The sequence below is a fragment of the Heptranchias perlo genome, chromosome 8 (assembly GCF_035084215.1).
Source record: "Heptranchias perlo isolate sHepPer1 chromosome 8, sHepPer1.hap1, whole genome shotgun sequence".
NCBI classification, from domain to species: domain Eukaryota; kingdom Metazoa; phylum Chordata; class Chondrichthyes; order Hexanchiformes; family Hexanchidae; genus Heptranchias; species Heptranchias perlo.
The window spans coordinates 25,062,038-25,307,330 of NC_090332.1; the positions used below are offsets into that span (position 1 = coordinate 25,062,038).

At 42.0% G+C, this 245,293-nt stretch overlaps 1 protein-coding gene across 5 annotated transcripts; it reads right to left on the reverse strand.

Moving 5' to 3' along the window:
- Positions 1-8,406: 8,406 nt before the first annotated feature.
- mta3 (metastasis associated 1 family, member 3) lies at positions 8,407-218,065 on the reverse strand. 5 transcript variants are annotated; one of them, XM_067988811.1, is made up of 22 exons: positions 217,817-218,064; positions 215,888-215,955; positions 211,383-211,476; positions 174,654-174,780; positions 153,111-153,174; positions 145,884-146,001; positions 124,962-125,064; positions 112,457-112,556; positions 105,650-105,838; positions 104,599-104,673; positions 103,008-103,066; positions 96,748-96,875; positions 87,423-87,574; positions 86,440-86,662; positions 77,570-77,659; positions 69,867-70,025; positions 57,542-57,577; positions 52,993-53,024; positions 50,314-50,468; positions 38,077-38,112; positions 33,341-33,368; positions 17,794-17,897 (listed from the first exon to the last, which is right to left on the reverse strand). In XM_067988811.1, exons 1-22 carry the CDS (start codon positions 217,842-217,844, stop codon positions 17,886-17,888), a joined length of 2,076 nt encoding a protein of 691 aa, XP_067844912.1. In that variant the 5' UTR covers positions 217,845-218,064; the 3' UTR covers positions 17,794-17,885. The 5 variants fall into 5 exon arrangements, with proteins under 5 accessions (XP_067844907.1, XP_067844911.1, XP_067844909.1 ...); XM_067988806.1 differs by lacking the exon at positions 33,341-33,368 and having other exon boundaries at positions 8,407-17,897; positions 217,817-218,065; XM_067988810.1 differs by lacking the exons at positions 33,341-33,368; positions 57,542-57,577 and having other exon boundaries at positions 8,407-17,897; positions 69,876-70,025; positions 217,817-218,065.
- Between the last annotated feature and the right edge of the window lie 27,228 nt (positions 218,066-245,293).

Sequence of the window (245,293 nt, forward strand, 5' to 3'; positions counted from 1 at the left end):
TTGGAAATGTTACATTTAGTTCCCTCATCCAAATCATTGACATATATTGTGAATAGCTGGGGCCCAAGCACTGATCCCTGCGGTACCCCACTAGTCACTGCCTGCCACCCGGAAAAAGACCCGTTTATTCCAACTCTCTGTTTCCTGTCTGTCAACCATTTCTCAATCCATGCCAGTATATTCCCCCCAATCCCATGTGCTTTAATTTTGCACACTAACCTCTTGTGTGGGACCTTATCAATTCTGAAAATTCAAATACACCACCATCCACTGGTTCTCCCCTATCTATTCTACTAGTTACATCCTCAAAAAACTCCAGTAGATTTGTTAAGCCTGATTTCCCTTTCATAAACCCATGCTGACTTTGTCCAATCCCGTTAATGCCTTCCAAGTGTTCTGTTATCACATCTTTTATAATAAACTCTAGCATTTTCCCCACTACTGATGTTAGGCTAACTGGTCTGTAATTCCCTGTTTTTTCTCTCCCTCCTTTTTTAAATAGTGGGGTTACATTTGCCACCCTCCAATCTGTAAGAACTGTTCCACAGTCTATAGAATTTTGGAAGATGATCACCAATGCATCCATTATTTCCAGGGCCACTTCCTTTATTACTCTGGGATGTAGATTATCAGGCAATGGGGATTTGGCCGCCTTTAGCCCCATTAATTTCCCAAGCACTATTTTTTTTACTCATACTGGTTTCCTTCAGTTCCTCCCTCTCACTAGAACCTTGGTTCCCTAACATTTCTGGCAGCTTATTTGTGTCCTCCTTTGTGAAGACAGAACCAAAGTATGTGTTTCATTGTTCTGCCATTTCTTTGTTCCCCATTATAATTTCCCCCATTTCTGACTGTAAGGGACCTACATTTGTCTTCACTAATTTTTTTCTCTTGACATATTTATAGAAGCTTTTACAGTCAGTTTTTATGTTCCCTGCTGGTTTACTCTCATACTCTCTTTTTCCCCTCTTAATCAACCTCTTTTACATCCTTTGCTGAATTCTGAACTGCTCCCAATCCTCAGGCTTGCCGCTTTTTCTGGCAATTTTATATGCCTCCTCTTTGGATCTAATACTATCCCTAATTTCTTTTGTAAGCCACAGTTAAGCCACCTTTCCAGTTTTATTTTTGCACCAGACAGGAATGAATAATTGTTGTAATTCCTGCACACGTTATTTAAATATTAGCCATTGCCTATCCACCGTCAACCATGGAGATGGCAAAAATGCTGAACAAATATTTTGTTTCAGTCTTTACGGTAGAGGACACTAAGAATATCCCAACACTGGACAAACAGGGGGCTCTAGGGTGGGGGGGAGGAACTAAATACGATTAAAATCACTAAGGAATTGGTACTCAGTAAATTAATGGGACTCAAGGTGGATAAATCCCCTGGACCTGATGGCTTACATCCTAGGGTCTTGAGGGAAGTGGCAGTGGGGATTGTGGATGCTTTGGTAATAATTTTCCAAAATTCTCTGGACTCGGCAAAGGTCCCAGCAGATTGGAAAACTGCTAATGTAACACCCTTATTTAAAAAGGGTAGTAGGCAGAAGGCTGGAAATTATAGACCAGTTAGCCTAACATCTGTGGTGGGTAACATTTTGGAGTCTATTATTAAGGAGACAGTAGCAGAACATTTGGATAAACATAATTTAATAGGACAAAGTCAGCATGGCTTTACGAATGGGAAGTCATGTCTGACAAATTTGCTTGAGTTCTTTGAGGACATAATGTACAGGGTGGATAAAGGGGAACCAGTGGACGTAGTGTATTTAGACTTCCAGAAGGCATTCGACAAGGTGCCACAGAAAAGATTATTGCTCAAGATAAATCAGTGGATTGGGGGTAATATTCTGGCATGGGTGGAGGATTGGTTATCTAACAGGAAGCAGAGAGTTGGGATAAATGGTTCATTCTCGGACTGGCAGCCAGTGGCCAGTGGTGTTCCGCAGGGGTCGGTGCTGGGTCCCCAACTCTTTACAATCTATATTAACGATTTGGAGGAGGGGACTGAGTGTAACATATCAAAGTTTGCAGATGATACAAAGATGGGAGGGAAAGTAGAGAGTGAGGAGGACATAAAAAACCTGCAGGGGGATATAGACAGGCTGGGTGAGTGGGCGGAGATTTGGCAGATGCAATACAATATTGGAAAATGTGAGGTTATGCACTTTGGCAGGAAAAACCAGAGAGCAAGTTATTATCTTGATGGCAAGAGACTGGAAAGTACTGCAGTACAAAGGGATCTGGGGGTCCTAGTGCAAGAAAATCAAAAAGTTAGTATGCAGGTGCAGCAGGTGATCAAGAAGGCCAACGGAATGTTGGCGTTTATTGCTAGGGGGATAGAATATAAAAACAAGGAGGTATTGCTGCAGTTATATAGGATATTGGTGAGACCGCACCTGGAATACTGGATACAGTTTTGGTCTCCATACTTAAGAAAAGACATACTTGCTCTCGAGGCAGTACAAAGAAGGTTCACTCGGTTAATCCCGGGGATGAGGGGGCGGACATATGAGGAGAGGTTGAGTAGATTGGGACTCTACTCATTGGAGTTCAGAAGAATGAGAGGCGATCTTATTGAAACATATAAGATTGTGAAGGGGCTTGATCGGGTGGATGCGGTGAGGATGTTCCCAAGGATGGGTGAAACTAGAACTAGGGGGCATAATCTTAGAATAAGGGGCTGCTCCTTCAAAACTGAGATGAGGGGAAACTTCTTCACTCAGAGGGTGGTAGGTCTATGGAATTTGCTGCCCCAGGAAGCTGTGGAAGCTACATCATTGAATAAATTCAAAGCAGAAATAGACAGTTTCCTAGAAGTAAAGGGAATTAGGGGTTACGGGGAGCGGGCAGGAAATTGGACATGAATTTAGATTTGAGGTTAGGATCAGATCAGCCATGATCTTATTAAATGGCAGAGCAGGCTCGAAGGGCCGATTGGCCTACTCCTGCTCCTATTTCTTATGTTCTTATGTAACCCTTTTAGTAAAGTTCCCCAATCTATCCTAGCCAACTCGCGCCTCATACTTTCATAATTTCCTTTATTTAGTTTCAGATTCAACTACTTCACTCTCCATCTTAATGAGGAATTCTATCATGTTATGGTCACTCTTCCCTAAGGGACCCTGCATAACAAGATTGTTAATTAATCCTTTCTCATTGCACAATACCCAGTCTAGGGTCGCCTCTTCTCTAGTTGGTTCCTCAATGGATTGGTCTAGAAAACCATCACATACACACTCCAGGAATTCCTCCCCCACAGTATTATTGCTAATTTGGTTTGACCAATCTATGTGTAGATTAAAGTCACCCATGATTATAGTTGTACCCTTGTTGCATGTGTCTCTAATTTCCTGTTTAATGCCCTCCCCTATATTTCCACTACTGTTTGGGGGCCTATAGACAACCCCCGCCAACGTTTTCTGTACCTTGGTGTTTCTTAGCTCCAACCATACAGATTCCACATCGTGATTTTCCAAGCCAATAACCTTCCTCACTATTACATTGACTTCCTCCTTTACTGACAACGCTACCCCACCTCCTTTCCCTTTTTGCCTGTCCTTCTTAAATATTGAATACCCCTGGATGTTCAGTTCCCATCCTTGTCCACCCTGCAGCCATGTCTCCGTAATCGTAACTATATCATAACCGTTACTATCTATCTGCGCTGTTAATTCATCTAGCTTATTGCAAATGCTCTGCGCATTTAGACACAATGCCTTTAGATTTATCTTTTTAAGATTGCTAGTCATCTTAGTTTTATTTTGCATTATGGCCTTATCTGTTTTTTGCCCTTGTTTTCTCTGCCTTCCACTATTGCTTCTTCCCTTTCTGTCTTTTGTTTCTATCCTTGTTTCCCCCTCCTCTGTCTCCCTGCTCAGGTTCCCATCCCCCTGCCATTCTAGTTTAAACCTTCCCCAACAGCAGTAGCAAACACCCCTGTGAGGACATTGGTCCTGGTCCTGCTCGGGTGTAACCCGTCCCACTTGTACAGTTCTCACCTTCCCCAGAACCGGTCCCAATGTCCCAGGAATCTAAATCCCTCCCTCCTACACCATCCGTGCAGCCATGCATTCATCTGGTCTATTCTCCTGTTCCTATACTCACTAGCACGTGGCACTGGTAGTAATCCTGAGATCACTACCTTTGAGGTCCTGCTTTTTAATTTATCTCCTGACTCCTTAAATTCACCTTGCAGGAGCTCATTCCTTTTTTTACCTATGTCGTTGGTACCGATATGGACCACGACTACTGGCTGTTCACCCTCCCCCTCCAGAATGTCCTGCAGCCACTCCGTGACATCCTTGACCCTAGCACCAGGGAGGCAACATACCATCCTGGAGTCACATTTGCAGCCGCAGAAACGCCTATCTGTTCCCCTTACAATTGAATCCCCTATCAATATAGCTCTGCCACTCTTATTCCTCCCCTCCTGTGCAGCAGAACCACCCGTGGTGCCATGAATTTGGCTCTTGCTGCTTTCCCCTGATAAGTCATCTCCCCCAACAGTATCCAAAATGGTATATCTGTGAGAGGGAGATGGCCCCAGGGGACTCCTGCTCTACCTGCCTAGTCCTTTTACTCTGCCTGGCGGTCACCCATTTCCTTTCTGCCTGCGTAATCTTTACCTGCGGTGTGACCACCTCACTGAACGTGCTATCCACGATAATCTCAGCATCGCGGATGCTCCACAGTGAATCCATCCGCAGCTCCAGCTCCAGCTCCAGCTCCGAAATGCGGTTAGCCAGTAGCTGCAGCTGGACACACTTCCTGCATACATGGTCGCCAGGGGCACCAGGAGTATCCATGACTTCCCACATAGTGCAGGAGGAGCATATCACCGGTGCGAGCTCTGCTGCCATATGACTTGCCTTAGATATACACTGCGTTCACACCTCGGACTCTCTTCCCGCTCTCGGGACTCTCCTTCTACACTGCGCTCACCTTCGGACTCTCCTTTTACACTGCGCTCCCCTCTCAGACTCTCCTCTCGCTCTCCGACTCTCCTTTTACGCTGTGCTCACCTCTCAGACTCTCCTTTTACACTGCGCTCCCCTCTCAGACTCTCCTTTTACACTGCGCTCCCCTCTCAGACTCTCCTTTTACACTGCGCTCCCCTCTCAGACTCTCCTTTTACACTGCGCTCCCCTCTCAGACTCTCCTTTTACACTGCGCTCCCCTCTCAGACTCTCCTCTCGGTCTTGGACTCTCCTTTTACACCACGCTCTCCTCCCGCTCTCAGACTCTCCTTTTACACTGCGCTCACCTCTCGGACTCTCCTCTCGCTCTCGGACTCTCCTTTTACACTGCGCTCACCTCTAGGACTCTCCTTCCACTCTCAAGAGGGAACTGGTCCAGCTCCCTCTTGAAGGCATGCAGAGAGTCAGCACTCACACCAGGCAGCAATGTATTTCAGAGGCTCACAATTCTCTGGGAAAGAACCACCGCCTAATATCCAGCCTATTCCTACTCTTCCATAGTTTAAGCTCGTGTCCCCTGGTCCTCCCCACCATGTTAAACTGGAATAAACTATCAATAGGGATGCTATCCAGCTCTTTAATTATTTTATAGACCTCTATCAGGTCATCTCTAAGTCTATGCTGCTCTAAAATAGACCAAGGTCCTTGAGCCTATCTGAGTAGCTGAGGTTCTTTAAGCCAGGAATCATTCTTGTAGTTCCCCTCTGGACCTTTTCCAAGGCCACTGTATCACCTACCATGTGGGGGGACCAAAACTGGGCTCAGTATTCCAGATGCGGTCTGACCAGTGATCTGTATAGTGTCAAAATGGTGTCCTTTGATTTACACTAAATGGTTCTATTAATACAACCCAATACCCTGTTAGCTTTAGCTACGGTTTCTCTACATTGGTCATGAACCTTTAATGATCTGTGCACAATAACACTTAGATCTTTTTCTCTCTCAACCTTTCAGTATTGTTTCCTGCAAATGATATGTGCACTCTGTGTTGGCCCTACCAACATGCATGACAGCTACATTTATCTAAATTAAACGCCATTTACCAATGCGTGGCCCACTCCCCTAGCACATCTAAATCTTTTTGGATTTGATTGCACTCCTCTACCTTCTTAATCCTGCACAGATTTTGGTGTCATCTGCAAACTTACTCATCATACTCCCAACATTGCTGACCAGGTCATTAATAAAGACCGTGACGAGTAGAGGGCCTTGGACCAATCCCTGGGGGACACCACTAGCAACATGTCTCCAAGCTGATCCACACCCATTAACTGCAACTTTTTGGCTGCAGGATTGGAGCCAATTCCAATTTAGTGAGTAATCAGTACTTTAAAACAGTGGCCTTACAGAGCTTCCAGTCAGAGCTGCAGAAAGTATGGATGTCACTATGGATTCATGTTGTGACAGCTCTGTATAACAATTGGGAGTCCCCAGAAACGAATCCGTATCATAAAGTGCATGACTAATCTACCTATCAGCATGAGTCTAACCCTCTCAGCCCCATCATGGATTGGTAGACTTCTGCCTGTAATTAGATTTCAGTGTATTCTGCCAGCTGAACTTTGGTCATACTGTGGAGGCTCTGGATTCTCCTGAAGTTCAGAGCACAGCTACGCATATGTATTATTGTGCCTGCAGAGCCATAGTGGCCGTTTGGGATTTTCTCCCAAAACCGTTTTGCCTTGCAGTCTCCAAAACCCTACTAAAACCCCGTCGCTTTGACTGAGTCTTTGATCTCTGCCCCAAATTTTCAATTAAATGTCCACCTTTCCATTTTAAGTTCTCTGAGACATTTTGTTTTATACAAGGAATGTTGCACAAGTACAAGTTGTTGTTATGTGAAGCTATTGAGTATTTATCAATGATAAAGTATATCAGGAGGAACTGAAATACTTAGTTGTATCAGGATGGAGAGATAGGAGGTACAATACGCAAAGTCTACCTTCAATTAAAGAAATATAGCTAAAGGCGGACTTTGTTATAGTTTGGACTTTCCCTAAATAACTTTCCATAAGCAGACTCAATCTGCTATGAACCTTTACATATGCAGTGAGTGGGATCTGTACTATGGGACTAACAGTTTGCCCTTAATTACAGTAGGAAATATCAGAGATCTATTGGGTGCCATCCACATTCTCCCATCTACTCTGAAAGGCAAATAAGACCACATCATTAGATCACTGTTTAAAGGCTAAAACTAATCATCAGATTTATTTACAAATAGGATAATATACAGCAGCAGTAATGCATAGCAAGAAACTAGTAGTACAATATTTGAAAAAAGTTAAAAATCAGTCCACAAGTGGCTAAAATATTCTGTTTAGAATGTATTTCTTACACATTCTACATGACTTTTGGATGAAACTATTATTGTAGACTTCCCGATACAGTGTCATGCATGAGAAATGTGATTCCTATGATGACCTTGTAGAGTTCTACTTCGCAAGTAAACTGAATTAATTCATGAGAGAAATCTGAAGTACTTATACCAGGCAAAATTACAAATGCATTAAAAGGAATGGTTGGTGCCCATGTGTCACGATGCCATAGTGACCAAAGGAATCCCCAACAAACCAGATCCAGTTTGGGTGATGCCAGTGTGAATGGGGCCTCCAAATCTGAAGCAAACCTTGGGACAATTCATTCTCAGTTTGATTGCTGCATGTGTATGCACCCAAAGTCTCTTTGTTTGACATAAATAAGATGTACACTATACAGAAAAAGTCATTTTGGGAAAGTGCATGTTAAATCCCATCAGTTTTCTGACACAGATTATTTTGCTGAATTGCAAGAGTTACAAATGTTTATACATTTAAAATGTTTGTCATATACATCGCAGCTTTTAATAATCTTCATCCTCCATAAATATAAATGGAGGCAGTAAAGTGATACTTGGGTACACGTGCCGTGGCATCATGACATCACCACCAGCGTAATCCCGACAAACTCATGATGGGTTTTGGAGGTGCCATTGTGAATGGTGTCTCCAAATCCAAAGCAACTTGGGAATGATTTGCTCTGGGTTCAATTACTGGTTTGTGCATGTACCCTAAATCTGCAGGTGACACAAAATTGGGGCAGGGAATTCAAACAATAGGGAAGAGACAAAGCAAATATAAAGGGATCTGGATTGGTTGGGATAGTAGGCTGATGAGCGGCAAGCAGCATTTAAATGTGAACAAATGCAAGTTAATGTAGGAATATAAACGAAACAGCTTTAGGCACAATACCGGGAGAGGGATCTAATGGTATTGGTGAAAATTCACTGAAATTAACAATGCAGTGTACAAACATTTTGTTGTTTATCCTACCTAGTTATGACCTTTTCAAAGTGTATTTGAAATAAAGGCTTTGCATCATGGTTTTTTTTATTCCATGTGTACAGTAACTTTATACAGAAATAAAATTTAACGAGGTATAGTAACAAAGATGGCTTCAACTTTATTTTTTTGTCAGTCCTGTACAAAGCATTTACCAGCTACTAAAAACAATAACAGCAGAACAATCATATTAATCTCTCCTCTACAGAAGAACCAAAGTTTTTTAAAAAAAGAAAAATGAGGCCTGTGTTCACTATTGCCAAAGCTAGACCTGCAGGAAAAGGTAATTTCTGTCATTTCTAAGCTGAAAGAAATGGACAGCCCAACAGAAATCTGAATACATTACATAAATCTGCAAGTCTTTTCTTTTTTTTTGCAAAATATAACCAGTGGTGGAATCATTTTTGTTTCCAGAAAAGAATAAATTGTGAACTTTTTGTAATCTTCAATACAGAACACAGGTTTATATCACAACACTACAAAATAATCATAAATAACAAACCACATTCTGAAGTAACCTTAAACAAATATATAAAAACAAATGTTCTATTTCTTTCTCCGCAATAACATGGTATATTGCACTGCCTTTAATTGGGGAGAGGTGAGAGAACAGAATGCAAGGATAGTAATGGTTTTACTTTCTTTGGTTAGATCCCTTCAGTGTTCTTTCTCACACTAGCAATCAGTATTTATTGGGAATCCTTGACATACACTTTTAGATTCCACAAAGTTACATGATAAGTCTCATAATTTACAGCTTATCCAAGCTAAACAGGCATTCAGCTCCATGAGCTGCCGACTTTAAAATGACAGGCCTGGAGTTTCCTCTATAGACGTAATCGAGAAATCGTGCCCATCTGGCCAAGGTGAAATTGCGCCCAAGTTTCTGCGCAAACTAATTATCATAAAATATGTAAAATCATCCATGAATCAGCACAATCTACGAGTGTAACTGAAACAGAGCCAAAAGGGGCCTCAAGGTGGTAGGGTGGGTTGTTATAAAAGATGAGAAAAAGAAATTCCCTTCAGAGTGAGGCTGGAAACTGCAAGGTAAGCAGCAGGTATCTCTCTGTCCTACAAACTTTTACATTAATTAATTTAAATTACTCTCTGGAGAATCTGAACTGTCTCCAGCTTTTCCCTTCTTGCAGCCCAGACACCAGTGACAAGGCTGCCCACAAGAGGACCTTCAATTTTTTCCGAGGAGGACCTTCAGGCCCTCCTCAATGAGATTGAGGCTATTTATCAACATTGCAGTTCAGGACAGTGGCACAGGATTTCCCATCCCGATTCCCCCACCCCATGGGCATCTCACCACTGGCAAAGGCAACCACTTTAACCCTCGTTTTCTCCCCGCAGGTCAGAAGACCAAAGGCTGCTGCCTTGTATGACGTGGGGGGGGGGGGGGGGGGGGGGACGGACAACTCAGAGGAGGAAATGGAAGTGGAGGAGGCGAGTGCATGGGAAGTGAGGTGGAGCAGCTTTAGAAGGAGATGGGGTGGTGGGGATGAGGATCCTAGCTTCATCATGCAGCTCATGCCCATCGAGCTGGCAGTTGAGGGGCCAAGGGGAAAGCCAGGACTCCATACCATCACTCTTTCCTGGGAGTCCAGCCTCAATCCCACCCTCAGGCCACCCCTAAGCAACCAACTCTCCTCAAGTGGGCACAGTGTGGACACGGTTAACCGTGCTGAGAGAGTAATTCAGCGCCAGGTTAGCTCCCAGGCATTTGTCTCCACTAGTGGGGACGGGGGAAACTGGGAGGAGGTGCAGGATGCATCTGCCTCTCCGGAGAGGCCGGCCAGATGACAGCCATGGATTGGTGACTCAGTGGGGCCTGACTTGGTAGCTGCAGGCATGAAGTGGTGTCTGCTGATGGAGCATCATAGGGGAATAAGGACCCTAAGCTCCATCAATGAGAACATGGGGAACCTTGCTGGTCTGGCCTCAGAGTCTGCTGTAATGATCAGCAGCAGCATTGCACAGGCGATGCTACAGCTCCAGCAGTTGACTGCTGCTTTGGGATATCCGGCAGGTCCCCTGTCAGGTGACGACAAAGTAGAAGTCAGGGCCCCCAACTTAGTGGGGGCTCAGGCTTCAGCTCTTCTGACTTTGGGAGACAGACTGGAAGGCATGATAAGTCACGGCTTTCAGCGCCGCACTGAGGCCTTGCAGGATCTCATGGCTGCCATCATCCCACCCATCAGGGTGTTGGCTGTGGCCGCAGATCAATTCCGCAGCAGAGGGTCGGCTTGTGTGGTCCGGGTGGCTGATGCTTCCACCTCCATGGGTGGCAGCACCACCCTGGGCTCCAGCCTTACAGCAGTAGGCACGTCGCCAGCTGCACATAGCAGGCTGCAAGAGGCAGCTCAGAATCTTAATCCTGGGATGCAGGCAGCAGCATCCCAGCTCCAGCAGCAGATGGCTGTAAGGGTCGACGAGGTACAGGCCCACGGCTTATCAGACCAGCATCCATCCATCACACAAAGAAAATAGGAGCAGGAGTAGGCCATTCGGCCCTTCGAGTTTGCTCCGCCATTCAATATGATCATGGCTGATCCTCTATCTCAATACCATATTCCCACTCGCTCCCCATACCCCTTGATGCCTTTTGTGTCTAGAAAGCTATCTAGCTCCTTCTTAAATATATTCAGTAACACTCCAAGTAACCGCACCAAAGTTAAGGTTTTGAGTGTCAAGCCTTTGTCAAACCTAGAGTGTAGACAAAGAGACCACACCCGAAACCTTAACTCATCTGTTCTCTCCACAGCTGCTGAGTGTTTCCAGTATGCTCTGCTTTTGTTTCAGATTTCCAACATCTGCAAGTTTTTTCTTTATGCTTATGCAGTAAAGTGTTACATCAATCTAGGAAAGCTATTTTATTCAGAAATCAGGACTTTTAGAAATGAAAAATAATTTCATTTATGTGAATACATATTTAAAGAAACACTGTACTTATAAGTATCATTATATGAGGACTTATACTTTAAGTAATGTAATCGAAGATAAAAAAAAGTTCTGCCCACAATGAGAAAACAAAGTTAATTTGTAAGCAACCATAATCAAAGTGCAATGCTGAACTTAAACCTTTTAATCAGCCCTTTCATCTACTGAAGGAGGATTTTAACATGAAATTAAAAGAACCATTCAGTTGTGCAAGCAGCCAAGCATCTGAAGAGCAGTTAGTTAATTAGGACATGTATTGTTTTGTGTATCATATCCAGTTACAAAAGGCACTATAGTTCGATGAGAAAGGAATTGCCTGGAATCTGTGATTTTCATCAACTTCCACCTCCTTGACACGAGCTGGAACTCCACCCATTTTGCACCTGACACGTTTCCTGGGGTCAGTGGTGGAGGAGGTGCCCACCTCTAAAAGGTAAGCACTTTGTTTAAATATTAATATGGGAGCAATGTTCCCCAGCATGCTACTTCCTGCCATTCTGGTGCGCAGGACGGCTCACCTGATTCGCACCCATGTGACTCTTCAATATGCTGCTACACTCATTTGCAGCACTACACTTACAAGTATGCCTGATCTAATGTATTTTCTACACCAATTTACAACTATAATCATTCTATACTGCAATGTGTGGACACATCAACTTGAGGTTTTTATAACACCGTCATAAACTCAAAATATCATGTTCCGATGGCAGACCAGTCCTGATCAATTCTGATATTCTAGCTCAAAGTTACAAAACATCAACCCATGGAGATCAGGAGCAGATTTTTCTCTTCAGTACCGTGGCGGCAGTTTATGATTAAACTTATCCCTATAACCCTCTTCAATCTTGCAACATGACTGTAATCTGCCAATTTAAAAATCACAGTAATTTTAAACATTAGTTTAAAATATGCTGTGAACCATAATATCAGACACCATGTCAAATTCCATTAGATGTGATACTTATCTAAATGTCACTTGCAACTTTATAATGATTCATACAGCATTTGGACAGTTCCATTTATTGAACAAATATTGCATCCTGGCAAACACCCTCTATATTGTGGATATATGCAAATTTTAATAAAATGTTTAGTTATTAATCTGCAGTACAAGGATGAGTAGATATCTTTCAAACATTGGTTCTCCTTAAGCCTAGCCAGCTGGTACCAAATAACTGAGGAACAAAATATGCTCAAAATGTCCTACCATCCACTGCACATTGTGCGGATTTTGAAATAATAATTCTTCTATCAAATATTGCCAACTGATGGCCAGTGATTAGCCACCATTACTCTCAGTGGTTTAATGACCAGCTGACTTAACTGCAATAGTATTTTCAAACAATTAAAAAATGTAATTCATGTGAAATGAGGAATGATTTTGCCACATATCAGTCACATAATTTCAGATTAAGAGACAACTGAACTTAAAATGAATACAGTTAGGTTCAAAGAAAATCTAAAGGAAGCTTTTTATGCAGGAATGTCTAGGGCTCAGGATCAGCCTAAATGCATAGTCACCAACAAAATAAATGGAAGCCCTGAAACGTAGGCAGTTCTTTCTTGACAGTAACGTCACTACAGTGGCCTGGAGAGATGGTGACTCAATATGATAGGACAATGCTGGTATAAGAAGTTAGACATTTATGTTAAAATGTTATGGAATATGTTTTTTTTTTAAGTTTAGGCATTCAAGCGACTACTCTCATAGACTTTATTTCCCCTTTAAGAGCACAGTGCTCAAATAAAAATGGATAGATGAGTTTCTTTTCCCCAAAGAAAGCTCTTCTAGGATATGACAAAGACGACCTAGTCATTTGCCTTTTTGGATGGCCCTATCACGCTGTTCTTTAAAAAAAAGAAATTCCTCTTCCTACAGTGATGGAAGTTCCAGAAATCTGATCACGGTATTTGAAACTACTGCATTTCAAATTTCAATTGGCCAAGCACTATCCATTTAACTTTGAATGAGGAGAGTTGCACAGATGAGGAGTTCCCATGAGATGCTCCAATAGGTGACTATCTATTAACCTGTCCAGTGTGTCAAGAGCAACAAAGAGTTCTCTGCAACTGTCTGAGGTTGTGCAATGAATTTTTGAAAGCTGAAAAGGATCAACCAAACAAGGCAATTGAACAAAGAGTGGCAGAAATTGTGATGAAACAGTGATAAAACTCTACCTGTACAGCACCTAAATATCAAGGACAGCAGGAAGATTGATGGAATTTATCTGGCTCTCCCTTAATTTCCTAGGGTGGGATTGAGAGAGATTTATTGCCTCATTCGCATTGTAAGAGAAAATGGTGCTTTAGTTTTGTTTGACCAAATAACTGAAACTTGCAAAGGGTCACCACCACACTGGTTTATCAGCATACAATTTAGGTAACCAGTTACAGCCTTAACTAGTATAGTTTCGCTGCCAACCTGTGTCTGATTCAGGATACTTAACAGAAAACAGTGGCAAAAAATGGATTACCTCACAAATGAGGAATAACAAATGTTATCAAGTTATCAATTATGAAGGCCTTACCAATAAGGATTGAAGTTAGTATTCAGTATGTATCTGCTTAAACCACAGATAATTTAAAAAAATGAATTTTGAGGTCTACCTGCATTAAAACTTACATATTGATTCTGTGAAACAACTCCACACTGAAGAAAATTAAGCTTCTTCTGTGGTTTTATGTAGACGATGCCACCAAAGAAAAGTATGACCCTCTACATGTCGCTCAACAAAAACATATCCAACAGGATGAGAGTGTATCTGTGGTAGGTCTTATAATTGCTAGGCAGCGCAGGATCTTCTCTCTGTCGCTCTATCAAATGAATGCTAGTACAAGCCCCTCAGGTCTGATGCTGACATGGGGCAACAGTCAATAGATAAATCTTCCATACACACCATTAACATAAGTGTTTCACTGAATGTTAAACATTTCAGCTCATACATATCTATCCGGTATTCTGGATTCAGTAATAGTTTTGATCACATTTCCTACTGAGTTTTCTTTTAAACATATATAAAAATGTGTTTGAAACAGCAGCCAGAGACTCCATATTGTTGTTAGGTGCTAGATGTAAGTATTGTTAGGTTTCTCCATCTGTGAAATTCCCCAATTTTTAATATTTGCCTGTTGAAGTCTTGACACATAGACGCAGCCATGACTTCAGCTCTAGTTGTAATCTCAGTAATCTTCAGTGCTCACAGCTCGATCAGCTAGAGCATAGACCAGATACCAGTTATGAACTGTCAGTTTCTTCATTCTAATCTCAATATATTGCCTAATTAACTGAACTGCCACTCTTGCGACAGTGAAGCACAAATTTGTCTACTTCTCCACCTCTGCTGGTCTAATACTGCAAATACCCAACAGGCCGGGCTCAATTAGAAGCCTTGCTACTGAAATAATCACAAATGGGGGCTTTCCCTTCCTGCTGCTAGACACGTTTAAAAGGGCCCTGTACACACAAGTACTATGCTTTTCTTACCTTAATAAGCTGTAATAAAAGGTGAGACTTATAAACTGTTTATATGTCCTAGCTTTTTGTCTGCATGAGCTGCATAGGTGCTTTCCATGGAACCTTGGGGCCACATATAAAGTTTACATTTATGCTTCAATTAATTTATATCTACCTGACGTTGCTGATACTAAGAAATCCTGGTGTTCTGATTTAGGATTAATCCACGAGTGAGGGAATAATACTAAGAACAGCCCTTTTCAAAATTCAAGGCCCACAAAATTCAAAAAGTGCAAACAAGAAGTAGAAGTATAAATATGACTGGGTTTCAACTGCCCTGGCCCACAGGCCACAATTTGGATATCCCTGATCTATGTATACCCTGACAAATGCTTCTAAAACACATTTTAGCAAACATATTAAAGTACTGCAGTGGTAAAGTACTGTAGTACTGAAGTGAAAAAAGAAATAAGAGGGGCAAAGAGAGAGTATGAGAATAGGCTGGCAGCCAATTTAAAAAGGAATCCAAAAGTCTTCTACAGGCATGTAAACAGTAAACGGGTAGTAAGAGGAGGGGTGGGGCCGATTAGGGACCATAAAGGAGATCTACTCATGGAGGCAGAGGGGATGGCCGAGGTACTAAATGAGTACTTTGCATCTGTCAAGGAAGAAGATGCTGCCAGAGTCTCAGTAAAGGAAGATATAGTTGAGATACTGGATGGGCTAAAAATTGATGAAGAGGTACTTGAAAGGCTAGCTGTACTTAAAGTAGTTAAGTCACCCAGTCCGGATGGGATGCATCCTAGGTTGCTGAGGGAAGTAAGGGTGGAAATTGCGGAGGTACTGGCCATAATCTTCCAAACATCCATAGATACAGGGGTGGTGCCAGCGCTCTGGAGAATTGCCAATTTTACATCAAAAAAGGGTATAAGGACAAACCCAGCAACTATAGGCCAGTCAGTTTAACCTCAGTGGTGGGGAAACTTTTAGAAACGATAATCCAGGACAGAATTAACAGTCACTTGGACGAGGGTGGATTGATTAGGGAAAGGCAGCACGAATTTGTTAAAGGCAAATTGTGTTTAACTAGCCTGATAGAGTTTTTTGATGAGGTAACAGAGAGGGTAGATGAGGGCAATGTAGTTGATGTGGTGTATGCACTTTCAAAAGGTGTTTGATAAAGTGCTGCATGGCAGGCTTATCATCAAGATGGCAGCCCATGGAATAAAGGGGGCAGTAGCAACATGGATACAGAATTAGCTAAGGGACAAGGAACAGAGAGTAGTGGTGAATGGTTGTTTTTCGGACTGGAGGGAGGTGTACAGTGGTGTTCCCCTGGGAAAGATTGAACAGGTTGGGTCTATACTCATTGGAGTTTAAAAGAATGAGAGGAGATCTTATTGAAACACACAAGATTCTAAGGGGACTCAATAGGGTAGATGCTGAGAGGATGTTAACCCTCATGGGGGAATCCAAAACCAGGGGCATAGTCTCAGAATAAGGGGTCGCCCGTTTAAGACGGAAATGAGGAGGAATTTCTTCTCCCAGAGGGTCGTGAATCTTTGGAATTCTTTACCCCAAAAAGCTGTGGAGGCTGAGTCATTGAATACATTCAAGGCTGAGTTAGACAAATTTTTGATCAGCAAGAGAGTCAAAGGATATGGGGAAAGAGCAGGAAAGTGGAATTGAGGTAAAAATCAGATCAGCCATGATCTCATTAAATGGTGGAGCAGGCTGGAGGGGCCGAATGGCCTGCTCCTGCTCCTGCTCCTATCTCTTATGGGTCAGTGCTGGGACAACTGCTTCTCTTGATATATACTAATGACTTGAACTTGAGTGTACAGGGCACAATTTCAAAATTTGCAGATGACACAAAACTTGGAAGGGTAGTAAACATTGAGAAGGATAATGATAGACTTCAAGAGGATATAGACAGGCTGGTGGCAGATGAAATTTAATGCAGAAAAATGCGAAGTGATACATTTCGGTAGGAAGAACGAGTAGAGCAATATAAACTAGAAGGCACAATTCTAAAAGGGGTACAGGAACAGAGAGATCTGGGGGTATATGTGCACAAATCGCTGAAGGTGGCAGGGCAGATTGAGAAAGCGGTTAAAAAAGCATACGGGATCCTGGGCTTTCTAAATAGAGGCATAGAGTACAAAAGTATGGAAGTCATGATGTACCTTTATAAAATACTGGTTCGGCCACAACTGGAGTATTGTGTCCAGTTCTGGGCATTGCACTTTAGGAAAGATGTGACGGCCTCAGAGAGGGAGCAGAAGAGATTTACTAGAATGATTCCAGGGATGAGGGACTTTAGTTACATGGATAGACTGGAGAAGCTGGGGTTGTTCTCCTTGGAACAGAAAGGTTGTAAGGAGATTTTATAGATGTATTCAAAATCATGATGGGTCTAGAGAGAAACTGTTCCCATTGGCGGAAGGATCAAGAACCAGAGGACATAGATTTAAGGTGATTGGCAAAAGAACCAAAGGTGACATGAGGAAAAACGTTTTTTTTTTACACAGTGAGTAGTTAGGATCTAGAATGCACTGCCCGAGGGGGTGGTGGAGGCAGATTCAATTATGACAGGAACTGGTTAAGTACTTAAAAGGAAAGAATTTGCAGAACTACGGGAAAAGGACGGGCGAGTGGAACTAGTTGAATTGCTCTTGCATAGAGCCGGCGCAGACTCAAAGGGCCGAATAGTCTCCTTCCGTGCCATAACCTTTCTATGATTCTATTTGTATAATCAGTCTAATGCACAAATGAAATATACATGACGGTAACATATTTGTTCTCACCATTGTTCTGATAGTTTATCTAGCCAATGCACCAGCAAATAATATAAAGGAAACAGGTATGTTTGTCTGCTGGAAAGTGTGGCAAAAAAACTTTGCCCTCAAAATGTAGACACTGGTTTGCTCAATCTTCTCAACACCAAACAACTGACAAAAATCTGAAAATAATGTTATAAAGGCCTGATAGGAAATCCATGTGATTTGTAGCTTCAATGCGCTTAGTTCATGTTCTCAGTCCGTAATGACAATCGCTTCTGCAGTGCCAGGTCGTTTGTATTGATCAGAGGAGGTAAAAGAGGGTTGAAGAGATGACGTGGCAACTGGGAGGCAAGGTCGCCTAGAAGCTCTCCTCATCTCAGATGGTGTCAGAAGTTTACGAATCTTCCTATGTGAATAAAAACAAAAGCTTGGTTTAAAATCAACACTAAATATATTCATCAATTGCTGTTATCATATTGCAGCACTTCCTCTGATAATAAACGCAACAAGCTCTGAACTACAGGATGTAAAATGCAAGTCTGAGGGGAAACTGTTGTGGGTTAGACAAGTGTCTTTCACCTCTGGGGCTTGGGTTCAAACCCAGCCAAGATTGTGGACTGCAAGGGTCTCATGTGAAATGAGGTTGGATAATCTCTATCTAGTTCCTACAGGCTTTAGGCCTGCAGCATAAACTTGTTCCTAATGCAGCACTAAATGACAATCTCACTCTCAGAGGTGCGGGAAATGGAAGAAAAATATGACACTGAGTCTGGAGCTGAGACATGCAGCATAATTTTAGCCCGGAGCCGGGAAGGGGGCGGGGGGGGGGGGGTCGAATTGCGGAGGGGAAATCTGGAAGTAGAGGTATCCCGGACGTGTTTAAAATTTTGATGTAAGGATGTCTTTTTTTTTTGACAGTTTCCTGCCCAACAGGCTGGCATGATTGCCAGGCTGGCCTCAGTCGGAAGGGAGAAGAGCAAGGAAGAGGTAAGTGTTCAGTTAAGTCTTAGATTGGATGGAGGGGGGAGAGGGCAGCATCGGCAGGCATGGGGGTCACGGTGGGGGGAGGGGTCAGTCATCGGGAGGGGTGTCAGGGATCATCGGGAGGGGATAGGGGGTCAGTCAACGGGGGGGGGGGGGGGGGTCAGTCACCGAGGGGGGGGGGTCGGAATTGGGAGTCATCGGGAGGGGGGGAAATCAGGAGTCAGTCACCGGGAGTGGGGGTCGGGATCGGGGTCGGTCACTATTGTCAGGGGGAGGTTGCTGCATGTAGGCTTGGGGGAAGCACTCCTGCTCCTCTGGGCCCACAAGCTTTGCTATAAACTGCACTTACCAGCAGTTTCAGGCCTTCTTGCCTGTGAAGGAGAAGGCCGGGGAATCCCGGCCCCCAGAGGCTAAAATCACAAAACCTGTAAAAATGGAGGCCCAGAGCCTAAAATCAAGCTCATGGGCATGATTTTTACATGGAATCAGGAAGGGAAAGATAATCAGACATGAAACCTGGAAGTAAAGTTGGCGGGACATGATCATGTTACTTCCGGGTTTTGTGCCCGGCTCCCAGCCTGATTGACAGGCTGGCTGGCAGATGGGTGGGAATCGGAGAGGAGGGAGAGATCGATCATGGGCCGTGAAGGACATTTGTGGGGGGGGGGGGGCGGCAGGTGGCGTTTTGGACATCGCGGGACAGGAGGTGATCAGGTTGCCAGAAGATTGGAGGACGTCGTGCAGAAGATCGAAGGATGAAGCACACCCGCTCATCCTGGCCCACAAGCAGTGCAATAAAGGCACCCACCTCATAGCCCTTCTCGCCTGCTTTCACCTGACGTGAATCAGAAGCAATGGGAAACCCAAACCGGTAAGGTTAAATTCATTTTACATTTCTAATACACAAAAAATTAAGAGCCTCAACTATCGCAATGAGGTACATTGTCCCTTTAGGTATCAGCCCACTGGCTTTAAGTGAGGATGGGTCTTACGGGTTTCTGTTGCATGCGCGCATTCTAACGTGCCTGGGTTAAACCCGGAAGTGGGCGCATTGGAGCAGAGATGTGGTCCCACTGAAGAATTCAACTATTTTTACTACCCGCCTGCTCCCAGTCCACCCGTTCTTGAAGGTTAAAATTACCCCCATGTTATTGGGGTGGATTTCTGGGAGTTTTACTGTTTGGCTGTGATATACTTGACCTTGATACTGAGACTTGGTGCTAAAAATTATCCAGCACAAAGATATCGCATCTTGATGAGCAAATAGTTTTAAAAAAAAATCAAACTTCAGGTTACTTAAAAAGGAGCTATATAAAACATTGCAATGCTTAAAGGGGAAGGAAAGTCTAAGGAAGTGGGAGAAGTACTTTCCTATCTCTCCCTTCCAAAAATATAGAGAGCATTAAGATGTACTTTTTTTTCCCCTAGAGAGATGGATGTTTTGTGCCTCCACTCCTTAGCTGATTTGGTGACATAGGTTATGTGAAGGCTCCCTCGCCGTCCCGAAGAGGCACCATTGACCTTAATGAGAGCTGCTGCTTCACACTCGTCTGTAGGCTGGTCTGGAGCTACCAATCTTCAGAAAGCCCTCTACCTAGTAGTATTGGCCAGAAGAGTTTTCTTTTCTGGGCTTAGGTGGCTCTGGGTCAGTCCAAAGCCTCTGCAAAGCATTGACTCCGATTAAGATGAAATCAACAGAACTGCTCTAGGACTCATGCATATCAACCCCCTAACCTGTGCTAACCGAGCAGCTGAGGAGGGAAGTTGAGATGCAAGTTGTTGGTCTCCTTGAAGGTAAAAATAATCTTTAAAAAAATACTGAGGATTTTTCCTAAAAGTTAGCATAGTTCTATCTATAATTTTATAAGTGAAATGGGTTAGGGAGGTTGTTTGCACAGAAAGAACGTTCTCCCAAAGGACTTACCTTTCACCAGAGCATTTTCCGGAAAGCGAATCCATGTTGTAAGGGTTTATATTTGTGTTCAGATTGTTCAAACAGGGTCTAGATAGCAAATTCCTAAAGTTTTACTGATGTTAACCGCAGCATATACTCCTTCACATACAACTTACATAAATGGCTGTAAAACCAATTATGCCAATTTCTTAGTGGAAAAAGTCACCACTTGATATAAACTAAGACCAGGGGGTAGAAACTCGCCTTTGGCGGTCGGGCAAATCCGGCCGCCTGTTATACGCCCCGTCTGATATTGAGTTTCATTTGCTTCAATTGAAATGATTATCAGGCTAGGCGTATAACAGGCAGCCAATACCATACCGCCTGATTTGCACAACTGCCCAAGACGAATTTCTACCCCCTGATCTCTGGTTTGATTTTCAGTTGCAACTAACCAGGCATTACATTGGCCTCACTTGTCTTAGACTAGGAAGTGTGTGTGTGTGTGTGTGTGTGTGTGTGTGTGTGGGGTGGGGGGTTGGTATCAGCCAAGTTTTCTGCTTCAGATTGTATCCAGGTGTTCTGCTGTAAAGTTGTAAAGTGTGGATATTAGCTGAGGACCAGATTGCCCCCCAATGGTTGAGTATACTGTCCAGGCCAGTTCATAAACAGCAGCCACTGGAGTGCTGCCAATACCTTAGACCCTTCCCCAGTCAGTGCTTCAGGAGTGAAGGATAAAATTGGCAAAAATAAAGCTGTAAAGTTACACTGCAAAGGCAAAATGTAAATAAACTACATTACATAATTTTGTTTTGCTAACTGTTGTATATCAACATATCTTGCGCAGACACCAAGGTCTGGTTTTCAAAGGAAATTGCAGGTGCGTTAGGGGCAGGGGGGTGGGTTGCGAAAATCGGGGAAATCCAGAGCGGGTGAGGAAGCCGGCTCCAACCCGCTGACTTCTGGGTTCCCCACAGACGTGTCTGTGTGCGTGCGCGCCTCACAAATGCGGAAGTCCCGCCGGCTTTAATTGATAATTAAAGAACCAAATGTACCTCATTGAGGTACTTAAGGTACTTTATTTCTGACATAGTAGATAGTTAAAACGATTTTAAACTTACCTGGGCAGCTTTCCCATGGCTTCCGATTCACACCTGGTGAAACCAGGCGTGAAGGGCCGAATCAGGCAAAAATAAATTAAATAAAAAACCATTGCACTAAGTTAAAAAACAAAATAAACCTACCTTTCCACCCTGGTCCGATGTCCCCCTCTCCGATGTCCCTCTCAGCCCCTGATGTCTCCCTCTCCGATCTCCCTCCCGCCGATGTTCCCCCCCCCCGATCTCCCCCTCATCTCCCACTCTTCCCCCTACCCCGATCTTCAGTGCCCTCCAATCTCTGTTCCAGCATCGGATGACGTCTTGCTCTCTCTCTTTCTCTCCTCCCCTGCCCCTTGGCATTGCAACTCCTGTCGGCAGCCAGCCTGTCAATCAGGCTGGCTGCCGGGCGCGAAACCCGGAAACAACTTTAATCACCATCAATTACATCACAATCGCGTCGGAAAAGGTTAAGTTTTTTTAAAATTCGGGTTTGCCATGTGCACCTCCACCACCACCCCTCCCCTCCGCCACTGCCAACCCGCCACCATTTCAAAATTGAGCTGAAGTGCGACATGATTTCTTGATGGCCAACACTTTGGATTCAGTTGAGTAGATAATAAAGGCAACAGCTAAGCAGGAGTATTTGCAGGAAGTCACATCTCACTTTCAGATGGGATTGTGTTGGAGGAAAATCCTGAACCTCTGGAGCAAGTGTATATTATATTTGTTTCCTTGTGGGGTGCTAACACAACATACCTCCCTCGACAATAAAGACAAGCAAAAACAATAGTTCTCAAAAGTTTTTTTTAATACCGACTCGACGATAAAAAACTTTGGCTTCTCAAACCACTGTGACTAAGGATACACACACTTGGAAATCTAAAAAAAAAGTCCCTCTTCTCCTTCCCTTCTAAGTCTCTCCTTCACCTTCCCTTCTGTATTTCTCTCACTTTCCATTTGTTAACTGATTCTCACATCCTTCCCTTCTGCTTTTCTCGCTCAACTCAGTCCTTCCGTGTATCTTTCTCTTCTCCTTCCCTTGTCTCTCACCTCATTTCCTACTGCGTGTCTGTCTTTACTCCATCCCTTCTGTTGAACACTACCTGCTCCTACCCTTGTGTGTCAATGCTGCGTCCCTCCTCTCACCTCCATCCCTTCTGTTTGTCTCTCTCCGCTCCTTCCTTTTTCTTCTCAGCCTGTTCTTTTTCTTCCTCTTCTGTTTCTTTCTGCCTCCTCATAATCGTCTCTTCTGCCACCTCCTCCTTGGTTTGCTTTCTTTCCTTTTATGGTTCAATCAAGCACTCTCCTCTGCACGTCTCCCCCTTCTCCCTCTTTCCTTTCCTGTTTCTTACCTCTGCCTTCTCTTCTAAAGACTGTGGCACATGAAGAAAAATAAAATATTTCTTTTTTGGTCTGTTGGGTTTATGATGATATCTGGGACTTGGAAAATAATCCCCATCAGGTTACAAAGCTACTCTTTCACCGACAAAAAAGTCCAGATTTAAATACTGAATGAAGCTAATGGTGAGATAGCTAAAAGGAAATCTGATACAGTCGCCAATATTCAGTTGCTAACAGTGCTGGTGATATGTGAGTGAGGTTGCATTAATCAATATCACCTCACTTGCACCTTTCAAATTATACTAACCGGCTTGGGTTTCCTCTTCAATTCAAAATGCCAAGAGCGCATCACCTGGGTTGCATACATTTAACCTAGTTAGTGGGGTGAGAGAAAACTGGACATACTGATAATTTGGTTGAGTCGAATTCATTCATTCATATTGCACTGGCTCCAGCAGTCATATTGCAGCCAGAACAATATGAAAGTGCTCCAAGAACTGCTGGTTTTAGAGGGGTGACAGGAAATGTAATGAAGACCCTGGTGTTTTTGTACCAATTTAGTGTTGGATTTACACCAATAAGGTGAAATCCATCTCAAATTGCCATTCAAAGCATCAAATCCTGTGCTGAATAAACAGGATAGGAGATGGGCAGAAGTAACTTGATCAACTGCCCAAGTTTACTTTGGAAGATTTAACTGATCCTAAATTTGTTAATTTGAACCAAATTTGATCTCCTTAATACTTACACTCACCTGTGACTACAGAGCAACAAGAGGGCTAGGAGAAAAGATGGAAGTTGCTAGTTTAGGGTGGAAAAGGGGAAATGGGACTGGTAAACTGGATGCAAATCACAATTCTGCTTCAAATTTGATAAAAAATTTAAGAGTTAAAAGACTTTGCTACCTTTCTACACTTTCTTGTTTGTATTCATTTTTCTTGTTTATAATGCAATGAGATGTTCCTGAAGGTTGCAACTGGTACTCCATATAATTGGGTGCAGAGACTACTCCGTGCCTGATGTGGAGCCCAAGGAAATGTGGGTAGGATGCACCTAGAATGTTAGAATCCTATGCACTGACTGTCAGAAAGGCTCACACATTTGATACAAACTTGGGGGTTCTCCAAATAATGCCAGAATGCTGGAGCAGTGCTTCAGACAGAAGAGTCTATTCCCAATGGACTCTTTGGGTGGGACAATGTTAAAGATTAAAAATTTTACTCCTCAGTGGATCTCTCTTTGTAATAGGACCATCCTTCATTACTGACTCTGATTTTACTTGGCCTCCAATGGCTTAGTCTTCAAAGGGGTATTTGTCCCCTAAGGTATTTAAACGATTACACTTAAAGAACAGCCAGCCGGCCTTCATTAGCTGTTGTCACCCAACATTCTGGCTCCTGAGGCCTGTAGCGTCCCAGCATGCCATTTGCTAAGAGCTAGAAGTGCCACAAAAACATTTAAATGAGTTAGCCATCCATTATTGGGCGAGGTCAACTTACAGGAGTGATCAGTGATGCTGAACCCAAGGAGAATGTCTAGAGTTCAAAACCCCGAAAGATATTCAGGAACAAGACCAGCTTTGAGTACCTCATCTCTCAATCTTTTTCTTCCTCATTATTGGAAGCATCCAGACTCCGTGTGGTGCACCCTTTTAATGGTACAGCTGAAATTGGAACTGTATGTGGCAATTAAAAACCCAGGTCCTATTGCTCCATGGCTTAGTACCTTGTATTTTAATCTTAGGCTTTCAGCGCTAACCTGTTGCACTACATTCCAGCCAACGAAAGGCAAAATGTCCACATGCACAGCACTGACAAGTGGAACACCAGTCCTATGAATATTCAGTGCTACAAAGTTAAAAAAGGTGTATAAACAACATCTTGCATTTATATAGCGCTTTTAACGTACTAAAATGTCTCAAAGTGCTCCACTGGAGCATTATCAGACAAAATTTGACACCAAGCCACAAAGATATTAGGACAGGTGACCAAAAGCTTGGTCAAAGAGGTAGGTTTTAAGGAGCGACTTAAAGGAGGAGAGAGAGGTAGGGAGGCAGAAAGGTTCAGGGAGGGAATTCCAGAGCTTAGGGCATAGGCAGATGAAGGCACAGCCACCAATGGTGGAGTGAAGGAAATCGAGGATGTACAAGAGGCCAGAATTGGAGGAGCTCGCCGAGGATTGTAAGACTGGAGAAGGTTACAGAGATAGGGTGGGTATAGTCAGGCTTAAGTAATAAACCGTTACAATTGTACTGAGTATGATGCTTGAGGGACTCTAATATGATGCTTTGCTTAATATTACATGCAAGCTTATGAATACACATTAATTACTACAGCTACCCATTGTAACAGTTTACCTCTTTTAACATTATATCATTAACCAATCAGCCAACGTTTATAATTGCATCGATGGCTTTTATTTGAATGCTAGCATAGAATGAGTTATCACCACTGCTGAGTATCAAGTTATCATTTAGACATTTACTGACAAATCCAAAGGCTACTTTTATCAAAATATTTAATTACTCAAATCAATGCCACATTGTGAGCTACTGAAACAAAAGCAACTCATTCTTTTCTATATAATTAAGTGAAAATGATCAATACTCCTGCCACTACTTTCAGCTCCACTGAATGGCTTTACTGCTCGAATCAATATTATCTAAAGATGTGACTTGCATTTCAATTACTGATTCACATGCTTAGTTTTTGGGTTCATATATTGTTCCCTCCTCTGCCACATGGTGCTTCATTCTAAAATGGTCTACATTCCTGATGCTGGATAGCCATTGAACACTTGGGCACATATTCTAATCCTGGGATTCGTACTGATTAGTGCAACAACAAGAATTCATTAATTGGACCTTCTAACACGTTGGATGCAGTGTAACTAACTACACACGAAGTGAGCACTGTAGTACAGGATATGGCTTGCTAACAAACTTGGCTTTTTCTATATCCACAATATTAGCACAATGAAACTACCAAAATCTCCACGGAAAGGTTTTTGACAGTTTGTACATCAAGGTCACACTTGTGAAGCTTCTTTAAAATATATATATTTTTAAAAGCCTAGTTACTGTAACATAAAACTATAGTAGCTGCCATCATAGCTGTGCTGGCCTCTGTCCCTTTTCTGATGGAGAGATAAAATGCATTCTTTTTCAAAAGAAAACAGCCCAATAGTTTCTAAACAGACTTATTCATGAACCAAACCTTGCAGTCGTATTTTCCTGAAATGAAATTCTGAAAAAGCATTGCAAGCTGATGATTACACAGAAATATTCAGGAGTGGAGACATCAATAATATATTTGGTAAAAAGTATACACCTGAAAGCATTTATCAACAGAGTTACTGTACAACTTGTACCACACCAAAAGAAATAAGAGCACATACAAATTCCTATTTCTGGAACAGTCTGAGGACTTCAAAGCAAACAATATAGAAACCCCATCCATATAATGAATGTTGATGGACAAGCCTTTCAAGTAAGAATGGGGAGTCAGCAACGAGAGATCATCCATTTAAAATTTTCACTCAGAGTGAGGAGAGTTAAGGAGAAATCTCTATACACAAAGCGTTGTTAGAGCATGGAATGCTTAAGGCAGAGACCATTGCATCTTTTAAGGGAAAATTGGATAAATATTTAAACGGGGCAGATACAGGGTTATAGGGAGAGAGCGGGATAGTGGGATTAATTTTAGGTTGCAGTAGACTCCATCTGTGCTGTAATTTGTCTATAGTTCTGAGGGTCCCCCAAAACTCCCTTTTTGAATCCCTTCAATCCGGCTTTCTCACAGCACCAAGACTGTCCTGGCCTCTGTGACAGCGACTGCAACTGTGGTGCTCTATGCCTCCTCAGCCTCTCCCCAGTGTAGGATACAATCGACCACAGCATCCTCCTCCATTATCACTCTTTCACTGTCCAGCATGGTTTTCCAACTCCCAATTGTTACCAAGTAACCCACAGTGAATCATTCTGCTGGTATATAAAGATGTGGTACTGGAGGCCTGCTATATCTTTTTCTCCCCTATCCCAAAGTGGAACCATATTCAGCAAGTTAGATGTGCCCATCAGAAGGCCAAGGGAGAAAATCGGAGGAGCAAGTTGGTGATGGGGATAAAACTCACCAGAGTAATAAATATGGTCTAAGACTTTGCCAGTGCTACTGAATCTTATGCTTTATGACAAAATCAATTTGAAATGCCTTAAAGCTTATACATTGGTGCAGACTTTTTAAGTCAGCAAAAACATATCTACATTGCCTAAAGATTGTACTTATCAAATGGTTGTGAATGATTAAGCCTCTCATTCGCATCCTTTCCAATCATCACTCACTTTTACAAATGAGTGAAAATGTATACATTTCAGTGGTGGTTTAAAAATAAACTAGCTTTTGCCAACTGATTGTGTAGTTCTGCATTAAAGGACAAATATTTAACTAATTTTGCATCTTCAACTTGTGCATTTTTTAATTATTCAGTTTCTTTGTCACAGATCAGTGAAGTAAAACTGATTATTAAAGCTGCATGAGTCTATGGCTTATTTTAAAGATTACTCCTGAAATGAACAGCTTTGAATAAATGATTTAGTTTCAAAGATACACAATTTAATAAGAAAGATATATCACTATGTTATTCCGAAGACAATTTACTGGCCGATGTGTAAGAAAGCCTAACTTTGCAGATGGTCTGTCGATAAGATAGCTTATGGGGGAGACAAAGTAACTCTTCAACACAAACACATTGGCCACTCAATCATATTCCTGATCCAGCAATGTAAACTTGGGCCATTTCTGCTTGTCCAGCATAGGAATGATCCATTATACTCAAGTTAAACTCAAATAACCTTTTCATTTATTTTACCGACATTTTTAAACTCTTTCTTCATTTTGTTGAGTACTTCAGAAATCAGTATATTAAAAAAAGGTCATACAACCGTAAATGCTGTCAAGAACTGCCCCATGAACCTGCATGTTACAAAGAAAGGTACATGTACACTCACTGGTGTCTGATAACCAAATTATACAACTGAGCCAACAGGAGTGTGACAGCAACTAATGTTTGGGTGTTGCTCTCCTTGTCGCCAGCAGATTTACCCTGCTGTTAGCAATAACCGAAAGTATGCAGAAATAAAAGCACCAAAGAACGGCAGCATACTTGTACATGCATGCCTCACTACCACCCAGAATATTATCGGTGAGGGAAAAGAGAGATATACGTTACCATGCAGCTCATAAATGAGCTGGGACTTTGCTATACAAAATTGACTGCCATGTTTGCCTACATTACAGCAGTGACTATACTTCAAAAGTACTTAATTGGATATGAAGCACTTTGGGACATCCTGAGGACATGAAAGGTACTATGAAAGTTCTTTCTTTATTCAGTTTAGCTTGAGTACACAAGCTCATTTGTTGTCTAAAAAATCCTGAACAAATCCTGTGTGTATGTGATGGTAAAGGGAAAAAAAAGAAATTCTGGTTTGCATGTTCAGTCACAATCCCAGAGACAGAAAACTATAGTCTCCTCAATTTTGAACAAGGCACTTTGCTTCATACTATTATGCAAGGACAGGAACACAAGTCTGATTTATACTAAATGGGAAAATGTGGACAGCTTCTACTTTACTTTCCTCATCCACTCTAAGGTACTTAACAGGAATTATTTCAATCTTTCTGGGAACTCTTCATCATTGTAAAGCACAGCATGGGGAAAATGAGAGGTAAAAACCAAAAACATTGCTGCATGCGTGTAGTGTGCACAGTGTAATCAGAGGGTGTTTTTTGCTCCCCAAACAATTTTTGTCTCCACATTTTTTTTTAAACAAATGATGGTGCGAAAAACCCCAGAAGGCAGGTAAGGTTCAATGGGAGAAAAATCAGAGGACCATAGCTATGTCAATTTTCAACCATAAATTCAAATATGGAGCCAGTCAGTAAGAAGTATTACGCCAATAAGAAGCCAAAATTCTCTTCTTACAATTCTTATAGATGGAAACAGGAACCAATCCACTAGTGATTCAACTATGGCTAGCGACAACGGGTTATTGACTCAAGTAGCTGATCAAAAAGAAACATTATAAATATTCAGGCATGACAGAAGAGTAAGCTTTTTACTATTGCTTGACCATTGGTGTCTCCCTCATACCAACCCTTTCCATACCACCATAGATTCTTAAGCATACTTCTTTTTCTGCAGTAATGACCAGTTTTGCAATCATGTAATTGAGATGTCTTGTGCATCAATACATACTGGAAGCCATGTGATCTCCTGGGAGCGGCAAAAAACTGGATTAAAAATGCAGGCCTATTAGGGAAAAAAATGTGGAGAATTCCTTTTCGACCCCATAATGCGATTGAATCTAGTCCAGGAGACTGCTCTGGCCCTGATTCATGTTATACGGTACCTACCTCTATTACGAGGTGATCTCCGCCCCAACCAAAACCATCTGCATCCACTTCCGGTTAACTTTTTCCATTAGAAACTCCGATGTCCACGTTTATAACGTGAACTGCTAAGTAAACGCATCACACTCTCCCGCCAGTGGCATCATGGTAGCATGTCGATTATGCATCTCCTAGCTTGAACTACAACAACAACTTGCATTTATATAGCGCCTTTAATGTAGTCAAACGTCCCAAGGTGCTTCACAGGAGAGTTATCAACCAAATTTGACACCAAACTGCATAAGGGGATATCAGGACAAGTGACCAAAAGCTTCCATATGTACATCAGGTTGCACGTGTACGTTGACGACACCCTAGCTCTACCTCACCGCCAACTCCCTCGGCCCCTTTACTGTCTCTGATTTGTCACGCTGCTTGTCCGACATCCAGTACTGGATGAGCAAAAATTTCCTCCAACTAAATATTGGGAAGACCGATGCCATTGTCTTTGGTCCCCACTACAAACTCTGTTCCCTAGCCACTGACTCCATCCCTCTCACTGGTCACTGTCTGAGGCTGAACCAGGCCGTTCGCAACCTTGGTGTCCTATTTGACCTGAGATGAGCTTCCGACCACATATACGCCCCATCATCAAGACCGACTGCTTCCACTTCTAACATCGTCCATCTCCGCTCCTGCTTCAGCTCATCTGCTGCTGAAAACCTCATCCATGCCTCTGTTACCTCTCGACTTGACTATTCCAATGCTCTCCTAGCCGGCCTCCTACCTTCCACCCTCCATAAACTTGAGCTCATCCAGAACTCTGCTGCCCATATCTTAACTTGCCCCAAGTCCCGTTCACCCATCACCCCTGTGCTCTCTGACCTACACAGGCTCCCGGTCCGGAAACGGCTCAATTTTAAAATTCTCATCCTTGTTTTCAAATCCCTCCATGGCCTCATCCCTTCCTATCTCTGTAACCTCCTCCAGCCCTACAACCCTCCGAGATCTCTGCGCTCCTCCGATTCTCGCCGCTTGCGCAAATCCAATTTTAATCGTTCCACCATTGGCGGCCGTGCCTTCAGCTGCCTAGGCCCTATGCTCTGGGATTCCCTCCCTATACATCTCTGCCTCTCTAGCTCTCTCTACTCCTTTAAGACGCTCCTTAAAATCTGTCCTAATATCTCCTTATGTGGCTCAGTGTCAAATTTTGATTGAAATCTGTTCCTGTGATGCGCCTTGGGACATTTTACTGTTACAGGTGCTATATAAATGCAAATTGTTGTTGTTGTTGCTCAAAGAGGTAGGTTTTAAGGAGCATCTTAAAGGCCATTCGTTCATCCATAACACTAATATCCTATGGAACTACATCCTTAAATCCACCTTGCCATCTTCCTCCATGTTCAAAAACTTCCGTGAAACCAGTCTCTTCAACCGCATGTTTGTTTATCCAAAAACATTTCCATTTTCCCTCTTTTCCCCTCCTGCTGGCATCCACTGTTTTTCCTCAACCCTGTAAAGCAGCTATCATTGCACTAGCGAGAAAAAAAAGAGCACCGAGTTAGAACATTAGTCCATGGAGCCTCCCCAACCCCACCATGGCAGCTTTCTGTGTGGAGTGTCAAGGCCTCCACTGCAAAGGTCTGGGAGATAGTAAATTATGAGGTAATCTGGCACAAAAAAACCCTACAGGGCTTGATGAATACCTTCGGAGCAGACAAAAGACCAAATCACAGCAGACTACATTGCTAATAATCCCGACTGTTAGCAAACTGTGGCTTGGGTAATGGCCATGCACAGATATGCACTAATCAGGTTTACTCGGTAAGAATACCTAGTGGAAGGATGGATTGAATGATAGGAGCAGAGCCTGCACATCTTTCTTTACCATATATCCATTTTTGGAGGTCCAAATTAATCTAATGATCAGGTACTAGAAAATGTGTGTCAAACTAAGTTGTTTATGATTAATAGCTTCTCAGGACTGTGACCTTTCTCTCTCAATTCACTATCAGGTAGGTAGAACATTTACTTGATAACTAAAGTCATTTTCAAACTCAGTGCAAACTGTGATACTGAGCCATCATCAGTGTGTATTTGTATACTGCAGTAACATAATAAAACATCAAAAGATGCTGCACATAATATCAGTCATAGTATCATAGTATGGTACAGCACAGGAGGCGGCCTTTCGGCCCATCGTGCCTGTGCCGTCTCTTTGAAAGAGCTATCCAATTAGTTCCCTGTTCTTTCCCCATAGCCCTGTGAATTTTTTCCCTTCAAATATTTATCCAATTCCTTTTTGAAAGTTAGTATTGAATCTGTTTCCACACCCTTTCAGGTAGTGCGTTCCAGATCATAACAACTCGCTGCGTAAAAAAATGTTTCCTCATGTAACCTCTAGTTCTTTTGCCAATCACGTTAAATCTGTGTCCTCTGGTTGCCGACCCTTCTGCCACTGGAAACAGCTTCTCCTTATTTACTCTATTAAAACCGTTCATGATTTTGAACACCTCTATCAAATCTCCTCTTAACCTTCCCTGCTCTAAGGAGAACAACCCCAGCTTCTCCGGTCTCTCCACATAACTGAAGTCCTTCATCCCTGGTACCATTCTAGTAAATCTCTTCTGCACCCTTTCTAAGGTCTTGACATCCTTCCTAAAGTGTGGTGTCCAGAATTGAACACAATACTCCAGCTGAGGCCTAACCAGTGCTTTATAAAAGCTTTAGCATAGCTTCCTTGCTTTTGTACTCTATGCCTTCATTAATAAAGCCAAGGATCCCATACACTTTTTTAACAGCTTTTCAACTTGTCCTGCTACCTTCAAAGATTTGTGTACATACACATCGGGTCTCTCTGTTCCTGCACTCTCTTTAAAATTGTACCATTTAGTTTATATAGGAGAGAGAAACAGCCTGAGAAGGTTTAGGACAAATGGCTGAAAGCAGTCAAAAAGTATCAAATTGACCAAGTTTAGGCAGAATTTTGGAAATATGAATAAGGAAAGGAAATACACCTTAAATGTGAGATTTTAAATAAAGTCGAGGACCTCGGTGTGCAAATACACAAGTCATTAAAAGTGGAAGCATAAGTAGATAAAGCCATAAAAAATGAATGATTATTCTTGTATTTGGAAGCGTAGGATACAAATGTAAGGAGATAATATTGAACTTGTCTAAGGCTGTAGTTAGACTGCAGTTAGTTGCATGTGGTTTTGGGGACCATAGTATAGGAAGGATATAAATCCAATGTAAAAGATGTAATGTTACCGGGTAAGAGGGGTACAGTTATGAAGTGAGTCCATAACTTTGTTTAAAAGGAAATTAGAAAGTTACTTGAAAGAAGGAATACTGAAGGGTATGGGCAAGCAAACAAGAAAGTGGGATTAACTTGGTAGCTTTTGGAGACTTGGGGGGCCAAATGGCCTGTTTCGGTGCTGTAACATTCTGTGAAATGGATCATATTTTCTAAGGTTATTGTATCAACCAAAAGAAGTGTCTCAATTCTAATCTGATTGCAAAATTGAAAATAATTTAGTGAAAATGCCCTTACAGATGTACTCAGTAATTCTAGGTTACACGGCAACTAAAATGGCAAAATAGTGAGGTGTAATGTCCTGCTGAATGCTACTATAAAACCCTCGTGACAAGGATCTCAGATCCTGTTTATACAGTCAAAATACATGAAGTTTGAATGGTTTTGAATTGTTAAAGCATCCTGATGTACACAAGTTCTACATAAACAGATTGAGTCAGAATTTCAGTGGAAAGGATATTCACGACAGACAATTTGAAAGTGTGCACCACCAATTATTTGTGTGTTTTTTAAAAAAACACCATTTAGAATAAATTCTGGACATCAATAAACCATGAATTTAAAAGCAATTTAAAAACTGTCAGCTTTAAAGGAGCATTGTTAATGTTGGACAATCATTGGTATAACTTTCTAAATGTCACTAAAATGAAGCCATTCATTTTGGGGAAAAAAAAATCAGTGAATCACTGTTGTGGAACATAAATTGACATGTTGTTCTAATTGCTAGCAGTCCCTCTTTTATGTTATGATTGCCAGCACCATTTATGGCTCAGGCTGCGAATGCCTTTCAAGTGACGATTAAGTTGTGGGAAGAGCTATACTTACTGCGAAAAGGTGTTCAACTGCTTCAGCACTGAAATGAGACAAGCATTCAGCCATTTAACAGTAGTTCTACACACAGGCATTTTTTCTTAACTTGCTGCCCCAACAAGAGAAAGTGTGTCAGATATGTTACTGACCAATGCTCTTTTGGCCAGAGTTGTAGCCCACTGTATTACCAGTTATCTCTTTTTAATTAATCAAAATTTTTGGACATCTCTGATACATTCTCTTATCAATCCAACATCACTAAATTATGTAACATTTTTAAAAAGCAAATTTGGTCTTATTTTCCGAAATCTACAAGCAGCAGCCTTGTACAGGCACAAGTGAAGATCTTAATCTTCAGTAATTAAAAAAGAGCAGTTGAACTCTTAGTAACGCTGTTTTATAATGACGGGACCATTAAACTATAAAACATGCATTGTATATTGTATATATACGTATACACACATGTGTCAGTCTTATCTCAGAGGTAGCACTCTCGCCTGAGTCACAAGGTTGTGGGTTCAAGTCCCACTCCAGAGACTTGAGCACATAATCTAGGCTGACAGTTCAGTGCAGTACTGAGGGAGGTGCTGTCTTTCAGATGAGATGTTAATCCAAGACCCCATCTGTCCTCTCAGGTGTACGTAAAATATCCCATGGCATTATTCGAAGATGAGCAGGGGAGTTCTCAACCATCATCACTAAAAACAGATTATCTGGTCATTTATTTCATTGCGCAAATTGGCTGCTGATTTCCCTACATTGCAACAGTGACTTCAAGAGTACTTTAATAGCTGTAAAGCGCTTTGGGATGTCCTGTAATCATGAAAGGCGCTATATAAATGCAAGTCTTTCTTTTTTTTCTTTACATTATCAAACAAGCGTGGTGTTATCACAGTAATCATTTTCTTGATATCCAGATTCTATAAATCATCAGTAATATATATATATATATATATATATATATAAAAAAGACTGCCACAAATTTAGCTGCTGGTAATAAGCAAAGTAGCCTAGAAATCACCCAGTAGGCAAAAAGCTACACTGAAAAAGCTTCCAATGCCCCATTATTTAAATCCTAAAGCTTGTACTGCTCAAAACTTAATAATAATTGAACAATACTTACAAAAACATACAAGAAAATAACTTTCATCATTTAAACTACAGATAAACATCCCTGGCAAGGGGTCCCAACCTAAGGTCAGGTGAATGGACTAGCTAACACAGCAGAGGCTGATTTTCAGAAGAAAAAATATCCAAAATGCACAGAAACAAAAAAGTGGCATATCAACAACTAACAGTCCAAGATTAAATAGCAAATAATTAAAAGCAGTCAAAACAACATCAAGAAACATTAAAACTCAAGTCCCAGGTCACAGAGATTGGTTAAGCCTGTGGTAAAAAACAGTGTTGCAGGGATTTACAACACCATGAGACAATATATGAGCAAGCTGAACATTTGTTTAGACTTATTTAATTTTTTATGTTTTTCTCCAATTAGAAATTGTATTTTTTTTTGGTTTCTATTGTTGGCTTGGTTCAGCAAGCAATATCGCCTTGAAAGAATTCAGGGAAAAAACTGGGCAATTTGATTGGTTAGTTTGATGCTACTTGCTAGTTTCTGAATGGCTTGCTCCGTTTTCTCCCAATTATTTGTTTCTCTGCTACTTTTAATTTATTTATTTTTGTCAGTTTGGTTACTTGAGCCAAATCACAATTTTTTTTGCCTGATGCTTTGGAGGTGTGAACCTTTTAAAGTGTGATGCTACAATCATTTGGTAGATGTGTACCTTAATTAAACAGATAGACTTGTGCCTCTTAAATAACTTATTTTCATGATATGGGGAGGGAAATGAACACCGGGGATGAAAGCCTCTTATGGAAAGTTTTGTTTGGAGAAAGTTTGACAGTCAACAAGGTGTATTGTTTGTTGTGCCAAAAGGGCTTCCAATCTTCCCCCAGGATAAGCTGATGGTCAGAGTCACTAAACACCTTATGCTGAACGAAAAGTAAAATCTGTCAGGCCAATTCCTTGACATAAAAGTCTTCATGGCAAAACAATAGTAAGTCAAGCTTTGTGGTGCAGGTGAAAGACTCTAAAATAAGGCACAAACGTGCATAAATTTGATCTTTAAAAATAAAATATATGAGCTTTATTTAAAACAGAAATATTTCCAAAACTCAAGACACTACTGCTGGAAACATAAGCATATGAACATTTAATGCATTCATAGAACTTTTCTCTGTTTTTTAACAAATATATGAGTATGTTTATTTTAAAAGAATTAAAGCCTCTTTCCAAATAGCAGCTGAAATGTCATACAAATGCCAAATGCTTTAAGCTTTCGTCACAACACTAGTCTCTGGTCGAATGTCTTAAAATTTTTTGTAATTAAATACCAGTCACTGATTTTACAAAACATTACTTCTGTTGAACTGGAATTTCCATAGTCCATAACTATGGTCTTTAGTTTGCATTGCATTGAAAGCTAGTGAGCCAGTCTGAACAGCCACTGGTCCTGAGATTCCTTGGGCTGGAATCATGCCTGCCAGTGCACTCCAATGCTGACTGTGTCAGAGTATGCAGGGTAAGGAAGATAGCATCCAATTAGCATGGGATTAGTGGGCACCCGTACCATTAGCAGCACATCTCATGTGTTTGCCTTGCTCCACAGACCAGAACGTTTGGTGTGACTTGCTCATGCCAGGAGGAGAATGCTGGGTTCCCTCCCCATGAAAACACTAAGTGCCCGCTGGTAAATTTTCAGGTTAAGTAAAAATTCAACAAGGCAGCTTCAAACAAACTTCATAAAATTATTTTAGTAATTTGATTGCTTCCTGCTGCTTCCCAGTTCAGGAATATATTTTTAAAAAAGAGTGATTTTGCTCAACTTTCTGTTGGTTACTTATTCTTCATTGGTAGCTACTGACTGAAGTGAACTGCTAGTGATTTGTTCCTGCACAGTCAATTAGCCAATCAAATGTGTGATTGGTGCTTTAACAGCTAAATCCCCATTTCAGGCAACTTCTGCCATGTGGATGTGTGACGTCTCAGGTGAGATACTTTCAGGTGTGAAGAGGCAGGTATGTGCCAATGCAAGTCTCTTAAATATATAGATTGAAGCAGGGATGTCTAAACTACACACCTAGGGTCACATGTAGCTGAACTTCAGCAGTACCAGCCCTAGCAGCTCAGTACTATTTATGTTTATATTTTTTATTTGTTGGATTCTCCTGTTTGAATTTTGTGGGCCCGAAGTTTGAAAAGGGCTGCTTTTAGCCTCATTGGTGGATAAATCCTAAATTAGAACACTTGGATGTTTATACTAGCATATATAAGGTAGTTACACACAAATTTAAACTTTATACATAGCCCCTGAGGATATGATTAAAAACACTCACTCAGATTACAATATGATGATATCCGGATAGTCTGAACTTGTGCTATTGATTTCCACTCGAGTTTATATAAACAAGTTCTTGTTTTACACTTTCACCTTAAATTTCCAGCCAAATATTGGAATCAACTTAAGAAATGTACCTGATTGTTGAAGTGTTTGTCATTATTATCCTGTGTACATTGACATTTTGCCAAATAATCAAAATTAAATTTACAAGTGGATGCAAAACTGGCTTACATTCAGTCCAGTATTGAGAAAATAGTTGGCTGAATTAATACATTTGTGGGTGCTCGACATTTTTGGCTATAGCCAGATATAAAAGAAATTCAAATAATTCAACAACTTTGTTCAGTAATCATTTCTGATCCAGGATTCATTAAAGATTGAAATATCCTGTTCACCATCTTTATGTATTTTTTTCCTGTTTTATTAAGTTTAATCTTGTGAAATGATTCATGATTTTTTAAAAAAAGCTCTTTTTCTAGCATCAGACTGAGGTAGTTTATATATAATGGCATCTCTATGGAATGGCTGGGAAATACCTGAGATTCTATGAGAAAAGGTTAAGGGCATGGAGAAACGTTAATGTGCTGTACACTCAAACAGGACGTTTAGATGCAAGTCCCAATTTTAACTAACATTTATATTTAAGTTTCCTGATCTCAGCTGGATTGTATAGAGGAAGAGGAAGAACCAGCCAGGGCAGGTAGATGCAGAGTAAAGCTCTGCCTACTCCAACAATGTTCCTCAACCCCAATCACATCAAACAACCTGCTTCCAGTGTGACAATATTTCATCTCTCATACTGGCCATTCTGTGGCTTCTCGAGGAGTTACCAATTTAGTGGCAAATTAGGGGCAGTTTTGTGTTGTGGATCAGTGCCCACCAGGAGCTAGATTGACACTGTCCAAACACATAAGAGCTATCACTTAGTCCTGTTCCCTTGCCTTTTCCCCATATCTTATTAATTTTTTTCTTTTTAAAATATTTATGCACTTTTTTTTAGGGTAACAGAGAGAGAGAAGGGAAAGAGGATTGTAATCTCTCCCTATTGTCAGCAGGAGGGATCACTAATGAGCCACTAAAAAACATCACTAAAAAAGATGATCTGGTCACTTATCTTGTTGTTTGTGGGACCTTGCTGTGCGCAAATTGGCTGCCACATTTCCCTACATTACAATAGTGACTACACTTCAAAAATGTACTTCATTGGCTGTGAAGCACATTGAGATGTCCTGAGGTTGTGAAAGGCACTATATAAATGCAAGCTATTTCTTTCTTTCCATTCAATCACCTGTTCACGCATACAAATACAAAGGTAGCACATGTGCCATTCCCACACTCACAACTTACTTCCTGACTGTAGGAAAACTGGAACTGGGCATCCATCTGTAAAACAAAAAAATCATACATGATCTGCCCATATTAAAATTCTACATCTCACCCAAAACAATAGGTAATACCCTAAACTTATTTGGGATTATAATTTATTAACCATATCAGGAAGGTTTTGCACATTTTAGTAAATATATCATTCCGCAACCTAAGCGGCTCCTTCTACACATTTTATACATTTATAAAACGGGCAAAAAAGATCCTAGTCCTTCTGTAACGGGAGCAATTTATTGAAGCATTTGTAATAATGAATAAGTGAGTGTGAGTGTGAGACAGAATGTGAACTGACAGAAAGGTCATGTGAATAATGTTCCAAACTGCCAACATAACAGCACAAACTCAAGTTTGAATTAAATGTACAAGAGATTTATTTTACATTTTTTGGACTCAAAACACAATCCTGCAATTGTCTGATTTCATTTGTAAATTCAATTTCCCCTAAAGAATTATCCGGCCAGCCAGGAAACTAAGGAACGTGTAGATTTCAGCAACTAACACAGGCAGAGCAGCCTTGATTTGTTTTAACAAACTGTATTAACCATAAACTAAGCAGCAGGTGGAGCTGATTCTCAGTCTCAAGAGATTCCCTTAACAGTCTTGTGCTCATGAATAACTAGGATTTGCCTATATCAGCTGGAAAATGACTTACTGAAAACCAAGTCAATCATCTCAAGAGTTTAGGAGGCAAGCAGGGTCTTGGGTTGAGGATTTAATCTACATTCTGTCTTATTTTTTTCATTTAAATCTATAGTATCCTTTCTCCAATGATCTACTTGCCAATTTCAAGTCAGTTTCATAAATTGAAATTCGACCAACCTATAATCGCTGTATATTAAGGATTAAGAAGAAGAACAGTGAATAATGTAACCTTTCAAAGGAAACTGATCAGGAGGGAGAAAATACAGAAACTGAAACTGAGATGAAACACTTTTGAAAAGCATTTTTAAAAAAAAAACATACAAAACACAGAAAACCAACAAAAAGCAATGCGGTTTTAATGCAAGGATTAAACTGTCTGAACAGAACAGTGTATGTCACACAGCCTTCTATTAACAGATGGTTTAAGTGTTGCTTACATATATAATTCAAATGAAAGTGATAAATTGAATTTAGAACTGTTCCAAAATAACTTGGAAAATAAAAGCTACAAAAATGAGGCAACTTGTATTAGAATGGACTCAATCATTCATAAATAACAGAAATATTTCTAGTGTTGTAAAAGGAATCTCAAATAAATAATACATTTTCCATAGGGTAAAAAGGTACGTTTTACTCTAACTATAGCTACAGATTAAGTGGCATTCGTACTGAATCGGTGACAATGTGATGAAACTAAAGCATTATCAAATTGTCAAACTTTATTGACAATTTTCAAAGATACTGCCAAAATCCTTCACAAGATTAACTCAATTTTGCTAAATATTTGGGGCAGTGCAGAGGGAGCTTTAGTCTGCGTCTAGCCTGTGCTATATCTGACCTTGGTATTCACAATGCTAACCGTGGTGAAAAAAGTGGAAAAATGTTACTCCTTTTCCCAAAGCTGACCTCCCTCTCCTTGATGAACATAAAAATACACCAAAAACTTGAGATATTAAATATAGATGAATTTTGCTTCCTGCTAATGTACAGTCCTTATTTAACATACCTGAGATTATGAAAAATGTCACAAAAAACATGTTGAATTAACATGGCTGATCCATATTACCAATTTTAAAAGGATTAATGCCTTTGCTAACAGAGAAACGTCACATGAATACATTAAACATTTATCTGCTAATATCGCCAAAAGTAGTTTCTAGCCTCAAACCTCTAAGCAAACAATGAAAGGTTAATTGAAAAGCAAAAACCTAAGTAAATTGGAAATTAAAGCAGGATACTACACAGACTGTACTACATACTGAAATTTTCCCCGTTAAATCACAAAATATTTTACAGTTTTAATCTTTCAGATTACAGCTGTAACATTTGGAAGGTGGATAGCACAGCAAAACAAGACACAGATCTGATGCATACTTAAATATCATCTATTAAACTGCAAAGAGAATAGGAAAGCCATGAACAGGGCTCAAAGATCTCATCCAGTACTGAAAGACAAGTGGCTGACTCGTTAAAGCAGCAGCATAAATATCATGGTGCTCTTTTTAAGGAAAATTATTTGCCACTATCCTTATGAACCCCTTGCAACAACATAATTTCTCATCTGAGATGAACAGGGCTGCTCCCAAACTCAGCTAATGTTTGCTCTGTTTTGAGACCTAGGATGATTCTTCTGCTGATTTTGACGTTCTGACATTGTGCGGTAGTCACTAGTGTTATCCTAGGATTTTAGAAATATTATTTAATTACCTGAATCTAAAAAATATGAGGGTGTAAATTTTACTATATCTATTATTCCAAAACACAGTGTTCCCATGCACTAATGCAATGTAGCATCAGACCACCTGGAGAAAAAGGCTTTTAACTATTACTGTCTGAAGGGCTAATATTTCTCAACATTGAGCTGGCCTCGTGGTAAACTGATGTGGATTTAAAAATGTGATCCAGCCTCTAGATGAAGATTATTATTTTCTAAATCAATTTTACAGTTCTTGGTAAGAAATGCTGCAATGCAGCACAATGCTTAGCAATAATTATGTGCTTGCAAATTTAAAAATCAAAACCATATTCAACAAACAAACTCTTCGATTACATCAAAAGGTGCTTCATTGCATCAATTAGGATTATTTTATAATCCTCTTGGTTTATCAAAAGAAAATAAATATTATACAAGTATAACATAGTCTACCTAATGTTTTCCTGAATTTTAGGGAGAAAGGGATGAACTGTATCCTACAATTAGGTAGACATATATCCTGAATATAAGGCAATCAATTGCATATAATTTCCCATACAAGATGTTTTGTTTGAATACTGGATAAAAAAGACTGTATTTTACATTCACAACCTAGACTCACTTAAAAAGCAAAGAAAAATTGATTCGGTATCAGACGGAGAAGTAGATTTCCACTAAGCATGCAGATTACACATAATATAGCTTTTCTAGCACAGAAATTTACTTGGCAATACCAACCTGCTTTTGAGTTCAACTTACATTCTAATCATAATTTGTGTAAAAAACATATTTCAAAACTTTGGATATTTTACAGAGCAATCATCTTTGCTACTAATCACTCTAGACAAACTATAAAAAGATAAAAAGCAGAAAAATAATTTAATCTGCAGTTTATAACTATAACTATGGTCTTCCAAATGTGGTTTAGGTCCGGTAAGTTAGTTAGTTTTTTAAAAATTTGTTCATGGGATGTGGGCGTCGCTGGCGAGGCCAGCATTTATTGCCCATCCCTATTTGCCCTCGAGAAGGTGGTGGTAAGCCTAGTTAGTTAATTGGAAGCAGTGCTCAAAGATAACCCAAAGCAAAATTAATGACTTTGATATAAATGAGATAGAAATCTTAGGCAACTTAAAGTGCTCAAAACTAATAAATCTCTAGGGATAGATGGCATTTATGCCAGAGTGCGGAGAAAGACTAGGAGGAGATTTAGAAGGCATTGGCAATCATTATAAGAGAGTCACTGGACACTGGGGAGTTACAGTATACTGGAAACAGGCCCATATATTCAATAAGGGTGACCAAACAGACACAGGCAAATATAGACCCTTCTGTTTACTTCAATTCTGTGTAAAATAATGGAATTGATTGTTAGGTGTAAAGTTGAGGATTATCTATGCTCAATAACCTGATAAACAGAAGTCAGCATGGCTTCAAAAAGAAAAGATCCTGTCTGACCAACCTCCTCAATTTCTTTATTTAGGTCATCACTTCCTCAAAGTCTGGAAAATCCTATGACATGGTGTACCTAGATTTCCAAAAGGCATTTGATAAAGCTTCACACAAAAGGCCGTTAGTTAATCTCAAAGCTATGAGAATCCAGGATAAATCCTGGAATTGGATCAAAAAATTGTCTAGAAGGTAGAAAACAACAGGTACTTGTTAGATGAGTTCATTTCGGACTAGGGGGAAGTACTGACTGGGTGCCCCAGGGAGTGGTGTTGGGGCAACTACTTTTTTCTAATTTACATCAATGACCAGGATTCAGAAACTTAGGGCCCGATATTAGGAGGGAGGCAGGATGGCAGCAGGGGGTCGACTGGGCACGTGGGTAACGCGCCCAGTAAAATCGGTGGGTTTGGCACGCGATCGTAAGTAAATTGAAGCCACTTGCCTTGGCTTCCGCGTTGGAAAGCTGTGCAGCGGGCGGACTGCGCACCCGCATCATAGGCTGTCAGCTGGAGGAGCCCTATTTAAAGGGGCAGTCCTCCACTGGCTGATGCTGCAGAAAATAGGCAAAATTACAGCATGGAGCAGCCCAGGGGGAAGACTGCTGCCAGATTTAATGATGCCTCACTCCAGGTCTTACTGGATGGGGTGAGGAGGAGGAAGAGGAGGAGGGGGAGGGAGATCTTCCACCCGGCGGACGGGAGGAAGTGGCCTGCCTCTGCCACCACAAAGGCCTGGCTCAAGGTGGCACAGGAGGTCACCAGCACCACCAACATATCACGCACCTGCATACAGTGCAGGAAGCGCTTCAATGACCTAACCAGGTCAGCCGAAGTGAGTACACTTACTCATTCCCCGACACTCCGTCTGCCAGATCACCACCCCCACCCCACATCTCCTTCTGCACTGCCAACACTACTCTGTCACATCACTCCTCACACCCACTGAACCCTCATCTTCATCTTACCTGCACTTCCTCACCTCCCCAGTATTCATCCCACCACTACCACTCAACCCAATCCTCATACAATCTCATGGCTCTGTCTCATACTTACCCTCTCATGCATCTCTTTCACGGTCAGCCTCACCCCACCTGCCACTACCTGTGCTGCAGCCACAGGGCATGCATCACGTATATGCAGTAGAAAGCGTAAGGCAAACGTGTCGTGAGCATGAAGGGGATGCACAAGGGTGTTTGAGGGTTTGTCATGGTTTTTTAAACTTATATTTGATTTCTGATGAACTCACATTACATATTATATTGTCACCACTACTGCCACGTCTTGGCCATTCTTGACTGGCTTGTGCAATAAGGCCCTTTCATGAGGTTCTCCATGAACACCCTTGATGCCACCCATTGGGTCACCCTACAGTGAGTGTATGTGTATTTGCACGACTACTTTGTGCAGGTGGCTGTAGTGCAGCACTGTGTTGTGTAGCTCCACGTGGCGGAGGTGGACGCCGTGCCTGGCGAGGCTGGTGATGTTGCTCGTCCTCCAATGGAGTGATGAATGCAGCTATGAAACCCCCCGTCCCCCCATCCTGACGGTGTGAGTGTGAGGGGGTCCACAAAGTAGGTAAATGTGTTTGGACAGCAGAGTTTAGGGTATGATGTAATAATTTTGAGTGTGGAGACAATGGTGTGGCAGGCAAAACTTTGTCTGAGGTGAATGAGTGCCCTGCTGCAATGAATGAGGTATTCCCCCAAACTGTCAAGGAATCCTCTGCACCTCCCAATGGCTGCTGTCTGAAACACATCTGCAACAACAGGGAGTGTTTCCCACAGCATGGGAAACATGCTGAGGAGAGTCCAAAATCACATCCCTGCTAAAATCTCTTCCAATGAGGTCTGTCAACGACCTCAAGTACCTCCCTAACTATCTAAACTGTCATCCCGCCGGCTTTAATTGCCGGTGGGGCCCCCGCATGCGGGGGCTGCGCACGCACCAATTCGCGTCATTGGGGAACCCGGAAGTGGGCGGGTTGGGGCCGGGCTCCGGACCCGCTCCAGGATTCCCCAATTTTAGGAACCCCCCCCCCCGCCACCAACACACCCGCTCGGCCATCCTAAAATTGACCCGTTAGTCACCACTTAGTCAGTTCTGACTGTTGAAGATGCTTGATTATCTAAGCTTGTGCTCTCAAGTTTTGGTTGTACATTTCAAGAAATATGGAACTGAAACATTTGCACATCATGCTGTGGGATTTGGCACTGCTTGAAATTGTAAGAAACAGTATTTTCTCACAGGTTTTCGTTGGATATTGTTTGCATGTATTCGAGATTGTCTCAACCTTATTGACTAAAGTGTCCTTAGTTGATCATGAGACGCCATGGGTATCATGGTGGCGGGATGTCAGCATGAGGTGGGGCGGGGGGGGTCAAGGGCACGTGGGAAACCAGGAAAAAAAATTCCTACCTTCCTCCATGCGATCGTGACTTAATTGAAGTCCATTAATGGGCTTCCAGGTTTGGCGCCCCCAGGCTGAGCAGCGGGCATACTGCGCACCTGAATGGAGTGCTGTCAACTGGAGTATTTAAAGGGCTATTGCACAAATGGCTTTTGTGGGAGAGAGAAATAATCTATTAAAATGGAGCAACAAAGGACCAAGCCGGCGCCACGGTTCACTGATTCCTCACTTGAGGTACTGCTGGCCGGTGTGAGGAGGGGGAGGGAGCTGGTCTACCCAGTGGACAGGAGGAAACGCCCTGCCACTGCCACCATGAAGGCCTGGCTCGAGAAGGCAGAGGTGGTGACCAGCAGGGGCACCATCTCCCGCAGTTTCATCCAGTGTAGGAAGCGCTTCAATGACCTGACCAGGTCAGCAAAAGTGAGTACAGGCACTGAGTCACCTGCTTTCCATAGTGCACATCACCCCACCGCCCTCCCCTCACACTCTGCCCTGTGAAGCCTACTCCATCACATCACTCCTCACACGCACTTAAGGCTCATCGTCAACTTACCTTCACTTTCTGTGCACTTGCTCACCTCCCCATGTGTGAACCCACCACTACCACTCATCCCAATCCTGATCCAATGTGATAAATGTGTCGAGTAGTCACCCTCTGATGCATCTCTTTTTCATTGTCAGCCTCACAGCCAAAGCAATTCATCCATCGGGTGACCACTTCACCCTTACTCACACACATCTGTTGGCCAGGGGCTGCAGTAACCTGAGATTCCCAGCTGCTGACACACAGGCAGCGACTGAACTCAGGTTACTTCAGTTCAAAAGTTGCTTTTGCCTGTGTGTCAGCAGCTGGGAATCTCAGGTTACTGCAGCCCCTGGCCAACATGTCTATACTTTCTCCCTTTGTAGGAGAAAAGAGCTCAGAATGCAAGGGAGAGGGCGAGGACTGGAAGGAGTCCACCACAAATAGTGGTCCTCTCAGAGGTGGAGGAGGAGGCCTTGGAAATTAGCCAGACGGTGGAGTGCCTGTTCCTTGGGGAGGCCGAGACTGGTACCCCGCAAATATCTGGTGGCAGAACTTTAATATTCATCACACACATCATGAATTGATGCTATCAATGATTGACATGTTGCACACCTCAGTGTGCTCATCGCAACATTACATCTGTGATGATTCTTAATATTGCCTTATGTTCTCTTCCAGGCCCTTCAAGGAGAGAACTGGTGGATGAGGATGATTCCGCAGAGGAACTCCCTGCATCTGAGGGTGCACCGTCACATCTTAGGGAGCTATGCACCAGCACAGATACCTACACCTCGGTGGGTCCTATAAGTCAGTTAGTTGGGTCGTCACCTGGTGAGTCACCGCACACAAGTGAGCACGAGCAGGCACTGGTGGCAGGGGCAGCTGTGGATAGTCCGCAACAGTGGGCGCACTCCTCTCCAGGCTCCGCTCAGCTGGACGCAGACGCTGAACCCCGGAGGCCATCCTTGAAAAGGAGAATGATCGAGGGACAGCAGCACCTTTGCGAGGTATTGGAAAATGTGCCACACATACTCTCCACAATAGCGGAGAGGATGGAGGAGTGCACCTCCAGGATTAGTGGAATTGGGACACAGGTAAGTGCGGGAATGTCTGCGATGGAGGGAACGGCAGCCTCCACTGAGCTTCAAGCATGGCTCACAAATGAGTCCATTCAGGCCCTGACAACGGCCGTGCAGACTCAGGGTGAACTACATTCTGCCGCCTTAAACAGGCAGACAGATACATTGGCAATGGCCTTACAAGGCATCACACATGTCCTCCAAGCTGTTGTCCAGCAGAGTGGTAGGAGCGATGTGGCCCTGGCCCAGCAGAGGGACGATGGCGAAAGGGGACATGGAAGTGGGGACTCCACTAAAAGCGCTCCCACGTTTCAACCGTTGCCCCCCTCTCAACCAGTACCTGCAATGCTGCCTCCTCTCCAGATGTCCAAGTCTGCTCCTGCACAGATGCAGGTGGAGCAACCTTTGGCGGGGCTCTCACAGGCTTCAAAACCCAGAGGGCGTGGCTGAAAGCATCTAAGCAGTCAGGGCATGAACATGAGCAACCTGCCACTATCTCTGCTGCAGCCAGAGGGAATGCACCACGTAGAATTAGTAGGAAGAGTAAGGCTAAGGTTTTGTAATCACGAAGGGTATGCACAAGGGTGCCTGACAGACTGTCATGTTTTTCATTTATATTTGGTTTTTGTTAAATGCACATTAAATCTTATAATTCTCACCACCACTGCCACGTCTTGCCCATTCTTGAGACTCTTTGATGAAAGCGCCCTTTCACGTGCTTCATCATGAACGGCAAGCCTCGATGACACCCAGTGGGTGCATTTACAGTGGATGTATGTGTGGTTGTAGGAATGTTTTTTGCAGGGTGGGGGGGGGGGGTGGGGGGGGATGGGCTGGTGTTAGTGGTGCTCGTTCCAGGTGGTCTGAGTATTCGACTATCTTCACTTTGCAAATCTCCTAATGAGAATCTATCAAATATGAGTGACTCTCTGGCATCACGAGCAGCCAGGTGAGCCGCTGCTCTGCCGACGGGTTGCCCATCGTCGTCCTCCTCCTCCTCAATGTTGATAGCAGATGCAGATGCTTCATGAGGGCATGCACTGGTAACCCTCTCTGTTGAATGACATTGTGCAGGGCACAACAGACGACTATATTTCTACCCACTCTCGCTGGTGAGTACTGAAAGGCTCCCCCAGATCGATCCAGGCACCGAAATCGCATCTTGAGCAGTTCAATGTCTTGCTCAACGACTGACCTGGTGGTGATGCGGCTGTCTTTGTACCGATGCTGTGCCTCGCTGTTGGGGTTTCTCAGAGGTGTCATGAGCCACATCTGCAGGGGGCATCCCTTGTCTCCAAGGAGCCACCACAATTCTGTTTTGTGCGTGGAAGAGGGCCGGAATGTTGGATTCGCACAGAATGAAGGAATCATGGCAGTTGCCAGGGAATCTGGCACATACCCACAGAAATCTCTTCCGGTGGTCGTAAACCAGCTGTGCATTGATGGAGTGATATCCCTTTTGGTTGATAAACAATCCTGGCTCAAGTGGAGGTCCTCGAATTGCTACATGGGGGCAATCAATTGTGCCCTGCACCCAGCCAGGGAAGCCAGCCAGAGAGTTGAAACCCACTGCTTTCTCAGTCTGGCTGATGTCATCGGTGGGGAAGTTGACGTAGTGGGACGTCCTGCAAAACAATCCATCCGTGACCTGTCGTATACACTTGTGTGCAGATGACAGAGATCCTGGCGATGTCACCGGTGGCGCCCTGGAAGGATCCGGAGGTGAAGAAATTGAGAGCAATGGTGATTTTAACTGCCACCAGGCCCAGCCGGGAGCAGCTCCGCATGAAGGAGCACGCAGATGTCTGCAACCACCTGGCGACTCACCCTGAACCTTCGTAGGCACTGCTCCTCAGAGCGGTCCAAGAAGCTCAGTCTCTGACTGTAGGCCCTCTCACGAGGGTAGTTCCTCCTGTGACCTCGGTGCCTCTGTTGTTCCCCTCTCTGCTCTTCTGCAGGTCCTTGGCGCACCTATGTCTTGTGCAGCTGCAAGCCCCAGAACTGCAGGCCGTGCCGACCGTGGCTGCTGATGTGCCTCCTCCTCAGGTGTACTGCTGAATACAATCATTGCACCCCCTTCGTCCTGATGTTGTCAGTTTGAGGGGGTTCAAAAAGTAGGTAAATATGTGTGACACATCTGAGTCTAAACACAAAGAAGTCCCAGGCAAAGGTTTGTCTAAGAGAACTGCTTGCCCTGCTGCAAAAACTCACCTTTTATCTCCATCTGTCAAACTGTGATTTAAAGGTCCAAATGGCTGCTGGCTGCAACTTGCCTCCGTTTCCATGGCATGTTTCAGAGGCCATGGGAAACATGTTGAGGCAAAGTTAATATTCTCTCCCTGCCTCAATACACAAAGAATTAACCACTTCAACAAGTTCTAGTATCCTAATTGATGGTTTAAATATAAAGCCGGCAGTTCTTGCGGCTTCCTGAAGCACGCGCGCACCCAGATGCGTCTGGGTCGAACAGGGAAGTTGACGGGTTGGAGCCGGATTCGTTCCTGCTCCTGAAATCCACAATTTTCATTGCCCCCCCCTGCCCCCAACCCACTTGGACTTAGGGGCTAAAATTGTGCCCCATGTCTCCGAGTACTATCAATGTTTAGAAACTTGATGGCATGAGAAGCGTTACTAACTTGTTGTGGAATGTACGAGGATCAACAGATGGTGTTTGGCTTAGAGAAATTGGTTGACAAGTGAACATAAAGGAGGTTTGAGATACAGCAGATTCTGGTGTGTGGTTGTGGCTATGTAGGTAGGAGCATAAAACGCATTTCTTAGAATATTCTCGGAGAGACTGGACTGCTCAATATCTTATCGCAGGGTCATTCGAATTTAATCACGTCAGGGACCTTGTTGGTTTAAAGCTTTTGCCAGGTTGTACTGCATCGTCATACTTAGTGTGCTATAACTTGTACTATTGTATTTCAACATCTTTTACTACTTATCTTGTAAACTTCTTAATAAAACCTTTATGCTTGGAACAAGACATACTCGCAGCCTGTTAGTACAAGGGATCGAACTATTAAACAGAACTTACAGATATGTTGTAGAATCCTGGCTTTGATTAGCTGGAATGGATGAACAGATGCAATTAAACGGGGTGGGGGAACTCAACTATGCCGTTTGTGGTAAACATGAGATTAGATTTTTTTCAGACTAATTGATTTCTTTTGCAGATTTCCATAAAAGCAGAAAGGTCAGCAACTGTTTGGACATTTCATATATTCAAAAGAATGTGCTTTGGTTTTGTCAGTTTGGATATTAATTATATTCAGCACTTTGAAGGTATGTTACTTCGTATGTAAAAAGAAAACTGCTGCTGGTAACTTACTTTAAACTAGATTACGAAGAGGAGACATGATTTTTATGTTTGACACTGGTTGCCTAGATTAAAGAATGTCGATAGAAGAGAGGAAAATTAATTTTGCAAAGCTAATAGCAATTTTGTCACAAATTAGATCAGAAAAGATTTAATCTAGAACAACTTGCCAAACCCATACCAAGCAGCTGGAAACACTCAGGTCAGTCATTTTATGTGGAGAAAGCAGATATGTTAAGGTTTCAGGTATGGACCCTTCACAACTGTTGAGTGTTTCAAGCATTTGTTTTATTTTTCAGATTTCCAGCATCTGCAGTTTTTTTGCTTTTAGTGTATAATCTTTAAATTATTATAAGCTAACTGTAGGAGTGCTGTGGTTCAGTGCACTGGCATTCCAGTGTTTGAATGTGGTAGAACATGGAATCATTTATGCAATTTACAAACTTCAATTGTGCTATAATGCAGGGGTGTTGGGTGCAGGCCAGATGCTTTCATTTAGGGATGGGCAGTCATCCATGTATTTCCTAGCAGTCAGCTATATCGGTAAAGGCCCTTAGACAGATTGCCATGGTACTGTCTCTCTGCTCCAAGCAGCACATGACTTGGGGAAGAATGAATGAGAAGGGGAAAAAACTAACTTGGAAAAAAGTTACAAAAATTGATTTTTAAAAAAAAGTTGTAGGCTATTAATTGCACAAAAAGTTCTGGTCAGAATAGGTGTAGTAGCAATCCTTGTAGCCAACATGCAAGTCTCAGGTAATCAGGATGCAACTAGTTTTTGGTTATGTGTGTGGACTTCTAGTTTACAGTTAAAAACATCCATTAACACTATGTAAAATACTATCTGTATCATTCTGTTGAACTGCATAGCACATTAGCTCTTTGAAACAATTACCTATGAAAATGCAGAGTATATACTAAAAACTGTAAAATGTCGGTGCTAATTAAATCTTTTGCTTTGCAAGAATAGCTCAATCAGGACACCGTGTGAAATTTCTCTGATTTTAAGTTAAAAGTAATATGGGATTATTGCATTTAATTTAAAAAAACAAAAGTTCTACTTGTTAACCAGAAAGCCCACCTTGTTTCCTCTGTAACCATAAAAAAGCCATCATCAGGGGCATCGATCCAGTTTGGCCGTTGTCTCTTGATCACTGGAATGGTGCCAGGCTGGATTACATTGATGCCAGTCGACATCCCTTTTCCATTAGCCAAGTATGGGAAATGGTCAGTGCTCTGAAATAAATGACAGGTAACAGACCAGACTAAAGATATTTGTCACTTGTTATTTTACTGTTTCTAGCATTTGGTTCGTATGGCCTTTAATTTGGCTTTGCCCCTGCAAAATCCACATGGATCTTTTCTAGACATTCACGTAACACATAAAAGACTATTTTTTTTAAGCAAACAGTTGTCTTTTTTTGGATTTTATTCTTTGGCACTCCTTATTTCTGCAGACACTGAAAGGGCAATAGAAAAAAATCCTTTTTAAAGAAATATTCATGCTTCTGCCATTTCTGCAATTTCAGACAAAAAAATTAAATCCTCGTGGATGAGTTCTCCTTGAGGCAAACAATTGCAGAAAAATACATTTTCAAATTTCAAAAGATACCAGGGAACATGCTGCAATTCGCCTGTTTTTCTGAGCCTATTGAGATAGGGGCTGGAGGCTCCATGGTTCAACAAAATCCCACGAGTTATGTTACAAACATATATTGGGATAGAAATTGCGATGCATTTTGCAGGTTTTCAGGAACTGGTGCCGCAAAGTCCAATTCAGTAGCGCGATATAACATACTGGAAAAGTGCCAGAAGTACGAGCTATGCCATATTGGTCCGAGCGCTTGATAGGCATCCTCGGCGGCCGTCAGCCGCAAATGCAGGCGTCATTTAAATATTATAAATCAGGGTTCTGTGCCTGAATCAGACTCCTTTCCTGAATGTGTTGTCTGTGCGTGCCTCAAAGTCATTTCCTTTACCTGCCCAACACATCATGGCGGGAACAGTCGGGAAGGAACTTTTAGAAGCGGTATTTAAAGGGATCCTCACCCTCATTAAGGTAAGTCTCTGGTTAGTTGTTTTCGGCTGGTAGGGTTCTTTTGGGGCAAGCTTTTGGCTGTTTTGGATACTGTTTGGCTGTTAAATAGTTTGGTAAAGAGAGTTTGTGGAGGGCGACAACTGTTTCACTGATTTTTCTTGTTCATAATTGCTGAACATGAGCATGCTGCTGGGCTTACCCTTGACGCTCCTAAATGAGAAGGAGCAGCAGCAGCAAGGAAGGCCGCAAAAAGAGGGCGAAGGAGGCACAGGCGCAGGAGGCAGGTATCCAGAAACCAATCATACTTGGACCTCACAGAAGAGGATTTATAACATTATACAATCAACTGTACGAATAGGAATTTTATTCAGAATTTTTCTTAAGGATAATGTTACTTTTCAGCTGGTGATGCATTCAAAATCGTGGTTCAAACCAACTACATGACATTTTTGGACTTGAATGGTCACTTCCTGCTACTTGCAGGAGCAAGACTGGTATTGATCAATTTGGGATTGGTAGATTTCTGCTATTTACTAATTCCTTGTTGTTGAATTGTACTGTTTTTGATTTGTTCGTGTTTAGACAATTAGATATTTGATTGGCGATTTAAGAGGTAGCTCCTTATTTCAGCCATTCATTAATTTTCATGCAGTGTCCTAACGTTTGACACTTCTGAAATGTGTGATGTAATGGGCACATGCTAGATGCAAGACTTTTAATGAGATAGATATATCTTGAATAGCAATTTGGATTAAAAAAAATCCTAAGTATTCAGAAAATGTTATAAAGCAATATATTACAACTACACAGGTATTTAATGCCATCTTAATGAGATTTACATCTATTCTTATGCAATGTACCAAACAGAATATATCAAAAGATAATTAAGCCAGAAGAAAAGTATTTTGTTGTGAGCATTTGCCCTGTCAATTTGTAATCAAATTAACTTTTCATTATCTATTTTCAAGGAACGACAGATGTGTGACTATTTTCAAAGTACACAACATGCAATTTATGCAGGGAATGGGATTTTACCCAAACATCTTGAAACTATCCATTCCCATTGGTAACAAAAGTGCCATGAAATTAAATTCCAAAATAGAAAACACAAAATTCAGCTGTCTTAAATCACTTGGAGGTTGGGGTTAATTCTAACCTTTGCCTAAAAAAAGTTTCTCTTTTCCCTGGCTCCAACCAAAAAATGAGGCTGCTCAAATTGCTGATTTGGATGAAAAGTTATCTAATATCTGAAAGAGATAACCTCTAGTCAAATGAGTGGTGCTACTGCTTTTAGTTTCTGTTTGAAGTAGAAGCATAGCCTATACTTAAACTACATGCAGAGTGTTTTTAAAACATTATGGCCCCAGTATAAATCAGGGAGGCACTTTTTGCAAGACCTTAACTTGACTTCAGCTGTATTTCTGAGTTCATCTCATTTAAATGATTGGAGCAAACACTAGGAGGACTACCACCTGGGATTTGGTGCTCGCTCTAAATCAGAGGGAGTTGTACACTGCTGGAAAGGTGTTTATCAGCACAAATTCTCAGATGCTTTTCAGCCTGCTGGCTACTGTCAGGAACTACTGTGGTAGCTTATTTTATATTCTTAACATTTTTGTTACATTAAATGGAATTAAACAAATCAGAATAATCTTTCTTCTCTGATAAAAACAGGCTCAGATGTTCATTATTTGAGAGATATTGCTAACAAAAAGCACTTACCATTAGTGGTCCTTGTACATGTCTTGTAACATCTGGAAAATTAGATTAACAAATTAAGTTCCAATCAGGCGTAATTTTACCTTGAATAGAATACCTTGTAGTTTGTGAACATTCGTACATGCGAGGTTGAATGTATTAGTTTTAAATCATGAAGGAAATCTATACCAGGTTAATTAAACAATTATTAATCAAGGAAAACAAAAAATAATAGACAGGTAGAATGCAGATTGACAAAGGAAAAATGATAGATTTACATGCAAGTATGGGTAAATATTGAAGTATGTTACTTCCGGGTTCATTTTAAAAGAAAACAACATTGAATACAACCCATTATTAATAAATTAAGTATTGTTTTCTTAGCGTAAACATGCAAAACTGTGTAATAGAGTGACTGATACTAACACTAAGTACACAGCATACAAAAGTCCCTTTCTTTCTGGTGCACTGTGGACTGTTACCATTATCTACAATGCAAAATGAAGTTCAGCCCGATTAGTGAACAGAATTAAGTAACATTAAGCTATGTGCCAACTGTAGAATTTAAATCTTTTTAATTCTATGTAATCAAAAATTCAAACAAAATAAATCTTGAACTGTTGGATTCAATCTGCATTTAGTTTGATTAAATTCAAGCATTTGGGTTAATTTACTTAATTATTTCAGACATGCTCTGAACCTAATCAACATTTATTCAGATCAAAGTGGGATACTCAATTATCACTGTATATAAAATATTGGAAGCTGGGACTGACCAGAAGGCAACAGTTTCATCAAGGGGTTCACAAGATATCTGAAACTACATGGGTGAAACTCAAATGGTTAACTAACCTCCAAGTGAACCCAGATGATATTACAGCTTCAAAATCACTGCATTATATAATTTTTCCCTAATTATTATTACAGAAACTGTGAACTTTACAGGCATTGCTTCATTCAGTCTTGAATTATTTTTGTTTACTGGCAGCAACTGTCATGTTGGGCCACAACATCCAGTGTGATGTAGATCATTGATGCTTGATTGCATCTAAACTAAAATAAACTAATCATGACACAGTTGCTTATTAAGTAATAATCAATAACTTTTTACTGGGAAATAATTTGGTCTGCTATTATTAATATAGGATAGTTTGGGTTAAATTTAAAACACTAGCAACTACATCAGAAAGTTACATTTTTTATTGTTCTGCTATTGGATACAAATCAAAACTGTGATTATCTAATCTTCTTGCAAACATTCTTTGTACTTTATTATGCCAGGTTAGCAAAAACTCATTCCAGTCTTCTCCCCATTTCACTTGAGTGGTGATTCACGTTGAGGTATAATTCTCTGGATGCTGGCGGTCACCTGGTACCTCACCCAAGTAGCTAATATTTAACTTGAGCCTGGACAGTGAGTGTTGGTAGGCTATTTGACTGTGAGGGCAACATAACAGAGCCACATTCTGTCCTCACTTGACATGCACAAACACTTATTATCTAGCTGGGTCAGAAACAGCATGTCCTGCTGATTTTTCCCCACTCCTTAAGCCAGAGGCACTGAGGCTAATTTTAAGTTCCCCCAAACAGGCTGAGATTAATTCAGCATAGTGCCACATCGTGCAGTTAATTCTTTTTTTAAAAAAAAACCACAATAAGCCACTACAGAAAAGTAAGTACCGTAGGGTACAGTAATTATACTTACACAAATTAAGTTTTATACTCTATACCAAGGAAATAACACAACAGGCGTGAGCGGGTTATATAGATCTCCTTCATTATTCGATTGATATGGCATATGTGTAGGATGCACTCAGTATACTTGAACAGGGAAAGTATTGATCGGTTATGTGAGATATTGGGCTCGATGTTAGCAGGGCTGCGGGTTCGCGGCGGGGGGGCTATTGGGCGTGTGGGTAATGCGCCCGGTGAAATCAGTCTGCCCCCCGTGCGATCGCAGCCTAATTGGAGCCACTTACCTTGTCTTCCGGGTTCCCCACTGCTGATCTGCACGTCAGGCGGGCTGCGCATGCGCAGTAAGCTCTGTCAGCTGGAGGAGCTCTAGTTAAAGGGGCAGTCCTCCACTGACAGATGCTGCAACAAATAGCAAAAATTACAGCATGGAGCAGCCCAGGGGGAAGGCTGCTTCCAGTTTAATGATGCCTCACTCCAGGTATCATTAGATGGGGTGAGGAGGAGGGGGAGGAAGCGGCCTGCCTCTGCCACCAGGAAGGCCTGGCTCGAGGTGGCAGAGGAGATCACCAGCACCACCAACATATCGCCCACCTGCATACAGTGCAGGAGGCGCTCCAATGACCCCAGTAGGTCTGCCAAAGTGAGTACACTTACTCATTCCCCTACACTCCATCTGCCACATCACCGCCCCCACCCCACATCTCCTTCTGCACTGCCAACACTACTCTGTCACATCACCCCTCACACCCACTCAAACCTCATCCTCATCTTACCTGCACTTGCTCACCTCCCCAGTACTCATCCCGTCACTACCACTCAACCCAATCCTCATACAATCTCATGGCTCTATCTCATACTCACCCTCTGATGCATCTCTTTCACGGTCAGCTTCACTCAACCTGCCACTACCTGTGCTGCAGCCACAGGGCATGCATCACATATGTGCAGTAGGCAGCGTAAGGCAAACGTGTTGTGAGCATGAAGGGGATGCACAAGGGTGTTTGAGGGTTTGTCATGGTTTTTACTTACATTTAATTTCTGACCAACTCACATAACATATTATATTGGCACCACTACTGCCACGTCTTTGCGAATTTTGTCTGGTTTGTGCAACAATGCCCTTTCCTGAGGATCACTATGAAGACCCACAACTGATGCCACCCATTGTGTCACTGCAGAGTGGGTGTAGGTGTATTTGCAGGGCTCTTTTGTGCAGACGACTGAGAGACATCGGCGATGTCCCTGGTGGCACCGTGGAAGGATGCGGAGGAGAAGTTGTTGAGGGCAGTGGTGACTTTGACAGCGACAGTAAGAAGATGGTGCTCGGGACAACCGGGAGCAGCTCGGCATGAAGGAGGCTGCAGATGTCCACGACTACATGTCGAGTGACTCTGAGCCTCCGTGTGCACGGCTGCTCAGAGAGGTCCAGGAAGCTGAGCCTCAGTCTGTGGACCCTGTGGCGAGGGTAGTGCCCTCTGCGACGCATCTCTCTCTGCGGTTGCCCTCCCGTCTGCTGTACAGGTGGATGTGTCACAGCACTCTGTTGTGGAGCTCCACGTGTCAGAGGTGGACGGCGTGGCCGGCGAGGCTGGTGATGCTGTTCGCCCTCCGAGGAGGTCATGACTGTAGCTACGGCTGCCCCCATCCAGAAGATGTACATCTGAGGGAGTCCGCAAGGTAGGTGCATGTCTCTGGACCCCGGGGTAAATGTGCAAGTTGGGGAATTTTCTTGTCAGGAGGAGGGTGGTGGAGGCCAAACTTTGTCCCAAGTGACAGAGTGGCCTCCTACAATGAGTGAGGGTCCCCCCCAGCCCCGTCAAATGGACCTTTGCAGCTGCCACAGGCTGACAGCTGCAACAGGTCCATTTCAACTGGGAGTGTTTCCCACAGTATGGGAAACAGTCCCAGTTGTCAATAAAAATCCCACCCCTCCTCACATATTCACTTAATCAGGTCTGTTAATGACCTGAAATACCAAGGTAAATACTGTTAAGTGGAACCCCGCTGGCTTTAATTGCCTGTGGGAGTCCCACATGCGAGGGCTGCGCGCGCACGTCAGCGCGTCTGTGGGGAACCCGGAAGTGGGCGGGTTGGAGCCGGGCTCCGAACTCGCTCTGGGATTCCCTGATTTTCGGAGCCCCCCTGCCAGGAATGCACCCGATAGCGGGTGCTAAAATGAAGCCCATTATATAGGCTAGTTATTAGGATTTTTGAGGGTTGATTTCTTTAATCTTATTTTATCTTAGGACTGTATTGTACAAATAATTTTTTAATTAATCAACTATACATACCAGTGATTTTGGCAGTGCAAAAATGTCCATTTTTCTAAAAGAGGTGAAATTTTAAAAGTTGCACATGACTATAGTGTTGGATCAAATGTCATATGAAAGTTGATGAACACCAGTGACACCTTAACATTAAACAGATTATAGGTACAGCTACACTTTCTTTTTTTTCTCATTTTATACAATTAAAATTCAGAGATTTAAGGCAAAATGTGCAGCCAGGCAGCATGAACATATATGTTTTTCTTTTGTATTCAATGCTAATGAGACCATTTTTAACCATTTATACAATTCTCTTCACTGGACACTTAATAATATAATTTGAAAGTACCATGTGGAAAAGAGACTAGATGTTAAAAATGTCCCCGTTGCACCAGTAAGAAAGCACTTTTTAAACCAGTTCATGGATGATCCAGGAAACACATACACAGTGAGACATGCAACATTCTATAAATTGTATAGAACACATGGCAATACTTCTGAAAAAAGCAAATCAATGTAGCTAAAAAGACATTTCCCTATTTGAAAACAATTTTGTGCCTATACAACACCCTTACACAGGCCTTAAGTAGATTTACATTATTACATCTTACCCCTATTGGACATCAAAAGTCGTTTCTTCATACTTCCTGATACAGTAATAAATGGAAATAAGGTTCATGTAAGGTTCACAGTATTTGGTGCTGGTTACAGCTTACACGATTCATCAAAACTGCACAATTTATACAACAATAATTCATATTCGACTCCAAATACTGCCTTTACCAGCTACAAATAATCATGAACCTTTGGTCCCAACGAGAACGCATTTCTGAGGTAGAAGCTGTCCATTGTGCTTGAAATGCCTCATAAATAAAATTAATTTTCACACATAGATTATTTTCAATACACTACTACTGAAAGCTTGCACCACTGATTCTTCACATTGGTTCCTAATTTTAGCTGGCTACAAACTGGGGGTACTGGGACCAATTGTAGTGTCCCCACTGTACTAGTTGAGGTTAGTTAAATCAGCACAGCCCAAAAATTGAACCTGTAACCTTAATAAATGTACATAGGCCACATACATTTTATATGGCTGCATTATATAAGTCAGGGGTACTCATTGTATATGGCCTTCAGGCTAACTGTAGCCATGTGCCTACTTTGAAGCCTTTAGCTGAATCCAGCCATACACACAGGCCTAGCAATTCCCCTCTACCCGAGGATAGTAATTTCCTGCTGGCACTGTGCAGATAAATTAAGGTTTTGTGGCAATCTTTTGCTTTCCCTTGCTAGAGACTTGTTTCAAACCATATTCTTACAAAGCTTAAGTTGTTGTTGCCATTGTGTGAGGCTGAAGACTATCGGTAACCTATTCAAATCCAGGGCATCAGAACAGAGCCAGATCCTGTCCCATTTGCGTGCTTCCAACATGAGTTAGTGGATAGTAATAAAGAGTGGGAATGTTGCCCATTTCCCCTCCCCTATCATTCCCAGGACCAATTGTAATGCACCTGCTACAACCCTAACAGATCAGTTAACAGCACAGAATACGAATGAAGCCTGGGATTCTCCTGGACTGTGACTCAGCTGCTCAGTGGATAAACTCACTGAACTATCGGAGGAGGTCACCTAGGCCTTGGTACGTGGAGGATGTTTCTATTTATACTTGGAAGGTAATTTTTTTTGGGAAGGATGGTTGTAGGTGGGGATTGCTTGGAATTGTAGTCTTCAAATAGAAGATTATCTTTTTGATTTTGTAAATTCATACAAAAAGTTATAAAGAATATTTAACAGTAGAGGTGAGCAAAATGATTGGATTTTATACTCTCCGACAAGGGAGAGGGGTAAAGATATGGGAGCTGACTTTTTTTTTAACATTTTTATCTCGATTCTTAAAAAAGTTTAAGTTGTAACTTCTGTCATCACTAATGGAACAGTTTGCCATAAACACAGGCTTTCTGGCAGGCTTTCCAGTGTCCCAAGCATTTGGTGGTGTACGCCCATCAGCTCCAACTTGGCACAGGGCTTTGCGCAGAGCTTGGGGCCCATCCTTTTCAACATGGGTGCAGCGTCTGATGGCCGATATCACGGCTTCCACTGCAGCACAAACTGATGTCATCAAAGGTCTGCAAGCTACGGCTGCTGCTCAGATTGCTGCAATGGAAGCTCAGACCGCTGCTATCGTGGCTCTTGGGACTACTGTGGGAGCCCAGGGCGTCACAGCACTCCAGCAATCCGTTCTGCAGCTGATCACCACGATTGCAGAGGCACCGCCCCGGCAGAGTAGCAGTGGCACCATGGCAGTCGGTCCTGCTGTCCTCTCTCAGGACGACAGCATTCCTGCTCCCACCCCTGCCGCTCCGCCAGTGCCCTTGTTGTTGCTCATCAGCCAGCCAGGCCAGACTGCTGCAGCCCAGGCTGAGATGATGCAGTCTGAAGCCGGGCCCTCCCGGCCCAGAGCTGCTCGAGGTTGTCTTCCAAGGCCATCTGCATGCTCCTCAATTGAAAGCCAGCAGCCTTCCACCACCCATGCTCCAGCCACTTGGGAAGCACCTCGTAGGAGCACTAGGATAGGCAAAGGCACACGAACAACAGGCACTAAGGCAATGCACAAGGGTGAATAGTTCTGTTCTGTTTCCATAATTTCATTTATTCATTGATAAATGTGACTTTGAATTTGCATTTGGTGGTGGTTTTTATTTGTGCAATGAGCTGAGGGGGAAACCAACATGCAATCAGATGGAGGGCGATTTGATTGTCTTGTGGGAGCGGAAAGGTGGGGAGTGTAGGACTGTTGGTGAGTTGGGGGATGTAGTTGACATTATTGATAGCGGGCACGGATCAGGCGAGTACGCAGAGCCCTTGCAGATAAGGCACATGGTCCCTGTTGCATCCTTGCGTCTTCCTCCACTTCCTCTTCCGGCTCCTCCCCCTCCACCCACTCAGCCTCTTCCTCCTCAGCCTCAGGGTATTCTCCGATCATTGGTGGCAAAGGCTGGTGCCTCATGATGGCGAGGTTGTGCAGCATGCAGCATACTCACCTGCTCGCTCGTTCTGCTTGTCTCTGTCAAGAGGAAAGGTGATGGACCTGTTACTCATCTGGTACAGTGTGTCGGTGACCTCCCATATGCAGCAGTGCAATGCATACTGCGAGATACTGAACATGTCGCCAGCAGAGGTCTGAAATGATCCTGAGCCATAGAAATTCAGTGCCATGGTGACCTTCACAGCCACAGGCAATGCAGTCCTTGCCCTGCTCTGAGGCTGTAGTTGCGGCCGCATCAGTTGACAGATCTCGGTCATGGCTTCCTCGGTGAACCTCAGGCGTCCGATGCAGTCCTCCTCGTTCATTTTGAGGTAAGAGAATTGGTCCCGGGAGGCCCTCACTGGATACGGCCTCCAGCTCTGTGTCCTGCGCCTCGTCATCCTCCCTCTCCTCGCAGTTAAATTTGATAGATTTGCAAAACAAGGATCCCTGGATCCAACAGCTGCAGGCAACCCGGACGGGCCATAGGCCTGTGGCCTCAGGGATGTCCTAAAAATAGGGAAGACATCACCCCAGACACCGATAAATCAGAACCGAATGATCACCCCCACAGAACTCAGAAAAGAGATTGTCCAATGGGCGCATTCATCCAGCAGATGTCAGAGAGGAGAGAGCTCCAACGACTGCTTCTTAAATAAATGCTAAATGGTTTAATAACAATTGGAATTTGATCAGCAACGTTTGTAGATAAAAAGGTTTGAAAACGTTTTGCCAAAAGTAATTTTGTTTAGCTGTGATGGCTAACGCGTCCTTCAGTTAAAGTGGCAGAAATGAAACTTAATCTTCTGTCTCTACGACAACAATCTGCAAATGTTGGACTAACTAAAACTAAGATGAATGAACTGAAATGCTATCTCCCGACATGAGAGGTTTCTTTTAAAAAAATTACATGGAAACGACGTTGGCGTACACTGAGAACGCTGCGTGCGTCTGATGATATCTGGCTCTGTTGTTTTGTTTCTGCAAAGTTAACCCTTTCCCAGGACACCAACATCTGCTTTTGATTCACCAAGCAACAACTGTTGCATTTATTTAAAATAATTGGCATAATTTAATTGGATATTTCCCCAAGGTGACAGAATGAAATCATAAATTGACAAATTAACCCCATGGGCTCTCAAGAAGACCCACAATGGATTTTCTGTGTTTCCTTTTAGAAATGGGAGCCATGGTTTTCGGGACCACATGAATGTTGATGATACAGGATTACCAAGAGTAGTTCTTTGACATAAAAGTGGCTTCACAAAGTTACGGAGCAACCTTTGCTGGAGAAATGTTGCTGCATGAAGCGATCCAGTGATGTTAAGAATTTAAGACCTTATCTGCACACATCAACAGATATCAAATGTCACAGCATGGTGACGTTTTGGACTAAGACTTAAAACTTGGATTTCGAAAATTCAAAATTACATACAGAAGAAAAAGCAATCATCAGCCTTGATCAAAACTCTTCTATACTTAACTAAGAATATATCAAGTCGCTTTTCCTCTTTTGAAAACGTTTTGATTTATTATGCTTTAACCCATTTATTTTCTGAGACAGGGTGCTTATAGGGGGGGAACTGATAATCCAAAAGTAATTACAAGCACTTCTGTCTCTCCTGTAAAACCACAAAGCCTGGACATAATTGGTTTCTGAAATTGGAATTGATAAGATAAATTGATATGAGCTGCAGTTCAAGCACTCGAGAAGGGAAAATTTACCTGTAGTTTAAGGGGATTATCAAATTATGTTTTAAAATAAGAGGAGTCCAGTCTAAATGATTCCTGTCCAATGCTGTCCAAGGAAGAAAGTATTTTGCGGAGGGGAAATAAAATTGTACATTGACAAGTCCTGTCAGTCCTGCTCTTGAATTGGGATAATGAAAAGCGGTCCAAGAAGAATTTAAGTAAAATAAACAAAAAAAATATTAAGGTATTGGACCAAACTGTAAATATTGTATTGGACAGTAAAGTTCCTCCAGGACTCATGAACAATGTTCCCTCTAACTTTTTTCACCCTTGTGTGGAATGAATTTGGGTTTGTGCACCAATATAAAGGCTGTGTGCGCCACCATAAAAAAAAAATCACAACTTTGAATAGAACATCTTTTTAGAAAATATTATTCAGGGTATAGAACAAACAGAACAAATGTACAAAATAATGGATAATTTTAACAATTTAATGTTATATTGGCTGATAAATTTATATAATTTATGAAATGGGTTTCTTAAGTTGCACTAGGACTGAGCAGACCAGTCTCGTTATATTTTATTAAAAATTATCTGCTGGGAACGATTCCAATCAGCTTTTTGTTGAATCAGCTTAATGACTCTGATTTAAACAGAAATAAATTGTGTGCAATCAGAATTTTTAAATTGAGTCAGAAATACAAAACAGCTGTCAAATCAGTCAGTGTGAATTTGGGGGTAGGGAACAGTTTAATTAAAGCTCTCCCCCCCCACCCCCCCACCTCCACATTACATCCTCAGCAGGGTTTAAAACATTGTTGCATTACAATCGTACAGGTCTCATTAGTTTTGTCTGCCTCTATGTAAGGCAGGGAGCAGTTTGGTCATGAAGAACCTGAACTGAGGGAGGCAACGGACAAAGATAAAAAGCGACGATCCTTGGGGCAACTGAGGGCTTTTGGATAGCAGTTGTATAAAACAATTTAAATCAACTTCATTGTTTTGATTACAATGTACCAATATGATTGAAAAGCATATTTTAGCACAATTGTAGAAGGATCTTTAATAACAGTATTACACATGATTCGTGTCAGAATTTCTTAATTTGTAAATATGAAATATGGGAATTGATAAATGATTACTACAATATGCCAGGTAATTTGATTAATTTGTAGTTTACTTCAGAAGCTAACGTTGAAGAAGATGGTGACAAAAACTGTTAATTGCACTAATCGTAGACTCCCTCCAATGTTTTTTGCTACCAATGCCTTAAATATGTTTGTCTTTAGACTAAAGTAACAGTCCTCCACAACTCACACTAGAGGTGAAAAGCTTTCATTTAATTGAACGCATCTCCTCACTGAATCCTCGTGTGCTGAAGTTTTCTAAATGGAAACTCAAATCAGTTATATCATGAAGGGATGGAAATGTTTATGTATGTGTGTGCATGTGTATATATATATATATATATATATAAATAAATAAAAACTAACACTATTTGTCCAATGAATGAAAATATATATATATATAAAAAATATAAACATTTACACTATTTCTTCTATATATATATATTTATTTATAAACTATTTCTTTAATATATTTTATATATCTCTACATTTACACTATTTGTCCAATGAATATATATATATTTCTATCCATCGGACAGTATACTATTTGTGGAGACCAGTTTCTGAGCAGCTGTACCACTGACCCGCATTAGACGTCGACATCTGCCGTACAATGCTTCCATCCAACTATTACATTTTTTCCCAAAGCTTCCGTCCAACTATTACACTATTTTCCCAAAGAATGTATATATATATATATATATATATATATATATACACAAAAACTGTTACACTATCTATTTGTGGACACCATTGATCTGCACTAGACACAGAACAACGCTCCCATCCAACCTAACTTTAACTCCCACCTTTGCTGCAAAGTGATTGGTAGCTGACGTCACCTCAGCAGCATCTCCACCAGAGCGCACTGGTTTGGTGCGCGGACAGAATGATGACTTGCACAGCACAAAACAAACTGCTGTGCGGCCGCACACATCAAATGGGAATTTTTCTAAAGTCATCACCATGGGTGATTATGGGTAAATAAATCACCTGGGCATGATTTACTAAAAGGTATCAATCTGGTATAAATGTACAATCTAGTGAAAGTCAGGAAAGTATAGTTGAGAATAGTAAATTGATTGCTTTCTCTTGGAGATAGTTGTGTCTTTGCCCATACAGAACAATGAGAAAACTGCATTTGATAGCCTGGCCATTAACTGAGAAACCGGTACAGGGGGAGATAAGTAGGGGGAGATAAGCAAAGACCTCCAGACACCCCCGATCTTTTGATAAGATAACTTGAAAGCCCAAGAATGGCTACAGTGGACACAAAAGATATAAATATACCTAGCCACCAATTGGAATACGGCCTGGTGAGCTATTAGAACCATTCTTTAAACAGAGTAGTTGCTCTTACAGGATTGAATCTTACTGGACATATGATTTGTGCCATGGAAAACACATTTGGAAATACCATGAGGAAAAAGAAACTGGTCAGCAGAAAGCTCCCTGTGATATGTTGCATGTGAGGCAACTCGTATGTGGAAATGCATGAAAGTGATGCACTGAAGCACGGGTCTCAGACATGCTCAGTTACAGGACAACAGCATGACATGAAATGGTTAATGTGGCTCAGCAGAGTGAAAAAACCTTTTAAACAAGGCATTGATACATGCTCCATAGAGAAACCGACTAATTAGTGAAACAATCAGGAAACACTGGTACCAATTAGAGGGATTGAAATTAAAGTAAAGAGGGACATAGTAATTTGAATTTCCAAAATTCAGGCTTAGGTTCCTTTCAGTTAACAATGAAATTGGGCTAGGGAGAAATAACACTTAGCAAAAATATTGACAAGATAGCTATTTGTAAAAGGAGAGCTGGAGAATCTTTTACATCCATGATTTCTCAATAATATAATACACTGTAGGTTTCTGTATTAACCAAATGAAACTTAGAAGCAATATGTATATGTCTATGTGTGCTTATGTAAACCTAATGTTGATAAAATGTAAACTCAATATGATCTTGGGCAAGACCAAGAGAGTTGAGGGATAAAGTGAATAGTGAACCAGAGTGGTTTCACTCAGGTTCAAGAGGGAGATGTAAGAATATGGTTTGAAACAAGCATGGTCAAATATCCCATCTCGCATAGCTTGCATAAAGCTCCTAAGCATCTTAGCAAGAGGGCGGACGTTGATAGGAGGGGTGCAAAATCGTGTCTTGGTGTGTGTGAACAAAGACAGTTTGTAAAAGGCAGAGAATGCTGAAACCTCACAACTATAAACACCAAAGGTCAAGAGATGGCCCGTTTCTAGATGCTATAACGTCAGACGGTGGTTTACACCAAAACAAAAGATGTGGTTGCTAAAGAAATCATGTACTAAGACCTGATAACAGTGAAAGGCTACGTAAACAATGGACATCGCAGGAGCCATGTTCAAGGCTGACGTGGAACAAACTGTTTATGCAGCAGAGATAAGCGATAAGGTAGCCACGCTAAAATAGTATAAACCATCCTTGGTGTTTTTTGACAGAGTCAGCAAAGTAGGATGGTTTACAAACAAGAGATAAGGACAGAGGTGCGTATGTGCAGAGCAACACAGCCAAAAAGTATACAGATAGGGTATACACCTTTCCAAAAGTTAGGCCTCTCAGAGGAGACAATCGGAAGTCCATTGTTACAGGCAGTCCGCGAAGGTCAGGTCTGATCACCCTGATTTCAAGGACAGATCAGGTTGTATTGATTGCTTTTCATTTCATGTAATCTGTAGACAGTTATACTGTTGCATGTCAATCTATTAAAAGTTTGCTATTTTCTAACCACTCTGGCTAGAATCAAGTGGAAGTTATTGTTGAAGGATTCACAACCCTTTTGTAGCGACAGTAACGGGAAAATCCACTAACGCGTTTATATAGCATTTTAACATAAAAACGCACAATGTGTTTTAGAGGTATAATCAGAAAAAAATGGATGCAGAGCCAAAGAAGGAGATATTAGGAGAGGTTTAGTCAAAGATGTGGGTTTCAAGGAGGGGCTTAAAGGATATGAAGGAATTGGAAAGGCAGAGGGGTTTTGGGAGGAAATTATGGAGCACTAATAATGGTCACCTGGGTAAGATAACAAGGCTGGCTAAGCAATGAGTCAATAGCTTGAGGAGAGGAATGGAGAGCAGAAAACTGGGAGGAGAAAAATATAATTAAAAAGAATGCCTGGGTTGCCAGTGGGAATAGGCTTGTAACTGTTATCAAATGAAAACTTCCTCCACCATGTAAATAGCACATTCCCTGGACTGTCAATTATTTTACTCACAAGCAGAACAGTCAATGAAGCGTATGCCTGCTCGTGTTTCTTATGTAAATAACTTGGAAAGGGAAAAAACAATCTGTGACTGGTCTGACATCAAATGCATCATTTACTCAGTAGCAAACTAGTTGTGGTTGTTCACACTAGCAGTGGGGAAATCATGCTGGGCTGGGGTGGTCAATTAGAAGGTACCTGACCCATCTGAGCTCAGTAGCCTGATTTTGGCCTTATTGGCGTAAATTTTTTTAAATATAATTGTTCTCTGAATGTGTGTGACACTGACAAAGCTGCAGTTATACCATCTCTAGTTGCCCTGAGAAGGTGGTGGTAGGCCTTGTCCTTGAACGTCACTCCTTATGCTGATAGTACTCCCTTGATGGTGTTAGACAGGAATTTCCAGTATTTTGACCCAATGACTATAATGGGAATGGACTATGTAACCAAGTCAAGATGATGTGTGACTTGTAGGGAAATTTGGAGGTGATGGGATTCCCACAATCTTGCTGCTCTTGTCCTTCTTGGTGGTACAGGTCAGGGGGCTGGAAAGTGCTGTCAAAGTAAGCTAGGAGGGTTGCTGCAGTGCATCCTGCAGATACTGCATCTTGCGTAGTGCACCAGTGGTGGAGCGAATGGATACCATGTCCAATGACAGGGCTGCTGATCAAGAGGACTCTTCTGTCCTTGACGGTGTTGAGCTTGTTATGTTTTATTCCAGCTGCACCCATCCAGGTGAGTGGTTGAGTAGTCTAACACCCTCCTGTAGATCTACCACAGCAACCCCTGATGGTATTTGAGGTTTCTTTACCTGCAGGGTGTAAACAGTGCTAGATGCAGTAAATGAATCTATCTGCCAATTTTTGTTTGGTAAGGCAGAATGAAAAGTGTACATCCTGTAGAATAGAAAATATTCCAAAAAGTTTTTGCCCAATGAGTGCAATTTTGGCACCCATGTGAAACAAATGCCCCAGCTCAGATTTCTAATACAAAGGGTAAAGGGAAGGATAGAAATTCCAATATCATCCTCTGTAAAAATTTGGGTGTGACCCAAGATCCATATTGTTGCCATATATAAGATAAGGCTGTTCAATAAGTAGTACCTGGAGTTGACTAGCTAGCTGAGGTCAGCTTAACCAGGAGAGTAGTCTTAGACAATAAAATTTCATTTTGTAAGAATGCAAAAGTTCAAGCAAGGTAGACACTTAAAATCATTAAGTTTAAACACCACATGCGGTTTGGTAGAATACAAGTAGCCAGAGGACTAAGAAGACTGCTAGATATAATGAAAGAGCTGATCCAACAACTGGGCCATTGGGAAACAAGAGCTGAGTGGCACTACTGGATGCTGGGATGTCAGAAAAACATAGCAAATAAGATTTGTGCCTTACCTTTTGTAAGTTTCTGAGAATCAGAGAAAATGTGAAAATACAAGAGTTACAGACCAAACAGATCTACATTTTGTCACTGGTTTATGTTCAATAGCATAGCAGTAGTTTTTCCTGGGGTCACAAATGAGCATACTTCTGGATAATTCCAAGTTTCAAATCATTTGAGTCACTTCCAGGTGAAACATCTACGTGTGGGTGAACGCTATTCAAGTGAAGGAATCGGCTGTTACATTGCTCACAGTAGCTGGGTGTTGAGGAGTGAATTAGTGGTTCTGACATCAATCATAAGAATTCGCATTTATAAAGCGCCTTTAACATACAAAATGTCCCAAGGTGCTTTACAGAGAAAAAATCAGGAACAATGCTGAGCCATGGGAGAGACATTAGGAGGTGGCAGAATTGATAACTTATCTTTAAACAAGGTGCAAGAATGAGTTTTATGTGATTTGTTGATGACCCAGAGGTATATGGATTAAACGGTCTAATAAAACCAATCACACCACTCAAAATCTGAGGCTTTCAATGCACCAACTTTACTCTGCTGAAAGCTAGAAACTCTGGATTGATGCACCACAGATGTGAGCCCCCTCGTCCTCTATTACCAAGTTGAGGACATTATTGAAGTTGTAACCTAAACCCATGAAAAATTTTTGCTCCATGCTCCACCACCAGAGGTCCACAGTAAATTAGTGATCTATTCTCTTTAGCTGTGACAATGATGAGAAAGAACTTAAAATCAATTAACTGTTTTGCATAGAAGTTTTGATGGAGGCAATATGACAATAAGATGTGCTATATACAAGACAATACAAAAACATCACAATGTTAATAGCCTCTGTTCCATTAATATGTATTTCTAAAGTTTTCACTAGAATTGCTTTTTTCCTGTTTTCTCCCCTTGCTCCTCTTTTTCCAGAAGTGGTATTGGTTGATGGCACAGCCAACCTTTTGGCACATTGCCCAAGTGGTCATTCGTCATTTTTGTGAGGCATGTATGTTAGCGTTGACAGACAGTATAAGCCCGGCTCAGTGATAGCACTCTCATCTCTGAGTTTGTACGTCATAGGTTCAAGACCCACTTCAGGACCTGAGCACGTAATCTAGACTGACACTTCAGTGCAGTGCTAAGGGAGTGCTGCATTGTTGCAGGTGCCATCTGTTGGATGAAACGCTAAGCTGAGGCACCACCTGCCGATTGAGGTGGGTTTAAAGGAATCTATGGTTTCCTGGCCAATGTTTATCCCTCAACCAGCACCAATAAAAAACAGATTAACTGGCCATTTACCTCATTGCTATTTGTGGGGCCTTACTGAGTGCAAACTGGCTACCATATTGCCTACAAAATAACAATGACTACACTTCAAATTTAATTCATTAGTTGTGAAGCACTTTGGAACATCTTGAGGATGTAAAAAGCACTATAGAAATGCAATATGTTTCTTCTTTTTTACTCAACTGTCGGAGCTAATACAACCCATCCTGTCCTCACTCAACATGCACACTTTGCAACTGAGCTGGAGCACTGTGAGTTTTCCCTTCCTTGGATAGGGATGATAACTATATTATCAAGATCAATTGACTAGTTCAGGAATCAAACTTCAGAGCTTCCTGGTCGGTCATTTATGGTGGTGCATTCACCCATTCAAAAATAGTGAACATTTTAAGCATTGGTGATAATAGTAGATGGGACTACTGCAAACAAGCAAGCTGATGGCCTAAGAAACCAACATTATTGGAATGAAGCTTGCAGACTGAAATTTGCACTATGTAACTTATTAAGCAGCCAAATTTTAGCCTATTCAGTTCAGAGATGACTTTGAAAGCATTCAAACTGCTCTATATGTTTTAATGAACTGAAGGTCTCCTAGTGCAGTAATTATAATATAAAAGGATGGTTACCACAAACTTATTTATCAAAGACTGAGACTAATATAGAGTCATTTGGCAAACTAATTGCCATAATTTGAATATTACGTGGAACTTCTGAACCATAACGAGAAAAGATTTTGGATTATTCACGACTACATTAAAAATGATGCCCAGAATTAAAGAACTCAATTCTCAACCTAGGTGACAGCGAGTATAAACCTCAGCCTCAACTGACATTCAAATTACCAGTCTTCAAAGTTAACCCTTTGCCAGTTCCGAACCAGATTATCAGATGGAATGATGCACAGGAATTAAGTGTCTTCTTTTTTGAGGGAGGAGAACTAGGAAAGTAGCAACACTCCGCCCGTGAAGCATTTCCTGACACACATGAATGCAGTAAAAAACTGCACAACCAAAAACTATAATATCCTCCCCACTGAATAACAGAACAAAGTAGTGGGAGGCAACAATGAGAGCGTATAAAAGTAGGAAACCATAAATAAAACACTGAATATATCATTTGTCTGAACATGCCATTAGTAACTATTCTACAATATAATATTTAAACTGTAGTGTTAAACTAACCATCCACACCATTGTGCTGGCTGTAGCTTCGCTTTCCTAGAATAGTTAGAGAACCATGGTTTTGAATTGCAAGTAGTCGTTTTGGTGATTGACTGGAGTTCCCTGAAGTGAGGCCTGGCGTCATTCTGAACACCTTTGGCTTTACAGCAGGATGCACTTCTGCAAATTGGAAAAAAGGTAAAATAAAATTAGACAACTGGGGGGAGTGGGAGAAAGAGCAGAAAACAAAAAAAAAAAATCACATTAATGACATTTGATTTCTATTAACGTTTTAGTTACTGATGCAGGGTTTTAATAATATTTAACAAAAAAAATTGCTCCATGTTGTTCCCGATCTAAGCTGCATTATCTCCCAGGAGGGAATGCACAAAGCATAATTTTATCACGATCATATTACATGCAACCAACTTGATGTGGCTTATACTGTATAGCATGTTTGTGTACAAATCATTAAGTTATTGTGTCAAAATAACAGAGCTTCTTAGTACATATAACGTATTACTGTATTAAAATCTGTCTAATGTAAATTCAGAGCACCTTTGGTTAAAGCACATTCTTATTTGCATCAATCATCATTAAATAAATGGTTTTTCAATGTTAAATCACATCTATAAACAATTAACAGCTCTCGGTATTATAAAGTAATATTAGGATATGTTCTCGCCTCTCTCCACCGCTGAGCTATGGAGAGAAGTATATATGCCCACTCCTCCGATATGTTTGTACATCTGACCTCACTCAATCTCAACCTTAACATAAATTCTCCCACTCGCATCACAGGTCAACCCTCAATAATGGAAACAAAGCTATCACCCAGCTCATGTTCCAACATCCTCTCAAGTTCCCAATTTCCATTCCGCTCAAGTATCAGCTTGATTCAGTTGGAAGCACTTTTGTCCAAGTCAGAAGGTAGTGGGTTCAGCCTTCACTACAGACTTGATCACATAATTGTAGCCAATATTTTAGTGCAGTACTGTTTGAAGTGTCATCTTTTGGTTTAGGTGTTAAACCAAGGCCCCATCTACCTGCCTGCTGAGTTGAAGTAAAATAACCTATAGCACTACAGAAAGAGGTGTAGAGAGCTCTCCCAATATCCTGGGCTACATTCCTTCTGTAACCAATACCACAAAACAAAAAAAGATTATATGGTTAATCATTCAATACCACGCAGAAGACTACTGAAGAAGATTAAGGGTATGGAATATGGGGCATGGTAGCACATTGGATTAAAAACTAGTTAGAAGCAGGAATTAAGGGCAGCTTTTCTGAGTGGTTGGAAATAGTTAGTGGTGTCCCACAGTGTTATGTTCGCGACTGCTTCTGCTCAATATATACATCAATGATTTGAATATAGGGCTGTGATGTCCAAATTTCCAGATGATACTAAAATAGGAAACATAGTAAATAATTGTGAGGAAAAAAGGAAGTCACAAAAGGATTTTGATAAGCTGGTGAAATGGGCAAAAAACTAGATGGAATTCGATGTCAGTAAATGTACATTTCGGTAAAAAAAAGAATGGTTATACTTTGAATTGGGCAAAGCTGAGTGATGTAGAAGAGCAGATAGATTTACAGGTTCTGGTTCACAAGACATTAAAAGCAGCAACTCAACTGGATAAGGCCATAAAACACTAAAGGAATACTTCATTTTATGACAAGAGGTATAGGGCCAGATTTTGTTGGAGTGGGGCATCTCACGGCATGCCCGGTTAACTAGATTTGTTCGTGCACATTAAGGTTTTAAAATTTTTTGCCCAAAAAGTTACTGGAAGAGCGACAGAAACAGGGCATCTGGGACCTTGGTGAACAACGGGACAAACAGTGTATCTCATTAACCAATGAGATTTAAGGATTGAGAAATAAACAGAGGAAGCACTGAGCAGGGTTAATTAAAGTGGGTGAATTCAATGTCAAATCAAGTACAGAAAGAGAAATAAAGAGAAGGAAAGAAGGATTAAGAGAGAGAAAAGAGACAGGAAGGAGAAGCAAGAAAAAAATGTAAAATTTAAAATTTGACATTTTAAATATCTTCTAAAACATTTCACAACCTGAAGGAAAGAGACTCCACACTTATAATTGTTTACTTTCTGGGCAAGATAGGTTGATTGGCAGTCATTAACAATTATCACATTGTTAAATTACTAGACTTAACATTCTGTGGTGAGTTTAATGGCAATTAATGTGAAAATGTAGCAACTTCATGAAAATCACAGGGAGGTTAAGCACGAGATGCCGTTTTTCGCAAAGCTAACGGTGGAGCCGCACAGATCGGCCAGCCACTTGTGGCAATTCACAATTCACGGGGTATCTCTTCCTCGCTAAAAGTTGCTGGCCAATTTGCGCATGAATAACGGCGTGAATCGTTAAGACGCTGTTATTTTTTCAGCAAAATCTGGCCCGTAGAATATAAAAGTCCAGATGTAATGGTGAATCTGTATAAAACCTTAGTAAAACCACAGTTTGAGTACTGCACGCAGTTTTGAGCTCCACACTATAGAAGAATGTTAAGGCAAGAGAAAGAATACAGTGAAGATTCACAAGGATACTGTCTGCTTTGAGGAAATACAAATACAAAGACTTGATAAATTTGAACTGTTTTCATCAGAACAGATGAGATGAAGGGGTGATTTGATACAGCTGTTTAAAAATAAAGGGATGGGACAGTGTAGATAGAGACAGATTGCGTGCAGTGGTTAAGGGGACTACAACAAGGGGACATAGATTAAGATTAAATGGAAGAGATTTAGGTTAGAGAGCAGGAGAAAACCCTTTTACGAAGATAGTTGGGAGGCTGTTGAATGCACTACCAGAGTTGATGATTGAAGAAGAGACCATGTCACATTTAATAACAGGTTAAATAGATGATTGAAGTAAAGGGTAATGAAGGGAAGATAAGAATAAAACCGAACGGACCACCCGGCATCGGACCACTAGGCACCGGACATGACAAAGGCAAACCAAGCCCAGTTGACCCTGTAATGTCCTCCTCACTAACATCTGGGGCTTGTGCCAAAATTGGGAGAGCTGTCCCACAGACTAGTCAAGCAACAGCCTGACAGCCATACTCACAGAATCATACCTTTCAGCCAACATCCCAGACTCTTCCATCACCTTCCCTGGGTATGTCTTATCCCACCGGCAGGACAGATCGACCAGAGGTGGCGGTACAGTGATATACAGTCAGGAGGGAGTGGCCCCAGGAGTCCTCAACATTGACTCTGGACCCCATGAAATCTCATGGCATCAGGTCAAACATGGGCAAGGAAACCTCCTGCTGATTACCACCTACCGCCCTCGCTCAGCTGATGAATCAGTCCTACTCCATGTTGAACACCACTTGGAGAAAGCACTGAGGGTAGCAAGGGCACAGAATGTACTCTGGGTGGGGGACTTCAATGTCCATCACCAAGAGTGGCTCGGTAGCACCACTACTGACCGAGCTGGCCAAGTCCTGAAGGACATAGCTGCCAGACTGGGCCTGCGGCAGGTGGTGAGCGAACCAACACGAGGGAAAAACTTACTTGACCTCGTCCTCACCAATTGACCTATCGCAAATGCATCTGTCCATGACAGTAATGGTAGGAGTGACCACCGCACAGTCCTCGTGGAGACGAAGTCCCGTCTTCGCACTGAGGATACCATCCAACGTGTTGTGTGGCACTACCACCGTGCTAAATGGGATAGATTTAGAACAGATCTAGCAGCTCAAAACTGGGCATCCATGAGGTGCTGTGGGCCATCAGCAGCAGCAGAATTGTATTCCAGCACAATCTGTAACCTCATGGCCCGGCATATTCCTCACTCTACCATTACCAACAAGCCAGCGGATCAACCCTGGTTCAAAGAGGAGTGTAGAAGAGCATGCCAGGAGCAGCACCAGGCATACCTAAAAATGAGGTGCCAACCTAGTGAAGCTACAACTCAGGACTACATGCATGCTAAACAGCGGAAGCAACATGCTATGGACGGAGCTTAGCGATTCCACAACCAACGGATCAGATCAAAGCTCTGCAGTCCTGCCACATCCAGTCGTGAATGGTGGTGGACAATTAAACAACTAACGGGAGGAGGCGGCTCTGTAAACATCCCCATCCTCAATGATGGCGGAGTCCAGCACGAGAGTGCAAAAGACAAGGCTGAAGCATTTGCAACCGTCTTCAGCCAGAAGTGCCAAGTGGATGATCCATCTCAGCCTCCTCCCGATATCCCCACCGTCACAGAAGCCTGTCTTCATCCAATTCGATTCACTCCACGTGATATCAAGAAACGGCTGAGTGCATTGGATACAGCAAAGGCTATGGGCCCCGACAACATCCTGGCTGTAGTGCTGAAGACTTGTGCTCCAGAACTAGCTGCGCCTCTAGTCAAGCTGTTCCAGTACAGCTACAACACTGGCATCTACCCGACAATGTGGAAAATTGCCCAGGTATGTCCTGTCCACAAAAAGCAGGACAAATCCAATCCGGCCAATTACTGCCCCATCAGTCTACTCTCAATCATCAGCAAAGTGATGGAAGGTGTCGTCGACAGTGCTATCAAGCGGCAGTTACTCACCAATAACCTGCTCACCGATGCTCAGTTTGGGTTCCGCCAGGACCAGTCGGCGCCAGACCTCATTACAGCCTTGGTCCAAGCATGGACAAAAGAGCTGAATTCCAGAGGTGAGGTGAGAGTGACTGCCCTTGACATCAAGGCAGCATTTGACCGTGTGTGGCACCAAAGAGCCCCAGTAAAATTGAAGTCAATGGGAATCGGGGGGGAAAACTCTCCAGTGGCTGGAGTCATAACTAGCACAAAGGTAGTGGTTGTTGGAGGCCAATCATCTCAGCCCCAGGACATTGCTGCAGGAATTCCTCAGGGCAGTATCCTAGGCCCAACCATCTTCAGCTGCTTCATCAATGACCTTCCCTCCATCATAAGGTCAGAAATAGGTTCCATTCACAACCCCTCAAATAATGAAGCAGTCCGAGCCCGCATGCAGCAAGACCTGGACAACATCCAGGCTTGGGCTGATAAGTGGCAAGTAACATTCGCGCCAGTCAAGTGCCAGGCAATGACCATCTCCAACAAGAGAGAGTCTAACCACCTCCCCTTGACATTCAACGGCATTACCACTGCCGAATCCCCCACCATCAACATCCTGGGGGTCACCATTGACCAGAAATTTAACTGGACCAGCCGTATAAATACTGTGGCTACAAGAGCAGGCCAGAGGCTGGGTATTCAGCGGCGAGTGACTCAACACCTGACTCCCCAAAGCCTTTCCATCATCTACGACGCACAAGTCAGGAGTGTGATGGAATACTCTCCACTTGCCTGGATGAGTGCAGCTCCAACAACACTCAAGAAGCTCAACACCATCCAGGACAAAGCAGCCCGCTTGATTGGCACACCATCCACCACCCTAAACATTCACTCCCTTCACCACCAGCGCACAGTGGCTGTAGTGTGTACCGACCACCGAATGCACTGCAGCAACTCGCCAAGGCTTCTTCGACAGCGCCTCCCAAACTCGCAACCTCTACCAACTAGAAGGACAAGAGCAGCAGGCACATGGGAACAACACCACCTGCACGTTCCCCTCCAAGTCACACATCCTGACTTGGAAATATATCGCCGTTCCTTCATCGTCGCTGGGTCAAAATCCTGGAACTCTCTTCCCAACAGCACTGTGGGAGAACCTTCATAACGCGGACTGCAGCGGTTCAAGGCGGCGGCTCACCACCACCTTCTCAAGGGCAATTAGGGATGGGCAATAAATGCTGGCCTCGCCAGCGAAGCCCTCATCCCATGAACGAATAAAAAAAAACTGAATTAGCACATGGAACATAGGAACAGGAGTAGGCCATTTAGCCCCTTGAGCCTGTTCCGCCATTCAACGAGATCATGGCCGATCTGTGACCTAACTCCATATACCCGCCTTAACCAAAGATATTAAGGGATATGGGGCTAACAAAAATCTATCAATCTCAGATTTAAAATTAACAATTGAGCTAGCATCAAATGCTGATAGCGGGAGAGAGTTCCAAATTTCTACCACCCTTTGCATGTAGAAGTGTTTCCTAATTTCACTCCTGAAAGTCCTGGCCCTAATTTTTAGGCTACGTCCCCTAGTCCTAGTCTCCCCAACCAGCGGAAATAGTTTCTCTCTATCTACCCTATAAGTTCCCCTTAATATCTTGAAAACGTCAATCAAATCACCCCTTAATCTTCTAAATTCCAGGGAATACAACCCTAGTTTGTGTAATTTCTCCTCGTAATTTAACCCTTGGAGTCCAGTATCATTCTAGTAAATCTACGCTGCACTCCCTCCAAGGCCAATATATCCTTCCTAAAGTGCAGTGCCTAGAACTGAACATAGTACTCCAGGTGTGGTCTAACCAGGGCTTTGTATAGCTGTAGCATAACTTCTACCCCTTGTATTCTAGTCCTCTAGATATAATTACCAGCATTCCATTAGCCTTTTTGATTATTTTCTGTGCCTGTCCATGACATTTTAATGGTCTATGTACATGGACCCCTAAGTCTCTTTAGACCTCCACTGTTTCGAACTTTTCACCATTTAGAAAGTATTCTGATCTATCCTTTTTGGTCCAAAATGGATGACCTCACACTTGCCTACATTGAAATCCATTTGCCACAGTTTTGTCCATTCACTTAATCTATTAATACCTTTCTCTAATTTTATGCTTCCCTCTACACTGCTTACAATGCTGCCTATCTTTGCGTCATCAGCAAACTTGGATATGTAGCGCTCTATCCCATCATCTAAGTTGTTAATAAATACAGTGAATAGTTGAGGTCCCAACACACATCCCTATGAGACACCACTAGTCACATCCTGCCAATTTGAGTACCTGCCCATTATCCCTACTCTCTGTCTCCTGACGCTCAGCCAATTTCCTAACCAGGTCAATAATTTGCCCTCAGTTCCATGAGCTTCAACTTTAGCTAAGTTCTTGTCACATTTGTTACAAATCTAGTTCATTCTGGGGACAATTTCCTCCAAATGGTATTGTGTCAAAACCATATTTAATTTTTTAAAAATCACTCCACAAAGCACCTTCCATGAAATGTTAAATATTTCTAAATGGCTTTTTGGAGGAGGGGGGTTAAGTGGCCTTTCATACAAAGTGGAAAATTACCCCATTTTACCGTACTAGTATCCCTGAACTTAATGAGCAGGAAAATTTGTTTATAGAAATGTTTGAACACCTAAAACTGTCTTGCACCCTATTATTTCACAATTGCATGTCTTATTTGTGAGTTAATCTCAGAATGTTTGTAAAAAGGAACCTCAGGTGATCTGTTACATTAAAGAAAGAAGTTGCATTTTATAGTGCCTAAACACATCCCAAAATGTTTCACATCCAATAAATTACTTTTGAAGTGTAGTTACTGTAATTTAGGCAGCTATTTGCACACAGCAAACCCCAACAAATGGCAGTCAAATGAATGACCAGTTAATTGCATTTGGCCTCATCTTTTTACACAATAAAATGAGTCCTGCAAGAATCATGTGTCAAGTTTTGGTTTAAATAACCTCATTTTGATATTATTTTTTGATGGTATATACATTGTCATTCAATTTAAATATATTTTGTCACATATCGTTACAGCTCCATTTCTCAATATTTTTATTTGAATTCTAAAATAGAAGTCAAATTAAGCAGCAGGTAACTACCAAAACTTATAGCACCCACCTAGATACTTGATAACACTTGTCAGAGGCTTCCTCAAAGTAGCTTTGATATTCAGTGGTCTCTTCACTGCCTCTGGAAATCTAGTTGTACCTGTAGATGAAAGAGAACACATCTAATGTACATGTATCAGCTGCCAGTAATCTAGATATTTCATTTGACAGTATTCTTCAAGCGGAACTATTTTTTTATTACTTTTTAAAAAATTCTCTGACATTCCTTCAAACATATAAGAATACTTAACTTCACAAAGTATCAAGTTCACATACAAAATCTTGTTTTATGTGTCAAATGCAAGACTTAATCCAATAAGAACCCTGAGTTAAGCTGAACCCTCAGAAACACATTCTAAAAGTAGCAGGTAAAAATATTCAAATTGTTAATACCACTGCTTATCCATTCAACAATTAAGTTCTAAAGTATTTTACACAAAAATGATATTCTAAAACTTGTTACCACCTCTAGTTGAAATGTAACCAATTATATTTAAATTATCAGAACAATAAAAGCTGGAAAATTCAGCAATGTTTGGATTACTGATAGGTTAATGGATCTTTATTCCCCCATTTAGTTTTTACCAAGTGGCAAAATCACCACCAAAAATTAATCAGCCCAATTCTCCAATCCATGTATCCAATGAATCTAAACTCCACATCGGGGGCAGAGCTCGCAAATTTTACCTTCATAAGTATGAAATGTAGTGACAAACAATTGCTAGGGAAGAGAGCAGATTTGGAAAGAGAGACATTTATTATATATTTTGATTGGGCTGCTTTGGATTAACTGTCCTGTTTGCCTGTTCAAATGGACATAAAAGATCCCATGATATTTATTCAAAGAATAGCAGGGGGTTCTGCCAGTGCCCTGGCCAACATTCATCCCTTGACCAATATCACTGATATAGATGAACTGAAATGCCAGCCTAGACATTGGCCCGGATGTTGCTCTGAAAATAACGGCGAGTCTAACAGCGTTCACCGTTATTTCGGTGCAAATGTTAGAGCAACTTCCAGATTTCCACAATTAAGTGTGCATGTGCGGAAGTTGCTCCACCAGATGCCCTGCTCATCCGTAAGCTTTGTGGGAAGGACATCTTGCCGGCTGACTCACCGTTCAGATGAATGGAATGGCGTGAAGTTCCTGCACTGCCCTGATGGATACGAAGTAATCTCAACAAAAAAAGCACGTCAAGTTTTATAAGTCTAAGCACACTTTTAATGGCGTGGTCTTAATGACTGCCAAAGAACCTCTCTGGCACTGAAAATTAACTTTTACAAATGTGGAGTCTCATTCCTTCAGATTTTAATTGTTGTTGGACATTTAAAAAACAACTTTTAATTTTACTTTTTTTACTCTTTATCTATGTCTTTTATCTCTGTCTCTTAATTCAATCATTTCTTACTCGCTTTTTATTTCGCTTTCTGTACCCGACCTTACATTGAATTTACTATTCTAACTTACACTTCCTGGTTCTGACTGTGTGGCTTATTAACATGCTTCAATCTGATTGGTTAAGTGCTTAGATATATATGTGTGGAGAAAGTGATTTGTCATGTCAACTAATTTATCACTCACATGAAAGCATTTTCACTGCCTCAGATTTGTATGCAAATTTCAATACCAGAGAAGGAAATTACGTCACATTGCTAAGTGTAGAAATTTGTGGGATTTGCTGTGCAGTGCCAAACAAAACCACTTGCTCGATATATACATAATTTTTGATATGGAGCAAGAAAGTTACAATGTCCAAAATAGCTGGTGACACTCCCCCGGTAGCTCAGCCGCAGAACTTTCTGGTGAATAGCTGAACCAAACAGGTCAGGAAAGATGACACGTTTGATGCCTGTCTGTGCCAAGCTAATTGATTATATGTGGAGCGATGGTAGGGTGCACTACAATTAACCTCAGTATCCCATCGTTCAGAAGGGGAGCTTCTGACTGCTAGCCAGTGTTTCCTGCTGGAAGTGTGTGTTTGGGTATCAGGTAAGAATGGAATCTCCTATGGTTAAATTGAGCCTCAAAAGGTATTGCCAGCCAACACACATAAATAAGGCTGCTTGGATGGCATATCAGAGGGAATCTGTCATCAGTGGAACTATATTCCAACAAAGAGTAAATACCTTCTGGAGAAGGATAGGCAAAAAATGCCCAGTTGAAAATCTCAATTATGATAAAATTGCTCCATATTAGCGAACAGCCACACAAAAGAAGACATTAAATTAATGGGCAAAATGCTCTTCTATTCAACCACAGGGTGAATTGAACATTTGACTTTCATTTAAATACATACATTTCTGGGACACTTAGAACTGAATGTGCTTATAAGTTTCACATTTTACAGATTACCGTCTTTTGAATGAGCCCCATCTGGCCTCTCAGATAAACGTAAGCGATCCTAAACACTTTTTGAAGAGCTCGGGATGGGGCGTTCTCCCAGTGTTCTGGTCAACATTTATCCCCCAACCAATGTCACTAAAACAAATTATCTGCTCAATTATGTCATTGCTACATGTGGGCCTTGCTGTGCACAAATTGGCTGCAATGTTTCCCTACATTACAACAGCGACTACACTTCAAAAGAACTCATTGGCTACAAAGCACTTTTGAACAATCCAAGTCACGAAAGGCGCTATATAAATGCAAGTTATTTTTTCTTTCATACAAGGCTCAATGTAACCGAACCAGTTTAATGAAGTAAATCACATGCAAATATTTATGCATATTTGGAATAAGAATGTAATTACAGAAAGTTAATAATGTGGGACACTGAAATTATTTAGTAAATCTTTCAAATATTCCAGACTATAACTGCCTTTAGGATAATGAAAATAACTTTCGCAATTAAATTTCTTTTACATTCAATGTAACTGAATTGTGATGCAACAATATTATAAAATTAAAATTGATTTACTGGTATAACCTGAAATAATATACTGTTATTACAATTAAAATTGTACAATATAGCTAAAACATTAATTAACCATGTCACAAAACTATAATTGAATTATAATTATTAATCTTCTTATCCATTTATAATATAAAACAAATTCTTATATAAAATTGTACCACATACCAATTCAATCAATATCTAATTTGTTTATGATACACAAAACAAATCATCCATTAAAAATATTACAATCCTCCACTCACAAATCTCCAGACTGTTACTAGAATGGCATCATTTTAAACTAGCGTTCGATTTAATTAACAATTGTGTGACCCAGCAACTGCTGATGTAAGAGTCCGTTTTCTAGAGTTATCATGCTATACTCAGGGTACCAGCACTATTTCCCCATGCCACAGCCAATTCAAACAATCCACATGATCACTCCACTACCTGCATGTAGGCCCTTTTTGCCAGTAACTGTGCACTTACAGCTTGCTGTGTGGAACTGAAGCAGGTAAGAGCAGCTTAAAATATGAATCCTGCCATTAAAAGTCTACAAGAGAGCAGAATGTGCAGAGGGAAAGACAATAGCTCTATTTTGTCTACCCCACTAAACCTTTTCTTAGAATTTCCTATATTATTTATAATGTATTGTAGTGATCTCAGAAACTATACATTAATGCAATTACAAAAATGTGTGCAATTTTAAATGGCCATCCTCAAGTTCCTTAAATGTAGTTCAAACTAAAACATTTCTTGAATTAACTGTAATTATTACTTCAATTTCTTTCTCACTTTTCATTTATAACTAGAAAAGAATACATAAGTATCTGATGAAGAGACATTAGATGAAATTTATATCCATGAGTGGACTGACCTGAAAACTCATGCAGCAAAGGCAAGAATCAGTTATGACTGGCAGTACAAATAGGATATATATTGATCACAATGCTCCTCATTATTCTAGTTACACCACATGTTGGATAATCAAAATGAAAAAATATACATGTAAATATTTATTTAATGGGAACTAAATTGAATTCCAGTTTACAATTGTGGTGATATCGCTGAATCTCTCTGCTCCCCCCAGCCCCCTTCAGAGCCACTTTCTCTGAACTACTCTCTCCCCTTCACTGCCACTTTCTCTGAACTGTAATATCACTATGAAATGCTAAAAACATTTCAGATCACATGTTAAAAAGTGTTTGGAGGACCAAGAACAATTTTTCGACAGTTATCAACATCACAACTCTTAAAAAAAAAAATAGCTTAACAGTTGTTCATAACTTAACACATTATGCAAAGACTGAATGCCTGGTCAGAGGACTTCCCTTCCTAAACAAAAAAACTAATGGTCTATCTTCATATTAAATAAAAACACTTTATGGAGAATGAGCTACCCAACCAACTCTAACCAACTTAGCATGTACCCTTTACATTATTATATTTTTTAAAAAGCAAACCTTAATTAAGAATAGTCCTCAGGTTATACTGTTCACAACACATAGGTTCTGATCAAATCCTCACACATCCTTACTTGTAGCCCCTCCCAAAAAAATCTAAGTATTGCTATATTTACTTTCACGGTAATATTCTCCAGCAATAATGCACATAAAAGTACACTTTTTTAAGAAAGTAGCTTGGACAATGCAAGGATAAATCAGCAAGAAAACCAACCCTGAATTATATGCAGGGAGGAATAGAATGAAAATAAATCATTATTACTGAAAGAACTACCTTGGTTTGTTTGGGAATGACTAGTGGAAACACAAGGTCATCAGCCAAGTCAGATTTGAAGATGTTAGTGCCACAAGCAGCAAACATTCAGCTTACTCCCACAGTGAAGATCATTCCCAAATCAACAAAATAGTCACAAAGTTTTCCTTACACAATGCACACTTGGGCTTTGTCACTTACAATTATGGTACCAGAATTATACTTCCAGAAGGCATTCGACAAGGTGCCACATAAAAGATTGTTACTTAAGATAAAAAATCACGGGATTGGGGGTAATATTCTCGCATGGGTGGAGGATTGGTTATCGAACAGGAAGCAGAGAGTTGGGATAAATGGTTCATTTTCGGACTGGCAACCAGTAACCAGTGGTGTTCCACAGGGGTCGGTGCTGGGTCCCCAACTCTTTACAATCTATATTAACGATTTGGAGGAGGGGACCGAGTGCAACATATCAAAATTTGCAGATGATACAAAGATAGGAGGGAAAGTAGAGAGTGAGGAGGACATAAAAAACCTGCAAGGGGATATAGACAGGCTGGGTGAGTGGGCGGAGATTTGGCAGATGCAATATAATATTGGAAAATGTGAGGTTATGCACTTTGGCAGGAAAAATCAGAGAGCAAGTTATTTTCTTAATGGCGAGAGACTGGAAAGTACTGCAGTACAAAGGGATCTGGGGGTCCTAGTGCAAGAAAATCAAAAAGTTGGTATGCAGGTGCAGCAGGTGATCAAGAAAGCCAACGGAATGTTGGCTTTTATTGCTAGGGGGATAGAATATAAAAACAGGGAGGTATTGCTGCAGTTATATAAGGTATTGGTGAGACCGCACCTGGAATACTGCATACAGTTTTGGTCTCCATACTTAAGAAAAGACATACTTGCTCTCGAGGCAGTACAAAGAAGGTTCACTCGGTTAATCCCGGGGATGAGGGGGCGGACATATGAGGAGAGGTTGAGTAGATTGGGACTCGACTCATTGGAGTTCAGAAGAATGAGAGGCGATCTTATTGAAACATATAAGATTGTGAAGGGGCTTGATCGGGTGGATGCAGTAAGGATGTTCCCAAAGATGGGTGAAACTCGAACTAGGGGGCATAATCTTAGAATAAGGGGCTGCTCTTTCAAAACTGAGATGAGGAGAAACTTCTTCACTCAGAGGGTGGTAGGTCTGTGGAATTTGCTGCCCCAGGAAGCTGTGGAAGCTACATCATTAGATAAATTTAAAACAGAAATAGACAGTTTTCTAGAAGTAAAGGGAATTAGGGGTTATGGGGAGCGGGCAGGAAATTGGACATGAAGCTGAGTTCGGATCGGTCAATGCCCTGTGGGTGGCGCAGAGGGCCCAGGGGCTGTGTGGCCGGGTCCTGCTCCTACTTCTTGTGTTCTTTAGATTTGTGGTTGGGATCAGATCAGCCATGATCTTATTGAATGGCGGAGCAGGCTCGAGGGGCCGATTGGCCTACTCCTGCTCCAATTTCTTATGTTCTTAAATGGCTTTTTTAAGTTGCCATCATGCCATCTTCAATGATACATTGAATGCTTGAAAATGTTACTTATCCAAAAGAGCTTTTGTAATTCCAACATGCTGTAATATGAAGACCAGGAATACAGGAAAATAAGAGCAGACAGCCTCCCCATTCTAACAATCAAGTGTATTTTTCACTACTGGGTCTTCTAACGTTCTTAGAGAAACCCAGCGGCCCTCCAAAATAACAATCAGGAAACAATATATTCCTCAGCCTTTTTGGAATTTTATTTTGTTTCCTCACACATGGCTGATTTTAACTCTCGGTGAGAAGCCAGAAGCGACAGCAATCCCACTCAAGAGTTTTCGTCAGAGGCCCGACAGATTTTAACTGCTGGGCTTTGTTGAAATACCGCCAGTCAGCTGCTCGCACGTTTCAGGCAGAAAGCGCAGCTGGCCTGTAAAGGGCGGGGGGAGGAACAAAGATCAGGCGGCCTGGAAGCTGCCCGCTGGCACCAAGAGAAGACTGCCAGAAGCAAGGTAAGTGAAGCAAGAGAGGAGTTGCGAGCGTCTCATGGCCGGGGAGGGAATGGAGCTTGGGCAGCAGAGGCCCGGATTTTCTTTGTGAATCCCTGAGGAACTGCTCCTTCTGGCCCCACTAAGGAAACATTTTATTAACTTAGCTTAGACATCCTCCCCAGCTTCCTGGCAGCTTTATCGAGTGGGTTAAAATGCCATTGGGGTCCATTGTACATTATGGGACCCCGGTTTGTATTCATTAATGAGGCTCCCACTGGATTCTGGCAGCTGCCTCATTCGCCTCCAAAACTAGCTGCGTTAAAATGGGGAATTGTGAGGAACGGAGTGGGAAATGGAGCCGCTCCATATTAACTACTCCCCTGATCCTTTCCCAGCTATCGGGGCATTAAAACTCCCCCTAACATAGTATGTTACAGCACAGAAGGAGGCCATTCGGCCCATGCCGGCTCTTTGAAAAAACTATCCAATTAGTCCCACTCCCCTGCTCTTTCCCCATAGCCCTGTAAATTTTTTCCCTTCAAGTATATCATATCTGACAAAAAAGTCTGACCATAACAGATTGCATCAACAGTCAACCACTTTCATTTGAATATTTTTTTACTCACCCAATTAAATTGAAAAAGTAGCATGCTGATAAGTCACACCATTAATGTTACCTTTTTAAAAAAAATACACTTAATAAACCACTGACATTTTGTACTTTCAAAGCCCAATTAAACCATTCATTTACACATATCAGCATAATATTTTCAGTGAAGCTTAAGAGTTCCTGTACAGTTCAACAAATTCAGGATATTTATGTTGCGCTTTCCCACAGTATGAAAAGCATCCCACAGACATCCATGTATTGTTGAATTAATTGGCATTCAGTTCTGATGTTACAAAATGTCAGCATGTTCAAAATAATCATTTGCAAGTCTCACTTCCAGATCTTTCCACATTTCATAAATTGTTAATCAAGCAATCTCTGCACTGCAAGAGCAGTATACTGTCAATCAGAGGCTTTTACAGAATATGGAACACTTATGAAGATGGTTTGTGATGTAAAATTAAAAACTGCATGCACCACTTTAAAGGAATTATACATGGTTTACTACAGGCACAAATGGAGAAAAAATAAAAAAGTGCAGCTGCGACAAGGTGCCAATCATTTTCTACTAAAAGGTCATCGCCCATATGCCGTCTGTATATGCCTTGCAACATTAAAGCAACAGGTATTCAGTTTAGTATGGAAGTTGGAAACATTTTATAGAAAACTCTGCTGTGGCGAGTTCTTGTATTTAAGGCTTCCATCATAATTTTCATCTTGCAAAGTAAACTGAATATTCATTGCACAATATTTAGAACCATCAAATCATATTTGTGGAAAAGATGATTCAAGAGCAATACAACTATAGTCATGTTTATAATAATTATTTTCCTGCCTACAACTGGATAATTGCCAGTCTTCTATTTCATCTCATTGCTTAAATTTTTTGTCTTGTCTTTAGCTTTATGGCGTCAAATTGCATTCCTAACAACTTTGTATTTAGCCCAGAATGGCTTGATTGCAGCTAAAGCAGCGATGTGAAGCACAATATAATCAACCTAAAGAAAGAATGTCTGCAAAAATATCTATTTTGCAGCTGTCCAAGTTGATTAATGCATCTTGTTCTTAATTTAAAATTGCACTAATCAAATCAAAGCTTTAAGAAAATGAAGCTGCAGGACTAGAATACAGAGTTTGGGGAAATCTAGACCTTTTGTAGATCAAAGTATATTGCATATGGTTTAATAATTTATGTTTTATCTTGTAAGCCCGTGGCTACTAGAATACCACCAATGTTACAGATACATTGTGATTGTATTTATTTGATCAAACATTGTTAATATATTAAGGGCCTTAAATAAGAATTACATAATAAATTAATCCTTAGAGTGCATAGCCCGTTTCTTTACATTACTGTAAAATAAAACCATTGTTCAGTGATATAGATTGTGTGTTAGTTTAATGCAATTTTTTTGAATCTTAAAAATGTATTACATTACTAATCCACATCCTTTTAGTTATGAAGCAGACAGTCTTCCTTGAAGTTGCTCACAGAATAACACATACAGCTACAGAAGGCTTTTGAGCAAATTCAAAAAAAAAATCCACACAAATAAATAATGTAGTAAGTCATAAGTATCATTTATTGCAAACAATAGGACAGGGAATGGTTGAAAGCATGGAAAGTCAAAGCTAGGAATTTAAAAAGTTCTTACATTCTGCCTTAATGGCAGCACAGTTAATTGGAACAAATGGTCTCCTTGCCGCCTGTTTCAGCCGCAGAATATCTCTGCAGACATGCCTGGCAAGTTTTGTAAGACGCGTCGTCTGCAGGAAGAAAGATTGGCGGGTCTTCAAAGTAGACTTCGGACTATCGATGTGTATTGGCACACCATGCCCAGGTTGACCATGACGAAAGATGCCTCTTACGCGTGGCTCCTTTTTAAAATATGGAGAAAAAAACACCTAGTCAGTCAACAAACACATTGCAAAATAAGAAGCATAGCTACAAACAAACACCAGTGCTACATTTGTAAATTAAATTTGTAAAGTCAAATCCCTTAACCCCTGAATACACACAGGGTAAAAAGAACCAAACAAACATCATATGGGATGCAGCAGAGACATTGAGCACCAGCTCGTCCAATACCAATACAACATATCCTACTCTCAAAAGTCCCTTTTATTATGGTATTCTATTTTAATTTGCTCCAGATTCAAGCCTGATTAACCTGGCCAGTTTACAGTTCAATATACCATGGGACAAAACTGAATCGATTCTCACACCATCTTGCAAGTCGCATAAAAAGTAAGTTAGTGATAGAAGCTGCAGCATCTTTTCTCTATTAAGAAGGAAGTGATAAAAAAAACATGTTTTCCATTGATCAAATAGATCAATGGAATCAATGGTTTTACTTGGTATCATATGGGATTTATCTAAGATGGAGAGCTCAATCAACATTAATTTGAAACCTTATTAAAACAGGTCACATATTATAGAAGCAATGGGAGGCAATGGAATTTACTGAATAGAAACAATTTGTGGCAATGGGGAATGTGTAACAACAGAAATCACTTCTGGTAGAAAGAAAACCAAAATAAACTGGTCCATAAACCAAACGTGAACTTTGAAGTCTCAATAGCTAATGACAAGTATTAACACAAATGGGGAAATTCAGATCGTTCTGCTTGTTGTTACCGAAACATCGTGTGGCGGCGACATTTTTTCTGCCTCTGTTCGAGTAGGCATCTTCAGACCACCGTATTTCTTCCAATAAGTCCAACATGAAGCACAAAGTCTACACTGCATATTAGGAGGTCCCCAGGAATACCATTGTTGAGATTGTATGGCTGAAAAAGTGAAAAATGGAAAGCAAAAGTCACCTGTTCCAATTATGAGAAATTTTGAACATTTTAGCGTGGAAAACTATTTACAACCTAGTAAAACAATGCATTTTATAAGAAATTGCAATAACCAATAAGATAACGCCAGTAAAATCGAAAACAGTTGATATTTTTCACTTTTTGCGGAGTGTCTATTGACACCACTTTGTCAGACAACGAGTTGGCGGCAGGGCGAGACTCTCAGCAATGTATTTTACAGCAAACAAGGTCTATTTACTCAGCAAACAAAGTCTATTTAAAAAGAGTCTGCAGCAAACAGAACTCATGACTGAAACTGCAGCAACTTCTCCCCATAAAAGCATGATTATTTCTCCAGCAAAATGCAGTGAGTGGACTATAGTTACTTACAAATTAGGTGCATAAAAGCAATCCCAGTCTCTTACAGCAGTGCAGTCTCCAGGCGTGATTGACGGGGGAATTACCCAATCATCTTCATTCTGGCTGGGAATAGTGATGTCACTATATGCAGCCCTAATTTTGTGATCATTCCAATGCTTGTGAGGTTTTCTGGATTATTTTCATCTGATTGCTTTAAATTTAGAATCACAGAATAGAATCATAGAATGATAGAGCACAGAAGGAGGCTATTCCGCCCATTGTGCCGGCTCTTTGAAAGAGCTATCCCGTTAGTCCCACTCCTCTGCCCTTTCTCCATAGCTCTGCAAATTATTTACCTTCAAGTATTTTTTCAATTCCCTTTTGAAAGTTATTATTGAATCTGCTTCCATCACCCTTTAAGGCAGTGCATTCCAGATCATAACAGCTCGCTGTGTAAAAAAAATTCTACTCATCTCACCTCGGCCCTTCTGCCACTGGAAACAGTTTCTCCTTATTTACTTTATCAAAACCCTTCATGATTTTGAACACCTCTATTAAATCTTCCCTTAACCTTCTCTGCTCTTAGGAGAACAACCACAGCGTCTCCAGTCTCTCCACGTAGTTGAAGTCCCGCATCCCTGGTACCATTCTAGAATCTCCTCTGCACTCTCTCTAAGACCTTGACATCTTTCCTAAAGTGTGGAGCCCAGGTTTGGACACAATAGTCCAGCTCGGGCCTAACCCAGTGATTTATAAAGGTTTAGCATAGCTTTCTTGCTTTTGTTCTCTACGCCTGTTTATAAAGCTAAGGATCCCGTATGCTCTTTTAACAGCCTTCTCAATTTGTCCTGCCACCTTTGAAGATTTGTGCACATACATCCGTTCTGTTCCTGCACCCCCTTTAAAACTGTACAATTAGCTTATATTGCATCTCCTCATTCTTCCTCCCAAAATGCATCACTTCACACTTCTCTGCATTAAATTTCATCTGCCATGCATCTGCCCATTTCACCAGTCTGTCTATGTCTGCCAGAAGTCTGTTACTATCCTCCACATTGTTTACTACATTTCCAAGTTTCGTGTCATCTGCAAACTTTGAAATTATGCCCTATATGCCCAAGTCCAGGTATTTAATATGTATCAAAAAGACAGGGGTCCTAATACCAACCCCTGGGGGACACCACTGTATTCTTCCCTCCAGTCTGGAAAACAACCATTCACCACTACTCTCTGCTTTCTGTTCCTTATTTCGTAACCAGACTGCATCTGTCCCTTTAATCCCATGGGCTTTAATTTTGCTAACAAGTTTATTATGTGGCTCTTTATCAAATGCCTTTTAAAGATCCATATACACATCAACCTTCATCAACCCTCTCTGTTACTTCATCAAAAAACTCAATGAAGTTAGTCAAATATGATTTACCTTTAACAAATCCGTGCTGGCTGTCAATTATTATCGCATATTTTTCCAAATGACAATTAATTTTGTCTTGGATTATTGTCTCAAAGTTTCCCCACCACCGTTAGGCTGACTGGACTGTAGTTGCTGGGTTTATCCCTCTTCCCTATTTTGAACAGGGGTGTGACATTTGCACCCTCCAGTCCTCTGGCACTGCTCCCATATCTAAGGAGGATTGGAAGGTTGTGGCCAGAGCCTCTGCTATCTCCACCCTTACTTCCATCAGAAACTTACGATGCATCCCATCCAGACCGGGTGATTTTTCTACTTTGATCGCTGCTAACCCTTTAAGTACCTCCTCTTTATTTTTATCCTATCCAATTTCTCTATATCTCCTCCTTTACTGTGACATTGGCAACATCCTCTTCTTTAATGAAGACTGATGCAAAGTATTCATTTAGTGCCTCAGCCATGCCCTCTGCCTTCACAAGATCATCTCCGGATTTGTCCCCGATCGGCCCCACCTTTCCTTTGACTACCCTTTTACTACTTATATGTTTATAAAAGACTTTTGAGTTCCCTTTTATGTTACCTGCTAATCTATTCTTATAAATTCTCTTTGCCCCTCTTATTTACTTTCTCAGTTTTCCTCTGTACTTTCTGAATTTAGTTTGGTTCTCTAATATATTATGAGCCTGACATTTATCATAAGCCTCCTTTTTCCGTTTCATTTTAATCTCAATATCTTAAGAAATCCAGAGAGCTCCAGCTTTGGATGCCCTTTCTTTCCCCATCTTGGGAATATGTCTAGTCTACATCCGAACTATCTCCTCTTTGAAGGCCTCCCTTAAAACCCAAAATAGATTACGACTGGTCCAATGTATGTGTTCCTATTACAGGTAAATCTGATGACAGGCTTTCCCCCAACATACACAGCATATTGAAATCTGATCAATATTTTAAAACTTTTAAAATTCCATTCATAATTTATCCTTGGAGAAATTACTACCTGTAGTAGGGATATCTGAAACATGGCTACATAAAGAACAAGACTGGCTGTTAAATACTGCAGGATATAATGTATTTAGAAAGGATAGGGAAGGAAAAGGGGGGCGGGGGTGGAGTAGCTGAACTAATTAGAGACAACAAATTGGCAATAAAGAAAAGGGACATATGTAATATTAAGATGAGTACAGAATCCATATCGATTGAGACAAAGGATAAGAAGGAATCAATCACGTTAATAGCTATATTCTACAGACCACTTAACAGTGGAAGAGAAGTGGAGGAAGAAATATGTAGGCAAATCTATGAAATGAGTAAAAAATATCAAATAATAATCATGGGCAATTTCAACTACCCCCAAATAAGCTGGCAAGAAGAGGTAGGGAAAGGGGAAAGGAGTTTTTACAGAGCGTCCATGACTCCTTTCTTACCCAGTATGTGAGAAGCCCAACAAAAGAGGAATCACTGCTGGACCTAGTAATGGGAAATGATCTGGAGCAGATGAGAGAAGTACGCGATGGGGAATATCTAGGCATTAGCGATCCTAACATAATAAGATTTAAAATAATGATTGAGAAAGACATAAGTAAGACAAAGACCAAAGTAATAGATTGGAAAAAAGCTAATTTTGAGGGGATGAGAATGGAACTAGGGAAGATAAACTGGAAGAAAATGTTGACAAAGGGATAGAACAACAGTGGGAAATATTTAAAATGGTGATCAATAGAGTTCACAGGATTATATATTCCTCTAAAAAATGAGATCAAACTAGCCAATAATGGAATACCACAGATAAATAAAGAGATAAGGGTAAAATTGAAACAAAAAAAGGCATACTCTAAGTACAAAAATAAATTCAATAAAGGAGAGGATGACAAAAGGGAATACAAAGAGGTTAGGAAGAAAGTTTTTTTAAAAATTAGGAAAGCAAAGAGGAACTACAAAATTAAATTATCAAGGAATATTAAAAGAAATAGTAACGTATTCTACAAACACATAAATAACAAAAGAAAAATCAGGATAGGGCCACTAAGGGATGCACAAAATAAACTCACATGTAACAACAGCAAAATGGCAGAAATATTGAATAGTTACTTTGCTTCAGCATTTACCAAGAAGACTAACAAGGTGGGCATGGCATTAAAAGAGGAGATCAAAAAAGGTATAAAGACATTGAAGATAGAAAGGGGGAGATAATCGATAAACTGATCAAAATTAGAGAGGATATAACCACTGGTCCAGATGGATTGCATCCGCACATATTAAAATAAGTTAGGGAAGAGATAGCAGAGGAACTCTTACGTATATATAAAAATTCATTAGAAAAGGGAATAGTGCCAGAGGACTGGCAGACAGGTAATGTTATTCCTATATTTAAAAAGAGAGATCGAACAAGTCCAGGGAACTGTAGACTAGTTAGCTTAACATCAGTGGTAGGAAAGATAGTGGAATCTTTACTCAAAGATATAATAGAAAAACATCTAGAAAACAAAAATATAAGGAGTAGACAGTACGGATTTCAGAAGGGAAAGTCATGCTTGACCAAACCTTATTGAATTCCTTGAAGAAGTAACCGGAAGAGTAGATAAGGGTTATGCAGTAGATGTAATATATTTGGATTTTCAAAAGGCCTTCGATAAGGTACCACATTGTAGAGTCATGATTAAGGTCAGAGCATGTGAAGTCAGGGGACAGATAGCAGAATGGATAACAAGCTGGCTACAAAACAGAAAACAGAAGGGGTTAAGGGTACCTACGCAAACTGGAAAAAAGGTGGGAAGTGGTGTTCTGCGAGGATTGGTGCTGGGACCACTGTTGTTCACAATTAACATCAACGATCTGGAGTTGGGAATCAGAAGTACAATTTCAAAATTTGCGGAAAAATTGGGGGGTGTAGTTAATATAAAAGGAAGAATGCGTTAAAATGCATGAAGACATTAATAACTTGCAGAATGGGTGTGTAATTGGCAAATGAAATTTAATATAGATAAATGTGAGGTGGTAAATTTTGGTAGGAAGAATAAGGAGGCCATATATTGCTTCGATAATAGGTCTAAATGGAGTAGTGGAACAAAGGGATCTTGGAGTACAGATACGCAAATCACTAAAAGTAGCGACACAGGTTAATAAGGCCATAAAAAAGGCACACCAAGCACTGGGGTTCATTTCTAGAGGGATGGAATTGAAAAGCAGAAAAGTTTTGTTAAACTTGTATAGAACCTTGGTGAGATCACACTTGGAGCACTGTGCACAGTTCTGGTCTCCATATTATAAAAAGGATATAGAGGCATTAGGGAAGGTGCAAAAAAGATTCACAAGGATGATACCAGAACTGAAAGGACATACTTATCAGGAAAGACTAAACAGGCTGGGGCTCTTTTCTCTAGAAAAGTGAATGATGAGGGGTGACCTGATAGAGGTCTTTAAGATAATGAATGCGTTTGATAGGGTAGACATAGGGATAATGTTTCCACTTGTGGGGGAGTCCAAAACTAGAGGTCATCATTATAAGATAGTCACTAATAAATCCAATAGGGGATTCAGGAGAAACTTCTTTACCCAAAGAGTGGTAAGAATGTGGAACGTGCTACCACAAGAAGTAGTTGAGGTAAATAGTATAGATGCATTTAAGGGGAAGCTAGATTAGCACATAAAGGAGAAAGGAATAGATGGGTAATCTAATAGGGGTAGATGAAGTAGGGAGGGAAGGGGCTCATGTGGAGCATAAACGCCAGCATAGACCAATTGGGACAAATGGCCTGTTTCTGTGCTGTGGACTCAATGTAAGATTACATGCAAGTGTTCTTATCCTTTCTAATTTACGATACTTATCAGAATGTCATTTGTGTTTCCTCATGTGCTGACTGATTATATATAGTAAATTTAATTTCCATTCTGTCACCATCTTTAGTGTTGTGAGGAAATTATTATACATTTTAGTTTATTGCTCTCTTAGCATTCTTGCTGTCAATTGCCCACATTACGGCATGATTTTAAAATGGGAAAAACGGGTAGGTTGGGGGCGGGAGGGACAGTAAAAATTTTAAAAATCAAAAATCCACCCACTTCCGGTTTTAACGGAGGCGGGATGAGGGGCAGGCGACCAACCTGCTCTCAGGGGACGGGTCAGTCATTAAAAGCTTTCAAGGAGGATGTAGGCCTCCATTTTGACAGTTTTTTCGATTTTAACCACTGGGGGCCGGGATTCCTGAGCCTTGTCCTTTACGACACGTGAGAGGAGGCTAGAAGGCCCGTAACTGTAGAGAAGTACCTTTATAGCACAGCTTGTGGGCCAGGATTGCTTCCCGCGGGCCCAAAAAGCCTACCTGCAGCGAACACTCCCATGATCTCCGACCTGAGCCCCCGCTATGACCCCCCCCCCCCGTGACCCCCAATGGCTGACCCCCCGATGACTGAGCCTCCCTGCTCCGATGCCCGAGCCCCACCCCCCTGAAGGCCGAGCCCCACCCCCTTCCCAATCTAACAGTTGCCTTTTCACATCCTCTTCCTTCCTCTTCTCCCATCTGACTGAGGCCAGCCTGTCAATCAGGCTGCCCCCCCAATCTAACACTTACCTTTTCACATCCTCTTCCTTCCTCTTCTCCCGTCCGACTGAGGCCAGCCTGTCAATCAGGCTGGCCTGTTGGGCGGGAAACAGTCAAAAAAAACACCTCCTTACGTCAAAATCGTAAGGACGTCCGGGTAACCCATAAAATCATGCCCTATATATCTGCACATACATACACCCACAAAAGATCCTTGCTATAACAACACAATATTTGGAAGCTGGTCTAATACATTACTCTTTTCTGAGGTGTACAGTACAAATTACAATCAGGTATCTGTACAACCTCTTTGGACAACACTTCTAAAAAGACATCACTGAAATGTCTGGTAATGCTCTTCTCTTGTGACAGAATTGTTATCCGAAGCTAGAGGCTGTGGATGTATAGTCAGGAAGAATCATAGAGACCAAGAATATTAATGGATTTATTTACTAAGATTTACACTTTCCATTTACTCTTCTGAAATTAAGAAAAGAATCCAACTTCAGACTCCAACTTTGAAGCCCTATTTGACTAGGGTGCAGCTCCAGCAGCGCATGGCCTAACCTGCAGCCCTGGGGTAATTTAAATACAGGAGGCAGGCGCCCCAGCGTCCGTCAATGATTCCTGTGTAGTTTTGCTGTGGCAGATCTCCAAGGAATGGGTTAGCATGGAAATGCAGGCAGCCATCTTGCTACCAGCAAAAATGGAAATTTGGCGCCTGCTCTTCGGCACGTGCAAGGCCACTCTCTGAGCACTTGCACAGGCAGTGATGCCAAAAAATGTTATGAGGCCCCATCGTTGTTGGCATCCCTTGCATCCGCATTCAAAGGATGCAAACTGCAGGAAATGCATAAGAGGACACATTTCCTGGATTCGCATCTCAATATAGTATGCTCACTCATATGAGCAGGTATACATTCCACCACCAGACCTGGGAAATGGGGGGAGGCACAAAGAGACAAGGATGTGGCAGAGTGCATCCCCAAGTACTTTTCTGTCACCACCCAACCCAGATCTGCTGAAAAATTAAAAGGGTGGGCAAGAAGTTTAGGCCCAAACATTTTGTAAAATAAATACACCAGCCACAAAGATAAAAACAGCCAAAAATACTGTGTACAATTTACAAGAAGAGCGATACAGCATATTGAAACCACCGTGATTGAAGACCACCAAGGGAGCCCACCTGTCTATTGTAACCACTTATGAATAATAAAATTACACTGGACATTAAAAAAAAACATGGTTAGTCACAGAAAGATGGTTGTTTCACTATCTATACATTTTTACAAAATAGATGTGGTATGAGACTTCCAGTTGGACGAGAAAATATAATAAACACAAATATAGTGCAAGTATACCACAATAAAATAAACCTCCAGCTGCCAGCTTTGAGTTATGGACAGTTCTTTGCCATCAACCAATAACTCCTGGAACCTATGTTGAAACTGCCCAAACTCATTTAATCGACTCCAACAAGCAAAAAGGAACTATTCTACCCAGCTATGCCACTTGGCCCAACACAATGGGGTAAATTTTAACCCCCAAGAATGGGTAGGTTGGGGGCGGGTGGGGAGTAAAAATACAGTGTTTTCAGAGCAGGACAGCATCCTGGTTCCAACATGCCTGTTTCTGGGTTTAACCCAGGCAAGTTTGTCTGCATGGTGGAAAGCAGACACCAGGAAGTCCCGCCCTCATTTAAATCCGGTGGGCCGATACTTCAAAGGACAATGTACCACATTGAAATACTTGAGGTCCTTAATATTTTGTGTATTGGAATAATAAAATGAATTTAACCTTACCTGTTTGGGTTTCCCATCGCTTCCCTTTCACGTTAGATGAAAGCAGGCGGGAAAGGTCGGATCCATGAGGTGAGTGCCTTTATTGCACTGCTTGTGAGCCCGGAGGAGCAGGAATGCTTCATCCAGACCCAACAAGCTCACCTGGCCAACAGGACCCCCCGATTGGCCGACACTCCCCCCCCACCCCCCCACCCCGACTCTTCATCCGACCTCCAGTGACCTCCGATCTCTACCTCAGTCACCACCACCCACCCCAAACCCCCCACCATCCCAATCATCTCCCTGCATCCCCCCACCACCCCGATCTTCTCCACGGCCTATGATCCCTCCCTCTGATCCCGGCTGCATCCTGCTACAGCAGGCCTTTCTAGCCGACAGCTAGCTAGCCCGTCAATCAGGCTGGCTCCCGGGCGTGAAACCTGGAAGTGAAATTGATGGGCCTCATGAAGGTCGCGATCACGTTCCAGGTTTCACACCTGGAAATCTGCCGCACCCCCCCGCCCCCCCAGTTAAAATTTACCCCAATGTTTCAATTTGATCTTCCCAAAGCTCCCATAAAATGCAGAAGGCCTGCCCTTTTCCCTGCCCTACATTCTCCCGAAATGTGGGTCACCATTTACATTCCCCTTTCTGTTCATCCCATGCACCTTGGTTCTCTACTCCACCAGCTGTTGCTATCAGTTGCAAATGTCAGGATTCTATGCTGCTCCCTCTCCAGAGAACATTATAAAGAGGTGGGGTTATTGCAGCCCTCATAGCATGAAAAAAAAGTTGCATTACAGATAGTAGCACCATAGTTTGCATATGTTCATACCATTTTTGCTTACACTATGAAAGCTGGAATAACCCTGCCTCCTAGCAGCAGGAAAGAAATTAAAGGAAGACATACAGTAGGATTTTACTGAATACCTAAATTAAAGTTTCCAATTAGTCCCTAGGTAGCCAAATATATTTATGTAAATTTACATAGTTTATTTCTGGTTTCAGTATCCTCTTGCAGATTACGCTTCAGGTCTTACGCTTAAATAATTTAGTTTTGACAGTACTCACTGTAACAACTCTCACAGGCCCGGCCTACGCCTGAGTTCTGGGTTTGATAAACCATTCCTCCAATTGGACCATTCACCACAGCAGGTTTTCCATTACTGCTTGATATCTGATTGGGATTAGGTTTATTGCTATATTTTTAAAAAAAATTGAAAAATGCCCTTTTATTAGTGGAAAACAGTATGACAAAAACTTCAGAGTTGTAAAAAATTCTGAAATAAAACAAAATCAGCAGAACATAATTTTTGAAGGTACATGCAGCAGCTTCAGTTTGAAATATGTCCAGTATTGAAGTTCCATTCAAGTGATGTCAGCTGTAAACACATTTTTACCACAGTAATATCAGGATTTTAAACATTAACTTCAAGGTGCTTAATATTTTTGCAGTCCTGAGGTTCAAGCCACAGCTAATGGCTATTCAACAAATGGGTCAGCCAGATACGTTCTGAGAGTAATCTGTGCTCAGCCCAGCTGATGGAAGGAACCTCTCATAGCAGCAAACAAGAACAAACACTTTTGTCATACTCTGCGGCGACTTGGCACTCTGTCTGTGCCTGAACAAAGGTTTGAGTAGGTGATGCAAGCTGCCTTTTTACCAAACATTACAACAGCAAAAGAATCAGTTTGGCAAAAGTACTAATTGATGGAGAATAAAACAGAGTAAATTCCAACTACACCTAATGTTTTATTTAATACTTAAATAGGATTACAGAAACTTAAAATTGGACTGCAATGTGTCAGTGCTTTTAAGTACTCCAGTTAAAGAGTAAAGCACATATTTGATGTTCTGACAAATTTTGTTTGACTATTATATCTATGAGTTAATGTAACAAGAAGCATTATATGACAAAGTCACATTTCTTATCAATCTGAAATATGGGTTTTGTCTTTTCAGCATCAAATGCATTTTAAAATAATTTGTCACGGTCCTGAAACTTGTAGAGGTGCTGCCAGGATCAGCAAAAAGGGGAAAAATATTCAGCTTGTATTTCAAGTAAGCTGTGATTTTAGTTTATGCTTATTTGATGATACAATGCTACATATTTATTTTAATAAATAATATAAATGGCATATAAAAGCCATATCTAAAATTGGAATCCTTAATTTAATCTTGGTTTGCAGTTGTAGATATAGTATACCTATCCAATCGTAGTCAGCACATCTCCAGCAATAGCTTCTCGTCCCACCCCCTTATCAACCTGTCGCGTCCCCCAGGAATCTATCCTTGGGCATCTCCTTTCTCTCATCTGCATGTTGCCTCATGGCAACATCATCAGAAAATGTACACTGACGACATCCAGTTTTACCTCTCCACCACCTCTCAATCCCTCCACTGCGTTTGTGTTGTCAGACTGCTTGTCCGACATTCTGTCTTGGATGAGCCGCTCTTTCCTCCAGATAAACATTGGGAAGACCGAAGCCATTGTCTTCCTCCAGCCATTAACTTCTTCCAGCCATACAATCCTCCCCCCAACCCCGCACCAGATCCATACCTAGATAGTTAACTATACCTATAACTCTGGCCTCTTGTGCATCCGTGCATCCCCAGTCTCCAATGGCCCTGCTGTTGGCAGCCATGACTTCAGCCATCTAGGCTGAAGAATTCCCTCCCTAAACCTCTCCACCTCCCTTTCCTCCTTTAAGACCTTCCTTAAAACCCACCTCTTTAACCAAGCTTTTGTTCACCCCTCCTAACATCTCTTTCTTTGGCTCGCCGTCCATTTTTGTCTGATTATGCCTCCGTGAAGCACCTTGTTGTTGTTGTTGAAGTACTGTAGTGAACTAGAGTAAAAACAATATTCAGGTGATTCAACTCCTATTTGCAGCTATCACGCAAGAAAATAAACCATTTTGGTACGATTGGTTAATGCCATGTTCACTAAAGCTGGGGTTCTCACTGTTACAAATACTATCAAGCTCCAAACATGAATATGCAGTGACAATTGACATGATCGCCTGTCCCCAGCACCTACCTAGATTTTAATTTTCTCTTGTATGCACCTAAAAATGACCCTAAAAATGCACTTTTTAAAAGCTATGTGTATGCCAACAAACTGTATGTGCAACATATTATTGCAAGTGTTTTTTAAAGCCACTTTAACAGGATCTATGTCCTAGGAGGTTTGTAAAAAATAATCCGTTCAGAGATTGGTTGGGATGAAAGCAAAAAAGTTGGCAAGCACCATGACTTTTGCTGCTGCATTGTCATCTTTTCCTCAATCCTACTGGCAAAACAATCAGAGTATAAGCAAGGTAATGTTAACAATGCTCAAAGCTGAACTATGAGCATGACCTGCACTCCTGTTTAGTGAGGCTCTGCTTCATGAACTGAATTTATGCTGTAGTCACTTTGAGAAAAATGCTTTTTACACAGCCTAAAAGAGTGGTGAAAGCAGATTCAATAGTACCGTTCAAAAGGGAATTGGATAAATACTTGAAGGGAAAAAATTTACAGGGCTATGGGGAAAGAGCAGGGGAGGGGGACTAATTGGATAAGCTCTATCCTACCACAGGCACGATGGGCCAAATGGCCTCCTTCTGCACTGTATCATTCTATGATTCTATTTTTCACCAGCTGATATCAGGAAACCACTTGCTGCTGGTTGAAACATAGGAAACTAGGGCTTCCTTGCCATTTCGAAAGTGCTAATGCTTCTCAGCAGAGAACGGGGTGATTACCACCAAATAGAATTCTGCTGAATCATCAGGATGGACCCATTCTTAAATACCTCTCATAAAAATGCCTTACAGTGATAGTTGCTCATGTATTTTAGATTGGAGCAGACACCATCAACAAGTGAAAAAAGACTAACAGCCTCTCCAAAACTAGATGACTCAGACAAGCAAAGACTATTCACTTTTGAAACTTGCCATGATTGTAGTGAAGACAGTTTTCTTGGAGTTGCAACACAAATGTAAGAGCGCTCACTTTTTGTTTCATTCAACTAGATAAAAATGAAAGCCAGGATTTTAACTGGGAGTGGGAGTGCGGTGTGCAGGGCTGGCAGGAATCGCGATCGGGGGAGGAGGGAAACCTGAGTGAGAAGTGGCCCAAGGTTTGATGGTGGGGCAAGAATGCTCCTCCTGGCCCCACAAGGAAACCGTAAAAAAATTAAAACTTACCTGGGGCCTCTTCTGGCCCTGATGCTGCTTCTTGCGAGGTTTCACTGGCGGGTTTGGCACTGTGCTTGACCCGCAGTTAAAATCGCTTTGAGGTCCGAATGACATTATCAGACTCTGACTTTTAAATACTAAGGTGGCCCCTGCCTAATTATGGCAGGCAGCCTCGATGTTGCCGAATAGCCGGAAGTTAAAACGGCGGCAACGCAAAGCTCGTTGGAAATGAAGCACGCAACCACCATTTTAAGCATCCGCCCACACCCGTTCCCGCCAGGAGGGCAGGGTTAAAATTGACTGAATTATTTCAAGACATCACAACCATATCATAAAAGTGAAAGGATGCTTGCTGCCAGATGAACAACAGATAACCACCAAGCAACCTAGGGGATCATAAATGAATCGCTTTTTACCAGACTGGTAGCAAGCCACCCACAACATGCAAACTGCAAATTAATTTCCCTACTAATCCATAGTACACACTACCTTTTGTCAGTTGGATTTGTGCACTGTTTTTGAATTTAAGGAATTCTGAACACAAACCAAAATGGAGCATCCATATTAAATTCATACTTCAAATAAATTGCAACTTCAAATCAAAAAAAGTGAGAGGTTCAAATGGAAAGTTAAATTAAAAATACTTTTGGTATACTCTTGATTGTTCTTTAAATGCACTTCATGCACCCTTTTCACCACTCCAACTTTTTGGACTCTTGGAGCACTGGGAGTTTGCAACAAGTTAAAAGTTCCTGCTCCATTAATGCAAGCAATCTATACAATCGATCAAGCCTGGCAGCAAAACTGACCTAGACCTACCCATGCCATTTTGGTGGAGTTTAACACAAAGGGTGGAGCAGCGAATTCCTGGGTAACCTGAATATGAAGGGTCATCTACCTGGTCCAGAATGAAGACATGACCTCTCAAGATCAACAGCAGTGATAGTAACTCACGCCTTTGTTATAATATGGCATGCATCAAAGACAATTTGGCCAGATGAATAGGGTCACATCTAAAGTGTCCTCTCACTTCAGAATCAGTGGACTCAAAAACCTCCTCAGTGCCTGATCAAGTCTTGAATTGGCCAATATCTGGCACTAAGCCATGATCAATGCTCCTTCTCTCTCTGTGTAAATACTTATCATCTTGGCCTCTATTCACTGCTTCCCCACAGTAAAGGGGTTGAAATCAGGAACTCAGGAGAGCCCCCTCCCCCCTTAACTGGAGAGCACTGTGAAAAGTTAGTTGCTTTATGAGGGTGAAGAGTATGCTGGCGCCCAAGGTGGGCAAGGAAGAAAAGGCAAAGGTGTCCAGTGTGAGGCATTGTTCTGCTGGACTCCCTCCACCAGGCACAATTGATATTTCTGGGTGACTTGGTGGCACCCAGACCGAGGAGTCTTTTCCTCCCGCCTTCAAAACCCTCCAGGAGGGTTTGAATGAGTGAAGTTCTGTGTTGTTCTTCTCTGCCTTGGTGCCATCCCCTGCTCGCTTCTTGGTACTGATGTTATTGTACTTCTTGAAAAGTGTTATAAAAATACTGATAAGACATGCAGTGATGGGATAATGAAGTGAGAGAGCCACGCACTATTCCTTCCTTACCTGGTTGTCCCCCAATCTGGGGTCGAAGTGTGCAGGCTGAACATTGTTTTTAAAGACTGCATGTCAGCTACTTACACCCTTTTTACAATGGATTTTACACCACTGCCTACTCCAATGGATATGCAAATGAGCAAACCCAGGAAGCCTACGAGTAACTCCCTCTATAGACCATTGGAAGGTGTAACTCACTTTGAGGGAATGCCCTGCCACCCCCCTGCTTACTCTCCAAGATGGACTTGTCATACTGGGCTTTTGGGTTCTGTATCAAGAATAATATTTAGGCGTTGCTATTTATAGGTGTCTGAGATGGATTGAATTGCTCACTAAACAGCTTCTTCTCTATAAATGGAAATATTAACATCTTTTTAAAGTTCAGGCAGAAAAACTTACTAAAATCCACTTGTTTGGAGAGGTTAGCAATAGATGGCACAATAGCAATTCCCTCAATTTCACTAGCAATTGCTGGTTGAAGACCTATATGCTTTAGTTACATGCATGGAATCAGTATAGGCTGACCTCAGACTTGTATCAGAATCCTGAGATGCAGCAAACCTATGACTGATGCTGGAAAAGGTAACAAAACTCCCAGAAAACCCCAGCACCTTCCTCCAGACCTGTGAGGCTGTGGAGAAAGTCATCTGCTCAGCAGATCTTTAGAAGGCTGCCCTTTCCTGCAATCAATTCTACAATTGACGTGGAGCTGGAGGTCCGCTTGTTTGGAGGGTCAGCATTTGACATCTATCCAAACTGGAGAAAACTGAGCTTTGAAGATCCTTGTGATCAAAATAGCCTTGCAATGAGCAAGTCCGTTATGTCGAGGCCTCTTGTAAAGCATGGATCAGGCTTCACAGCTGTGGAAGTCATATATCAAAATTCAAGGTAAGGAGGAGGCATGAAAATCAGTCACAGGGACAGATCCCAGCAATCAATGTAGATCTTAAAACAAATCTTAAATTGGAGCCTGGCACTGAATCAAAACAAACTTCATGAAGTCTACTATTCCTCAAAAATTGGAGAGACCTCAAGTACATATCCTGTAAAGAAGCATTCTTCTAGCTCCAGGAATGAAGAAAAGACTAAGAATAAACCAGTTGCTTTGCCAAATTTAGGGTGAACTCTTAAAAACTTTCCCACTTAAAACCTATTTGGTCAAATATGGTCAGTTTAACAAAAAAAACAATCGACATATAATAGAATATGAATTTTCCAATACATTGATCAACAGCCAAGCCTGCTGATGATGATGGGAGAAAGTGAACTGGACATCTGCCCACTACTAAGTCCTTTATACAAATGAGCGGGCGGGAAGAAGAGAGATCATCCAACAGACACGCAATGTTTGTAACTCAAAGAAAAATGTCCCCAAGTAATCGTCCCGCATGAAGATGGTGGATTATCTTCTTTATTCATGTTGGCTTATAAATGAAAAATGTTATTTTGGCTCTCTGTAAATGTTGTAAACAATGTTTTGAACGTGGGACCTTCAAAATATTATCTCCATAAAAACCTTTTATTAATTAGAATTGTAGGATGGTTTACAGGCACTTACTATGTCGGGATGTACACCTGTTTCAGTTTGCTCTCTGCCTCAGCTGCCTTGAGACGTTTCTAAAAATAAATAACAAAGTAAAATTATAGGAAGAAATCATCCCGTCAGCATTATCTGTGCTACCTAATTTTCTGCAGAGTTACTCTAGCCTCCACCCAATATTTTTTCACCATGTGGCCACATGAATAGGGGAATCACAAATTAAATGAATTATTGCCTGCTCTTGATTTCCTGTTTAAAGGTCAGTCTTTGATACCACACTGCCCAATAAACTTTTCTTTAAAAGTTCTCCACCTTAAAAGTAACAGGAGATGTGCACTTTAGTGAGGGTAATTGTAAACAATTTTACAACACCAAGTTATAGTCCAGCAATTTTATTTTAAATTCACAAGCTTTCGGAGGCTACCTCCTTCCTCAGGTGAACGATGTGGAAATGAAATCCTCGAAATGAAGTCGCATTTATAATTCACAGAACAATGCTTGGTGAGTACAGACAGTTTTTTCAGTGTGCACACTGATTGCCTTGGCAACGGGCAGTTGAAAAAACTGTCTGTACTCACCAAGCATTGTTCTGTGAATTATAAATGCGACTTCATTTCGAGGATTTCATTTCCACATCGTTCACCTGAGGAAGGAGGTAGCCTCCGAAAGCTTGTGAATTTAAAATAAAATTGCTGGACTATAACTTGGTGTTGTAAAATTGTTTACAATTGTCAACCCCAGTCCATCACCGGCATCGCCACATTAGTGAGGGTAGGTTGTAGCAGTGCAGGTTCACTGCACAGATTTGAAAAAAATAACATTTTCAGCCAATACTGGGCTAGCTGTCTGCATCCTCTATCTATTCTCAATTCAGTCCTCTGAACAAAGGGTGTCTTGAACATTTCAGATATAAAAACATCTGACTACCACCAGTTTGAAATCCACGTCTTTTCTGACCATCACAGAAATAGTGTGGCAGAGGTTATAAAAGGCCAATTTGATGAATGCTCTGAGTGTATTATCAGGAAATTGTGGGTGCACTCCCAATGATTTTCTGTCCATTAAAAATGAGTGGAAAGCACGGAGCATGATTTTGTAAAATTGGCCCTATATTGCTTTCCTGCACCAATGAACCCTAGTACATATCAACAAGGCAACTCTGCCACGATATATGGAACTTTTATATATTAAGAGCTTCTATAATCAGCAATTTATCACCAGGAAATAAAAAAATGATTTATTTAACTTGAACTGTCTAAACAAAATTTTACCAGCCCATCACTGGTCATTCTCAACGGACTATTTCATAAATAAGGATCTCACGTGTATTCATTTTGCAAGGAAGAAATTGCTACAATTGTAATCTTTAAGTTCTTTCAGTAAACGTAAGCTAGTCATGTCATTTTTATAGAATATAATTTTAAACATAGAATTTTCAAAGTTGTTTCTTCTTGGATACTTTAAATTTGCATGAAACAGTTTCATTTAATGTAGGTTTGTTCCAAGAACAATTTGTGATTAGCAGGCATTTCAACAGACTGATTATTTATCAAATCAGTAAATTTGAAACGGTTTAAGAAATAGTCATAAAGGCAAGTAATTTTTTTACCTGTTGTACGTATCTATCTGTAGTTTTCCACATGTAATAGTATTCTATGATGCTGGTGAGTGATTTCCATGGTAGCTATTAAAACGATATAGATAAACACATTAAGCTATAAGCCAGGCAGCATTCATTCTGGTCTAAAAGGATTCAGAATATTAGCCTGTATTTAAGAACAAACTTTCAAAATTAAAAATACACATCAGTTCTTTTTTTCCATTTTTAAATGCTAAAATATGCACATTGTTGAGAATGGAGATACAGTGAAATTTGGTTTATAGTGAGCAAAAAAAGACTCAAATTAAAATATAAAAGGTCTGAAATATACAGCATGTCAGCATCTGTAAAGACATAAGACAGGTGCATACCCTTCTTCAGAGAAATCACTGGAGAATATACAGTGTTGTCAATGGGACAGTTATGAATGGAACTAGGTGAGAACAATGACATGAAGATAGACTACCAAGGAGTGACATTAGAGGAGGATAGAATGATCAAGAAGGATGAAAAGGGTCAGTGAACAGCAGTTACAGTCACTGATGATGTTGTTAATGATTTGACAAGTAGTCTCTTTACTGTGGGACAGGTATAAAGTAAATTGCTGGGTCTCAAACAGAGTGTCGTAGGAGGTGGGCATATTGTTGTAACACAACAATGCATTCAAGGACTTTGCAGAGCAAGAGAAGATGGGCATGATAGTAAAGGACAAGGTGTTCAAAAGTGGAGAAAGAGCCAGAGAACTAGGAATAGAAACCCTGAAAATGTAGATCTCTGAATAATGTAACATTTATAAATGCTTCTGTCACAAAACAAATCTTGTTGGTTTCTCTTTTTTCCACTTTCTTCTCATTCCCTTTTTCTTATTCACAAGAGAGGAATGCATTGACCTCCAAAGAACACACAATCTTTTTATCATGCAGAGATGAAATGTTTCATGTCATCAGAACAAGGTGCATGAAAATTTGTCCTGTATATGAAAGAACCCCATTCCTACAGTGCTACCCAATCTCTCTCAATGCATTAGCAATCTGTAGAATAAAAGTTTTAATGTACTTACAAAGTCTTGTCGTATGTCATTGAAATCCTTGCCATACTTTTCCAATGCCTCTTCAAAAAGGCTTGCTTCAGATGCTGACCATTCCTCCATTTCATCTCTGCAGAGAACAGGACCACCCTGTGGTACCAAGATGCTGATTGCATTTGTCAAGTCATAGTTGTGCTTGTGCAAAGTGTCCATTGCATGGAACTAATGGAAGAAAACAAATTTTTTTAAATGTAGATACCATAACCGGTGCAAAAGATGGAAGCCCAGACATCTGTTACTTGCACTGTGTAAAAATAAACTAGGATAATGTAATTATGCTATCTGATCTCTCATGGCATTGTTCGTAAGTAGTCTGGGGTCAAGAGTGAGGTTGTGATAAGCATGATTTCATTCCAAGCCAGTGAATAGTGCACCTCAAGGGCTAAGGAATGGAGTACAGGATAGCTGTGGTGCAGAGCAGAGGGCGAGGTGGTCAGAGGCAGGGCACAACAGAGAAAGCATTGTGGGAAGCAAAGCGGTTGGGAAGAGCTGGCGAGTGAAGCACATCAGAGGGGCTGTCGAGGTGAACAAGGTAGTGTTTTTAAAACCACTGGACTTCAATAGCACCGGGACCATAGGAAATTATGTTGGCAGCTGCTCCGAGAATTTTGTTTCCTTGGATCTGATTTGCAATCAGAAGGCTTTATTTGGTTTTCCAATCAGAAAACTGGTCTTTACATCACCAGATTTTTTTTAACCTGGCAGCAAGGCTAGTCATTTACAGAGTAAGCATGATTTCCAGTTTGTAAGCCTACCTGTTCATTACTGTATTAGACTGAGGAGAAAGAAGCAGTTTTAATCTGCATTTGAGGATTTTAGTCTACCGGATTGCTATGCACATTAATACTGGTACATTTTGGGAATCACAGTCCACCAGTGTGACATGCACAAAGCGACCTTTGTACACCCTAGAAGTCTGCTATGTGGTTGAGCCTCTCAGCTCAGTGTTCAGGGAATTGAGCAGAATTCAAGCCTCAGATTTCTGAGGCAGACAGGCCTCCGAACAGAAAAGTTCACAGACATTTGAAATACACGAAAGGCTACGTACACAAGTTTAAATATATTGTTTAGAAATGATGTAATTTATGACCTCTCGGTCTTTGGCCTTCTACACCATTCTAAAGAATCTCAATGTAAACTCGAGGAACAGCACCTTATCTTTCTATTAGGCACTTTGCAGCCCTCTGACTTTAACAACTTCAAACCCTAACTACAGCTCCCTTTTCCTCTCTGGGGCAGTAGGTGCTGGCAATGTGGGATGGGTGTGCCGTTGTTTCCAGAGATGGGGGAAGGAAGCGGGTTATACTTGAGGTGGGAACCCCGAGTCAGAACACTACTAGCGGGGTGATCTGCACCCATGGAGTCGACTTGCTTTATTTCTTCCATCAAACTCCCAGGCCACTTTTTATGCTTCCCTTTCCATCTATTCTCCTTCAGCTACTCACACACTCTCTGTCTGTGTCTTTATTTCTTTGATTTCTCTCGCTATGCTTCCTTTTGTTTTCTGCTAATATCACTTCTGCCATTTAACCATCTCCACTTCGCCACACAAGCACTTTACAGGTCATTCTATTTCTTTTCCTATGGGTGTTTTTTTCCCTTTCCATTGCTTTTCAAATGCTGTTCATCTGTAATATCTTCCAGTCTTGAGGAGTGGTCTTCGACCTGAAACACTGACTGACTGATTTCTGTTTCTCCACAGATGCTGCTTGACCTGCTGAGTATTTCCAGCTTTTTCTGATTTTGTCTTCTGAAAGCTCGACTGGTAAATCAGAGCACTAAGCAAGAGAAAACCTGCCTTAGTTTAAATTGACACTGCCTCACAGAAAATCATTTGGTTTGCAAAATGAAGTACACAAGCACAGACTGGAAGCACTATTTTACAGATGCTCTTTTAATCCAATATTACCTAAAACACATTAATTCAATAGAAACTGTACTCTGATAGCCACATACGTACAATCAACTCTATAATGAAATACACCTAAGTGAATCTTTGAAAATTGTATAAACTGTTTCTTTCCCAAGATATCATTTTGAAAGAAAGGCTGTTTGAAATTAATTTTATGCTGCTTAAATTGCATTGACGGTCCCTTCTATGTTTTGAAGACAGCGCAATCTCTTAACAAAAGGTACAGAGGAAACCAGAAATTGGTTTCTATTAGAAGAAACCAATTTGTTCTTTTTCTCTTTTCTAAATCAATTATAGAAATTCATGGGAGAAGTAAGCGTCACACCCTTTCAAAGTGCCACGGCAACACTGAATTCACTACGACTAACATAAAGAAATACATTTTTAGTTTAGTTCAATGTGACAGTAACTGACGTTTTTTCAGTTGAATAGAAACATTATCCTTAGGAGTTACTTTCATTAATGCTAAAGATAGTTTGCACAGGATTTTTCATTGTGTTCACAGCAATAATACAAGTACAATTACATTTTCCAGTGGAGTTTGATATATTGTGTCCCCCACCACAAACTCCGTTCCCTCGCAACTGATTCCATCCCCCTTCCCGACCCCCACCTCAGGCTGAACCAGACTGTTCACAATCTCAGTGTCCTGTGCAGAGCTTTCGACCCCATATCCTCTATAGCACAAGAACCGCCTACTTCTGTTTCTGTAAAATTGACCATCTCTGCTCCGCCTCAGCTCATTTGCTGCCAAAGCCCTCATCCATGTCTTCACTCACCTCCAGATTCGACTAACCAACGCATTCCAGGCCACCTTCTACCCTACATAGACTTCAGTTCATCCAGAACTCTGTTGCCTGCACCAAGTCCCACACTCCCATCGCCCATGTTCACATTGGCTCCTAGTTCACCAATGCTTCAAAATTAAAATTCTCATCCCCCCCCCTTTAAATTCATCCGTGGCATCATCTCCCGCCCCCCCCCCCCCCAACCTTATCTCTGTAACTTCCTTCAGCACTACAACCCCCCAGAACTCTATGTTCCTCCGACTGTGGCCTCTTGAGTATCCCCATTCCCTTTGTCCTACTAATGCTGGCTGTGTTCTGGATTTCCTTCACTAAACCTCTCCACCTTTTCACCTCTCTCCCCTCCTTTGAGACCTTCCTTAAAACCTGCCTCTTTAATTAAGCTTTAATTCGCCCCCTCCTACTATCTCTTTCTTTGGCTCGGTGTCAACCTTTGTCTGATTATACGCTAGAAGTGTTACGTAAATGCAAGTTGTTGTTTTGTATTTCACAGCACATTGTACAGAGGGGAGATGCTGCTAAAGCAGAAACCAAGTGTAGAATCCACAACCCACTTATACTGCAGCAGCTGAATGAATTGTGGTACTCTGTGTCTTTGTTCACGATCCAACATGTTTGGCGTGCAGAACTTAGACAGCTTATAATCCACAAAAGGTGGACTATAAATGCCACTTCATTCCGAAATGCCAAGCAGTACCAGCAAGGTATGGGCACGTCACCGAAAATTATGCTTAATGACATAGCTTATCTCTTCCAAAAGGAGTTTAACATAAAAGGACTTTTAAAAATATTCATCGATTGACAGGAAACATCTGTTGATCCTCACTTCAGTAATTAATTCAGCAAGATCTGTCTTCCCTTATTCAGTATGGTTCCAACAAGATTTTTTTCTGTAAATAGTATGAGATCCACCCACCCTAATGTTTGTTCAAAGTAACCTTTTCAAATCACTCCCAGCTGATAGACCCAGTGAAGTATGTGACTGTTATTCTCAGAATTCCATTTGCTACTTTTTTCATCAATCTGCTTGCACTTCAAATCACATGGCTAACAGCACCACGACCCAGCATCCTTTCAAAACAAGGCTAAACATAACAAAAAACAAATGAGAAATTCACTAATTAATTTGTTGACTGAAGTCCTGCTATAATAAGACTTATTAATTACTGCAAGTTCCCATGAAACACAAACACCCTCTGGCAAATTCATAACTAGTCCCAGACACTGATAGCTTTCAAACTGTAAAATATGAGTTATGGCAGGGGTTTCTGCTTCTGTGCTCGGCAGGCGTGATTTTCCTCCCAGTCACTTTAACGTGCGGAAAATCAGGAGCTGGCAAGTGCAGAAACAGAAACAACAACCGCAGTTGTTTTCTTCCTTTGCACAGAGGCACATAATTGTTTTTGATGGGAAGGTAATTAAAACATTCTACCTCTATCCAGATATAACCAATCTTTCTCTTATTGGGGACAAAATGTCAGTTTCTATCCAGTGTATATTTTCAGATTGCCTGTACTCTCAAGAAACAATTTTAAAAATACATTACTCCTCTGTTTACTCTATCATTTGGTGCCACTACCCTTTGCATCATTCTAAATATAACTCTGTACACATGTGAACACATGTAAAACAGATTGATGCTGGCTTCTAAAGGTATAGTAAGCTTTTCCACAGCCAAACTACTCTGTAAGCGGGAACATAAGTTATAAACCTGTGTATCACACGGAATATAAATGGTAAGAGATCCTGGAATAATGAAGACATTCGAAGAGCTAGGAATCAAAAGATAGAGTAAGTAGAACAGTCATACAATTGTGTTGATTAGGAGATCTAGGGATTACTGTAGGTGAATCAATAAAGCTGTCAATCCAGTGCTTAGCTACAGTAGAAAAACATACAAATTAGGATTAGGTTGCATTAGCAGAGGGATATAGTACAAAAGTGTCAATACTGTTGCTATACAAAGTACTGGACAGAACCCATATGGAGTTCTGTGCACACAGAAAACATATGGGGCCAGATTTTCCTGTGAGCGGCGAATGAACGGTGCCCGCCGTTTGTTAGACTTGCACTTGCCCTTGCCCGTAGACTTTTCATGGGCTTTTGCACAGCAAGTTCCTCTCATGGGGCACTCAATCCAACGCGGCGCCCTCTACAGGGCATCTGGGATCTGAGTGAACCGGGCAAGCAACTGTGTATCCCCATAACCAGATTGAAGTATCGTTAATGAGCAGCAGAGAGTCAGAACAGGTCATGTAAGTTAGAATAATGAAATCAATGTCAAATCAGGTACAGAAAGCAAAATAGAGAGGGTAAGAAATATTGAATTAAGAGACAGAGAAAAGAGAGACTGAAAGAAAAAGTAAAAAAAAACATTTTTTTTAAAAATGTCCAACAACAATTAAAATCTGAAGGAACCTTTCATGTTTGACTAGCCAACACCCTAAATTGCCCGACGCCCATGGAGGACTAGGCCCTACTAGCCTCAGGGGTGAAAAATGACAAGATACGGTTAGTACAGCATAGCATGACTCCCTGCCACAGAATATGGCCCAAGCCCAAAACATGACACCTGCAGAAAACCATCTAGACCCAAGGTCAGAAGTCTGCAAGCTCCCATGAAAACGATCAAGACATGCACATAGATCTCAGGAAGGATGGCATGCTAAGCCAAATGCTCTACCTAATAGGGAGGGATTGAGAGATGATCATTAGAAAAAAATCCATGGTCTTGACAACGGGGATCTCATATTAATATCCAGATTTTTGGTATCCGCAAATGCCTGGAGAAGAACAGACCAATGCTCTTCTATTAGGAGACCCTCCAATCCTCCAAGGCCCACACAGTACAGTGGACTGGATGCAAGAATGTGCCTACAGAAAGAACAGAGCGCTATAGCAGAGGGTTATTTCTTCCCCCTTACCACTCCCATCAAGCTTCCATGCCCTTGGTCCTTTGTAGTACAAGTCCTCGACATCTAGACCAAGGAGATGATAATGTCCCAAGCCAGTGCACCTTAGTCTTTGTAGATCTGTTCTCCTGAGCTTTTACAGAAACACAAGGTTTTTGACAATATCAAACTTGTCTTCCATAACCAAGGCATTGGCTCAGCTTCAGGGTGAATTATTGACCTCTCCCCCACCAGGACCAGCTCAGAGCAAAGACCCCCCCCCCCCAAACACCTCAGCAAAATTAGCATCCAGCCCTCTAGTCACCAGATGCACAACACAGAGGATGACCCCTCTGGGACCAACCAGAATGCAGGATGCCCACAGAAGCTTACACAGACCAGGGGAAAAAAAACAAATTCTGACACCAGATGGTAAACTAAAATGAATATGTAAACTCTCACCACAGACAGACACAACTGCTGTGACCTCGCTTGGCAGATGCGAACCATTTAACACTGTTCAAACGTGGTAGCTGATGAACATAGGAACAGGAGTAGACCATTCAACCCCTCAAGCCTATTCTGCCATTCTATTAGATCATGGCTGATCTGCACCAACTCCATTTATCAACCTTTTCTCTGCATCTCTTGATACTCTTATGGACAAAAATCTATCAATTTCTGTCTGGAAAATTTCAATTGATTTCAGCATCCACAGAAATTTGAGGAAGATAGTTCCAGATTTCCTCTACCCTTTATGTGAAAAAATGCTTCTTGATTTCACTCCTAACTGGCCCAGCTCTAAATTTAAGATTATGCACCCTTGTTCTAGATTTCTTAGTTTGCTCTGGACATACATTTCTGAACTCATTTTTAACTTTAAAAGACTGCTTGAAATGTTCATAGTATCACTGGAACATTCCAGGTTGTTTCCTATGGTAACATATGCAGCACTATAAGCCAAGGATGTGTGCATACATGGTATGCAATGTGATGATGCTGACACTTATATAGCACATGTTGAAAATCCATTTTGGTTGTTAACTAGGTTACCTAGATGAGTGTTCTCTGAAGCATGACTATGGCCGTTTATAGCACTGATAACCCCATTTTCCTACATTGTTATCTGATAACCCCTCATTAGTCTACAGGAAAACAGCGTTGAACTTACCAGGGTAATGTCCCTTGAAGCAGCTGCTGCACTCATGTGTAAACTGGGCTGTCTGACAGAACTGCTACAATCCAGAGCTCGAGCAAATGTACCCACAGCACTGTCAGAGGAAAGAGACAAGTGAAATGGTCAAAGAATTTTCTCTATTTGTATGCTGCTCTTCAGTGCTTATGCTTATCTTTGTTAGTAGGCAAACAGACATGAGATTTTATTTTGCTTTTGAGAGGATATGCTGCATAAATGCATACAACTTATACCACAATGAACCATTTTCAGGCCTGATGTAACACTCATGTTCCAGGTTCTCTAGCGGAGACAATTGGGGCAGAGACTGAAAACATTTCTACAGGAGCCAAAATACATACATTCTACCTTTGTGTCCCACTTTGAACACAAACAAAATTTACTTTTTCAAATTGGGGATTGGATTATGGGAACTATTGCTGTAGAGGCTACGGTATTTATCTCTCTGGTCCCTTCAATAATTTTCTAACAAAGTGTAGCTGTAGAATGAACAGACAGGCAGTTTTGTGTTCAGTATCAATCACAGAAGAAAAAAATGTCAGCTGTTTAAGCTATTAAAAGATAAGATGGGTCAATTTATTGGTATTTGAGATTTATTTTTCTCACAACTGTTGACATTTATTGTGTTTATTATGTTATAAGTTTTGTTTTTAAGGGTATATAGTTGAGTGGGTAGAGAACTAACATAGCCATTGAAAGAAGTTGGAAAAATGCCGTCAACAATTTGATTGGTTTGTGGTGGTTGACAATTGTTCATTGTCTGTGTTTTAATGAAGGGAGAATAGACACTGAGTAAATAGTTTTATAGATAATTGTTTATTGGGAATGGGGAAATTTGAGCCAATCAAGATACTTTTCACCATACAAACAATAATATGGATGTACATCAGATGTGAGGCTCTTATTTATATGGACTTAAAAATGTATGCAGCTTTTCCGATTTTTCTCTACTTTTTCACTCCCAAATTTTAAAATGGCCAGAAAAGAAGGCCGATTTAAAATGAGATAATCAAAATTATTAAAATAGCAAAGCACCACCTGGTGTAGCAGTAGGTCATTCAGACCAGAGGTTCCCAAGTACAACTGAGGCAGAAGTTGGAGTACTACAATTAACCTCAGTACTCCTGGGTTAGAGAAGAGAAAAATCGGCCAGGGCTCTTGCTCATGATTACTATACAGTGATCCCTCCTGAAAAGTGCATGTGTGGGCAACAGGTGAGCACAGTATTGGTTTCAACTTTGAGGCATTCTTTCCCCATGGTCAAACAGCCTTCAAACATTCCCCATCACAAACACATGTACAGATGAGGAAGGCTATTTGGCCCATGTAGAATACCCTTCCATAGAAACCTATGATTCCCCCCTGACAAGGCTCACACGTCAATGCACTGAACTTCTTCCTGCACTGCATCCATGTTCATGATGCTGTGCACCTGGCATTGGCTTCATCCCCGACTGCCTCCCACTGCCTTTTGGGCATATGTCTGGAGGGCCTCTTGCCTCTTGCCCCACCCACCCCCGCCCACTGATATAGGATGTCCCTCCTTCTGTCCACCTCTTGCACTAAGGCCTCTAGTGCATCATCAGAGAACCTTGGTGCACGCTCTCTCGCAGGCCTGGTACAAACTCAGATCGGCAGATTGGTGAGATCTGGCATGCAGATTGAAGGATGTGGGATTTAGTAGTGTGCAACCTTTATTCAATGTTTCAACATAACTCATCAGTTTGTAAACATAGGGACAGGACCTACATCTGTGTCTTACATGTGGGATGTCTGATCTCTGTTCAGACTCCGTGCAAACAGCAGACTGTTATTTTTAGCAAATAACAGGTGCCGGCTACCTTTAAGAGATTTTAAGCGACATCCTCCCTTTAAGAGATTGGGGCTCCCCCCTGCTGGTGGAAAGTGGGCATTTATTTGAATCAACGTGCAAGGCCTGGATTTCAGCGCAGGTGAGTACTGAGGTCGGACGAAGTTCTCGTTCTGCTTGCGCAGGGGCCATTGGGCAGATCACGCTACCTACACCTAATAATAGGCCCCATCCAATTTTTCCCCCTGAATGTTTCAGAAATCAATGGTACCAATTCATTTTGTAAAGAAATTTGAGGAAAATATTAAACTTTTAAAATTATATAATAAGCATTATCTGCTTCCAGATTGGCAAGGGAGGAAGAATGAGAATTTTCCCAAAAGATATTTCTGCAAATCTACAAAAATAGAATTGAAACAAATAATTACCCTGAAAAGCAGAAAAGGATAAAACAGCTTTTCTCATACCACTGATAGATGCAGAATAAAAGCATAGCTACATCAAGCATAATTAAATGGGTCTGCTGCCCCAGTTAGCAAAAGCAATAAGCAAAATAAAAAGCTAAATGTAACTTTATATGCAGAATAGCCCCTTGTAGCAAATTACAACTGAACATTTGTGACAGCCTCCCTTTCAAAATTTCAGTCACTTACTCCTCCACAACAATTTCCATAATAGCTCTGTTGCTTAAGGTACCATTCTTTTTCAAGTGTCTGTTGCTTTTTATGTTGTTTCTTTTTTGGGAAGAGGGGATTGGGAAAACTGATGCATTTACCACGACTCACCTTGCCAAATTATCTCTGTAGGTTCTCAATTCCAATTGCAGTACATAAAGGCAGCCTTTCCCTTGTGTCCCATTTTTAGACCAATGCACTGTGCATTGTTTCCTTTTACCAGCTACATAGTATCAAGTAAAACTATTTTAAGTAACACAAACTAAAATGGAGAAGCAGATTGATTAAAATAGAAATAATATTTGTATTCCTAGCCATTCCTGTTCATCATTCCAAAACAAAATTATATTTGAGAATTCAATCTCAAGTTTGTTTCTTTTGAAGCCTTTTGGAAAAAGCAAAGAAACTCAGTCTCTCAGGATGAGGGGATACACCCTTCTATTTCAACTCCGAGGAACCCACTGATACATGTCAGGAAATCATGCAAACTGCATATGCTCGGAAATAATGCAAACTACACATGTTCATATTGCATAGGTGTGAACTACCTTCTGGGGATAAATCCAGTTAAAGTCTAGGCTTTTGAGACAGGCTGAGGCCTTGAAGTAAAAACTTAAATAAAGGTATTGAAAGGTACAAACTTAATTCAATAGGTAAATTTAACAATGTAATTGTGAATTGTGAGATTTTTTGGATGTTTTTATTTTGTTTAATCCCTTATTTGGGATATTATAAATTTCAGTAACAGAAAGAAATGGTGGACAACAAACCTGCTCCATTCATTCAGTTACTTTACTTGTTCCTTTATTCTATTAGTATATTTCCTGACTGGTCTTTCAGGATAGATTGTTTTCATAAATCCTTAGTAGTTTCTCATTGCTCATGGTGAATCGGATAATACACACACACACATATATATATATATATATATATATATAAATAAAAAGGGTGTTATACCATGTAACACACAATGCATTAGTAATAGGACCACTGATTTAAGATAGCTGACAAATCAAATTAATTTCTTATTACATGGTATTCTGGGATTTTACCTTTGTTTTGAGAGTTGAATTTCATGATATATCCATTTTTCCAGGAACTGTGAATAGGTGCCCTAAACTAATACTGGGCCAGCATTTGCTGTCAAAATAACAATGAAGCTAATGGCACTTGCCATTATTTATGCAAAAATGGTACAGCTAGGCGATGCGCAGTTAAACGCGGATATGCAAACGTTGCTGTCCAAGTTGCGCCGCTCCACCTTCGCGAAAATGGCATCTCGCTGTCTGCCTCACCATTAAAATGCATTAAATGGCGTGACATTTCTGTATTTGCGCGGTAGATACGAATGAAACTTACCACAGTAAGTTAAGTCTTGTCATTTCAAGTCGAAGTACCCTTTTAATGACGTGATAAGTGTTAATTACTGCCAATCAACCTCTCTGGCACTGGAAGTTAACTATTACAACTGTGGAGTCTCATTCCTTCAGGTATTAATTGATGTTTGAGATTTTTTAAATGTCAAATTTTAAATTTTAACATTTTTCAATTTTCTTTTGTCTTTTTTTCTCTCTCTTAATCCAATCATTCTTTCCCTCTCTTTATTTCTCTTTCTGTACCTGATTTGATGTTGAATTCACCCACTCTAATTTACACTTCCTTCTCAGTCCTTGTGCTGTTTATTTCTCAATCCTTCAATCTTATTGGTTAGGGAGATACACCATTGCTTGCCCTGTTCACTCAGGTCCCAGATGCCCTGTTTCCCTTGTTGCGACGTTATCAGCTCGCACTTTCAGCAACTTGCCACGCAAAATATGTCTAAAACCTATATGTACAAGGGCAGCTACAGCACAATTAGACCCATTGTTAATTGTTCCTTTACCAATGTACCATTCTCTCCCAATGGCCTAGATAGATATCCTGCTGTGTTAAGAAATAAATTAGACACACTCTGGGTAACCTACCCTTCAACTTTCCCTGTTTTGAAGTTCCTGGCACATGCTCAGAACTACATCCTTCTGATCAATTGGGAAAAGGAAAGAACTCACCATGTAAGAAAACAGGCCCCAATACTCCCACCATGCTTGCATGCCAATCTTTAAAGAAACTTTAAACTGTCTTGCCAAGATCAAGACTACAATTAAACATAACTTATAATATATATTAAACGTTTTACTCGTAGCACAATTTCCTGTACGTTTCTCACTTCTTGTTTTATACCTGTCATGCCTAAGAATGGCTTTTAACCTGTAAAATAAGATGGCCGGCCTGATTGGCAGGCTGGCTGTCAGTCGGACGGGAGAAGAGGAAGAATGAAGATGCGAGAAAGTAGATCTTAGATTTTGGGGGGGGGGGGGGAGCAGTTGCGGTTGGTTAAGGAGGTGTGTGAGGGGTCGGGAGTCATCATGGAGGGGGAGGATGGGTTGGAGATCGTTGGTGGGGGGGGGTAGGTGGGTCGGAGATCATGGTGGGTCGGAGATCATGGTGCGTCGGAGATCATGGCGGGGGGGGGGTCTCTGCAAGTAGGCTTGTTGGGCCTGGGGGAAGCACTCCTGCTCCTCCGGGCCCACAAGCTGTGCTATAAAAGCACCTATCTACTATTTCGGTCTTTCTCGCCTCCTCTCACGTGGCGTGAAATAGAAGGCCCAGGAATCCCAGCCCCCAGGGGTTAAAAATAAAAAGCTGTAAAAATGGAGGCCCGCAGCCTCCTTGAAAGCTTTCAGTGACCGACCCGCCTCCTGAGAACAGGTCGGTCACCCGCCCTTCGTTCCGCCTCCGTTAAAACCAGAAGTGGGTGGGTTGGAGGCGTCCTGGGGTTGGGTTTTAGATTGTTTACATTTTTACTGCCCCCCACCACCCAACCCACCCGTTCTTCTGGGTTAAAATTTAGGCCCGAGTCTCTGCTTCTTTGCCATGCTCGAGTTCTCTGGATCACTTTCTTTGTCTTCCATCCTTTTTCTCTCTCTTTGTCTGACACATTTTCTCAAGCCTATCCTCCCCTCTCTCTTTTGAATGCCTCTGCACAGCTCTCACATGTGTTCCTGTAGTGAAGTACTCAATATCTCTCTCGTATCTTTTTATGGTGCAGGAAAATGGGAAGCAACATACAATGGATTGAAAGTAAGGGTGGAGAAAGGCTGTTAGAGAGAAGATGCCATGTGACTGGTTAAATTAAGATGGGGTTTAACAGTCAGGCTAGGTGGAAAGTTGTAGCAGGAAGTAAGGGTTCGAGAGAGTGAGCGGAGTGGACTTGGCCTGGACCTGGTTGTAATCATGGGGATAGAATGTGGGAGCACGGGGGTCTGGGAACATCCAGTGAGATTGCTGTCTGGGGCACTCAGGCTGCGCGAGCAAACACACAGAACGGAAACTACTTCATGGATGCAACCGAGCAGATAGGACAAAAAACACTCAGAGCAGTCAAGCTGGGATGCACTTGGATCAACAACATACTCGGGGCACGACAGTGAACAAGCAGGCATAAAGGCTCCTGATCCACTGGGTGTAGCTCTCGATCCCCGCAAGCCCTCCTCACCTGCCTAGGGTCAATCCTGCCCTGAGTTCTGAGCTTTCCACTTATCTGCATCAGGACTATGTGGCTGCATAACTCTTTTATCCAATATAGAGTAGTGAAGGGGTGTACTTCAACACAAGGAGATCCTCTCTTTCTGGTTTTCCATATAAAGAAAGATTGTAGGCCCAATTAATCATCCGACACACTCTGATAGAGTTCAGTTTGTGATCGAGTTAAGATTGCAGATAAACCAAGTCAGCGGGAGCAGCATAGTTCTTAGCAACAAGGTACTCATCTCAGCACCAGCAAAAAAAAAATCTTCCACTTGGCATGATATACCATTGGAAAGGAAGAAGAGTTTCTGGATGCCAAGAGATATCCATCATTAAGAATTTTTTAATTCCTCAGGTCCAAGGCACACCCGTCACTGCTCAGCTCTGGCAGACTCAAAAATCAAATTATCTTCAGCCTAATAAAGAAGTGGCCAGATTAATGTCATCTCCAGCTGAATGCTTTAAATAAAATCCTCACTCCCCAAGAGAGATAAAAGGACCCTTAACAATCTGGGGTGATCCTTAAAACTGGGTACTCCATCCAGTGAGGCATTTACTACCAGTTAAATAGTGGTCTGATCTATAATTTGAACTCACCCACCCAAAATATTAATGTGTCTAATGCTGACAAATTTTGTAATTTTTAAAAAATCTATTATGGTACAAATTTTACTTCCAATACTATGTTTCTCAATTTATTGTCCATGATGGTTTACTAAAAAATATTTCAAGATATATTTGGTGTAATTTCAGTAATTTGCCTTTTTTCCCATTTGTTCTTTATGCTAACAAGGTCATTATTAATTGGTGTTTTCATGTCTTTATTAATTTTTCAATAGAAGGTTATATACCCGTGTTGCCTATTTATGATAGGGACGCTCCCTCCTTACTGTTCAATTGTGATTTGTTGCGGTTTAATGAAATTTGAGCCAGACACAAGCGTAGCGCATACTTTGCATATCAAATGTAATAGCTAAAGTGTGATGGACATAGGCACACAGAATTGTTTTATTTAAATCCAGTTTTCCCAATAGAAACTGGAGACAAGAACTAGCTGAAACGTATCTCTTGAGGACACATTCAATGGAAACACCCATAATTCTGTGGAAAACACGATTAAAACCTACTCTGATGTCGAAGTTCATGTGAAAAGACCCCTTTGTGTACTTCAATACAAGGAGATGCTCTCTTTCTGGCTTTCCATATAAAGAAAGATTGTAGGCCCAATTAATCATCAGACACACTCTGATAAGAGTTCAGTTTGTGATCGAGTTAAGATTGTAGATAAACCAAGACAGCGGGAGCCATCATAGTTCTTAGCAACAAGGTAGTCATCTCAGCACCAAAAAAAAATCTTCCACTTGGCATGATATACCATTAGAAAGGAAGAAGAGTTTCTGGATGCCAAGAGATATCCTTCATTAAGGATTTTTTAATTCCTCAGGTCCAAGGCACACCCATCACTGCTCAGCTCTGGCAGACTCAAAAATCAAATTAACTTCAGCCCAATAAAGAAGTGGCCAGATTAATGACATCTCCACCAGAATGCTTCAAATGAAGTCCTCGCTCCCCAAGAGAGATAAAAGGACCCTTAACAATCCTGAGTGATCCTTGAAAATGGGTACTCCGTCCAGTGAGGCATTTACTACCAGCTAAATAGTGGTCTGATCTATAATTTGAACCCAACCACCTTTGATAGATCAAAAGTAAAATAATGCAGATGATGGAAATCTGAAATAAAAACAGTAAATGCTGGAAATACTCAGCAAGTCAGGCATCATCTGTGGAGAAAGAAAGAGTTAATGTTTCAGGTGGATGACCTATCGTCAGAGTTGACAAAAGGTCATCGATCTGAAACGTTAACTTTTTCTTTCTCCACAGATGTTGCCTGACTTGCTGAGTATTTCCAGCATTTTCTGCTTTTATTTCAGATTTACATAGAAGTGGGAACAGAAACTTCAAGTGAAAAGCAATACAACACAAAAAAATTTACCATACATACAAGTTAACCTCATGCAGCAATGTGCACAGAGAGTCAAGACCAAGTGTAGTCTTCAGGTGAAGTAGGGTTAAAGGACGACGGATAGTTAGACAAAGGTGTACATCGCCATTTTAAATTCATACATTCTGACTTTAATTCCATTATTGCCGTATTTACAATGGATACTGCATATTTAAGTTGGTCACGCTGTGACTATACCCTTCCATCAGCAGTAATTTATATAATGGGAAAAGTTGACAGGAAGTGCGTGTAAAATTTCTAATGTAACACTAGTCAATGCTCTATGGCATTGCATACAGAGAATCAAGACCATGGGCCCGATATTAGCAGGGCGGCAGGTTCGCAGCGGGGGGTTGATTGGGCGCGTGGGTAACACGCCCGGTGAAATCAGTGTGCTCCGCACGGAATCGCAGGCTAATTGGAGCGACTTACCTGTGCTTCCGGGTTTCCCGCTGGTAAGCTGCGCAGCGGGCGGACTGCGTATGCACAGCATAGTCTGTCAGCTGGAGGAGCCCTATTTAAAGGGGCAGTCCTCCACTGACTAATTTTTCCTATTTCCTGCAGCATCACAGTATGGAGCAGCCCAGGGGAAAGGCTGCTCCCACGTTTAATGATGCCTCACTCTAGGTATTATTGGATGGAGTGAGGAGGAGGGGGAGGACAGAGATCTTCTCCCCAGCGGACGGAGGAAGCGGACTGCCTCTGCCACCAAGAAGGCCTGACTCGAGGTGGCAGAGGAGGTCATCTGCATCACCAACATATCGCCCACCTGCATACAGTGCAGGAGGCGCTTCAATGACCTAAGTAGGTCAGCCGAAGTGAGTACACTTACTCATTCCCCTACACCCCATCAGCCACATCACCACCCCCACCCCACATCTTCTGCACTGCCAACACCCACTCATACCTCATCCTCATCTTACCTGCACTTACTCACCTCGCCAGTATTCATTCCACCACTACCACTCAACCCAATCCTCATACAATCTCATGGCTCTATCTCATACTCACCCTCTCATGCATATCTTTCACAGTCAGCCTCACTCAACCTGCCACTACCTGTGCTGCAGCCACAGGGCATGCATCACATATGTGCAGTAGGAAGCGTAAGGCAAACTTGTCGTGAGCATCAAGGGGATGCACAAGGGTGTTTGAAGGTTTGTCATGGTTTTTACTTATATTTAATTTCTGATCAACTCACATTACATATTATATTGGCACCACTACTGCCACGTCTTTGCGAATCTTGTCTGGTTTGTGCAATAATGCCCTTTCCTGAGGATCACAATGAAGACCCACAACTGATACCACCCATTGTGTCACTGCAGAGTGGGTGTAGGTGTATTTGCAGGGCTCTTTTGTGCAGACAACTGAGAGACGTCGGCGACGGCCCCGGTGGCACCCTGGAAGGATGCGGAGGAGAAGTTGTTGAGGGCAGTGGTGACTTTGACAGCGACAGGTAAGAAGATGGTACTCGGGCCAGCCGGGAGCAGCTTGGCATGAAGTAGGCTGTAGACGTCCATGACTACATGTCGAGTGACTATGAGCCTCCATGTGCACTGCTGCTCAGAGAGGTCCAGGAAGCTGAGCCTCGGTCTGTAGACCCTGTGGCGAGGGTAGTGCCTTTTGCGACACATCTCTCTCTGCCGTTGCCCTCCCTCCTGCTGTGCAGGTGGATGTGTCACACCACTGTGTCGTGGAGCTCCATGTGTTAGAGGTGGACAGCATGGCTGGCGAGGCTGGTGATGCTGTTCGTCCTCCGAGGAGGTCATGACTGCAGCTATGGCGGCCCCCATCCGGAAGATGTACGTTTGAGGGGGTCCGTAAGGTAGGTAAATGTGTCTGGACACTGGGATATGTGTGCAAGCTGGTGAATTTTATTGTTAGGAGGAGGGTGGTGGAGGCCAAATTTTGTCCAAAGTGACAGAGTGGCCTCCTGCAATGAGTGAGGGTCACCCCCCTCCACCAGTCAAATGGACCTTTGCAGCTGCCACAGGCTGATGGCTGCAACACGTCCATTTGAACTGGGAGTGTTTCACCCAGTACGGGAAACAGTCCCAGTTCATTGCAAAATCCCACCCCTCCTAAAATGTCACGTTAATCAGGTCTGTAAACGACCTGAAATACCTTATGATTGCTTTAAGTGGCACCCCGCCGGCTTTAATTGCCGGCGGGAGGCCCACACGCGGGGGCTGCGCGCGCATGTCAGCGCGTCACTGGGGAACCCGGAAGGGGGTGGGTTGGAGCCAGGCTCCAGACCCGCCCCGGGAATCCCCGATTATCGCAGCCCCCCGCCACGAACGCACCCGCTCGGGGGTGCGAAAATCGAGCCCCATGTGTAGCATTCAGGTGAAGTGGGGTTAGAGCGCAGGAAATATTGGAGCTGGGCATACAGAGGTAATTCAGTTCCCATTTTAAAGTTGTGCATTCTGTCCTTATTTTTATATTTTCATTATAAATTCCTGTGTTCGCATTTATAATTTACATACAGTCTCTATTATAAATAAGGGCATACAAATTTATAAAGGGGAAAAGTTGACAGGAAGTACGTGCAGATACAAGATTTTCAATATATTATTATAAATTAATGTATTATGCCACCTTGAGAGCATTGCAGCACCAGTCAAATCAGGGCAATGATACTTGATGAAAGCACATAAGTTATTCCAGAATCAGACCGTGTCAAAAGAAATCCTCCACATGACGACTCATGAAGTGTCCACAATTCGAGTACAATGAGCTATTTCTTGTTCTAGTGGATGCATCCTGGCAGTAACCACTAGAGCAAATCAGAGCTCATTGTACTCAAATTGTGGACACTTCATGGAGGGTCTTGTTCTTCTGATTGGAAAAAGCAGCAGGAACTGCACACTGCACCAATTCTTTTTGGAGATAAACTGGAACTTAATTAATTAGCAATATCCCTAACTCCAAAAATATCTATGACCCTACATGACAGGATAGCTGTGTAGAAATGTGGTGTACGAAGGATGAGGATTAAGATTTTCAGTGAATGAATGAAAACAACCTTACAAAGTGAACTACATTCTTTCATTCAGGGATCCTCCACACATGTTAGGAACATTCCAAAGTAGTACAACTTAGGAGAGGAAGTCCCTGCAGAGAAGCCATTAACACCAGCTGCCAAGACAGATCTGTCTATTGTGTGCAGTATTCAAACCTATATAGTAATCCTTAGTATATGGGGTAGAAATTGTTCCTCGTTACGCCCATTTTCCAGGCAGAAAACCAAAGTAATTTCGGGGCACAACGCCCCATACCTGATCAGCACCTGCATTACAAGCACCGCCATATTGATGTAGACGGCTGTGCAGGTGTTCCGGGCGGCCGCCTACAACAGGCAATAAGCACCTTGCATATGTTAATTAGAGGCCTAATGCGTGTTGAAGGATCCCTCCGTAAAATTAGTTTAAGCTGAGCAGAGCAGCTGCCGGGACTGCCCCACTCAGAATTCTTCAACTGCTCCTGTGGTCACCAACAAGGGTACTTCCTTGAAGGAGCACTCCCTTGAGGCCACAGTTATTGTGATCCCCCCACGCCCCCACACTACCACTGCCCGCTCGAACTCCCCTTCCTGGTCTCACCTTTGGGCCACTGCCAGTGCAAAGCAAGCGGCTGACATTTGGCATTTGTAATGCGTGAGTTGCCTCAGAAGGTACGACAGGCACTGGCAGCTCGTGTATAAAATCCTAATGAGGCCCAAGGCCCAATTTCAGGCCAACCTTGTACCTCAACCTTGGAGCGCCTGCTGCTTGTGCAGCGCTGTGTCTGATCTCGAAAATGGGCTCAGACAAATTTCTAATCTGTGTGTGAACAGATTACCCCATGTGGCAGCCTAAAAATACTATCAGTCAGAAATTTCTTGAGAGATAGTCAGAATCAGGCATAGAATGGGTAGAACGACCTCTGTTCTGATCCTTGAACATCTGTGCTGCGAGATAATAATAGTGGAAAATGCACTCATCCATCCACTTAGCTATCTAATCCTCAGTTACCGGTTCACTTTGGTCTTTGCACCACATAAAACAAATAACCATCAAGACTTTTGTAACTGCTTTGTACAAGAGACATCATAATTTGCGGCTCCATGAGGATCAACCTAATGAAAATGACGATCCGCTTCTATTTGGTTTGTGATTGTTACTCTGCAGTGGTTGGACATGTTCAGCACCAAGTCTACTAAATTCCTGAGACCCCTTTCGACTTCATTCTTACCTATTTTGAGACCATTCACGTAATATGCACGTCCACCATTTTTTCTTCCGACATGCACTACTTTACATTTATCCACATTAAATCTCATTTGCCATTGTTCCACCAGCTTATATACTTTGTCCAACTCAAGTAGTCTATTCAAATGTTTTTAGTTGACAACATTAATATGCCAGTCTTTTTTCCTGAACTCACCGTGCAACCACCAGAAACTGATCTATTTGTCGATCATTCAGTGGATTGTCAGGATCCCAAACTTTAACCTCCATCTTCGATTGATCTCTGGCATCTGATTCACCTACCAAGAATAAACAGAACATAATTAACACATCTTACTTCAAATAGGAAGCATCATACAATAAACAGCCACTGGTATTGATTCATTGGTCATCACACAATCTACAGTGATGACCAACGTGATGTATAGGAGTGTCAGCAAATTCAAAAGGGAGCTAGATGTATTGTGGTGAAAGATTGAGAGGGTGGTATTTTTGAAATAGCCAGGTGGATCACAATGGTCTTTTCCGATCCGATACAGTCCTATATGTTTTGAGAAAAATCAAGAACTGAATTGACTCTTCTGCTATTCATCACTAGGAATTCATTTGGTCAAAAACAGAAATTTGCACTATGCAAACTAATCAAAGTGGTAGCATAGAGGAAATTTTGCTACACTTTGCAGGGGTGTGATTTTAAGAAAAGCAACTTTGCGCTTCTCTTTAACTAGATAGCTTTTCAAAAAAACTACTTCATATTTAATCACTCAAGACCTGCCAACCTGATATAAGGGTGAAGACAGCCAAGTGCTGAAGGTACAAGGTGTAGCCAAATTTGCTGAGGATTCAAATGCTGCTTTGAGCTGTCACCGATCTATAATTTTATTTTGTTTGATATCTATATATTAAATTTAGTCCAATTGCATTTCTGACCCTGCCACGGCACCGAAATGACCCTAATCTAAGCCAAAAATAACACCCTCTGTTACTGTTCATTTGGCAAAGACAAAGCAGATGCATGCAACGGGGTTTGAATTTAAATTACAGCGAATATCTGGTGCACAAGAAATGAAAATCGTTTTCATGTGGAAGAAATTTGCAAAACATCATTGTCCGAAACCAAGACACAAAATTTGTTTGCTCAAAGGAGTGTTCTTTAGCCTTTGGAGTTATATAGACTTGTTTTTTTTAAACTTGACATATCACTCAAGTCCTAAATATCACAACCATTCTGATTCCAAGTGTAGCTACTTACTTTGCACACCAAAGCATAGGTGTTCATCATCCTTAGTCGAATTTTTTTTCAAAAAGGGTATAGAGGTTGGGGAGGGATAGATGTGGTTGTCAAGTAGCTAAGGAATGCAAAGGATTAAAGTAAAGAGAATCCCAAACTTGAAATTAATGATCTGGAGTTCAATAGCTATACATCAAGGCAGCTATAATCTCAAGCAGTCTACAATTCCCTGCTTGTTTTAACAATTTTATTAATTCATTAATAAAATCATGGAATGTGATATGAGTTGATTACTTCCAAAATTCAATTTCAATGTAATTTCAAAGAGTCGGGACAATGTTGGAACCATCAGATATATCTTGGACGCAGAGGGCATTTCTTCTTTACATTTCAATTAACTTGATTATTCATGCTCCACGTTGTCTAATTAGTTCCACAATAAAGTTTAGTGTAAATTAACATCAGCAAAATCGGCATATGAGAGGGCGCAACTTCCCAAATATGCCGCCACAGGAAATTCTAGGCCTTGACGTTTGTCATTTTTACATGAGGTTGTGGGTAAACATATTACAGTTGAAAAGCAGATGGGGACTCACCAAGAGAGTTAAAAAAAACGCCAAATAACATTATACAAAAAGAATACACAAAAAAGACCACTTAGGCAATCAAGCCAGTTCCTTCCATTCAACAAACTACTTCATCATGGACTCTACGCAAACCATGTGATTTCCTAAAAAATGCCCGGCAAATTTTCTCTGTTTCAGAGCATCTGTCCAACTCTATATTCTACATTAATCAAATAGATTGGTTGCCTTCATTGCTAGCATTTCCATGATCCCAAAAGTTCAGGAACCATCATGTCCCATGCAACATTCAATTACCTGTGTCAATTAGGATCAGTTGAGTCAGAAGGTTGTGAGTTCAAGCCCCATTCCAGAACTTGGGCATGGTTGAGATGTTAAACAGTTGAGGCAAAGAGTTTTTTTTTAAAAAGGCATTTGATAAACACAGGGGGATAATATATATGAGAAGTATTGAAAGGAGGCAAAAAGTAAGATTAGGTTAGCTAAGAGGGACATGAATGATGACTGATAATCAACAGAGTGAAACAGCAAAGGATTTTATAAGCATATGTAAAGAAGTTAAAAGATATTTGAAGGGGTGGGATCACTTTGACCCGAAGAAGGGTTATCTTGAACATGAGAATGAGGGAATGGCAGAAAAAGTTCATAAGTATTTTGCCTCAATTTGTATAGAGGAAGATGAGAGTGGATCTGTAGGAATACCTTAGGAAGATGTGGAAGGGCCACAGATAGATAAGTATTTGAAAGGAAACTGTATTTAAATGGTTAATTTCATTAAAAGTAGAAAAGTCCCAAGGCCCAGATGGTATGCACCACATTTTGAAATGAACAACAGGAAAAGGAACTACACTTCTAGATTTTAAATGGAGTACGAGGACCTTAGTCTGTAGATACATATATTAAAAGTTGGCGGCTTAAGGTAAGGACATCTAGAAGCATCGAAGATAGAAGCAAGGAGCATAGGTCATTGTTGGAACATTGTATGCGGGTTTGGTCACCCCATGACAGGAGGAATATAAAACAATGGGAAAGGTACAGCATAGATTCACTAGACTACTAATATGGATGAGGTGTTACTGTTATGAAGGCAGACTTGAGAAGTTAGAGGTTTTTGCACTAAAGCTGAGAAGATTTAGGAGTGATTTGATGGTGGTCTTTGAGATCATGAAGGGTGATGACAAAGTAAATAGTGATAGATTGTCTTCACTGATTGAGAAGACAGTAACAAGAGAGCACAAATTTGGGAAATAAAGGGGAGGTTGGAAAAAAAATCTTTACACACAGGGTGGTTAGTATGTGGAATTTTCTGCCACAAATTATTATTGAACTAGAGTTCATAGATTTTTGAAAAAAAGAAAATTAGATAATTGCTTGAAATATTAAAGGTTATAGGAAGTGAGCAGGAGAATGGGATTCGGCTAAGTTGCTCATATGGAGAAAAACAATAGCCCAGACTTGATGGGCCAAATGGCTCATTTCTGTGCTGTGGCATTCCATGATTCTTCATGATAGAATTGCTCATGTTCCGAATTTGCTCTTACAAGGCAAATTTGTAGCACAGCTGGCAAATTAGAAGCATGTGACATTACAATTCTGCCCTTAGATCTTCCCCGATCTTGTCAGAGAATAGTCTGCACAAGCTAGCAATGTGAAAACCTTCTTCGTTGGGAGTCAGATTTAGCTCTTGAGCCATTCCACAAGAAATAAATGTAAATATTTTGATTTTTTAAAAATTCGAAGTCCAATAATATTTGTCTGTTAGCTATACAGCACTCCACACATTCCTACTAACGACATTTCTAGGCCAACAAAATGTCAGTCCTGTTCACTTGATGAACGAGCCCACTTCATTCAGGAAGGTGTATAGTCAACTGGCATTGAATAACGATAGCAGTGAAAAATTACCCAGAGATAGAAGGAAGAAAGAACATGGTAAATTAACTTTTCATTATTAACAATTATTTCCCATCCATGCCATTGCCAAATCTTTCAAAATTCTGACATAGATTATTTATGATTTCATTTAAACTCTAATTTTAGTGTCTCGTTACTATATAAAACCACTAAGAAGTACATATAGATCCTTAGGAAAACCTAACTGGTTCCAGCATAATGACCAGCTTTTGAATGATTTTTTTTAAACAAATAGCATATTCCTTACATTCTATCCTGGGGGCTTCGGGGGAGAAAGAAATGGGAGATCATGTTGGGACAAAGTTTCTGCCCTGAAAAATTATTTCACAGATAGCTTGCTTATGTCTCCCTCCTTGAACTCTTTATCCCAAGGAGGCAGCATTGAGATTCTGAATATCCTGTAACAGCATCTATCTCTCTCTCTCTCCTCATTCCTTGGATTGCAGCACTGCTGGGGTATAGTCCTGTGTTCATTCATTGGAGATGGATTCCTGTGCTTTTGCATAAAGTTTGTCTAATTGTCTTATTCCCTCATGCAACAAGGCTCACTGGGAAGGGCTAGAGTTAATTCTGCATGTGTAATAGTCATTTAAGTGAAGGATTCATCTGTATAGCTTCTGCTAGGCAGTAACCTGGATTAATGTACATGCATTCACTGAGCATAACTGCCTCAATTTAACAGCTCAGCAGTGCTTCAAATTTGCTTGAAAATGTAGCTGGAAGAAATCAGGAAAGTCGGTCAGTTTCTCTAGCCTCTGCTTCCCCACCATCACCAACCCACCATGGTTTAAGTGTAGCAGGGCGGCCAAGGTGTCTCCTGGGGAAGGGGGGAGGAAACCACTAAATGGAGCTTTCAAGGTTGGACTCCCTAACCCATTGTCCCTGCTCTTCTGCTACTCTACTGCTCGATTTTAGGTGGTATTGCGCTGTGTGTTATTATGTGCAGGGAGCATCCCCATACAGGAAAGTTTCAAATCCACTGTCTTACCCAGTGATGTTACAGGAAGAAAGGCGAGAGAGAAAAGAAGCCATTGTTCAGGGATTTGAGAGGTTTTTGACTTGAGGATTTGGTTTGAGGATGCAGAGGAACATCCTATTGGGCAGAGGGAAGACAAGGAAGAGTGAGAGACAGACAGGCACACATACAGATTGGTGATGGGGGCGGGGGGAGAGAAATTAGAAGTTTTTGCCTAGGGGTGAAAAGAAGGATCATCCCTAATGAAGGTAACGTAAGTCTGAAGGAAAAAGAAATAGGAAACGAGAGTAAAGGTCAGACCAAGGTAAGGAATAAGGGTTACATAAATAGTCAGGGAACAAATACACTTATAGAATAAAAGTACAAAATGACTGTTAAAAATAAAGTGAGGGGAACAATTACTAAAAACAAATTAAATTGCCTGTACAGCAATGTGCACAGCATCCAAAACAAAACAAAGGAACCGGAAGCAATAATTCAGAGTGAGGAGCTAGATGTGGTAGACATAACTGAAACATGGTTACATAAGGAACAGGACTGGCAGTTAAATATTGCAAGATATAATGTATTTAGAAAGGATAGAGAAGGAAGAAGGAGGTTGGGTAGCTGTACTAATTAAAGACAATAGAAAAAAGGGACATGAGTGACATCAGGATAGAAACAGAACCCATATGGATTGAGACAAAGGATAAGAAGGGATCGATCACATTAATAGGTATATTCTACAGACCACCTAATAGTGGAAGGGAAGTGGAGGATGAAATTTGTAGACAAATCTATGCAATGAGTAAAAAACATCGAATAATAATCATGGGAGATTTCAACTACCCCCAAATAAACTGGCAAGAGGTAGGGAAAGGGGAAAAGGCAATGGAGTTTTTACAATGTGTTCAGGACTCCTTTCTTACCCAGTAAGAAAGCCCAATGAGAGGAATCACTGCTGGATCTAGTAATGGGAAATGAACCAGAGCAGATATGAGATGTAAACATTGGGGAACATCTAGGTAATAGCAATCATAACATAATATGGTTTAAACTGATTGTTTTTTGTCTTATGTCTTTCGCAAAGTATTAGATTGGAAAAAAGCTAATTTTGAGGGGATGAGAATGGAACTAGAATAAAAATTTTGACAGACAAAGAGATAGAACAGCAGTGTGAAATATTTAAAACAGTGATCAACAGTGTTCAGGAGAAATATATTCCTCTAAAAAAACAAGAACAAACCAGCCAATAATGAAGCACCTTGGATGAATAAAGAGATAAGGGTAAAATTGAAACTAAAGAAAAAGGCATACTCTAAGTACATAGACAATAAAGGAAAGGATGACAAAAAGGAATACGAAGAGGTTAGGAAAGAAATTTTAAAAAAATTAGGAAAGGAAAGAAGAACTACGAAATTAAATTATCAAGGAATATAAAAAGAAATAGTAAATTATTCTACAGGCACTTAAATAACAAAAGAAAAATCAGTATAAGGAAAGGGCCACTTGGGATGCACAAGATGAAATTAGGGAAGAAATAGCAGAGGCACTATTACACATACATGAAAACTCATTAGCAAAGGGAATAGAGCCCGAAGACTGGCAGACAGCTAATGTTATTCCTATATTTAAAAAGGGAGATAGAACAATTCAAGGGAACTATAAACCAGTTAGCTTAACATCAGTGGTAGGAAAGATAATGGAATCTTTATTCAAAGATGCAATGGAAAAACATCTAGAGAACGAAAATATAATAAAGAATAGTCAGCACGGATATCAGAAGGGAAAGTCATGCTTGACCAACCTTACTGAATTCTCTGAAGGAGGATTAGAAAGCGTAGACAAGGGCAATGTAGTACAAGTAATATATTTGGATTTTTCAAAAGGCCATCGATAAGGTACCGCATTGTAGACTCTTGCCTAAGGTCAGAGCATATGAAGTAAGGGGACTGGTAGCAGAATGGATAGCAAGTTGGTTATCAAACAGAAAACAGAGAGTAGGTGTTAAGGGTAGCTATTCAGACTGGCAAAGGTGGGAAGGGTGTTCCATAGGGATCAGTGCTGGGATCATGGTTATTCACAATTTACTTTAACAATTTGGATTCAGGAATCGGAAGCACAATTTCAAAATTTGCGGACAAGATCAAGTTGGTTGATACAAAGGAAGAATGAGTCAAAATGCAAGAGGACATTAATAAACATGCAGAATGGACATGAAATTGGCAAATGAATTTCAATATAGATAAGTGTGAGGTGGCTAATTTTGGTAGAAAGAATAAGGAGGCCACATACTGCTTGGATAATAAGAGTCTAAATGGGATAGAGGAGCAAAGGGATCGCGGGGTACGGATACGCAAATCACTAAAAGTAGCGACGCAGTTTAATAAGGCCATAAAAATGGAAAATCAAGCACTGGGGTTCATTTCAAGAGGGATAGAATTGAAAAGCAGAACCTTGGTGAGACACACTTGTAGTACTGAGAACAGTTCTGGTCTCCATATTATAGAAAGGATATAGGGGCATTGGAGAGGGTGCAAAAAAGAATCACAAGCATGATACCAGAACTGAGAGGATATACTTATCAGGAAAGTCTGAACAGGCTGGGGTCCTTATCTCTCGAAAAGAGAAGGTTGAGGGGTGACCTGATAGAGGTCTTTTTTTTATTCGTTCATGGGATGTGGGCATCGCTGGCGAGGCCGGCATTTATTGCCCATCCCTAATTGCCCTTGAGAAGGTGGTGGTGAGCCGCCTTCTTGAACCGCTGCAGTCCGTGTGGTGACGGTTCTCCCACAGTGCTATTAGGAAGGGAGTTCCAGGATTTTGACCCAATGACGATGAAGGAACGGCGATATATTTCCAAGTCTGGATGGTGTGTGACTTGGAGGGGAACGTGCAGGTGGTGTTGTTCCCATGTACCTGCTGCTCTTGTCCTTCTAAGTGGTAGAGGTCGCGGGTTTGGGAGGTGCTGTCGAAGAAGCCTTGGCGAGTTGCTGCAGTGCATCCTGTGGATGGTACACACTGCAGCCACAGTACGCCGGTGGTGAAGGGAGTGAATGTTTAGGGTGGTGGATGGGGTGCCAATCAAGCGGGCTGCTTTATCTTGGATGGTGTCGAGCTTCTTGAGTGTTGTTGGAGCTGCACTCATTCAAGCAAGTGGAAAGTATTCCAACACACTCCTGACTTGTGCCTTGTAGATGGTGGAAAGGCTTTGGCGAGTCAGGAGGTGAGTCACTCGCCGCAGAATACCCAGTCTCTGACCTGCTCTCATTGCCACAGTATTTATATGGCTGGTCCAGTTAAGTTTCTGGTCAATAGTGACCCCCAGGATGTTGATGGTGGGGGATTTGGCGATGGTAATGCCGTTGAACGTCAAGGGGAGGTGGTCAGACTCTCTCTTGTTGGAGATGGTCATTGCCTGGCACTTATCTGGCGCGAATGTTACTTGCCACTTATGAGCCCAAGCCTGGATGTTGTCCAGGTCTTGCTGCATGCGGGCTCGGACTGCTTCATTATTTGACGGGTTGCGAATGGAACTGAACACTAATGAAAGCGTTTGATAGGGTAGACGTAGAGAAAATGTTTCCACTTGTGGGGGAATCCAAAACTAGAGGTCATAAATATAAAATAGTCGCTAATAAATCCAATAGAGAATTCAGGAGAAACTTCTTTACCAAAAAGTGGTAAGAATGTGAAACGCACTACCACAAGGAATAGTCGAGGCAAATAGCATAGAAGCATTTAAGGGTAAGCTAGATAAGTACATGAGGGAGAAAGGAATAGAAGGGTATCCTGAGAGGGTTAGATGAAGTAGAGAGGGAGGTGGTTTGTTTGGATCATAAATACCGGCATAGACCAGTTGGGCCGAATGGCCCATTTCTGTGCTGTAGTTTCGATGTAACTTGATGTAACATATAACTGATTTTAGGCAGTGGAGAGAATGGGCCTTGATAATGGAAAATGCCATTGAAAGGTAGGGAAAGGGCAATAGAAAAAGGGACCCTGTTGAGTATGGAATGGTGCATGGACATGACCATTTTTGAGGGGGGCATCTTAGCTCTGCTGGGACTGAAACGGACAGTTGCTGTTGAGTCATGGCTGGCCCACGTTATAAAAATAAATCTACACTATTATTACATTGCAAATAATTTGTGATGAATGCGGTTAATTTAATTTTATAACAATTGCAAAAACTTCATTCTAGGTACCATAAAATCCAAGTTGTAGGGTTGCACCTTTAACAAACTTGGAGGTGTAATATTGAGGTTTTATCAACTGATGGTAGAAAAAAATGAGTGTATCTCTGTACAACGAATGCTCTGGATTTAATGATACTATGAGCTAAAAATTGGGCCGTGCAGTGCCCATTGTTTCAGAACAACGCGGCCTCCCGAACATCCAAGATGGCATCTTGGCTGCGCACACACATTTCCTATGTGACGTGAGCCAGACGCCATCTTGGTATAGGTATAAGCTCATGCACAAATACCGAACGCTGGCAGCATGTAAAGTAAGAACAAAATGGATACAATCAGTGTGCAAAGCTGATTTAAAGTGATAGATACCATTTTGGAACTGAACGCTCAACCCAACTCACAATCTTAACCACGACCTTCTGAACATGTCTTAGGAGTGCCTGGAGTACCCCCACCAGCGCTATTTAAAGGGACCATGCAGGATTTACAGGTTAGTGGCTGGATTATTGCTTCTGGCTGCCGATGCATTTGTAACAGTTTTTGGAGGTCTCCTATACTTGAATACTGGGACTAGGGGTCATAACCTAACATTTAGAGCCAGGACGTGCAGGAGTGAAGTTAGGAAACGCTGCCACACACAAAGGGTGGAATGCTCTTCTGCAAATGGCAGCTGATGATAGCTCAATTGTGAATTCTAAATCTGAGGTTGATAGGTTTCTGTGAACCAAGGGTATTAAGGAATATGGGGCTAAGGAGCATATATGGATTTAGGTCACAGGTCCACCATGATTCACTGAATAGGGGAACAGGCTCGAGAGGTGAAATGCCACTGCCACTTGCTGCATCCTGATATACGCCATCTTCTCCTGCAAGAAAGCGGGACGTGCGTATGGGTGATGTGCCTATTATGGTTGAATAGCTGCCAGTGTGTGTGACGTGTGAATTGTGGGTGGGCAGCTTGCAACAGTGGTAATGTTTAGCAGTGTGAGGGAGCATCTGATTGGCAGAGTTGAGTACTGATGGAGTTTGTTGGTATGTTGGTGTTGGGGGGTGTAGTGTGTGGAGCAGTGGATGGGGCTAGTGGTGCAGTTGGTAGGAGACACCACTTGACAGTTGACCTCACTCACCTTGACCACTCGTGTCAAAGCATTGAACTTCTTCCTACACTGCATCCACGATCGCGGTGGTATGCACCTGGTATTGACTTTGTCCCCCGCTGCCTCCTGGGTATATGTCTGGAGGGCTTCTTGCCCTACCCCCTCCTCATGGATATAGGATGTCCCTCCTTCTGTCCACCTATTGCACCTTGGCCTCTAGTGCATCATCTGAGAACCTTAGTGCATACACTCTTGCAGGCCTGGTACCAACTCAGATCGGCAGATTGGCAAGGTCTGGCATGCAGATTGGAGGATGTGGGATTTAGTAGTGAGCAACCTTTACTCAATGATTTAACATAACTCATCAGTGTGTAAACATAGGGATGGGACCTGCATCTGTGTTTTACTTGTGCGATGTCTGATCTCCATTCAGACTCGGTGCAGACAGCAGACTGTTATTTTTCGCAAATAACAGGTACAGGCTACCTTTAAGAGATTTTAAGAGACAGCCTGCCTTTAAGTGTTTTGGGCTCCCTCTGCTGGTGGAAAGTGCAAATTATATTGAATCCTCGTGTCAACGCCGATTTCCAACTGCAGGTAAGTCCTCAAGCCTGACGAAAGTCTCGTCCTGCCTCCTCAGGCGCCATTGGGCGCGGGGTAATAGTGGATCACGCTACCTATGCCCAATCATAGGCCTTATCAAATTTTTCCCCCTATAATTCCAGCAATGATCCCAGACTCTACATAAATCTAAATTGGTTTTGGAGTAGATTACTTGTCAAACTATAAAAGCATAAATGTCTCCTGTGAATTTATATTCTGCACTTTTGTCTTACTTTAACTTTTGAGTTTTATATGGTTATAAATAAAATATACAGCATACAATATAAGGTCAAGCTATTTCCAGGAATGTATTTGATATAACTAAGTTGAAGCAAAATCAATGCAATTAGATGCAGACAAAAATGTTCCAGAAACAGAAATGAAAAATGCTGGTAACACTCAGCAGGAGATCTGTGGAGAGAACAGATAAGTTAACGTTCCAGGTGTTGACCTTTCGTCAGAACTTATCTGTTCTGTCTACAGATGCTGCCTGACCTGTTCAATGTTTCCAGCATTTTCTGTTTTTTCAGATTTCTAGCATCTGAGGTTTTTTACTTTTTGTTTAAAACTATTACTGACCCCCAAGTATAACTGTGATATAAATATCAAATTCAAATCCACCAAATTATTTCTCATTCTCTACCATTTACAGAAATTCTAATTCAGGTACAGCACTTAAATATATAATGCAGGTCCAAGCATAAAATGTTCACCCCATTATACTTTTTCACTCAACAACAAACACCATCCAGCATATGTCAACTATCCTATGTAGCATAAGTTTATGTTGATCATTGTTGTTGGCGGGACCTTACTGTGCACAAAATGGCTGCTGTGTTCACCTACATAACAGTGATTGCACTTCAAGATGATTAATTGGATGTGAAGAACTTTAGACTATTACTGAGAAACATAAGGTATTATATAAATTGAAGTTCTCTTTTATTCACTAAACATTGTTTAACAAACTAATATGTATTTATTAGGATCTACATATACTGGTTTTAAACAAAAATTCCAATCTTTAACACTCTCAAAGAAAAAGCAATAGTCTACTGTCATTGGAACAGTTTATATTATTTACAATGAAACGGTAAGAGCTTCAAAATAAAGAAATAAATTAAAGATCAACAAACCTCAAATCAAAGCAGGAACAAACCTGTTATCAATGTCTTTTCACAAATAAATTCATTCAAGTCTATATTATAGCTATCAAAACAAAATATATACTTCCATTCAGTATACAATTGCCCACTCACCAGAGATGACTGACCATTTTTAGCGTCCAGTCTACTGATGGTGGTGGAGGTGAATTCAACAGTCATTTAGGATATTTATGTCAAACTTGAGTTGAAAATGGAGTTGCTAAATAATTGTCCATCTGTTCCAAATGCTATAATTGGGTTCTCAGTACAAAAATCTGAGCTCTGATATTATCTCAGGAATCTACGACTAAGCAGAGATTTTATCCTGAGAGCTGCATTTTTTTTTAAAAATGGTTGTAAACCAATTTTAAGATGGAATGCATTCTCTTGTCTTTCAACCTAAAATGGAGTCAGTCATCAACAAACTTAAACGGTTAAATTATGAGGGAAAGTTGCATAAACTTGGCATGTATTCATTTAAGTTTAGAGATGATCTAATTGAGGTGTTTAAATGATAATGGGAATCAATAAGTAGATACAGAGAAACTATTTTCTCTGGTGGGGAAATCCAGAACAAAGAGGGCACAATCTTAAAATTAGATCTAGGCCATTCAGAAGTGAAATCAGGAAGTGCTTTTTCACACAAAGGGCAGTGGAAATCTTGAACTTTCTTCCCCCAAAAGACTGTGGATGCTGGGCAATTGAAATTTTCAAGACTGAGTTCAATATGTTTTTGTTACGTAAGGGTATCAAGGGATATGGATCAAAGTCAGATAAATGGAGTTGAGGTACAGATCAGCTATGATCTAATAGAATAGCGAAACAAGCTCGAAGGGCTGAATGGCCTACTCCTGTTCCTATGTAACTGCCTGGCTAATACTTAGAAGTTTCTACTGATCTATTTGTAGATTATATAATGTACTTTAGATTGTTATGGACAGTTAATTTTATGCATTCAAGGTCTGCACTGGTTAAGTGACTTCTTAGCAGATGTTGCTTACCCAGCATTCAGCCATAAAGGTGTTAACCTAGATTTGATTCCAGACAATTTATAGGTACTTACTCCTTAACATTTTATGGATATTTCTTATAACATTGCATTTTACACAGAAAAATATTGAGAGTCTGTGCATTTGTCATGTCAAATATTATTGTTTTGATCATGAATGATTGACAGTCCCATCTTCAAAGGAATTCTGGCTATATAAGCTGGCCGAACCTTCAGCCACCTAGGTACCACACTGTGCAATTCACTCCGTGCTCTCAATCTTCCTCTCCTCCCTAAAACTCACCTCCTACAACAAGTTTTTGGTCACCCCCTCCTAATATTTCCTCCTTTGGCTCACTATCCTTTAGCCTCTGTGAAGTACTTTGGGATGTTTTTCTATATTAAAGGCACTATGTAAATGCAAGTTATTGGTTGAGAGAGGAATGCTGGCCACACTAGGACAACTCCTTGCTCTTCTTTGAGCAATGCCATAGGATCATTTACATCCACCTGAGCTGGCAGGCAGGGCCTTAGTTTCATGTCTCATCCAAAAGATAACACCTTCGACAATGCAGCACTCATTCAATATTGCACTGGTAATATTCAATCCTGTAATGGGACTTGAACCCACAACCCTGTGACTCAAATGAGAATGCTACCAACTGAACCAAGCTAACACTATCAAGAACTCAGCATTGGTGTTTATCTTCGGCATCACTATCTCTTTAAAATAATTGTGTACAAGTCAGTAATTCGGAAGTGACACTTCAATAAAGTTTGGCTCCTTGGAATCCAAGAAAACAATCCACAAGAATTTTTACTTTTACATTTAAGATGCTGACAAATAAGGTAAGCAGTTACTTTTTTTACAACCTGTTGTGGTAACTCTGAAGTTTTATTTAATCTTCTAAAACATATAGTTCAAATAAAAATATTTTTCAGCTAAATGATAAATTAACATATAAGCCATGGAAACAACTAACTCATTTTCTGTGTTTGAATGAGCAGAAAAGACAATAAACGCCTTTTAATCCATAGGCTGCGGGTAAATCTTCCCGAAGGGTAAAAAACTCTGGAATTTAAATTTTTCAGCTTGTATACCTTGCCAAAGTTATCAATACCAATTTGATATTTATGAGGTATCTTCTTGGGTTCTTTCACAATTCAATAAACTATGACAAATACCTGATGCTTTCTACACTAATCAATGTAATAAGAACATTAACAGAATACCTTGTATCAAGATCAATTCCAGGAATCATGAATAAAATAGCAGAAATAATCAAACTGCATCCCAAATTATTGAAGCATTTTAGATCTCTGGCACACAATTAATCTATTCATTAACATGTTATTACAACACTACACTGAGCTTTCTGTTACAAATAAAGCAAATCATTCTAAAACTGCTCACACTCACCACTTTTTTGTGAATAGTCTCTATCAGTATTTAGGCTACAATACAACAATGGCACAAACTGGCAACAGTGGCAAACAACACAACATGGAAATTAAATTATGGGATATGTATTCCAAGAATTGGCACAGTAAGTGAAGATAGATGATTACAGTGCAGTTGGAGAAAATAGATACAGGAGATTTTGGAACACTTAAAATGGGAGCAAGAGTATTTGGAGTAAATTGATTTGCACGTATAAATACAGCTCTCACCCATCATTTTTAATAATTGAAATTTCATGTAGAAAGGCCTATTTTAGATCAGAACCAGTGAAAACAATTAAAAGGGAAAAAAACTTGGTAATCATTTGTCCAATAGAGCCTATGTTTCAGGAAGAAAGCTTCCAAGACCACTTAGAAGTCACAACACATAACAATGGTTCAATTTATCAACACAGTTCATAGCTTAGTCATAGACAAAATACAATGAAAACATCAATAATGAATGGGATTGTTGGGCCTAATGTCCTTTTCCTGTAACTAAATGTTTTTAAATGTTCTGGTGATACCAGCAAAAGATTTTAGTTTCCTTTCAAATTAAATATTTTTCATGTAATAATATGCTTTAAAAAATAATTACAAGAATACAAACTTTTCAAGATGCTGAAAGAGAAATAGCAATCCCACTCCTAGTAGTTGCATAATTATCTAAAGCAACATGGGTATCAAATTGTGAACGCTGCAATTTTAAAATAATGGCATTTTGAAAGATTTTTTTGTTCATTCCAGATGTTCTAAATTATGTGTGTTTTATAGGAAATGAGCTCTTTTGTTGATGAGCTCCCATTTATAAACAGGGTATTAAACAGCGCAAGCTAAAGCCCTTTTGAGCCAGAAATAGCTGCTCAAACAGTTACTCCTAACATTTTCTAGCAGCTGGATTTTGTTTAAGCAACTTTATTGATTTTTTAGAAAAAAAATAAAAATGTAATTTACTGTGCAATGCAAGCATTTTTACTTCTTGTAGTTTAAAAAAAACTACAAGTAAAAATGTTCAACACAGAATGGAGTCCAGAACCTGTCTGATCATGTAACTTAAGTTTTAGTGATTTTAATTACACTTTATAGCTCCTTTAATTATTGATTTTGTAAAGGATGATCTACTATACATGGGACAATTATAACAATATACTGAACCATTTATGATTGAGTGACAAATCAGCTCACTTGTAGGACCATGGTTATTTTTCTTTACAATAGAATCAAAAACAAGCTAATCATTAGTGCCAGAGACATTTTACTCCTAAATTTCCAGGACTACTTCTGTTTTCACTGGGAACTAACTTGCAAAGTTTTGAGAATAGCTTAACTTTTTATGTGCACATTTCATTTTTTATAATATTAAATAGCTTTTGTTCATTAAATGTCAAAAAAGAGAACTAATGCCTTTTAGCAACAATTGTCACATGGTTGTGATCAGATCTCTCCATTCCCCAATATCAGAATTTTAAAGATTGTTCTTCAAAAGCATCAAGGTCACAAAATAGATAAAAGGTAAAGCCAATCGACCCATGTTAATTCATCCATCCAGAAACAGCTTCCAGTCCCCCAAGCAATCATAGTATCCAGCAATGTTTTTTAATGACTCCAGGGAGTTTTATCTCCATTACCTTACTTTGAAGTCCAAACCATTAGTGATCACTCTACGTGTGAAGAGCTTCCCTCTATCAGCCATATATTTGCATTACACCAGCTTGAACTTGTGCCTCCTGGTCCTACGTCACTGTTTAACTTGAAGTAGTGTCCCAAATTTTATTTTGCTATAGCATCATCATCTTATATATCTCCAGACGGTCTCCCCTCCGTTGCCTTCTTTCAAAGAAAAGCCCAGGTTTCTCTTTCCTCATAGCTGTCAGCTGACATTAGGGATCAGGTCTGTGGCTCTTCTCTGAACCTCTTCCAAAGCATAAATATATTGGTGGTCAGAAATGCGCATAAGTACTCAGGTATTATCTGACCAGGACACTGTACAGTTTAAGCAATTTTTCATCTTCCTTGTATTCTACCATTTTAGCAATATAGTTCAGCATTCTGTTTGCTTTTTTGACTGCTACTCTGCCCTGATTGGACATGTCCAGTGCCAAATCTACTGATACTAAATCAGTTTCAACTTCACCCTTAGCTATGTTAACACTATTCATCGGTGTCTGTATATTACCCATCTTTTCTTCTTATGCATGTTATACACTTGTTCATATTAATTCTAACCACAACTGTTCCACTGAATTACATATTTTATCTAACTCATTTGTATGTTCCTAACTTCTTTCTCAAATTCAACTGCCCCCTCGTCCCCCCATTTTCTAGCTCGGTATCATCTGTGAATTTCTCCAATTTTCCTTCTGGATCCAAGTTGTTAATGTAAATTAAGATCAGTAAGGGCCCCAACATTGATCCCTGGTGCACTCCCCCCACCCAACATTTCCTGCCTTTTATCCATTCTTTTTTAATCTGCTCCCACTAACCTTAAGCCCCCACTTTAAGCTTAAGAAACAGCCTTTCATGTAGAAACTTTTCAAAAGCTTTTTAGAAGTCTAGCCACACCAAATCATATGGCTTTGCATTGTCTACTTGTGAGGTCACTGCCCCAAAAAAGCCAAGGAGGTTGGTCAGTCAGGCTTTTCCCCTTCTGAATCCACATTGGTTGCTATTTATTAGATTATCATCATATATGCAGTCCTTTAGTTTACTCCTGATAGTCGACTCCACTATTTTACAAAATATTGATACGAGACTGATGAGTCTGTAGCTGCCAGAGTCTGTTATGGCACTTTCTTTGAAAAAGGATACTATGGTATTTATCCACTCCTTTATAATGAGGGTCAACACTTCAAAATGTCATTCTTAAAATCCCTCAGTAGCCTAGGATAAATATCCATTGCTATAGATTTATTTGTTTTGAACCTGTTTTAGCCAACTACCACCTCAATGTCATTTATGTGAAGCCATTAATTCTACTTATATTACCACCAATTATGCTGCTTATGTCTTCCCTAATAAATAGTTGGAAGAAGTAATCATTTGGCATATTAACTATTTAAAGTTTAAGATTCTCATCTTGGGATAAATTTTAACAATGAGGCGGAATCTCAGCCGGGGGGAGAGGCGGGGGTGGGGAGCGGTCATTAAGCGGGTGGGAAACTGTGAAAAAATGTTCCAGTGTGTTCTCGAGCAATCGCGACTCAGTTAAAGACCCTTAATTCTACTTCCGGGTTTCGCATCTCCAAGCTGCGCAGCGGGTGTACTGTACACCCGCATGACGTGATTTAAAGCCAACTATTTAAAGGGCTAATGCAACAGTAGATTTTGAAGGAGAAAGGAGTCAGTAGCATGAGTACAATGCCAGGTCTTCGGTATAGTGCAGGAAGCAATTTATTGACCTTACCACATCAGGAAAAGTGAGTACAGTTACTGATTCACCTACATCCTGTGGTGCACATCAACCCACCTCTCACTCTGCCTTGCCAAGCTTACTCCATCACATCACTCGTCATACCCACTTAAGTCTCATTATCAACTTACCTTACTTTCTGTGCACTTCCTCACCTCCCTATTTGTGAACCAATAACTCCGATACAACCCAATCCTGATGTAATGTCATAAATCTGTCTGATAGTCACCCTCTGATGCATCACTTTCATGGGCAGCCTCATCCAAAGCAATGCATCCATCGGGTGACCCCGTCACCCTCACTCACTCACACGTCTGTACTTTCTCCCCTTCTAGAAGAAACCGCAAAATGCACAGGAGAAGAGTAGGACTGGAGGGGGGACCACCAAAATAGTGGCCCTGACAGAGGTGGAGGAGGCGGCATTGGAACTAAGCCGGACGCAGGAATGCCTGGCTGTTGGAGATGACAAGACTGGCACCCTGCAAACATCTGGTAACAGAACTTCAACATCCCTGATGCAACATGAATTGATGTTATCAATGACTGACTTCTTGCACACCTCAGGATGCTCATCGCAACATCACTTCAGCAATGATTCTTAATATTGCTGTATGTTCTCCTCCAGGGCCTTCAAAGAATGCTGAACAGGCCGACAATATGGGCGAGCGCAATTCCTCAGAGGAGCTCCATTCCTCTGAGGGCACACCGTCACATAACGAGCCATGCACCATCGCAGATACACCTCGATGGGTACTAATAGAGAGTTAGTTGGGTCGTCACCTGGTGAGTCACTACACACAAAAGTGAGCACAAGCAGACACTGGTGGCAGGGGCAGCTGTGGAGAGTCCGTGTTGGTGGAAGCACTCCTCTCTAAGCTCTGCTCAGCTGGTCACAGATGCTGAACCCTGGGGCCATCCTTGAAAAGGAGAATGATTGAGGTACATATGTACCTTTGTGATGTACTGGAAGACTTGCCACGCTCAATCTCCACATTAGCGGAGAGGATGGAGGAGTGCACCTCCAGCATTAGTGGACTAATGGCGCAGGTAAGTGCGGGAATGTCTGCAATGGAGAGAATGGCAGTCTCCACGGTGCTTCAAGCACGACTCACAAATGAGTCCATTCAGGCCCTGACAACGGCCATGTGGACTCGGATGAACAACATTCTGCCGCCTTAAACAGGCAGATACATTAGCAGTGGCCTTATAAGGCATCACACATGTCCTCCAAGCTGTTGTCGAACAGAGTGGTAAGAGTGATGTGGCCCTGGCCCAGGAGAGGGATGATGGCGAAAGGGGACATGGAAGTGTGGACTCCACTCAAAGCATTCCAATGTCTCAGAGCACGAGACCTCGTCCACCTGTAACCCTCTCTGTTCAGCGATGTTGTGCAGGACGCAACACACGACTATTATTCTATACACCCTTTCCGGTGAGTACTGAAGGGCTCCCCCAGATCGATCCAGGCACCTGAAGTGCATCTTGAGCATTCCAATGGCTTGTTCAATGACAGACCTGGTGGTGATGTGATTGTCACTGTATCGATACTGTGCTGGTGGGATTTCTCAGAGGTGTCGTGAGCCATGTCTGCAGGGAGTACCCCTAGTCTCCAAGGAGCCACGCCTTAAGTCAGTCTAGTGCGTGGAAGAGGACCGGGATGTTGGATTCGCGCAAAATGAAGGAATCATGGCAGCTGCCAGGAACTTTGGCACACACCTGCAGAAATCTCCCCCACTGGTCACAAACCAGCTGCGCATTGATGGAGGATTGTCCCTCTCGGTTGATGAACAGTCCTGGCTCATGTGCAGGTAATCGGATTGCTACGTGTGCGCAATTAATTACGCCCTGCACCCATGGGAAGCCAGCCAGAGAGCGGAAACCCACTGCCCTCTCAGTCTGGCTGATGTTGTCGATGGGGAAGTTGACGTAGTGGGATGCCCTGGCACACAAGCCATCTGTGACCTGTCATAAACACTTATGTGCAGACGACGGAGAGATCCTGGTGATGTCACCGGTGGCGCCCTGGAAGGATCCGGAGGCAAAGAAATTGAGGGCGGTGGTGACCTTAACTGCAACGGGCAATGCATGGCCACCAGGCCCAGCCTAGAGCAGCTCTGCATGAAGGAGCTTGCAGATGTCTGCGACCACCTGGAGACTCAATCTGAGCCTTCGTAGGCACTGCTCCTCAGAGAGGTCCAAGAAGCTCAGCTTCTGTCTGTAAAGTCTCTCGCGTGGGTAGTACCTCTTGCAACCTCAGCCCCTCCGTTGGTCCCCTCTCTGCTCTTCTGCAGGTCCTTGTGGCACAACAGAACAGTTACCATCATCAAGTCAAGTTGTGAACTGTCTTGGCTGACCCACTGAGTCATGAAGCACGCTTTAAGTTCATGAAATCAAATTTAACTATTTAAGCAATCCCAATTTATATTTAGCTGGTTCAAGTCCCCCATTAAAATAACCATTTCTCTTTTCATATACCCTTTTTATCCCTTCATAAATTAAAAAAAATGTGCTTATCATCATGACCTGGTGGTCTGTCTTTTTCACATGAAAAATGCCCACATTTTCACCTCCCACTGGATCAACTTCTTTAACTTCCTAGGTATCCAAGACATATATGGTAAAACCATCAAACTTTCCTCTCTTCCCCATATTTCCTGAATATTCTATACCCATCCATGTTGTTTTTATTATATAATCTTAAAAAAAAATCACTTTAGTTACTTTCAAAAGAATTGTACATTTTCCATCACAAATATCTGTAAACAAAAATGTGAATAAAGGTGGTAAGAAATCTGTAACTGCACAATGGAGGGACAATTATTTTTCTAATTTAAAATAACAGTAGCAGACTGGAAAGTAACATTGTGTTACGTTTGGAGAGGAGGAAGAGAGAGATGTGTTGAGGTTGCTATATCAGGATTCCAGATTGGGATGGAGAAATGAGGATGTTCAATTGCACCATCCAAGCTTGCCCAGCCAAGAAAGTGTGAAGGTGACTTACTTGCTCTCGTACTTCTTTCAATGCAGAACTGTAACTGGAGCTAAGAATTACAACAACTTTTCCCTTTTTTCCCTTCCTGTGGAGAAATGTCTGGCATTTGCTCAGTGCCACTCAAGCAACTAGGCACTTGGCATATGGGGAAATTGCAGATACAAACCCATTTCATACCAATGGGGCAGAGCAAATTGTTATACCAAATCATTAAATCTCTTTCAAGTGCTATTTACAAAAATAATGTCCACACTTTTCTAATTATCAGTATTAAATTATAATAATTATATTTATAACAAACTAAAATGTTGGTGCTATTTTACAACAGCAATCTTCTTTAAACATTAAAATGTTACTGAAATTCTTAAAATTAAAACTGGTTATATGATAAAACTGGTCTTTAGGTTTATGAGCTGTGTGAACAAAATGCCATTTCCTCTTGAAGACATTGCTTCATGTGGTACAATAATAAAGCTGGTCTTTAGGTTTATGAGCTGTGCAAATACAATGCCATTTCCTCTTGAAGACATTGCTTCATGTGGTACAAAGAAGCAACATTCTTACCTTCATTCAGCATGTCTGAAATATCTGCTTGGTATCGAGTCCCTACTCGTATTTCTCCTTTGTCTGCTAGGAGTGTTTTCTGTGAGGGATCATACACCAAGGAGTAGAAAAAACCATCCTACACAACAGAAAATAAGTATTTTAAAACAACTGTATGAAAATTGCTAGCCGAACATGTAAAGGAACACAATAAAATCATAAAATGGTCAACTAGGTTATATTAAATTTCACTTCCCACAGAATAGCAGAGGATGCACACTATAAAGCTGCATTGTTGCCCTAAATTTGCTTTGTCATTCACAAATATCTACACCCTCACAATAAGCAATGGATAACATAAGTTGAAATCAAATTCTAGAGCCTCAGAATGCAGAGTCCTTGGGTTATCCTTTTTACACTTCCATCTGTCACACTGACATTTTACGTATATTCATTGCATACAGCCACGTATCAGATGATGGACATGCATGAAGAACTGGCAGTCAGAATATATAATGGGCCAAAGTAAAAGAACTAATACTGCAGTTGGAGTGAATATGAATGGCAGAAAGATACTACCTCAAAGCTGCCACTCAACTGTGGAATCCCTGCTATAGGGATTTGTTAATGTAGGACTGAACCATGCACAATATTAATAGAATCTATGGTTTCCATTCCCCTTGAGGGACTTCTAAAGTTTAGCCCCAAAAATGGATTCAGCCCAGTGATTTTCAAATGTTGTGTGTGGAATCCCCTAAAAATATCATACTGTCATAGACCCCTGTCCAAACTTCCATAAGATAGTATTAGCTAGTAGAGGAAACCAGTGGTATAATTGCAGAAAATATTTTTATTAGTATATCACAACATAAATAGTAGGTCAATAAATACAGAAATATGTTGAGATGGACAGAAATCTGATACCCTCAGGACTCTCTGGGACACCATCAAATCCAGGATCCCAAGTTGAAAATCTATGGTTTAGACTCTGTTGATGAACATAACTGTATTGTGTAGTAATGCATACTAATTTTCAATGCCCGAGTTCCTACTCCTCCACATGCTAAGTCGAGTTGAGATGTTTGCCCCTTCCTCCCACTTCATTGGCAGGTTCCACATATACAACAGCAGGGAACAGATTCCCAACCCCAGCCTGGAGCACCAATCATTCCTGTGATCAGAAACAATCAATGACTCTGGCAACACCACGATTCCACATCAGAATTTGCTGATCTAGCCCTAGGCATCATCTGAAGCAAGGGAGGATACCAGGATAAAGGTGTTTACCCCAAGATGGTTACCAGCACAAAGTGTCTAGGCAATATATTCAGTACCCAAAAAAAAGTACAAGTCAACTACTTTCTCAGAAGTCCCTTCTCTTAAGGAAGTTGTAGACAGACTGACAGCCACCCAATAATAAATTAGAAATGGTCTTAGGAGCTCCTTGAGTGTCAGGAAACCAACTGAGTCCCCAAGTAGTTAGGGTGGGCTTCAGGATGAGATATGCATGACTTCCTAATCCTCACTGAAAGACTCCTAGAAACAGGCTTCTTTGCATGCTGGAACAGTAGGGTGCTGAGGTGTGAGAAATTAAGACACCAAAGACAAAACCTTTATACACCTGGACTTCGGTGTAGGAAGACTTCTGCACAGAAACACACTCATGAATTAGAGCCAAGAAACCTGGACTAACTGCCAGACAAAGTTCAGCAAGAAGGGTGTAGGCTACAACAGAGCCTCTCCATGGTGGGTGATCACGCAGATCTAAATCATTATGGCTTTGGCTCAGTGGTTAAACTCCTGCTACTGAGTCAGAAGAATGTGGATTCAAGTACAAGCATGTGGACTGGAGCACATAATTTAGGCTGACACTTCAGTACAGGGAGTACTACACTGTCGGGGGTGCTATCTTTCCGATGAGATGTTTAACTGAGGTCCTATCCAGCACCTCTCAGGTAGATGTAAAAGATCCCATGGCACCAAAGAAAAGCAGTGGAGTTCTCCCAGTGGCCAACATTTATCCCTCAAATATCACCACTAAAATGGATTATCTGGTCATTTATCTCATTGCTATTTGTGGGATCTTGCTGTGCATAAATTTGCTGCACAGTTCTTTACATTGCAATGGTGACTACATTTCAAAAAGTACTTCATTGGGACGTCCTGAGGTTATGAAAGTTGCTATATAAATGAAAATTATTTTCTTTCTTTCCACCACTTTGGGAAGCACAGTGACTGATAGAGCTGTTAAAAGTGCAGGAAATTTGAATCTATTGCTGTTTGAAGGGAGGTATACTCCCGTCAATGAAAGAAGTAAAAAAGGTCACTAACAAAGAAAGAGGAAAATGTGTGCGTTGAAAATGTTGACCCTCATCTTCGATACAGGGTCACAGATTGTTTTCCAATTTGTTTTGGCTGTAAAGTGGGGAAGGAGTCAACTTTTACATAGGCCACCTTATACAAGAGTATGCTTGGTAGCTTCCAATGCTTCCAATGTATAGGTTGGCCAGCAAGTTGTTGTACTGCTATGCATTTTGCCTATGATGGAAAATTACAGAGCATTTGTACCAGTGTGACCTTTGCTGTTACGAGATGCTTGAGTGTCGGCATTGTTAAAATAAGTTATGTCTGTGTATGTGCCCCTGTTAAGACAATGCACACAAGTCTCTGTGGCTATTGTAGAGCAAGGCCAGGTCACGAATGTAGTAAACAAGTTAGGTATAAATATAGGCAGCACAGCTGTCGTCTGTTAGAACATACCTAGGTAGAAGGGAGCTCTGAAGCCACTGTATTTCTGTTCTCCAGATTGGGCAACTATATTTGTCTGTATCTTTGCAGTTCTGTTAATAAAATTATACTAAATTGTTGTTGTGATCTTGATTATCTGGTGTCCAAAACCATAAGTCTCCATCTTTAGAGTCACGAATAACTTATGTCTTCAGTCTCTGCCTATTCTTGAACCACAGTCTAGCCTGGCAAGCTTCATTAGCTATCAACCAAAGGTGCACTTTCTGGGTTACATATACAAACATTAAGCCAAAGCTTTCCTAATTTCTGAAACAGAGGAAGAAACTCATCCAACAGCACACTAGTGTATAGACAACTCGTTATAAATCCGTAACAAAGCCAAATAGGTGAACAGTGGTTACATATTTATTAAGTATTTCCATGACAAATTTAAAAAAAATCAAAAATAACATTAGACCAGCAGTAGTTAGACAGCTTTTCTCTAAGCAATGTTATCAGTCCAATAATCTATCTCCATCTCCTGCAACTTGACCAACCCTGCCCTTACAAAGAGATAAGCAATTCCTTCCCCCCTCCCACAATACTACTCCAACTTTGTTGTGGGCAAAAGTTTCAAAATTAAGGATTTAGCACAACTAAACTTCCATCTTTCATAAATTCTTTTTTAAAAGACCATAATAAAGCAACACACTGAAACCAAGGCCTGACTCTTCCAAATATCAAAAAAGGACTATAACTAAGAAAGTTAAAGGCATGGGAGAAATCAGTGAATTGGTAAAAATATAAAAGTGTAATGGTACTATAACAGTAAAGAAATGTCCATTTCCTTGCATAAGCAAATTTCTTTTGTAAATTAGATTTTAGTAAATGAAAACATGTGATGAAGTTCTGTGTTCTCAGTCTCTTCAAAATGGTGTTGCTGTGCATAAATTTGCTGCACAGCAACACCATGACTCATTAGGGGAAAAAAATCTCTCGATTAAAAATTTAATTTCAGTTAATCTTGATTTTAATCGCATATTTAATTGATACAATTACTGCATCCAAATTTTTTTTATTGCTGATGCTATTATTACTACATGGAATTATATAGAAATACTCAAACTGAACTATTTATTGTGAAGATTACTTCTGTGATACTGGAACTCAGTTTGACAGTAGATACAAGTAACCGTCTTTCTATCCAATGAACCGTCAAAAAAGAAATAAACTTCCCATTCACAAGACCTTCACTTTTAGTGTTTCCCTCCATAATGCTTCAGTTTAGAGTTACCTTTTTTCTCTTTCAATTGCTTCCTGTTGAATATTAGTCCACATTAAGCACAACTCATTTTTTTTATTTGCTTGACAGCCCTATTTTTTACTTTTATTTTGAGCTCTCTTCCCTTTTTTAAGGATAGCTTTATGCCCTGCTGTGCCCCATCCTGCCTCTATGCCCCAAACAACCCAACCTGGCTTCTTTCTGCCTGACCACCCAACCCGGAACGGCACTCCCCCAGCCACCCAACATCAAGTGGCGAGCCCTATTTTGCTCCCTGACTGACAGTCTCCTTTTTTTTTCCTTTATCACCTGTTCTTACACTTCCATCCGCTAGTAGATGGCTGGGAAGTATCTTTTTGGAGGTGTATAAAGAAGCACCTCTCCCAAAGTACTTATTCCAATTTTACATTAGGCAACTAAAAATGTTAACATTTCAATTTTGTCCAATTTTGTCACAAGGGCAGGCACTTTAGGATTCATTGTCAGGTAAACTGAAATAATTTTATATTTTTAATTTGAAAACCCAAGGGAAGGTTAGATGGTGTTTAAAAACAAGGTTTTGAACATCAGAGCTCCTTTTTCTGAAACCCAGTATTATCTCCGTATCTTCCGCAATTAAAGCGTTAAAAACATTAATTGCCAAAATAATTCATGTGTTAACCGCAGAAGTTAATTGCGATTAATTGACAGCCCAAACACAAATATACATTGTAAAGTAAAAGAAAAAAACTGCAGTTAGATCAGATGACCTCCGTGCAAAAGTGAAGGTTCCTTATGTTCTATTAAAAAGTGCCATTAAAATCAGCTGAAGTATTTTTAAATTATTCCAATGATAAATTACTATTAAAATGTGAAAAGATACCTCAGTATAAATCCCACCTACTTCTTGTGAAGCAAAACACTGGAAGTGAATCGCTGCATCTTTTTGGGGATGTATGAGGAAGCACCTCTCCCAGAGTACGTATTCCAATTTTACATTAGGCAACTAAAAATGTTAACATTTCAATTTCATCCAATTTTACCACAACCAGAAGTGAATTCTTTACTCTTTAAAATAGATAAAAATATACAACCTGCTGCAATTGTTTCGATTTTGATTCTATAAGAGCTAATTTTCCCTACTGATTGAATGAAGAAAAAATGAGGATGAAATTGAGTGAAAATGAATAAAAAAGTATTACAAAAAATATTTTCAAAAGCTATTACTGGATTTTGAAGAAAGAAACAAAGAGAGAGGGTAAATGGGTGTTGTTTAAATTGGAGACGGTTTGGGAATGGTAGGACAGTGCTGGGATCAATTTGTTCTGAGTATATTTTGATGTGGGCATAGGAAGCATAACCTCAAAATTTTCTGATCACACAAAAATAGGGGGTTTGGAAAACAGCAAGAAGGACTATTAAAGACATCAGAAGAATGTAGATTAGTGGAATGAACAGACAGGTGGCAGCTGCAATTTAATGTGGAGAAGTGTGAGGTAATATATTTTGGGGGGAAAAAACAAGGAATAGGAGTATACAATCATAGGGACATAGGAGCAGAGTAGGCCATTTAGCCCCTTGAGCCCGTTCCACCATTCAATGAGATCATGGCTGATCTGTGACCTAACTCCATATACCCGCCTTAACCAAAGATATTAAGGGAAATGGGGCTAACAAAAATCTATCAGTCTCAGATTTAAAATTAACAACTGAGGTAGCATCAACTGTCGTTTGTGGAAGACAGTTCCAAACTTCTACCACCCTTTGCGTGTAGAAGTGTTTCCTAACTTCACTCCTGAAAGTCCTGCTCTAATTTTTAAGCTACGTCCCCTAGCCCTTGACTCCCCAACCAGCGGAAATAGTTTCTTTTCATCTATCCTATCAGTTCCACTCAGTGGAAAGACATTGAAGGGTATGGATGAACAGAGATACCTAAGGGTTAAGATACATAATTCTCTGAAGAAGGTAAAGAATGTTATAAAAAGTGGCAATAGCATTTTGGATTTTATAAATGGGGGCACAGGATACAAAAGTGGAGAAGTCATGGTAAATTTGTACACACATTCGTTAGGCCACAGTTAAGAGTACTGTTCTTAGTTTTGGGCATCCCATTGTAGAAAGTACATTAAAACGATAGAGGCCGTACAGCACAGATTCACTAAATGATACCAATGATGAGAAACTATAGTTACAAGGAGAAACTTGAGATACTGGGGCTATTTATACTTGAGCAGAAATGGTTACGAGGTGGATTAATAGAAGTTTTTTTTTAAATTATGAAGGTTTTGATTGTATGAATAGGAGAAGACCATTTCCTTTGATTATAGAGTCTGTTATGAGGGCTCATCAATTTAAAATTGTCACTAAAACCATGAGAAGAGGTTAGGATAAATTTCTTTACACAGAATGTTGTTGGAGCACGGAATGCTTTGCCTTAGGAAGTGGTTGAGGCAAAGATCGCTGCATTAAGGGAAAATTGGATAAATATTTGAAGCAAAGGAAGATGGAGCTTTGGAGAGAGCACAACGCAATGGGATTAGTATTGGATTGCTCTAACAGCCGGCACGAACATGATGGACCGGATGACTTCCTTCTGTGCTGTAAATGTCTACTGTTCTAAAGAAATACTCCAGGGATCCGCTGTGGGTTTTGAAATTCATATCTCTGCAATTATTTTAGGTGAAATCAGCAACCCCTCATCCGGCTCTAGATAGATAAACACTAATATTCCACTGCCCATGTCATTCTGCAAAAATTTGTAGGTCTCTAATCATAGCATTACTAACTATAACATCAAGTTATAGTCCAGCAATTTTATTTTAAATTCACAAGCTTTCGGAGGCTTCCTCCTTCCTCAGGTGAACGTTTGTTGGAACATTTCCAACAAACGTTCACCTGAGGAAGGAGGAAGCCTCCGAAAGCTTGTGAATTTAAAATAAAATTGCTGGACTATAACTTGGTGTTGTAAAATTGTTCACAATTGTCAACCCCAGTCCATCACCGGCATCTCCACATCATAACTATAACATGACTAACTAGAACATGGCACATCACAAAGGGACAAACATCAGTACCATCTAAATCATGAACACACAAACATTTCAATTTTTCAGGTACAGCAATATCACTTTTTACATGCAAAAGACACCAAAGATGGCTGCTGGAGTATGGATTTCCCACACCCACAAAAGATTCCTGGAAGATATTTTTGAGCAAACGTCAGTCATAACAATATCAACAAACGTTGGTCTATACTTTACCTCTTTTTCCAAATAGCAGGCCACTGACTCTGTTTCGTTCAAAAGTGAAACACCACATTTGCCCCTAAGGGGAAAAATACATTCAGTTCAGCAAAACTCCAAATAAAGCCATGAATTGTTTTCAATAAAAAAAATATAATCTAAAACAAAGTACATGCACTTATAGTTCTTTGATCTGGCTGCCATTCTTGTCGCCCAGGTTGTCTGCTTTCTCCAGTGCTGCTATTGCCTCCTTTAGCAGCAGGTTTTATAAAACCTGTTGCTGCACCAGGTCTCTGTCTCTTTTGCACAGCCTGTACGCCTCTACCCATTTACATTAGCTGACCTTACAATTTACACTACTACCTGAAGATGGGTAAAAGGCTTACTCCACCTCAGTTCCAATGGCACTACTGGAATTTCAGATCCACATTATTTAGGGTTACTTAATGTAAGACACTCAACACAAGCAAAATACACCATTACATACTAAATTCTCAACGTACAAGATAAATCCCAATATTTTCCTGCATTAACTGTGAACATGGTAGCCAAGATTTTCCAGCTAATTTGAATTTCCAATCTTAACAGGAGCTCGAGTCTGAGTGACACATTAATCATTCCAACAATGTGAAAATGCCAAGCTTTGAATTCAGGGATATAACGAGTTTTAACCCCTTGTGAACGGCTGCAACATTACCAGTGCCCTACCAATTCCACATGTCCCATTGAAGTTCTCAGTGATTACAAAATGTCAACTAGAAAACACTGTTTTTGGTCAGCCTTTCTCCTTTGGGCTCACCCCTCTTCTTATCTTCATCCATCATTGTCATCATCAGAGATATGGCTTTCCTGACAGTACTCTAAGATGTTTAATTAACTGTTATTTTTCTTCCATGAGCTCCTAATTAGCGTCCAATATTCTTTCCCTTTCTTTCATCTTGCCTGGAAGGCACAGAATCATAATGCGGTACACTTTCATAGGTTCCAGTAGCCATACATCAATCGAGCAATTATCCTTCATGTGTGACCCAAGGAGTGAGTATTATCAGGCTGTTCAACAATGAGGCCATCACAATGAGCCTAATCTGTCCTCACCCACATATGTACTCTTTCCAGCAATAGTCACTGGGCGCAGGTAGCATGAGGTGCTATTACCCCACGCTCAATGGCCCCTGCGCAGGCAGGATGCAAGTTTCAGCCCACCCAAGGACTTACCTGCAATCAGCGTTCCATTCCAGGACTTGCACGTGGAATCAATGCAATTTGTACTTTCCACCACCAGAGGGAGCTCAATCTCTTAAAGGGAGGATGTTTCTTAGAAATCTCAAAGGTAACTGGTACCTGTTATTTGCTGAAAATAACAGTCTACTGTCTGCACGGAGTCTGAATGGAGATCAGGCATCGCACGCGTAAATCACAGATGCAAGTCCATCCCTATGTTTACACACTGATGAGTTATGTTAAAACAATGAATAAAGGTTACACACCACTAAATCCCACATCCTCCAATCTGCACGCCAGATCTTACCAATCTGCCGATCTGAGTTGGTACCAGGCCTGCGAGGGTGCATGCACCAAGGTTCTCTGCTGATGCAGTAGAGACCTTGGTGCAAGAGGTGGAAAGAAGGAGGGACATCCTATAACCGCAGGCGGGGGAGGGGGTCAGGGGGGCAAGAGGCCCTTCAGACATATATCCAAAAGGCAGTGGGAGGCAGCGGGGAACAAAGTCAATGCCAGGCACACAGCATCATGAACATGGATGCAGTGCAGGAAGAAGTTCAATGCTTTGACATGTGCAGTCAAGGTGAGTGAGGTCAACTGTCAAGTGGTGTCCCCTACCAATTGCATCACGCACTACCAACAACTCTTCCAACCAGATGTTCCTCTCACCCTTACACAGTACCACTGTTTCAAGCCGCCCACCCACAACTCACAGGCCACACACACTGGCAGCTATTCAATCATGACAAGCACATCACCCAGACACACGTCCCGCTTTTATGCAGGAGAAGGTGGTGCATATCAAAAGGCAGCAAATGGCAGTGGCATTTAGTCCGTCGAGCCTGTTCCGCCATTCAATGAGATCATGGTGGACCTGTGACCTAACTCAATATATCCGCCTTAACCCCATAGCCCATAATACCCTTGGTTCACAGAAATCTATCAATCTCAGATTTAACTTTCATAAGTGAGCTAGCATCAACTGCCGTCTGCAGAAGAGCATTTGAAACGTCTCCCACCCTTTGCGTGTAGAAGCATTTCCTAACTTCACTCCTGTACGTCCTGGCTCTAAATGTTAGGCTGTGTCCCCGCATCCTAGTATTCAAGTGTAGCAGACCTCCAAAAACAGTTACAAATGTCTCGGCAGCCAGAAGCAATAATCCAGCCACTAACCTGTAAATCCTGCATGGTCCCTTTAAATTGCACCGGTGGGGGGGTCCTCCAGGCACTCTAAGACATGCTCAGATGGTCGGGGTTAAGACTGTGCGTTGATTTGAGTGTTAAGTCCCAAAATGGTGAGTATTACTTTAAATCAGCTTTGCACACTGATTGAAGCCATTTTCTCCCTACTTTACATGATTCCAGTGTTCGTTAACTGCAGCTGCGCTAATTCCTATACCAAGATGGCATCTGGCGCACGTCACACTGGAAATGTGCGTGCGCATCCAAGACGCCATTTTGGATGTCCAAGAAGCTGTGTAGCACCGAAACAACGGATGCTACATGGCCCAATTTAGCGCCCATTATCTGGTCATTTATCTCATTGTTGTTTGCGGGACCTTGTCGTGTAGAAATTGGCTGCCATGTTTCTGTACATTACAACAGTGACTACAACTCAAGTGGTTATAAAATGCTTTGGGACGCCCTGCGGTCATGAAAGGCGCTAAATTGTTTCTTATAGTTTCATGCCACACTGAGCCATCAGGAACACTATCTTTACAATATACCTATTTACCATTAAAATTGGTATGTCCTATCAACCTTAAATATTCTTTAGAGATTTCCATATCAATTGTGTCCCCACTCCTGTTAAATTTGAAGTTGCTTGTGATGGCTGTAGGTGGTGGTGTAATAGAGTTTTTCCCATTAGAGCACTTATCCGGTTGTCACATTTTTCAACCACAAAAGCCTGTGACTGTGCAATTCCCTATTAAAAAGCTTGGGTTGTGTCTGCCTGCAGTACCAAACTCTATCCAATAGGTGACACTGTAGAAGACAGTATTATTTTTCTTGGCTCTGAATCGCTGCCATGATGGATCTCTGCTGTGCGAGGTAAGTAGCCAGGTTTTAATTGCTCTTATTTGTATATGTTTTAAAATTTTAATGTATACAGCTATTAACTTATGGGTGTGATTTTATTTATTTATGGTTTGTGTGTCGCAGTACCCCACTCTGAGGTTCATTTATCCACTATGCCATCAGGGAGCTCAAAACTTCATATTCTAACCAGTAGTCTTTACTATGTTCATTTGGTCAAACTTTTCTCCTAGAAGTTTAATTTAATAAAATTTCCCAAGACATTTCACATACAGCAAACACAGAGGAGCAGTAGGAGAGATGATCGGACACATGGTCAAAAAGTTAGGTTTGCAGAAACTTTTAAAGCCAGGGAGAGGAATAACAGGTGAAGAGCTTTAGGTTGGGAACTACAGAGAGCAGGACCAAGACACTAAAGAGTAGCAGCAAGAGGGGATGCACAGGAAGCCAGAGTCAGGCTAGGATAGTCTCAATGTTGGGGGCATGGTTGAAGCAGTTAGTGATAAGTGAATGGGGGGGGGGGAGCAATAAAACCAACAAATTTTTATTTAAGATTGTGCTTATAGTGTTTATTTTAATTGTATATATTACAGTAATGAAGTAACTCAATGTTGAGCAGCTTTGTTCCTGTATTGAAGTTTTCAGCATTATACTGCATGAACTGAAACCTTACAAAACAGATGGGCTAAAACTTGTAGATAAGCAGATCTTGAAGCATGAGAATAAAAAGTAAGTAAATTTAGGCAAAGAAATAAAGGATTAACCAATCTACCATATAATGAGTAAAATTAATATTCCTATTTAATTGTGAAAGTAGGGGGCTCATCTTATATAGAAGTATGGATCAAAGCCGTGGTAGGGACTCACTCCACATCCACTCCAAATGCAGTACGTCACTTGCAGTTCCAGTGAGCAAGTACAGCACGGGAACTGAAAACAAATACAAGGCAAGCACAGCCACAACATTGCAATGCATTGAACAAATTTTCTCTTCCCATTTATCCATATACATTTAATCTTATATAAAAGGTGTCTAATGGCTGCTTCATCCACAGCTGATTTATGTCTTTTGGCAGAGGTTAAACTCTACTTTCAGCAGGTAAATTAACTGTGCTCATTGAGTCAGAAAACAGAAACGTTGAATAAGGGAGCAGGAGTCAACAAACATTGCGCTCAACAAACTATTAATTTGCACATACAGTAAATATCTTATGTGCAAGGACACCACCATATTTGTTTACTGTGCCCAAACATTGCAACTCCTGACAAATCTTTAAAACAAAATCCATAATAACTATAAGTTTGGTATATATATTTTTTGAGATTAGAAGTTTTCAATGTGAAGTCCTCAGTTCACACCTTACTCTATAGGGATCTGAACCAAACAAAAGTACTCAATCAAAATGAGCTACAGCATGTGATGCAATGAGTCAATGTGCCTCAACTCAATGGAACAGAAGACTGTGGACACAGATTCTTTCATACTAAAATAAAGATCATCTCCTAAATTTCAAACACTAACATCAATTTGTATTTGGAAATCCTGGAAGTAAAACTACAAAATCTGACAGCAATTTTCAACTTATTTTCTACTGCATATTAAAAGAGTAGGAAGCCTAAGAGTGTGGTGTAGCAGACCAGGCGCTGAAGAAGGAGGGCCAATGTAGTGTTGACCCTCATCTTATTTGCAGATCAGAGATTCCTTTCCGGTGTTTGGGTTGGAGAGTAGGGGAGGGCTCAATTTATAAATAGGTTGCCTTATCTGCGGGTATATACTATAGCAAATAAAAGTTAAGACTACCATTAAGCATCTGTATCAGAATGCTAAAACCATTTACACTAAAATGTTGAGTTAGAATCATAGAAATTTACAGCACAGAAGGAGGCCATTCAGCCCACAGTGTCAGTGCCAGCCGAAAAACAGCTATCAAGCCCATTCCCACTTTCCAGCTCTTGGTCCGTAGCCTAGTAGGTTACAATACTTCAAGTGCATAGCCAAGTACTTTTTAAATGTGATGAGGGTTTCTGCCTCTACCACCCTTTCAGGCAGTGAGTTCCAATCCCCCACCACCCTCTGGGTGAAAAAAATTCTCCTCAACTCCCCTCTAATCTTTCTACCAATTACTTTAAATCTATGCCCCCTGGTTATTGATCTCTCTGCTAAGGGAAACAGGTCCTTCTTTTCACTCCAACTAGGCCCTTCATAATTTTATACACCTCAATTAAATCTTCCCTCAGCCTCCATTGTTCCAAAGAAAACAACCCCAGCTTATCCAATCCTTCCTCATGGCTAAAATTCTCCAGTCCTGGCAATATCCTCATATATCTCCTCTGTACCCTCTCTAGTGCAATTATATCTTTCCTGTAATGTGGTGACCAGAACTGTATGCAGTAGTCTAGCTGAGGCCTAACTAGTGTTTTATACAGTTCTAGCATAACCTCCCTGCTCTTATATTCTATGCCTCAGCTAGTAAAGGAAAGTATCCTGTATACCTTCTTAACCACCTTATCTACCTGTCCTGCTACCTTCAGGAATCTGTGGACATGAACTCCAAGGTCCCTCTGTTCCTCTACACATCTCAGTATCGTCCCAATTATTGTGTATTCTCTTGCCTTGTTTGCCCTACCCAAATGCATTACCTCACACTTCTCCAGATTGAATTCCATTTGCCACTTTTCTGCCCACCTGTCCATTGATATCTTTCTGCAGTCTACAACTTTCTTCCTCACTATCAACCACACAGCCAATTTTTGTATCATATGCAAACTTCTTAATCATGCCCCCTACATTTAAGTCTAAATCACTGACATATACCACGAAAAGCAAGGGACTTAGTATTGAGCCCTGCAGAACCCAACTGGAAACAGCGTTCCAGTCACAAACACCTGTCAATTATTACTCTTTGCTTCATGCCACTGAGCCAATTTTGGAACCAACTTGTCACTTTCCCTTGGATCCCATGGGTTTGTACTTTTCTGACCAGTCTATCATGTGGGACCTTGTCAAAAGCCTTGCTAAAATCCATGTGGACTACATCAAACACGCTGCCCATTAAGTTACGAGTTAAGGATATGTAGCAGCAGGAAATGATGATATAAGAATTACATAAACATGGCTTACCCCAAAAGACAGAAATGAATGGTATTGGTTGTTTTAGAAGGAGAGAAAATGCCAGAGTGAGAGAGGTAGTTTCATATGTCAAAGAAAATTTGGAAATCAAGAAACATGAATTGATAACCTGGGGTTATCACATAATGAAACAGTACTGTTTGAGTTAATAAGTAGACAAAAGACAAGATTATATTTGGGGTCTACAACAGGTCCTCTGGCAGAATAAGGATGACAACATATTATATGATGAGGCAAAGAGAATATGTAAACACAATAATGTAGGAATGGGTAACCTCAATCAACCCATTATCAGCTGGACGTTTCTTACTGAAAGGGAGACAACAAAATTGTGACTAGTGAATGCGGCACAAGATTATTTTTTGACCCAGTGTGTTAAGGACCTGGTGTAACCCCTGTCCTGATCTGGAGAAAGAGAAAAAGTTAATACAAAATCCTAGGCCACCAGATTGCAATAGGGCAGATTTTATAAATATGAAGAGTGAGCTAGCTAAGGTGAGGTAGAAAGAGAAATCAAATACAGGACAGTACATCAACAATGGGATGTTTTAAAAAAGGAGTTGGCAAAGTTGCAGAAAATTGCCAAATGTGAGATGGATTCCTGGCAGGATAGTGATTTCGTAGAGCATAAGCGGAAATTGGCAGAGATACTTAAAAATAACTGAAGGAGGACCTGAGAAAATACATCCGAAGATCCTGAGGGAAATGGGGGAAGAAATACCAGAGGCCCTAGAAATTATATATCAAGAGTTCTATCAAGAGCAGGGTTGCCAACTCTCCCAGACAGTCCGGGAGTCTCCTGGAATTAAGGATTGATCTCCCGGGCACTGCTGTAAGAAAAATTTGGAAGCCTGCCTGGTGACTGCCACTGCTGTCTGTGGAACGGAGCAGTTTATTATTTCCCAGCTCCTTCCAGATTTCCATTTTTTTGCATGGTATGCAATATCTTAATTTTTTTTTAAGCTTATTTTTACTAGGAACACATTACCATGCGTCTCTTCCAGATGCACTCGCCTTCGCTAAGATGGAGCTGCTGAATATCCTGCGGAAGTCCCAGGATGTCAGGGCGCAAGACTAAAGCGCGATGTATGCGCAGCTTGGAAATGACCAACTGCATCATGTGATGTATAAAAATTGCACATGAAACTCGGGGTCAGGGAGATTGTACACTCTGTAAGTGTATCACATACAGCATAACAGGGATCAGCAGTATAGATTGTACATACTGCAATATAGATAGGATTGCCAACCCTCCCAGATTGTCCAGGAGTCTCCCAGAATTGAGGACTGATCTCCCAGATACTGCTGTGAGCAACTCGGGAGAAAAATCTGAAAGCTCGCCTAGTGACCGCTGCTGCTGTGTCTGGAATGGCACAGTTTTTCCTTTCCCAGCTCCTTCCTGACACGATGCAGCTGCTCCCACGGCCAGCTGGGAATGCGTCTGTGCACACGCGGCCACTCTGAGTCAGCCGTGCAGGGGATTATGGGCATCTGGCAGCACCACTACAGATTGGTTGTTTTTGGTATTAGAAAGTGCTCCTGTGACAGGGAGGGAGTTTAGTTGGATGTGGGAAGAAACACTACCTACAGTTAAAACACGATCAAACTTCTCTCTGAATGAAAACCAAGGAGTGACATTATCTCTAACGCCTCTCTTAACCAATGACAAACTCTAAATGGTCCAAAGCTCAAATCACCACTTTTGCATCACTCGTGTCGTCCACGGCGCTAAAGCTGTCCCCTCCCCGGTACTCAGCATCTCCGTTCATACCAAACAATTCTTTTCCCCCCTCCACACTTCTCGAATGTACCAATGCCAACACCTCTAACACACTCCTAGACTGGATCCAACAAAAAGGTCATTGTAAATAATTCTGAAGACCAAGGCAGCCAGAAGGAGATATTGATAAAATGATTAAATAAGAAAAAACGTGGCAGATCGAATTCAATGTCAGTAAATGTGAGCTGATAAACTTTGGTTAAAGAAAGTAATAATTATACTTTAAGTGGAAATCTGAGTGATGTGTAAGAACAGAGGGATTTGGAGATTCAGGTTCACTGGACAATTAAAGTCAGCACCTCAAGTGGATACGGCCATTAAAAGAAGTTAATGGAATATTCGGTTTAATGGCAAGGTGTAAAGAATATAAAAGTGCAGTGTAGTGGAAAATCTATATAAAACCTTAGTAAAGCCACCATTGGAGTACAGCGTGCAATTTTGTGTTCCACATTATGGGAAGGATGTTGAAGCACTAGAGGGTACAATGCAGATTCACCAGACTGTTGACTGGTATGAGGATATACAAATACAAAGAAAGATGTGAAAAAGTGAAACAGTTTCATTAGAATGGAGATCAAGGAGTGATTTGATAGGTGCTTAAAATTATGAAGGGATGGGAACAGCAGCTGGAAACAGACTATTTCCAGTGATTGAGGGGTTGAGAATAAGGGAGCATTAGGTACAAGATTAATGCAAGAGTTCAGGATAGAAAGCAGGAGAAACTTTCTTTTTACACAGAGGGTTGGTAAGGCTGTAGAATGTACTAATGGAGTTAGTGATTTAAGCATGTCAACATTTAAGAATAGGTTAAATAGGTGGCTAAAGGAAAAGGGAATAAAGGGGCATTGAAACAGGGTGGGCACACGACGATTGTTTGTGTGGAGGATGAATACCGACAGAGGCTGGTTGGGCCGAATAGTCTGTTTCCGTATTGTAATTTCTATATAATATGGAATGGAAAGATCCTACCCTACCCGAACCCGTTTAACTTTGAAGATCCTTAAGATAGAAATGAAACTGGCACTGCTTATGATACAGTTTATTCAGATTTTCAGAAAACTTCTAACAAAATTCCACATCAAAAACTTTATTAAAATGAAGCCAAATGAAGAAAAGGCACTGATTAAACACTAGGGCCCAGAATTTGCGTTCCTCATTAGTTACACTTGTCCTTGCCTGTTTCAGTTCCATGATATTTTGCACTGCTGGAAGTAGGAAATGGAAACGCCTTCTACAGGGTATCTGGGATCTAAGTGAACAGGGCAAGAAACTGTGTATCTCCTTACCCAATCAGACTGAAGGATTGTTAAATAAACAGTGCAAGATCTGGGCAAAGAACTTCAAAGTTAGAATAGGATTTTTTTATTCGTTCATGGGATGTGGGCATCGCTGGTGAGGCTGGCATTTATTGCCCATCCCTAATTGCCCTTGAGAAGGTAGTGGTGAGCCGCCTTCTTGAACCGCTGCAGTCCGTGTGGTGAAGGTTCTCCCATAGTGCTGTTAGGAAGGGAGTTCCAGGATTTTGACCCAGCGACGATGAAGGAACAGGGATATATTTCCAAGTCGGGATGGTGTGTGACTTGGAGGGGAACGTGCAGGTGCTGTTGTTCCCATGTATCTACTGCTCTTGTCCTTCTAAGTGGTAGAGGTCGCGGGTTTGGGAAGTGCTGTCGAAGAAGCCTTGGCGAGTTGCTGCAGTGCATCCTGTGGATGGTACACACTGCAGCCACTGTGCGCCGGTGGTGAAGGGAGTGAATATTTAGGGTGGTGGATGGGGTGCCAATCAAGCGGGCTGCTTTGTCCTGGATGGTGTTGAGCTTCTTGAGTGTTGTTGGAGCTGCACTCGTTCAAGCAAGTGTAGAGTATTCTAACAGACTCCTGACTTGTGCCTTGTAGATGGTGGAAAGGCTTTGGGGAGTCAGGCAAGTCACTCGCCGCAGAATACCCAGCCTCTGATCTGCTCTTGTAGCCACAGTATTTATATGGCTGGTCCAGTTAAGTTTCTGGTCAATGGTGACCCCCAGGATGTTGATGGTGGGGGATTTGGCGATGGTAATGCCGTTGAATGTCATGGGGAGGTGGTTAGACTCTCTCTTGTTGGAGATGGTCATTGCCTGGCACTTGTCTGGTGCGAATGTTACTTGCCACTTATCAGCCCAAGCCTGGATGTTGTCCAGGTCTTGCTGCATGCGGGCTCGGACTGCTTCATTATTTGAGGGGTGGCGAATGGAACTGAGCACTGTGCAATCTTCAGCGAACATCCCCATTTCTAACCTTATGATGGAGGGAAGGTCATTGATGAAGCAGCTGAAGATGGTTGGGCCAAGGACACTGCCCTGAAGAACTCCTGCAGCAATGCCCTGGGGCTGAGGTGATTGGCCTCCAACAACCACTATCATCTTCCTTTGTGCTAGGTATGACTCCAACCACTAGAGAGTTTTCCCCCTGATTCCCATTGACTTCAATTTTACTAGGGCTCCTTGGTGCCACACATGGTCAAATGCTGCCTTGATGTCAGGGGCAGTCACTCACACCTCACCTCTGGAATTCAGCTCTTTTGTCCATGCTTGGACCAAGGCTGTAATGAGGTCTGGAGTCGAGTGATCCTGGTGGAACCCAAACTGAGCATCAGTGAACAGGTTATTGGTGAGTAAGTGCCGCTTGATAGCACTGTCGACGACACCCTCCATCACTTTGCTGATGATTGACAGTAGACTAATGGGGCGGTAATTGGCCGGATTGGATTTGTCCTGCTTTTTGTGGACAGGGCATACCTGGGCAATTTTCCACATTGTCGGGTAGATGCCAGTGTTGTAGCTGTACTGGAACAGCTTGACTAGAGGCACCGCTAGTTCTGGAGCACAAGTCTTCAGCACTACAGCTGGGATGTTGTCATGGCCCATAGCCTTTGCTGTATCCAATGCACTGAGCCGTTTCTTGATATCACGTGGAGTGAATCGAATTGGTTGAAGACTGGCTTCTGTGATGATGGGGATATCGGGAGGAGGCCGAGGTGGATCATCCACTCGGCATTTCTGGCTGAAGATGGTTGCAAACACTTCAGCCTTGTCTTTTGCACTCACGTGCTGGACTCTGGCATCATTGAGGATGGGGATGTTCACAGAGCCTCCTCCTCCCATTTAATTGTCCACCACCATTCACGACTGGATGTGGCAGGACTACAGAGCTTTGATCTGATCCGTTGGTTGTGGAATCGCTTAGCTCTGTCTTGCATGTAGTCCAGGTTGGCCCTTCATTATTAAGTATGCCTGGTGCTGCTACTGGCATTCTCTTCTACACTCCTCATTGAACCAGGGTTGATCCCCTGGCTTGTTGGTAATGGTAGAGTGAGGAATATGACAGGCCATGAGGTTACAGATTGTGCTGGAGTACAATTCTGCTGCTGCTGATGGCCCACAGCACCTCATGGATGCCCAGTTTTGAGCTGCTAGATCTGTTCTCAATCTATCACATTTAGCACGGTAGTAGTGCCACACAACACATTAGATGGTGCCCTCAGTTGGAAGATGGGACTTCGTCTCCACAAGGACTGTGCGGTGGTCACCCTTACCAATAGTATCATGGACAGATCTGCAACAGGTAGATTGGTGAGGACGAGGTCAAGTAGATTTTTCCCTCGTGTTGCTTCGCTCACCACCTGCCGCAGGCCCAGTCTGGCAGCTTTGTCCTTCAGGACTCGGCCAGCTCGGTCAGTCGTGGTGCTACCGAGCCATTCTTGATGATGGACATTGAAGTCCCCCACCCAGAGTACATTCTGTGCCCTTGCTAGCCCTCAGTGCTTCCTCCAAGTGGTGTTCAACGTGGAGGAGGACTGATTCATCAGCTGAGGGAGGGTGGTAGGTGGTAATCAGCAGGAGTTTTCCTGACCCATGTTTGACCTGGTGCCATGAGATTTCATGGGGTCCAGAGTCAATGTTGAGGACTCCCAGGGCCACTCCCTCCTGACTGTATACCACTGTATTGCCACCTCTTTTGGGTCCATTCTGCTGGTGGGACAGGACATACCCAGTGATGGTGATGGAAAAGTCTGGGACGTTGGCTGAAAGGTATGATTCTGTGAGTATGGCTATGTCAGGCTGTTGCTTGACTAGTCTGTGGGACAGCTCTCCCAAATTTGGTACAAGTCTCCAGATGTTAGTGAGGAGGACTTTGCAGAGTCGACCGGGGTTGGTTTGTCTTTGTCGTGTCTGGTGTCTAGTTGTCCAATGCTGGGTGGTCTGTCCGGTTTTGTTCTTGTTGTGACTTTCTGTAGTGAGATTATACAACTGAGTGGCTTGCTAGGCTATTTCAGAGGGCGATTAAGAATCAATCACATTGCTGTGGGTCTGGAGTCACATATAGGCCAGACCGGGTAAGGACGGCAGGTTTCCTTCCCTAAAAGGACATTAGTGAACCACATGAGTTTTTACAATCCGGTAGTTTCAACAAGAGAAATGTTGAATGGAGTTCTGCAGAGATCAGTACTTGAACCCTATTTTTTCTAATCTATATAAATAGTTTAGGTATCCAAGTCAAGTTGACACAGGGAGAAAAAGAAACAGGGTGAACCAAGAGGACGTTTGGTAATTGGACAATCCACTTAGCAATAAAATGCAAAATTGATGAACATATCCTATAACACATCGATTAAAAAAAAATGTAGTTTGTACATATACAATAAACAGAATTAAATGAGCACAGGGAAATTTAGAAAGAAATTTGGGAGTAATAATAGACACATCAATTTCAATATACAAGAACATCTTGCTTTTATTTGGTACCTTTAACACAGCAAATTATCCCACTTAGTCTAGTGTTTAGTTTCAGTTACCATGCACACAAAAAAATATATTTACATTAGTTAAAAACTCATCCCAGTTGTAAAGAGGATAATCTATGAGTAAAGATTAGAGAAATTTAAACCCTACAGCTCAGAAAGAAATTAGTTTGAAGGGGGTGGGCTATATATAAACCCAGATTATTACTTCAAAAGGATTAACAAGAAGCTTGACCCGAGGACATAAATGGAAATTACTAAAAATACAGAATAAAGAAAAACTTCTTTACTCAAAATGTCAAAGGAACTCAGGCCCTCAAAGCTCATCCCACTAGCACAAACTCTCCCCTCCTGGTTATTTGGAGTAATCTACCAATCAGGAGCTTTGGGATTTCTTACAATTCAATGAGATAATATATGGGGATATTTTACGTGCTGGAAGGATGCTTTTGAGGAATTAAATATATTTTCTAATCCCTGACAAGTTTTTGTACTCTTACTAGTTGACCTTCCACACAACTGCTCAGGCAAAGAAAAAAGACAAAAATATAGCATCATTTCCTGTAAATGGGCCTCTGCTCATTTCCCACTCTAATTCTTTGCAGTCCATATTAACCTCCGCACCCACCCCCCCACGTTGTCTCTCCTCTGTCCATCTGTCTTCCATTTTCTCTTTCACTCTTTCTCTTCATGTCTTTCCTCCTGTACATCTCTCACTCTGTCTCACTCATTCTTTCCATATGCTTCTCCTTTTCTTTTGATTGTCTCATTCTTTCCTTTCCCCTCATACAGTCTACACAGACCGGGAACTAGACTCAGGGCTCCACTCTATGACACTGCAGAAAGGAACCTCAGGGAGAAAGGGGGAGTTAGTCATCTAGTTGTATTTGCATGTATATCCAGACCCAGCTACACTCCCAACTCCCCTCCCTTCCGAGCTAAGTGAAAGTGAGCAGGGTGGTGATGAAGGGTGACCGCTGCCCCCAACAAAATGTACATAAGAATAAAGCCCCAGTACTAATATCATTGGAAAAATTATAGCAGTAATACTTTTTTTTAATATTACCATATCTATACATTTGCATGCGTTTAAGTAGGTTTTATTTTAAAACGTATTAAGACTGTGTTTTTTGCAATACCACCGGTACTGGGGCTTCGGGACTAAAAGCCCATTCCTGCAACCAGATTCCTCCTAAGCAGGAGCTAGTGATTGTACAGTTTGAGCCTATGCTAGGAGGGAACTGGCAAGCTGCACAAAGAAAGGCAGGATGTGAACATAGGGATTGGTTTATAGAACCCGCGTGTCTGGTAATATATTCATGGTCAAGTGGTCATAACAAACCAATGAGACATCGAACTTGTCATACAGAACAAAACACAATTTTTATATCCAGCAGTGATTACAAGATAATAATCTCTGATAGATTCAGAGGCCATCATAGACAATGATAATGGCATCTAATAGGTATGAAATCACCCACTTTTAAAAAAAGCAAATTCTGAAGTTAACATACAGTTTTGCCCCTATTGTTGCCAATGGTTGGCATTGATAACAAGTGCAAAAAAAAATCCTTAATGAAGCATCAACAATTACAATGCAACTGCTCCATCCCTCCCCAGCCAAAAATCATCTTCACTCCTCTCATGAAGGGAGTGACTCATGGGTCTGTGTGACTGACAATTTCAAGAGCAGCAGCAAAGTAGATGGAGAGGATTTGCCGATTTGCCGTAGTGCTATTGAGAGGTTGGATTTGACACATGCTATCACTACCGCTTTGCTCCCGAGTCAAGTTGGTGTCAATTTCAGATACATCAACATGCTCTGTAGATGTACAGGTCTGAGGCCTCCTCTTCTCCTCACCCGAGTTTCCCCCCCCACATAGTGCTGTCATGTCCCCTGTCCTCCCTCACACAATTGCCACCAAGTACCAGCACTCCCTCACCCTGAGTCTTACCCAGATCCCAGTCTCCACTCGCCTTCTCTTCCTCTATACCCCAAGTTCTGCCCTTCCTCCAATTGTTCCTTGGGCCCAGCTCCATCTATCCAAGTCATGCCAAGCCCCAGCAATTCCACCTTCCACCTTTGCTGCCATGGCACCATCCTCCCACCCAGTGTGCTGCCAGACCGCAGACAGATCATTCTGCTTCCATACCGAAGTCAGAGTCTCGGGCTGCCGACTCCCTTCCCAGTCCTCCACCATCTAAACCCATTTCATTCCAGAAAAGGAACATATGTGAAAGCCATACATAGAGAGTGGGACGCAGAAATAAAAAGTTAGCTACAGAAGGAGACGATTCTTTTTGTCCATGAGCAATACCACGAGAGCGCAACTTTAAAAAACCAAAACAAAAGAATTAGAAAATTATATACAAGTATTGCCATTTTTGAAGTCTGTGCAAAATTTCCCCAACCATTAGCCCATTTAGTTTTACCAGGACAGAAACCTGCCACAAAACTCCAACATAAACTGAACAAATATGAGATTGCCAGAAATTATATTACCCTTTAGGGTCAGAACATATTTGTCCAACTCTGTAAATACGTAGATTTTACCTGACTAATATGTAAGTGCACAGTAGCTGTATTCACCAAAAAATAATTTTGAGACACTTACAAAGCAAGCATGTTTGCTATGATCCTAAATTTACCATCTTAGGTTAACAGCACAAGGTCTCATTGGAAAGCAGCTATCAGAACTAGTCTAAGAAATACAGTAGAGCTATGTTAGCCATTAAGTGAGTTATGATTTGTGGTAATTTGCAACTTAAAGGCTTTGCTGTTCTGGAAAACCAGTCTAGTAATGCAAGAATGGGCAGTATTACAGCAAATGCATGAAATATTTTCATGCCCTCACTTACCAAACATACTTTCTGTTCAGAGCTCCATACATCTGGGTAATTCATTAACTTTTAAAGATGGACAAAGCATATCTCTCACATGTTGCACACACCAACATCAGGAAAATCCATCATTGGTTTGACTAATAAGTGTGATAAAGCAACAGTACTTTGCTATTACATTAAAAAAATTAGCTTGAAGGGTACCTTGGAACTACAGTCAAATACCTATCAGTGAAGATAGAGATGAGTCCCTACAGCACAACTAATGCACACGGTGACCATCAACGTTCAGCAGTATAGCTGAATATTTGAAAGCAACAAGGACTAGAGGTTCCATGAATCTGACCTTGATGCTCCCTAAGCGAAGAAAAACTTGGAGAAACTGTATGGGCGTGCCAAAAGACAAGTCAAAAACTTTCCCATAGTCTTATCCATGGTCTAATAAGTCTTGTGCAACAAATGGTTAATTTTGTGTTTACACATAATGTTCAGGGTTTCAGGCTTGACAGGAGGAAGAGTATGCAAATCCATGCCACTGAAATTCTACATAGATTTTTCGCACTGATATGTTGTAGTACAGCAGCAATTTTGCAAGTTCCTGCTGAAAAATGGAGAACTGGCTTAAATGCTATCAGCTTTCATTAAAATGCACCAGTCACAATCCTGCACAGGGATAAGAGCTTCTTCAAAAGTTGTAGAGCAAACTGAAAGGCAAACATGAGCACCAACTAAAGACCTCCATCTCTCTCACATCCAGCCCTCTCAAGCAGCTCTTACTGATCCAATCAATATCACTGGAGACACTTGGAACTGGTACAGAGGGGCAAAAAAAGGGGAAGTAACCCGTTTCCCCACCACGCTAGATGTCCAGTTATAAACAAGTGGACGAATGTGGAACTCGTCTGATGTCATCTGCAGCGATGTATGCAGAACAAAGCTTGGCAGGCAGACATGTCACTATAATAATAAAGACTTCCACTGCTAACATTCTCATTTGACCATTGTTTATCCTGTATAATTTAATATAGAGGTTTCCCACATCAAAGCATCTTTAATTGCAATGAAAGTCCAGTGAAACACTCGATGACAGTTTATTACATCCCATTGACAATATCAATTGCAACGTCTGAACGCATTTTAAATAGACATGGAAGTGTTTACAACCAAATCTGGAAGAACTCCATTAGCCAAATCAGTGTTAATTTGAACTAGTTCTACCTTGGATATATTTCACACCAGTGACAGTTCCGACAAATAGAAAAAACAGGAGCAGACTTATAAATGGTTTACCCCATTATGACTTCAGTGTTTCGCTTTGTTCTGTCTGAAGCATCTGCGTAATTCATATTATGGGAAAGAAATGTTTGCATATGCATGAAGCATCTGATAACTTACAATTCTGTCACACTCCTCACATAAAAGGAACATTGCAGAATGCTTTGCAAGCTGGAGTAGGAAGACACTGAACAGGAAAAAAGGTGGAAACATTTAGTGGGTAAGATGCCAAAACTACAGTTGATGCAAAGGAATTTTTGGGAGGATTTTGAAGACTGGAAGGGAGGTGGCAAGATAAAGTGGTTTTGGAAAAGAATTCCAGAGGGCAAGGGCACAATGATTGAAAGGTTGCCTTCTGATAATGGAGCAAAGGTAGGTGGGGAGCACAAAGCTGGAAAAGATTGGGTGAGCGAAAGTTTGAGGGATTGGAAAAGAAAGACAATGATGTTAGAATCAATGGACTGGGTACAGGGAGCCAATGGAGCTTGGGAAGGGCTGATGAGTGTGCAGGATTGTGTGTGGGAAAGGGACACGTAACACAGAATTCTGAATACATTTAGGTTTGTAAAGGTGGAGAGGTCAGTGAGTAAAGCATTGCAGAAATCAATCCTCGAGACAAAAATCTGGATTAGGGTTTCAGTGGCAGTTTTAGAAAGTGTAGAAGGTCAATGTTCTGGATGTGAAAGAAAACCATGTTGGATGTGGGGTAGGAAACAACTCACAGTCGAATAGGACACAAAGGTTTTGAAACTCCAGAATAGCCAGAGGTTGATGGCAGCAAAGCCAGAGGCATACAAGTGCTGTGTGCGGGCTGAAGAGCATGGCTTCGGTTTTGATGACTTGAGATGGAGGAATTTAGATCCATCCAGACGTTGATGTTGGGCAGACAGTCAAAAAGTATAGGAACAGCTTTGAAGTTAATGGTGGAGGTTGAGAGGTACATTTGGGTGTTGTCGACACGCACATGGAAGCTGACCCCAACATGTTGTGTATGGCAGCATGTAAACGAAGAAGAGTCAAGGATGGAGCCCTGGGGCACACCATGTGGTGACCATTCAGGCATTCGCAGAAGTCTTGCACAAAATAAAAGTACCATTAGAGAGCTGTGCATTTGACTGGATGAACAGCATGAAAACTAGGCAAAGTCTTTTGATGGTAATATAAAGACTACAAAGTATAGAAGAGAGAGGCCATTCACCCCATCTAGCTCATCCTTCCATAGAAATCTATGATGCCACCATTACAAGGTCTAACTACCTCTTGAATTATTTCAGAGCTGACAAAACTCCTGTTTTAAAAAGATCAAGAAACACAGCTGGGAACTATAGGTGCACAAGTATAACACTGAGTATATAGAAAATCTTTATAATAATTGAAGGATCTCATGGATAAAGGACTTATTAAAAAGGATAATAAATGTAGATTCAAGAAAATCAGAAATTTGTAAGTTAGAAGCAAGAAGGGAATTCAGGAGGATTTTTTTGCACAAAGAGTAATAAACTTCTGGAATAGTAAAGGCCATTGAAACAAACAATATAAAATTCGGCTCAAGAGAAAAAGTCGAGTGAAATTCCCATTTGCGCTATTAGCATAAAGATATATGCAAGTATGAAGTGGCAATTTCCAATCTACATTTTCCACCAAAATCACAAAAATAGAGCTTTCACTCCCCGGATGCATTTCTGGAGAGATAGGGTTGAGCAATGCAGTGAGAACACGACTAGGTGTGGTTGAGATCAAATAAAGGACAGATTGTTGGGCCCATCAAAGACCCAGGTCCAGGTGGATTACCCCTGCGGCTACGCAAAAAAAGCTAGGCAGGAGATAGCAGAGGCACTAGTATCCATATATAAAAATTCGACAGAAAAAGGAATAGTGCCAGAGGACTGGTGAACATCAAATGTCATTCATATCTTCAAAAAGGGAGATAGAAGTATTCCAGGAAACTATAGACCAGTTAGCTTAACGTGAATGGTAGGAAATATACTAGAATCTTTGCTGAGATAACAAAACATCTAGTGACAAAGAATTAACAAAAAAAAGTAAGCAGGGATTTCTAAAAGGAAGGTCATGTTTACCAACCTTATTGAATTATGTGAAGGCATAACAGAAAGAGTAGATAAGGGCAATGCAGTGGATGTGATATACATGGACTTTCAAAAGGCCCTCAACACGGTCTCACAAAGAAGACTCATAATTGGTCAATAAGTGTGGCGTCAGGGGGTCAGGCATCAGAATGGATTGAAAAATGGATACAAAAGAGAAAAGAGAGTAGAAGTTAAGGGACATTTCTCAGCCTGGCAGAAAGTAGAGAGTGGTGTTCCGCAGGGATCCGTGCTGGGCCCACTGTTGTTCAACATATACACTTATGCTTTAAACTCAAATTGGAGGCATGGGCCAGGATTTTGACCTGGAGCCAGGAAGTGGGGGTGGGGAGGGTCGAACCGCGGACGGAAAACCCGGAAGTACGGGCTTCCCGGACGTCCTTATGATTTTGCATACCGTCATTTTTTTTTTGTCCATTTGCCGTCCGAATGGCCGGCCTGATTGACAGACTGGCCTCAGTCAGACAGGAGCAGGGCAAGGAGGAGGACGTGAAAAGCTAAGTCTTCAGGTAAGTCTTTGATTGTATGGATTGGGGGGTTGGGGGGGGGTGAGTCTTGGGAGGAGTCAGTCATGGGGGTCGGGATCGGGGCTCTTCACGGTGGTCTGCGATCGTTGGGGCGGGGGTCCTCAATCGTTTGGGGGGGGGGGGCCGAGGGGAAAGAGATCGGAGATTGGGGGTAGGGGGATTCGCTGCAGGTAGGCTTATTGGGCCTGGGGGAAGCACTTCTGCTTCTCCGGGCCCACAAGCTGAGACAGGAAGGCACTTACCTGCAGTTTCGGACCTCCTGACTCCTTTCACGTGGCGTGAAGGAGAAGGCCCAGGATTCCCGGCCCCCAGGGGTTGAAATCACAAAACCTTTGAAAATGGAGGCCTGCAGTCTTCTTGAAAGGTTTTAGTGACCAACCCGCCTCCTGGGAGCAAGTTGGTTGCCCGCCCCTCGTCCCGCCTCGGTGAAAAACGGAAATGAGCAGATTGGAGGCAGGAGTTTGAAATTGATGTTATTTTCAATGTCCCCCTGTCCCCAACCCACCCATTTTTCAAAGTTTGGGGTGGGGGGGGGGGGGGGGGGGTGATATGGATAGCTAATAATGTGGAGCACTGCACCAAAATACAGGAAGACATACATAGGCTTGCAGAGTGGGCAGGTAAATGGCAAATTAAATTCAATATAGTGTAGTGTGCGGTAGTTCTAATGGATAGGAGGAATAAGGAGGCCACATTCCTTGGAAGGCAAGAAACTAAATGGGGTCATGGAACAAATATATGTGGGAATACAGGTACATAAATCACTTCCATAGCAACACAAGTTGTTGCGGTCATAAAAAGTGCAACGAAGTACAGGGCTCAATTCTAGAGGAACAGAATATAAAATCAGGGAACTAATGTTATATATATAAAAAATGAAAAACTTTGGTTAGACCACACTTGGAGTATTGTGTGCAGTTCTAGTCTCCATACTACAAAAAGGATATTGAAGCACTAGCGAAAGTGCAGAAAAGATTTATGAGGATGTTACCAGAATAGAGAGAATGCAACAATCAGGAAATATTGAGCAGACTGGGACTCTTTTTTTCTGGAAAAGAGAAAATTAAGGAGACCTGACAGAGGTCTTTAAAATTATGAAGGGGTTCAATAGGGTAGATGTGGAAAAACTGTTTTCACTTGAGGGGGGTTCCAGAACAAGGGTGTATAAATATAAGATAGCCACTAACAGATCAAATGAAGAATTTAGGAGGGATTTCTTTACACAGAGAATGGTGTGAGTGATTGAAACAGATAGCACTGATGCATTTAAGGGGCGGTTTAATGCACACGAGGGAGAAGGGAATAGAGGGATATGAAACAGAGCGGGAAGGGGTCATTAGCGTGGGAGAAGGCTCATGTGGAGCATAAATGCCAACATAGACCAGTTGGGCCAAATGATCAGTTTAACTGATATCTGTAACAAAACTACCCAAAGTATTATACTTATTTTCTTAAATTTACTTTTACACCTGAAAATGCTTTTATTGCATTCAACACACATTAGAAAAACAGCCAAAAGTTTTAAAAGTCAGTACAATTTAAACCTATCCTTGCAAAGAACTGTGTAGTTCAATAACTTAATTGTCTTTATATATTCAAATACTGTTAGTCGTAACTCGATATAATATATGCCAATGGCAAATTTAGCCAGCTGAAAAAAGTAACTGAACACTCAACTGCATTTTTTTTTAAGTGGGAGTGGGGGAATAATTGTCAAAGTATCTCAGAATATTGAGGTTTCTGGAGCTAAAGAAATCAGAAGTCTTTTTTCATCTCTGTATAAACAACGGCAAAATCCACAAGATGGGATTATCCCCAAGTAGCATTCAGTACAAATGAAGTTCTTCCATTGGAGCGCCATTTCATACCTGATGTGTGTAGCAGGAAGGGACTCATATTGGCGAGACAGAAATATCTCCCTGTGTTTAAGCTGATGTCTTTGTTTTTCTGTCAAGTCTAAAATACTTGTTGTTTCCAGTTCTTCCTCCATTTCCTCTGCACAGGATAAAACACAAAACATATTAGCTGAAGCAATCACTTTCTTGAGAGGCTTATAGCTGTTAAATATTGTTTCACAGGGAAAATATTATTTTCAAACAATAGACCACACCAATTTAGAGTGCAATCAAGCAAATTGCTTACTCTATTCTGTCTGGCTGGGCTGAAATACATTCATGGTGTTCCAAAGAGAATTCATAAATTGAATATGATCCAGTGTTCAGATATTGTAACATGGAGCACCTGGAGACAATTATAACAAGGGCAGGCGGCTCATGAAATTGACCCTGGTGATTACTGGGAACACAAAATGACTTGGGAAAAAATATAGTAGAGAAAAAAAGACAACACATTTGCCTTAGCCCAATGCACACTCCAGCAATTTTAATTCAGTAAATGATGGGTAACTGCTTTTAAACTAGGATATTTTAGGCAATTATTAACAGGCTCTGTTGCAACATGATATTAGAATGGCCAGCTGACAATAGCTGTATAAATTGGAAACTAGGATCTTCTGTGCATCTTCCAAAATAAACCACCAATAGAGTTGCTTAACTGTGTTTTCATTACAGTTTTTCTACAGTATAAACTTCAGCTCTCTTTCAAAACTGACAAATTACCAGTACAGAAAACTTTTGTTACAAACCTATGAGAGCCAAATGGAATTTTATAATTTTTTTTATTCATTAGTGGGAGGTGGGCGTCGCTGGAAAGGCCAGCATTTATTGCCCATCCCTAATTGCCATTGAGAAGGGGTGGTGAACTGCCTTCTTGAACCGCTGCAGTCCGTGTGGTGAAGGTTCTCCCACAGTGCTGTTAGGTAGGGAGTTCCAGGATTTTGACCCAGCGACGATATATTTCCAAGTCAGGATGGTGTGTGACTTGGAGGGGATCGTGCAGGTGATGGTGTTCCCATGCAGCTGCTGCCCTTGTCCTTTTAGGTGGTAGAGGTCGCGGATTTGGGAGGTGCTGTTGAAGAAGCCTTGGCGAGTTGCTGCAGTGCATCTTGTAGATGGTACACACTGCAGCAACAGTGCACCGGTGGTAGAGGGAGTGAATGTTTAAGGTGGTGGATGGGGTGCCAATCAAGTGGGCTGCTTTGTCCTCGATGGTGTCGAGCTTCTTGAACGTTACTGGAGCTGCACTCATCCAGGCAAGTGGAGAGTATTTCATCACACTCCTGACTTATGCTTTGTAAATGGTGGAAAGGCTTTGGGGAGTCAGGTGAGTCACTCGCCGCAGAATACCCAGCCTCTGACCTGCAATGTAATAATTGCCTGCAATAATTATTTAGCATTCTAAGCAAGAGTCTCTCTTTAAGTTGTTTTAGGTCAATTTTTAGAATCATTCAAAACTGACCCTTTCTTCGCAATGCTTCCAAAACTCTGAGGGTCGATTGTTTCTCCCTGTACCCCCCAAAAATAGATGGTTTAGAATTCAAACATGAAACAAACAAATGCTACAAAAGTATTGTCTATCTTATTTGAAAGAGGTCTATATTCTTCTCTCTCACACACATCCCTTCTCAGTTTAAAAGCAAACAAACATAAGTATTACCTGAATAGAGCTTTTGAAATTTGGCCTCTAGCATTTCTTCAAATAATTTGAAAACAATCAAGCAAATAATAAGAGAAGCTGAAGAGAAGCATTAAAAGCAATTGGGCTGACTAAATATTCCTGATGCATCTTGGGAACCTGCACACCACACATGTTTAAATTATGGCATCGATCTTCAGTTAACAGATTCAGTTTTATCATCAGGGTTGAGGTTAATTACAACAGTAAGAATTTACAGTGCCAGATCAAATTCAGTTTGAAGCTCAAATGGTACAGAGTCTTGTTTTCTTTGGGCAAATCAGTTCAATATTTCCCGTTTTTATACACGGCATTGATTATTTATATCAAAGGTCACTGATTACTCTAGTGTGGTACTTTTATGTTTCTTATAATTTGTCTACGGTGTGTAATTCCACTTATGGAATCAAATGCATGACTTGACACACCCACCCTACTCACATTTACATTTTCCCATTCTTAGTCTCCTTCCCTGTAATTTGTTTCTCCCATATTTTATTTTAACTTTGACCAGACCATGGTTATATTATTGCCCGCTCCCCATATTGCCAAGTATTGACCACACCCCATTTCCATTTCCACCTATCCTTCATATTCTAAGAATATAGTCTCAGTGTCATCAACAGAGAAACAAATGTGCACGTGGCCCTTTGTTTTAAGGAGGCACAACGAATAAAAGAATTGAAACAAAGTCCGATTTCAACAGGACCCTGTGTTGCCTCTATCATCAAAGCAACCTTTGTGTGCAGTATCATCACACTCAAGCTATATTTCCTTTGTACTTCAACACAAAAAATTGTTATATTGATGTTCCTCCTGCTTCATGTATTGAGGAAGATAGGTTTGACCACACTACCTAGAAATGCTCTATTCAACTTAAGGATGCCCATCACGTAACCGTTGAGATAAAATTCTTCAAAAAGAAATGCTTTTGATAATGTAAGGACAAAATGGTCAGAAGAGAATGACCTCACACCTCTCTGAAAGGAAAAGGCTGGCAGATTTCCTCAGGAGACAACCAAAGCAATTCGACAAAATCTCATCACCAGCACAAACAAGAAAGTACCACAACATGGTACGGGGATGGTGATACAGCGTGAGATCATTCATACACGGCTGAAGGCTATCTAGCACAACACACTGCCCTCAAGATGGCTATCTTAGAAACTTGTAAACAATTTTACAACACCAAGTTATAGTCCAGCAATTTTATTTTAAATTCACAAGCTTTCGGAGGCTTCCTCCTTCGTCAGGTGAACGATGTGAAAATGGTCATTTTCACATCCTTCACCTGACGAAGGAGGAAGCCTCCGAAAGCTTGTGAATTTAAAATAAAATTGCTGGACTATAACTTGGTGTTGTAAAATTGTTTACAATTGTCAACCCCAGTCCATCACCGGCATCTCCACATCATATCTTAGAAACAGCCAAGCACCATTTTTTTCCCCTCTTGGCTTCTTTCGCACTTCCCCATGCAGAAGGCATCAACCCCTTGCTCATGTACAGTTCCAAGGACACCCTTCGGTACGTCACCCAAGCAGTCAGTATTCATGTTCAAACATCAAAGCAAGAGTCAGTGGATTATTCGACAATGAGAGTCATCACAGCCACGCTCAATCCTATCCCTCCTGTCACCTATACAAATGCAATCCTAGCCAGGGTAACTGGATAACAACCAAGCATAATGAGGCCAAATGCAGCTTCATTATCACTGAGATTGGCTAAACTCAGTATTGATCAGGGATTAAAACTAACTAGTTGGCCTGACAAGATTTATTGTTTTTTTTTGATGATTTGACATACCTAGAATCATAGAAAGGTTACAGCACAGGAGGCCATTCGGCCCATCGAATCTGCGCTGGCTCTATGAAAGAGCAACCCAGCTAGTCCCACTCCCTCGCCCTTTCCCCGTAGCCCTGCAAATTTTTTCCTTTCAAGTACTTATCCAGTTCCCTTTTGAAGGCCAGACCTGGGCAATCCGCCACATTAGAATCTATTATTGAGGTTACAGCAGGGCACTTAGAAAATCTCAATGCAATCAGGCAGAGTAAACACAGATTTATGAAAGGGAAATCGTGTTTGACTAATTTATTAGAGCTCTTTAAGGAAGTAACAAGCAACGTGGATAAAGGGGATCCTATGGATGAGGTGTACTTGGATTTCCAGAAGGCTTTTGACAAGGTGCCACATCAAAGGCTACTACAGAAAAAAAGAGCTCATGATGTAGAAACATAGAAAATAGGAGCAGGCCATTCAGCCCTTCGAGCCTGCTCCGCCATTCAACATGATTATGGCTGATCCTCTATCTAAATACCATAGTCCCGCTCTCTCCCCATACCCCCTGATGCCTTCTGTGTCTAGAAATCTATCTAGCTCCTATATTCAGTGACTTGGCCTCCACAGCCTTCTGTGGTAGAGAATTCCACAGGTTCACCACCCTCTGAGTGAAGAAATTTCTCCTCATCTCAGTCCTAAATTTCCTACCCCTTTTCCTGAGACTGTGACCCCTCGTTCTGGACCCCCCCCCCCAGCCAGGGGAAACATCCTCCCTGCATCCAGTCTGTCTAACCCTGTCAGAATTTTATACGTTTCAATGGAGGTTCCCTCTCATTCTTCTAAACTCTAGTGAATACAGGCCTAGTTGACCCAATCTCTCCTCACACGACAGTTCTGCCATCCCAGGAATAGGGGGTAACATATTAGCATGGATAAAGGATTGGTTAGCTAACAGGAAACAGAGAGTAGGCATAAATGGGTCATTTTCAGGTTGGTAAGATGTAACGAGTGGAGTGTCAGAGGGATCAGTGCTTGAGCCTCAACTATTTACAATCTATATCAATGACTTGGGTAAAGGGACCGAATGTATGGTTGCTAAATTTGCTGATGACACAAAGGTAGGTAGGAAAGTAAATTGTGAAGAGTCTGCAAAGGGATATAGATAGGTTAAGTGAGTGGGCAAAAAATTGGCAGATGGAGTATAATGTGGGAAAGTGTGAACTTGTCCACTTTGACAGGAGGAATAGAAAAGCAGTATATTGTTTAAATGGAGAGAGATTGCAGAACTCTGAGGTACTGAGGGATCTGGGTGTCCTAGTACATGAATCACAAAAAGTTAGTGTGCAGGTACAGCAAGTGATTAGGAAGGCAAATGGAATGTTGTCTTTTATTGCAAGAGGAATGGAATATAAAAGTAGAGATGTTTTGCTACAGTTGTACAGAGCATTGGTGAGACCACATCTAGAATACTGTGTGCAGTTTTGGTCTCCTTATTTAAGAAAGGACATAATTGCTTTGGAGGCAGTTCAGAGAAGGTTCACTCGACTGATTCCTGGGATGAGGGCATTATCTTATGAGGAAAGGTTGGACAAGTTGGGCCAGTATACATTGGAGTTTAGAAGAATGAGAGGTGATCTTATTGAAACATATAAGATCCTGAGGGGACTAGAAGGGGTAGATGCTGAGAAGATGTTTCTCCTTGTGGGAGAGACTAGAACTAGGGGCCACAGTTTAAAAATAAGGGGCCTCCCTTATTTTTAAGACAGAGATGAGGAGAAATATTTTCTCTGAGGGTCGTGAGTCTGTGGAACTCCCTTCCCCAGAGGGCGGTGGAGGCAGGGTCATTGAATATTTTTAAGGCTGAGTTAGACAGACTCCTGATTAACAAGGGAGTCAAAGGTTATAGTAGGTAGACGGGAAAGTAGGGTTGAGGTCATAATCAGATCAGCCATGATCTTATCAAATGGCAGAGCAGGCTCGAGGAGCCAAATTCGTATGTTTGTATAACCAAGTAAATGCTAGTGTCATAACTGTACTGTGGCCCTGTATAGTAGCTTCACTAGGTTCATACCTCATTTTAAGGTATGCTTGGTGCAGTTCCTGGCACACCCTTCTACTATCCGCATTGAGCCAGGGTTGGAATCCTGGTTTGATGGTAAGGGATATGCTGAGGTTACAAATCTTGGTGGTTTACAATTCTGCTGGGTCACAGCTCCTCATGGATGCCCAGTTTTGGGCTGCGAGATCTGTCCTTAGTCTGCCCCACTTAGTACAGTGGTAACGCCACACTATATGGAGGACGTCCCCACGGTAGACACAATTTTCCATTGTAAGGAGCGTGAGATGGTCACTTGAATCAATGGTATCGTGCAGAAACAAGTTCCCTCAACAACTGATGACTTTTGAGACTTGTCCAGCAGTGGTGCACTTCAGAGAGCATTGAGATTCACCCACATATTGTGTGACTGGAGTCACATGTAGACCAGACTGTGTAGGGGTGATAGGCTCCCTTCTTTGAAGGACATTAGTGAACCAGTTGGGTTTTTGCGACAATCTGGAAGGTTTTTGTCACTTCTTGATACTGTATTTAATTATCCATTGGGTTTGATCATGGACTAAATACATATCAATTTTGTTTGTGTAAAAACAAAAATTTACTTTCTTCCCCGGTTGATATTAAGCGAACAAATCGCAAAAACATAAGTGGTTAAAACAACACCAAGACATTAAATTGCACCAAAAAAAAATCACCATTACAACAACTTAAACAAAAAAAAATCTTCATCTGAAGTACCAAAGCACATTTTCACTGAAATCCTGTCCATTGGATTGTTTCTCTATATCATTTTCTATGAATATTTACTGTGTTTACAGTGTTACTTCTGAATCTAGAGCAGGTTATCTCTAGGCAACCAGTCCAAGGTCTATTTAGGCTGCTACAGACCCATGGACTTTTGAAATCTAATCTCACCATACAGCCAGAGGATGTCAGTATGATAACTTCAGGTCATCCACAGGCATCCAGGTTGCCTGGAGACACACGTAAAGCAGTAGATCAAAGATGGACTCCAGTGTAAAGTCATGCCTCTGTTTATAGGCCACAGCCTATTTGTTACAGCAATATGAAGCAAAAAGCTTCCAAGTTCTTTCCAGATTGAAGTCCATACAAATAAATTTCATCAAGGACCTTTGTAATGTAAATGTAATAATTGCCATAAAATCTGTTGTATAAGTCACACCAATCTATACACAGCTCCCTTATCAGTAAAAGCCATACAAGTCACTCCTCTAGAGGATATAATTACATATAGGAAGGTACAAATTGTACACCAAATTTTCAAATAAAGTCAACGTAGCATCATAGTATGTTACAATACAGAAGGTCGCCATTCGGCCCATCTTTGAAAGAGCTATCCAATTAATCCCACTCCCCTGTTCTTTCCCCATAGCCCTGTAATTTTTTCCCTTCAAGTATTTATCCAATTCCCTCTTGAAAGTTACTATTGAATCTGCTTCCATCACCCTTTCAGCCAGTGCATAGCAACTCGCTGCGTAAAAAAAAATTCTCCTCATGTCGTCTCTGGTTCTTTTGCCAATCACCTTATATCTCTGTCCTCCGGTTACCGACCCATCTGCCACTGGAAACACTTCTTCCTTATTTACTCTATCAAAACCGTTCATGATTTTGAATACCTCTATCAAATCTCCTCTTAACCTTCCCTGCTATAAAGGTAACAACCCTAGTTTCTCCACATAACTGAAGTCCCTCATTCCTGGTACCATTCTAGTAAATCTCTTCTGCACCCTCTCGAAGGGCTTGACATCCTTCCTAAAGTGTGGTGCCCAGAACTGAACACAATACTCCAGCTGAAGCCTAGCCAGTGTTTTATAAAGGGTTAATATAACTTCCTTGCTTTTGTACTATATGCCTCTATTAATAAAGCCAAGGATCCCATATGCTTTTTAAACAGCCTTCTCAACTTGTCCTGTCACCTTCAAAGATTTTTGTACATACACCCCCAGGTCTCTCTGTTCCTGCATTCCCTTTAAAATTGTACCATTTAGTTTATATTGCCTCTTCTCATTCTTCCTACCAAAATGTATCACTTCACACTTCTCTGTGTTAAATTTCATCTGCAATGTGTCTGCCCATTTCACCAGTCTATGTCCTCCTGAAGTCTGTTACTGTCCTTCACATTTGTTTACTACATTTCCGAGCTTCGTGTCATCTGCAAAGTTTGAAATTATAACCTGTATGCCCAAGTCCAGGTCATTAATATATATCAAAAAGCGCAGTGGTCCTAATACCAACCCCTGGGGAACAACACTGTATAGTTCTCTCCAGTCTGTAAAACAACCGTTCACCACTACTCTCTGCTTTCTGTCCCTTAGCCAATTTTGTATCCACGCTGCCATTGCCCGTTTAATCCCATGGGCTTTAATTTTGCTAACAAGTCTATTATGTGGTACTTTGTCAAATGCCTTTTGAAAGTCCATATACACAACATCAACCACACTACCCTCATCAACCTTCTCCGTTAATTCATCAAAGAACTCAATCAAGTTAGTCAAACATGATTTTCCTTTAACAAATCTGTGCTGGCTATCAATTATTATCGCATACTTTTCCAAGTACCAATTAATTTTGTCCGAGATTATAGTCTCTAAAAGTTTCCCCACCACCGACGTTAGACTGACTAGCCTGTAATTTCCAGGTTTATCCCTCTCCCTTTCTTTGAACAGGGGTGTATTATTTGCAATCCTCCAGTCCTCTGGCACTACTCCCATATCTAAGGAGGATTAGAAGATTGTGGCCAGAGCCCCTGCAATTTCCACCCTTACTTCCTTCAGTAACCTAGGATGCATCCCATCTGGACCGGCTGACTTTTCCACTTTGAGTACTGCCAACTTTTTAAGTACCTCCTCTGTCTATTTTTATCCTCTCCACTATCGCTACTACCTCCTCCTTTACTGCTACATTGGCAGCATCCTCTTCTCTAGTGAAGACCGATGCAAAGTATTCATTTGTTACCTCAGCCATACCCTCTGCCTCCACAAGATGATCTTTTTTGTCCCTAATTGGCCTCACCCTTCCTTTGACTACCCTTTTACAATTTATGTATTTACCAAAGACTTTTGGGTTCACTTTTATGTTGGTCACTAATCTAGTCTCATACTCTCTCCTTTCCCCTCTTATTTCCCTTTTTAGATCTCTTCTGTACTTTCTGTATTCAGCTTGGTTCTCTACAATATTATGAATCTTACATTTATCATAAGCCAACTTTTTCTGTTTCATTTTAATCTCTATACCTTTAGTCATCCAGGGACCTCTAGCTTTGGATGCCCTTCCTTTCTCGTAGGAATATGTCTACTCTGCACCCAAACCTTCTCTTCCCTGAAGGCCTCCCATTGTTCAATTACTGTTATGATAATTTTTGATTCCAATCCACCCGGGTAAGATCCCATTTTAACTCACTGAAATTAGTCCTCCTCCAGTTAAGTATTTTTACATTTGATTGTTCCTTGTCTTTTTCCATAATTATTCTAAACCTGATGGTACTATGATCATTGTTCCCCAAATACCCCCCCAATGAAACATGCTCCATTTGCCCCACTTCATTCCCCAAAACGAGATCCAGCACTGCTTCCTTCCTTGTTGGGCTGGAAACACACTGATCAAGAAAGTTCTCTCGTACACATTTCAGGAAATCCTCCCCCTCTTTGCCCTTTACACTGTTACTATCCTAGTCTATATTGGGATAATTGAAGTCCACCAATATCACTACTCTATAGTTTTTGCACCTTTCTGTAATTTGCCCCAAATTTGTTCCTCTATCTCCTTCCCATTATTTGATGACTTATAATATAGACCCAGTAGTGTAATAGCTCCTCTATTGATCCTGGATTCTAACCAAATGGATTCTGTCTTTGACTCCCAATTACATCATCCCTTTCCAGTGCCATAATAGTTTATTTGACCAATACTGCCATCGCCCACCCCCTCCCCTCCTATCTTTCCTTCCCTATCTTTCCTGAATTTGATTGAGTTTTTTGAAGGGGTAACCAAGAAGATAGATGAGGGCTGTGCAGTAGACGTGGTCTACATGGACTTCAGCAAAGCATTTGACAAGGTACCGCATGGTAGGTTGTTACATAAGGTTAAATCTCATGGGATCCAAGGTGAGGTAGCCAATTGGATACAAAATTGGCTTGACGACAGAAGACAGAGGGTGGTTGTCGAGGGTTGTTTTTCAAACTGGATGCCTGTGTCCAGCGGTGTGCCTCAGGGATCGGTGCTGGGTCCGCTGTTATTTGTTATTTATATTAATGATTTGGATGAGAATTTAGGAGGCATGGTTAGTAAGTTTGCAGATGACACCAAGATTGGTGGCATTGTGGACAGTGAAGAAGGTTATCTAGGATTGCAACGGGATCTTGATAAATTGGGCCAGTGGGCCGATGAATGGCAGATGGAGTTTAATTTAGATAAATGTGAGGTGATGCATTTTGGTAGATCGAATCGGGCCAGGACCTACTCCGTTAATGGTAGGGCGTTGGGGAGAGTTATAGAACAAAGAGATCTAGGAGTACAGATTCATAGCTCCTTGAAAGTGGAGTCACAGGTGGATAGGGTGGTGAAGAAGGCATTCAGCATGCTTGGTTTCATTGGTCAGAACATTGAATGCAGGAGTTGGGATGTCTTGTTGAAGTTGTACAGGGCATTGGTGAGGCCACACTTGGAGTACTGTGTACAGTTCTGGTCACCCTATTATAGAAAGGATATTATTAAACTAGAAAGAGTGCAGAAAAGATTTACTAGGATGCTACCGGGACTTGATGGTTTGACTTACAGGGAGAGGTTAGACAGACTGGGACTTTATTCCCTGGAGAGTAGGACGTTAAGGGGTGATCTTATAGAAGTCTATAAAATAATGAGGGGCATAGATAAGGTCGATAGTCAAAATCTTTTCCCAAAGGTAGGGGAGTCTATAACGAGGGGGCACAGATTTAAGGTGAGAGGGGAGAGATACAAAAGGATCCAGAGGGGCAATTTTTTCACTCAAAGGGTGGTGAGTGTCTGGAACGAGCTGCCAGAGGCAGTAGTAGAGGCGGGTACAATTTTGTCTTTTAAAAAGCATTTGGACAGTTACATGGGGAAGATGGGTATCGAGGGATATGGGCCAAGTGCAGGCAATTGGGACTAGCTTAGTGGTATAAACTGGGCGACATGGACATGTTGGGCCGAAGGGCCTGTTTCCATGTTGTAACTTCTATGATTCTATGATTCTATGAATACCGTGTAGTCAAGAATATTAAGTTTCCAATCCTCCCCTTCTTTAAGCCACATTTCTGTTATTGTCACAATATCATAGTTCCATGTGGTGACTTGTGCCTGCAGCTCACCAACATTATTTACCATGCTACATGCATTTACGCACATGCACTCCGAACTCATCTTAGACTGTCTCACATTTGTCCCCTGTCTGATCCCTCCTGTTCCTGAACTATTCTTTACTCTAGTGCTATTTGCCTCTCTCAGTCCTCTTTGCACCTGGTTTCTCCTCTCTAATGTTTCATCCTGGTGCCCATCCCCCAGCCAAATTATTTTAAACCCTCCCCACAGCACTGGTTAACCTCCCCGCGAGGACATTGGTCCCAGCTCTGTTGAGATGCAACCCATCCAGATCAATCTTCAAATATGTTCCTTGCAATACCTGAATATATCTAGTTAAGTAGTGCAATTGATAGTAAAAGCAAAGGAGGTACAGGAACACTTAAATAGATTCAGGATCGGGAAAATATCAACCTTTTTTTCCCCCTGGGGATACATCAGTTGCCAGTGCACTAATGCGACCATGCTTCTACCCCTTGGCTCAAAGAGCACAGGAAAGATACATTTTTCACATTTTGAACACTAGATAGTGTGCATCCGTAACATATGGCAGATTGGATAGTTTGATTTGGCACCAGTATGATCAGCCTAACTGTACACATATAGGTTAAAAAAATACACTGGTCTGATGTATACCATCACAAACATTATAAAGTAATTACTCTGTCTCAGCTATATTTTAGCTCTCGAGTTAAAGCGGTATAGTCTTTCACACTGATCAGGCAAAACCTGCAGTATATCTCTGGTTAATCTTGCGCTGCAGTGGCACTTAGGAAAGATGGGTCCTTGCCACTAGCAAGGCATGCTGTTGTACTGTGGCCAGGACCCATCTTTCATTTATAGCCTACTGCACTATCCACTTCTGATAAATGAAATGCAGCTGGCTACCTTATTGCTTTAATCAACAACAACTGACATTTATATAGTGCCTTTAACATAGACAAGTGTCCCAAGGTGATTCAGAGAGGCATAATCAGACAAAAACGGACACCAAGCCAAAAGAGATATTTTCAGAGGGGTGATGTGGGTTTTAAGGAGGGTTTAAAGGAAGAGAGGGAGATGGAGAGGTTTCGGGAGGGAATTCCAGAACGTAGGGCCTAGATAGCTGAAGGTACAGCCACCAGTGGTGGGGAGATGGGAGGGAGGTGACTGGACGCCAGAGGCAGAGGAACAGAGAATTCTGCGGAGTTGTAAGTCTTTAAGAGGCTACAGAAATAGGGAGGGGCAAGGCCATGATTTAAACAAAAGGATGAGAACTTTAAATTGGAAATGTTGGGGAAGCTGAAGCCAATATAAGTCTGCAAGGGCAGGAGTGATTGGTGAGCGGGATTTGGTGTGGGATAGGATATAGGCAGCAGAGTTTTAGGTGAGCTGAAGTTTGTGGAGGATGGGAGGCCAGTCAAGACAGCTTTGGAATAGTCGAGTCTAGGTGGCAAAGGCAGCAGATAGGTTTAGGCAGGGGCGGAGGTGGTCAATGTGATGGAGGTGAAAGTAGCCAGATTTTGTTTTGCGTATATGGGGTTGGAAGCTCAGGTCAGGATCAAACAGTATGTCAAGGTTGAGAATAGTCTGCTTCAATCTGAGACACTGACCGAAGAGGTAGATGGAATTGGTGGCAAAGGTACAGAATTTGTGGCTGGGGCCAAAGACGATGGCTAGGATTCACTAGGATAACATATGAGGAAATATAAATACAAAGGAAGACTCTAAAAATTGGGCTGTTTTCATTTCAACAGAGGAAATTAAGGAGTGATTTGATAGAGGTGTTAATTATGAAGGGATGGGGCAGTGATTTCCATTGGTTGAGGGGTCTAGAACGAGGGGACATAGATACAAGATTAAATGTAAGAGATTTAGGACAGAGGGCAAAACGTTTTTTTTTTCTTTACACAGAGGATCAAGAGACTGTGGAACCCACTAATGGAGTTAGTGACTGAAGCAGAGACCATGGCCCCAATATTAGTGGGGAGGCAGGATGGCAGCAGGGGGGGGATTGGGCGCGTGGGTAACCCGACAATGAAAAATGTCAGCTTCCCACGCGATTGCGGGTCAATTGGAGCCACTTAACATCCCTCACTCCAGGTGCTACTGGATGGGGTGAGGAGGAGGAGGGATGTTTTCTACCCGGCAGATGGGAGGAAGTGGCCTGCCTCTGCCACCAAGGCAGCCTGGCTTGAGGTGGCAAAGAAGGTCACCAGCAGCAATATCTCCCACACCTGGATCCAGTGCAGGAAGTGCTTCATTGACCTAACTAGGTTAGCCAAAGTGAGTACACTTACTTATTCTCCTACATTCTGTCTTCCACATCACTGTCCCAGCCCCCAATTCATTCTGCACTGCCAAAACTACTCGATCACATCACTGCTCACACCCACTTAAAGCTCATGCTCAACTTACCTGCACTTCCTCACCCCACCACCACCACTCAACCCAATCCTCATACAATGTCATGGCTCTGTCTCATACTCACCCTCTGATGCATCTCTTTCACGGTCAGCCACACCCAAGCCAATGCATTCATCGGTTGGCCACGTCACCATCACTCACTCACGTGTCTGTACTTTCTCCCCTTACAGGAGAAGAGAGCTCAGAATGCAAGGGAGAGGGCGAGGACCAGAGGGGAACCGCAACAAACCGTCATCCTCACAGACGCCGAGCAGGAGGCGCTGGAATTGAGCCGCACCCTCGAGTGCCTGTCCATCGGGGACGCCGAGACTGGCACTCGACAAATGTCTGGTGACAAAACTTTAACATACAGCTCACAGAATATGAATTGATGTTAACATGCCTTGCCATCTTCAGCATCTCAGTATGTTCATCACAACATGACACATCTGTGACCATGCTTAATATTGCCTTCTGTTCTACAGGGCCTTCAGCGACCGCTGTGATGGCAGAGGGCGATTCCTCAGGAGGACCTGCCGGCCTTTGAGGGTGCACCGTCACATCTGAGCAAACCATCCACCAGCGCAGATACACACACCTCGGTGGGTCCTAGTCCGCAGTTAGTTGGGGTCGCACATGGCGAATTACCACATACAGGTGAACACGAGCAGACACTGGTGGCAGGGGCAACTGTGGAGAGTCTGCGTCAGTGGGAGCACTTCTCTCCAGGCTCTGCTCAGCTGGACACAGATGCTGAACCCTGGGGGCCATCCTTTAAAAGGAAAATGACCGAGGGGCAGCAGCACATATGCGAGGTGCTGGAACAGGGACCACACGCACTCTCCACAATAGCACATAGAATGGAGGAGTTCAACTTCTGCATGAGTGGAATGGTGGCACAGGGACGTGAGGGCATCTCTGAGATACCGTCGCAGGAATGTCTGCAATGGAGGGAAGGCTAGCCTCCATGGAGCTTCAAGCACGGCTCACAAATGAGTCCATTCAGGCCCTGACAACGGCCGTTCGGACTCAGTGAAAAACATTCTGCCGCCTTAAACAGGCAGGCAGATACACTAGCACTTGCCTTACAAGGCTTCGCACATGTCCACCAAACTGTTGTCCTGCAGAGTGATAGAAGTGGTGTGGGCCTGGCCCAGGGGAGGGATGATGGTGAAAGGAGACATGGAAGTGGGGACGCCACTGAAAGCGCTCCCACGTCTCACCCATTGCCCCCCTCTTAACCAGTATCCGCAATGCTGCCTCCTCTCCAGGTGGCAGAGTCTGCCCCTGCACAGGTGCAGGTGGAGCAGTCTTTGGAGGGGCCCTCACGGGCACCAAAACCCAGAGGGCGTAGGCCCAAAGCATCTAATCGGTCAGGGCATGAACAAGAGCAACCTGCCACTACCTCTGCTGCAGCCACAGGGGATACACCACGTAGAAGTAGTCGGAAGTGAAAGGCGAAGGTTTTGTTAGCTCGAAGGTAATGCACAAGGGTGTTTGACAGTTGGTCATGTTTTTTATTTATATTTACTTTTTGTTAAACTCACATTAAATATTATTATTGTCACTGCTAATGCCACGTCTTGGACATGCTTGACTGGCCTCTGTAATAAGGCCCTTTCATGAGGTCCACCATGAACGCCGACACTTGATGCCACCCATTGGGTCACTCTACACTGGGTGAATGTGTAGTTGCAGGACTGTTTTGTGCAGGGACGTGGGGGGGGCGGGGCTGCTCTATCCAGTTGGTGTGAGGACTGGACTCTTCACACTGTACCTGATGTTAGGAGAACCGTTAACATATCAGTGACTCCCTGGCCTCATGAGCAGCCAGGTGAGCTGCTGCTCTGCCCATGGGTTGCTCCTGCTGCTCCTCCACAAAGTTGGTGGCAGATGTGGATGGAGCCTCCTCAAGCGGCAACCCTCTCTGTTGTGCCAGGGCACTACACACAACTATCATGCATCCCACTCTGTCTGCTGCGTATTGAAGTGCTCCCCCAAAACGATCAAGGCACCTGAGCGGATCATGAGCAGCCCTGTAGCATGCTCAATTGTCGACCTGGTGGCGATGCGGCTGTCATTATATCGACACTGCTGCTCGTTGATGGGGTTCCTCAGAGGTCTTCAGCCAGAAGTGCCGAGTGGATGATCCATCTCAGCCTCCTCCCAATATCCCCACCATCACGGAAGCCAGTCTTCGGCCAATTCGATTCACTCCACGTGATATCAAGAAACGGCTCAGTGCACTGGATACAGCAAAGGCTATGGGACCCGACAACATCCCAGCTGTAGTGCTGAAGACTTGTGCTCCAGAAATAGCTGCGCCTCGAGCCAAGCTGTTCCAGTACAGCTACAACACTGGCATCTACCCGACAATGTGGAAAATTGCCCAGGTATGTCCTGTCCACAAAAAGCAGGACAAATCCAATCCGGCCAACTACTGCCCCATCAGTCTACTCTCAATCATCAGCAAAGCGATGGAAGGTGTCATCGACAGTGCTATCAAGCGGCACTTACTCACCAATAACCTGCTCACCGATGCTCAGTTTGGGTTCCGCCAGGACCACTCAGCTCCAGACCTCATTACAGCCTTGGTCCAAACATGGACAAAAGAGCTGAATTCCAGAGGTGAGGTGAGAGTGACTGCCCTTGACATAAGGCAGCATTTGACCGAGTGTGGCACCAAGGAGCCCTAGTAAAATTGAAGTCAATGGGAATCAGGGGAAAAACTCTCCAGTGGCTGGAGTCATACCTAGCACAAAGGAAGATGGTAGTGGTTGTTGGAGGCCAATCATCTCAGCCCCAGGACATTGCTGCAGGAGTTCCTCAGGGCAGTGTCCTAGGCCCAACCATCTTCAGCTGCTTCATAAATGACCTTCCCTCCATCATAAGGTCAGAAATGGGGATGTTCGCTGATGACTGCACAGTGTTCAGTTCCATTCGCAACCCCTCAAATAATGAAGCAGTCCGAGCCCGCATGCAGCAAGACCTGGACAACATCCAGGCTTGGGCTCACAAGTGGCAAGTAACATTCGCGCCAGATAAGTGCCAGGCAATGACCATCTCCAACAAGAGAGAGTCTAACCACCTCCCCATGACATTCAACGGCATTACCATCGCCGAATCCCCCACCATCAACATCCTGGGGGTCACCATTGACCAGAAACTTAACTGGACCAGCCATATAAATACTGTGGCTACAAGAGCAGGTCAGAGGCTGGGTATTCTGCGGCGAGTGACTCACCTCCTGACTCCCCAAAGCCTTTCCACCATCTACAAGGCACAAGTCAGGAGTGTGATGGAATACTCCCCACTTGCCTGGATGAGTGCAGCTCCAACAACACTCAAGAAGCTCGACACCATCCAAGATAAAGCAGCCCGCTTGATTGGCACCCCATCCACCACCCTGAACATTCACTCCCTTCACCACCGGCGCACAGTGGCTGCAGTGTGCACTATCCACAGGATGCACTGCAGCAACTCGCCAAGGCTTCTTCGACAGCACCTCCCAAACCCGCGACCTCTACCACCTCGAAGGACAAGAGCAGCAGGCACATGGGAAGAACACCACCTGCACGTTCCCCTCCAAGTCACACACCATCCCGACTTGGAAATATATCGCCGTTCCTTCATTGTCGCTGGGTCAAAATCCTGGAACTCCCTTCCTAACAGCACTGTGGGAGAACCATCACCACACGGACTGCAGCAGTTCAAGAAGGCGGCTCACCACCACCTTCTCAAGGGCAATTAGGGAAGGGCAATAAATGCTGGCCTCGCCAGCGACGCCCACATCCCGTGAACGAATAAAAAAAAGTGTCATGAGCCATGTGTTTTTTTAAAATTCGTTCATGGGATGTGGGCATCGCTGGCGAGGCCAGCATTTATTGCCCATCCCTAACTGCCCTCGAGAAGGTGGTGGTGAGCCACCTTCTTGAACGCTGCAGTCTGTGTGGTGTAGGTTCTCCCACAATGCTGTTAGGAAGGGAGTTCCAGGATTTTGACCCAGCGACGATGAAGGAACGGCGATATATTTCCAAGTTAGGATGGTGTGTGACTTGGAGGGGAACGTGCAGGTGGTGTTGTTCCCATGTGCCTGCTGCCCTTGTCCTTCTAGGTGGTAGAGGTCGTGGGTTTGGGAGGTGCTGTCGAAGAAGCCTTGGCGAGTTGCTGCAGTGCATCCTGTGGATGGTACACACTGCAGCCATTGTGCGCCGGTGGTGAAACGAGTGAATGTTTAGGGTGGTGGATGGGGTGCCAATCAAGCGGGCAGCTTTGTCCTGGATGGTGTCGAGCTTCTCGAGTGTTGGAGAAGCTGCACTCATCCAGCCAAGTGGAGAGTATTCCATCACATTCCTGACTTGTGCTTTGTGGATGGTGGAAAGGCTTTGGGGAGTCAAGAGGTGAGTCACTCGCCGCAGAATACCCAGCCTCTGACCTGCTCTTGTAGCCACAGTATTTATATGGCTGGTCCAGTTAAGTTTCTGGTCAATGGTGACCCCCAGGATGTTGATGGTGGGAGATTCGGCGATGGTAATGCCGTTGAATGTTAAGGGGAGGTGGTTAGACCCTCTCTTTTTGGAGATGGTCATTGCCTGGCACGAATGTTACTTGCCATTTATGAGCGCAAGCCTGGATATTTTCCAGGTCTTGCTGCATGTGGGCACGGACTGCTTCACTATCTGAGGGGTTGCAAATGCAACTGAACACTGTGCAATCAGCGAACATCCCCATTTCTGACCTTATGATGGAGGGAAGGTCATTGATGAAGCAGCTGAAGATGGTTGAGCCTAGGACACTGCCCTGAGGTACTCCTGCAGCAATGTCCTGGGGCTGAGATGATTGGCCTCCAACAACCACTACCATCTTCCTTTGTGCTAGGTATGACTGCAGCCACTGGAGCATTTTCCCCCTGATTCCCATTGACTTCAATTTTACGAGGGCTCCTTGTGCCACAGTCGGTCAAATGCTGCCTTGATATCAAGGGCAGTCACACTCACTGGAATTCAGCTCTTTTGTCCATGTTTGGACCAAGGCTGAAATGAGGTCTGGAGCAGAGTGGTCCTGGCGGAACCCAAACTGAGCATCGGTGAGCAGGTTATTGGTGATTAAGTGCCGCTTGATAGCACTGTCAACAACACTTCCATCATTTTGCTGATGATTGAGAGTAGGCTGATGGGGCGGTAATTGGCCGGATTGGATTTGTCCTGCTTTTTGTGGACAGGACATACCTGGGCAATTTTACACATTGTCGGGTAGACGCCAGGGTTGTAGCTGTACTGGAACAGTTTGGCTCGAGGCACGGCTCGTTCTGGAGCACAAGTCTTCAGCACTACAGCTGGGATGTTGTCGGGGCCCATAGGCGTTACTTTATCCAGTGCACTCAGCCTTTTCTTGATATCACGTGGAGTGAATCGAATTGGCTGAAGACTGGCTTCTGTGATGGTGGGGATATCGGGAGGAGGCCGAGATGGATCATCCACTCGGCACTTCTGGCTGAAGATGGTTGCAAATGCTTCAGCCTTGTCTTTTGCACTCGCGTGCTGGTCTCCGCCATCATTGATGTTTACAGAGCCGCCTCCTCCCGTTAGTTGCTTAATTGCCCACCACCATTCACGACTGGATGTGGCAGGACTGCAGAACTTTGATCAGATCCGTTGGTTGTTGAATCACTTAGCTCTGTCTATAGCATGTTGCGTCCGCTACTGACCGAGCTGGCCGAGTCCTGAAGTGTGCATGTAGTCCTGAGCTGTAGCTTCACCAGGTTGGCACCTCATTTTCGCTACACCTGGTGCTGCTCCTGGCATGCTCTTCTACACTCCTCATTGAACCAGGGTTGATCCCCTGGCTTGTTGGTAATGGTAGAGTGAGGAATATGCCGGGCCATGAGGTTACAGATTGTGCTGGAATACAATTCTGCTGTTGATGATGGCCCACAGCACCTCATGGATGCCCAGTTTTGAGCTGCTAGATCTGTTCTCAATCTATCACATTTAGCACGGTGGTAGTGCCACACAACATGTTGGATGGTGTCCTCAGCACGAAGACAGGACTTCGTCTCCACGAGGACTGTGTGGTGGTCACTCCTACCAATACCATCATGGACAAATGCATCTGCGACAGGTAGATTGGTGAGGGCGACGTCAAGTAGGATTTTCCAACATGTTGGTTCGCACACCACCTGCTGCAAGCCCAGTCTGGCAACTATGTCCTTCAGGACTCGGCCAGCTCGGTCAGTAGTGGTGCTACCGAGCCACTCTTGGTGATGGACATTGAAGTCCCCCACCCAGAGTACATTCTGTGCCCTTGCTACCCTCAGTGCTTCCTCTAAGTGGTGTTCCACATGGAGGAGGACTGATTCATCAGCTGAGGGAGGACGGTAGGTGGTAATCAGCAGGAGGTTTCCTTGCCCATGTTTGACCTGATGCCATGAGATTTCATGGGGTCCGGAATCAATATTGAGGACTCCCAGGGCCACTCCCTCCAGACTGTATATCACTGTACCGCCACCTCTGGTTGGTCTGTCCTGCCGGTGGGACAGGACATACCCAGGGATGGTGATGGAAGAGTCTGTGGCGTTGGCTGAAAGGTATGATTCTGTGAGTATGGCTATGTCAGGCTGTAGCTTGACTAGTCTGTGGGACAGCTCTCCCAATTTTGGCACAAATCCCCAGATATTAGTGAGGAGGGCTTTGCAGGGTCGACTGGGCTTGGTTTGCCTTTGTCGTGTCTGGTGCCTAGTGGTCCGATGCCGGGTGGTCTGTCCGGTTTTATTCTTATTATGACTTTTTTAAAGCGAGATTTTACAACTGAGTGGCTTGCTAGACTATTTCAGAGGGCAATTAAGAATCAACCACATTGCAAGGGGTATCCCTTGTTGCCGAGAAGCCAACCCTTAAGGGTGTTTGGTGCGTGGAAGAGGTGCGGGATGTTGGATTCCCGGAGGATGAAGGAATCTGGCGCACACATGAAGAAATATTTTGCAGTGGTCACAAACGAGCTGGGTGTTGATGGGGTGATACCCCTTCCTGTTGATGAACAGTCCTGGCTCGTGTGGCGGTGTTCGTATTGCTATATGGGTGCAATCGATTGCACCCTGCACCCGTGGGAAGCCAGCCACAGTGTGGAATCCCACTGCCCTCTCCGTCTGGCTGAGGTCATCCATGGGGAAGTTGACGTAGCGCGAGGCCCTGCGAAACAAGCCATCAGTGACATGCCTTACGCACTTGTGTGCAGACAACTGAGAGACGTCGGCACCCTGGAATGATCTGGAGGCGAAGAAATTGAGGGTAGTGGTGACTTTGACAGCGACAGGTAAGGAGATGCTGCTCGGCCCAGCCGGGAGCAACTTGGCATGAAGGAGGCTGCAGATGTCTGAGACTACCTGGCAACTGAATCTGAGCCTCAATATGCACTGCTCCTCAGAGGTCCAGGAAGCTGAGCCTCGGTCTGTAGACCCTGTGGTGAGGGTAGTGCCTCCTGCAATGTCGCTCTCTCTGTTGTTGCCCTCTGTGGCACAGCACTGTGTTGTGGAGCTCCACGTGACGGAGGTGGACGCCATGCCGGGTGACGTTGTTCGTTCTCGGATGTAGCGGTGAATGCAGCCATGGCGCCCCCCCATCCTGACTGTGTGAGTTTGAGGGGGTCCACAAGTTAGTTAAATATGTTTGAACAGCAGAGTTTTGGGTGGAAAGTAAGAATTTTAAGTAAAAACACAAAGATCTTGCAGCCAAAACTTTGTCCGAAGTGACAGAGTGCTCTGCTGCAATAAATGATGTTTTCTCCACATATGTCAAATAAGCATTTGCATCTCCCACTGGCTACTGGCTGAAACACAGCACAGGAAACACGCCGAGGGTGCTTCAAAATCGCACCCGGATGCGTCATTGGGGAACCCCGGAAGTCAGTGGGTTGGAGCCGGGCTCTGAACCTGCTCGGGATTTCAATTCTCGGAGCCCCTAACGCACCCGCTCCTTCACCCGAAAAATCAAGCCCCATGTCAGCATTTAAGAACACATTACATAGGTGGCCGGAGGAAAAGGGAATAAAGGAATAGGGTAACAGGGTAGGCACATGGGATTAGGACTACTGCTTGTGTGGAAGAAAAGCATCAATACGGACTAGTTGGGTATTGTAATTTCTATATAATTCTACGTGACTTGCAGATTCCCACCCGAGCAAAAGGTTTCTACTAAAAAGCACCGACTGGAAAAAATAGAAAAGTGACAATAAGTTGCTGGGATCAATAGATAAGTCGAAACTACTGTATTCAATTATTGTTCACAGAATTCAAAAATGTAAACAAATCAAGGAAACAGGCAGATGTAAAGATTTCACAGAGTTCATTTAAAAAGTAGAAAGATGACTGAAGTTCAAATCCTGTGATGTACTAGCATTGAAATTAAACAAATTCCCATTTCAGCTGTAATGTTTTATCTTTCTCTGCTCCTACTAGACACAGACCACATAGACATCATGCCTTAACCACTGTCGCCAATCTAATGGTGCCCCACAAAGCTATCTTTGTCTGTACACAATCAACAAGTCCAATTTTAATTTTAAGCTAGTGCTGGTAAATGATGATCAGTATTGTCTTGAGCTCATTCATGGTTTGCTGCAAGGACAACACAATTCTAAAATCAGAAGCAGTATTAGGTAACAGTAGAAAATTTAAAAGGAAATTATGGCACTACCATTTTTAAGCACTTCATAAACCACTATAAGTAGATCCATAAGGCATCATGTGACCTGCAATGCTACACAACTTCCAGGCAGTGAGGTGGCAGCAGCAGACACCAGACTGTGCTTCCTGTGCCCTTACCCCTCCCCCTCAACATCACCAGCCAGCTTGATCTAGGCAAGCAGCCATCTTGGGTTTGAAACAACAGCTTGGAAGTAGTTAACCCATTCAACGCCTGCTGGTGACAATGGCATATTGGAACATTCCATCAATCTCCACAAAAATCAAACAGGAAATAGTTAAAGACATTACCGTGTTCATATTATAGTGATTAATATCATATTTAAATTATTTTGGGTCTATTGTTCCACAAAAAAAAACAAAATATCAGTCACAAAAGCACTTCTGCTACACTATGAAGCTGATCTAATGATAATACTGCTTGAATTCTATTTTGTTATCATATCAAAACTTAACAATGCCGCAAGATAACCAGGGGTAAAATATAGTTCACATAAAAAGTATGTCGCGTATAATTCAGAGTATTAACATTACTGCTAAACTATTGTATAATATACTTATCTGCCTAAAGTGCATTAATTCAAAAGTTCAAACATCATATGCAAACTCTTATTTGAAAAACTGTTATAAATGACACTAACTCTTTCTAATATGACAGCTAGAATACATCAAATAATGGTCAATTTTATATGCTGGTCACTTTTGCTTAACTATATATATTAATATCAGTAAGAAATTAGATAATTTATGGAAGTGTTATTTCTGAGCTTTCCTGGGCTGCTCTGTACCAGGGTTGAAACCGGATAAGGTTCATGAGCATTCAAGTGTTTGAACACATCTTGATCACATAATTTGTGGCAACCAAATGTAGCTTAATTTTTAAATAGTTCAAATTAAAACTTTCAATCAATTAATATCCTTAAAATTCAACAGTAAACACAGATTTTAACTCAACTGTCAGAAATTAAGATTTTTTATAAAAGTTAATTAAGACTGCCATACATAATTCATACAGGACTGGTTAATTAATCCTCTCCCTGCTCACAATCAGGCTTGTAAGCATAATGAGTTTGGATGGACTCAATCTAGTTTCTAGTGAGCAGAAATGCACAGTACATTGGCATAAATTGAGATTAAGATGCACTAACTGAGAGTATACCCAATTGGGGAATAATCGATAATGTAGTTACGGTTTGGGCTCTTTTTTTTAATTCATTCATGGGATGTGGGCATCATTGGCGAGGCCAGCATTTTTTGCCCATCCCTAATTGCCCTTGAGAAGGTGATGGTGACCCGACTTCTTGAACCGCTGCAATCCGTATGGTGAAGGTTCTCCCACAGTGCTGTTAGGAAGTTCCAGCGACGATGAAGGAACGGCGATATATTTCCAAGTCGGGATGGTGTGTGACTTGGAGGGGAACGTGCAGGTGGTGTTCTTCCCATGTGCCTGCTGCTCTTGTCCTTCTAGGCGGTAGAGGTCGCAGGTTTGGGAGGTGCTGTCGAAGAAGCCTTGGCGAGTCGCTGCAGTGCATCCTGTGGATGGTACACACTGCAGCCACAGTGTGCCGGTGGTAAATGTTTAGGGTGGTAAATGTTTAGGGTGGGGTTTCCTAACACTTTTAGCTATGGTATGGTGCACTGAAGATCACATGGGATACATACCCATTTCTCATCTTCTCCGAAAGGTGATAAACAGCACAGTGACAAACCATTGCATTCAGACTAAAACTAATATATTTATTTACAAGTAAGATAATATACGGAAGCAGTAAGACATAGCGAGATACTAAAAGTATAACATTTGACTTATACATACATAAACTGTTTCAAAGCAAAAGATAGTCCAAAATCCTTACAGTTCTTTTCAATGGCTTCTGATTGCATCTCTGATGAACATTATATAGATGACCAAAGTTGGGAACTGGGTACCACTAGGCTGTTTCTCAATTACATGGATGCCTTTATTCATCAAATGGATCAGCTTTAACATCAAATTATGTCGTCTCAATTTTCAGTTGATTAAGATGGTAACTATTTTTAACACTTAAAGTAGATATGAACTGTAATCCTTAGCCATCTGACATTCTCTCTACTTTTGACACCTAACAAGCAATAAAAACCACAACTTTCATGAGCATGAGCTGTAGTCAACATACAAAATACCCACTGTCCTTCAGAGAACAATTATTTGATTAGTTTTAGATTGAAGGCTACTGGGGCTTCAGTCAAGACAATCCATCAACATACTCTTGCTACAGATACAGTGAGCGTCCCTTAGCATTGCTGGTGGCTAAAGCCATTTTGTAAAAAAAAGCATTTATGCTGTATATTTAAAGTCATATAAAATATGATACAGAAATTCTCCAACCTTTCATAGACACCCCTGGCACCAAAAATGAAAAAAAATCTTTAGCTGCCATCTGGATAAGCAACAAACTACTGAGCTATATTATTCCACTGCCATAAGGTTCCATCAAGCCAACCGCAAAAATAAGTAGCAGGAGCACTTTTTACACCCGCCCCACCCCCACGCTTCACTACAACAACAACTTTAATGTAGAAAAATGGCCCAACACACCACAGCACTGAGTCAAGACACAGACCAAGAAGATCCCAGGTTTGTTATCTTTTCGGCATTGAGTATTTTTTATTTCAACTAGGCTGACTGTGAGGGTGTTACAACTAGCCTCAATTACAGGAGGCCATTCAGACCAGTGCGCTTGTACCGGCTCTCTAAAGAGTTATCCATTTGGTCCCATTTCCCTTCTTTCCATATAAACTTCTTAAAATTGTTCTTTTTTCAAATATTTATCCACTTCTCTCTTAAAAGCTATTATGGATTCTGTTTCCACCACTATTGCTGGTAGGGCACTCCATGTCCTAACAACCCTCCATATAAAAAAAAATCCTCCTAACCTCCCCCATCATTCTTTTGGTGATCTGAGCACTTGGATAAATTTGAGCTGATCAGAGAGAGTCAGCATTGATTTGTGAAGGGCAAATCATGTCTGACTAATTTAGTTGAATTTTTTGAGACGGTCACAACATGGTGGATAAGGGAGTGTCTACAGATGTCATCAGTATGGAATTCCAGAAGGCATTTGATAAGGTTCAGCACAAGAGATCATTAAGAAAAATAAAAGTGTACGGAACTGAAGGCAACCTTGCGGCATGTGTTGGAAATTGGTTGGGAGGTAGGAGAGAGAGTAGGGACAAAGGGTACGTACTCTGATTGGCGGGATGTGACAATGGTGTTCCCCGAGGATATGTACTGGAGCCTCAGCTTTTCACTATATTTATCAATGACTTGGATGAAGGAATAGAGAGTTGTATATCAAAGTTTGCAGATAACACTAAGTTGGAAGGTGCAGCAAGTAGTGAAGCTACAAAGGGACATCGATAGATAAAGTGAGTGGGAAAAACTGTGGCAAATGAAATTCAATGTGGGGAAATGTGAGGTCATCCACTTTGGATCAGAGAAAGAAATATCAAACTATTTTCTGAATGATGAGAAACTAGGAACTGAGGAGGAGCAGAGAGGATTGGGTGTTAATGTACACAAATCACTAAGAGCCAGTGCACAAGTACAAAAAGCAATCATAAGGGCTAATGGAATGTTGGCATTTATTTCATGGGAGCTAGAATACAAAGGGGAGAAAGTTATGCTTCAGTTGTATGGAGCCTTGGTCAGACCCATCTGGGGTATGTCAGTTCTGGGCGGATGGTTAAAATTTTAAAATGGGATTTAACCCTCCAGGATTGTGGGAGGAGCGCGGATGGTTAAAATTTTAAAATGGGAAATCCGGCCCCAACCCGCCTACTTCCGGTGTTAACGGAGGCGGGTTCCTAACCTGCTCTCCAGAGGAGAGTCCCTCATTTAAATATTTTAACGAGGTTGCGTGCCTAAGATTTTATTTGTGCTTCAGGTTTAACACTGGTCAGCTGGCCAGGTAACCAGGCAGCTGAAGGAAGGCGAGAATGGCTGGATCGAACAAGTGCTTTTCCAGCACTGCTTGTGGGCCAGGAGTGCTTCCCCCCCAGCCCACCAAGCAAACCCAATTCCAACCCACCTCGGTTAAAATTGGAAGTAGGCGTGTTGGGGTCAGGTTTCCCATTTTTACATTTTTTCCCCGCGATCGAACCCCCCGGGCAAACTCTCCTTCCCTCGACTGATCTCAATGTCACGATCTCTCTGGGGCCCCCCGCACCGATGTCCGACCCACGATCTCTCCGGGCCTCCCCGATGTCCGACCCACGATCTCTCCGGGCCTCCCAGATGTCCGACCCAGGATCTCTCCGGGCCTCCCAGATGTCCGGCTGCAGCCTGGTGCTGCAAGCCTGCCAGCCAGCCTCTCAATCTCACTGGCTGCGATCAGGAAACAGATTCAAAAAAATGTTAATCAGGTCCTGCCGTTAAATTCAGCAGGACCTCTGGGAAAGGCGTAATTCCAGGATTCCCGGCCACTAAACCTCCCCCCCCATCCCACCCCCGTCTCCCCGTAAACATTGGGGCCTAGAACTCAGGAAGGATATATTGGCCTTGGAGGGGGTGCAGCGCAGATTCACCAAAATGATACCGGGGCTAAAATGGTTAGATTATGAGGACAGATTGCATAAACTTGGCTTGTATTCCATGAGTATAGAAGATTGAAGGGTGATCTAATCGAAGTGTTTAAAATTATAAGGATTTGATAAGATAGATAAGGAGTAACTATTTCCTCTGGAGGAATCCAAAATAAGGGGACATAATCTTAAAATTAGAATCAGGCCATTGAAGGAGTGAAATCAGGAAGCACTTCTTCTCACAAAGGGTAGTAGAAATCTGGAACACTCTCCCCTAAAAAGTTGTGGAAGCTGAGTCAATTGAAACTTTCAAGATTGAGATCAATAGATTTTTGTTAGGTAAAGGTATCAAGGGATACAAAGCAAAGGTGGGTGAATGGGGTTGAGGTGCAGATCAGCCATGAATGGTGGAACAGGCTCAGGGGCTGAATGGCCTACTCCTGTTTCTATGTTCACCGGCCAGGAGAAACAGGTTATCCCCTATTTACCTCGTCAAAACTCTTCAAAGCTTTGAACACCTCTATCAGATCTCCTTTTAACTTTCTCTGCTCTAATAAAAAAAGAGTCCTAGTGCCTCTACTCTCATTTCTGGTATCATAGTGAGTCTCTTCTGCACCCTCTACATGGCCTTGACCTCCCTCCTAAAATAGGACACCCAAAACTGGATACAATATTCTAACTGAAGCCTAATCAATAATTTGTATAAGTTGAACAATCTTTATGTTATTTTACAGTTTTACCAACTTGCCCTTCCACCTTTAAAGATTTATGTATCAGAACCCTAAGCCTCTCTGCTCCTGATTATTATACACTGAACCCTACCAAAAAATGCAGGTGTGGACACTAGGTAAGGGTGCCAATAAGCCCCACTGTGATAAGCCCCACAGAACAAATAGTTCACTGACATCAAGGCCTGGATTATTCAATCGCCCGTCCATCTTCCTCCAACATGGCCAGGAGGGGTCTTCTAGAGTCAGGCTAATTAACATATTTGTGGTGCACCCCTTACAGTATTTCTGGTCCTGCCGAATCAAGTGTGTGTGTGTGTGTGTGGGGGGGGGGAGGAAAGAGAAGAGGGACGATAGGAAAATCACTATGGTTCTGGCTGAACTGTACAGTGCCAGTCAAAGAAAAACAAACTTTTACATTTTATCTTGATATTCTCAAATTTTCCCACTTTGCGATCAATTTCACCAGGCTATGCTACCCATGACACTGTAAAACCCCCCTCTGGTGTCTTAGCAATGCTGAATATCAGAAATGCAACAGCATTCTTGGTGCCCAATGTTGTTACAGCAGCAATGACAGAAAATACATCGGATGACATAGGGGGAATTTTAACCCCCCATGATGGGTGAGACTGTGGCCTGGGGGGGGGTTAAATTGTTAAAAATGGGAAACCAAACCCCAACCCACCGTGCGAACATGCCTACTTCTGGTTCAACCAGGCCGGGTTGGGGGTGGAGCAAGTATCCTGTTCTCGAGTGTCAGGTTGGTAATTATAATATGTTAATAAGGCTCTGCCTCAGATTTTGGCAGCCATTTGGATTTAATGGCTGTGGGCCGAGAAGGAGGCGAGAACTGCTGGTCCCAGCAATTAAATGCTTTTCCAGCACTGCTGGTGAGCCAGGAAGAGCAGGAGTGCTTCCCCCCGGCCTCCCAAGCAAACCTGCCTCTATCTGCCGACCCCTCCACCCTCAAACGCTTCCCTCCCCCCACCTGCGATCTCTCCCTCCCTCCGGACCCCTGCTGCGGCCTTGTACAGCAGGCTTTCCCGCCCAGCAGCCAGCCAGCCTCTCAATCCGCCTGCTGCTGGGTGGGAAACTGAGTAAAAAAATTCTGATGAGGCCCTGCCGTTAAATTCGCCAGGACCTCCGCCTTTCCCGTAGTTCCCAGCCGCTGACAGGCTCTCTCCCTGCCTCCCCGTAAATATCGGGGGCTATATTTCCTTCATTAACATTACATTTGAATGGGTGTGTTCAAATATCGGTGGATGTGTTCAGCATCCGCAATCATCTCAGTCAGAAAATACCAGAAGAGGTGGGAGAGGTTATGGAGTCAGAGGAAACAGCTCCCCACCACATTTCCCAATGACCCACCCAGAAAGGGGAAAAAATGCTTGGACAATCCAGATGTTACTGTCCAGGCATGTAAAGGATGGCCACTTGGACAAGGGACTGGATGGCCAATGCCACCTGTGGAACTATACCCAGGCACGTATCACTGATTTCAAGAGCAATGGGGAACAAAGTCTTTGTTTACCAATATCATGAAACACAGAGTGTTAAGAGTTTAAAGTCTTTCTATCCCTCCTCTACCTAGAAAGCTCCTCTTCTCAGCCAGGCTACATTTGGAGAAGTGGGGTTGGGGGGGTGGGGAGAAAGAGGGAAGAGAAAAAGAGGTACCACAGGAAGGATAGGAAAAGTCTAGCAGGGAGGCAAGCCCATTCTCACTTTAATCAACTGCTCCAGTTGATTAAAGATCTAAGTGGTGGGGAGTTGGGGGGGAGGGAGGGGGAAATGGAGTAACAACTTTTAAACAGGAAACTGACCATTTTAAATAGAGTCAAGCCAACCTCAGAAAATAGTGCTGTGGCTTCCTTGAATTTCTCTAACAAACTGTTCTTTTTTCTTCGCCAATTACTAACACCAAGTTTAATCAAATAAAACAGTTTTGATTTTAATGATTATGATGCCAGCAGCAATCACCAGTCATACTTTTTCTCAACTCACTTGTAAGCCACAACCACTGTGAAAGTATATTCCTACAAGTGATTCAGCATACAGGCTTAGTAGGTAGTCTTTATCTCCTTTGTGGACTGTACCAATGTTTTTTTTTAAATGTATACTGTTTCCCATCATCAAAGAGGTGCTTTCCCAACATTATTGTAGTACTTTACCATGTTCATCTAGTCAGTCAATAACAAAAAGCAGAACTCATCTCCCTCCAACACTCCACAGGTTCAGTGGGTAAATGCACTACAAGATGTGCCCCAGAGGCCTGCAGAACATGAAGGTCAAGTCTGTGGTGCTCGTCAATCTCAGCCACTGGGGTGGGGGTGCAGAGAGGGAAATGGGAGGGGTACAAGTTGCCTCAGATGAATGCCAGCTAGGGTGTGCGGGAACAATTTCCTATTCCTGACTGCTTTGCAAATACACACGCGCACCCTAGATCAAGAAAATGTTGGACTCAACAGTGATAGCCACACAAAACCCAGTGGCAGTCACTATCCAGGCTCAAAGGACTGACCACTTGGGAACAGTACTTCAGTGTAAGTCACTGCCTTCAGAAGAAAGCAATGGGAGAATGTTCAAAAGAAAAATATGGCAGAACTCATGCATGGTTTTATCTTCCCAGGTATCTGATGGTCCAATCTGCCTAGTATTAAGAGTTGGGGACTGAAATATTTGTAGATATTATAAATGATTATTTCCTTACACAACGGGAATGATCTTATCATGGCAGCGGGAAGAGAGCGGATGGGGGCATTTACAGGTGTGAAACCTGGAAGGCAAGTGGGCGGATCCTGATTTACTGAGGCTAATCAATGGCACTTCCGAGTTTCACACTCGGTAGCCAGCCTGATTGACAGGCTGGCTGCCTGTCAGCAGTGAAAGGAACTGCTCATCAGGGGTGGGGGGGCAGCGGAAGGAAAGAGAGAGATCCTCGGGCTTTGGGAAACATCGGAGATCGGAAGTGGGGGGGTATCTTCCAGCCGACATCGGAGATCGGAAGGGTGGTGTCTTCCAGCAGACATCGGAGATCGGAGGTGGGGGGTATTTTACAGCCGACATTAGCGATCGGAGGGTTGGCGGGGGGAGGGTGTCTTCCAGCCAATATTGGAGATCGGAGGTGGGGGTGTCTTCCAGCTGACATCGGAGATCAGAGGGTGGGAGCGGGTGTCTTCCAGCCAACATCGGAGATCGGGGGAGGGGGGGCTAGCCAACATCAGAGATCGGGGTGGGGGACTTCAGCCGACATTGGGGGCACCAGACAGCATCGGTTTTAAGATTTTATGTTTGTTAATTTTTTTTAGCATGGAAAATGTCATTTTATTTAATTTATGTACTGTATTATTCATTGATCCGGCCCTTCCCGCCGGCTTTCACCTGACGTGAATGTGTAGCGATGGGAAATCCAAACAGGTACGGTTAAAATCATTTTAAGTGCCCAATACACAAGATATAAGTACCTTAAGTATCTCAATTAGATACAATGCCCCTTAAGTATCGGCCCGCCGGATTTAAGTGGGGCGGTGACTGCTGTGCACACGCACACAGATCTGCCTGGGTCTAGTGCAAAAATGGATGGGTTAGAGCCGGGATGTCTGCTCACTCCTGAAAACATTGATTTTGTCTGGCCCCCCGCCCCCAACCCACCCCGCTCTTGGGGGCTAAATTCATGCCCAACATGTTAGGGAAGAAGCAAAGGGAAATTGGGTACTGGACCCAGTTTTTAAAACAGTGACCCAGTAATGGCCTCCACGTGGTGGGAGGGAACGCATGGACAACAGTGACCATAATATTATTAGATCAATCAGACCAATGCTGCTGAAAATTTAATGTAAATACTAGATTATAAGGCTAAATTTGCAAAGATGGCAGATGACTTGTGTGAGATTGATTGGATAGTCCTATTAGGCAAAGATAATGGCAAAATTGATGAAAAATTAAATGGTTTTACAATCATCCTCGTGCAAAAGGAACTCATGTATGTCCCTAGGGTTAAAAGGGCATATGCTAAAACAAAACCAAACTGACTAACTAGTCATATCTAAAAAGACAAATTAGACAAAAGTACAAATATTTTTACAGGTTTAAGGAAAATAACTCTCAGAATAAGAATAGACATTGAAACAGTAATAAAAGCTGCTATTGGAGCAGCCAGAAGGACACTGGAGAAGAGGATACTGGATAGGCGTGGTAGTGGTACCAAGGTCTTTTCGTCTATGTTAGGAGTCAGACGCCGTTAACGACTATTGAAGGATTCCAGAGGGTAGATTCAGGTGGAGTCCCAGGATACGCCACAGGCTTTGGCTATTTTGAATCACTCTTCACTACTGATGGGTTATTAGGTAATCTCAACACGGCTTCAGGAAAAGAAGGTGCTGTCTCACCAACTTGAATTCTTTAAGAAAGTTACAAAGTTGCGGATGATAGTAGTGCAGTTGATATTGGGTAATTAGTCTTTCAAGAAGCCTTTGATAAGGTACAGCAGAAAAGTGGGATTGGAAAGCACATTTTGGGCTGGATAAGAAATGGATGCATTTGCATAAACAGATGCAAGTTATCAATGGTAGAGGTTCTACATGGGTGCCAGTCACTAGTGGAGTCCCGCAGGGATCAGTGTTAGGACCATTGCTCTTCACTTTTATCAATGATCTAGATGAAGGCATCATGAGAACTATATGCAAGTTTGTGGATGACACAAAAGATATGTGCAGATATAAGGACATTGTATGAAAAAAAAAGGTTGCAGGCAAATCTAGAAGCAATGGGGGTAATATCTTTTAATACAGACAAAGATAGCATGATGCTTTTTAGGGGCATCTGTAGGCACCATGCAGGATTGCATGCTGAAGGCTGCTGAGAATGAGAAGAACCTTAGGTTATACTGCATGAATCATTTAAGGTCTATGACCAGTGCTGTGAGATTATTACGAAAGCAAATAGAGTTTCAGGATGTATAGCCTGAACAATCATTAATAAAACAAACTCTTTGTACAGAGCCTTGGTCAGGTCACATCTAGAATACCGTGTCCAATTTTGGTCTCCTCACATAGTAAACGATATAGAGGCCCTTGAAAAGCTTCAGAGTACGGCCACTAGATTAGATCTTACTTCTTTTTCAAAGAAAATGGTTGACCTCTGGAATCAGCTGCCAGCACATGCAGTGAGTGCAGATTCGTGACTGGGGGTTACTGTCACTAGTCATCGTGGTCTCTTGGGGCTTCCTTGATTTCCTTCAGGGGTCAGAGAGAAATTTTCCAGCGTTTTTTCCTAAAAATTGGCCTACAGATTTTCTTCTCCTAGGAGATTGCGTGACTGTGGGCGAGGAGTGCGTAAGCGTGTACGTTACACCATGACAGGCTCAAATGGACCAGCCAGTCTTTGCCTGTCTTTCTTTTTCGTACCTTCGTATGGGGCACACAAGCTCGAAAGGAGTTTGACCCGAATCCCTGAGTCAGAGTAAGACAATATACCATTAAATCAACTTGATGCTTTTAGACCAACAAAACAGATCAACAAGCACAAACAGCTGAAGATTTTTTTTCCCTGTTCAACCCTATAAATCATTGGCAACAGCGTAACATTTCATGATATCTACACTCAAACTTCTTTGAAAAAGAAATTAGCTACTTGTAATTCTAACTTGAAAGTAAAGTTCGGTTTACACTATATTTATTACTTTAGAATGCATCTGGAATAGATTTTAATGAGCCAGCCATATGGATAGTTGTCTTTGTAAGTGCAAGAGACTAGTAAGAATGCAAATTGTCCTTGAAATTATATTTGCATGCACACCCATATTCCCATTCACTTCAACAGATGAAAGTACTTGAGCAATCACCATTCATTTAAACGTAGAAAACAGTTCTCAAAGACAACAAACTCCATGTAAAACAAAAGGATGCATTATTAAAATTACTGCATTGTACAGTGTTTTGAAACTTAGGTCAGATCACAGAAGTATCATGTCGCACTCAATTCTAAAATCATGAGCTGCCCTTAATCCCAAATCATTGCACAGCTATTACTTCTCCACAGTTAAAACCAGGTAACTGTTGTAAAGTCACCAACAGATGTAATACTGAGCCAACAGAGTAGGTCTTGGATTCAATTCTGGTCTGTACCATGTTAGCTGATCTTATTTAAGGCAGCAGGTTGGATGTTATAATTGGCTTTGATGCCCTGGGCAGGAGGGCAAAAACCACCTACAGTTCCCATTTGTGACCACCATCTAGTTACTCCTGCTGGAAAGTGCATGAGAACAGGGTTGGACTCCACTTTGTCATGCTCCACTATTGAATGGCAGTAATACTGTTTAGAATCACACATGAAGAATAGCCACTTAGACGAAATACTGGAATGCTACTATACAACTGCACCCGGAGAGAAGAGAATTAAATTGGAGGAGGCAGGTGGGAGAAATGATCCAAATGGTGCAATGATTTAATAACCCATTTTGGTTTTAAAATATGGCTATTTGCTGCATCTCACTTAAAAATAAACACAACTTTACGTGTTAAAATGGTTTTGTGATCTGTCCCATTCTTATTTCCTAAATTTTAATCCTGATGTTTGCACAATGTTGACAGCCCTAGAGAGTTCAGGTAAAATAGTTTAAGGTTACCCTAACACTGTATAATTAAACAAGATTACCCCAACTTTCTCTTCACATCATTGAAAGTGCAGATAAACCCAAAGTGATGACACAATGGCCCCGATATTTACGGGGAAGCAGAGAGGGTGCAGGAGAGCATGGTAGTGGGGTGGAGGGTGGAGGGGGGAAACCCGGAGAGGCCAGGGACACAGAAGTCCTGCCGAATGTAACAGCAGGACCTCATTTTAATTTTCTTCTTCAGTTTCCTGGCCGGGTGCCAGGTGGGAAAACCAGCGGCAGGAGGCTGCAGCCAGGGATCGTTGGGGACGGTCCCCAGCAATTGGGCGGGAGGGAGGGAAGAGCCCAGCAATGGGGGAGGTGGGGGGGGAAAAAAGAGATCAGGGCAGCGAGGAGAGGCCGCGATCGGCAGAAGGAAGGGTGAAGGCTTCCTTGAGGGGCCGGGGGAGCACTCCTGCTCTTCCTAGCCCACAAAGAGTGCTATAAAAAACACTAACCTGCTGGAGCCGGAAGCTCTCACCTCCATTTCCCTGCCAGGTTTCCCGAGCCCTGGGAAACCAAGCCAGCAGCTGTTAAATTTAAATCAGGCTTCCAATTGCACTGTGGGAGCCAGATTTAAATATGATAATGAAGCGTCATAACAATGGCGGCAGGCACGTATGCAGGGGGTTGGGGACGCATTCCACGATTTTTAATTTTTAACCGCCCCTCCCACCCCGACCCTCTCCTGGCCGTCGTGGGAGGGGTTAATATCAAGGCCAATAACTCTCTGATTAAATCACTGACCCAATTCTGTAATCAGACATTCAACTGTTCTTCCAGAATTTCACTCTAAATTAAACACCAAATTACCCCTGTGTAAATAGGAGTCCAGTATTACTTGCAATTGAGAAATATGGGATATTATCCTCATATTTCTGTTGGCAGCCTGTGCATCTCAGTTCTCTAGACCGAATATCTGCTACTGTATAAAATAAACAAAACAAACTCAAAAAAGTGAAGAAAGGAAGCAACATGGAACGCACGTAAAGAAACACAGCAGCACCATAAAAGCAACTCAGGATTCAAGATTATTTTCTACATAAACTCCAATACAAGTGAGTACTCAAAATGTCAGCACTATAGTTTTACTTGTAAGAAATACATGAAAGCTGCTATAGTTTTAGCACAGATGCTTTTTATGGCCAAGTGATCCCTTCTTTGAACAAAATGTTGATTCTTATTAATGCCCTACCTAATGTAAAACTGCCCAAGAATACAAAAATTTCTTCTAATCTCAAAGGAATTCAAACATATTTCTATGCAAAAATACCTAAATGTTTAGACTGGCTAAACAATTTCATGCTATGTAATTTTAGGTGGGAAGAGCAATTCTTCAGAATAGTACACAAGTGTGTATCAATGTGCAAGCACAAATGTTATTTTGTACTGCACTAAACAAACTCAAACTACATACAAGCACAAACACAAAAACAATGAGCAGGCATTGAACTAAAATCATGCATCCATCGACCAAATGAACTTATCTACTATACTAAAGTACATGCAAGCTAGGTCAAATGTTGATTACAAACCACAAGCCAATGCACATTTGTATCCTAACTGACTCAGAATTATTAATACCAGCGAATTGGCAGGAGTGAGATTTAAGATCAATAAGAGTTAGAGAGATCACAAACTTTTTAAACACATGGATTTGTGCTTATTAGTGAGATACATCAAAATAGGTCATACTTTAAACTCATACCACACAACTCTTGCTCCAAATGACAGACCTGACAAGCTTGCAAGTAATGATGGTTTATGATAGAGCAGGCCTACTAATAAACCAGTGCATACCAAATTCTCAAAAACAAAGATCGACTTTTTTCTCATCACCTTTAATTATGCATGCAATCCTACAAAATACAAATTAAGTTCTCCCTTCTAATCCAGCTACATTCATCTCCAATTAAACACAGAGTCAGGTGGAAAAAAGGATTACCAAAATTCAGAAGTAAAAAGAGGAAACTAAGATTTTGATATTAAAATTAAACAAGCAATCCAACACCTTCTACAAGGAGATTTTTACACTGAACAGTGGCTACACACAGCATCAGTAATTCATTCTTCAACAAATTGTAGTTTTTGGGAGAGGTGAAGAAAAAGAAGAGAATCCAGAGAAATAGTGCTCAAATGAAATTGTTGTCAAACAACTTTGAACTGCGGTAATAATATTTTATGCTGTGGTGCCACAATACTAGAGTTTTTTTTAAATGCTCTAAAGAGTAGGGTGGCATGGTGCAATATGTTGTACCACTGCGTATTAGGACGTGTGTTCACACCCACTGTGTCCTCACATGTAAGCACCAAGGAAACATACATCACTCATAAACCAGCTAACAGTCAGTTCAAGACTAGCACAGGAAAAGGTGTAGGATCATTTTGACTGCATATATTCTTTATCAGGAATAGTGTTCAATATCGGTGGTACAGAAACCTAACCAAACACAAGAATAATAACAGACAAACTGGGGATTTTATTTCACAGAAGTTACTTATGGATACCCCTATGTACACTAATGGATTTAAAATTTTCTCCTGTAACAGTGAAATCTAAAAAACCCAATGTAGAAGTTTAAAGACAGACAATATTCTGTTGTATAAAAAATAAATAAAATGTTCTACAATTGCCTATTATTGCACAGAGGCTAGTAGGAGACATTTTCAGAACCATGGAAGAACTGTCCATTTGCTCTGCTGAATAAACAAATTTTAAACTGTTACATAGCCTTATTTTGGTACAAATCTGCTGCCATAGACCACAAAGTTAATCAACAGCTTCAAATTCAGTATTTAGAGTCTTAGGATAATTTAAACTAAACTTACTTGCATGTTTATCGGCAAGTACTATTAGACTGTTTGAAATGTCCCGGCGCCGGTAAAAACAGACCACTTTTGCTTCCACATTGCCACTTGCAGTCTGGAAAGAACAGTCAAAATAGAACAGTCAAAATATCAAACCATGCTTTTTTAGGGCATACACCTCTATAACATGTTTTAGTATCAATAATAGAAATACATGGATCACAACATGATGTTTACAAATGTGTGGGTGCACACGTGCTTATATGTTTCACAACAACAGCATGCATTTATATATCACCTTTAAAAATAGAAAAACATCCTAAGGCATTTCAGAGGCATGAGGAAAATGGATGCCAATCCAAGGAGGAGAAATTCAGAGGGGTGCACATTTAGCATATTAATCGTAACATGTTTCATGGAAATTAACTTTCTCTGCCCAAATAGAAAACTGTCTCATGACTCTCTTCTCGTCTTCATGTTCAATTGCACCCCCTCATTTTAGATCCTCACCCCTCACCATATCCAACCAAGGAAATAGACCGGTTGAACCACTCACTGAAAATGTGCAAAAGAGATGCTTGGACTGACTTGCCTTCCAATTTTCCCTCCCAGTTTAACAGCACCTCCTCATTATTCTGAGGGGATGATTTCAACCTTATCCATCCAGTGGAAACCGATTAGGTGGGCAGTTAAAATTGCCCAGGTTATGTACTTGCCAGGAAGCCGCCAGTCCGAACTTTAGCGTGCTCTACTCAGCAGGTGACAAGGTCATCTGTCCAAAGCTTCTTTATAGATGCATGTTTGGTCCCAATGACATTATCAGGGCCTGACTGCAATTTTAACTGGTGGTCTGAGCTGAGAAGTCACTATGGAAGAGGCCCAGACAGGTAAGTTTTTTTTTCCTTGTGGGGCCAGAAGGTGCAAGAGAGCTCCTTCATGCCCACAAGGAAAGCTTAGGCCTTCCTTGCCGCAGAATCCCCCACCCTGCTTCCTGAACACAAGGCAGCCCCACAAGCTAATCCCACCTACCTTATGTCGGCAGGAATCCTCCGGGCCTTGTGATTTTCTGCAGTTTCCAGCCCTTTGCGTGCCCGAAGTTGGCCAGCAGGATTTAAATGAGGCCCGGAAATTAAAATAGCCCAGGCCTCATTTCTGGAGCAGCGGGTGAGTTTCCAACTCACCTTGCTACCCACCCTTCCAAACCTGCCCAGTTGAAATCTGGGTTTATGCCTCACCCCAATAGGGGATGAGCAGAGCAAAGATTGTGTAGAATCAGAGGCATGAATCCACACTTGGACGTACCCAGGATTTTATAAAACAATATTTATACAATATACTCAGAGCAATGCATTCCTCTGGGAACAAGTAACAACATTATTAATATAATAAATCAACATCTATCTCAGGTTCAACTCCCTGAGACACTTCCTCTTTTTAATCCAGCAGATCTGCAGTATCATGCAAAGCAGGACCGATGTTAGCAGCAGTTCGCGTACACATTAAATTCAGCAGATTCAAATTTCTCATGCTCTAAGGAATTACTGCATCACATCACAGTTACTCCCAAAGGAAAATTTTAATCTTCTGACCTTAATGCATGTACGTGCACAATTCTCCTCATAGCTGTCCTGCTCTCCCTGATGGAACCCTCTTCACAAAGCATGTGGGGTTTCAAGCTGAGGCTGAAGCAAGGAGTTCTCAGGGTAAGGTTGCAGCCTTTGAATTTTCCATCAATGAAAATTCAATGTCCACCTACCGTATTCTTTTACTCCTGTTCCATTCTCCTTTTTTCCCTTTGCAGAGTGCTCTGGCACTCCAACCCCAACTCCTTCCCATGTCAGTGCTATCCTTGGTTTCCTTGTGATTTAAGATAAATGAACAGCTAGCTAGACCTAACACTACATCATGAATTCACAACCCCCACCCCCATCTTCATAAAAAATAAAGTGAAAAAAGGATGGTAGTCCTTTTAATACCACATGCCTTCATTTTTGTAACAAGCATTTTATATGCACCTTACCAAAGTAAGTCTATGCTTACAACATCCACTGCATCCCCTTTCATCAATAAACAGTGATTCCCTCAAAAAAATTCAAATTACCCACCACCACCACCAAGGTGCAGTATAACCCATTGGAAGCAATGTATTCACAGCCAAATAGTCAACTTATATCTGTACTGATAACTAATTTCTTAACTAGCACCCTCAACAAAGGGATCAGACTTTTAACTGCTCAGAAAGTTGGTAATCTAGATGGCAGCTAGAGATTCCTCCATAACCACTGCTGTTTCATGATCAGCTGACATTGAGCACCCTGTAACAAAACAAGACTGATAGTGTCACTTCCTTGCCCTTCACCCCATTCTCACGAGTAATACCTCACTATTGCAAAGCGCTCTAACCCAGCCAAATTCTCTGCAACTGTGTCATATGAATTCAAACAACAAGTAGTCATGGAATTCTATCAATCACCAGCTGCTTTGAATACCAGCAGCCTTAATCATCAGGGTACGATCCAATAACAGGAATGTAAGTAGTTTACCAAACTGGAGTAAAATCTTCAAGAAAGTGGGAAACACTGTTGGAGTACCAACACCGAGACCAATGGAGGGATGGGACACTGATTTGCACCACTTATTCCCACACCACTAAAATCCTGATACATCAACAACAACTTGAATTTATACAGCAATTTTAACATAGAAAAATGTTCCAAGGTGCTTCACAGGGGTGCAAAGGAAAATTGGACACAGTCAAAGGAGGAGATATTAGGAAGGGTGACCACAAGCTTGGTAAAAGAGGTGGGTTTCAGGAGGGTCTTAAAAAGGATAGGAATTTGGGAAGGGAATTCCAGAGCATGGGGCCTATGTGGGTGAAGGCACAGGTGCCAACATTGGGGCAAGAGGGCGATGCACAAGAGGCTGGAGTCAGAGGAACAGAGGGATCAGGAGATGGTAGTTGTAGCCATGGAGGAGGTTACAGAGATAGGGAGGGACAAGGACATGAAAGGATTTAAAGGCAAGGATTGAAATTTTAAATTTTAAACACTGGAAGACTGGGAGCCAATGTAAGTCAGCGAGGACGTGAGATGGCTGAGCACAAGGTGCAATATATGATTCAGGCAGCAGGGTTTTGGATAAGATGAAGTTTACAGAGGGTAGAGGATAAGAGGCTGGTCAGGAGAGCATTGGAACAGACAAGTCTGGAGGTGGCAAAGGCATGAATGAAGATTTCAGCAGCAAAAAGGCTGAGGTAGAGGCAGAGGCAGAGACAGGCAATGTTATGGAGCTGAAAGTAGGTGCTCTTTCTGGAGAGGATAATGTAGGGTTGGAAGGTCAGCTCAGGGTCATATAATACGCAGTGACTGGAAAGTCTGGTTCAGCCTAAGACAGTAGCGTTGGAGTCAGTGGCAAGGATACAGATTGGGGTGGGAGCCCACAGCAATAGCCTTTGTCTTCCTAATGTTTAGCAGGAGGAAATTGAGGCTCATCCATGACTGGATGTCAGACAAGTAGTCTGACAGCAGAGGCAATGGAGAGGTGGTGGAGAAGTAGAGCTGGGTGTCATTAGTATACATGTTGAAGCTGACCCACATCTGCAGATGTTGTTGCCAAGGGGCAGCATCTAGATACGGAAGAGGAGAGGGCCAAGGATGGATCCTTGGGGAATTCCAAGGTGACCATGAGAGGATGGGGAGAGAAGCATTTGCCAGAGATGCTCTGGCTACAATCAGATGTGTAAGAGTGGAGTCTTCGCAAAGCCAAGCATTTTTCTACAGGTAGGAAGCATCATACAGACTGTTTGTGCAACTTACAGGACTATTGGCAGATGCCTGAAATGTGCATGGCACAGGGAAATCCTATTGGAAAGGAGAGTAAGGAAGAAAATAATCTTTTACTTAAAGAAAAACTGTTACCATCACACAAGAAAAAGTTCCAAATCTTTACCTAAGCTGGTTCTATAGCACAGTGGTTATGTTACAATTAATTTATGCACAGCATGGACCCACTTGCAATGAAACAAATGACCAGATAATTTGTTTTAGAGGCATTGGTTGAGATATATATGTTGGCTAGGACTCCTGCAGAGCTCCCCTTCAAGAAGTTCCACCCAAGAGGCAGACAATGCCTCGGTTTAACATGTTGTCGGAAAGACAGCACTTCCAACAGTGTAGCACTGAAATGTAAACCTAGATTGTGTGCTCAAGTTTCTGAAGTGGGGCTTGAACCCATAACCTTCTGACTCACAGGCAATTGTGCTACCACTGAGCCAAGGCTGACATCTTAGGAGACCAGCAGTTTCCTAAAGAAACAGAGTAAGAAACAAGAGAATCATCCCCAAAATACTCTCATATGCATCCTAACAGGTGGAGTAGTCAGAACTGGCACAAACCTAGCTACAGGTCACACACCTTCTCAGTTGCTAGTATCCTATGGCCCAGAGGAGAGAAAAATGTGAAAGAGGGGAGAAATTAGAGTGAAATTTTTCCAAAAAACTTTGGTGATTATATACACATTTAAAATACCTTATTGAGTTCTTCTATTCTTCTTATTAGGTAAGGATTACTGGAAGAATTTTCAAAGTAAACATAGTCTGTAACAAAAAGGTGAAAGCCAGTAAAGTCACATAGTCAACATTCCCAACAATATAGTGTTTACATATAGCTCCCCAATGGCTCAGTTGGTAAAATCCACAATTTCCTGATCTCAGCTGTGGTGGCAACACAAGCGCATGCCACAAATGACCCCAGCACTGCCAATTTAAGAAGAAAATAATCCAGAGTTCCTCCTCCTGATCCAGTGACCCACACCATAAAATCAATGTGTGTCAATGTTAAGTGAGGATACATTTGAGCCTGGTTCTGTTGGCCCCCACAATCAACTGGATTGGGCTCAGCACCAATTGCCCCCACATTCAAGAACCTGACAACACAGTATCAGTATCAATGATACCGGGGCTTAAAGAGTTAGTTTGTGAGGACAGGTTGCATAAATTTGGCTAGTATTCCCTTGAGTATAGAAGATTCAGGGGTGATCTGATTGAGGTGTTTAAAATGTTAAAAGGATTCGACAGGGTAGAGACAAAGAAACTATTTCCTCTGGTGGGGGAATCAAGAAAGAGGGGGGGCCTAATCTTAAAATTAGATCTTGGCCATTCAGGAGCGAAATCAGGAGGGACTTTTTCCACAAAGGTAGTAGAAATCTGGAATTCTCTCCCCCCAAAAGGATGCGGATGCTGGGTCAATTGGAGCTGCCAAGACTGAGATCGACAGATTTTTGTTAGGTCAGGGTATCAAGGGATATGGAGCAAAGGCAGGTTAATGGAGCTGAAGTATAGATCAGCCATGATCTAATTGAATGGCAGATCAGGCTCAATGGGCTGAATGGCTCACACAGGAAGAGCATTCACTTGGGTGAGGTATCAAAGGGTACATGGTGCCAATGGTGCATATGTTGGAGTGTGGTTCTATCAATGACTTAGGGAGGGGTGAATTGACAAAACATTTATAATAAAATTATTTGAAATTGAATGCAACATATCAAAACTCCACTATTATTATTAATGCAAAACAATGCAAAAGGTTAACTTTTCCTTTCCTGAAAATTACTTTTTGCCATTTCCCCATGTACTTGTACACTAGTTGTTTTATTCCTAAATTACAGTAATTCTCTTTCACCATCATCTGAATCTTCTCACACGAGCTGGTAATAAATGGCTGTCTTAAACTCTCCCGGGAGAGGGAAGAGGACCGGCACCTTAAAGGTTAACAGAAACTGGTGGCAGCTAACGCAGATTATCTGCCCGATGATGCTGCAGCCATGCTTTTTTTTAAAAAAAAATGTACATCAAAAGATGGCATCTCTCCTCTTAAAATAAATATACATTCGCCTTTATATTTTTTAATCAATACTGGATTCGGATTAAAGAGGATCATTATTTTAGGAATTGATCGCTTTTGTTCTACCTGTGAAAAGGGAAAATAAAAGAGCAGCAGTGGCAGCGCACCCCGGTTTGTTTTAAGGTACAGGCCTAGCACCGAGGGTGAGTGAGTAAAGTGTCACTTCGCCATTTTCCACTCTGGTGATAACTGTGTTTAATCACAGTCACTGACCCCCCCGCCCCACACCCGACTACAAGAAAAAAAGTCAAGCAACCACTTCAAACAACTTTGAAAATATTAAGAGTAGTTTTTTTTAAAAAAAATATTTTGACCAAGTCAGTCCTGACGATGAACTTTCCCAGTTATTTTTAAACGTGTTGTTATTATTTAGACCTGCAGTTTCACAACAACATGAAAAATAAACAATAACGCCGGCCAGGCCCGGGCTCCGAGTCTTTGATCAATTCACATATTGATCATCTCACACACACCGGGTCCGTGCCACCGATTTCAATCAATCAATCAATTAATTAATTAAATAAATAAACAAACAAACACAAATCCGGCACCTACCTCCGACCCTGTACATATTTGCCGCCATTCCGCCCCTTTTATTATTGTTTTTTTCCCCGGTTGGCGAGAAGCTGATGTTGGAACCGGGACTCGGAGGCGGTGTCTCCCGGTTGCCTGCCTCCCGCCGCCTTTAAGGGGTCTTGGGTGTGATGGATGGAGGGAGAACTGCGCGAGTGACCGGGAAGCTTCCTGCTCCTTCCGTCGCCTCCTGCTGTTGTGGCGGTGCCGCGGCCAAACCGACCTCAATCAGCTCCCTAACTCCCCTCCCCCAACTCCCTCCCTCCACACGCCCCACCCACACCCTCACCTCCCCCACTCAAATTTCACCCCCCCCCCATCACCCCGCTCCACCCCTCCCCCTCCCCCACCACTACCCCCTTCCCCCACTCCACCCCCCTGTATCCCCTATCCCTCGGCCCTACCCCCTCCCCCACCACTACCCCCCTTCCCCCACTCCACCCTCCTGTATCCCCTATCCCTCGGCCCTACCCCCTCCTCCACCACACCCCTGTACCTATTCCCCATCCCTTCCCCCTCTACCCCACCCCCTCTTACCCTCACCCCCTCCCCATTTTCCCCCACCCCCTTCCCTCACCCCCTTCCCTCACCCCTCTTCGTCCCCCCTCCCCCTCTTCGTTCCCCCACCCCTCCCCCTCTTCGTCCACCCCTCCCCCTCTTCGTCCACCCCTCCCCCTCTTCGCCCACCCCTCCCCCTCTTCGCCGTCCCTTTGCCCCATCCCCTCCCCGTCCCTTTGCCCCATCCCCTCCCCGTCCCTTTGCCCCATCCCCTCCCCGTCCCTTTGCCCCATCCCCTCCCAGTCCCTTTGCCCCATCCACTCCCAGTCCCTTTGCCCCATCCCCTCCCCGTCCCGATGCCCCATCCCCATGCCCTCCCCGTGCCTATGCCCCATCCCCTCCCCGTCCCTATGCCCCATCCCCTCCCCGTCCCTGTGCCCTGTCCCTATGCCCCATTCCCATGCCTATGCCCCATCCCCTCCCCGTCCCGATGCCCCATCCGTATGCCCCCGTCCCCATGCCCATGCCTCATCCCCATGCCTATGCCCCATCTCCTCCCCGTCCCTATGCCCTGTCCCTATGCCCCATCCCCAGCCCCAATCCCCTCCCTGTTCCTATGCCCCGTCCCCATGCCCCCCTCCCCGTCCCCCCCCCCGTCCCCATGCCCCCCTCCCCGTCCCCCCCCGTGCCCCTCCCCTCCCCTCCCCGTCCCCCCCCGTGCCCCTCCCCTCCCCTCCCCTCCCCGTCCCCCCCCGTGCCCCTCCCCTCCCCTCCCCTCCCCGTCCCCCCCCGTGCCCCTCCCCTCCCCTCCCCTCCCCGTCCCCGTGCCCCTCCCCGTCCCCGTGCCCCTCCCCGTCCCCTCCCCATGCCCCTCCCCGTCCCCTCCCCATGCCCCTCCCCTCCCCTCCCCATGCCCCTCCCCTCCCCTCCCCCATGCCCCTCCCCTCCCCTCCCCCATGCCCCTCCCCTCCCCTCCCCCATGCCCCTCCCCTCCCCTCCCCCATGCCCCTCCCCTCCCCTCCCCCATGCCCCTCCCCTCCCCTCCCCGTCCCCATGCCCCTCCCCTCCCCGTCCCCATGCCCCTCCCCTCCCCGTCCCCATGCCCCTCCCCTCCCCGTCCCCATGCCCCTCCCCTCCCCGTCCCCATGCCCCTCCCCTCCCCTCCCCGTCCCCATGCCCCATTCCCCGTCTCCTCCCCGACCCTATTCCCCACTTCCACTTCCCCCTCTTCTCCACACTTCCACCTACCCCTCTCCTCCCCATCTCTCTTCCCATCCCCCTGTTCCCCATCCCTATTACCCATCCCCTCCCCCTCTTCCCCCCCCTTCCCCCTCCCCTTCCCCCTCCCCCTCTTCCCCCCCCTTCCCCCTCCCCCTCTTCCCCCCCTTCCCCCTCCCCCTCTTCCCCCCCTTCCCCCTCCCCCTCTTCCCCCCCTTCCCCCTCCCCCTCTTCCCCCCCTTCCCCCTCCCCCTCTTCCCCCCCTTCCCCTCTTCCCCCCTCTTCCCCTCCCCCTCCCCTCCCCCTCCCCTCCCCCTCCCCTCCCCCTCCCCCCCCCCTCCCCCTCCCCCCCCCCTCCCCCTCTTCTCCCCTCTTCCCCCCCCCCTCCCCCCCTCCCCCCCGGCACCTGGCCCAGGCCCGGCGCGCCCGAGCTTGACGTCACTGGACACTTCGGCAATCTTCGGTAATACGAGCGGAATGGGTTAAGGGAACAGTATTGACAGATATGTGGGAACCATTGCATCAGGCTTATAGGAGAAAGGAGGGTTCAGGCTGGCACCTGACACGTTGAGTTTTGCACAGTCTACACAAACAACTGGTACAATCAATGACAACAGACACCGTACGGTGACTTTAAAAACTTCAATATCCAGAAATAAGATATAAATATATAGTTAGGCTTAACATTTTGTTCTTTATTTGGGTTTTTAGTATCGGATGAATTCAATCCGTCACAACGACATTAGGCACAGAAAGCTGAACAGTGGCACTTAGATTGCCCCACATAAAAAACTGGCGTAATGACAGCTCCATGTCATTACTCTAAAGCTTCAACGTCAAGATTTGCGTAATGTAGAGATTAAATGTGTATATACATAATGTATATTGTTTTTAACATTTTATAAGAATTTTCGCAATCTTTCACAACAGACATGGAGCACAAGTAAATTGAAGTGTGGCAATAGGGCGTTCCAACGATCAAACAAATCATAATGATATTATAGGATTGTGCCTAGTTCGTGTGAGTTTATTTACAAATTTATTAGATGCAATTCTTTACCACACTTACAGGAACGCAGAAAGGTACAGTACAACTAAGATAGTCTAGCCATTAACCCTGAAACAATAACTAATGGTACATTAGTATTTCGCGCGGTGTCATTCAGATCTTTGTGTGAACTGCCATCTAGCTTCATTATATTTTGAATGCATTACCAATTCGGATATATGATGAAGTTGGGTATCATCACAGCAGCCATAGGACATATGTAGAAAAGATGGTGGCTCGTAATTCCAGGATTATTTATAAACTAAAGCGTTTGATTGGGATTAAATTTGTTGAGTCTAATTGTTGTTTTTCATCACACTTTAATCTTATTCCTAATTTGAATTCCATTTGATTGGAAACGAACAGTCCTAGCCCAAAATGCGTGTCACAGGATTTCTTCCCAATTTTCCATTGGAACTGTGGCGAGATAAAATGGTCACTAATGGCACCCTAATTTGAATAGTTGAATTTGAATCAGATATAACATAATGTTTTTTATTGATATTAAATTGAGGGCCTTCATTCTAATATGGCAATATTGGCGTAAAATAAAAACGTTTTAAAACCATATCCAAAATCACTGCCTTAAAGTTACTTTGTACTTGTTTGACGGCTGGTTTCTTAGAATGAATCGTCCCATGGCAAAATTGGTCCGATCACATTACATTTTCACTGGTTGTTTCTTATCTGTTCAAGAACAGAATCTGAAGTTGTGTAGTTTAAGTGTGAACATTTAAGTTACAGTTAAGATTAGGTTTTGAAAATAATTCTATACATTCAACAAGATGGGATTCCAGTGAGTTCCTACCAATGTGTTTTACGGTGTCTATGGGAGCAAGGTGCAGAATTTATAAAAGCTGGAAAGAGTAATCAACATTGATAATAGTTCCATTGGTAGTGATGGCAACGGTCATTTTGTATTGATAAAATATGACCTTGTTCTGAGTGAAACATTCTAATATGTCACTTTCTGGTCTCAGTATTCATGGAAGGAGTGGTCAATATGGAAATTCCCTTTGAATTAAAGGTAGCTCGCTAGGTTGTTTGATTTGAGAGATAAATGAAGTATCTTACACGCTGCAGTACAAAGTCATTTTGTTTTGAGCGCAAGGCAACATTGTTGGGGGGTTCAATGATCATTCTCTGTGTTATAGCTTACACTGGGGTTTAGATGTGGATCACGTGTCATAGAGTAAGCTCACCGTGGAATGCGCGGTCTCAGGGCCACGTTTCCGGAGTTAGGTATTGAAAGAAGTACGAAAGTCACTAGGTGGGTGCCGTTCGCCCAGACTTATTTTGCTGTGACTTGGCATCCCGTTAGTTCAGTAGTTGGTGGGAATATTGTTTGTTATTGCAGATCAAATTCTTTATCACTGGAACATCAAGAGTACGCCCCGGTGAAATTATAAACCCATACAAAGCATTTTGCAATGCACCTTCCTAGTTTTGGATTTTAATGCACGTCCTGGTGTCCACTTTTATGTACAGAACCTGGTGTACATGATCCGAATAATATTTGCACAACTTACTGAACTGAGTTTTCTCAGTTTACAAAGGCTTTTTTCTTGACCTGAAATCAATTTCATTAAAGGTGCATAGCGAATGTCAACATTGACGTATTAATTGTAAAACCTTTTAGATCCTATTCGGCCCTTCCTTTAACCCTTATTACTTCTCACTGTGGATCTTGTGCGCTTGGATGGGTATTTCTGAGATCCAGCTACAGCACTGAAATGGGTGGAGTTTTGTGCTGAACTTTCACAACAGGTATCTGGGTCAGTGAATCAGCATGTTTTTTTAAAAAAAGAGTAAATATAATTTCAATGTAAAACGAGAATAAACCTGCTAAAAATCCAGAAAATCATGATGATTTTATCACTAAAAGTCTAGTTAGTATAGCTGTTATGGAAATAAGGTAATAATATAAAGAAAAATCAGAAATACGGAGAAGGGACGCTTATTCAATGCCCTGAAGGAATCTTCAACTAGATGATAAGGGCTTACTGCGTTTTTAGCATCTTTTATCTATACAATGGCCTTCCTCTAACATGTAGGAACGCAGACACTATACTTCTACTACGAGGCTTGAAATCATTTTGAAAAACATCAGAGAAGTAATCAGTTGACCTGGATAAATATTACTTGTCAGCATGGAATTGTAATGATATCAGACGCATAATCAAAAATTCTAAAAACTAAGTCATTTGTTGATTTTACGAGTTACAATAAAGACAAATGAAGATAGGACACTGGATAATCTATTTTAGTGGTTCATTTCATACTAATCACATTGGGTGTGAAGTACTGGGTATTCTAAACCTACTGAGTGTGCACTCTATTGGAATAAAAGAACACCCTCCTATGTATTTCTGTGGCTTTAAATCAATTAAGTTTAATAACGAAGCCATATTTTTGGTTGAAAACAGTCTATACTCTCTTCTCTACTCTTAAATGCTACTGAATTCGTTGTTTTAATTGACGATCTTAAGATCTCATTTTCAGTACATCTTATGAACCCTTTAAACAGTCCTAGTCAGTATTGAAAATGTGAAATAAATACTTTCCAAATAAACATGCTTTCTATTAAAACACATATTCTATATGTTAAATGTTGGGAGGGAATAAAACATTGTTAGATGCTTTAACAGGAATGTACAGTGTATCGGTCTTAGGAGAAATTCCAGACTTGTCCTAGTATATATATATATATATATATATGAGTGTGTGTGTGTGTGTATGCGCCCCTGCCCGTTGCGATAAGTAGGTAATTTATTTTTATTCCCGGTTGGTAGATATATCTTTCCCAAATTGCTTTATAAAGAATGACAGCAGTTAACTTATATTCGTGGAGAAAATGCCAGTTGGTTTTACAATAGTACTGCCCCAGTTGGTATATAATTTACAATATAGTCACAAAACATGCCAGAACGACCCTTACCTTATCGTTAACTATATCTCTAACCGTAACTTACGTTAAACCCTACAATTAACATGAACCTTTACCCAAAAGTCACGGCATTAGTTCTGCTAAAGTAATAGTTATTTCCTCTGCACTCTAGATGTTTACTGGAGCATTTTGTCAAATCGTACGGTTAATTATAACGCTTAGAACAATATGTTTGGAAGTATTTAAATTCAGTTTCTTTATAGTTCCATGTCTGAAAACATGATTTAGTGCGGGTCACGAAACTAGACTTAACTTCGAGTCCCAGAACGTTGCCAAGTGACCTAAATATTGTGTCAAACACATTGTCCTGTTCATTATGTTCTAAAAAAACATCTTCAGTAAAACATACGTTAAAATGTCTTACTTAATATAGTATTCAAGATGGATTTTAAAAATTAATTTAACAAAGAATTACACAGAAACAAGCCATTCGGCCCAACTTGTCTGTGCCGCTGTTAATACTCCACACAAGCCTCGTTCACTCTGATTACCTCTTCTTATCCTACCATGTCCTTCTATTCCCTTCTCCCTCATGTATCCACCAAGCCTCCCCTTAAATGCATCAATGCTATCCATGTGGCAGGGAGTTCCACATTCACCCACTCTCTGTATAAAGAAACTCCTCCTAAACTCTTCATTTGATCTGATAGAAGTTTTCTTATACTTATGCTTCCTTGTTGTGGACTCACCCACAAGTGGAAACAGTTTTGCCACATCCACCCTATTGAATCCATTCATAATTTTAAAGAACTTTATCAGATCACCTCCTAGTCTTCTCTTTTCCAGAAAAAAAACGCAGCTTGCTCAATATTTCCTGATCCTTACATCCACTCAATTCTGGTAACATAGGAACAGGAGTAGGCCATTTAGCCCAGCGAGCCTGTTCTGCCATTCAATAAGATCATGGTTGACCTGTGACCTAATTCCATATACCCGCCTTAGTCCCATATCCCTTAATATCTTTAGTTAACAAAAATCTATCAATCTCAGATTTAAAATTAACAATTGAACTAGCATCAACTGCTGTTTGCAGAAAAAAGTTCCAAACTTCTACCACCCTTTGCGTGTAGAAGTGTTTCCTAACTTCACTCCTGAAAGTCCTGGCTCCAATTTTTAGTCTGTGTCCCCTCGTTCTGGACTCCCCAAACAGCAGAAATAGTTTATCTCTATCTACCCTATCAGTTCCCATTAATATCTTTAAAACTTGGATCAAATCAACCCTTAATCTTCTAACATCCTTGCAAATATTTTCTACACTTTCTCCAGTGCTTTAATATCATTTATTGTAGTATGGAGATCAGAACTGAACACAGTACTCCATGTGTGGTCTAACCAAGGTTCTATAGAAATGTAACATTACTTCCCTGTTTTTGTATTCTATTCCTCTAGAAATTAATCCCAATACCTTGTTTGCACTCTTTATGGCCTTATCAACTTGTGTTGCTACTTTTAATGAACTAAGATGGCTTTGCCATTGTACTCCACTCCATGTGAACTATACTTTGTAGCTTTGTTGAAATAAAAGCCACATGAAAAAATCATAACGTACATAATGATGAATGTGGGGGTTTAAGCTGCCCACCGTGAGCATTATTAATGACTAACTTTCTTGTGAGCCAAGTCGTTAATATTGTAGGTTTTTCGCTTTCCATTTAATGAGAATTATACCAGTTGAAAACGACATATATCACTACAGAGAAATTCATAACTAATATATGTACGTTCTAAATATAAATTTTAGTTTGCACGCATTACTCAGACGTTAGTTCACAGATTTTCTAGTGAGATTTAACCATGCATTCTAACTATTGGCTAGCATCATATTCTTTGCTTTCAATAAACATTGGCAGGCTCAATATCGAACAGCAGGACCATTTAACAGTACATTAGCCGTTCCTTACAGACAGGATGTTGCTGTACGGGCACGAAAGCATGTTGCAGAAAAACTGTCAAGGGGTTAATTTGACGTCGGATGTGGCAGGAAATACCCAAACGATGGGTGAACTTTGACCCAGAAATCATGATGTACGCCACTGTGATCAGAAACTGGGGTCGGTTTACAGAAGCAACGATCCTTAACTCTGAGCAGGTTATTAAACAATGACGGAGCACCTTAATGAACTCATTAAATACAAATTAAAAAGCGCCAGTGGCTACTTCGTGTCTGTTTCATGTTTACCTGAGTACAAATTATCTGTTTGTTTCTTTGGATGGATTGCTTCTGGTCAATGTTACACAACATCGAGATCAATGAGACCCAGCGGTCACATTCTATTAAAGAATAGGCAATGAAAGAAAATCAGTCAACTCCTTGTAGTATCAATTCATCCATCAAAATAATGGGCCGATCTGGAGAGTGATACAATCTTATAAAAAGAATTAGATGAAAAGCACACAACGGAGATTTCTCCAAAGTTTAGTACATTAGAGAACGGCCCCTTTTCACACTTCAAAACAAGGATATTTCTTTTGGTACTGTAGAAATACGGGCTGAACAAGTATAAGAAAGATTGCGTTAAAACGTGGCCTGTGATAGCAACAAACTTATGTTTCTGGGGGCGGGGCGGGATGAGTATTTGATGCTCTATACTCCACCGTACAAGCCTTACCTGCTCCCCAACCATCCTCAGATACTTTAAATTACTGTCATTTTTGTTTACACGTTATAGAATATTTGGATATGAGCCTTTTTAAAATATTCCCCATATTATTGCTATTGGATTTGCATTAAATTGACAGCAGTATGCATGCTCAGGCGCCATTTTTATTTAAAAGACATAAAGTAACCAGCAAAGTGTTCAAATTGAATATATAATGCATGTATTATACCTTTACCGCAGGCCAGAGAATACAATATTAAGAGCACTGCATAGTGGATGCAAAGAAAGATAGTTTTTCAGCACTGCATTAAAAACAACTTAAAGGGACAATATGGTCCTTTAAACAAGTAAAAGGCAAAGGAGTATTTTTATTGGTGTTGCATCTACTCCATCCAATTTTGATAAAATGGCTACATTTTAGCATGTTTGGTAATTCACTTCGAGCCCTACATTTTAAGTTCAGGTCAAAGGTAATTTCTGAATTACGTAAATGACCCGTTACTATTTAAACAAACTAATTGGATATTAATTGTGGTGATAAGTGGGAACTTTCTAATACTAGCATCAAACTGGTGCCTCGTTTCCATCTTTGAGCAGACTCTTTACTTTCTACTAGTAATAGGTGTACAGGTAGGTAAGGAAATTGCCACTTTTATAATTAGGTTGTTGATCTTAAATGAGGACCCAACAACAGAAGCGAATGGGTAGACACCAGTATACAACTGTAAGGAGTGATCAATATATTTTGTTTTCGTTTTACTATCCAGAACCCCAAGCCTCTGCAATACCTTATGAGTTGTAAAAAGCTTGGCGTCTTGGATATTTGGAGGAGCGCTGCGCGGACAATTTTCTATCCGACCATATATATTGCACATTAATTAACTTGTATTTAGAAATAAAGTATTATCATAAATAACTGGTATTGATAGTTTCAGGAATTGTTGCCTCGCTGTTCATAATTTTTCCCCTCTTAAAACAAATATTGTGATCTAACTACCTTGGGAATAAATGTACATTCAGTTCACAGCCGATTAAAAACACAGTTACAGTTTGCAGTTAGACAAACACACTTGTCAGTGTTCAGAGACCTTATCGAGCCACCCAAAAATATGCCTGGAGATTCAGGGTATGGTTTTCTAATCGATAACACTTTATCTCTCGGTTTTATTTGGTAAGACGAGGGTTTCGTATAAATTATCCAGTATGGATCTTTTTTTCTATTTGCTCATTTTTTCATAAAATAAATCATATTTGAATTTTAATCAGTAAGTAGGCAACTTAACCAACATTGAGATATTAACTGTGTTGAAAGTGATAGGTTCCTTCATACTTCCTTTTCGTTGGTGCTTTTCTTTCACATGAAATTGGTTCTGAAAATAAAGTGGGAAGTTGTTAAGAACCATCATGTTCGCTTGACTTCAAGGAAGCAACAGGCCACCTGGCCACCGAGCTCCGCTATGTTGGAACTTCAAAAAATGCCCTGTGTTAAAGTCAATTTTGTAGTATAACAGCAATCTTTGTTAAGCTGGAGTGATGTCCAGGCGATCTCATACTCGCACTAAATGAATTACAGATGTCTGTAAATATACTGCTCGTCTTGCATCGCTGCAATATCAAAATCACTTCGTAATATGCAGCATAATCAATCGCCATGCCACGTTGCTGCAGTAGGATGCATGATAATTAACGTTTGTGGCTTTTATTCAACCCCCCCCCCTCCCCACAACCCCACCAGGAAAAAGACAAATGAATATTATACTGACTTTAATAAAGAGCAAAATTGTTTTTAAAAAACGTTTTTCAGCTGAATTAGATTCTGGATTCTACTTTTGACATAATTTTCATTCTGTCGAATGATGCTTAGATTTTTTTCAGAGTATGTTTCAATTTGTGTAGTTATGTATTACGTTTTCCATGGCCCTGCCTGGTTTAATAACTGTGGCAATGTGAAAACTGTACCAGCGGTATTATCTGTACTAAAATATTTGAGTCAATAATGCTGAAAGTATGTTTGTAATTTTGTGGAGCCCTAGAAAAAGATTTTAAAGGAGAGGTGAGAGGGATGGAACAGGGTGAGATGTTTGAGAGGGAGAAAGTGCTAAAGGAGTCGGGGGAGAGACCAAGATGCAACTTGTAATTAAGGGCCATACCACTACTGCAGAGTTTTGGGAGGGCAGGTAGTGCAAAATATAGCCAGGTGGGGAGGCTTGAATAAGGGGCAAGTTTCAGTCAAAGTCAGGATGTCATTACAGTCATCCACAATAATGTGATGGATAGCAAGGGCCTTGTTTGTGAGTGAATGGACATTCTGGAGGGAAATGTGGAAAGGGGCAGTCACTTGATCCACCAGCAGAGACCAAGGCCGTAATGATGGGTGGGGTCAGTGTGAAAGCAAGGAGGTTGGTGAGATTTGCCCCCAGTTGGGGTGCTGGATGGGAAGGTTGATGAAACAGGAGGATGGTGTAGTTGGGACTGATGCTAATAGAAGAGGCAGTCATGGTTGCCTTGATGAGCCTTCAGAGAATACTGGGAGAGGCACAGAGGATAGCTATGGGCTTATTCAAAGGGATTCACGCCTGGGCGAGACAGTAAGAAACAGTCCAAAGTTAAAGTCTGAAGCCCTGTTGTGGGATGGAGTCAAATTGTAGACAGCATGGAGCCAGCTTATGGCACCAAGTCCCCCTCACCCATCACCACTATCCTTACTGACCTACATTGGCTCTTGGTCCTCCAGTGTCTCCAATTTAAAATTCTCATTCTGCGTTTAAATCCTTTCTTGCCCCTTCCTATCTCTGTAACTTCCTCCAACTCTATAACCCCCCCTAGAACTCTTCATTCCTCCTACTCTAGTCCCTTGTGCACCCTCCCTCCCTTTGTCCCACCATTGGCAGCTATGTCTTCAGCAGTCTAGGCCCTGTGCTTTGGACTTTCTTCCTTAAACCTCATCGTCTCTGCACCCCCATCTCCTCATTTAAGACCCTCCTTAAAACACACATCTTTCTTCAGGCTTTAGGTCATCCCTCCTAATATCTCCTTCTTTGGCCACTGTCCATTTTTGTCTGATCATGCTTCCGTTGAAAGAACTATGCACATATCCTGGCACAGATTCTCTTAACATCATTACTTTGCTTCTCCTTTCTTGCATTGCTGCTTTCTCCTCTCTAAAATACACTGAATGATAGTTAATTTCTCCTTCTCTGTCAGTGTTATCGATTATATTTTTGGAGTCTTTTAATTTTATTTAACTCCAGATATTTTTTGCTTCTGCATTTTAGACTACTCTCATACATAAGCCCTAGCTCCCTATTTCACAGAGAGTATTTTCATTTGCCCATATATCTATGTAAATTTGTGGTGTTCCCGGGTAATTAACAGAGAACCCTTGGCCCTCTCACATGCTATTACGATGCCTGATGTTCATGCTGCAGCAGGTACCTTCTCACCTTGGGACCTGGCTGCTACCTCAGGTTGCATGTCGACTGAGCTTGCTGCTGTGAGTGGTATGACTGCTACTTTGGTCCAATTTGACTTCACAGTCTTTGCCTGGCTCAAAGTAACCAATTAAGCTATCTCCTCTTTAACCATATTAGCCATTGTGTCTCTATACTTCAAATCACTCCCAATCAGAACCTCAAAGAGGACAAGTGTAGACACCTCTACTTCTTTCACCCCTGTCTACTAATGATATTCTCATTGTACTTTAGCCAGAAGAACATGAACTGATCCAGTTAGGCTGTGAATTTGGACCGTCCCACCCCCTAGCTACTGGTTGTTCCAAAACCAGGTGTGGTCATACTAGTGTTCATGTATACCCAATATCATATGCTGTTTTGGTAGCCTATCCATTCTCTAAGACTGGGCATTTGAATGTCATTGTACATCCCACAGTCTCATGTCTTATGCCCGGGTTTGGATTTCCTGCACTGTGTCCGACTTGTTACAGTTGGAGCACCTTGGTGTCCCTCCATGGAGTCTTACCCTGGGGTGGACCACTAGTTCTGTGGCTGTGGACGCAGTTCTGGCTGAGTGGGTCTCCCCTGGTGGATTCATCTGTCTGTCAAAGGAACAGGACTATACAGAGCTTTCTGCAACTTCTTGATTTTTTACCTGTATGCTTCTGGCATTAAGTCATTAGCAATAAGAATAGCACATTTTAAAATTTTATAGGCTGAACTGTCCATCAAACCAATGATAGTAAATTTGGTAAGCAATTTACCGCTAAGTGACGGTATCAACCTTTTAGTCAGGGCTTTTTTGTTCAATTTATGGTGGTTTGCTAATAATTCAAAAGCCCTGATGAAGCTATCACCCATGACATCAAATTCTTAAAAACTTGTTATCAAATTAGATTTAATAAAATTATTCCTTACGGAGTCATTGGCTAAATGAATTGTATCCTCACTTAATGGACTTAATATACCCTTTTACAAGGTCACGTTGGTGTTTCTCTCCTTTTCACCATCTTTTGTTTTTTGCTGTTTCTCCTGTTCCTGTGTTTTGAATCTGCAGTCTTCCATTTGCACTTATTGTTTTCTTTTGAGCACAAAGTCAGCATTAAATGAATTGTACATATGTATGTATTATACTTCTGTTATGTATTGGCTTGTTCAATTGTTCAATCAAAATCCCTTGTTAAAATCTAAAATGAGGTCTTATATTGTAACGATCAGCTGCTTTTCAAAGAAGGAAGAAAGTTCTGTGGAGACCCATAACTAAAGTAACTTACTGAAAGGTTTTCTGTTTGTTATGCTGGACTGGCTATCAGAAATGTACTTAGATATTAGGGTCAATAGAATATTCTTAATTTACCAATGAGAGAATCTAAAATACTGAAGCGGAAACATTTAGAATAAAAGGGGCAGAAAAGACCTAAAATGTAACAGTGGTGGCAGCAGTAGGATTAACAGGGTATCACACAGACCAAAAATGAAATTTAAAACAAGCATATAGAATAACAGATAACAGTAACATAAAAATAGCAAACATAGGACCTCAGAAAGAGTTAAAGCCAGCTCATCTAACTGCTGAGGAAAATAATAAAAGAACATGTTTCATCTAGAATTGCTGAAACTTGAAGCAACAAAGGAACAATGCAAGGCTGGGATAAAGAAAGAATGTCATATGTGTGAAGAAGAGAAAGGATGACACAGATCTGAGACTGATGAGGAAGAGAAAGTACATCAGCGTATTCTTGAACTGGCAGAGAAATATAGATCGGCAAGGAGTCCAGTAAATGAGGGTACAGATCATTTAATCCATAACTTGGCTTGGAATAGTTTCATTAAATCTAATTTGATACCAAATTTTAAAGAAGGGGATGCTATTCATAGTTTCATTAAAGCATATGAATTATTAGCAAACCCGCATAAATAGAACTGTTACAAGTTTAGGATCTGCGTTAGATATTCTCTCAGTGTACGGTGGTGTTAGTCACTCCTGTAAGTGGTCTGAGTGCCTTATGTTCAGGAGTATGCTCATAGTGCCCAAACTCTAATTATATGATAGTGTAACCTGGATGTGTGACAATAGAAACCATTTGTGATCTGAATTGGATGTCATCTCTTTTGCACGTTCTTCAAGTGCGACTCCAATCTTTCCAAAGGTATGCCAAAACACTTTAGTGAGGTGAGGCTCGATATAAATCATTAAGTTGCAAGTGAACGTACAAAGTAACAAGAGCAGCAATATTACGGGAACACCATTGCTTCCAAGTTCCTCACTATCCTAATTTGGACATATATCACCATTCCTTCATTGTCCTTGGATCAATGTTCTGCAATTCCCTATTTCTGCAATTTTTGTGTTTTGAAAAAAAATTACATCCATTAATACTTTCTTGTGCTCCAAAGAGCTTCTCCTACCAGCTAAGCTGACTGATTAGTTATTGTAGCTTTAACTACTGTGTTCAACTGCCAGAGACAATTCAGCAGGGAAAGTTGTAATTGCAAAATTGCTGCTGTGGAAATTTCACTAATGTATCTGTGTGTTTGTGTGCCCATGGATGTGTACATATTTTGACTCAGAATGTGATTAACAACAAAATGAAGAGATCTTGAACTACTACTAATCATTGCACTTTGATTTGATTGATTGGTAATGTGGCAAGGAGTTTTACTGATTTCTGAATGAAAACTATAGCACCTCACAGAATAATACAGACAATTTAAAACAAAAGTTCTAAACAGTCCATATTAGTAGAAATCATGTGGTTTTGATATTCATTTTGATGTGTTTGTTGTGATTCAAGTGCTTGCTAGATACTTTTTCTCAGGGCAAATGAAGCTTGCAGTTGCTAGCACATGCTTCCTATGAACAGAAAGGTGACCTCATGGGATGTAGTGTGTCTGAGATGAACAATACATCTGTTTACCATCAATATTTACACTGGAAAAAGTGGAGCAGATTTTCCTGATCCCTCTCTGCCCGGGCACTGGATAAGCACAGTGTGCCTAAAATGCACTACAATCACCTGGGCCTCATTACTCCTGAACTCAACAGTCTGGGTCATGCGAATGAACTAGCCACTCTCCTGGCACAGGCTTACCATCTGGCAGGGCCTAGTGTTTGGAATTGAGGAAGAAATTCGGATGTGCTCAAGCCTGCAGCAATGCCATGGTTCAGAACTTCTTGTCCAAAAACAGCAGCTAGAAGACCTCACAGGGTTCCTGGCTTGATGCCCCTGAAAAGCAGAGAAGAGACTTATCTACGGGGATGTTGCCTGTCCAACTGACCCTCCAATTGGATGCACGATCTTAAGGCCTGCTTCTTCTGGCTGCCTCTCCAAAAGGGTAGCCGGCTGGTGGGGGAATAGCAAAATAAGGCGGGAGGACTGGGAATGTCCCCTCCTGCTTTTTTAAAGTGGTCATGAAGCTGAACATAAGAACATAAGAAATAGGAACAGGAGTAGGCCATACAGCCCCTCAAGCCTGCTCTGCCGTGAAATCAGATCATGGCTGATCTTCGACCGCAACTCCTGCCCGATCCCCATATCCCTTGATTCCACAAGAGTCCAAAAATCTATCTATCTCAGCCTTGAATATATTGAACGACTCAGCATCCACAGCTCTCTGGGGTAGAGAATTCCAAAGATTCACAACCCTCTGAGTGAAGAAATGTCTCCTCATCTCAGTCTTAAATGGCCGACCTCTTATCCTGCGACTATGCCCTCTAGACTCTCCGGCCAGGGGAAACAATCTCTCAGCCTCTACCCTGTCAAGCCCCCTCAGAATCCTATATGTTTCAATGAGAACTCCTCTCATTCTCCTAAACTCCAGACAGTATAGGTCCATTCTACTCAACCTCTCCTCATGGGACAACCCTCTCATCCCAGGAATTAATCTAGTGAACCTACGTTGCACTGCCCCTAAGGCAAGTATATCCTTCCTTAGATAAGGAGACCAAAACTGTTCGCAGTACTCCAGGTGAGGTCTCACCAAAGCCCTGTACAATTGTAGTAAGACTTCCTTACTCTTGTACTCCAACCCCCTTGCAATAAAGGCTAACATGCCATTTGCCTTCCTAATTGCTTGCTGTACCTGCATGTTAATTTTTTGTGTTTCTTGTACCAGGACATCAAGTCTCTCTGAACACCAATATTTATTGGTTTCTCACCATTTAAAAAATATTCTGTTTTTCTTTCTTCCCACCAAAGTGAATAACCTCACATTTCCCCACATTATACTCCATCTGCCACCTTCTTGCCCACTCACTTAACCTGTCCATATCCCTTTGCAGACTCTTTGTGTCCTCCTCGCAGCTTACTTTCCCACCTAGCTTTGTATTGTCAGCAAACTTGGATACATTACACCCGGTCCCTTCATCCAAGTCATTAATATAGATTGTAAATAGCTGAGGCCCAAGCACCGATCCTTGCGGTACCCCACTAGTTATATCCTGCCAACTTGAAAATGACCTGTTTATTCCTACTCTCTGTTTTCTGTTCGTTAACCAATCCTCTATCCATGCTAATATGTTACCCCCAATCCCATGAGCCCTTATCTTGCATAATAACCTTCTATGTGGCACCTTATCGAATGCCTTTTGAAAATCCAAATATACTACATCCACTGGTTCTCCTTTATCTACCCTGCTAGTTACATCCTTAAAAAACTCTAATAAATTTGTCAAACACGATTTCCCTTTCATAAAACCATGTTGACTCTGCCTAATCATATCATGATGATCTAAGTGCCCTCTTACCACTTCCTCAATAATGGATTCTAGCATTTTCCCAATGACTGATGTCAGGCTAACTGGCCTGTAGTTCCCTGTTTTCTCTCTCCCACCTTTCTTGAATAGCGGGTTACATTTGCTACTTTCCAATCTGCTGGGACCATTCTAGAATCTAGGGAATTTTGAAAGATCATAACCAATGCATCCACTATCTCTGCAGCCATCTCTTTTAGAATCCTCGGATATAGGCCATCAAGTCCAGGGAATTTATTGGCATTTAGTCCCATTAGTTTCTCAAGTACGTTTTCTCTAATAATAATAATTACTTTAAGTTCCTCACTCTCATTAGTCCCTTGGTTCCCCATTTTTCTGGTATGCTTTTTGTGTCTTCTACTGTGAAGACAGATACAAAATATTTGTTTAACGCATCTGCCATTTCCTGATTCCCCATTATAAGTTCTCCTGTCTCAGCCTCTAGTGGACTAACATTTAGTTTTGCTTCTCTCTTCCTTTTTACATACTTGTAGAAGCTCTGAAAACCTGTATATTCTTACTAAACTAAAATTAAAATATAGATTCTCTTAAGACACGAAGCAAGACAGCTCTCTGATCTGTCACAGTATCTACAGTCTATCAAATCAAATCACATTGTAAACACAAGTACCGTATTGTACTGTGATCCCCAGACCAGGTCTACAGTTTTGCCAGTTTGGAAGAGCAGCATAGTTACTCCAAATCGCACTTTATGTTTTCACACAATAGTCTTCTGTAGCCAGGTAAGAGGAATTCTGATGAAGAGTCTCACTGGAAACATTTGCTTATCTTTTTTAGGTGCTGATCAACTTGTACATTTCCATCATTTTCTCTTTTTACGATTTCCAAGACTCATGGTTTGCCTTTTTATCTCTTATGTAACAAGTAGCACCTCACCAAAACACTCTCTAACATACCACAACTCAACTGTAGCAAGCACTGTTCATGGCTCCCTCGACAACATCCTTTTTACTTCATGCTCCACATTAGATAATATGCTTTTTGCATGACTCCGAAGACAGAGGGTCCACTTTATATACCTCATCGCTTACAAGAATATGTCCTATGGGGTTCAATATTATTATCTATGATTACACCATGATACCAGGTCAATTAAATTCTCTATTACCGCTTCCTACATTACAACAGTGACTACATTTCAAAAGTACTTCACTGGCTGTAAAGTGCTTTGGGATGCCCTGAGGTCATGAAAGGTGCTATATAAATGCAAGCCTTGCTTTCTTTTAAACAGCATGTTTTGATTTGCGTCTTGCTAATACAAACTGAATCTTCCAGCAGCAACATTACAGCACATTTAGACTCAATCATTAATTCAAAGCTCTGCATTTACCCACATTAGTGTGTTCTGCTCAAATATTTCATAAAATCATAGAAAGTTATGGCACAGAAGGTGGCGATTCAGCCCATCGTGTCTGTGCTGGCCAAAAAAGCGGTATCCAGCCTAGTCCCACTCTCCAGATCTTGGTCCATAGCCTTGTAGGTTACGGCACTTCAAGTGCACATCCAAGTACTTTTTAAATGAGTTGAGGATTTCTGTCTCTACCACCCTTTCAGGCAGTGAGTTTCAGACCTCTACCACCCTCTTGGTGAAAAAAATTTCACCTCAACTCTCCTCTAATCCTTCTACCAATTACTTTAAATCTATGCCCCCTAGTTATTGACCCCTCTGCTAAGGGAAATAGGTCATCCCTATCCATTCTATCTAGTCCCGCCATAATTTTATACACCGCAATTAAATCACCCTCAGCTTCCTCTGTTCCAATGAAAACAACCCCAGCCTATCCAATCTTTCCTCATAGTTAAAATTCACCAGTCCTGGCAACATCCTCGTAAATCTCCTCAGTACCCTCTCAAATGCAATCACATCTTTCCTATAATGTGGTGACCAGAACTGTACGCAGTACTCAAGCTGTGGCCTAACTAGTGATTTATACAGTTCGAGCATAACTTCCCTGCCCTTGTATACTATGCCGTGGCTAATAAAGGAAAGTATCCTGTATGCCTTTTTAACCACTTTATCTACCTGTCCTGCTACTTTCAGGGATCTTTGGACATACACTCCAAGATCCCTTTGTTCCTCTACACCTCTTAGTATCCTCCCATTTATTGTGTATTCCCTTGCCTTGTTTGCCCTCTCCAAATGCATTACCTCACACTTCTCTGGATTGAATTCCATTTGCTACTTTTCTGCCCACCTGACCAGACCATTGATATCTTCCTGCAGTCTACAGCTTTCTTCCTCTATCAACCATCCGGCCAATTTTTGTATCACCTGCAAACTTCTTAATCATGCCCCCTACATTTACGTCTAAATCATTAATATATGGTGCTAGGGTCAAGGATGTCACGGAGCGGCTGCAGGGCATTCTGGAGTCGTGGTCCATTTCGGTACCAACAACATAGGTAAAAAAAAGGGATGAGGTCTTGCAAGGTGAATTTAAGGAGTTAGGAGATAAATTAAAAAGCAGGGCCTCAAAAGTAGTGATCTCAGGATAACTACCAGTGACACGTGCTAGAAAGCATAGGAACAGAAGAATAGACCAGATGAATGTGTGGCTGCAGGGATGGTGTAGGAGGGAGGGATTTAGATTCCTGGGACATTGGGACCGGTTCTGGGGAAGGTGGGACCTGTACAAGCGGAACGGGTTACACCCGAGCAGGACCGGGACCGATGTCCTCGCGGGGGTGTTTGCTAGTGCTGTTGGGGAAGGTTTAAACTAGAATGACAGGGGGATGAGAACCTAAGCAGGGAGACAGAGGAGGGGGAAACAAGGAATAGAAACAAAAGACAGAAAGGGAAGAAGCAATAGTGGAAGGCAGAGAAAACAAGGGCAAAAAACAAATAGGGCCATAGTGCAAAATAAAACTGAGATGACTAGCAATCTTAAAAAGACAAGTCTAAAGACATTGTGTCTTAATGTGCGGAGCATTCGCAATAAGCTAGATGAATTAACAGTGCAGATAAATATTAACGGTTATGATATAGTTGCGATTATGGAGACATGGCTGCAGGGTGACCAAGGATGGGAACTGAGGATTGGGAGCACTTCAGAATTCAGCAAATGAGGACAAAGAGATTGATTAAGAGGGGAAAAATAGAGTATGAAAGTAAACTAGCAGGGAACATAAAAACTGACAGTAAAAGCTTCTATAAATTTGACAAGAGAAAAAGATTAGTGAAGACAAATGTAGGTCCCTTACAGTCAGAAATGGGGGAAATTATAATGGGGAACAAAGAAATGGCAGAACAATTAAACACATACTTTGGTTCTGTCTTCACAAAGGAGGACACAAATAACCTGCCAGAAATGTTAGGGAACCAAGGGTCTAGTGAGAGGGAGGAACTGAAGGAAACCAGTATTAGTAAAAAATAGTGCTTGGGAAATTAATGGGGCTAAAGGCAGACAAATCCCCAGGGCCTGATAATCTACATCCCAGAGTACTAAAGGAAGTGGCCCTGGAAATAGTGGATGCGTTGGTGATCATCTTCCAAAATTCTATAAACTCTGGAACAGTTCCTACAGATTGGAGGGTGGCAAATGTAACCCCACTATTTAAAAAAGGAGGGAGAGAAAAAACTGGAAATTACAGACCAGTTAACCTAACATCAGTAGTGGGGAAAATGCTAGAGTCTATTATAAAAGATGTGATAACAGAACAGTTGGAAGGCATTAACAGGATTGGACAAAGTCAGCATGGGTTTACGAAAGGGAAATCAAGCTTAACAAATCTACTGGAGTTTTTTGAGGATGTAACTAGTAGAATAGATAGGGGAGAACCAGTGGATGTGATGTATTTGGATTTTCAGAAGGCTTTTGATAAGGTCCCACACAAGAGGTTAGTGTGCAAAATTAAAGCACATAGGATTGGTGGGAATATACTGGCATGGATTGAGAATTGGTTGACAGACAGGATAAACAGGTCTCTTTCCAGGTGGCAGGCAGTGACTAGTGGGGTACTGCAGGGATCAGTGCTTGGGCCCCAGCTATTCATAATATATAATCAATGATTTGGATGAGGAAACTAAATGTAGCATTTCCAAGTTTGCAGACGACACAAAGCTGGGGTGGAATATGAGCTCTGAGGAGGATGCAAAGAGGATCCAATGTGATTCGACAAGTTGGGTGAGTGGGCAAGAACATGGCAGATGCAGTATAACGTGGATAAATATGAGGTTATCCACTTTGGTTGTAAAAACAGAAAGACAGATTATTATCTGAATGGTGATACATTAGGAAACGAGGAGATGCAACGAGACCTGGGTGTCCTTGTACACCAGTCGCTGAAAGCGAGTATTCAGGTGCAGCAAGCAGTTAGGAAGGCGAATGGTATATTGGCCTTCTTTGCAAGAGGATTTGAGTACAGGAGCAGGGATGTCTTACTACAGTTATACAGGGCCTTGGTGAGACCATATCTGGAGTATTGTGTGCAGTTTTGGTCTCCTTATCTGAGGATGGATGTCCTTGCCATGGAGGGAGTGCAATGAAGGTTTACCAGACTGATTCCTGGGAAGCCAGGACTGACGTATGAGGAGAGATTAGGTCGACTAGGCCTATATTCACTAGAATTTAGAAGAATGAGAGGTGATCTCATCGAAACATATAAAATTCTAACAGGACTAGACAGACTAGATGCAGGGAGGATGTTCCCAATGGCTGGGGAGTCCAGAACCAGGGGTCACAGTCTCAGGATATGGGGTATGCCATTTAGAACCGAGATGAGGAGAAATTTCTTCACTCAGAGGGTGATGAACCTGTGGAATTCTCCACCACAGAAGGCAGTGGAGGCCAAGTCATTAGATGTATTCAAGAAGGAGATAGATATATTTCTTAATGCTAAAGGGATCAAGGGATATGGGGAAAAAGCGGGAACAGGGTACTGAGTTAAACGATAAGCCATGATAATTTTGAATGGTGGAGCAGGCCCGAAGGGCCGAATGGCCTACTCTTGCTCCTATTTTCTATGTTTCTATGTTTCTATATACCATAAAAAGCAAGGGACCTAGTACTAAGCCCTTCAATCAAGTTAGTCAGACATGACCTTTCTTTAACAAATCCTTGCTGTTGATTAATCCGTGCCTTTCTAAATGACAATTAATATCGTCCCTCGGAATTTTTTTTTACTCGTTCACAGGATGTGGGTGTCGCTGGCGAGGCCGGCATTTATTGCCCATCCCTAATTGCCCTTGAGAAGGTGGTGGTGTGCCACCTTCTTGAACTGCTGCAGTCCGTATGGTGAAGGTTCTCCCACAGTGCTGTTAGGAAGGGAGTTCCAGGATTTTGACCCAGTGATGGTGAAGGAACGGCGATATATTTCCAAGTCGGGATGGTGTGTGACTTGGAGGGGAATGTGCAGGTGGTGTTGTTCCCATGTACCTGCTGCTCTTGTCCTTCTAGGTGGTAGAGGTCGTGGGTTTGGGAGGTGCTGTCGAAGAAGCCTTGGCGAGTTGCTGCAGTGCATCCTGTGGATGGTACACACTGCAGCCACAGTGCGCCGGTGGTGAAGGGAGTGAATGTTTAGGGTGGTGGATGGGTGCCAATCAAGCGGGCTGCTTTGTCCTGGATGGTGTTGAGCTTCTTGAGTGTTGTTGGAGCTGCACTCATCCAAGCAAGTGGAGAGTATTCCATCACACTCCTGACTTGTGCCTTGTAGATGGTGGAAAGGCTTTGGCGAGTCAGGAGGTGAGTCACTCGCCGCAGAATACCCAGCCTCTGACCTGCTCTCATAGCCACAGTATTTATATGGCTGGTCCAGTTAAGTTTCTGGTCAATGGTGACCCCCAGGATGTTGATAGTGGGGGATTTGGCGATGGTAATGCCGTTGAATGTCAAGGGCAGGTGGTTAGACACTCTCTTGTTGGAGATGGTCATTGCCTGGCACTTATCTGACGCGAATGTTACTTGCCACTTATGAGCCCAAGCCTGGATGTTGTCCAGGTCTTGCTGCATGCGGGCTCTGACTGCTTCATTATTTGAGGGGTTGCGAATGGAACTGAACACTGTGCAACATCAGCAAACATTCCCATTTCTGACCTTATGATGGAGGGAAGGTCATTGATGAAGCAGCTGAAGATGGTTGGGCCTAGGATACTGCCCTGAGGAACTCATGCAGCAATGTCCTGGGGCTGAGATGATTGGCCTCCAACAACCACTACCATCTTCCTTTTTGCTAGGTATGACTCCAGCCACTGGAGAGTTTTCCCCCTAATTCCCATTGACTTCATTTTTACTAGGGCTCCTTGGTGCCACACTCCGTCAAATGCGGCTTTGATGTCAAGGGCAGTCACTCTCACCTCACCTCTGGAATTCAACTCTTTTGTCCATGCTTGGACCAAGGCTGTAATGAGGTCTGGAGCCGAGTGGTCCTGGCACTTCTGGCTGAAGATAGTTGCAAACGCTTCAGCATTGTCCTTTGCACTCATGTGCTGGACTCCACCATCATTGAGGATGGGGATGTTTGCAGAGCCTCCTCCTCCCGTTAGTTGTTTAATTGTCCACCACCATTCACGACTGGATGTGGCAGGACTGCAGAGCTTTGATCTGATCCGTTGGTTGTTTCCAATAATTTGCCCACCACCAAGGTTAGGCTGACTGGCCTAAAATTACTCGGTCTATCCTTCCTCCCTTTTTAAACTACAGTGCCTCATTAGCAGTCCTCCAATCCTCCAGAACCACGCTTGTTGCCAGAAAGGATTGGAAAATGATGGTCCGAACCTCCACTATTTCCTCCCATGCTTCTCTTAACAGCCTGGGATACATTTCATCAGATCCTGGCGATTTATCTACTTTCAAAGATGCTAATCCCTTAATATTTCCTCCTTCACTATGTTTATCCATGCAATATTTCACACTCCTCCTCCTTAACTACAATGTCTGCATTGTCCCCCTCTTTTGTGAAGACAGACACAAAATATTCATTAAGAACCATACCACATCTTCCGCCTCCACACATAGGTTACCTTTTTGGTCTCTAATAGGCCCTACTCTTTCCTTAGTTATCCTCTTACTCTTTATGTATTTATAAAACATCTTTGGGTTTTCCTTGATTTTACTTGCCAGTATTTTTTCATGCCCTCTCTTTGCTTTCTTAATCTCCTTTTTAATTTCACCCCTGCACTTTTTATACTCCTCTAGGCTTTCTGCAATATTGAGCTCTTAGCTTCCCTTTTTGCCTTATCTTACCCTGCATGCTCCTTGACATCCAGGGGGTTCTAGATTTGGCATTCCCACCCTTTTTCTTTGTGGGAACATATTTGCTCTGAACCCTCACTATCTCCCCCTTGAATGCCTCCCACTGTTCTGACATTGATTTACCTTCAAGTAGCTGTTTCCAGTCCACTTTTGCTAAATCACTTCTCAGCTCAGTAAAATTTGCCTTTCCCCAATTGAGAACTTTAACACCTGTTCTATTGTTGTCCTTTTCCATAACTATGTTAAGTCTAACTGAATTATGATCACTACCACCAAAATGCTCTCCCACCGATACTCCTTCCACCTGCCTAGCTTCATTCCCTAAAACTAAGTCCAGAACTGCCCCCTCTCTTGTTGGGCTTGCTACGTACTGGCTAAAAAAGTTTTCCTGAATACATTTTAAGAATTCTGCGCTCTCAATACCTTTTACACTAATTCTATCCCAGTTAATATTAGGGTAGTTGAAATCCCCTACTATTACTGCCCTATTGTTTTTGCACTTCTCAGAAATTTGTCTAGATATTTGCTCTTCTATCTCCCTCTAAATGCTTGGGGGTCTATTGTACACTACCAGTAGTGTGATTGCCTCTTTTTTGTTCTTTAGCTCAACTCATATGACCTCATTTGATGATCCTTCTAACATATTATCCCTCCTCACTGGGAGTAATCCGAAGATTACTACCTTTTAGGTCCTGCTTATTAATCTCTTTCCTAGCTCCTTAAAATCTGCCTGCAGGACCTCAGCCCTCTTTCTACCCATGTCATTGGTGCCGATATGGACCATGACCTCAGGCTGTTCACCCTCCCCCCTCAGAATGTTCTGCAGCCGCTCAGTGACATCCTTGACCCTGACACCAGGGAGGCAACATACCATCCTGGAATCACGTCTGCAGCCACAGAAATGCCTGTCTGTTCCCCTATCTATTGAATCCCCTATCACTATTACTCCCCTGACCTTTCTTCTCCCCCCCCTTCCATACAGCTGAGCCACCCATGGTGCAGTGGACTTGGCTCTGGCTGTACTCCCCAGAGGAACCTCGCCCTCATCAGTATTCAGGTTAGGGAGCGAAATGCACTCAGGGGACTGCTGCACAACCTGCCTGGTCCTTCTTGTCTGTCTGGTGGTCACCCAGTCCCTCTCTGCCTGCACTCTCTTAAGCTGTGGGGTGACCACCTCTCGAAACGTGCTATCCATGTAGCTCTCAACCCCGCGGATGCACTGCAGTGACCCCAGCTGCTACTCAAGTTCCGAAACCCGTAGCTCGAGCTCCTCCAGCTGACAACACTTCCTGCATCTGTGGTCGTCCAGGACACAGGAAGGGTCCTGGACTTCCCACATGGCACAGGATGTGCATTCGATGGGACTGAGGTGCCCTGCCATGCCTCTATTTATTTATTAGTTACTAACTAAATTTACCAGAAATAAACTTAAGACTTGTCCCTGATCTGGACACAAAAAAAAACACTCACCGGTTACTCCTCAATCAGCTCCTTCCCTTGTGCTGACATCATTTTAGGTGTTTTTCTTTTACCCGTTTGCCGCCACTCCTCTTTTCTCTCCGCTCTCTCTCTGCTCTCTCTCCGCTCTCTCTACACTTTCTCTCAGCTCCCTCTTCACTCTCGCGCTGGTCTCGGGCCTCCCTCATCGCCACTCTGCTTTTCTCTCTGCTTTCTTTCCACTCTCTCTCTGCTCTCTCTACGCTCTCTCAATGCTCTCTCTACACTCTCGAGCTGGTCTCGGGCCTCCCTCGTCACGCTCCTCTTTTCTCTCCACTCTCTCTCTGCTCTCTGCACACTCTCTCCGCTCTCTCTCCACCCTCTCTCCGCTCTCTATGCTCTCGCACTGGTCTCAGGCCTGCCTTGCCACCGCTCCTCTTTTATCCCCGTGCTCTCTCTGCTCTATTTCTATTCACTCTTAAGCTGCGGGGTGACCAGCTCCTGAAACGTGCTTAAGCTCCGGGTTTTGCTATTTCAGGTCCCTTAAGGAAGAAGATAGAATTTGACTCTGCCATTTAAAAAAAATCTCATTAAATGTAATTTGAAATTTATATTGCAAAAAATGTAAAATAAATGTATAAGGTGGTTAACCCTTTCCCAACTGAAACCTGTTGAGGGGAGAATTCCTCTGGCCACTATATTTAGTTTACTTTTAATGACCATGGCAAAACGTGCAGCAGATGCCATTAACCCATCAGTTCTGTTTAAATTACAATTTCCATGTTATAGATAATCAATAACACTTTTAAAAAGTGCTTCCCTTTTGAGACTGAAATCTATGTAATTCCACAATAATTGCATTAGAGTAGAAAAATAATGGTTAGCAAGAAAAACAAAATTCAGAACAGCCAGAACTTAGTTTGGTTCTGAGAATTTCTGGTAAGAACTGATTAGAAGGACTCCCTCCAATGGCTCAGTGGCTAAACTACAACACCTGGTGGGGTGCAGAAATTCCTTTGCTAATTTTAGTGAAGAAGTTGGCTTGAACTTGAAGTGGGGAGCTCTGCTTTATCCTCATGGCAACTTTTTTGCTAAACTTAGTGAAGACAGGAATTTTCTGTTCTAGTGTAGTATTGAGCCATTAAACCGGGAAAGTCCCATGTTCAATTACTGTTCCATGCCGAATTAATTGATCTCATTAGAGGGGCACAGTTAGCCTCAGTGTCCCTGAGCTGGGGAGATGGAAGGAGCATTGTTGCTCCTGATTGCTATTCATTCACAGTCCTCTTCCCCCATCACCATATTCCAGGACATAAGCATACGTAGACCATAAGACCATAAGAGATAGGAGCAGGAGTAGGCTATTCGGCCCCTCGAGCCTGCTCCGCCATTTAATGAGATCACGGCTGATCTGATTTTTACGAGGAGAGGCAATAAAACTAAATGGTACAATTCTAAAGAGGGCGCAGGAACAGAGAGACCTGGTGGTATATGTGCACAAATCTTTGAAGGTGGCAGGTCAGGTTGAGAAAGCGATTAAAAAAGCGTATGGGATGCTGGACTTTATAAATAGAGGGATAGAGTACAAAAGCAAGGAAGTTATGTTGAACCTTTATAAAACACTGGTTCAGCCACAACTGGAGTACTGTGTCCAATTCTGGGCACCACGCTTTAGGAAGGATGTCAAAGCCTTAGAGAGGGTGCAGAAAAGATTTACTAGAATGGTTTCAGGGATGAGGGTCTTCAGTTACGTGGATAGACTGGAGAAGCTGGGATTGTTCTTCTTAGAGCAGAGAAGGTTAAGAGGAGATTTGATGGAAGTGTTCAAACTCATGAAGGGTTTAGATAAAGCAAATAAAGAGAAACTGTTCCCATTGACAGTAGGGTTGAGAACCAGAGGACACAGATTTAAGGTGATTTGGCAGAAGAACCAAAGGCGACACGAGGAAAAACTTTTTTACGCAGCGAGTAGTTATGATCTGGAATGTGCTGCCTGATAGGGTGGAGGAAGCAGATTCAATCGTGGCTTTCAAAAAGGAATTGAATAAATACTTGAAGGGAAAAAATTTGCAGGGCTACGGGGAAAGAGCAGGGGAATGGGACGAACTGGATTGCTTTTACAAAGAGTTGCATGGGCTCGTTGGGCCAAATGGCCTTGTTCTATGCTGTACCCATTCTGTGATTCTATGATTCTCTGGTGATTCTGATGGTGAGTAGTCACTGAGCAGCACAAACCAAGAAGGCTCGAGGTTTAATTTCTGGCCTGTGCTGAGTTAGCTGATCTCATCTTGAGTG

Bases quoted from the DNA above. Each gene is read 5' to 3' on its own strand.
- mta3 (XM_067988806.1), bottom strand. From the start codon at position 217,844: ATGGCGGCAAATATGTACAGGGTCGGAG. The intron at 211,477-215,887 runs GTATTTTAAATG...TGTTCTTTCCAG, and splicing joins GAATAGAAGAACTCAATAAG to ACTGCAAGTGGCAATGTGGA. The intron at 103,067-104,598 runs GTAAAAAAATTA...ATTTATTTTTAG, and splicing joins CAGATAGATACGTACAACAG to AAACGTCTCAAGGCAGCTGA.